The following is a 239,068-nucleotide window of genomic DNA, read 5'->3' as shown; positions in this document are numbered from 1 at the left end:
GACAATGTCCCTTTCAAGGGCTTTGGGTTGAACGTCACAACTTCAACTGCCTGCGCTCTACGTTCCGTCACGGCTATTGACGTCATGGTGGAGCAAAGACAAGCCGTGATTTACGGCGGAAGTGCACAGGGTTGCCCAGAAAAGAATTTCCCTGTGAAGCATAAAACAAGAACCTTACATAACAACACGCAGATGAACTGAAATAAACCATAAGACAGGCATTCAGGCTGGGGTTTCACATCCCAAAACCACGATATGATTATGAGAGACGTAGTGGAGCAGGGCTCCGGGAGTTTTGACCTTATGACGTTCTTTAACGTGCACCGACATTGCACAGTACACGGGCCTCTACCATTTCGCCTCCATCGGAATGCCACGGCCGGAATCGAACCCACTACCTTCGGTTCAGCAGCCGACCACCCCCGCCGCTGTTTCACCGAGGCGGACCACTAAGGCTAGCCAAAAACCAGTACTGTGAAACTCGTCACCTGCCTGTTCAGAAGAGGCGTAAACAAAATAGTGACAATTCACCAAAATTATCGGAAGAGATAGCCCAACGTACCGACCTCTTACTCACGCTGGTATAATCATCACCGATGATTAAGGAAAAAAAAAGAAAGCAAACCCTTTCAATTCTTACTTGATTTCATTGCTTTCTGATCCCGAAGGTCATAAACAACTTAACACTGATCAAGTTACTCAGGTCAATGATCACATGTGTCCTTGTTAATCGATGAGCAAGGTATACAAACCCTCCTAGAACGGCTGGGTTCCTCTAACGGCACCGGTGACTTGTCATGCGCGCTACTTTCCAGGTAGCGCACATGATCAAAATGTTTTTTTATTTCAGAATTCAGAATTCAGAAATGGTTTTATATTGTCATCGAATCAACTACAAAAATTTGTGTATACAGAAGGAAGTCCCATAGTCAGAGACTGAATCGGGAGCTCCTACAGTAGTGAATATAGAAAAAAATAATTGATGCAGCAAACAGAGGTACAGAAAACAGGAAATGAAATACATCGCAGGTGAAAACGAAACAGGAGTTCTACTTAAGAAAAACATTAGCAGAAAGCAGCAACAAAAACTGAAACGAGACAATATAAAAAATAGGGGTAATTCAACTCTCTTATGTAGTTTTCAGATAACTGCCATGGTGAAAGATAGTAAAAATAAAGTACGAGAAAAGAAAACTAAACAGTGACATCTGAAATCAGCAATGTAGGATGATGATGTGATGCTTTGTCCATGAAACCATTCAGTCCCATGAAATAAGTACTAATTAGATTTTCTCTAGATTTTGCAATTTATTGAATTAGACAACACATGCAAATTTTCACAGAGCTTAATGATTAATAACAGAAGATATGATACTGAACTTCATGAAGTACGCCGGGCTCACGACAAATAAATAAGAAAGCTGGTGTGATGCCAGAATGGAGAGTACGCTATGCCCTTGTCAAGCGAATACTAAAATTATCTTCACCCACGCAACTTGAAGCACCAGTGGTTCATGAAAAGCGTTACGTTGCGCTTCTTGCAACACCACTTCAATGTATTGTGGCATACCTGACTTGCTTTCCAAGTTTCTTGTGAAAATGTACGTATGAACATAGTGTAGTAGCAAGCACAGTGGATGAAAGGGATCTTTTGATACTTCTGTTTGGTACAACTAGGCCTAGTGAGCGTCTTGCTAATATTCTACTGAAGGACAATATACAACGCGTACAGAGTATGCTGAAACCTCGATTGTAATTGCAGACTCTGTATGCGTCGTCGGTGGCCGTTTTTCTAATCAGAATAAATAGGGTCAGGTACCACATTTTGTCAAGGACGAAATATTGCCAGTATCTCTTGTTATACGCAGCCTTATCGTAGAGCACAGCCTCTGACATGCCATAGTTAAAGCCGGTGGACAGGGTCGGCAATGTAACTACGTTTTGTTGTTGTTGTTGTTGTTGTTGTTGTTGTTGTTGTTGTTGTTGTTGTTGTTGTTGTTGTTGTTGTTGTTGTTGTTGTTGTTGTTGTTGTTGTTGTTGTTGTTGTTGTTCAGTGGGTGGCCACTTTACAGAGCATAGAAACTGCTGTGTGGCCGTTCGTCAGCCTACCAACTCTGCTTTTGCCTTTACGAAGCAATATTGTTTCCTGGATTGAAGCAGGAACTATATTCGCCATGTTCCTTTCTTTTTGATGTTTTCAGCTGTTGGCAGAAAGCATCCATTCGTACCATCGTCATTCTCCTCCTCCTAAGCTTCTATGTCAAGGTTAGAAGTGAGGATGAAAAATATACGGCCTCCCGTATATTCACAGTGGGATCTTCCGCAGCCTCGTGAGTCACAGAAAGCAGAAAAAGAACGGCCTTCTTTTAGAGGAAATAGCTGGTCCAATCTCTTAGGCAACGCACGACAATAGTCTCATATGTGCTCCCACGAAGTACCATTCAACTATGCAAAGAACACCCACAATCAAATAAACCTCAGCCCCATTTGTGACGATAGTTTCTTTTGGTAGGCCACACTGGACCATACCCGTACGATCATAATAGTGTTTTGGTAGTTCGCACTGCCACATACCTATATGATAGTTTTCTGGCAGGGCACACTGACACATACCCATATGATTGTTTCCTGGCAGGCCACACCTGCATATACCCGTAAAGTGATGATAATTTTTGGTAGGACACACATAACCATGAGATGATAGTTTTCCGGCAGGCCACGCAGGCACACAGCCGTTAGATGATAGTTTATGGCAGGCCACGCCGGCACATACCCATAAGATGATGGTAATTTTCTTGTAGCCTTTCTGGCGCACACCAGTATGATAGTCTGCTGGCAGGCCGCGCTGGTACGTACCCGTTCTCTGATAGGCCGCACAAATTACGGCTAGCCCAAACAGCTTCGCTGTTGAAAGATATTGCCACGTTTTATTGCGGCTGCTTGCCTTTACAATACGGTTTAGCCGGTGAGAAATGATCATAGGAAGAAAAAAATGTATGCTCGCTTTTAGATGAGGTAATTCTTGGGCCAGTTGAAAGAGTTAAATACACGACATATGTGGGCGGAAAACGTGGATGCAAGATGCTTTGAAATTGTATCATGACACGATACAAGATGCTCACGCAAAAATTATTCGAGATGGAGGTACAAGATACTACAATTCTGACTGTATTCGATACGATCGAATACGATGTATCGCAAACGTATCTTGAAATACGTTCGGAAATTTGACATCATATACATTTATATCGTAGCACTAAATACCCATGTCCAAAATGCACGCTAGAAAATGTGTTAACTGCGACCAATTTTGTTTTACTTGAACGAAATGTCTGTTGGTATCTCAGAAGTTTTTTTTTTTACCTCTTTCTTGAGATATTTAGTTTCATCCTGGAATAAATTATTTGCGTTGCTTTAGCTGCTAAATATGCCACTACGCCACTCTAAGGAGATTTTGCTTGCTGGTTTTGCAATTGACGGGAGACTCTGCTTGCCCATCAGCTAGTAGGTTGACATGTATGTATAAGAACTTGAATAATAAGCACCCGCACAATGGTGCAAGTACTACTGAAAAATCCTTCCTTGTCAGTAAACGTATCATGTTTTTTATTGCAATAACGGATTACCCGACAGGTGTATGTCAACAAGAACATGTACAGCCCAGAGTTGTTTCAAACGTGTGGGACTGGTAGACATTGCGATGCTGTACACCACGTGTATTCACACTGTTGGCACTATGATATTTTCTGTTTCTGTCCTAGCATTTGTTTCACGACTAATGTTGAAATAAAAGAATTTGAATCTTAAAGCTTCGATTTCCATTTGATTAGTAACAGCAAACCAGTGTACAGTTGTCCAAACAAGGAACAAAAATATGCCAACATAGCAAATCTAATGTCATCTACTAATTCATGTCATTTACTCATGACATATATAGAGTGGAACTAATGTCATATTGCCTGCATGCTCTCACAAGATTAAAAAAATGTCATTTTAAAATAATGAACATGACCTTAGCTCTCCTGAGTCGTGGATTCGGGATAAAAAAAAGTATTAAAACCTCCGTATATGATGCGCGTATCCTAAAAAAAATATTTATCAATAAAAAGGTGCATGCTCCAAGATCGTGAACGCAGCCGTTTAACACATGTTACAGCTGCACCACACAAACGAAATCAAGCCAAGAGCAACTAAAAAACCAACATGGTGAACGACATTACCGTGAGTATATTGAAGCATAAGCGTGCGAATTACTCCCTGGCCGCACAATTGATACGGCAGCTTCAATTTCGTGTAGCAACAACTTTAATCCCTTCAACACGTGCACTCGAACGATCAACACCTGCGTTACATGCAGACAACAGAGCACGAATGAAACATAGCCCACGTCAAGCCGCTTTAGTTGAGGATAGCGTTCTTTTTAAAAATTTGCGCCCTTACGTGTGTGCTATTACGTCATCAGACTAGTAAAACGGTCATCTAGTATGGAATCAGATATTTACGAATTACAAAAGCTACTTAAACATAAGCTAAGGAAAGTCTAAAATTAAGGGCTCGTTTTCTTTGTTAGAGACAGTAATAATGCGAACAGACTATCAGGTAAAGTATAAGGGATGCTGTTAAAAGTAATTCCAATGTAAATGTCAAGATGAGAAAAGTGCATAAAAACATAACTTGCCACTCGTAGAATTTAAACCTGCCACCTTCGAATAACGTAGCGCTACCACTTATCTACGGAGGTGGTCATCTCACCGTACACTTCACAGAATATATATGTGCATTTAAACGTGGAAGCTTCAGGCTTCACCTAACAGCCATGTCCGTAAAAGTCCCTGGCGTTGAGACTACGCATTCGGCCCGAAATCGAATGCGAATGGGTTTTGCCAACACTTTCCACAGGAAATGTCGTTTTCATCAAATGACATTAGTTTCCTCGCGTGATAGCAAATAAATGTCATTACAAATGAAGGATATTCGTTGTAAAACACATTAGATTTGCCGTGTGACATAAGTATAATACCCACGTCAGGCGGCAAACCTATCTCTGGCAGGCTATACTGCCGTGGGACAGGGGTAAAACGGTTCCGTGTCAAACATACGGAAGCACAGTACAGGCAGCACCCCCAAGAGCTAATAAATCATTGTTGCGTTTTACGTCCCAAGGAAGGAAGGGAGAAGGAAAGGAGGGAAGGTCAACCAGACGCGCGTCTGGTTCGCTGTTCTATACGCTGGGGGAAGAGGATTAAGGCATGAAAATAGAGATAGAAAGAAGGGAAAAAATTACACTTTAGTTTAAAGCACACTGCTGTGTTCGACAGTCGTGAACGCATGGTTTCTGGCGTGTTATTTCACTGACTTGTCTTCTTTTAGGGGGGGGGGGGGAGAGAATAAACTTTATTGAAGAATTAAAATTACGTGACTAATCCCGGGTGGAGCCCTCTTGTAGAGCCCCACTGGCCACAGCGGCTCGCCGGGCCTGGTCTAGGGTCACCAGTTGGCTCCCCAGTGCCAGCTCGGAAAGCCGTGCCTCCCAAGACCACGTTGTGAGTGTTTGTAGTGAGCGCACCAACCTAGATACTGCATTGGCTGGCCGCTCGGTACGTTGGTAGGTTATGTGTGTAAGTGTGGCTGTGTGGTTACTACACCATGGGCATACCCCTGTTGTGTATATCTGTGGAAAAATTGCGTGTAGTTTTGATATGTGGGGGTATGTGTTCGTTTGGAGGCGGCGCCAATGCCGGGCTTGTTGGCTGCTTAAGTTCGGATGTGGAGGGGCGTACGTGCGTCTTGTAAGGCGTTGGTTTTCCAATATCTGCCTGTTTGTTACACTTTGCTCTTCATGATGCCCTGTGAGGTGTCCTGAGGAGAGTCCTGCGTCTCGGCCAGTAAGTCCGCGAGCTACGCAGTTTGCCTCCTCGTTCCCCCCCAGGCCGTCATTCCCTGGGCACCAAGTGACGCCATGTGCCTCCATCAACATGGACCCCAAAATATCAGTGGCGCACCTTGGAAGTGTGCCTCTAAGGTATAAGCGACATGCAGCTTGTGAGTCTGTCAAAATATACGCTGAGCACCCCCTTCTTTCGGCTTCACTGATTGCCAAGGCTATGGCTGCTGCCTCTGCAGTGGCACTTGATCTGGTGCGTAGGGACGCGCAGGCCACGACTTTGCTTTGGTTAGTCACTGCCAATGCATATGCTTGTTTTCTGGAGCCTTGTGGTGGCGCGGGATAAAGACTGACGTCGGTAAAGTAAGCGTCTGGATTGCTACTTCTCTGCAGGAGTTTTCGTGCTCGCGCTTGACGGCGCTTTTTGTTGTAGAGCGGGTGCATGTTTTTTGGAACTGGTTCCACGATTATTTGATCACGTATTTGCTTGGGTACAATGACTGTCTCATCACCACAATATTGAGGGGTGAGAGGGTATCCCAGCCTCTGTAGCAGTGTTCTTCCCTGGAGCGTAGTGGTGAGTCGTTCTCGCTGTGCGATTAGCGTGGCGGCGGCCAATTATTCATACGTATTATGCATGCCGAGTCCCATGAGTTTTTCTGTGCTTGTGCTGTTCGGAAGTCGCAATGCTGCTTTGTACGCAATTCTGATGAGTCTGTCAATCTGCTCTATTTCGGGCTTGCGTGTTGATTGAAAGGGAAGAGCGAATGTGACTCGGCTGAGAACGAAGGCATGTACAAGGCGTACCGTGTCGGCCTCTGTCATCCCATCATTACTTCGCGCAATTCTAGCTATAAGGGATGCAATACTCTTTACGGTGTGTTTGAGTTTGCCTATTGCAGTCTTTACGCTGTTGTTTTCTTGCACGTGCATGCCTAATATTCGAACTACTGGGGTCCTGTTGATGATCTGTCCGGCAATTTCTAGCTGCAGCGCGGGTGCATGGTTGGACCGAGTGCGTGGGGGTCTTATTTGCAAATATTCCGATTTGCTAGGTGCGCACGACATGCCTGCAGCAGTGAGGTAGCCTTGAATAATGTCTATAGTGGTTTGCAGTACATCTTGTCGTTCTCCATAGGAGCCCTTTGTTGCCCATAGCGTAATATCGTTCGCGTAAAAGGCACAGCCCAGGTTTGGTACAGTCTCCAGCTGGAGGACTAGTTTCCGGAGGCCGATATTGAATAAAAATGGAGACAAGATGGAGCCCTGAGGTGTGCCTTTCAGTGGGAGGTCGTATGGTGATGATTTGGTACCAGCTATGCCAATCTGCGCCTTGCGATTTCCAAGAAAATCAGAGGCATAGTTGAATATGCGTTGTCCGCATCCTATGGCTGCAAGACCGTCTAGTATGGTAGAGTGCGCAATATTATCAAATGCTTTTTCGATGTCGAGTGCAACGAGTAGATTGTTGAGACTACCTGGCGCTGGGTTAAGCACTTCCTCTTTGAGCAGTAAGAAGATATCCTGGGTAGACACTCCTCGCCTAAATCCGTACATAGATGTTGGTAGAAGCCCCCGTTCTTCTGTGTATTGGTCAAGGCGAATGAGTATAACTTTTTCGAAGAGCTTGCCGATGCATGACGTTAAAGAAATTGGTCGTAGCTGATCAAGGCTTCGCCGTTTGCCTGGTTTAGGTATGAGTACAACCTGTGCCAGTGTCCATTCTGCAGGTATCTTTCCACTCGGTGTCCAGACTTCCTGATTAAAGTGGTCTGTGATGGCTTGTAATGCTTCATCGCTGAGGTTCCGTACCATGGCATTTGTAATGCCATCCAATCCGGGCGCTGTATTTCTTTTGAAGCTTTGAGCCGCTGCATAAACCTCAGCAAAGGTTATGGGGGCGTCGAGCTCAGTGTTGGGTTCTCCATTGTATTCTTGACTGGGTGTTGGGCTAACGTTTCGCTTGCGTTCTCCTGTGTAGCGTTGTTTCAGCTCTTCTATTAACTGATCCGGATCACCTTGAAATTCCCCAGCTAGCCGTTGAAGGGTAGCGTTTGTTTCGGTTCTTGTTGCAGAGGGATTCAAAAGACTCCGTAGGATGTTCCACGTCTTTTTCGTGCTTAATGTGCCTTTTAAGGAATCGCAGAAGGTGCGCCAGTTGTTGTTGTAAAGTTCCTTTGAGTATGCGTTTACTCCCTCCGTGATTTTCGCTATACGGAGTCTGAGTTTCTTATTTAGCTTTTGTCGGCGCCACCGTTTCGTGAGGCCTCGACGAGCTTCCCAAAGATGTGTCAAGTGGGTGTCAATGGCAGGTGCGTCGGTAGTTGTTTGATATATCTTGGTGTTCTTGTCATAGAGACCCTTAATGTACGGTGTCCATTGGGCTATAGTTGTTGGCTTGGGCCCGTCTACTTCCTGTTGCTCTCTATATTTAGTCCAGTTAGTCGGTCTGGCTTTTCCGAGCGGGCGTCGCAGTCGAGCTGTTTCATATGTTATTTGCACAATATTGTGATCGCTGGCCAGATTGTCGTCCAGCACACTCCAGCGCATGGTCGCGGCATTGTTGCATTGTTGGTTACGGTAAGGTTGGGAGTGGTGTCCCTGTTGACACTGTTTCCTATACGAGTCAGTATGCCCGGTGTCGTGAGGAGTGTGTAGTCGTAGCGCTGTATCGCTTCTAAAAGTCGCGTACCTTTGGGTCTGTCTGCGCTATAACCCCATGCGGTGTGCCAAGCGTTGAAGTCCCCAGTGATGATCAAGTGGTCGCGTGGTTTAAGCTTGTTGTTCAAATAGTGGAAGATATTGCTGAATTCTGCTTTTCTGTCTTGTGGGGGACTGTATATGTTACATATAACCTGCCTCGGGCGTCCTTTCTTTGCTGGCCAGAGCGTTACGATAAGGTGTTGCGTCTCTTCGTTCGGTGCCGTTATGCATGTAGCTGCCAATTCTTTCCGGGCGAGTGTCGCAATCTTAGGTGTATTTGGATCCATGTACAGTTCGTAGCCAGAAACTGTTTTAGGCCTGCTCCCACTTCTTGCAAGCAGATTACGTCAGGAGGAACCAGCGCCGCCTTTATGTATAGAGTGAGTGTAGCGTGCTTGTTGTGCAGGGAACGACAGTTCCAGGACCATATAGTGAGATTCTAGTTTGCTATGCGTCGGTTAATTGCCATGATGCGAGGAGGTGGGTGTGCTTTCAGCGTCCGAGGTAAGCATGCTTTTGGCGTCGGACTCCTGGGACCGCGGTTGGCTCTGCTTACGTCGACGCTTCGTTTCTTTGTCGAGGCTTTCATGAACGTATCGCTTCAGGTCATGAAATTCGACAAAGAACTGTTTCATTTGGGCTTCTGTTTGCTGCAGTATGTGCTGTTGCATTAGCTGCAGTTGTTGTTGTAAAGCGAGGTTTGTCGCTGTTTGTTCTGTTCCTATTTTGGCTACAGGATTTCGTGGTGGTGTCGATTGCGGTTGGATGTGCCCATTGTCCCGTAGCTTTTCGCTTGGGTGGCTAGTTAGATTTTGAGAGGCCTGGACTGTAGTTTTCGGGGTGGCTCCCATTAATTGGGCCAGCTGTTTTTGAGCCACATTATTTTGTTCTCGTATTTGTCAAGGCGTTGCTTAAGCTGTTTATTTTCAGCGATTACTGCTTGATAGTGTACGTTTTGTGTGATGGGGGGAGTACATGCAGACTTGGGAGCCACGGCTTCCGCCCAGCTTACCGGAAGTGATGATGCCTGTTGGGTGCATCCTTGATCCCCGCCGTTGCCTTTGGCTCCCCCTCCTGGAGGACTGCGGTGGAGGTTCTGCTGAGTCGGTGCTGGCGCGCTCTTCTTGGATGGCGAGTGCGGCTTTCTGCCCGGGGACCGTGAATGCGACCGGGAACTGTGCTTGTCATCGGCTGACTTGTAGGCGTTTTCTTCCTCTTCGGAGGAGAACCAGCGGAGATTCTTGGTCCTCGGTGGGTCGTTGCTAGTGTCCTGTTGAAGCTTATCACTGTGGCCTGCTTGTACTTGCGGCTGTTTAGGCTTCGGCGGCTTAAGTCTTTTTTTGCAAGTTGGATCTCCTGTGGGGTGAGCCTCCCCGCACGAGGCGCAACTAATAGAACACGGATGTCCATCCGTTGGATTAGTCAGTCCGCACAGCCGGCAAATGGGGCGATCCGGATGCGGGCAAACGTCCGCGCGGTGTCCTTTTTCTCGGCAAACCTTGCAGACTTGAATCGTAGGTCGGAAGGGGTAGCAGCGGAGTTCACCCCCGTAATAGTAGACGGTACGAGGTAGCGTTGGACCGAAAAAAGTAATGGCTGCGCTTTTCGTTGTGCCTATCATTCTGGCAGTGATGATCTCCACACCGTGCGTTCTGACACGTAGGTGCGCCATGAGAGTTTCGGTTGAGGTGTTCATCGGTACGCCGTGAATCACCCCTCTCAGAGTATCGTCTCCATTTGCGGCGTAGGCACGGACAGCGTGAGCCCTGCCGTTAAGCACAAGGGCACGTACCAGACGCACTTTGCCCGCAACTTCCTCATATTTGGTCGACAGAATCGCTATGTTTGACCCTGGGTTGATTCTAAGGATGAAATGGTCATCTCTGATGCCCGCTTGGCATGCCTCGATGATTGCTTGCGCAAGCGTAGGAGTCAGAATGTTTCTCAGCGGGAGGCCCTGGTTTGGACGAATGACGATTTTGTAATCGTCCTTCGGCAACGGCGGTAGCTTTGGCAATTTCTTGAATGTTGGCGTGCCTGTCTTAACGTGGTCCTGGAGCCCTGCGCTGCCGCGCCTCCGCTCCAGTGCCTCTTGCTTGCGTTTTTTGGTGGATTTCGCTGCCTGCCAGCTAGCGTCCTCTTCTGCATGCGATTGAGCGCCGATAGCGTCTCGGCTCACCGTATCGTGGTCGCCCTGGAGTTGATCCATTTGGTCGTCTGCTGTACCATCCTGGTCTAGGAGGTGGTATTGTTGGTCGGTCGCCGCGTTAAGAGCCATAGCTGGATGAAGCTCCGACGCGGGCGTCCCCAGCGTCGGTGCAGCTGCCGGCGGCTCCCCAGGTCAGCGTTTGGTGAGCGTCCTAGGGGTGACGAGCTTTCTGAAGTCCTTTGGCACCTCCAAGTGGCAAGAAATCCTCTTGAGTGGTGCCCAGGCGTTCCTTGGAACTTCTTGAAGCTGATAGTAACGTTTCGAATGGTTGCAGACGGAAAACACCACTAAAATCATGAGAATCCAGAGCGCGAAGCGAGCGCGTCTGCACTACTTGAAGCCCCCTCGTAAAAGCCTCTTTTAGGGGCGAAGCTCTTTAAAGCAGCACCCGTTCGTCCCTCGTCGCAGGGTGTAACCAGTCTTACGTTTTGACCTGCAAGGTGGTGCTGGTGGGAGATTTCTCCTGTGCTTTGTTGAAGAATAAAACATTCGCAGCGTGCGCGTTAGCTAAAAGCCGAAATCTCCGGTCTCTCATTCCCCATTAGCAGCCATTGGTATGTACATTGAGCACTATCTGACAAGAAAGGGTTGCTACGTTATACTCGCTGGGCGTAACCTTCTTGTTTTTAGAAAGGTGTAACGAGCGTTGGGCTGCAGTGACGTGAATACAGTGAACTAGCATATGCCATGAACTCGAGGTGGTTAAAGGTGGGAAGTAGACACGAAGCGCAAGCCGTAAGAAAGTGTGCGTGTGCCACCTCTCGTTTAGTTCTTGGAATGTCCGCTGGATGGCTGGCGGTGCTTCTATATGCGGAATATATGATGAAAAGACGTGAGATGGTGGTACTCGGAGTGTTGACTAGATGGACGAATGGACTGGACACATAGACAGATGCATGGACGGACGCACGGACGGTCACACAGACGGATGGAATATATATATATATATATATATATATATATATGTGTGTGTGTGTGTGTGTGTGCGTGTGTGTGTGTGTGTGTGTGTGTGTGTGTGTGTGTGTGTGTGTGTGTGTGTGTGTGTGTGTGTGTGTGTGTAAAAGAAGTGCATACATAAGGGCTCGTTTTTTCGTGTTTTGACACAATATTAATGAGATCTAACAAACAATAACGCCAAGGAATGTATAGGGGAAGTTATTAGACCAATTTTAATGTAAATGTGAAGAAAGAAAAGTGGGTGAAGAGATAACTTGCCGTGAGCTGGAACCGAACCTACGACCTTCGAATAACGCATTCAATGCTCTATTACTGAGCTACCACAGCAGCTACTCTTGCAGCCACTTTATTGGCTATATATGTGAATTTAAACGGGGCAATGTCAGTCGGCGCCGTCTGTAGCCATGGAGGCGACTGTGGCATCACGTAGCACGTGAACTTATTACGAGCTGGCAGCGGACCAATAGTCCCTCGTATACTACTTAAGGCACCAAGTCTGCCAGTACGAGACCCTCGTTAATGAATAAGGGAAAGACGCGTACTTAAGGGCTCGTTTTTCCGTGCTTTGACAAAATATTTATGATGTTTCACAGACAAAAATGAGAAAGGATGTATAGGGGAAGTTACTAGACCAATTGTAATGTAAATGTGAAGAAAGAAAAGTTGGTGAAAAAATAACTAGCCGTGAGCAGGAGCCGAACCAGCGACCTTCGGATAACGCTTCGAATAGCTGTTAGTGCAGCACTTGTCTTGTCTGGTTTCATCGCTGTATTCTTGCCTTTCGTTGTCTTTTTTATAAAAAAAATCTCGTTTACTGTCAGGCCAGTGACGTAAGAACCATGCTCACACCCTTCCTCCTCTCCCGATAATTTCTCAAACGCATGACGTGACTTATTGCTCCATTCATCCACAAACTATACAGACCTATCAACCTCCTCTCAGCATGATGTGTGCGAGATATTCAGACATATAATCAGAATTGTACATTGTGTTTCACGATAGATATTTTTTGTCATGCGAGTAATTGAATATTTGATAAAACTGTCAAATAAAAAAAGAATCCTCTATATGACAGAGGGGGCCACGGAGTGCAGCCGTGCATCGCGTCGGCGGCTCCGTAACTTTCCTATGTTTTGGTGGTTTGTAGAACTCATCCTGGAAAGTTTCTCTCCATCGATCAGCGGAAGTTCCAAGAATTAATTTGTCACCATGCTCTACCAGGTGGACCCACTTTCTGGCCGCTTATCGGAGCCTTTTCTTCCGCCACGCAGGCATGAACGCCAAGTCCAGCGTCTCTATAACGGTGCCATAGCCCGGCCATTGTGGCGGTCGGGTCCACCAGCCTTACGTGTCACTGGACCTCCTCAGAGCTCCCAATCTCCAACGAAAACGCACCAGGCCTTTCCCAGAGCTGAATGGAAGTCGTAGAGGTAGATAGAAAAGAAATTCGGCCGGAATATTTCGGCGAGGAAGCAGGCTGGTGCAGCGTCCGGAGAACAGAACAGGCCGATGGCGCGTCCAAGTCGGCGCAAAAGCAGCAGGAGAAGACGCAGCAAGAGACGGCTGCCGCGTCTACTACGGAGTAGTCCAGCCGTGGCCACGGCCGCATATTACAAAACGAAGTGGGCACGTAACTTGCAGCACCTTGCTAAGGCGAGTTTAATGCCAGAACTACCACCCGATGATTTCGTAAGCCCCAGAGGCGGCTGCAATGGGGCTGAATATAGAATGGGTCGCCTTTCTTGCTGCCTACGTAACGTGGCGGGTATTGGCTGAGAAGCAGCTAGAGAAGATAGCATCTGCCTCAATGTGAAGCAAAACGTCGTGATACTCAGCACGCCATCAGCAGACAGAGCCAAACGCTACAGTGCCATCAGCAAGCTTTGCATCAGTGACAAAAAGTCCGCGGCTAATGCTTTCGAAGCCGCCCCGGAAAACACTTCAAAAGGCCTAATTAGGAACATTTTCAAGGATGAGAGCCCAGCGGACATTATTAATAACTTAATGACGCAGCGCAACCCCGGATTGCTGCACGCTAAGCGCATGGGCACCACGGACAGCATAATCATATATTGTTTGACGGCTTCCACGTACCCATACACGAGTACTACGGACCTATGCTTGTTAGATACTCCTTGTACAGGAAGCATATCGACGTCTGCTATGAGTGTGGCAGGCTGGGACATCGCTATGACGTGTGCCCCAACCCTGCGGACAAGATATGCCGGGGCTGTGGAGGCAACAACCCGCCACCTGACCATCGATGTGAGCCGTGGTGTAAACTGTGTCGTAAATGTCACCTCACAAGAGACCAAAGCTGCAAACTGAGATACAAGACTCCGTACGTAGTCAAGCGTCGCCAACTAGAGGGAAGACGACGAGAAGAGGAAGCCACCGATGTATACGGCAGCAGATACAACAGCATGCATCGGCACAGGAGGCAACGCTGGTCACTATGATCATTATCCATTATTGGACAATAATTCGTGCAACGTCCGCCCAACAAGACGCTCGACTAGCTGAGACGCGAAAGGCGGCAGGGGAAAACACTGATCTCGCTCACGCAGCCACACAGCGACGTTGAGAAGCTCGTCGAAGACGCGTGGTGGTGCCGATCCAGGCACCGCAGCCTTCAACCAAGGCATTCAACTAAGTCAGCAGCACCAGACGCGGCGGCAGCCAAAACTATATTCTAGTACACTATACCACAACAAGGGCACATCATCACATGGACAATGGGCAACAGGTGAGATGGATGGATGTAACCGCTTTTCCCGCCGGCGGCGTCACTTCCGCGGATCATTCTCCTGGTCCCGCCGTCAGTGGCAATGGTGGGAGCGAGCTCGAGCAAGCAATAGAGCGAGCACTAGAACAACGCCTATAGGACCGTTACAATCAATAATTTCTGAGCTGAAACGCGCGAACGGTGTCCTCAAAGCGGAAAATTCCAAATTGAAAGGCGATGCTCCATGATCGCAACGTTCGCAGTAACAGGTGACGCCACTGCCACCATCGTCGCCTCGGTCCTCGACTTCTACGCAACCCGAGGTGGCGGAGATGGACACGGGCGACCACCCGTGTACCGCGAAAATAATTGCACTAGACCATTCGATAACCGAACCCCACCCATCCCCCGGCAATATGGCCGTTATGAACAACTACAGAAACACATCGATATTATCGAAAACAGCCTCGATGAGCGTTTTGCAAACCATGTGGCGCATATGAATGACATGTTGAACAGTGCGATACAACTAAGCTTTCTGAGCAAACTGCTCAAATGCTCACCGCGCACGTGGCGCGCATATAAGACATGGAAGCCCGAGTGCTGCTAGCTGGGGACAGACCGATTACAACGATAAACAAGCCGTATGCTAGACAGCAACCGAGTCAACAACAAAACACGCTGACAGACGCAGAGACGCAAATTCAGTCGAAACCAAGTCACCTCGACGGTGATGGGTTAAATTAAATGTGACTATCACAATGGCTAGACAAGCACATAATCACACTAACACTAGCAAACAGCAGCATAAGATTTAACATTGGAACTGCCGGGGTTATAGGAGGAAGCGTGGCAATCTCGAGCAATATGCATTCGTGGCCGTGAAAAGAAACCAGATGTTATCATTTTACTGGATACAAACTCTCCGGTAGAACTAGCTGGTTACAAAGCCATAAATGCGGCAGCGACTTACAGCAGACAGAGAAAACAACGGGTGACATCCTGCTCGGCACATGGCGGGTCGTCGAAGGTGGCCGCGGGGCGCCGGCGGCGGGGCCTTCCGCTCATGCCGTCGGTGCGCCCGCGATTGCTGCCGTCGCCCTCGCCGCCTCCGGCGTCGGTCGTCGCCGTAACAACGTCACAGTGGTGCAGCGTGAACTTGAGTGCGCAAAAATACCCCACGTTTTCATAGAATTAATTTCTAAACGTGAGCTAGGAGTGTTTGTCCTTAACGCATACAATAAACCCACGTTGCAGCACTGATTTGGGGAGCTGCTCCAGAGGGCTAGCTCGGCCGCCAACGGGGAACCTCCGCTAGTCGCAGGTTATTTTAATGCGCTGCATGGGGCCTGGGTATACGTGCGAGAAACGCCTAAAGGCAAACACCTTTGGGAAGACTCGCAAGACCTACGGCTTAAAATCGTCGCAAACCCCACCGATCCAACGCGCAGGGGCAATAGCGTGAGAGCAGACAGGCTGCCAGACCTTGCGTTCGTATCGAATGTAACCGCGGCGTCTTGGCAAAACATGCAAGAGGACTTGGGGAGTGACCCCTCGCTGATAGAGATTATAATTGACATGGGCCCGAGTGGCCATGATCAAAAGGCAACGACCTTAAACTAAAACTAGTAAAGGGGGACGCGTTCCGGAAGAAACGAGAAGAATGAGGGCGCGGTGACGAGCCGATTACGAATATAAACGAATGGACTGCGACACTCAATAACGACGTAGATGCTGCAACGTGTGACATTCCGCCCGAGGTGAAGCTTGAAGTAATCGACAGCCGGCTGCTACATATGTGGGAAGCAAAGCAGGCCCTACCTAAAAGGTGGAAACGCCAAAGACACAACCAGGCATTGCGAAAACGCATGGCACAGTCGTTCGTCCGCTTTCTCTAGACCGCGTGCCGGGTCCGGGTAGAGGCGGCGCGAAGCCCTGTAATAAGCCAAAATTTCGCGAAAGCGCGTGAGGTTGGTGTTGCCAGATTCCGTCTCGGGACATGGAGGGGCAACGGCTTGGATAGGAGAAGCGCGGGCAGCGGCATTTGCCGCCTCGTTGCCGGGCAGGCCCGAGTGGCCTGGGGTCCAGGCTATACGAATGAGATGAGGGCTAAAGCGCCAAGAGGCTACCTGAAGTAGGTGAGTTGCCAGCGGGGCAATGGAACCCTGAAGGTACTGAGAACAGGCCGAGTGCGAGTCCGTCAGGATGTTGCGTGAGGCAGGGTCATGTCCTCGCCGAGACGTATCACGTCGTAGCACCGTGCCCAGTTAATCCCGTCCCTTTCTCATCCACTTTCCCTATCCCAACTAGAGAGGCTTGGGAGGAGCATTTGCTCGGCTGCTATACCTTGGCTGTGCAACGCTTTTTGGTGGAGCGCGCACGGGCAGCTTCCAGCTCCACTGGCGTCCCTGAATAGGGTCTGGCCACTCTAGCACGCCGATGCGCCACGTCGTCACTCTCTAGTAAACTTTTTCTGAAATAAATGTTTTTACCACCACCACCACCATGGCACAGTTAGACAGACAGATCGAGGAATACGCGTTCAAAGTATGTATGACACAGTGGGAAGACATTTGTAATGGCTTGGAGAAGCAGATGCGTGGGGCGGGTGCTTGGTGTCTCTTTCGGCATCTGTTAGATCCAAAGGAGACTTGGACTGCCCAAGGCCCACGTCGCAGGAGACTTGTGGAAGATTACGAAGGTGTGAATATCCTTGCCGCAATACGAGACCGTTACTCTAAAACGGGAGACAGTGTCCAACACCTAGGTTACGATGGAGTCACTAATGATAAATTAGGCGCAGACTTTTGCGAGACAGGAGGAATTCGGGCAGTCCTTTTCAAACTTAACTCCTGGTCGGCGTCAGTACCAGAAAGGGTTACCAACAAGGCTCTCCGACACTTAGACGATGAGTCAATCTCCCGACTTACGTCAACGAGTGCTGGCGAGATGGCTCCCTTTTCGAAGCGGGGAAAAGAGCTCGAAATATCATGATACCTAAACCATGCAGTCAGATTGTGCTTGATAATCTAAGGCCAATTTCGCTTACGTCTTGTGTAGGAAAAGTCATGGAGCACGCAGTTTTCATTGGAGTGACCGACTATCTCGAAGACCGTGACGCATTCCCGCTCACCATACTGGGATTCCACCGAAATCTCTCCGCACAGGATGCATTACTTCAGCTAAAGCACCCCATTGTTGACGACACTACTAGCTATATACAACAAGGCGATTCTCGGCCCGGATATTAAAAAAGGCCTTTGATGCCGTGAAACACCAATCGATATTAAAACAAGTTGAGGCATTCGGTCTGGGTCGAAAAATGTACAATTACGTGATTTTTTTGCAAGCAGGCGCGCAAGTGTCGTCATCGCCGACCAAAAATCACAACATTTTGATATGGGCTCGACGGGCATGGTGCAAGGCTCCGTATTTCACCAATACTTTTTAAATGCGAAGCATTTATTAGCGAACTTCGGCGACTTTGAGCGTATCTATCTAACCGCCTACGACTCTTAGCTTTCGTGGCCGTTTTGATGCTGGTATTGAACCAAACTTGCTATGGCATAACATGACTGTATGAAGAACATATTTGACTAGTCATGACATAAAAATCACGACATCTATGTCATGAATGTCATGATTCGATTTTCATGGTCCTGTAGCTCTTGCGGTGGTTTCGTTCACATGGCATGTTGCAAAAGTGGTATGGTATGACATGATTGCATGAAGAACACAAGCTACAGGCCCTAACATAAAAATCATGACATGCGTGTCATGTAACAACATGACTACATGCCACGCTCATGATGTGCTCGTGGCCGTTTCGCTAGCGTCACTTATACCAAATTTGGTATTGCGAGACGTGAATGGAGTACGAAGGTATGATGCTGGTGCAAACATGATAAACATGAGATGCGTGTCATGTAACAACATGACTACATGCTACACTCATGATGTGCTCGCGGCCGTTTCGCTAGCTTAACATGTACCAAACTCGGTAGTACGTGACGCGAACGGACGACATAGGTAAATGGCACATACAAACATGATAATCACGACATTCTTATCATGTAACAACATGACTACATGCCACACTCATGATGTTCCTGCGGCCGTTTCACTAGCTTAAAACATGCCAAATTTTGTATTACGTGACGTCATTGGATGAGGAAGGTATGTGACTGCTGCAAACATGATACTAATGAGAAGTGTGTGATGTGAGAACATGACTACATGCCACATTCAAGGCGCCAATGCATTTGGGTGTGACGCGGTGTGCGTACTCAACGGCGTTCATTTCAACGCGTCGCGCCGGCGTTGCGACGCCAAGCGCCGGTCGTGCCATATGCTGGCAGCTGCGCGCCGCGCTGCGTTGCTTTGACGCATGCGCGTTTCAGCGCGTCCGGCGTCCCTCCATAATGAAAAGAGGGAGACGCAGTGTTGTCTGCGTAACGCATCGACGCGAAACGGATGGATGGACGGAAAAACTTTATTTAAAAAAATGAAACCCTGCAGGGTTACCGGCCCGGGCTCAGGCCACCCCGACGTTTTCTGCGGTGAGGCGTAGCCTTTCCACCGCTGTCCGGGCCCGCTGGATTGCCCACAGTTGGTTGTGCAGATCTGAGCTAGTCAGCGCACTTAGCCAACGCTGCTCGAGAATGTCCGGTTTTATATTGTCCTCTCGGTATATTACTGTGACCTGTGTGCATATCCATAGAATATGTGTCACATCTGCGTGTTCGTGCTTACAGAGGGTACAGCTTGTTTGCGGGTATTGTCTAGAATTTACTCTGTTCAGGTGTACTGGATTTGAAAAGGTTCTGGTTTGCAATCTTCGCCAATCTGTTTCTTGAGATTTGTCTAGCTGTTTGTGTGGTGGCGGATATTCTTCTCGTTGTCGCTTATAATGTGCCAATATTTCATGATACGTGACCAGTCAGTCTCTGTCGTCTTGTATTGCATATTCATTATTGTCATCACCTCCATCGTCCCCATCGCCTGCACCGGAGTCGTCCCCCCTTCTGTGGTGGGTGGGGGGGGGGGGGGGGCTGGGCCGTCGCTATCCGAGTCGTGGTAGGTTACTTCGTGCACGGTTCGGTGGGCCTTCTCGTTGAGGTTTTGGGGGATGGTTGTGTCTTCGTTGTTGAATTCCCCCATGTGCGCCGGGACCCACTTGAGGTATTTGGGTACAACTTTGCCGTTCCGGAAGTCTTCTGCTCTGCGGTTCAGAATTTTGGCTGCTTCGGTGGAGACCCATTCCTTTGTGAAATTCCTAATGGCCATCTTGAAGTCACTGATTGTTAATCTGTCGTGTTTTCAACCATTGACTACAGCCAGTGCAATGGCCAATTTTTTCCGCTGCCTCCGACGATCTGGTCCTTACGGAGCCCGTGGTCAAGGTCTTCCCTTTTGTGTCTATGACCGCCATTGCGAAGAAGGAGCCATGCACAACCCTATTACTGATATCTTTATTTCGGGAATACTGGGCGGCGTCTACAAAAAGCACACCCTCCCGCATGCCGTGGTTTTTAAGGATCATTTTCGTGCGGCTTTTTTGTCTCTCAACGTTGTGTGCAGGGTGCATATTTTTTGGATGTTTTCCGTAATTATCGCGGACCGGACGTCCGGGTGAATCTGCGTCTTGGGACCTTTCACTCCGTGGTAATTGATGGAGATCTTTTCCATGATTTCTCTACCCGCCACGGTTCCAGACAATCATTCGGGTTGCGCTATCCTTTGTGCTTCAGCGATCTCGTCCAGCGTGTTATGTACTCTATAGTAGTAGCAGCTTTTCGTTCTATGTGTATTGCAGTAGACCTAGAGCATCTCTGTACGCTTTTTTAATCAGCGCGTCGACTTTGTCTTTCTCGGCCTTGTTCCAGTGGACGAACGCCGCTACGTACGCGACATGGCTCATCGCGAAGGCCTGGATGAGTCGTACAACGTTTCTTTCTTTAATGCCCCTTCGTTTATTGGATACTCTTTGTATTAGCCTAGCGGCCGCCATGCTTTTCTTTTCCAGGCGCGTTATAGTTTCCCCATTGGTTCCCCTGGCTTCGATCCAGAGACCCAGGACTCTGATCTTCTGAACCAAAGGTATCGCCGTATCATTTCTAGTGGTTATCCTAATTCTTTTGTGTAATTCTGCTACGTTTCTGCAATGTATGTCTAGTCTTTTGGGGTGGTATAGTAGCAGTTCTGATTTGGCCGGTGAGCATTGCAATCCGGTGCCATCCAGATGACTCTCGACTACATCCACTGCCTCTTGAAGTCTATTCTCCATCTCGCCTTCACTGGTGTCTTGCGTAGTCCAAATCGTAATGTCGTCTGCATAAATTGTGTGATTGATGCCTTCGATTCGCTGTAATTTTTCTGATAATCCCATCATGACGAGATTAAACAGCATCGGTGACCCGATGGACCCTTGCGGTGTGCCAGCGCTGCTCATGTCCATTGGATACTCTCCTCCTCGTCCAGTCTAACCGTGGCAGTTCTTCCCGTAAGAAAATTTCTGATGTACTTGTACGTGCGCTCGCCTAGGCCGAGTTGCGCAATTCGTTTTAGAATGGCTACGTGCTCGACCATGTCGAAGGCCTTCCTTAGATCTAGCCCGATTATTGTCCTCATGCCTCGTCCAATGGGGTCTATGACTTGCTCCTTTAGTTGTATCATGGCATCTTGTGTGGAGAGCCCTCTTCTGAAGCCAATCATGTTGCTGCGGTATACGTTGTTAGACTCAAGGTAGCCGTTAACCCTGTTCAGGTAAGCATGCTCCATTACTTTACCGACGCAAGAAGTCAGGGATATGGGCCGCATGTTCTGGATTTCTAGGGGTTTATCTGGCTTAGGAATGAGGATCACGTCAGATTTATTCCATTCGTCGGGTATCTTCCCGTTTCTCCAGCACTAGTTGATGAAGTCTGTCAAACGGCTCGTTCCCTGGTCGTCCAGGTTCCGGGGCATCTTGTTGGACACTTTGTCGCGACCAGGAGCTGACTTTGTCTGGATAGTCTGCAGGACTGTCCTGATTTCTTGCTCTTAAAACTCTCTGTCAAGATGCTCTTAAAACTCTCTGTTCGTTGGGAGAACCTGAGTAGTCCTGGTGTTCGACTGCCGGGGGTCTGCCGAGGTAGAGCTTGACGATTTCATCACCCATCTGGTGGATGTTCTCTTTATACCTGTGCCTTAACTTGGTCATTTCCGCTTTCGCCGCCGTTTTGGTGGCCGGCGGGTCTAGCAGGTGCTTGAGGATTTTCCATGTCTTGCCTGTGTTTATGTTGCCGTCCATGGCATCGCACACTTCGTCCCATTCCTGATGGTATAGCTGGGTACAGTGTGTTTCTATGAGCTTTTTTAGCTCGGCGAGTTTTCTCCTTAAATTTAGATTGTGTTTTTGCCTATGCAGCCGTTTCTGAATAGATTTTTTGGCTTCGACAAGGTGTGCAAGCCTGCTGTTTATCCGCATTGAGAGGGTTCCGCCACACTCATCTTTCTTTTCTCGTCGAGCCAACCAGTCATCCCACTCCATTTCGGTTGTGACTTTTTCTACGTCTCGTAGAAGTTCCCTGCTCCATTCTTCTATGTTTTCGATGGGTCCCTGCTCTTTCTCGTTTTTTCTTTTGCGGAATTTGTCCCAATCTACGCGCCTGATTGTCCGTTTGCAATTTCTAGTGGGAGGATTGCCTAGGGCGACGCTGAGGATCCTGTGATCACTTCCCAGGTCTTCAAAGATGTTTTCCCGCGTGATTCGCCCGGTGTTCTTGCAGAGGATTAGGTCCGGCGTGGTGTCCCTGTGCGGACCTACACCAATTCTGGTGTGCGAGGCTGGCTCATTCAGAATGGTTAGTTCAGCCTTTTCGATGAGATCGGCAAGGTTTTTTTTTCTTTCTTCGAGGAGCGCCCATATCCCCACTGCGTGTGTGGAGCGTTAAAATCTCCTCCAATAACAAGTCGGTTCTCGCCTGCGATGTTCATCGTTTCGTTAATTAGTTCTTCGAAATTATGCTTTAGGCCCTTTTTAGGCGGGCTGTATACGTTTAAGACAAAATTGCTGCTCTCCTTTTTGCTGCGTGGCACGACTTCCATAAGAATGTAGTTGATATCCGTGACTTGCTTCGTAATGTGTGGGATAGCAACTAGCCCCTTCTTCACTAACGTGGTCACGACTATGTCTCTCCCTTTTGCTTCTGTGCGTTGTTTGTGGGTGGCATACCCGGCAATTTTGGCGTGGTCGAATGTCTCTTGCAAAATGATCACGTCAGTTTTTTTTTATTTTTATGGTGATTTTGATTAGTTGCGCCCTCGATGCTTTTTTATTAGAAAAGCCACGGCAGTTCCACTGCCAGATGACGAGTTTTCTCATTTTGGTGCCCGCCATGTCTAAGAAATTTTCTTCTCTAGCTCTTCGAGCCGCTTGTCGTATTTTAGTGCCAGCGCCTTACTCTCCACCTCACTGTCGCTAAGTCGCACGACCAGCATCTCGAACATTTTCTCCATTTTGTCCGACAGTTTGTTTATCATGTCCTCGGGGACGTCTATTTTTTGTGCTAGAACGGGGCCTTTTGACCTCTTTTTCTGAGTCATTTTGCTCTTTGGTCTTCGTCAGCGGGATTTTTCGCTTGGTGCCTGGTTGCTGTGTTTCCACTGCTACTATTTCTACCTTCTAATTCTCTCTCTCCCCTGTGGTTCTGGTCGCTGGCTTGGAGAAGGCCGCGATGGCGGTCGACGGAGGCGACGTCTGTATCTAAATTTTCATGAATATTTCATTAGGTGTTTGCTGTAGTTCATGAATTTCTTAGCTGATTCACTGTTTTGCTTTTTTGCTTTTTCTCGCTCCTGTCTGAGTAGCTTGTTTTCCGTTCTGTATTCCTCTACGCGTTTCTCTATGTCTCTGTAATTGTCCTTAGCGTTACAATTATTGCCGGACCTTGCCGAATCGCGATTGGCCACTACGTCTGACCAGCCCATGTTGTCTGGCGCCTTCTGTTCTCCTTGCTGCTTCGTTGTCGCTTCGGGCGTCCTTCCACTCGAGGTGGATCTCCACCCACTCCTGGTCCTGGGTCTGTTTCTGGACCCTGATCCTAAGCGACGTAGTCCCCAGGCTCCCAGCCTAGACTTAGATCTGGATCTGGACCTTGATGTGGGTTGACGGGCTGGTTGTGTGTTGCTGCTTCCCCAGGTGTCCTGGTCTGGTGAGTCGTCTTCCCGCTGGAGTTCTTCCTCGTTTCTCCTCGCAGCCCACCTTCGTTGCTTTACGAAGTATGGCGTCTTAAATTTAGCCCTGCAAGTCCGGTCTGCCGTGGGGTGTGCGTCTCCGCAGAGCTTGCACTTGGGAGTGCATTCATGGTCTCTGGTAGGATTTTTGGCACCACACGCCGGGCACAACTTGTCTGTCGGTCTTGGACACACATTGGGCCTGTGCCTGAGCCTCCCGCACTCTTTACAAAAGTCTATTTGCTTCCGGTAGAAGGAAACTTTCATCATGATGCTGTTGATGATGTTGTTGATGCTGTTTCATCATGATCGTTAAAGTAAGCCCATATGGGGACCCGGACCCTGTTGCCTTCGTACAGCAGTATCACGGTGGTCGTGCTCCCCAGTCTCTTGGCGTACGCCAATGAAGGGTTCCTTGCGTTCACCAGGGCATGCATGAGCTGATCATGTGTGTACTTCAGGGGAATGTTGCGGACTATCCCCTTGGCTATGTGTTCCGGTGCCGAGACGTGCACGTTGGTCTCGTACTTCCTCCCGTTGATTTTTAAATCCTTGATTTTGACGAATTTCGTCGACGTCTTCTCATCCGGTGTGCTGATCACCAGGATATTATGTGTAAGGTTGGGGCAGATCGTGAAGATTTCGTCGTTGCTCACCCCTGCTTCTTGCCGTATCGCTTCGTCAAGGCTAGCTCTGCACGTGTGTCTAATGTTCAGCCCATCTCAATTGGTCTGACGATTATCTTGATGTCATCTGCAGCTAGCCTTGGCATCTTGCTTGCTTGTAAAATCTTGCTCACGATGCCCTTCCCACCTCTGCGCGTCAGACTTCTCGAGCGGGTGCCTATCTGTGCTGTCTCTTCGCCAGAGCTCACACGGCCCTTCCTTTTATACGTGACTTCGATCCAGCCCTCCACGTCGCCGTCAGCGTCTCGTCTCGTTGGATCGCTATCGTCCTCTCTGGTATCATTACTAGGAGTTTCCCCCACTTCTGCATCATCCACGTCCATTTCGGAGGTGCGTCCGATCCCTTGGCTTACAACTCGGAACCGTTGATCACTCTTCCCGAGGCCGACGTCGGCCTTGTCGGTGTAGGCTTAGCTGGGCACACTTCTAACTCGGGCGGTTTTTCACATCAAAAAAGCTTCAAAAAGAGTCTCTCACCTAGGTTTTTGATGTCAAAGCGTTCGGATGAACCCGCTCTATCCGGTGGTGGTCGATTGCCAGGTATTTGACTTGATAAAACTGCTGAACACATTCATAAAAAAACAGAGCCGACGTGAAGCACGTCCGCAGCGTTGCGTTGCCCGGCAGTGTCTCGACGCGAAACGTGGCATATCGTATTTCACACCGGTTGCCGTCGGGCCGCGCCGCTCGCGCCTTGAGTGCGCGCGTTTTGCTAAGGTAGTGTCGCTGTGCCCAGCGTGCGCGCGCCTCAACAATATGTTGGACTGTAATGGGTCCTTCATAATTCGGTCGCGGCCGTTCTGCTAGCTCCACATATACCAAAGTTGGTGTTAAGTGACGTCAATGAATAACGAAAGTATATGACTGGTACAAACATGATAATCCTAACTCGCGTGTCAAATAAGAACGGAACATGCCACGTTCATAGCGTGCTCGTGGTCGTTTCGCTAGCTCCACATATACTAAATTTGGTATGACGTGACGTGAATAGATGACGAAAGTAAACGACACATCCAAACATGACATTCGTGACACGGAAGTCATGTACGCCATCATTTACCTCCACCTCGTAACGTTGTGCTGATTTTAAAATGACATATTAACCTTTCTCATTCTTGCTTCGCATATCATCGATTCCCACTGTACGTGGAATCTGCCTTTTTTTTTTTCACTAGCACCACCGGCGTAACGAGCATGTTAGACAGCGTCAAAAGAAGCTGTCTAGCACGTCTGTATACCTCGTCCGTAACAGTACGGGCGTAGTATAGGTAGGCGCCGCGAGATAAGAAGAGAGAAGAGCCCTTGCAACTGTGGTCGTTCACCATAAGGGAAAATGCCTTCAGAGCGCCATGGTTACGACGGGACGTACGAAGGCGGCCAAAGAATCCGCGATAGCCTTAGCACTCTCCGAAGCGCCACATGTAGATGTGATAAGCGACTCCCAGGCTGCAGTCCGCCGTTTCGCGCGCAGCCATAAGCGCGCGCATTGTTCAAATGTGTGGAAATGGCGACAAGGCGTCGCGATCACAACCCCAAATTCCAACTGTGCTGTCGACCATACTTTTTTGTGTTTTTGATGATCCTTCTCGTACGATTCTCTGCTCATCTCTTTCCTTCCCGATCTCGTGGTGGTGCGCGTGCCGCCGCAGATCGGCAGACGGATAATAAACAACCATACCACACGGAGTCTTGTCTCGCTACAGTGGCTGTATTCTCGCGCTCAGTTCATCCGCCGCGTGTCATCTACACGTTCATTGATGGTGCAGTGGCGCCCTTTACCCTCCTCATTTCCCTTCTTCTGGATCTTCTCACTCTAAATCCAACTCGGAGGAAGGAAAGGTAGGAGAGGGCATGCCCAGCCGGCGCGGGGCGTGAAAAGTGTGGTGGAAATGACATTATGGCGGCCATATTTACTAGGCACAATGGCGGCGTTATTATGGTTACGTGTTGCGCAGCGGGGCTGGTCTAGCAGTGAGCGGCTGCGGCTGGCGGCGGAATGTGTACCTCCCCAGGTCTCGTGCTGAGCCATGGCGGACAATATATGTGCTCTGCGCCGCGTTATTGGTTACACAGTGTTCTCCTGGCAGTTACATTACTCTTAGCAACGTTTACAAATCCCTTTGTCCACCACGGGGTTTCAACAGTGCGTAGACCAAGTGCATATTCATGTGTCATGCGGCGGATGACCTGGATGAAGCAGTTAGTGTTCAGCGAAATTGTGTTGGGCACCATGACGAAGCTGAATGACGACGAACGCCTTGCAGGTCAGTGACGGTTGAGCAGTGCTCCTGCTTGTGACAACGAACGACGCTGTTGAGCCCAGCAAGACGCCATGAGGACCATGTGCACATACGTAGTTTAGTGTTGTGTGTGTACAGTAACAACTTGCATGTGCGTATTAAAACACCTTTTATGTTCCGCTTGGTACACTCTCCACCAGCATTGCATGTAATCTCAACGTAACAGCAACCGCGTTCAACTGTCACTAGCACCGTGCTCAAAGTCACCATGGCCGCAGAATGCTGACGCCGGTCAGTTTCACGCGGAACACGGACACAATGACAGGACGCTGCGTCGTCCGCGTGGCGGAGTGCAACCATAGAAGGCGCACGACCGATCGTGTTGTCTGTACAGTTGCTGAATTATTGACGTGAAAGCACTCGCCCTTGTCAGTGCATCTAGCGCGCGTTCTCTCGTAGTGGCTTCGTTGTCGGCGAGCTGTTACTCCCTGTTATTACTCGGACGAAGCGATTTCGCTGAAGGAGTCCCGCAAGCTCAGAGTGATAAGCCCAGTTCCATTAGTTTCGGATCGTCACGACACACGTGCTGCGCAGCCCACGTGCTTTCCGAGCCGGAGAGAGTCGTGCCTTCTGCTTTACATTCGGATGTAAACAAGAGAGGAGAATTCGTCTAGTCAATATGGCCGACTTCCGGCTTCATCCCGGCTTCATTAACGTTTCTAGACTAGGTAAGTTGCAAAACTCCCCGCGTCAGACTACTCGTCACATGGTGCCGGGACAGCTTCCGGTTTGGTGGCGCTGGCGGCGCAACAAGCTTCCGCTAGCAGACGAAAACGCGTAGTCGTCATGGCAAGACGCCGTGGCGGCCGTTCTGCAAGAGCTTTGCCAACAGTATATTATCGATATTTGTTGTGCTGCCGCAGAAACTTAATACTGCGTAATATTAAGCGGTGTAAGGAAAATACAGTATAATTATGGTTTTCTGAACTGCCCACAATGAACTGAACTGCCTGAACTGCCCACGATGAACTGCCCACGATGCTTGATATATATAGGCATACGAGTTGTCGGTTAGTTGCTAGTTAGTGTACGTTCGCAATGGATTTTTAGACGCGAAAAACCCAATTACAATGTCTGGCATCCTTTTTTGTGACTGGGTTTTTCGGGATTGAAAATAAATCACAACTATGTTGCGCAATCTCGTGGCTTTTGTCTGGTTATGTAGTCAGCTTTTTTTTTTTTCATGTCAGTCACATTCTTTAGCAACTTAGACCGTCGAAAAGCTACGCGTGCAGTCATTTTCTTGAGTGTGTCTTCCGTCTGCTTCTTATGGAGTTCCTCTAATGAAACCTTTTAACACAGCTGCAGCCAAAGCTTCGAGCAGAGACCACATTTTGGGGTATCGGTGAGCACTTCGTAGTTATTACTCACGAGTCTACCTGTTGTCGCATTAGGACAACATGAACGCACTTGCAGCTTTTCTATGTGTTCCAGAAGTTCGGCCCATAGGGTGATGGTATCTGCATTGTCAGGCGACTTGGCTAAGCGATTGTGGCGGCTGCTAATGGTGACTGTCATGTCTTCTGCGACGAAAACGCATTTCTCCACAAATAGCGCTTTTTTTTCTTTGAGCCCTAGAAACACCACAAGACATCTTGTCTCGCCATCCTCAACAACTTTCCGCCAGCACGCAAACAAACGTTTTCTATGTCTTTAAGCTAAATGACGCCACTAGTTGACGGCATGTCGGGACTTATTTCACTATCTTCGAGCTCAGTGCTCAGAGATAGTCTATTCTTTTTAGCCGATGATATTCTGGAAAAGACCCCACTCCTATCGGGCAGCCTTCGCTTCTTCGTCACGGGCCCCGCAACAAAAGTAAGCGGGCAAGGTAAGCGGGCAAATTCGGGAATATTCTGGAACGCATCCTTCGACGAGGTCCCACTTTCCTCTTGCGATTTGTACCTTCTTACCATATGACGTGAGCGAAAGTCTTTGGGATGTCCTTCTCATGAAAGTGCATATCACACACACGTGAGGTGCTGGGCAGTTTCTTATCCGCACGAGGAATAGCGTGGTTCCATACCTCTCGCTGCTCAGGTACACGTGGGTACAAAAAAAATGTGGTGTCTCTCATTTCCTGTAGCTACTCTACAGCCGAGAACGCAACATCTGGGCATGATGAAAACACGCAACACATACAAAGCAGAACAGGGCGTGCTGAAGCATAAAACTGTTCACGCAGAAAGAAGCCTCCACGGATAAAGACGCACTGCAACATGCAGAGCCAACGGAGGTTACGGGATGTGACGTGAGTGAGCATGCAGTGAGTGAATCTGGATGCGACAGCACGCCACATTTGTCGCTGACAGCGGCGGCGCCGCGCAACATCGCTCAGTTTTGCAACTTACCTAGTTCTAGAAACGTTGGGCTTCACAACGAGTGACGTCAGGGCCTCTCCTACCTTTCCTTCCTCCATGAAATCCAATGAGGTTCTATACTATGTCTTCTGGAGTGGAGGGGCGCCCGTATAAGTGACGCCGGTCGCCGCCATATTGGAAAAGGAAAGACTTGGAAGCAGACGACTAAGTGAGCTTCGTAGCTCCGCCTTTTCAGTGGCCTTTGGAGACTGTGACATGCTTTTGTAAAGCAGTTAAAAATTTTACAAGGCCATGGTGACTTCGTGCGTTGCTAATGGCTGCACAAATCGCATCAAGAACGCGCCTCGTATCACTTTTCACGTGTAAGTATTCTCGCTTCGTTCGCTGACGATCACCTGTTTTTTCGCGTATTTTGTGAAATTAGAAACATTATCAAAGGTGCGAATGCGTGTAATGCCCACGTATAGCTGTATGGAAGGTAACTTGAAGCTTTAAATGGTTGCTGACACGACGTTGTTCCTGAGTTTTGAGTTTATGGACGGCCGCACGTATCAAACATTGGAACGAGTAGGACGTCTCTGTGCGCTTTGAATTGCATGTTTTCTGGTGTTTTATTACAAGGCAAGACTGACGGCGTGCATGCATAATTTTTTGGCGAGTGAATATCGAATTTGGTGCATGTTTATGAAGGCATTCGCAAACGTAGAGAACAATTCCATGCCGTGATTAGTGTTACAGGTTTCTGAAAGACAGTGCGCTGCGTTCTGCCTAGGAACGTGCTGTTTGAAGAAATAGTGGGAGGGCTACGGATGATGACCACCTCTGTTCTATTCACTTCGAAGAATGCTGCTTCAACAGAATGGGGCAGACAACCAGACTGCAGCCTGGCAGTGCACCTTCGATTTTTCCTGCTTTCCGAGCGCATCTGCAAAAACCTGTTAGTTTCTACCTCCTTGATGCAGCTTCAGTAGAATGTAGTCACAAAAATAAGCATTTGCGTCTAAAACAAGATGAGACAACTTTGAAATCCGTTCCAGATTGCCGAATAAACCGAAACCGAAACACCGATAGACAAACCTGCCAAAATGAGTTAGTGGCGTTATATATAACATCGAGCTACCTCGTTTTTAGGCTCTCAAGGCTGCGCTTGCCATCACAGCACACGTCGCCAACGGAATCAGATCAATATTATGCAAAACAAACGCCACTGCAATCATTCTTATAAACTGTTTATTTGGGGTACGTCTCCTTGAGTTTGTTTGTTGCACGTGACATCGGTGCTTCGGTTTTTGTTCCACCTGTAAACTGGTTAGAATTCGATAAATCTAGAAAAAATTATTGTTGACTTCCAGTTTACTTATTTAACTCTCTCTTCTAACTTTAGCTCTAAATATTTCAACTTCCTTATATATGTTCTCTGGTAATGTGCCGACACACACACAAGCACATATGTGAAAGAGGCGAGCAAATGTCGCGTTCCCCTTGATCTTGAGTATCTGCAAGCACATTTATTAAAACACCCAATATATACTAAAACCATTTTGTACCGCAGTAGTGCGTCAGCAAGCCCGATATGCGAAGCATTTCTCGACAACAGATTGATCTGAAAGCGTGCAGCTGACAATACGTGCATGAAATAATTTGTTTCATAAACAAGAAGAGGCATTTATTCGTTGCTCTAATCTAAAAGTGGTTTTATTCTAATTTTTGTAATCGTAGAACTGCAAATCGACGCGCGCAGCGCGCGTATTCCATTGCGGTCTATGGCTGTTCCGCCCTGTTTTTCCTCTAGCAATATGGCCGCCGGTGGCTTCACTTGCTCCCGTTGGCGTCGGCCGGGACTGCCACTCCAGAGGTTCTATAGAACCTCCTTGTCTAAATCCCACCTCTTCATCTCGTTTCACTTTTACGCCTAATTGCTATACTACACAACTCACAACGACAATGCTGCGTCTTCTGCTTCTCCTCACTCTGACGTCCCTTTCGCACACCTTTGCTAGAATTGCTTGTTTGATATATATATATATATATATATATATATATATATATATATATATATATATATATATATATATATATATATATATATATATATATGTGTGTGTGTGTGTATATATATATGTATGTATATATATATATATATATATATATATATATATATATATATATATACACACATATATATATATATATATATATATATATATATATTGCCGCGCCCGAAACAAAGAACGAATACGATGTGCGCGCCAACAGCCTCGTGAAAAGGGGGACTGAAGAAGACGACGTGCTTTTGTTTTTGCTCGCCTGCTCTTGGCTACTGCATAAAAACACACGCCGTCGGTTCTCGGACTCAACGTCTCGGTGCACTGCTTACGTTGAACCGTGACACTGGTGGAGGTGCTGGGTTGCAAGGCTGCCGATGCTCAACACCCCATCTGGGAGCCGTTCATCAAGTCCCGACACGCAGCCATCTGTTACGACACCAGTGCACCGCTTCAGTCGGCGGTTGCTAGGCCTATCTCCTGAGCTGACCTCCTTCGACGAACATTCTACCAGGCATTACGTACCTCTACCAATGGCCTCTGCTAGCCAGCCACAGTTGGTCCAAGGGATACAAGGCAGCCCCGTTTCCAATCCAACCCAGGTAACACTTCTTCAGCCACTTGTGCCTGATCGCTTCAGTGGTGCCCCACACGAAGATGTTGAAGATTGGCTTGAGCATTACGAACGCGTTGCCGACATCAACCAGTGGAATGCTCAACAGAAGCTCACCCGCACGTACTTCACTCTCGATGACGGCGCTCACACGTGGCTTGAGAATCGAGAAGGCCGTATATCCACATGGGATGACTTTCGTCAGCAGCTGATTGACACCTTTGCTAGCGTCGACCGTCGAGAGTGGGCTCAGCAGTTGCTCGAGTTAAGACTTCAAAAACCTAACGAAACTGTGGCAATGTTTGCTGAAGACGTGACGCGCCTCTGTCGTCGGGCTGATCCCAACATGTCCGAGGAGAAGAAGTTGCGCTACCTTATGCGTGGCGTGAAAGAACAACTGTTCGCTGGACTTGCGCGCAATGCCCCAACTACCGTGGCCGATTTTATAAGAGAAGCCACTGCCATTGAGCGTGCTCTGCACCAAAGATCGAGGCAATATTGTCACAATGCAGAAACAGCAGCAGTCGAATCCAGGAAACTCACTTTAATTGTACCAGAACACTGGCAAACTGATCGTAAGAGAACCTCGTCTTCTTCTCTCGCTGCGCGTGTTCTTCGTTGTTCTCTTGGCGCTGCTTATTCAATGTGGCATTTTCCCCCCTCCAGAGAGCAGCGTCCCGATGCTCTTCTACAAAAGACGGTGGAGTAGATGCATGGTGTAAATCAGTCCGAAAAGTAGGGCTTCATTCGCCCAACGTGCACGATTTCTGGTTTTTGCTGGCGAGTTGTCGAGGGGCTGTCAGGAACGACCACGTAATTAACGTCGCTCAGGCGTTGTAAAACTGTGTAGGGGCCAAAATACTTCTTCAGCAATTTTTCAGACAGTCCCCGGCGGCGGATAGGACTCCATACCCAGACTTTGTCGCCGGCCCGATAGACGACATGTCGGTGTCGCAGATTATAACGTTGGGCGTCATAATTTTGCTGCTGGGTGATTTGGACGCGCGCAAGCTCCTCGCTCCTTCTGCTCGTTGGGTAAAAGATGCAGCGTCCAATGACAATCGATGTCATTGCAGTCGTGCAGTAACATGGCGTCAAGCATCGTCGTCACTTCACGGCCATGAAGGAGACTGAACGGCGTTCTTCGTGTAGTCTCTTGCCGCGCTGTATTATAGGCGAACGTGGTGTACGGTAGAATGTCGTCCCAGTTCTTGTGATCCACGTCAACGTACATACTCAACATGTCGACAAGAGTCTTGTTGAGGCGTTCTGTTAAGCCGTTGGTTTGTGGATGATAGGAAGTGGTTTTCCGATGGGCTGTTCCACTGAGCTCAAGCACTGTCTTCAGGAGCGTGGCCGTGAAAGCGGCACCTCGATCCGTTATTATGATTGTTGGAGCACCGTGCCTCAGGACGATATTTTCTACGAAGAATCGTGCGGTTTCAACGGCGGTGCCACTTGACAAAGCCTTTGTTTCCGCATAGCGCGTAAGATAATCAGTGGCGACTATTACCCACTTGTTGCCAGCATGGGAAGTCGGATATGGTCCAAGGAGATCCATTCCAATTTGGGCAAAAGGTACCGTGGGCACTTGAATTGGTTGTAATAGTCCAGCTGGTTTTAACGGTGGCGATTTTCGTCGTTGGCAATCGAGGCACGTGCGCACGTAATGCTTCACGATAGCTGGAAGTCTTGGCCAGTAGTATTTTTGTTGGATTCTGGCCAATGTGCTTGTGTATCCGAGATGACCAGACGTTGGCTCATCGTGGCAAGCACAAAGTATCTCCTCACGAAGTGACGTCGGAATGACAAGTAGGTGGGTGCTTCCTCTGGGGGAAAAGTTCTTCTTACAGAGAACACCACCACGTAAGCAGAATGATGGCAGGCTCCTTGCAAATCTTCTAGGGACCGTTGTTGTCCGGCCATTCAAAAATTCAATAAGAGGAAGCAACTCACTGTCTTCTTTCTGCTTGCACGAAATCCTAGTGGTGTCAACGACTCCTACAAACGCCATGCTCTCATCGTCTGTGTCATCGTCGCGCTTTATCGGTGACCTTGATAAGCAATCGGCGTCGGCGTGCTGCCGTCCGGACTTATACACGACCGTCATATCAAACTCTTGAAGGCGTAAGCTCCACCGTGCGAGCTGACCAGACGGGTCTTTCAAGTTGGTCAGCCAGCAGAGGGAATGATGGTCGCTGACTACGTGGAAGGAACGACCATAGAGGTACGGACGAAACTTCATAACCGCCCACTCTTTTTCCGTTGTGGAGTAGTTGGACTCGGCGCGGGAAAGCGTCCTACTAGCATATGCGATCACACGCTCGGCTGAGTCTTGCCACTGGACGAGTACAGCACCTAAACCCACGTGGCTGGCATCTGTATGGACCATGGTAGGAGCATCTTCATCAAAGTGAGCAAGCACAGGCGGAGTCTGCAGGCGTTGTCGGAGATCGTCAAATGCCACCTGTTGATCGTCGCCCCATGTGAACGAAACGTCTTCTCTTGTGAGTCGTGTTAACGGCGAGGCTATGTGGGAGAAATTGGCAATAAACCTTCGGTAGTATGCGCATGGGCCAAGGAAACGCCTGACTGCTTTCTTGTCTTTTGGTACCGGAAATTTTCTGACGGCCGCAATCTTATCGGGATCAGGTCGAACACCTTCATGGCTCACCACATGGCCTAAAAATTGAAGCTCCTTTAACTGAAGTGACACTTCTCGGGTTTCAGTGTCAGGCCGGCAGATCTTATTGCTCTGAATACCGATAGCAGCCTGCTCAGGTGTTCCTCAAATGTTTTTGAAAAAACAATGACGTCGTCCAGATAGACCAGACATGTCTGCCACTTAAGGCCTGACAGAACGGTATCCATCAGTCTCTGAAATGTTGCGGGGGCTGAGCACAATCCAAATGGCAAGACTTTAAATTCATAAAGCCGGTCAGGCGTTACAAAAGCTGTTTTTTCTCTATCTCGCTCGTCGACCTCAATTTGCCAATACCCACTTTTGAGGTCCATTGACGAAAAGTAGCGTGCATACCTCAGCCTGTCGAGTGAATCATCGATGCGCGGTAATGGGTATACGTCTTTCTTTGTCACGCGGTTCAGCTTGCGGTAGTCGACACAAAATCGCAAGCTTCCGTCTTTCTTTTTAACCAGCACTACCGGCGATGCCCAAGGACTTCTTGACGGCTGGATGACGTCATCATCGAGCATTTTCTTCACTTGTTCTTGGATTGTTTCACGCTCTTTTGGTGCTACGCGGTATGGGTTCTGTCGTATTGGCCTTGCCGTCTCCTCCGTTATTATCCGATGCTTCGTCAGTGGCGTTTGACTGACCCTCGAGGTCGATGAAAAACAGTCTTTGAACTGCTGCAGAAGATCTACTAGACGCTGTCCCTGCGCTGGTGACAAATCCGAGCTTACGTTAATAGGTGGTAGGGCTGACGTGGCTTGCGGCTCGTCCTGTTGTACTACACAGCACTCGCGGATTTCGGTGATCTCGTCGAAGTAGGCAACTGTAGTGCCTTGTGTAGTGTGTCGTCGCTCGTTGGTAAAATTCGTCAACAGAACCTCTTCTTCACCGCACACAACATTGACGATACTTCTGGCAATTGCAACACCGCGAGAGAGTAGGAGCGTCAATACTTGTTCAGCGATTCCTTCTTCAATATTCTGCTCGCTGCACGTGACTGAAACAAGGCGGCACGAGAACGGAGGTACGGTCACATCGTCAATGACTCGTAGGGATTTTCGGTGTAGCGCTGCGCTTTGATCCGCTGAAAAGGTCAGTGCACCGTCCGGAATATGGATGATGGCACCATATTCATGCAAGAAATCCATCCCCAAGATTGCCTGTTTGCAACACTCAGAAAGGATAACAAAAGTTGCGACGAAGGATCCATCCCCTATCTTCATTCTTGCGGTGCACTTTCCGGTAGGTGTGAGTAGCTGCCCTCCAGCTCCTCTAATCTGCGGTCCTGTCCATTCCATTCTAACCTTCCTGAGCGTGTCTGCCAGACTCTCACTCATTATTGAGAAGTCCGCGCCAGTGTCGACCAATGCCATGACGTCATGTCCGTCAATCGTAATTGCAACTTCGGCAGTAACAACCCCATATTTCGTCGATTCATTGAAAATGTGTCTCTCTTCACTCGGCAGTAATGGGGGATTTTCAGCACTTCGACGATTCGCAACCTTCCCCCCTGAGGTCGCTGCTTTTAGTTTCCCCGGCGTGGAATAGGAGATCTCCCTCTTGGCATGTCAGTGGTGCTCCGTCTAGAAGATGGAGAATAACGTCCAGGAGAGGGTGAGCATGACCGAAACCCACGAGGAACATCCCGCGGGGTCATAACATTCGTGTGGACGTCAGGTGTTCCGTTGAAATGGCGGCGAGTAACCGTAGAAGGAAACCCTTGGTACCCTGCGGCAAGATACGGGCAATACCGAACGATGTGGCCTGCTTCCCCACAGTGAAAGTACAGGGGCCTATGATCAGGGGTACGCCAGATGTCAGTATTGCGAAGTGGTGGCCGCCTCGGCATCGAAGTTTCTCTGTAGTACCAAGGCGCTGTCGGCGGATGTTGCTGGTGGTACTGATGTGGTGTCGGCACGTTCGCTGGCTGTCGGCGGACTACGTCTGCATAGCTTGCCCTGGAAGTGCTCGTGTTCGGCTCAGGAAGCGAGAGCGCTTGCCTGATCTCCTGGCGTACAACTTCCGTTACTGAGGCGATCGCGCAGTCGTTCGGTTTGGCGACGAGTTTCTTGACCTCTTCTTGTACGATTTCTCGTATTAGTTGGCGCAAAAAACCTTCGTCGGGTGTTGTTGCTGTGGTAGTGGCTGCCACGCTGATCGGTGCACTGTGGGTTGGGCGGTCATACTGGCGATAACGTAGATGCAGTGCGCGTTCGATAGATGTCGCCTCCTTAGAGAATTCATCCACACTTGTAGGCGGGTTTCGTACGAGACCAGTGAACAGCTGCTCCTTAATGCCCCGCATGAGGTGGCTAACCTTTTTGGCTTCGGGCATATTAGGATATGCTCGACGAAATAGCCGCGCCATGTCCTCAACAAACATCGTAACGAATTCATTTGGTTTCTGAATCCGTGACTCGAGAAGACGCTGTTCGATTTCTCGTCTTTCAGTGCTCGCGAACGTGTCGAGGAACTTCTGCCGGAACTCGTCCCAAGACGACCACACGCGATTCGTGAACCATGTTCGGGCTCCGTCTTGAAGCTGAAAATAAACGTAGCCCAATTTCTGTGTGGTGTTCCAACCGTTAACATTCGCTGTGTGCTCGAATTCCTCGAGCCAGTCATGTGCATCCTCATATGCGTTTCCGTGGAAGTCAACCGGAAGTCGAGGGTTCAAAACAGTCACCTGCGTCGTGCTTGGGCTTGACATGTTGGGGCCAGTGCTTCCAGGCGCCGTCATGCTTTCTGGCACAGTCACGCTTTCCGGCAATGGACCAAACTCCGGGCTGAGGCCTAACAGGCGCCGGCTGCTGCGGTGAACGGGGGTGTCGATGCGCGGAAGTCTTTCTTGACCAGATGCGGGGCTGTTGTCAGGCGTCCCGAACATGTACCCAGCACCTCCACCAGTGTCACAATGCAGAAACTGCAGCAGTCGAATCCAGGAAACTCACTTTAATTGTACCAGAACACTGGCAAACTGATCGGAAGAGAACCTCGTCTTCTTCTCTCGCTGCGCGTGTTCTTCGTTGTTCTCTTGGCGCTGCTTATTCAATGTGGCAATATGATCGCTCGTCCACTACCACCCCCATCAACGCCGCTTCAGTGACTCTGGACAATCAGGGCTCCCTACGTGACCTTATCAGAGATATTGTCCGCGAAGAAATGCAGAAGCTTTGGACTCCTCCAGTGGATACACCAGTCACCGCCGTTCGTGATGTCGTTCGTGATGAACTTAGGCACGCTTTTTCAGCAGCTGATCTCGATCGCGATCAGCGTCAACTGAGTTACGCCGACGCTGTCCGCCGACCACCACCCGTCCCGCCCATTACATCATACTACCAGCCACCTACAGCCGCACCTTCGTCGCAACCATTGCAGGAGGCTTTCAGACGTTAGCCCATGTCTCCGATGTCTCCATGCCACCAGCCACCACTTGCCGCGCCTTACTCACCACCACGAGAGGACATAAGACGCCCACAATTTCGCAGAACGGACGCTTGGCGCACCGTCGATCGGCGCCCTCTCTGCTTCAACTGTGGTGGCGCCGGCCATATAGCTCGCTATTGTTGGTACCGTGACACATCGCTTCGCCCGTCTCGGCCAGGGTACGACGGTCGCCGTGCCAATGACGACTACATTGTTCGCCATGACGACCCTGGTTTTCGAGGACCTTCAACAACGTGGTCTCCCTATCACGAGTCGCCTCCTCATCGCCAGCCCAATTCCGCCCACAGGTCACGCTCTCCATCCCCTGCTCAGACATGATCACCGAATCGACGTACTTTTGCTGACCTTCGGGGAACAAGGTCGCCCAGCCCTTACCGGGGAAACTAAAGGCGGCGACCTCTCGGGGTAAGGTCGCAGCCCGACCACAAGACGATAAAAAGTCCCCAGTACTGCCGCGACAGAACGACTTGACGCCGACGAATATTAACAACGACGAAATGGTGAGCGCCGACCTCAATGTAATTATTGACGGAGAGCAAGTGACGGCCTTAGTCGATACGGGTGCAGATTTTTCCATAATAAGTCGCAAGCTGGCTGATCATCTTAGAAAAGTAAGAACGCCATGGACAGGACCACATATAAGAACAGCGGGTGGTCAATTGCTGCTCCCTACTGAAAGATGCACAGCAAGAATCAGCATAGGGGACTCTTCTTTCGTCGCGACTTTCATTGTTCTCACAGAGTGCTGCAAAAATTTAATTATAGGAATGGACTTTCTCAGGGAGCATGGCGCAATAATCAACATCCCGGACCGCGTGGTTTCATTTTACGAGAGTGCTCGTCTAACTGACCCTACATCACCAGAGCACAAATCATTTCGTCTCAAGACCACAATATAGTCGTGCCGCCTCGATCATGTATCCTCGTTTCAGTAGCATGTGACGTACCGTTCGACGGTGAAGGAGTCGCCGACCAACTAACCTCGCTGCTTTTCACTCACGGGATTTCCGTAGCACGAGGAATAGTCAATGTCACCGACGGCCGAACGAACTTGCTGTTGACCAATTTCACCTCCGAGCGACGGCACCTTCCAAAAGGCACAACGTTGGCACATTTCGACGAGATCACAGATGTTCATGACTGCTTTTCAGCACTCGAAGCAACACCTGCACAAGACCCACGTGACCTAGCACCTAACCTTGACGTCAGCCCTACTTTAACTCAGCAACAGCGGGAACGCCTGCTTGTGCTGCTAGACGAGTTCCACGACTGTTTTGCGTCGACCTCGAAAGTTGGCCGGACGTCCTTGACCAAGCACCGAATCATCACAGAGGACATGGCTAGACCAATCCATCAAAATCCGTACCGTGTGGCTTCAAAAGAGCGAGAAGCGATAGAACAGCAGGTAACAAAATTGCTTGAAGACGACGTCATTCAACCGTCGAAAAGCCCCTGGGCATCACCTGTTGTTCTAGTGAAAAAGAAGGACGGCAGCCTGCGTTTCTGTGTGGACTATCGAAAGCTAAATCAGGTTACAAAAAAGGACGTGTACCCGCTTCCCCGCATAGATGATTCGATTGACAGGCTTCGAAACGCACGTTACTTCTCTTCCATGGACTTAAAGAGTGGATATTGGCAAATTGAAGTAGGCCCCAGGGATCGTGAAAAAACTGCTTTCGTGACGCCAGACGGACTCTACGAATTTAAGGTTTTACCATTTGGCTTGTGCTCCGCTCCTGCTACTTTCCAGCGTCTCATGGATACCGTTCTCTCTGGCCTTAAATGGAGAACCTGCCTAGTATACCTTGACGACGTCATTGTGTTTCCTACAACGTTTGACGAACACCTTGAACGATTGCAAATGGTCTTACAGGCCATACGGGCCGCAGGCCTGACGCTCAAGCCGGAAAAATGTCACTTCTGTTTTGAGGAACTGCAGTTTCTCGGCCATGTCATCAGTTACGCAGGAGTTCGTCCAGACCCCGAAAAAGTTGCCGCCGTCGCACAGTTTCCAACACCATCAGATAAAAAGGCAGTGAGGCGTTTTCTGGGTCTCTGTGCATATTATCGGCGATTTATTCCAGATTTTGCACGCATTGCGTCACCTTTAACTCGTCTCACGAGGGATGACGTTGCATTTGTTTGGGGCGACGAACAGGAAGATGCTTTCAATGACTTGCGGCAACGTCTACAGACGACCCCCGTGCTTGCCCATTTTGATGACACAGCTTCTACAGTGCTCCATACTGACGCCAGCAATGTTGGCCTCGGAGCTGTGCTTGTACAGCGCCAGGATGACCAGGAAATAGTGATCGCTTACGCAAGCAGAACTATGTCACGCACAGAAGCGAATTACTCGACCACTGAAAAGGAATGCCTCGCCGTGGTGTGGGCAGTTATGAAATTTCGCCCATACCTGTACGGCTGCCCATTCAAGGTTATCAGTGACCACCATTCGTTGTGTTGGTTAACAAGTCTGAAAGATCCTTCCGGGCGATTGGCACGCTGGAGCCTTAGACTACAGGAGTTTGATATAACGATGGTGTATAAGTCAGGAAAACGACACACGGATGCCGACTGCCTATCTCGATCACCAATAGAGTCGGCTGCTGCTTTTAATGAAGAGACAGCGTTCCTCGGAATCCTCGACACGTCAACCATCGCAGATCACCAGCATGACAATCCTGAGCTACTTGGCTTGATTATTTATTTAGAAGGACGAAGCCAGAATGCACCCAGAGCTTTTACAAGAGGACTATCGTCGTTCTGTCTGCGAAACAATGTCCTTTACAAAATGAACTTCTCGTCAGACGGGTCCACCTACCTGCTTGTCGTCCCTACCACTCTTCGATCTGAGGTGTTGCAAGCGTGCTACAACGAGGTAACATCTGGACATTTAGGCTACACGCGCACACTGAGCAGAGTTCGAGGGAGATATTACTGGCCTAGACTCACCGCTACCGTGAAGCATCATGTTCGGACCTGCCTCGATTGCCAGCGGCGCAAGTCACCTCCAACGAAACGAGTCGGTTTGCTACACCCTGTCCAGATCCCGACAACGCCGTTTGACCAGATCGGAATGGACCTTTTGGGCCCACTTCCCACCTCTAGTGTTGGTAACCGTTGGGTTATAGTGGCGACCGACTACCTTACTCGCTACGCCGAGACAAAAGCCATCCAGAGAGGCACAGCAGAGGAGGTAGCCTGGTTCTTCATAGAGAACATTGTGCTGAGACACGGTGCGCCATCGATCGTTATAACAGATCGCGGAACCGCATTCACGGCCGCGCTTTTAGATCATGTGTTGGTGCTCAGCGGTACTATTCATCGCAAGTCACCAGCTTGCCATCCACAAACCAACGGGTTGACCGAGCGACTTAACAAAACTCTGGAAGACATGCTTTCAATGTATGTGGACTTCGAACACAAAAACTGGGACGAGATTCTCCCTTACATAACGTTCGCATACAATACTGCGAAACAAGAAACCACACGGATGACCCCATTCAGCCTTGTTTACGGACGAGAAGTAAGAACGATGTTAGACGCGATGCTGCCACACGAATGCGATGACAACGAAACGAGTGCTGACGCGTTTACTCAACGCGCAGAGGAAGCCAGGCAGCTGGCACGTCTGCGAATATACAAACAGCAAGAGTACGATGCAGGCCGCTATAACCAACGTCATACACCTGTAACGTACGAAACCGGGGACAGGGTATGGTTGTGGACGCCTGTACGAAGACGGGGACTATCCGAAAAATTGCTCAGAAGGTACTTCGGACCTTACCGAGTGCTGCGACGACTAAGTGACGTTACCTATGAAGTCGTCCCGGATAGCCCAATCTGTTCAAGGCGTCGCCAGCACCGACCTGAGCTTGTGCACGTAGTGCGCATTAAGCCATACGTCAGCGAGTGACTCTGCGAGGCACCGTCGCTTCTACAAAGTGACTTCTTGCGCAAATTACTGTCTCAGCTATAGCATCGGGGCGATGCTCTTTTAAGGGGAAGCAAATGCCGCGCCCGAAACAAAGAACGAATACGATGTGCGCGCCAACAGCCTCGTGAAAAGGGGGACTGAAGAAGACGACGTGCTTTTGTTTTTGCTCGCCTGCTCTTGGCTCCTGCATAAAAACACACGCCGTTGGTTCTCGGACTCAACGTCTTGGTGCACTGCTTACGTTGAACCGCGACAATATATATATATATATATATATATATATATATATATATATATATATATATATATATATATATATATATATATATATATATATATATATATATATATTGTGATGTAACGGTGAAGGCAACCTTTATTAGCCCCAGAAGGCACGCTGAAGCGACCACACCCAAGGCAAAGAACTCAGGCAAGCCAAGTCCCCACAGCAGATAAAGATGACGACCATTCATGATGATGAACTTGTGCAGAGATAGTAGATGTTCTTAATGAATGCCTACACTAACTTTCCCCCCTCGTGAAAGCGGTCATCCTGACCGCAGTTCTTGGCTGCAGTTTAAAGGGAAGAGGAACGCCGTATGAAAGGCTTCATGCGGGATACATGGACTATTTCTGCTGCCCTGTAGCGGTGGTCCGTCGGAAGAAGAACGGGTACCACGCGATAATTCACAGGAGACGTTTGCTCCAAGACAGTGTAGGGGCCAATAAAACTTAGTTGAAACTTCTCGCACAGGCCGGGTGTGCGAATGGGTGTAAGAAGGAGGACTTCGTCACCAGGGCTGAAGGACACGGCACGATGAGAGGCATCATATTCAAGCTTGCGATCCTGTTGCTTGGCTTCACTGTTGACACGAGCCAGCTGGCGGCAATGAAGTAGACGAGACACGTATTTTTCACTTGAAGATGAACATGGTTTGACAGACGCAGAGAAGAACGAAACATCGAGGAAAGAAAAGGGGAAGCGACCGTGGACGAGGTAGAATGGCGAGTAATTGTTTGTGTGCTGTACAGAGGTATTATACGCAAAAGTGACAAATGGCAAAATGGTGTCCCAGTTTCTGCGGTCGGGTTCAATATACATCGCTATCATATCTGACAGTACGATGAAAGCGCTCGGTCAGGCCGTTTTGTCTGAGGATGGTAACTGGAGCTTGTTTTGTGTGTAGTGCCGGATGCCTTGAGCACTTCTTCGACGAGTTCTGAAAGAAATACTCTTCCACGGTCGCTCAGGATTACACGAGGAGCTCCGTGTCGAAGGATTATTGCTCGAAGGATGAAGTCAGCCACTTCCGAAGCTGATGCGGAAGGCACGGGAGCTGTTTCGGCGTAGCGGGTCAGGTGGTCGACAGCTGTCACTATCCATCGATTGCCCGTGACAGTCATAGGAAGCGGACCATACAGGTCAACGCCAACTACCTCGAATGGTTGCAGGGGACACGGGAGCGGTTGTAATTGTCCACTTCGAGTTGATGTAGGCAGCTTGCGACGCTGACAAAGGGCGCATGAGGCAACGTACTTCGCGACACAGGTGGACAAGCCCGGCCAGTAGTAGTGACATCTTATGCGGTCATACGTTTTCTGGAAGCCCATGTGTCCAGCAGACATGTCGTCGTGATATGTCGTGAGGACTTGAGCCCGAAGAGAGCGAGGTAGAATGGGCACCCAGCGTTGACCATCAGGGTGGTAGATATGACGGTACAGGACGTGGTTGTTGAGCTTGAATTGCGTCAGCTGTCGACGAAGGCGGGCGTTAGGGGGCCGGCAAGTCCCGTCAAGACGGTCCATGATGCGGCGACAGTAAGGGTCAGCACGTTGGTGAGATAAGAACAAACCACACTCGCTTGGAGAAGTTGGGTCCACAGTAGCTAATGACGAAACATGTAGGGAAGAGATGGCCGAAAGCTTCTCGAGTGCGGCAGTGGTGGGTTTGTTAAGTGGCTCCGAAGAGAGCGGGCAACGCGAAAGTGCGTCGGCGTCTTGATGTTTGTTTCCCGACTTGTATGTAATTGTGAAGTCGTATTCTTGTAAGCGAAAAATCCAGCGACCAAGGCGGCCGGACAAGTTCTTGATTGTCGAGAGCCAGCACAAGGCGTGATGGTCCGTAACCACAGTAAAGTGGCGGCCGTGGAGATAAGGTCGAAACTTTTGTATTGACCATACGACCGCTAGGCACTCCTGTTCGGTGATGGTATAATTCTTTTCGGCAGGGGTCAGTGCACGGCTCGCGTATGTGACGACTTTCTCACGTGAAGATTTGTCTCGCTGTAGGAGAATTCCACCAGTGCCTCGACCACTAGCGTCTGTATGCAGGAGCGTAGGCGCGGTTTCGTCGAAATGGCAGAGGACTAGGTCGGATGTTAGTGCACACTTCAGTTGGGCAAACACCGCTTCACATTCAGGAGACCATAGAAAGGCGACGCCTGATCCGAGCAACTTGTGCAATGGTGAAGCTATTGAGGCGAAGTCTCGAATGAATCGGCGAAAATAAGAAGCGAGGCCGAGGAAGCTGCGCAAATCTCTGGCTTTTTCAGGACGCGGGAAGTGTTCGACAGCGGAAATCTTGTCTCGATCGGGACGAATACCATCCTTGCTTACGATGTGGCCTAACACTTTAATCGTCTTGCTCGCAAAACGGCACTTCTTGGTGTTCAGCTAAAGGCCTGCGTTTGCAAGGCACGTAAGAACTTCGTCCAGTCGTTGCAAGTGCTGAGGGAAAGTTGACGAGAAAATAACGATATCGTCTAAATAGCATAAGCAAGTCTTCCATTTCAAGCCTCGTAAAACTGTGTCAATCATCCGCTCGAATGTTGCTGGAGCATTGCAAAGGCCGAATGGCATGACGTTGAATTCGTACAGCCCATCTGGTGTTGAAAACGCTGTCTTTTCCTTGTCATTCTCGTGCATGGGTATTTGCCAGTAACCTGAACGGAGGTCTAGGCTTGAGAAGTACTCGGCACATTGCAGTGAATCCAAAGTATCGTCTATGCGCGGCATGGGGTAAACATCCTTGTGGGTAATCTTATTAAGTGCTCTGTAGTTCACGCAAAATCGCACAGAGCCATCTTTTTTTCTTACTAAAACAACAGGGGATGACCAAGGACTCGCGGAGGGACGTATAATGTTCCGTTGCAGCATATCGGCTACATTTTGTTCAATGACCTCACGCTCGGACGAAGAGAAACGATATGGTCGACGGCGTACGATGGAAGTGCCATCGGTCTGGATACGATGCCTAATAATGGACGTCTGTCCCAGAGAAGAGGAATGGGCATCAAACAATCTCCTGTGCTTTTGTAGCCAGCAAGCAACTCATCTGTTTGTGAAGAGGTCAGTTCTGGACTAATAGTCGCAACAGGAAAAGAAACGCTTGATGAACGTTCAATAGAAGGGAGGTCAGAACCCGCTAGCATAAACGGGACAACAGAGACAGGTTGGGATTCAGTAACACAAGCCATTGTGGTGCCTTTAGGAATGAGAATTTTCTCAGACGTCTGGTTTGTAGCGTAAAGAAGTCCGGAGCCATTGTGGAACCGCGCTATACCTGAAGCAAGGGCTATACCTCTTGCGAGACAGCGTGCAGATGGTTGGACAAACACGTCACCAGAGTCGATCACATTAGAAGTGATGGTAACTATTCGCTGATGAGCAGGTGGTAGCTCGGTATCTTCAGCAGCGAGCAAGCGAACGGGCTTGTCATCCGCATACAGGGCATAGTCAGTTTCCATCATGTGAACAACATTTTCTCGACAGCAGATGGAAGCGTTCGCCGTAGACAGAAAATCCCAGCCTAATATAAGCTGGTGGGCACACGAACTCAGCACAGCAAATTGCACAAAATGAAGAATACCAGCTATGAAAACGCGAGTGGTGCACATAGCGGCAGGTCTAATGGCGTCCCCTTGAGCAGCGAGCAGTGGAGGTCCTCCATAAGGGGTGGTGACTTTTCGCAGACGTGAGCACAAGGAACGATCAATCACAGACAAACAAGCACCAGTGTCTATTAAAGCGTCCACGTACACACCTTTTATTAAAACAGATATCGTATTGTATGGACGCACTGGAGGAATTTCTGTCTTTTCGTTCGATGCAGCTTTTCCTCCAAAAGCTGCAGAGGTTAGTTTTCCGGGCGTTGGTTGGTGAATTGCGAGACAGGTCGCAATGGAGACGTGGAGCGGCGGAGGGGTGAGGGTGAGCGGCGTCTAGTAGAGCGGTATGAAGTGGTTGGCTCAGATGTCGCAGTTGGGGATGGTGAGCAACGTAGCGGCGGATCATGAGGACGACGTCGGAAAGCGTACCAGCTTGTCCCATCATCCCGTCCGTAGGTGTCGAATCCACGACGCTCGCCCTGTTGACGCTTCCGACAGACACGTGCAATGTGGCCCCGATAGCCGCAGTAATAACAGATCGGACGAAGCGGCCGCCATGGTGGGTGAAAAGGCTGGCTAGGCGCACTCGGAGTTAACGAAGCCAGTGGGACAGGCGTCGAGTGTGCGGGAATCGGTTGTACGACGGGTGGTGAGCCAGCGAGGAGTTGTGCGTACGTCGGCTGGAGTCGAGGTACTGGAGAGTCTACATACGCTGGCCCGGTCATGGACGCCAACTCCTCTTTGATAACGTCGCGCAAAACAGTTTTGGACGGGGGAGGTGGACTCGGTGTCATTGAGAGGCCGAAAGATTGTAGCTCTTCCCGTATAATCGCCCGGATCATGGCACGCAATGAGGCATCAGTCGGGGTGGTGTTTTCAGCGCTGTCCGGCGGTAACCATTGGGACTCAAGTTCCTCTAGGCGTTGGCACGTGGCAACAACGTCAGCGACTGTGGTCGGGTTTTGTATGACCAAGGCATTGAACGTGACCATATGCCGATCCCTTTCAATAGATGACGAACTCTCTCTGATTCAGACATGGACTTGCTGAAACGGTGACAGAGAGCAAGGACATCCTCTGTGTATGATGTGTAAGACTCACCGCATTGTTGCTTGCGAGCATGCAGTGTCTTCTTCGCGAGAGCTGAACGAACCACCGGGGTGCCGAAAATTTGGCGAAGCTGCTGCTTGAAACGTGTCCAGTCCGTAATGTCCGTTTCATGATTAAAAAACCATGTTTTCGCTACGCTTGTCAGATAGAAAGAAACACGGCGAAGCTTGGTAGGATCATCCTAGTTGTTAGTGGAACTCGCTCGATTGAACTGGTCCAACCAATCCTCCACATCTTCACCTCGAAGTCCGGCGAACGTGGGCGGCTCACGCTGGTGCGCGGTGATAATCCACGATGGTTAGGACACGGTAGCCGGGGCCGTGGAGGTAGACGCAGAAGCGCCGGTTGGCTCGTCCTGAGGCATGTTACCGGACACCTGGCACAAACGATGACCTGAGCGGAGCTCCAGGAGGTAGAACGGGCTGGGAGAGGACGGAAGATCGTAGAGCACACTCCACCACTTGTGATGTAACGGTGAAGGCAACCTTTATTAGGCCCAGAAGGCACGATGAAGCGACCATACCCAAGGCACAGAACTCAGGCAAGCCAAGTCCCCACAGCAGATGAATATGACGACCACTCATGATGATGAACATGTGTAGAGATAGTAGATGAGCTTAATGAATGCCTACATATATATATATATATATATATATATATATATATATATATATATATATATATATATATATATATCCACAGTCACATTACCGTGTATTAGAGTACCTGTATAGGGAAGACCCACGCCGAGGGAGGCACTGCAGAGCCTGGCGCTGTCAGTCAATGCGGGGTGAAAACTGGTTACTCCAGTGTTGACCCTTCCGCTGTCCCCTTCAACTTGCCTTCTAAACGAGTTGCTTTGCTCGCACGCTGCACGCGTTCTGCACGTGTTTTTGAGAGTTTTGCGTCGCTCGTGGTTATGATGTGTACGCTTCTGTCCGCATTTATTAGGATCGCCGCAATTGAGGATTTTTTTCATGGCAGAAATTTGGTAAAAGGGCAGCGACTGCTCAGCCATGTAGCCGATGCGAAGCAAGTTGTAGCAGACGACGCCTTCCTCGTCAGAGCGAAGTGCGTTTCGCAAGTGAAAGGCGACGCTGCTTACGACGTGGAGTTAGTGGTGAATACATCTTTCAGTACGTTCATAAATATACCTGTTATATTTACCCCAAGTTATCCACCCAAGTTATCGTGGGGTATAATCACAGCACCTAAAAATAAATCGTCTATTTGGAGCTTCTTTCTGACACACAACGAAAATTTACATCTATCTCATGTTTCCTTTCTTGCATTATCACCGTTCTCATCGCGGGTACTTCGAGTTCACGAACAGCGTGCGTACCATCATGATGAGCGCCCAGCTTTCAGAGAAACTTTTTTTGTGTGTCTGAAAATGAGTTTACGTTTGAGGGTTTCCCGTGATGCTGTTAGTAACGCCTTACATTCGCAAAATAAAACAAATACTGCATATGAAATCAAACTCTATGAAAACATGTACGATGGCAAAATGCCCCGTGAAAAAAACTAGCAATTGTGTCCATCTGTGTGCACAGAAACATTTTATACGAGAACTTCACAAAGATAGCTACGTATGAAAACTTATGGATTAAGCATTTTGCGTTGTATGACAACAGACAACGCATTTTGCGTTGTCTGTTGCGTTGGCAACATACAACATAAATTGGCAACATAAATAGCAACATAAATGCGTTGGCAACAGACAACGCATTTTGCGTTGTCTGTTGCTTGAACCATTTTACTTTGTATGAAAAGTATCAGAAAAGCAATGTGCTTCTTACTAATCACGTTCCAATCTTATCCCTAAAATGAGGTGGTGTGAAAGTGTCATGTTTGATCAAAACCCTTCTATTTTAGCTTTACTTGATAATTGCGCATACGCGGAACGAATTCTCGCTGAGCTTGAAATCAAAAATCAAGAATCCTCAGAAATTGCTTTAAAATGCACAGATAGTTATGCGGTTCACTGCCTATCATACCTCTGCGCCGTTTCTGCGTGAGGTGCCCGATTATTGTAAGCCACTGGAAACACTGTCGGCACAAAAGACGGGTGCCGGCTTGAGTCATTTTTGCAGTTTCCCGCAAAATGTCTGCTACAAATCATTGTTCAAGCTTTTGGCAACCACACACTTCCGTCGGCGCTGCGTAGATATAAAAAATATATAACCACACATCACCAATACCGCATGTGTACACAGCTTTAACTACTACGTCCCCTGCAATATCCAATAATAGTAGCAGCATAAATATATTTTTCGCAATTTTTTAACATTGTACGGAAGACGGAAGTTGAAAGTATTTCGGTAATTTATACTTTTGAGATGGGGACGCGCATCTCCCAGTAACTCGATAGATAAGAGGAACGGTGACGCAGGAATTAACACCCGTTATAATGAATGCATTGTGCGCGTGCTAATTTTAATTAAAAAATGTTTTCTTACTTTTTTCGGCGCACTGCTTTGATCCATTCCTGTCGTCTGCCTGTTTCGTACCGTCGGTTTGGGAATCGGTAGAATTTCACTGGTGGAGTCGACCCCTTCATGTTTGCATAATTATTGTGACAGTTGACGACGCAGCAATAGTTCCCCCCTATCTGTTGGGGTGACATCGCGTTACGAGGGACGTTTCACATGCAGCGCGAGCTTCGCAAATGCGTGGAAGCCAAAGGGAGGGGAAGGGTCACGACTATTGTGCGCTTTTTCTGGCAGGGAAAGGCAAGCGCTGGCGTCGGCGAGCAAACTTGAGTGGGTTTTCCCTATATGGTCCCTACGGTCCTGTAGGGACCATATGCAGTTCCTCTACCGTGTATCATCGTGCAGCATCCGGAGCATCCGGGTGGGCAGCTGATCTTTTCAAGCGTCTAGGATTCGCGCAACCGAGGACGAGCGCTTCGCTCGTTTTTCTTGCTTTCGCTCATGCGTAGACGGCGAGGCGGCATTTTCCGTTGCGCTCCGTATACGCTCGTTGCGGCATAGCCTCCGAGATAGTGGGACACTCCGCGCGCTCGCTAACTCGGAGGCCATGGTTGCGAAAATTCGATTTGACTGCGGCCACCACTGAAATCACTGGCGCTCCCGTCAGCGTGTCGTACCTAAGGGAACACGAAAAATACGTAACGACTAAAGGTAACAGGAATGCAGCAGTGGTCAAAAATAGGTTATTGTGAAATTACAATAGGTTGATTTCCATAATGGCTTCTTTGTCATCGTCAAACAATTTCTCAAAGGCATTGCCATCCAGAATGTCTAATTCCTTACGAAACGGCACGTACAGCATGACATCTTCCCTCTTATAGTTTACCACGTCGTCAATGCTGTAGTATCGGCACCTAAGCACGGCTGGCTTCTGACGCTTCCTCAAGCTACTGCGATTGTACTCGACCATAAATTCGGCGAACGCCAACCCCTCCATTTCAGCGGGACGGTGTTCATACCACTCAAGCGGTGTTTTGTGCCAAATGTCACAACTCGTAGGCAGCACTCCCTGTTCCTCCAACTCGGCCTTCGTCTTGCGGCTCCGATGGCGCTCCTCTGGCCAATGGGTGTTAACGTAAATTACATCTCGGCTAGTGGTACACATGACAAATCGCAGGAGAAACCAGGCAGCCTCTTGGGCTTACATCTCAATTGCATTCAGCATATTCACCCCTAGCTGTCGCATAGCGCTTTCAACGACTGCTGGGCCGATGGGTCCTGTTCGATTAAAGCTTTAATGGTTCTGCCCAAGTGGGAGACGCCACGGTTAGCCTTGTTCACGTACTCCACGACGTAAGATGCACAGGCATAAACGTCAAGAATTACTTGGAGGTCCACGTTAGACTTCATCACTGAGGCTATCCAAGAGTTTAGGGGGTTGACATTCGTCTGATCCATATCCCTTTTAAGCAGCAACGTAGGCCTGGCCAGTCCACAGCGAATCACCTCCTCATACTTGTCAAAGTTACGTATGCCATGATGTTGAAGCATTTCATCGAATTACTGATAGGCAGTGGTGTCGAGAGCACTATGCAACGCATCATGAGTGTTCTTCAGGAAGCAATACTGTTTCAAACAGGCTTCGTCGTCGTCGGCAGGGGCCTGTAGCGGAGTTAGCACTTTAGTGCTCGGCATGGGCCAGAACGGCGCTTAGAACCTGCACTTCTTACGACCACCTTTATAGCACGTGTGTGTGTGCTGGTGTTCCTGGCACCTCAGCCGCTCCAGAGCATCGTAATCCAGGGACAGGAGGTGCTATGCCATCCTCACGATGTTTGGCATGAAGTTGTTTTGCACCTCTTCATTCGGAGCTTGATTAAGCCACAAGAGCAGATGAGCATGGGGGCTACCCCTATGCTGAAACTCTATTCGCTTGAAACTTTCCCCCACCTGGTGCGGCTTAAATGGGCTTGTCCGGGAGTTCCGCAGCACTTTCATAATCACCCTAACCATGTGTTCAAAGTAAATTGCACACGCAGTTGGATCGTTATTCACCAACGTCACCGCGTACCTCTGGTTCATCTCGTCTTCGTCAAAGCCCAACTCATGGGGCCTAACCTGAAGTTTCGCAAGCAGTTCGAGCAATTTCGGCCAGTGCACCTCAAATGCAGAAAGCGTCAGAAACACCGTCGGCTTCCCAAGCTGCCTAATCATGGTGAACAGCTTGCTCTTCCTTTTGTGCCAGTACTGCACAGTGTTTGGGACACCTTCCATGAATACCAAATCCTGCTCAATGAACTGTTGAACCTTGTCAGGATCTTCGATATCCTGTTTGGTCAGACCACGAGTTGTCGCGCTGCTCCGATACATCATAGTCATTTGCGACGAAACACGGTGACGCAACACCTTCATAGCCATGTACAGTACGTGCATCGGCAAAGCCCCCCGTCTATCTTTCCACCGAATCTCACTCGAGGCAATGGAAAACAAAGTACGCTTAGCTTCTGGGGTTATACAACGAGCCTCGCCCATGCATAATTGAGGGAAAGACAGCTCCTCAGCATGGGTATCATAAAAGATGCTCACTGGTCTCTTGCCATCTCCCGGTGCCATGTTTAAGACCGCGTTTTCATCGTACACCAAAGTATGCTGGTCCAATGTCAAAACTGTGGCCACATTCATCGGATCATCTGAATCGGCGAGATCGGGACAAACCTCCACGTTAAAGTCTTCGTCTGGAGCGACGGTTTCCCGATACAGCCTCTCCAAACGGCCATCGTCAATGTTTATGCCGTAGTGCTCATACAGCGGCGAGACTCTCAGTACCTCAACCCATGGTCCCAGCACAATGCGAGAAACCATGTGCGACAGATAGGTAGTCTTGGCAAACATTCTCCTCTTTATGTTCACTACTATGCACTCATCGTCTGCCAAGCCACGAGGCAACTGCTTTAGCATCTCGTCCGTGTCTACCGGCACGTTCACCACGGGTCCCTTTAATGCCAAACTGACCGTTTCTCCAGTTCATCAGACGACGGATCTGAAAGAAGGGAATGGGTGGCGAAAGTGAACGCTCGGCCACATCGTTCAGAACTGGTAGACCTGGCGGCATGGCCGGGTAACGATACCCATTGGTAACGCTAAAGAGTGGAATCTTCTGCTTAACGAGAAAGTTCTTGCACGTTGTACAAACCCACGCAACGGTTTCACCCCACTCAGGCGCCGCCACTAAACTCAACGTTTCACGCATGGCACTACTTAGCGGCGTCAAGTTTTTCATGTGCCATAGTCTTTCACACACGTCACACACATATTCAAACGGATTGTTTACGAAGCCGTCTGGAAGGTCCGAGTCGCACTGGCGCTTTCGCTGTTTCACAGTATAGTCAGTCGATCAGCGAGCCTTCACGTCATCGACGGCGTCTTGTTGTTGCTGCTGCAGAGATGGTTTGGCACGTCGCTCAGCCTTCTGGCGACGCCGCTTTGCTAGACGCTCCTCCCTTTGCTCCAGTGTCTCCGCAGCACGTTTAGCCTTCTTCTGTTCATTCCTCCTACGCTCAACCGCTAACGGCCAGGGGTTAAGCTTCTTCGCTCTTGTGCGCCGTTGAGCAACATCTGCGCTCTCCTCCATCGCTATACCACACTGGCAAACGCCACTCAGAGGATAGCGCGGCTCCAGCGCAGAGTCAGACAACGAGTGTCAGATAGCTGCGCGCGCGGCGGCGGCGAGTCGCGGGAGTTGCCGGCTTTGGTTCGTGACACCACAGATCGTCTGCACATCGCATAGCAGCGCCCGTGCTGGCGCCAATATGTCTGTCAAGGCCATGACGTCACTCCTCTGGAAAGCTTTCCTGATTGTCTAGAATTAGCTTGATTATCATGCTTACAGCTGTTCCAATGACACACACGCGGTATACGTATTATGTGGCACATGTATATTTATTTTGCCTGGCAACTACTTCGGGATCCGATGAGTTAAGCTTCTCCGCTCTACTGCACCGTTGAGCAGCATTTGCACTCTCCTTCTTCATGGCTATACCAGTGACAAACGCCAGTCAGAGGCGCTATCAAGTGGCTCCAGCGCAGTGTCACAGATGGCGACTGCACAGGGAAGGCGCGCGCGTCGGCGTCCATATGTCCACCAAGGCTATGACAGCACTCCTCTGGAAAGCACACACCGGCGGCGGCGAGTCGCGCGCGGCCGCGGCCGAGTGCGAGGGAGGTGCCGGCTCCGGTGCGTGACACCACAGAACACCTACCAGTCCACTGATCGTCTGCGCAGCGTATCGAATTGCGCGCACACCAGTGGCGAGCCGCGCGCGGCGGAGTATCATTGCGCATGAGCAGACAAGTGCCACGCGAAATTGGCTCAACGAGGCTAGTGTAGCTAACGCTACAAAAAAAAAATGCGCGGCGACTCATGTTTTGGCCGCCAGCAACCGGTGCGGATGGGATAAGTTGCAGCGCCACAGGGCGCATAGCGGCAGGCGCCAATACCAGAAAGGGCTTGCTGGCGCTTAGCTCGCTGGGCAGGTCAGTAAAATACAGTAGGTCGTGCCCGAGATCTACAGATCGAATACCGCGCCAAAGTACAGTGGCTAGAATACTATAGGGAGCCTACATGAACGGCCGTTTTTAGGGTGATGTCAGCCTTTGACCCACTACATGCCGCCAACGCACCGCCGCCCACCAAAACACAATGTTGCCAGACAGAATGCCTGGATGCTGCGTACCGCTCTGCACTAACCACAACAGAAAGGGGGTGCGAATGTTCCGCTTCCCAGCGAGCCCTGGCCGACGACAACTATGGCTGGCTCAAGTGAAGCGAGACGGCTGGGAGCCCACCAGTGCATCTCGTATTTGCTCTGTGAGTACTGCGTATTTCGTGCACTGTTTTTTCCTGCGGCACACGTACATGTGTTTCGCGGTGTTCGCGAATGAGTAGATAACCGAAGTTGTCGTTGCTGCGTCCACGCATTGCGAGTAGGAAGCCCACAAACGGGACGTGTCCACGCGTTCGTACGGAGACGCGCTCGCTAGTCTGAGCTGTTGCCACGCTTGCGTTCGTGTCAGCGTAACCTCAGTATTATGTCGCAAGTGTTTGTGTGTGGGCTGCGAATTTCTTCGTGCGCTCACTTTGAGAACTGGGTCGCTTACACGACCCTGAGAACCGCCGCTGTCACTCGGTCGGCTCCTTTTTGTTGCGCCGTACTTCGCGTAGCTGGAGGGAGCGGTGGCTGGCTCCAAAATGGCGGCGCACAGAAAACTATGCTGAATTTGGTGGAAGCTGGCAACAGCGTGCCCCGTTGCCCGCTGGTTTTGGCTGAGTTTCTTGAAGGCACTTATTAAGATGTCTCCACCCTAAAAACGGCCGTTCATGTATAGGCTCCCTGTTCATGTTATAGGCTCCCTAGAATACTAGAAGTGTGATCACCGCCAAGCGGCTGCAAGGGGAGGTAGTGACGTCGCTTTGCGACGTTTCCGCTAGGTAGCGCGCGCTGTCGTATACACGTATACACGTCAGGCTCTCAGGCTACGCACGTTGTTCAACGCTGCAACACGCCGGTCAAACGTGATTTTTTTGCCTGTTTAAGCTGTTCTTTCGTGCTGCATTTGCTGTTCAGACAGCCTTTTCGTGTCTACGTTATGTCTTTTGCGGAGTGTGTGCCATGAGCAGACGTCAGAGCCACTGTTTTGTGTCCAGATGCTCAACTGGGTACGAATCGTGCAAGCAGAAGCTTTCATTGTTTGGAGTCCCAAAAGACGACCATTTGTTCCAACAGTGGCTGCGCGATATACCAAGAGCAGACAAGCCTTTGGAAAAGAACGCTGCCATTTGCGAGCTCCACTTCGATCAGCAGTTCATCTCGCGCCACTTCGAGCACGTTATTAATGGTGAGGTAGTTGAGGTAGTGCGTTTGGACAGAGCTAGGCCTGTACTATTGCCGCATGCCGTCCCAACGATCTTTCCAAATGCTTCTTTCTACCTCTCGAAACGTATGGCGCAAAAAAGAAACCCCAAGGAGAGATGACACCCACCGCTTGTGATTCCTCAGAAAAGACGTCGAAAGGACGACGACCGGGAGCCGCAGGATGAACCGGAGCCACCCGACCTTCCAGCTGCGCCCGTTTACGACTACAAGCACGTTCCACTTCCTTCAAATCGGTGGCGAAGGCATGTATTCAGTGAGGAACCGCTAAATGTCACCTACAGCTGGTGCACGCCTAGCTCGGACATGAGTCTTCTACACGCAGAGAAATTGTTAAATTTTGTGCTAGTGGAAGTGCCATAACACATGAAGTATTTGTGCGTGGTGTGAAGATTTCGATGAATGGGCCATATGAGCCAGCTTCTCTTCTGGAGACTGTTGATGCCATGCCAGTGTGTTCAAGGGCAAGCTTGTTGTGCGAGTTTCTTTTGCATCATCTGGTAAGAACTTGAAGGTCTGGAATGGGAAGCTCTACCATCGCAAGTGTAAAGGTACCTAAAGTCAAGATGAAAGACGCTGCATGAGTTCCGAGTACTTGAGAAAGCTCCTTGTCAATCAGAGATACCGTAAAAAGAAAACAGCAGGCAAACTGACGCATGCAACAAAGCTTAAAGCTAAAGCTCAAACAGTACGCCACCTTAGAAACGAGGTGGAGACTCTCGACCAAACCATTGCACAGCTAAAACTAGAGAATGAAGAAATTGAAGAAAGCGCACTCTTGAGCAAAATAGACAAGCTCCCATCCAAACAGAAAAATGCTATAATGCAGTGTTTTGAAGCTGCAAGGCGCAAGTCCTGAAATGGCATGCGCTACAACCCAGAGTGGATGTTGGAGTGTGTCATCATGCACATGAAGAGCTTACGACTTTATGAGCATGTGCGTAGGGAGAAAATTCTTCTGTTACCCAGTCGTACATGCCTCAGAGCATTCATGAAGAAGTACGACACGTGCTTTGGTTTTAATAAATGTGTCCTCTCGGGCATTTCTAAGAAGACTGCTAATATGGGAGACTTTGAACGTCATGGTGGACTGATCGTTGACGAAATGAAACTTGCCGAAAACTTTGGTGTTCAGCGGGAAAGTGGAAAAGTTGATGGATTTGTAGACCTTGGTTCTCTCACTTCCGAGGCTGACAAAAGTGTTCCATGTGATCATGGTCTTGTGATAATGATTCAGGTTCATGGCACCAAATCTTGGGTGTATTTGCATCTAGAGCTAATGTGAAAGCCCCGCTGCTTTCCAAAATCATTTTAGAAGCAGTTATCCTGGCAGAGAATGCTGGCCTCAGGGTAGACTTTGTGACATCGGATGGAGCATCTTGGAACCGTGCAATGTAGCATCGATTTGGCATATCATGTTCGGCATCAGCTATCAAGCCTTCAGCACCTCATCCAACTGATGTCAAGAGGCGGCTTTTCTTTCTGTCTGACTTTCCGCATTTAGTAAAGTGCATCAGGAACGGCTTCATCAGAAATGGCTATAAAACACCAGATGGGCGCGTTGATGTTAGGCCAATCAGGATAGCTGACTGGACAAGTGTGCTACAACGTTGAAAGCGATGCTGAAGATTACAGAAGTGCACTTGGACCCCAACAACTTCGGAAAAATGAAAATTAATTATGCATTTCATCTCTTTAGCATTGAGGTTACACGCGGGCTTTTCTTATACAAAGAAGCAATCTCAAAGTCATGTTAATATAGAGAAGTGACAGAACAATTTGTTCGCTTCATGGAAAAGCTAATTGTTGTGATGACATCCGGAGTGCCTTAAACGGCACTGAGAAAAAATTCTGAACAGGAAAGAGTACTGCAGGGTGTTCTAGCATACTTAGACCGTTGGGAAGCCCGCACCGGACCTACGAAGGCAGGCTTTTTGTCTGCTAGCACTGCAGAAAGTCTAAGAGTAACTCTGCAAGGCACTTTGGAACTTTTAACATACCTGTCAGAGGAATTGCAGTACAAATATTTGTTGACTTCATGCCTCAGCCAAGATCCAATCGAAAAGCTATTTGGGATAATTCGTCAGTTATCCGCATGCAACGATCATCCCACATCGACCCAGTTTCTTACTGCCGTGAATTCCCTTAGCTTTTACAATTTGGTAAAAGCACCAAACACGGGCAAATGTGCAGGTGGCACACTTACGTCATTAGTTGAAACTGATTAAGTGGACAACCATGTCGACAATTTACTGGACACTGGAAACCTGGACGAAGCTTCAAGTGTACTACAGGCATCGACTGTCCTTTCTGACCATGTGTATCCTGTGCAAGTCAGTGACGCAAGACTGGTGTACTATTTGGCTGGCTATGTGGCGCGGAAGAAAGTTATGGCAACGAAATGCCGGGACTGTTTTGAGCAGCTGCTCACAAACCTCGAGAACGCAGATAAGAACCTTGTGTCATTCACAGCGTTCTGTGATGTTGGAGGGCTCTTGTACCCGTCACCTGAGCTATTTTCATTTGTGGAGGCACTGGAGGACACATTTACATTGTGGTTCAGTTATAATAAGCTCCAAAGGGACACTATAGTTGAACTTCTTAATTCAATGCAGACCGTACCATCCGAAGGGTGTGACTCACACAAGCAAGAGCTGACGAGCAACATAATCAAGTTTTATGTTCTCACACGGCTTCACTTCTTCACGAAATCTCTAAACAAACAGAGAAGTTCTGCAAGAAAAAGATCAAAGCACCTCAAGCTTCGAAGAACGATGTGATGTGCATCACACTGTAGTGTGCTAGCTTTGTTCTCTACTATGATATCCCCAACTTCAAATAATATTTGTAAGAAAAGTAAAACGCTGTCCGATTTTCTGTGCAGTTGTTAATCGAAAAATATTCCACTGTTAATACGCAAGAATAATTAAGTCCTTAAAAACTATCTCATGCAAAATGTCAAGTATAATAACATTAAAGAAATTGATATCAATGTCTGTCACAGAACGAGCGCTAAACAAGAGCGCGCCGCCAAATCCTTGCGACAACGGGCGGCAGAAACGCCGCGAGGTAAAAAGAAAAAAAAAAGAAAGCCAACATCCAGGGCTCCCGGGCGCGCGCTCTCCCCGCAGAAGCACGGCTTCGCAGACGATCCTCCTCACCCCACATCGGCGGCCCAGCAAGACCGCGATTTTTCTCGAACGAAGGAGGCGGGGTCAGACCGAGTGAATCATCCTCGGGAGAGGGCAGTCGAACCGTCTCGTGCCTCTCCCCAGCCTTCGCTGCGTATCGCGCCGACGAAATGACGAGAAACATCTGGAAAGTCGCGCGCAAGGTATTTAACCGAGCAGCCGAGACGAGAAATCAGGAGGTGACGGAAGTTAACGCCAGAGCGCGTAGGGATTCCGCCGTGGAGTCGGCGAAGGTTCTGCCCGTAGTGACAGAACAGGAGGTGACGGAAGTTAACGCCAGAGCGCGTAGGAATTCCGCCGTGTAGTCGGCGAAGGTTCTGCCCGTAGTGACAGAACAGGAGGTGACGGAAGTTAACGCCAGAGCGCGTAGGGATTCCGCCGTGGAGTCGGCGAAGGTTCTGCCCGTAGTGACAGAACAGGAGGAGACGGAAGTGAGCGCCAGAGTGCGTAGAGAGTCCGCCGTGTAGTCGGCGAAGTTTTTGGTCCGTAGGGACGGCTCGAGCTACAGGCAAGAGCGTGGGTTTACCGCTATCGAGCGAAGACGCGGGCAACAGCTGCGTGTGTGAAGCCGACGGATTTCCGGCGAAGAAGACGTTGAAGTTTGAAGAGTGGCCAATTGAAGACGGGAGGTTTCCTGGAAGAGAAACTCCGAGGGCGCGGAACGACAACAACGCGGGACTTTGAGTGAGTGATTCTCGGAAGAGTATCATTCAGGCTTTTGTTCCAAGGACTTTGGACTGAATAGCTTTTATATCTCCTTAGTCCTTAAGTGTCTTGGTTGTTCAATGCATGCGACTGCAATGTAGCTCGTATTGTTGTCCGTGTCCGTTGTTTCAAGTGTGGCTGATTGTATTGTGTAGTACGTTGATCGATTGGTTTGATTGGTGACATATTGTATGCGACTATTGTAGAGTGTGCAATTTTGTGCTTTGTTTTCGATCTGCCATATAATTTTGTTTGTTTATCAACTCTCGGCTCTGTCTTGTTCTTTGGACCACAGCCGGCGTCCGCTGGCGCACCAATAAGGACCACTTCCAAATTGTCCACGCTTTCGTGGTGCGGTTCGGGGGGCCGATACTTCGGCTCTTGGAATTAGCCCGGCGATCGCCTCCCTAATAAACGGGACAGGTGTGACAATGTCACAGTAGCATTTTGTGCTTCTTGAGCTTGCTTATAACCTTGCGAAATGGCAATCCCCCCAAAATGTTAATCGGTTACATTTCTTAGCACCAAGGAACGATCGCTAGCAGTGGCAAGCTTAGCTGGCCGCGATGTTTGCGATTGATGTAAAGCTTGACTTATGATGCTATCTGTATGGTCACACCATACGGTGATAATGTTTGATAATATCTGCCGCGAAGTTCATTTATATATTATGCACTTACGCCCTGCAATATATTAGAGGCACATAAAATTTACGGTACAAACAAAACCATATCAGCCACAAATCAGCCTTGACATGGCAGCTTCGCTGCAGCGAGCCGCCGAGCGAGCGATGTTGGATGGATGGATGGATATGTCTGTACCCTTTAGATTGGGCGGTGGCTAGCGCCACTAAGCCGTAATACTTAATGAACCAAAAACTAGATTTATTTTTTTTTTCTTTAAAAAGTGAGTTTGAGGAGTGAAGGGTTTAATTTTCACTCGTGCCTTGACTTTAGCCACCAATCAGATAACCTCCTTCTAGTTTGCCCTCCCGGTCCCTAAACCCCAGTGCTTTGAAAAACTCTGCGCCATCATCCAGAACTATAGGGTGAAGCCCTTTACAGAACATTATCAAGTGTTCGGCAGTTTCTTCTTCCTCTCCACACGCACTGCATACTGTGTCTACCCCTTCGTTTTTGGCCCGATATGTCTTGGTTCGCAGTACTCCCATCCTGGCCTCAAACAGTAGAGAACTACCCCGAGTATTATCATAGATCCTTTCCTTGGCAACTTCCTGCTTAAAAGTTCGATAGATCTCTAGTGCGGACTTCTTAATCATGCCCATTCTCCACATGTCAGTCTCCGTTTCCTTCACTTTCTTTTTAACCGATAGTTCTTTTTGGTTTGGCCACCTGCTGTTTTCTAAGTATTTACCAGTCAACTTCCTGGTTCGCTTCCTCCATTTTGTATCGACATTCTTCATGTACAAGTAGCTGAAAACCTTCCTAGCCCAACGCTCCTCCTTCATTTCTCTCAATCGCTTCTCAAATTTTATCTTGCTGCTAGCTTCCCTGCCCTCAAATGATGTCCATCCCATATCACCTTGTACTCCCTGATTTGGTGTATTCCCGTGAGCTCCTAAAGCAAGCCTACCTATTCCACGTTGCTTAATTTCTAATCTTGCTTGAACTTCTGATCTCATGCAGAAGACCGCATTGCCGAACGTCAGCCCAGGAATCATGACCCCTTTCCATATTCCTCTCACAACATCATAGCTATCGTAATTCCACAGTGCCCTATTTTTCATCACTGCTGCATTCCTGTTACCTTTAGTCGTCACGTATATTTCGTGTTCCCTCAGGTACTCGGTCCCATTGCTTATCCATACGCCCAGATATTTGTATTTATCTGTTATCTCTAGCGTGATCTCGTGTATCCTAAGCTCACTACCTTCGTTGTCATTGAAAATCATGACTGCTGATTTTTCCTTACTGAATCTCAAATCTAACCTATCTCCCTCATTACCGCAGATGTCCATCAATCTCTGCAAATCTTCCTTGTTCTCAGCCATTAGCACTATATCATCTGCGTACATTAATGCTGGTAGTGCCTGATCAATGAGTTTTTCTTGTTTGACTGAAGAGAGGTTGAAGCCAAGTCCATTCCCTCTAATTTGGACTCTAATTCTTGTAGGTACATCATGAATAACAAGGGTGACAGTGGACACCCCTGCCTAAGTCCCCGTTTCACCTCGGGGGGCTTGGATACCTGTTTTTCCCACTTTATAACTACCTTGTTACTCTTATACATTTTCTTTAAAATATTAGTGACTACATGTTCCACGCCTAGTGTGTCCAGTATTTCCCACAATTCCTCTTGAACCACGCTATCGTACGCTCCCTTGATATCCAAAAATGCTAGCCACAGGGGCCTGTGTTCCTTTTCTGCTATTTCGATGCACTGCGTCTGTGAGAACAGATTGTCTTCCAACCTCCTGTGTTTCCGAAACAAATTCTGCAGTACCCCCAGCACCCCTTCATCCTCTATCCATGCCTGCAGTCTTTCCTTTATAATCTGCATCGCCAGCCTGTAGACCACTGATGTCACTGTTATAGGACGGTAGTTGTTTATGTCAGCTTTGTCCCCCTTTCCTTTATAGATCATGCTCATCCTGCTAAGTTTCCATTCATCGGGAACTTCACCATCGATTATTATTTTGCTCACTGCCTCTCTCAAAGCCTGCTTAGACTTCGGACCTAATGTCTTTATTAGCATAATTGGAATGCCATCTGGGCCTGTTGATGTACTACTAGGAACCCTTTTCTCAGCCCTTTCCCACTCTCGTTGTGAAAATGAAGCCATTGCACCACTTGATTCGTCCTTGTCTATTGTGGTGCATAAAGTACTTCTTTGTTGAAATTTTTGTGTCACCATTGTTCTTATATATTCTATAGCTTCGTCCCCATCTAGCCTAGCACCTTGGGCTGTAGTTATAAAACTCTGCTCTAGGCTAATCTCATTTCTTAGGGAGTTTAGATGGTTCCAAAATTTCGCAGCTGCCCGTTCTATCTTTTTTATGTACTTCTGCCAGCCATTGAGCTCCCTTTCTTTAATCTTTTCATTGATCAGAAGGGATGCATCCCTTCTACAGCTTAGAAAGGTTTCCCATTTTCTTTCAACATCATCTGTCGGTTCACCCCGCTGCTTAGCATGTCGGTGTTCCCTAGAGGCTTCCTGACGTTTTGCTATGGCTCTCTTAACTTCCTCATCCCACTAACTATTGGGTTTGTGTCTTCTTTTCCGGGGTGACTTGCCGTGCGTCTTAGCAAGCTCTAGCTCAAAGAGTCTAATTAGATTCGTGTATGTCCACACTGTCTTATTATCCTCCGTGATTACTTTCTCAATTTGTTTAGTGGCTATTTCAATTTGCTTTTCTGGATAAAAATTTTTCTGTAGTTGCTCATCTTGTCTCCTTCCCACTTTCACTGCTCTTCCAAAACTTAGCTTGATACGTTTGTGATCACTACCCAGACTTCTGGAGCCACCTTCATTTATGTGCATTCCCCTGAGCTTATCATACATCCTATGTGACATCAGTGCGTAATCTATCGTCGACTGCAGCCTTCCTACCTCCCATGTTATTTGCCCTTCACACTTCTCGGTACTGTTGCAAATGATCAAATCAAGCCTTTCACACATATCCATGATCATTTTGCCTGTCGGGTCGGTATACCCACCTATATCTTCTAAGTGCGCATTCATGTCTCCTAGTATAATATGACGTATGGATGGATGGCTGGATGGATGTGGCCGTACCCTTTAGATCGGGCGGCGGCTAACGCCACCTAGCCGTGATACTTAGTGAACTAACCATTACATCTATCTTTTTTTTTTTCCTTTAAATAATGAAGTTGAGGATTCGTACTTCGCAGTGAAGGGTTTAATTTTCACTCGTGCCTTGACTTTAGCCACCAATCAGATAACCTCCTTCTAGTTAAGTCTACCCGCTTAAAGTCTATTTTGCCCTCGCTGTCCCTAAATCCCAGTGCTTTGAAAAACTCTGCGCCATCATCCTGAACTATAGGGTGAAGCCCTTTACAGAACATTATCAAGTGTTCGGCAGTTTCTTCTTCCTCTCCACACGCACTGCATACTGTGTCGACCCCTTCGTATTTGGCCCGATATGTCTTGGTTCGCAGTACTCCCGTCCTGGCCTCAAACAGTAGAGAACTACCCCGAGTATTATCATAGATCCTTTCCTTGGCAATTTCCTGCTTAAAAGTTCGATAGATCTCTAGTGCGGACTTCTTAATCATGCCCATTCTCCACATGTCAGTCTCCGTTTCCTTCACTTTCTTCTTGACCGATAGTTCTTTTTGGTTTGGCCACCTGTTGTTTTCTAAGTATTTACCAGTCAACTTCCTGGTTCGCTTCCTCCATTTTGTATCGACATTTTTCATGTACAAGTAGCTGAAAACCTTCCTAGCCCAACGCTCTTCCCCCATTTCTCTCAATCGCTTCTCAAATTTTATCTTGCTGCTAGCTTCCCTGCCCTCAAATGATGTCCATCCCATATCACCTTGTACTCCCTGATTTGGTGTATTCCCGTGAGCTCCTAAAGCAAGCCTACCTATTCCACGTTGCTTAATTTCTAATCTTGTTTGAACTTCTGATCTCATGCACAAGACCGCATTGCTGAACGTCAGCCCAGGAACCATGACCATTTTCCATATTCCTCTCACAACATCATACCTATTGTAATTCCACAGTGCCCTATTTTTCATGACTGCTGCATTCCGGTTACCTTCAGTCGTCAGGTATATTTCGTGCTCCCTCAGATACTCGGTCCCATTGCTTATCCATACGCCCAAATATTTGTATTTATCTGTTATCTCTAGCGTGACCTCCTGTATTCTAAGCTCACTACCTTCGTTGTCATTGAAAATCATGACTGCTGATTTTTCCCTACTGAATCTAAAATCTAACCTATCTCCCTCATTACCGCAGATGTCCATCAATCTCTGCAAATCTTCCTTGTTGTTGGCCATTAGCACTATATCATCTGCGTACATTAATGCTGGTAGTGCCTGATCAATAAGTTTTCCTTGTTTGACTAAAGAGAGGTTGAAGCCCAGTCCACTTCCCTCTAATTTTGCCTCTAATCCTTGTAGGTACATCATGAATAATAAAGGTGACAGGGGGCACCCCTGCCTAAGCCCCCGTTTTACCTCTGCAGGCTTGGATACCTGTTTTTCCCACTTTATAACTACCTTGTTACCTTTATAGACACCCTTTAAAAGATTAGTGACTACATGTTCCACGCCTAGTGTGTCCAGTATTCCCCACAATTCCTCTTGAACCACGCTATCGTACGCTCCCTTGATATCCAAAAATGCTAGCCACAGGGGCCTGTGTTCTTTTTCTGCTATTTCGATGCACTGCGTCAGTGAGAACAGATTGTCTTCCAACCTCCTGTGTTTCCGAAACCCATTCTGCAGTACCCCCAGCACCCCCTCATCCTCTATCCACGCCTGCAGTCTTTCCTTTATAATCTGCATCGCCAGCCTGTAGACCACTGATGTCACTGTTATAGGACGGTAGTTGTTTATGTCAGCTTTGTCCCCCTTTCCTTTATAGATCATGCTCATCCTGCTAAGTTTCCATCCATCGGGAACTTCACCATCGATTATTATTGTACCCACTGCCTCTCTCAGAGCCTGCTTAGACTTCGGACCTAATGTTTTTATCAGCCTAATTGGAATGCCATCTGGGCCTGTTGATGTACTACTAGGAACCCTTTTCTCAGCCCTTTCCCACTCTTGTTGTGAAACTGGAGCCATTGCACCACTTGATTCGTCTTTGTCTATTGTGGTGCATAAAGTACTTCTTTGTTGAAATTTTTGTGTCACCATTGTTCTTATATATTCTATAGCTTCGTCCCCATCTAGCCTAGCACCTTGGGCTGTAGTTATAAAACTCTGCTCTAGGCTAATCTCATTTCTTAGGGAGTTTAGATGGTTCCAAAATTTCGCAGCTGCCCGTTCTATCTTTTTTATGTACTTCTGCCAGCCATTGAGCTCCCTTTCTTTAATCTTTTCATTGATCAGAAGGGATGCATCCCTTCTACAGCTTAGAAAGGTTTCCCATTTTCTTTCAACATCATCTGTCGGTTCACCCCGCTGCTTGGCATGTCGGTGTTCCCTAGAGGCTTCTTGACGTTTTGCTATGGCTCTCTTAACTTCCTCATCCCACCAACTTTTGGGTTTGTGTCTTCTTTTCCGGGGTGACTTGTCACGCGTCTTAGCAAGCTCTATCTCAAAGAGTCTAATTAGATTCGTGTATGTCCACACTGTCTTATTATCCTCCGTGATTACTTTCTCAATTTGTTTAGTGGCTATTTCAATTTGCCTTTCTGGATAAAAATTTTCCTGTAGTTTCTCATCTTGTCTCCTTCCCACTTTCACTGCTCTTCCAAAACTTAGCTTGATACGTTTGTGATCGCTACCCAGACTTCTGGAGCCACCTTCATCTATGTGCATTTCCCTGAGCTTATCATACATCCTATGTGACATCAGTGCATAATCTATCGTCGACTGAAGCCTTCCTACCTCCCATGTTATTTGCCCTTCACACTTCTCGGTACTGTTGCAAATGATCAAATCAAGCCTTTCACACATATCCATGATCATTTTGCCTGTCGGGTCTGTATACCCATCTATATCTTCTATGTGCACATTCATGTCTCCTAGTATAATTATCTCGCACTCTCTTCCTAACTCCTGAATGTCCTTTGATATACACTCTACCATTGCCTGGTTTTCCTCTCTGGCCTTTGCTCCCGTCCACAAGTACACGAAACCAAGGAGTGTCATTTGACCTGCCACTTTCCCTTTTAGCCATAAATGTTCCTTGCACTCCTGCTTGACCCTTTGCCAGTCTGTACTTTTATGAATGAATGCCCCAATACCACCCCCCTTTCTGCTGCCTTCTGTTCTATTACAATACTCCCACGCGTAGTCCGGATTGTTCAGAGGTTGTTCCATGTCCCTGAGATGTGTTTCTACAAAACCGTATACCATCGGCCTCTCTTCCCTTAGCTGTTCCTCTATCTCTTCCCACTTCAGCCTGTTCCTACCACCCTGCATGTTAATATACCCTATGTCTGAATTGGCTCGGCGCTCGTGGCTACGTCTATTTATGCCCCGGACTCTACGTATCTTGGATATTGGTGCCACTTTGGAATCGTATCTGTCCATACCACCTGTCGAAGAGTCTCCCTGGTTGTTTTCTTCGTTACTAGCTATCCTGCACCCCGAAGGGCTCGCTTGCCCCCCAAAAAAGCTACTGCGCGTCCTGCAAGTCGCCAACCCACCTCATGACCTAGCCGCCCATCGAAGTGAATTCTGTCTCGTTGAACCCCCCCCCCCCCCACCTATGCACCTCTCTGTTTATTTCCACCACCTCAAAGCCTTTCTCTCGACTCATCCGCCATATCTCTTGGTTTGCGTTGACCACTGCTCTTTGCAGGTTGCTATCACGCACCGGTACCTCCGGTATCGTGCATATCACTACCTGCACCTTAGGAGAAGTGGCGCGCATGTCATCGACGCCTTTCGCCAGTGTGGCTGCTAGTCCTGCTGCATCTTCATTTAGGACATCGTTTAAACCGCCTGAAATTATCACGAGGTTGCGTCTATCAGCTGTCGTTTTGAGCTTTGCGCTCGCTTGCTTCATGACTGCTTCCAGCTTGCGTCCTGGGAACGCCCCTACTGCAACCCTCTTGTCACCTCTTACCCTCTCTTTGATGGCTTCTGTGCATCGATTTAAATTTGAGTCCCCGGCGATTATCACATGCTGTGACTTTTCCGCTGGAGCGTTCTGCACCTGGGGGCTACTTGCACCTGTGACGCCGGCTCTTTTGTTCCCTTCCTGCCCCACCACTACCTCGCTGAAGCTGGGCCTTGCGACAGTTGAACCGGCTAAACCTGTTTTTTCCAAGCTTGCTTGCTTTTCCTTCTCCACCGTTCTGGTTGCCGGTTCCCTACTGTTCTCTCGGTAGGTCGCTGCTTTGTTCAGCTTCGCTAGCACTTCCTCGGCGGACTTCAGTCTTTCTCCCATTGCCCTCGTTTTTTCTTGCTCTGTCGCCAACGCAGTCTCGAGTTTGGCGATTCTCATCAGCAGTTCACTCTGGGCAACCATCATTTTCTCCATTTTTTCCTCGACCTCACATTGCCTACACTTCGCGTCAGCCTCTTCTCCATCCGCTTCTACGCTTGGGTTCACTTTCAAACCCACTCCACATCCTGAACACTTTACAGTCTTTTTAACCATGCCTTTCTGACACTAATTGTCCCTATACTCGATAATTACTAAACTCGAGCCCTGCACTACGAAAAAAAAAGTCCAAGTTCTACTACAAAAATTTGCGTGTTCAATGTACGCGCACCTCCCCAACGGGGTGGCAAAAGAAAAAAAAACAACAACAAAAAAATTCAAACACACACACACCCGCACTAACTAATAAATACCTGGTGACTGGCCCCCGAAAAAGCCGTACCATAAAATAAGTGCTACGAAGATTTCAACCGCTGCCTTATAATTATAGAGACAAGCTCAAAACATGCAAAAACACTTATCTGCGCAGTCGATCCGGAGCGCTCAAAAAACACGTCCATCCACCTTGACAGCCTGAACGTGTAAGCTACAACCAGCGCCACCTAGAAAGCGCCGGTCAAGGCATCGGTGGAGAGCGTCAGCGCGGTCTTCACACTTTCCCTATTCTATTTTCTAGCCACTGTAGCGCAGGCGGCGCGGGTAAAGTGAGCTAGAATAGGGTAGTGGGCTTGCTGGGGTCCCCTGCTTGACGCCGGGTATGTCACACGTGTGGTGGCGCCACCAGCGACTTCAATGTAGGGCACTGCCTAACGGAGGCGTTGGTGCGCAACTGAAATCATTCTTTTCGTGCGCTGTTATCCCATGTACTGGACGGAAATGCGCGCGAATTTCGGCAGTGTAAACGGTGATGCTGATGTCGCTAAGACAATAAAAATAAAGAAAGAAAACTAGCGTGGAGCTTGGTGCGTAGGCCGTTGGCGTACATGTGCGCGTAGGTAACCATCTAGAACACTGTAGCATGGTGTATGCAGCTATACTGTTAGCTCGTTATTTGATGTTAAATGAAACACACCGAATACCGTCAGTACTCGTGCGAATAAAGCTGTAGAAAACATTCTTTTCATAAACTCTGTCGGCGTAACTCGCACGATTAAACTGCATGCAGAACTCGATGCATGCAAGAGATGCTGTGCAAACATGAGATGCATTTAAATTCTCTTACAAGTGATAAGCAGCGATGGCGAACTTTTCAGAGCTTACGTTGCGTGGTTATCGATTGTAAACTGGATTCTTTGCATTTCTCGGGCCCTATACTTTCGTCACGCACGCCTTTTACGAGCGTGTGAAATTATTAGCGATGCTGACCTTGGCACACACTCGGGAGTTTACCACGACCTCTTAATGTTATACATTTCACAGCATTTACAAAAATTTCAGCTGCTCATTCTTTCTGCATATCTCTATTATCTTGGCTCTGTAATTTGGCTATTTATGCACTGAATATTGCTGTGCAAAGACTGTAAAAATCCACAGATAAGAAAAACAGGAAGCCAAGTACTGGGCACAAGTACATGAAAATTTATTCATCAGATATATATTGGGCACAGTTGCTTACTGGATATTTCTTCTTCAGGAGCAGCGGCTCAACTTTACATGCTTTGCCTTTTCCCGCTTCTCGGTTCTATCAGAATTAATGCCTTTCACAAAACCGCGCAACAATACAAAAGCTGATTACGTCTTTTGAGAGGCCAGGAGCATGTTGTGTGCGCCCAACTTCTTGGGAAAACTTTTCTTTCACGATTGTCAATACATCCAAAATGCTGTCAGAATGCAACTTGTAGCAAGAAAAGCACTCTGTAAACATGTTTTCTAGCTTGCTCTCAAAACTGTTTAAGGTAGCTAGACGGATACAACAGTCCACCTTTGTCACGAAAGGTGGTTAGACGAGTGAGCTGAAAATCTTTTCCTTGAGCTGGCATCGTGAGTAGTGTTATGCAAACTTCGCAGTTTGTTTTAATCACACACTTTCGCGCAATATAGCCAGCAACATAAAAGATCAGCCTGGAATAACTTCTAGGAATATGCTGGTTGTGGTCAATAGGTGCTGGCACTATAGGCTCATTCACACTGCTTGCACTGCCAACTGAATCGTCTTGTGGCAGTGTGTCAGTAGCAGCATTGATCTCCAGCAATGAAGCTAGCTCGCCTTGGTCACGATTCCCCTGGCTAACTGTTTTCACGAGACCATAGAATGACAGACAAGTAATAGTTAGCAAAAACTGAGTTGGCGTGGGGTGGTCGTTGCTGCCGGATGACTGACGTATAATACCAAATAAATTTTCTAATGGGTCTTGGCTGGTCTTTGATGTCCTTATGTATTTAAATGCTACTTTCCCTGTCAAATAAGAAAGCATTTCTAGCACACTGGTTATAGTCACACGCAGTCCAGTCACGTAGATTGTATGCACGTAGTCCCGTAGCACATACTTCGGCTGAAAATGAAGGTCACACACGGCAGATGTGTCGTCCAGGCCTTTGTCCGCTCGATGCAAATTTCTTTCCCATTGCTTCTTCGGGGCTGCATCCTTCGGAACGCCGAACAAAGACGGCTTCTTGCTGCCCTTCACGTGGACGTAACCTGTACGACAGCTTGGCGCAAAACAGTGGTTTTGCCGCCGCGGAAGCATTTTAACCTCGTTTGAGGGTCACTGCTTGTCAGGCCACATCACTGTTCGCCGAAGAACCTAAGGGGTTGAGGATGCAAAGCGCGACGAGTTCTCAAAGTAACAAAACTCGCACACACCAGCCGCCACTCCAAACAGGCAGCAACTGCCCCAGCGCCAACGCTCGCTACATTTAATGCGGCGGTGGCGCCACACCACGGAGTCGCGCCGAAGCACTTTTGTGTGACATTGGCGGCGTGACGGCGTCACCGCAATGCATGGCGCCGGCCGGTGAGTGAGCCCACTACCCTATTCTAGCTCACTTTAGCGCGGTCTTCACACTTCCCCTAGGGTGCCTTGATGCACACGCCCCTCGCATCGAGGCACCCTAACTTCCCCTATTCTAGCCACTGTAGCCAAAGTGTCGAATGGCTTCTCTCGTCTCGCGTTAACTTGTGCAGGTGCTGAATTTCTGAACTGTAAAGTTCTACGTCACTGCAGTAAACTATTCATAATTTTTGAAAACTCTACAATAATTTGAAAAGCATATTTTTAGCATTTACTTTGTTTATTTTTCAGTTTTATTAGCATTAGTAAGTTTTTGTTTTGCTAGAGTGAGCAGTATTTTAGTTTTGCTTGCAGCAACCCTGGTCCACACTTGGCGCGTTTTGCGACGTGCGTGAGTCGTTGTGGTCACGTTGACAGACGTAAGATGATGATGGGTTGATGAGTTAAGTGTGACTCTGGGACAAAGCGCTTCGGCGCCGCGTCTCCTTCCTATCTGACAACAGCACGTTAATTTAGAATGACAAAGGACTGTAATGAACTCGACAACCTGCTAAAGCGTTAATTTCTGATTGCCCTTCGTGAAATGTGTGGTTGCCAGTTGTTCCGTGCATAGAGGCTGCCTTTCCGGGAGGGAACGCTTGCGTGAACAATGGAGTGCACACGGAACAGCTGCCAGCATTCGAGAATTTTCTCATTGTCGAGTAGCCGAGGGGTAGCGCAGCAACTTCAGAAGAAACGATAAGCAAGGGCAGCTCGTCTCGTCTTCTCATTGTCGCCATCCGGTAAGTGTGGGTCCGAAGAAACGTGCCCCAAAGCATGCTTTTTGTCCGACAATTTTTAGGTCTCCCCAATGCGTGCTCTGGTGGAACACATCACACTTCAGCTCCGAGATGTGTAACAGACTGCGCAGTCGCCGAAGAAGCCAACTTATTGCGGCGACTAGTTATTTTTCCAGCGAACGACAAAACTTGCTTTCTTTCTACGGGTGCGGACAAAATAAGTCCTCACCGTAACGTCTCGTGTGCGGGGCACACGTGATGCGAGATTATATAATGACGTGGTGCTTAATAATATGCTAGATAATATAGAATTGCGAAGACCACTTTTATAAGTTCGCCTGTCATATGCAGGTGTAGATGTTAACAGTACATAAACTTTGTGTCTGGGTACTGATGCAGCATAAGTAAGGCATGCGTACAATTCTAGACGCGCGCAGAGATAAGTTGGATCGTATCCCTGACCGGTTCAAAAGGTGCGGCCCATTTCGAATCTACGCGACATTTATGCCGCCCTAAAATCTCGCCCTCAGCATGTTTCGCGGCAACACTTACGTACTGTATATTTAGTCTACCTTTTGGTGCATTTGTTTACTATTCTTGATTTTCAGAATTGTCTATGGTTCCGGCCATTGGCGCATAGGGGGGGGGGGGGAGGTATAGAAGGTTGTTATCGCCCTCCTAGAGGCACACTTAATCCCTCTTTTAAATGCCCCGATGTCCTTGTCGCCGAGTCGTCAGTGGCGCACCGACGGGGAGGGAGGAGAATCAGGAGTTGTACCCCCACCCCCCCCTCCGTATTTGCAGCCTTGTTTTCAAGTTGTCGTTTCCAATCCAAGGAGTGGCTTGAGGGGAAAATTCTTTCATTTATTCTATTATGTTGCATTCACGTGTCTACTTCTAAACTGAAAGAGCAGAAACCGCATGCTCTGTGACTCTGCATTCACTTCCAGTGAAGCAGATTTGTATGAAAAAAACAAAAAGATGCTTTCATGAGACGTCAATCTGACCGTTCATATTTCATTCTTGGTGGGAGATATAGAGGGGCTGTGTACGATGACAATACCCTCTGTGACTTGGCCATAGGCTTCGGTGCACACTGCATGTGACCTAAAAGTGTATTACGTCTAGAAGCTCAACTAGCTGTGTATGCAATGCTACATACATTTATGTTCAGAACAAGAGTTTGCAGTGTTTACCGTTTATAACATTATCTGGTCCACACGGGCAAATCTACTGCATTGACTTGCATGCTGCAAATACTTGGTTTACCTGGACGCTCCTCATGCAATTAGAGATTAAGATCTGAAGTGCCGAGATAGCACTAAATTATTCGAATTACACGGCTTCATTTATTGATCCTAAGGGCATGATGTAACGAAGTTGCGAAGTGAACACATTACGCTCATGTTGCTTTAAATGCGCAACTTTCTTCAAATCAAAAGTCATAAAGTTAATTTTTTGTAAAAATAAGTGTTTTCAAATTCATTCAATGACCTCCTTGCTTCCTACGAAAGTGAAACACTGTTAAATGTGTCGCCCATTTCTAGTTTCAATGCCAATGGCAGTCGCTTTACTTTTTCCCTGATCTTTTACATATAGTGAACACGAAGTGTGTCTGTCATGTAGCTTATATTTCTTTAGGTAGTCAACAATAAGCACAATACTCGCCGAAAAACATTCTTTTTGCATCATGAATCAAAATGAGCTCCTCAAAATGCGGAGTAAGAACAAAGGTGCCTATTCGACGGCAAACGCATGTCGCTGCTACAATGCTGTTTAGATTTAAAATCTTTCCAATTAGCACCACTGTTGATGTGCGAACAGTGTATAATCCAAATTGGCAAGATGAAGGTAACTATTGATCCTCTGGAATGAAAAAAAGGAAAAAACGAGTATTTCAGGCACTTGTGCCTTTCCAGATACATGTGCTACTCTTCTTTTTCTTGCCTGATTACAATGCAGTAAGTTTGTTAGATATAGAAACTCTCATAAATATTTCACTATCTCGAACTTTGAGCCCGTGTCTGCATGTCGCCACGACAAATATACCAATGAAACACCCCGAAAGACATGCTTTTAATTCATTCCAACGGTTGCCGTATCTGCCCAAGGCCCAGATTCATCTCAAGGACTGTCATTTCAAGAGATTCAAGTCACATTTGTTTTCTCATCTAAATTTATTGAACAAATATTCAGTTCCCCTTTGAAACTGAGGCTTATTGTCACTTTTGGATGTTTTCGCAACCTGAAAATAACATCAGTAGTAAACACAGTAATGCCATGAGCGGCAATTCACTGCAGCACACAACTAAAAAAAATAAGAACACAATATATTGAGCAAACTCGCCAAAAACGGTTACCCAAGATTCTTTATTCAAAATCCATTCCCTTCCAAAAACATAACGATGCAATCTTAGAAATGCAGCAACAGTATTCCCTCCATCAACACCACGACAGAAATACATCACTCTCCGTTGTCCGAGGCGCTAGCGAAATCATCGCCTGTTCGAAGTGAACTCAGGCGACATGCCATTCGCGGAAGGCTGAGTCCGGCAACAGTAAGAACGTGAGTGGCCCGTCCACTCTCGCCACACACTCGGAACTCCGAAACAGGAGGGATAAAGGCCAGTTCTGAACCGGATACGGTGCAGCGCTCATGTCTTCAATGTGAAACCACATGTTCGAAGAACTGCTTACGTACTCAGCTACTGCAAAAAAAACAAAAAAAAAACACAGAAGTCCTGCTGCTTCGCCACACTCCGAATGTGTTGCCTGCAGCCAAGGATGGGGACGGGTGATTCGTGTCTTTCCTCTTTCAACTCTGTAGAGGAGCTGTATGTATTCAGAAACGTGGGGACAATGCCCACTCAAAGTTCTAAAGATAAGCAGGTGCTTCTAAACATGTGTTTTCTGTTTTCCTTGGGGCTTGTGTTTTCTGCTGGCAAATGGTGTCTCCAGAAGGGTGGTCATGCATTTTCTCGTAAACAGAGGACATACGCTTGCCATTGGTTGTGATGCTGCTGAATTGATCTACAAACAATATGGAAGACAAAGGAAGATGCACAGCGATTTTTGTGAATCCTTCTTGACCACATTTTTACATTGTTTTACAAACACAGTAGCCTGATACGATGAACACTGAAGCGGCGAGAAGAAAGGTGACCTCGCATGCGGCTCGTTCGACAGAACAACCACAAATGTTGGAGGCTCTCCAGCAGAAGAACGCATGAATATATTACTTTAGACACATACAAACACTGTGGTTCCTGCATTTCTGAGCGAGCCTTGGAGAAATAGAGTGTGCTTTGCCACCATGGTCCTCAGCCACCTTGCAGTACCGCCCGCATGCAGGGACCCCAAGCAAGTACGACTGCCATGTGAAACCTGTAGTTGCGAAGAAGGGAGCAGTAAGATGCTGTCGTATAATGGGGGAACATGGCTTTGGGAACTTGAAAAAATATATTGTGGGAGTTCACCTTTTCAGAAGCCATCTCTCACACTCTCTTCTTTTATCCCTTCTTTCTTGTACATTCTACAAGGGATGAAAGCCACCCATGCGTGCATACGTTCAGTTCACTCGCTACAACTTGCGCTTTGCATCTGCTGCGCGAAAGTGTGTCGGCAGTGTGCTTCCAGACAGACCACAGGCATCCCTGAAGCGCCAGTTGAACTCGATCCTCCCTGACTTACCAAAAAATATTCTGCATTAAGATTCAAGACACACAGCAACAGCACCGGAATGCTCGATTATGGCTACAAAGGTAGCGATTACTCGGCACATTGCCGTCAAATGCATACGTCATCACCGAGGATGCTTCAGTCACCGAACTTGAGCACGTGAAGCTGGTTGCAATGCAGTTTATATGTAAGCTGAAAATTTTGCTGCACGTGTGCTGCATTCTGCCGTACATACTGTTTATAATCAATACCGCAAAGCTTATAATCATTATTTACGGTGCATTTTCATACTTGTAGTCTGACGAGGGTCAGAGCAAGTTTAATATGTAGGGCATTCTGTTTGCATTTTCCAGAAAATCCTCAGTTGCAGTTTTTTAACTGCTAAAGTGGCGAATAGCGCTTTTTTGTATGGCACTTACGAATTACTCAGGTAAAAATACAAAACACAAAAATGGGACACAAGAAAGGCACACTGTGACAGGTGTCCTCGTGTGCCTTTCTTGTGTTCCATCTGTTTGCTCTGTCGTAGAAATCATACCCTTTCTAAACAGCATTGTTTGACTGCCAGCCGGCCGACACGTCTGCACCATGGTCATTAAACGGAGCTGGAAAGCTAGAAAAATAAGTATAGAAAAATAAGTATTTTCCAGACAGTTTTGTTATGTTACACCTTGTTACACTATGTTACACCTTGTTTTATTCGATTTGCCATTTATTTTCCACGTGCACTGCTTCATTGAATGGTCTCTTGGCCCTCTAAAGGTTTTTCAAGGTCTCTTTGTAAAAGGGCTAGACGAAGCTAGTGTGTGAAGAAGCTAGTGTGAATGCTGCTGCACCACATAAAGTGCCCACGTTTGATGCTAAACTGTTTCCAGTGGGAGCAATTCCATAAAGCACCTTCACTGGTCCAAAAGTCGATGAAGAGCCCAGCCTTCTCAGCTAGTAGCGTGACCTCCAACAGAATTTCGGACAGTACAGGAGCTTTAACATTTCCACGGGCAGCAAATACACGAAGTATTTATGTCCATTTTCTTGCGAAAATGAGGGGCAGTACCAAAAAAAGTGAGTTGAGAGCAAAGTGCTGCCTTTAAGGCAAAACAGTAGCATGGCTTATTGCTCTTCTGTAAATGAAGTGACATAATAAACATGACTATTATCTTGGTACTACGTGAAAATGTATGCAATGTTGGAGTGCTGAAACCTTGTAGAGTAGGTGTACCCACCTTGAAATGGCTGGAACATGTCAAGTCTATGGTCACTTGTAGTCTTCGTAGAATATTTTGTAAATGGACCAAGTTCCACGAAACCAGTGAGCTCAAAAGATGGTTTTGCAGCGATGCTTTGAAAAAGTTTCACTTCATCAAGCACAAGTGCACCATGGCAACAAAGCTTCTCCATGCCCTGGGTCTTCAGCTTCAGAGCAGAAAGAATCTTGGTATTGAAGCCAAATGCACTTTCGAAACTCTGCATATGCTTATCTAAGCAGGATTTACTAGGCAGTGCCATTATCTCCTGCCGCCTGACACGCTCGTATGATTTGGGACTTCACATACGCTTAAGTATGCATTCCAAAATCCACAACTTGTAATACTGCATGCCACACCTTGATTTTCTGCGGGCCCCTTCAAAGCAGGTTTTCACAGCAAGACACTGTTTTGGTGAAAGCCCACTAATCTTTCTCCTTAGGACAGAGTATGCAATTGAGTCATTCAACACACTAAGTTCTGCAACACCAAGCTTTATTCTAGTCCGCAGCATTTGGAGAGACTTCTTGGCACTGCATTGTCTGTAGAAAATTAGAGGTTTTTTCTTAAGCTGGGATGACTTGTTCTGAGCCAGCTTCTTGGTGTGTTTACACTGTAAATAGAGCCTTCTGTCTGCTGAGACCCCCATGCAGTTTTTTGCGAAGTTTCCACCTCCATTGCGAACACACTGCTCTGCGCAGGTGGGCTCAATTGCGAATTCTGGGCATGGTATAATGCTGGTATAATGCATGCAAATAAGCATGGTAGAATGCCCTTGTCAACACAGCCACAGCGGGATCAGCTGTTCCAACACAAGCTTTCTCGACCTTCACGCTGCGACAGAACACACACAACAATGGTACACAGCTGTATCGGTATGCGCCTTATCTGTGCAGGGCGTGAAGAGTACATGCTTTCTGACACTTGCCAACCAGTGCTGTGGTGCCACCCAAAGCGTACCGCAGCACGGTCGTTTTCAAGCACAATTCTGTTGCAGTGCGCTAAAGGGAGTAGAATGTCGCTGAACAGGTGCCATGTTACCCCTGAGCGGCGGTCCTTCTGAGGTTCCTGATCAGCGTCATCTTCCATGTGTTTGTTTCCAGCTCTTGCTGTTTCTTGCTGTTTCAGCAGTTCTTGCTGTTTCAATGCTGGAGTGAAACTTTCTGCTAGAGTCCGGTCTTTCCTTTTTTTTTTTTCCGGCGTACTTTTAAACATGTAAGAGGGTGCGTCGGGAAAGATAGTCGGGACGGTGTCCTCATCAAGAGTTGGTCGCCCACGGTCTATCTCTACAAGCTCTCCATTAATGATGTGCTTAAGGCCCTCACAATTAAGCAGTCGTCAAAATGACGAGAACACACAACGCATGTCTTGTCGAGCACTCTGTCTTCTCGGTTTATGTTTCTTGCCCACTCTCGTCGATGAAGAGCATCCGTTGGGGCACGGAACAGGGAAACTTTTTCGGCAAACGTTTTGTACCCGTCTTTGCATGGCGGCACAAAGCATGTCCTGCCTTTCTTAGCAGGCATACTCAAAAATATGAAGAAATCACGATAATGCCACAGTTGATGCTCGGCGGAAGCATATCAGGTAAGCCGCAATAAAGCAGAAGAGAGGCATACGTTGACTCACCACGTGCAGAGACGAACAACACTTGCGCTTCAACACAACCAAGCACCAACACAAGGAAACAAACAATGGTCAGCAGTGGCAGTAGGGCCAGCTCCTCAGCTCGCCTCTAACTTGTCTCCGGAACACAGCGCACCTAGCGGCGTTATAAAAACACGTTTCAGTGCGACGGTTGAGAGAGGCGTCTGCTCACGACACTAGCCAAACTCTTCTAGCCTCGTCTACTCATGTCTTCTGCTGAACAAATACATCACATACTGGCCTGCTATGGCTGCTTTTATTTTCACAGACATAACATACAGGACTGCCATGGCTGCTTCTATATTCACACAATGCCAAAAGGAAGATATGCCCTCCTTCATTAACATTATACATACCATTAAAGAACAATAGTTCAAGGTATTTTCTTGGTAATTGGGGCATATGGTATGTTGGAAGCAATACAAACAAGGACTATTTCCTGCATTTTTTTTCAATATGGACCTCGTGCGAAAAGTTTTCAAAAAAGGAATAATTTTCTTTTTGAGCAGAAGGAAGGCTTTACCATGTGCTCTGTCATGACATTTTTTTAACAGTTCTATTCTTGAAGTTCATGATAAACCTTTGGCTCGCAGACGAGCGTGTTTTCCAAGTACAAGTTTCCTCTTTGCGTACATTTCGTTGGTTGGTGTGGTTGTGGTGCCTAGAGTTTTAGTGGAGGCAGGGATGGTGGAGGGCTTTCTGAGATTTTTTATTATGCAAGTGGCATTTCCTTTTTATCAAGTGTTGAATGCACTGAGCTACTACTACTCCTGGGTGGTTTAAGTGGAGTCTGTCCCAGGCCAATTGTTGCTGCGGTAACTGTTGTATTTCAGCTTTGTAGACGGCGTCTACATTCTTGTGAAAATGTGGCAAGTTAAGAATAAGTGTATTCAGCTTGTTCCTTTCCTCATGTTGCCTCATCAGTGGGGTTGTTCTATAGATGACTGGGCAGTATTTGTTTTACAGTCGAGGGACCACAGTTGTGATGGTTATACGGGTGTTTGGGTGAGGTGGTTGAATTCAAAGTATAATTTCGTTTAGTGGTTCAGTTGTTTCTCTGGCGCTGTGATTTTGCAGGTTGTTGGTTCTTACATTGGTGATAAGGTGCGTGATGTTTGTTGGTGCGTCACATACTAGTGTCAGAGTGTTGATTGTCTGTGCCCTCCTCAAGTATCTAATGTTCAGAGCTTGTGGGCCTGATGGAGATATTTCCTGGAAATATTTGTATAGGCACTCACGTAGAACAGCTACATGTGCCAAGGTGAACAAGGGGCACCTACCCTGTTTCGTCATTGTTGGCTGGCATGGAGCTCCAGAATTGGGATAATAGTGAACAGGTGGAAGCATGTAGTGGGGTAAGGAGAACGAATAGAATAAGTGCATCAGACAGGCCTGCCGAGATAGTTCCTTCTGTCGAAATGTCAGCCAGCCTGTCTGAAGCAGTTCTGGTTCTTCTGCTTATCCCACATGTTTCGACCTGTCAGCTCCCATCATGTTCTTTGATATCCTGTGATTGTTCTCCTATTTTTTACAAAAGGGCATCTTTTTTGTAATTTAGGTTTTATGTTTTAGGAAATGAAGTCCTTAGTGCTCTTTTGCAGAAGCAATTAGTCCAATAATACACTACATTTATAGCTTCATAGTATGGCGGTGCAATAGACCACAGCGCTCAATGTTGCATCCCGTACCATTGATGTGCTGATTGGGTTAAATATTCGGTCTTCTTGTATTTGCATGCCCTGCTTGGTGACAAGTTTAACTCAAAGTATCAGGAAAGTCAGCTTCGTTTGCTACTTTCTCAAAACAAAAGGGGTTTTATCTGATGTGGCACTACATGTCCGACTGCATTCTTCATTTTTTCATTCTTCATAGCTACTCTTGAGCTTCCTATACGTACAGAACCGGCTACCTCCAGGAAGAGCTCCCCCAGCTGTAAATATTAGGCTGTGTGGCAGTATTGCTGATGATGCTTCTGGCTCCTCTACGTGGCCTTTACCATGAAATGAGGCAGCACCTGTGTGGGCTGTTTACTGCCCTTTCGCAGCACCTCATTTTCCGACACAGGGCTCACCTTGGGCGGTTGGTTCTAGTCAAAAGCTTGGCTCTGGTAAACACAGGGCAGTGGCATGGCATCACATGCAGTCTTTGTCACCTTGTGGTGCACTCGCACACCGCCAACAAGTGCAGAGAATGCACAGTGTGCATTTCTTCCTCCGCTTTACCAGTCTCAGTCGAAGCCCGTGACTTTAACAGATATTTTTTTGAAGACCAATTAAGATTCCATTGGTCAGTTCACGTATGCACTCTCATCTCTCCGCTTTTATTTCGAGAGATCGCCCGGCGCTGTAGATAATGTTAGGCCTGGTGTTGTGCTCTTTGCCTAGCGCTTCATCGAGCTCCCTGGTCATGAAACAGTAGCAATAACTACAGCAAATATTGTGGCACTTTCAATAAATTGCATCTTACGAGCAGCAGTTGAACAGTGCATGCATTCACATAATTTTCAAATTAAATAGTCCAAAATTTATACATTTATTTACTATAGTCCATCACGTTCGTAGCAATAAATTAAGGAAAAAACGCAGTAATTAAGTATTATAGTAATTTCACGTAAACTTTCATTTGGCTGTCGCGGTCTCTCTGGCCGATTGGCACCTGCTTTCTCATGGGAAAAACGGTGTGGTTGGGGAACTTGTGCAATGTTCTGTGAACGGCATTTCAATAAATACGGCTCTGCTCCTTTGCTCCGGACGGTGCCGCTAACAAGAACGAGGCTGGGCCCCGCTGTTTGAACTCTGGGGCCGAGTGCAAGTGTTGAAATAAGGAAGGACAAAGAGCTCCTATTTTAACGTAATAAACGATTTTTAAAAATACATGTTGCTACCCAAGAAACTTCCGGTCACTTCATTTATCACTCTCTTACACTGGAGCAGAAATCTTGTGTTTTAAGTTGTGCTAGAGTAAGGAAAGACTCTTTTTCCGCTTTCAGCTAAAAAGGAGGTGCTCAAAGTTAAGGATCTACTATTTTAATGTTGTATCTAGCTTAAAAGAAATTCTATTTGAAATATTCGACCAGACACAAGGAGAAAACTCTTGAAAATGAACTGGCTACTCGATAAGGGTTCTGTTTCTCATCAATACTGCTAGGCTATGCTGGAACACGCAACCGTTAGCCATTCAGCACCTGTGTTAGTCAACAGCGATAGGGATGTAGAGGCTAGCCTTGGCGATGTTTAGTTATTGACATCAAGCACCCTTTCTTTAAAACAGAACACAAATTCTAAATTACTTTAGTGCATTGCCATAACCTGAATGAGCAAAGCAGACAGCATATAGATATACACATGCATTCGTGACTTGGTGTTTTTTTTTTTTGTTCGTCTCTCAAGAGGACAGTCTAAACTATTTTTTTGTGCAGTTAAGGTCGCCCAACCAACGAACACCCGTCCAAATGTCCAAATGCCTATTTTTGTTTTAGGCATGCACCTGTGTGAATTTGAACTTACTGTGATTAGTTTTAGGCAATAAAAAGTTATGCTATGCACCTTTCGAAATCGCAATGAGTGGCAGCTTTTCTCGACTGTTTATTTTTCAAGAGTGCTCTCTTGTACGTGTGCTCCAGAAATTTCCACTTGTTTTGAACTTGCAACAGCGTCAATAACTCGGAATACTACTTATTCAGCTCGTCAGTGAGAGGTTTCCTTATGGCCTTCTTGTTCTTGCAGTTGCTCAGAATACATAAAATATGCCACAGTAGTAAATAATTGTTATTTACCTTATTCTGCCTTTTGTCCAAGTTGAGTCATTTCTTTATACATCGAAATGAGAGATCTTCTCTCTCGCACTCCACAGTGCTTCTTGCACGTCATCAAGTGCAGATGGTGCCGTCGTTGAGGACAGCGATGGCTGATGTTTGCATTGAGACGACAGCACTGCTGCTAGTTGAGTGAGCCTCAGTTCCGGTTCTGAAGCTGATTTACGCTGTTGAGGACCTTTGACGCTCTCGACAGCTGCCGGCAAGCCTCTCGTGAAAGACGCGATAGCAATCACTCTCTGAAAAACATGCAGAGCACCACGAGCTTAGCACCAGTTTGTCTCTTTTTCTGGCTGAGATAAATTAGCTCAAAGAAAACAGTGCACTGTAACAGTGGAAAGGAGGTGAAAACAAACGCCACCTTCATCTATGCCGTGTTTCTTTTTTAATATATAAATTTAATAGTTTCTTAATTTGATAAAACTAATAATTTGAAATAGATAATTTTAATAGATAAATTCACTCACCATTGTGCATTGTGTGCATCGCTGCGCTGCCGTCTACCACTATAACACCGTTATCATCGACCACTGGAAATAATTGATGTTGAACACCGTTTAAATCCACAAACAATGCCATGCACAACGAAGTGCAGTCAAAACACGTCGCCTGCTTGTGTTGCTTGCTTCTCAACTGCACTACGACGGCACCACCTAGCGAGTAGTAAACCTACTCTGCACCCGGCGGCACCAATCCTGTACCGCACAGCAATCGAGCACCACGGTGCAGCGCACCAGAGAATCGAGGACTGCGGTGTTGTGCACCATGAAGAACCCATGCAGGTGAATTGAACACACCTAATATTACTGATGATTCTTCCTGCTCCTCTACATGGCTTTTACCATGAAGTGAGACAGCATTGGTGTGGGCTGCACTGCTGCCCTTTTGCAGCATTTCACCTTTCGACTTAGGGCTCACCTTGGACGGTCGGTCTCAGTCAAAAGCTTGGCTCTGGTGAACACAGGGCAGTGGCATGGCATCACATGCAGTCTTTGTCACCTTGTTGTGCACTCACACACTACCAACTGTTGCAGAGAATGCGCAGTGGGCAGTTCTTCTCCCGTATCACCAGTCTCAAAGCCATGGTGCTTGCCCCCGCATTGTTTGACTACAGAGGATATCCACGAGCGGTGTCTGTTAGTGACCCCTGGTGTCACTGCACTCATACTGTCATGTTGCACGGTGGCTGATAAAGATCTGCATACTACTTCTGCCCAAAACTTCTTGCCACTGCATGCAGAAGCCTGGTCCACACAAAGAAAAGGGACATTTGTTACATTGCTTCAGTGCTATGCAAGCACATTGGACTGGTCATTATACTGGAATCTAAACTCTTCAGGCTCCTTTTACACGTGGTGCCGTTATAATAAATCATTCTGGCTTGCGCCTAGCCCGTCTGATGGCCTCACGCAGCAGGCACCCCAGCAGCTGAAGCACAGAGGAGCAGATTTACTGTGGCTTTTCGTTTTAAGTTTAGACCGATATGAAAACTTATAGACAATAGCATAAATTCTTGAAAGGTTGCCCTGTGCAAGGACTCTGAAATAACAGTGACTTTACTGACTGATAAAAAATAACTGTTTTATGGTGCACTCAAACAGCAATAGTACCCACATTTCTTGACCACAGTAGTCTTCCAGTGACAGTGTAGTTTGCAACTTCGCTTGCTTCAAATAGCTTATTCTCGAGCATTTAATTTATCGGAAGCAGTACACCTGCAATGCCCTTCCACATCCCAGGACAACACTTTTTTCGTGACAGATCAACAATAACCAAGAGTTGGCATCCATACAAAGGTGCAAAATTAATGGTGCTACGATGGTGTGGCTTTACTTCAGTTAGGCTTATTTTTCAAGGGTGTAAATACTGTAACCTGGACATCATTTTTACACAAGGGAGCAACTTCATTTTGGCTTACTTTTGGGCACAGCTAAAGTTGTAAGAGAGAAATGTATAATTTTATAACCCAACAAGACCATAAATAAATGACTATGTATTGTAATGTTCTTGTCAAAAGCAACGTTACTTGGGCTGATGGCAGATGCAAAAGTAAATGTTTAAAAAATGGCGAAAATGCTGCCGCTGTAGCTGCTCTCTTGGTTAGTTTTTCAAGGCAGATGCGCTATCTTGACTACTCGAGTTGCTACAGTCGGCATTATGTCCTGGTTAAGGAATCAACGAGGAAACACTGTCGTTGGGGCTGTACTGCGGGTCACCGTGAGACAATGCCCGAGAATTTCCAAAACTTGAATAAACTGCCCTTTTTGAATTTCAAGCTCTCTCCAAGAGCAACCTGAAAATTGTACATACCACGAATATCAGGAGAATTAAGATGGAATACTGCATTTATAATTTCATCGAACAGTCATTTTGTGCTTTGCAATGGTCATAATTTGGAGGAAGTTAATCGGTGTGTATTGCAGTCAGCAATGGAGTCCCTTACTACGTGCGCATCTTTGCCAATACGAACTCATCAAGACGCATGTTGTTTATCTTTAGAGTTTATACGAATATTCACACATCTTCTTTTCTGCCTGTTAAGTATGATGTTTGCCTCTTTTGTGTGTTATGCTGCGAGTGGATCCGACCAGAGGTGCACTGACCATTGTGAGCTGCTGCACAATACTCCTAGGAGTGGAGCTTGTCGAATATTCCGCGTTCAGCCTGCAAGAAGAAAACAACGAGCTTTACTCCAGCATCCCCAGCGAGCGCATGAGCCCATTCGACCAAGAGGACGCCATGTTCACGTTCTGGGCTAACGAATGTCTCTCGAGTTCTTAAGTTTGGGTCGGCTGCTCAATTGGCCACATATCTTAGAGTTTGAGTCTGTTGTCTTTGCATTTTTTATTTATCTTCAGCAGAGCCATTTCTTGTGCAATTATCATTTGCAAGCTCAGAGAGTGTGTAGTCATTCGGGTCTACATTTTGTGAATTGCTTAGGTTCTTGTAACTCCCTGCATCTTCCTGTGCCTCACTTGCTTGTTATTCTTCCGTGCTATTCCAGTAAGTGGTGAGTTATATTTAGTATTTCTAGGATAAGTAGGGAGATTTCTGAAGAAATCCTCATATTTGCTCAGTTTTTTACAAGTTAATGTTTGGTAGTGTATCGTACACGTGGCGCAAGATATGCGCATGGACTGTGTAGAGATGTACCTGATACGCACGCATTCAGCGCATATAACCAGCTGACGTTCAATAAACCGGGTTCGTTTCCCCACCGGCTACCAGGCGTATCATGTCATCGATACATGGTGTCAGAAGCGCCGCGCACCCATCGCCGCACACGTAGGTGCCCACGGCGCGCTGAGCAGTCGGGATGGAATTTGTTCGACCGCCGGATGCAGTACGCTTCACAGGAGACATAGGCAAGAGCTGGCCACTGTTCAAGCAGAAATTTGAGCTCTTCTTGACGGCTACAGAACCTTCCGGACAACCACAACCAGAGCAAACGAAGACTGCGTTGCTGCTGACAACTGCAGGCAAAGAAGCCATAGAGGTATTTATTACCTTCGTTTTTTCGGAAGGCGAAAGCAACACCGATTACACTACGATAGTCAAAAAGTTTGACGAGTACTGTGAGAGCCAGAGCAATGAGACATATGAACGCTACTTGTTCAGAAAACGAATGCAAGAGCCAGGTGAAGCTTTTGAGCACTTCATGCGAGACTTGAAGACACAAGCTCGTCTGTGTAACTTTGAAAACTTGCGTGACTCCATGATCCGCGATCAGATTGTTTTTGGAATACAAAACAAGAAACTACGAGAGAAGCTGCTAAGGAGCACAAATCTCACACTACAGAAAGCGGAACAGACTTGCAAGGCAGCAGAAGCAACAGCAGCCCAGCAAGAAACATGGCTACGGGACCATCAAGTGGATCCAGTTCGGAAATTCCTAGTGCCAGGAAGGCAGCACCAAGAAGCGAGACAAGGAAATAGCAACGCCAGGAAGCCAACAGACTACATATGTCCCAGATGCGCACAAACACACGCGCCAAGAAAGTGTCCTGCATTTGGGCGTGCTTGTTACAACTGCCAGCGGAGGAACCACTTCGCGATTTGTTGCAAAGTTGGGAGTCAAGTCAACGAGCTCACTGGCGATGAAGAATGCTTTGATGTGCTGAATGTATCCTTGAGAAGCAAGGTCAGCGGCAGTGACTGGCTTGTTCGCGCGAACGTTGCTCACGTATCAGTGAGCTTTACAGTCGATACTGGCTCGCAAGCAAACATCATTCCCTTGATTTTCGTCACCAAGATGCAGCTAAAACCACTGTTAAAGTCCAACTGCTCAGTTCGAGTTTCGTCACCACCAACCAGCACGGCGGATTCCACTAGCCTTGCGAGAACCACTGCGTGAAGAACTGGAGCGTATGGAACGAGGCGGCATCATTGCATGGGTGACACAGCCTACGGATTGGGTGAGTCCTCTCGTGATAGTACGCACAAAGCTCAAATGCCAAAACCAAAGGACAAGCATGCGGTTCAAAGGATGCTGGGGGTCGCAAACTACTTGTTCTTGCTGTCCTTGGCTCAGAAAACGGTACTGCTCCGGAGCTTATTAAAGCACGACACACATTTTGAATGGACTAATGACCACGCTAAAGAATGGCAGATTCTATGTGATAGCATGTGTCGCCAGCCCTTGCTATCACTTTTCAATCCAAAAAAGGAAAGCAAAGGTTCATGTGATGCGTTGCAAAACGGAGTAGGTGCTGCCTTGTTACAGTGTGAAAATGGCACGTGAAAGCCTGTGGCATACGCGTCTAAATTGCTCACCGAATCTCCACAAAGGTATTCGCAAATCGAAAAGGAAGCCATGGCAATAGTGTATGGGTGTGAAAGATTCAACCATTTCACATATGGTCGTATGATCATCGTGGAAACAGACCACCGCCCACTGATAGCGATTTGTCAGAAAGGAATCGGAGACATGCCACCAAGGCTGCAACGCTTTTTTTTGTGCCTGCTTCGATACGACTTGGAAATTACGTTTATTCCAGGGAAACACCTCCTGCTGGCCGATATGCTGTCCCGGGCGACTGTCAACTGCAACAACGATTTCACCGACGACGATGCGGAGGTACACGCCGTGAGTGTGCTTTCATCCCGTGTCAGCAACAGGACCCAGAAACGACTGGCCAATGAGACAAGTAAGGACAAATACCTGGCAAACGTTCTAGAAAGCCTGAGCAAAAACACACCTATTGATGGCCAGCCGAAAGTGTTTAACGGAGAGCTCTCACACGTGCAAGGTGTGTTGTTGAAAGGGTGCAAGATTGTGATTCCTGCTAGCATGAAGCATGAAATACTAGAAAAAATCCACCAAGGGCATTTAGGCATCACGAAGTGCAAGTCCAGGGCGCGTGATAGCGTTTTCTGGCCTGGAATGAGTCGAGACATTGAAGTCTTTGTACAAAAGTGTTCAGTTTGCAGGAAATTTGCCTACAGCCAGCCCCTTGAACCACTGCAGATGCGCCCAATACCTGAGCAAGCATGGAGCCGAGTAGGTATAGACCTTTTCCACTACGGTGGCAAAATGTACCTATGCGTCTACGATGCATTTTCTAACTTTCCCGAAGTAGAAATGGTCAAAGATGCATCGGCTGTCACGGTTATCCAAGCGACAAGTGCCATTTTTGCCAGATATGGTATACCAATGGAAGTGTGTTTTGACAATGGGCCACCTTTTTCGAGCAAGTCTTTTGCCGCGTTCGCGCGAAAGTATGATTTTCAGCATGTCACTTCTAGCCCTGGCTACCCAAAATCGAACGGTCTAGCAGAAAAGGGGGTACATGTAGTGAAACGGATTTTAAAGAAAACTGAGGAAGCAAAACACGACTTTTGACTTGGCTTGCTTGCCTACAGGACACCACCCCTGGAAGGCAGCGCGGCACCGGCGGAGCTCCTCCAGGGCAGGAAACTGAGAACAAGCATACCGGACTTCGGAGGTGATCCATGTCTCCGCATCATCAAGCATCGTCAGACAGACAGCCAGAGGCGTCCCCTGCCAGCTCTGAAGCGCAGTGATGTGCATCTAAAGAAGCAATCGTGGGACACAAAAGCGCGGGGGGTGGAGCACTGCACACAACGCATCATCAAGCATTGTCAGACAGACAGCCAGAGGCGTCCCCTGCCAGCTCTGAAGCGCAGTGATGTGGTGCGTCTAAAGAAGCAATCGTGGGACACAAAAGCGCGGGGGGTGGAGCACTGCACACAACCTAGATGTCACAGAAGAGGGGAGGATCCTACGACGTAACAGGAGAGATTTGTTGCGAACCAGAGAACATTTTGTGCGTGATTTTTCAGATGACAGCGAGGAGGACAATGAGGACGAGCCACTCGACAACAGTGGAGGTGCATTAGCACAAGAACAGTTGCTATCAACTGGGGCATCTGTGACAAATGCTTCAACACTCCGAAGATCACAGAGGCAACGTAGACCACCAAATCGTTTAAGATATGACGGAAACTTTGAACAAGTTCCAGAAACGTGTTTTTTGGTGCATGCCACTAGCAGTATACTAACACTTCACTAACAATGTACTAACCTTGCGGAGGCGGTGCAATGTTTTTTTTGTTCTGTTTTTGTTTTCTAAAAGAAGAAAGATGTATCGTACACGTGGCGCAAGATATGCGCATGAACTGTGTAGAGATGTACCTGATACGCACGCATTCAGCGCATATAACCAGCTGACGTTCAATAAACCGGGTTCTTTTCCTTACCGGCTACCAGGCGTATCATGTCATCGATTCAGGTAGTATATTAGCAGCTTCGTTTCGAAGTTTCAACAGATGCGCTTATGCACATTTATATTTAGCCTCTGTGGCATCAAGGTCTTGCTGAGCCTTCTTTTGGCATGCTTGTTAAAATATTTTGTTTGTCTGGTGCCACTTTTTGATCTGTCTGCACAAAATCAGATCTAAGCCAGCATGTATACACTCAACTTTCCTCAAGAAGTTTCATAACCTCCTCTGAACTGGCTGCTAGATTATGTCTGCAAAGCAGCTTGTGCTCAATGTTAAATGTGCATATGCATGTCCTCCTATCATTGCCAAGTTCATATAGCTTACTGCGTGTCGAAAGGCTGGATCTCCCGTAAGAGGCTAAGCATTTCCTGGAGTTCTTCAGATGCATAACCCATATTCCCTACATGCCATACTCGCCAGTCTCGCGGCATTTCTAAGGTATTTTGCTGACACTTTCAGGGAAAACTTATCAACCTTAGTGGTCTCAAGGCAAATTTTTGTTTTGTCGAAGTGTTCATGATTAAATCATCATGGCTCCCCTGTTTCAAAGCTTTCGCTGTTTCCACTAGAAGCGTGTCACATGTTACAAAATTATTTCATTCTGGCTTTCTATCTGATTGTCAGCATCATTTCCTGGTCTGCGTGCATTGGCATGATAAGCATGAACTGCGTTTCTCAAGAACTTTTTTCAAGAAGTTTCATAACCTTCTCTGATCTGGCTGCTAGATTATGTCTGCAAAGCAGCTTGTACTTAATGTTAAATGTGCAGCCCCACCGCGGTGGTCTAGTGGCTAAGGTACTCGGCTGCTGACCCGCAGGTCGCGGGTTCGATTCCCGGCTGCGGCGGCTGCATTTCCGATGGAGGCGGAAATGTTGGAGGCCCGTGTACTCAGATTTGGGTGCTTGTTAAAGAACCCCAGGTGGTCAAAATTTCTGGAGCCCTCCATTACGGCGTCTCTCATAACCAAATGGTGGTTTTGGGACGTTAAACACCACAAATCAATCAATGTTAAATGTGCATATGCATGTCCTCCAATCATTGCCAAGTTCATATAGCTCACTGCGAGTGGAAAGGCTGGATCTTGCAGAGCTTTGCCATGCTTTGACATGTAGTACATATTAGTATTTTCAGCAGAATTAAAAAAAATGGTCGCTAAGGTTCTCTGAAAAGTATGTCAATGGACTTTTCACATCTGAGTGCTACAATCGACGTTTTGAATTGCGGCCACATTCGGACGTTTCTCTCGTGGTTTCTAAGCCAAAGGCTGGCTACACCCGCGAGGTAGAATGACACGCGTGTCAACTTGTCCGCGTCCATTCATCTGTTCAAAGCGCTCACCCGTTAGAAAGTCGAGAGCCAATCTTCAACATCGTTATCATCTGTTCAACTGAATATTGGAGGCTCCTGCTGAGGAACACTGCCTGGGCGGGTGGCCAAAGGGGATGGGAGCGTCTGCTGATTGGCGTCCGGCATAGCAGAAGGTAGCCACCGAGAACGGAGTTCCAGGATGGTAGCGGGAAGGTATAGGGAACGATACTCAGCACCTCCACCAAATATAAAGAAGATTTATTAGAGAGATATAGTATACCGGGCTTACTTGGATACCGGGTGTACCATGATAGCGGAATCGAAGTACGCATGTGCAGATACGTATGTCACCCGTACTGCTTCCTGTATGCGTGGTATTTTTCAGATTTCACGTTACCGTGGTAGTTTAGGTGTACGTAGTGTACGTAAACATGGCGGCGCTCTCGGACGCCCGCTTCAAAGTGATTTTGGCATAGCTGTTGAAAGATTTACCTTGTTCGCAGCAAACGACTGTTTAAAGTGGCTTCACTTGCCTTCAGTTAGCTTCGATGACCGAGTATTATGGATAACTTGGCGCAGTTTTTGAGATAGCTTCCCATTTCGAACGCGTCTAGGCCTAACTAGAAGATCGATGTAAACAACTCGGCAACATAAATGTTTTCACGTTTGGTGCATGGTTCATATTTATTTACTTTTATTATTACTAAAATAAACTTGTAACAATGCTTCGCACAGTGGCATAGGCAAGCATTCTCGTTTTATTTACCTTTTCAATGTTTTACTTATGAACCATCTGATAGGTGGCGCCACCGTCTCAGTTGGGGCACGCAAACGTTGTCCCGCTAAACTATAAGATGCTGTCCACAACGAACATTTGCTGCATGGTAACGCCATTCCCTTAACCTCCGCTATCACGCTAACGGTAAACTATAATTGTCTTTTGAGCGAGCGGAAAGCTTGTTGCTAGTAAGGCGATGCACCAGCCACAGTTCACGAGCTCGAGCCTCTGCTGCACGCTTGATGCTGCTGCCTCTGCGCTGGAGTAGTTCCTTTTCTTTACAATATTAACCCTTTGTAGGGCAGGATATGTTTTTTTTAAAAAACCAGAAAAAGGTTGTCTTATTTTACTAACCAAGCCAACAGAAGTAGTTTGAAAGAAATTTCAAGGATGTACAACGAGTACTTTATTAAAAAAAACTGGGACACATTTGTCCCACTGGCGCTAAATTAAAATTCAAAAAATGGGACGCATTTGTCCCAATGCTCTTTGAGGGCTCCGGGGTTACATTCGGGCGGCGTGAAAAAGTCCAAAACACGTTGAACCAATGCTCCTTGAGGGCTCCTTGGTTACATTCGGCCGGCATGAAAAGGTCCAAAACACGTTGAACAAAGGGGCACATTGCACACAGAACACAGAAGGTTGGTGCGCGCTTTTTTCTTGGCAGTCGAGCACCAACGACACCGCCTCCTTTTTGCAATCTTCTGAGGGTGATGTCCAGCTCCCAGAAATCGGACTTCATCAGCAACGCCTACCATTTTCTGGCCATGTTTGGCACCTTTTTTGTTGACTCGATACGGGCGATTGCTGGACCCTTTGAATGTTTGCCCGTTTATCAGCTGGCGACCAAGGACGAGCCGGAACCAAAGGTAGCTCATTTCACTGACTGCTTTCATTTGAAGAAAAGCATTTACTATTGCTGCGTCCAGCAGAAAGTAAAAAATTCGGTACCACGACTTCTTCGATCGTCGATCCACCGGGTATGCGTTCCTTCTTTGGTCAAACTTGTCGACTCCGCCCATCCAGGTATTGTAGTTGGAGACTGCTTTTGGGCACTGGACGGATATAGATGAGCCATTAGAAAGCTTTCGAACAACGTCCTCAGTGTCGCTGGGGTGATGAAAGTTGGACAGCACGTGTACGTTTTTCGTGTCCCGCCACTGATAAGCTGTGATGCTCCCTTTCGCACGCCAGATATACTGTCCCTTCTGTAGCTTGTTATCCCGTTTGATTTCGTCAGGTAAGTCCTTGCGGTTTGGGCGAACCGTTCCTGCGGCCAAAATGTTCTTTTCTTTCAAGGCCTCCATTAGGCGTGTGGACGTGAAAAAGTTATCGAAATATAGCTGCGTGCCAGCCTCTACTCCGTGAATGAGGGAGAGCACAACATGCTCACCGAGACCTACGTTCGCAGGTCAGTCTGCACCTTTACCTTCGTAGACCTGAAATTCAATCAGGTAACCTGTCTGAGAGTCGGCTCTGCACCACACCTTGTATCCCCGCTTGATAGGTATCATTGGAAGGTACTGCTTCAGTGAGGACCGGCCTTTGAATCGTATCATACTCTCATCAATGGCTTGGTGCGCTGATGGAGTGTATTGTCTCTTGAAACTTTCATTCAGTGCAAGAATGAGAGGACGCACTCTTGCCAATCTGTCGTACCCTTCTTCACCTTTCTTTTCTTCCTTGGTTAGGTCGGTGAGGTGCAAACAGTTCATAATGGCTTGAAAACGACGGAACGACATAACCTTTGATATTTCAGGACAATTGAAAAAACTGTCACTGCTCCAGTACAGGTACATTTGATGTCTGGGGTTTGTGCTCATCAGCAGAAGTATGCCAAAGTATGCACGGAGTTCATCAATTGTAAGCTCTTTCCAAAGCTGTCGGCCTTTCTGTTTGGCGAAGCGGTTTGTCTCAGTCACCAGTGTGTTCATGATACCTTCGTCAAAATAAAGAGCAAAAGCTTCACAAGGTGTCGTCGGGAGATTTGCACTGTATTGTGGGTCCCAAATTTTTGGAACACGAATGACGGCATCCGGTTCGCTGCTATTCCATGCCCCAACCTCCTCCTCTTCGACTTCTGCTTCGTCGCAAATTCTAGGCACTTTCTTGTGCCTCCTTTTCTTTCTTGAATAGGTAGCCTTTCGCTTTTGTGGTTTCCTTGTTGATTCCGCCACTTCGGCTTAACTGCTTTGCTCATCTGAATCGGGCTGAGCGAGCTCGGGTGCAAAGTCTTCATCTGTATCTCTGTCGGAATCACTCGACGTAGGGTCGTCAGGAAGGCTAAAATATAATTCCAGCGCTTCCTCTCGTGTCAGCAATCGTTTACCTGCATTTTTACAAGCAAACAGAAAACAAAAGAGTTGGTGAAATGTTTCACTACACATCGAATGCAGGCAGCGGTGGCAGTAGGCTTATCCCATCGTCATGCAGTTTTTGCCCTGGCACCATTCGAAAAAGCTTTTAGGAGTAAGTATTGCTTCTATTGTTGAAAACACCCGATTATTACATGCTGGAACTATTTCTTTCGAAGCACAGAAAAGGGTACACTCACTTGTCATCGTGAATTATTCTTTTCCGGAGACTCACAATGCGGAAATTTGTGCCGCCGGTGAAACGGGAAACACAATTTTGAAAATAATGTACACCTAATGCCACCTATTGTACAGCTTCCAAACGAGATTCAACAGAAGTGTAAAAACCTCAATGTAGATGGCAGCACAGAAAAAATGGGCTTGATGCGTCCCATTGCCTCTCACGAGCAATTCTGTGGGGAACAAAAAATGGGACATATATTTCCCGTTGCCCTACAAGGGGTTAATGAGCTTTCACTGTAATGAGATTTGGATATGAGTGTTTGTGCGTTTGTACGCGCTTGCTGCTGTGAACTTTGTGCTGTAGCAAGCTTGTTGGTGCAATATCCTTCACTATCTTATGCCACTGCTTCTGTACATAATCCTATTTTGTTCATTTTGTTGGCTTGCTGCTTCCGTATGAATGATCATGTAAACTGGTGGAACAATAAACTAAATAAAGCTAAATTTTTTTTCTGTGTGTGTGTCATGGAAAGCTTGTGTGTGCTCCAAACACTGAGGTAGCTGCTCAAAAAACAGATTTTGCGTGCTCCAATAGCTGCTCCAAAATGCTGGAAGGCGTTCCCACCACTGGGTGTGCTTCCTTGTGTTAGCCTCAGTGCTCTGCTGTTGTCTGTGCTTGTTGATGTTGGAGAGTCCCCTGGCACTTTCATGTGGTTGTGCCGACTGTGGCTGTGCTTCCGCATGGTCACTTTCTGGCTCCTGCTCCGGCTGCCCGTGCTTCATTCTGTTTACGAGCTGAAAAAATGAAAGAATGCGCTCTAAGTGATGAACGTATTCATAAAAAATGGATGGCGAATGCGCCTACAATAACGGCATACTGTGTGCGCAACGCCACATTATAACGTGCACTTCATGACAATGAAACTAAAGTCTGTGCTCTAATGTGAGTGCAGACATTACGTGAGACCATTAGCTACTCTTTAAGTGCCAGTGCATTCGGTGCGCCTCGTAAGCACTCGATACGTGCAACCCTACCTAATTTACGGGTAACCACCTCTTACGCTTGGCTCCAAGTGAAAAATCCTCCATAGTAGCATACTGGCCGACTGGACTACATGTAATTGATTCCCTCAACATTCAGAATATGATATATTTTTAGAAGTTTCACACTGACAACCCCGTTTTTCTGGTAGCGACAGGAAAGGTGTGAGATACAAAACTTTATAATGATATTTGTACATGAAGTTAGCATTCACATACACCCTAATGAGCCATAATAACGTGTGTGTGCATTTGTTTAGCGTGTATGAAATGTACTTGGATCTTTCTATGTTCATGTTTGGAACTTTCTGAAGAGGCAGCCACATGACATGCGCATGCTTTCAGACTGGTCGTACTAGAAGTAATGTTTTGTAGGCTGTTAACGTTGCAATGCCATGTAGTTGTTTGTGGACTTTGCAGCAAGTTCTTGTACTGGCAATATGTAAAGCATAAGCCCTTGTTTATACTTTTTGACATGCATACAAGGAGCTGTTCAATGAGCCAATAAAAAATTAGATTTTCATAATGCGATGCCACCAGAGGGATATACTTAATTATGTATTTCCTGGTACCTCACACGGAACAAACAAAAAAAAACTTTTGCAAGCTAGCTTCGCAGGAACTCTGCACGCTCCAGTTTTTTGAGCGCATCTCTTGTTTCACGCTGTCACCACCAAAATACCAGTGAGGGTACTTCAAGCGCAGATGCTTTTTCTAGCGAGACCCAACACTTGCGTTGGAACATTTTCATGTTTGAGTTTATCTGCAAATATAGACAGATGTTTTGAAACTGAGTTACAGTGTCGAAGATTTCCTCTGTTAGAGCTGTGTTATCAGGAGCATAAATGTGCCTTCATGGGTACTTATTTGTCACAGTGCTAAAAGAGCCTTTCTTCACCAAATGTGGTCACGTTTACTCGCGTTTGAAGCTTATTGCCGCCTTTCCGTTCCGATTTCTAGATTTCTCAACTTATCAGCACATTCTCGAAAAGCTCTGATTTATACCACGAATATTGCCGCTAAAAACAAAATAATGCAACATGTTTTTCTATATTACTGTATGATGGCTTTTGGTTGTCTATTTACGAGATTTTAAAAAAAATCGAAGATGTTTTTTTTTATTATTCAAATGTCAGTGGAGTACACTTTTGCCAATATGAGAACTTTGAGGCAATATATAAAAATTTACATTTGCCCTACGGCAGCAATAATTTATGTACCTAATGAACACACTATATCCTTAAAACGTGTCAAGTTTGAAAACGCTGCTTGCATTACATTTGGAGAAAAAAATGGGGAATACGTAACTTATTCTAAACTGTTGCGAAATTAGACATATTTAAAAGCCATTTTATTAAGGTCTGCAAACTTTAAACCGTATAATTTCATTCTTCATTAGACATACATTTGAGGTAAAAAATATCTTCCTTGGAACAAAAATATTTGTCTTTTTATAGCATCTGCAATTTTCGAAAGTGACAGGTGACGAAATCGGTGCCTCCGTGTTGGTGAAGTTTGATATTTTTTTTCTCGTAAGTTATGCCGTTAATCATAAAACGAAGTTGACTTTCGGGCTACCCTGTGAAAGGTACACGAAATATAAAGTACTCAATGAAATCTAAAATATCAACTTTTAGACCCGTGTCGATCTCTCGTGGAATCACCCAGCAGCAATCGAAAGGTTTCTCTGAGCCTTCGTCAAAACTCCCAATCCTGATTCGAGGATAATCTTCCCATTAAATGCTGTCAAACAAACTAACTGTCAAGGGATGTGCTCGCCGTGGCATACCTGTGTGCTAGCGTGAGCAATCCGCTGTAAACTACCAGTTTTCATACTCATAAAATAAAGTCTTTTGCTTCACGCTATCTTTTAGTTCCCAAAATTTTGTGCCGCCAAAGCTAATCATCAGTTTCATCAGAGCCGACGAAGAGACAACTGTCTTGCTGCACCTGCATCAGGAACATCCACATCCGTAAATGCACGTCACAGTGCTCCTGCCTGGATGTACTACTTGACTTTCCCTTGCAGTTATTACTATTACAAAGCATACACCTAAACTCAAGAACTAGCTTTTTTTCCACACCGGACACATGCGAACAAAACATTAAATTAACAAAAGAAGCTTTTGAAAAAACTCGCTATTAATATCATTGCGTCTCTGCGCTTTGTCGTGCTTTACTTATTTCATAACGTCGCCTCTGCTCATTTGCTCGTATCTATCATGACGCAGGCTCTATGCGTGTCGTTTATGCAATCGCACAACGCTTACCTTAGAGTAACGTAAAACGCTCATGAAATGGATAAAACCAAGAACGGATGAAATGGATAAAACCAAGAACGAGTTACCTAAACACTATCTAGTAACCGACATAACTAAAGGGCACATTCTAAAACCCAAAACAAACTTAAACTGTGAAAAGCAAACTTCAAAACGAAACAAATCCACTAGTGACCATCGTCAAAAGCCTACGGCTGTCTACTCCCTTTTCAGACGAATGCGCGGTGTCGCGTCCTGTGGATTTTTTTTGGCGAACAGGGAAATGGAACAATAGCAAAACCCATTCGCTTTGCCTCCAACCCCCTCAAAGCTCCTCGCGGGCAACCAGAGTTCTTACTCTCGCTCAATTACTATTAGCGAGCCACGGACCTCGCACTCCCGCGGCCCATTAAACATGCTGCCGATAGAGCGACGAAAGGCTGACCGTCCTCTTCCTTCCGTTAGATATATATATGCAATGCATATTGGCTACAAAAACAATAGAGCGCAAACAAAACAGTTCAAACTAGTTATTTACAAAATCACTGAAGTTAATAAACAAAAAATTTCTTTCAACAGTCCTGAGCCAACATTTCTCAACACTTTAAGTCGTACTCGTGGTGGTCGTGCCCAGAACGATTTTCTTAACAAGCGGGGTGTACAACACACGTAAAAGCCAATCGCCTTGCTACCAAACCCCGCGATGTGCCTCGAAGCAGATTTGCCGTCGTCCCTTGTTAGTTCGCGAAAGCCACACACCTCTGTGTTTCGTACCCCGTCCAATGCGCCGTGCGAACAACGGAAGGGTCCCTTCCCCTCTGACTGCTTACACGCACAATGCCTTTCTCTTTTCCTTGCTCCTCGGCCGCTCAGACGCTTGCAATACGGTACCTTTCTCGCAATTTCGCTCCGCCATTTGAACACATTCCTTAAACTCGTCGCGATTTTTGCCTGCTTGTCTTTAGGATGCTTTATCCATTTTGCACGCTTCTTGGTGCCGTCTACGGAGCCTTTGGCCCACCTCTGATGCTCATCAGCACCCACGTGCTTGTTGGCTCTTTCACGTGCACTGTCCTGATGATTGCCTAGCAGTTTATCTTTCGAACATTGCCGCGTACGATATGGTTTTCTTTTCCGGCGGCTCAAACGCATAGGATACAGACCCGTCAGAAATGACAACGGCACTTTTCTCGCGATTTCACTTCGTCGTTTGAAGCTCTTACTCAAACGCGTTGTGCTGATTGCGAGCTTTGCCTTATTGTTGCCCTTCGAGCGCTTTGAACCCTTTGCACGCTTCTTTGCGCGGACTTGGGAGCCTTTTGTCCCACTCTGACGTTCTTCATCATCGATATGCTCCTCCGCTGTCTCGCGCGCACAGTCCTGATGATTGCCCATCAGTTCATCGTAAGACCGCAGCCGCGTGGTTTGCGCGTTTCTTTTCTTTACTCTTCGGCGGCTCAGACGCATGCGATTCAAGCCAGTCAGAGAAGACAAGGGGCCTTTTCCCGTGAATCCGCCACGCCGATTGAAGGTCCTCGTCAAACGCACCGCGCTGACCCGAGCTTTGCCGCGCTTCGGTTTTTCCGATGCTTTCTCCGTTTGGCACACTCGTTGGTGCCAACTTTCAAGCCTTTCATCCGCCTCTGACGCTGATCAACATCGTCTATAGGGCCGCAAGGTTCAATTCTCGTGGAACACTCTGCTAATCCTAACTTCGTTTCCACTACCACGGAACCCTCACATCCTGCTTTGACCGCGAGATCTTTTTCCTCGGAACGGGCTAGAATATCAACCATGCCCTTACAAGTACCACCCTTCTCTTCGGCCTCAAGTGGCATCGCCGCTACATCGCACCGTTCGTGTGCTACATCTGCAAATGGCCGGCCTGTAGCCTTCTCTTCGGCCTTAAACGGCAACGCCGCTACATCGCAGCATTCGTGTGCTACATCTACAGATGTCTGGCCTTTTTCCTGCAATGCCACCACTTTACGATGCATTCTTTTTATCTCCTCATCTGATTGCAGCATCTTATTTCCATGTTCTTCATTCCTGCGCTCACTTTCAACTTTGTCCCGCTTGCGCTTTTCTTCCTCTTCCTGATCCAATAAATACATATTCCCAAAATGCTCGATATCTGCCTTTTCACTTTTGCTTTCAAGAATTACTTTACGGAGTTGAGATGTAAGCATATCGTCATTCAAATTTAGGTCAATATCTCAACAAAAGTTCAGCAGGTTCCCTCTCGTCAATCTCCTAAGGTCTATGACTACTGCTTTGCTTTGGCTCAGCTGTGACAAAACACAAACCCACCAGTGTTTCAATTCTGGGTCTGGATAAATTGAAGCCTGGCAAATCCCACAGCGTGGACCACAAGCTCAAGCACACAAGTAGCACTACGTGGCCAACCTCTCTTTCTAACCTGTTTCCTGTTTCTTTCTCACCCTACAGACTTTTAAATTCCAAATTTTTCCTCAACGTACCCTTACGAATTCCACAAAACTCGCACGTTCCTAGTGAATTACGTAAGCCTTCCTGCTTAGCTTGCTCAGATGATTATCCAGTGCTGCTCTGTGCCGAGATAACAACAACAGTGGCCAGGCAGTTGTTGGTTATATCTATGTTTTAACGGGTCTAGGCTCACAGACTCAATATATCTCAAGCACAAAGCCAGGCACTCACTCCATTACGTGCGGTCGCGGTACGCTGCTTCGATCCCGCCGACTTCCAGGCTTTTCGGCTGACCTCCAGTTCATGTCGTTCTCCATCGTGGAGTCGTCTCCCACTGCTGCCAACCAGTTGTTACGACCTGGGTTTGCAGGCACTGGAGGTCCGGGATGAAGTTGTCGAGGCAGGAGGAAAAGAGACTTGAAGAGGGTTTATTTACATTATATTAATGGTGAGCTTTCGTACATGACGAGCTCCTTTTTACATGCTCTCGAATCTGGTGTTCCTCTACATGGCACTCCTTCGAATGAGCCGGGTGGCTCATTATAAAGGGTATGTTCTCCTCAAAACCCTAGATCAGGGAACTGTCCAATCACAGGTACTGTCCAAACATGGTACTGTCCAATCACAGATCACACACAACAGGCGAGAAGGACGAGCCTGCACGGCCCACGTGAACGTTCAATATTGAGGCGTGATCACTGCAAAGTGGCGCCAGCGGGGCTCTTCCTCGTCGTGTGTGTGCCGCTGGTCTGACGGTCCCAAGCTCATGACAGCATACATCAAAGGGTCTGCCGATCTGTTCGCGGGGCGATTTGTGGCGGCCGCCACGGTCTCTTCCAAGGAAGATGCTGTATTTGTTGTCCTCTCTCAAACGGCGTCGTGGCGACACGACGTCTCACCCTCCGGCTAGAAGGAACAATACCTGGCGGGCATAGGCAGAGGGCTGGCCGGCTACTTGTTTGAGAATGAAAAGAGTGCCGTTACCCCGTCAGCTCTGGCGTCGGTCACAACAGCTTTCCCCTCGCCAGATGAGTCACAGAGGGCAGCAGTCACCGCTGCTGCTCCAAGGGACAACGAAAGGGTCTGTAGTTGAATGCCAGCAACTCATTTTCGCTTATCGCATTCTCTGAGTAATTGCCGAAAACTTCGACAGCGTCTCTGAAACTGTGCATCGGCCTCTGGCATTTTGCTTCTGTCGAATTGATGTGTAGCTTTGGCTGCTGATGTTGAGACGGTGAATGAAAACAAGCCGGAATGAGGAGCCTTTTTTACATGCTCACGCTATTGTACTTGTTAGGAACAGTAACTTTTACTGAGATGAAAAATGTTTTGACATGTCAATTAGGAAAGCCCCATTAATTATCTCAGATTCTGGTAGCTGTGGAAACTAAGCACAACATTTATATTGCTTCTAATGCAGTGATATACAAATATTGGCAAAGCTTGTACTAAGCCGCTCAAGGCTTGAAACAGCAAAACTGGACGATTGTGAAGACCTATTTGGTTGCTTCTAGACTTTAGCTAGGTGATGCTAGGTTGTTTTTACTTTGATTCTCAGGTCACAGGCACGACACATTTATTCAAATTCCAAACACAAAAACTCTCTCTGAAACTGAGCGTCCACACCTCTGATAGATTAACAGGCATGTCTTTAGCGCAGGCCATCCATTGCTTCGGGGTCTTCTCACAGCTGCCGTTGCCTTTCTCATTCCCTAGTGTTTTCCCACACGGGCTCGGGGGTCTTCGGCTCGCTGTTGCTTTGAAGCGATTTGTCAGGCTAACTGTTGCCTTCATCATTTTTAGTGAACCAGTGACGAGTGGTGAGATTTGTGCAGTTTCTGCCACACATAAGCAATTTTATGATGATGAGAGTTTTCTGGTATGCTGCACAGAGGCACGTACCTGTTACAATAATAGTTTTCTGTCACCAACTCGCGATTTACTAAACAGCTTCGCTGTTAGAAGTCTAAAGGATCGCAAAAGTCTGGTGAAGTCGTGCTGCGATGTAGTCTCTCAATTATGTTAAGTGTCTTGTCTTTAAGAATTCCCACAGTCTTCATTAGTCTTCTGAAGTAAGAAAGTTAATGATGCTTGCAAAGCTATTGGCTATTTTGATTATAAATTGCACTTTGCCCCCCCCAAGAGTGAAATTTTTGAGCTTAAAAAACACAAATTGGCCCAAAATTAAAGTAATCATCTGCCGTTTTTGAACGTAGCCCAAATGAAGTCTATGAAGCTTGACCTAGACAGTGAAGTTGTATTAAATTGTTCCATTTACTCGTACTGTATTAGCTAGTGTGTCTTAGATGAGAACTAACCCAGGCATACATAATGTAGACCTGCAGTGCACAATCACTAGAATTTGCTTGTAGCACTGAATGCATACATTTAGTTATAACTTCCAAACAGCTCATCACACTTCAGCCCATAGTCATTACCACAAAGCTGTCTATTCACCTCTTGTTTGCACCATGACCCACTCCTTCCCTAGACCACGCAGGAATTATAACATTTTTTTGATGTTTGAAATATAGCATTCAATGTTTTGTTTGAATGAATGCACTAATGTTTCACGTTCAACGTTATTGTGACAGTGTATTTCGAATATATATTTAACGTTTGACATACAACAAAGAACGTTGAATGTTTTATGTAAAATGTTCAGACAATGTTCTTTAAAAACATAAAACGTTTCAACATTTACAACAAAAATAGAAGGTTACTGTAATATTTTGTGCTACCAGGGATGGTGAACTGCAGCACCGAAAATGGGGTTCTTTTGCTTTCTATTGCAAAAGATTTTATATCTATTGAGCCTTCTGGATCGAACTTTGTTGCCAAATGTGACCCACGAGGGTAAATTTTTAATTGCTTATTTAAATTCTAGCGAATTTTTTTTCCAGAAATAAAATTAAATTTTTATAGGTTGATCATGAAGTGACGAAAAATTTGTGTTGATGCTTGACATAGTTTGTGAGTAACAGCAAATTGAATGAAAAAACTTACTACATTTAAAAAATAATGTGATATAGTGAATGTTTGTTAGTTAACCCACATATACAAAATAACTACACAAAGTGGGGTAAAGTGGAAACTTGATGAGAGAAACATCACTTTTGGTCTATGCAGCATCGTTGTCAGCAAACGGCATACCCTTTTTGAGTCTGTAGGATCACACATTTAATTTTTCTGGCAGTCTTTTATCCCAAGGTTAAATGGAATCGGCCGAACAGTCTCACTTATGCCCACAAGGGAATGGTCATGTACACAATGTCGTTACTTTCTTGGTATGTAAAATACTTAACACCTCTGTTTCTTTTTTTTTTACTATCAAACACTTCAGTGCAACCACCTTACTGCAAAAATGTTTGTTCGTATTTATGGTAATTTTAAATGTTGCTGGGGCTCTCGTCTCGAAGCAAATTATGACAGCATCGTCATAAAAGTTGCTAAATGGTTTTTATTGTAGGCTCAGTGTGTCATTCATTCTGACAAGTCTTCCTTTCACAGCAGTGATGCATACTGCAACTTGATATTTATGTTGCTTTTTGAACGCAGAGTTTACGAGCACACACAGGGCAAAGCCTATCAAACAAGCTTAAGGTGACCAACCACCTCCCGCTACATTTCATCAAAATAGCTCACCGTTTTGTTTCAGATTGCACATTAAATTAACGCAGGAAACTGTTCAAGCTGCCCCGAGAGTGAGAACTAATGATTGTTGTCAGCTGCACTTCGCTGGTAGAAACTCCAAATAACTTCGCCTTTTTATAGTTGCAGGCTTTCACATGAGCCGCTTAGGTTTTCTTCTGTGCATAGATATACTTGAACTGTTGCCTTTGATATTAAGCATTCAGTTGAGGCTGGGACTTGTATCATTGTCTGTTCCTCGTCCATGTCTGCTAGTGCCATTGACACTTTCCCACGCAATTATTGTGAGTTCCAAATGTGCTTACGTGGTGGAAGATGTGCTTGACGCTGTCTGCTAGGAAGCACTTGTCCGTTGGCTGGAGTGGCTTGCAGTCTCCCCTAAGGCGGGCCATATTCAAACATTTGTCGTGCCAAATGTAGGCCTTGAGGCAGACCTGGCACTGCTGACGACAGTGCTTGTAGCTGAGCTGTGTGTACTTCCGTAGGCGGAGCCGCAGAGGGCCACTCGGATGATGGGATTATCAGCAAAGCTTCCCAAATAGACAAACTGCTAACTATGTGGCAATAAGATTGTGCACTCTTTGTTTTGCTGTGTATAAACCTATTAGTAGTCTAGCACCATTATTATTGGGCACATTATGATATAGCGATAAAATCCACAAGGGTTGTGCCTTAGATACAGTGTCTAGAATGGGGAAAGTGTGCAGACTGCGCTGATGGCTCTGAGGCCGCTCTGCAATGGATCGAAAAGAGAACTATAGGAAGCGTTGACACCCGCTTACATGTCCGCACGCCGTGTACACCCGGCGACAACTTTCTGTGGCAGCACGGCCAAGGCTACGTGGGCGGAGCCTATGCACATGTGCTACTGCGCCAAGTAGTCCGACCGCTTCGACGGGTGTTTCGGTTTCGATTTCACCAGCGCAGTCCGCGCCAGCGCATTCCCACAACGGTGCCATGTAAAAATGCGGTGAATTGCGATCTGCGCGCAAGCACCATCGAGCTTAATCACGCGTGAATGGCGTTCATCGAAGGCATGTACACATGTATATCTATCTAATTTGCAAGAGTGATATAACTGTTCATAAAATTTATTTTATTTGCAGCAGTATTTGAAAAAAAATTTATGGATTCGGCAATAAGTACTCAATTTGATGTTCATCTCGTCCGCAAAAGACACAGGCTGTGTCTAAACGCAGCGCGACGACTTGTAATGCGATCTTTTACTGCGAAAGAATATAGCAAAGCGTAAAGCCCTCTACGAGGACAGACTCTATTTGTAACGAATGTCGGCGCACTTTTATTGTGGGAAAAACATTGAAGGGACCGATAAGCTCAGGATAGGGTGGATTGCAAATCGTTGGGAGAGGCCTTCGTCCTACAGTGGACTTAAACAGGCTGATGATGATGATGAAGCAATTTTTAAAGTGCCCGTTTTCTTTATTTCAACAGAAATATCTGTGACAGTGCCCAATCATGCAATGGAAATGGGGAAAACGCCGTGGAACATTTTTTATGACAATTTTTTATCAGGTTAAAAGCAGGTATTCGGTTGGTATTCGGTATATTCTGGCCAGTTGTCGGTCCCTTTAAAACGACATGTGCACAGGTACAGAACACAATATTATGGTTTACATTCACTGTGTTTACATTCACGACTGTGGTTGCATTCATGTGAGGTATTCCAGTTCGCTCATATTACTGTCACTACCGTCACTCTCGGTGCTGGACTCTGACCCGAGTGGAATTATAAGCTGGTCGAGCTTTGAGTCGATGAGGCCGTCACGTTGCCACAAGTCCTCTTCAATTTTTTTCACATGAGCACATGCCTGGAGCCAGTTGTCTGGCGTTACGCGATCGATGCTTTCACGCACCAGTTTTTCAACGCCGGCAAGGGTGAATGTTGTGTTGTTAGCAGCGACGTAACCTTTCACCTGGCTCCAGATCAGTTCGATCGGGTTAAATTCGCAATGATACGGAGGAAGCCTCACGACGTCGTGACCGGCAGCCTTCGCCAAAACATCCACGCGATAGGCGGAAAACATCTTCTTGTGGTCGTTCACCAAATCCAACAGCTCAGCTTTCAATTGGTCTTGTGAAAACGCGATGTTCTTTTCTGTCAGCCACGACTGAATGTCAGCCTTTCGAGATGACGATGTTGGAACTCTCTCGAGGCGGATGCTGTGGTACGGTGCGTTGTCCATTACAATGACACTGCACGGCTTGATATTGGGCAAAAGTTGTTCACCGAACCACTTCTCAAAGCGCGGCCCGTCCATTTCGGTGTGGTAGTCCCCAGATCGTTTTGCAGCTCGGAAGAGAAGGCATGCAGAATTCAGAAACCCGTCCTCACTGCCGGCGTGCAAAAGGATGAGCCTGCCACCTTTGCCGCTTGGTGCGCGAAGCCCTGTGGTCAGGCCTTGCCGAAAGGCCTCCTCCCATGTTGTGATGTTCGCGTCTTCCCATACTTTATCCTTTGTGTGTCCGGCGTTGACCCAGGTTTCGTCAAGGTAGTATATGGGTCTGGAAGAATAAACAAAAATGACGCATGTCATCTGCAGCGAAGCGCGGCGAATGCAGCGAAACTCGGCTCGTGTCACAATGACTAAAAATTGCTCGCGTTTCGGCTCGCGTTTGCTCGCGTTTCGCTGCAGGAAACGCGAGTCGCATCTTTGGGAACTCGATAGCAATTTTTAATAATATTGTGACGTGATTTACTGACGCGTGGACCCAGGTTGCTGGGTGAATGATACATTCAATTATTCATGTAATGGTTACACAACTCATCATGCACGTACCGTTTTTGAGCGCGAAGTTGTCGGATGGTACGCAGGTACCGCCGTCGCCACGTGATGATGTCGTCTCTTTCCAAAAGCTCACAGTTTCTCTTCCGTTTGCGAAAGGAAAAGCCGATATCGTTAGGCAGCCTTTGCATCGTTCGCACGCTCATTTTAGGCATGTTCATGTCACTGTCACTGGTTACATCTTGAGCCAGTTTTGCAGCTGTTGGGAGTTCATTCCTCAGAAAGTATTGATGCACTTTTCTTCGTAGAGCTGCGAGGGAGAAGCTGTCGTGAAGCTCCAGTCTTGTCTTCTTGGTTTTCGCACGGTCATCCATGGCGGGGAGGCGCAGGCGCTTGCGCTTCGGTGACTTCAGGGTTCCACGGTTAACGTCGAGCTTAATCCGGAAGACACTGCGCTCGGTAAGACCAGTGAGCTCGCTGACTTTCCGACATGCGGCTTTCACAGACAGCTGCGGTTCGCTTTTCCTTACTTGCGCGTAAACGTTGTACGCCACCTTCTTGGCCTGTGGACAGCTTTTGATTTGACAACGCCTGGTATGGCTGCGCAGCTGGTGGACTCGCGGCACGCGGCGGTGTTTCCTCCGTAAGCGACGTTGACGAGCTGTAACCGGCGGACGCCATCTTTGACAGTGAGGAATGCGGTGAGGTAAAAAGGCGACGGAAGCCAAAAAACCCCCAAAAAACCTGAGAGAGCGTGAAACGAAATTTTTTCTACTGCGCAACGTTTTTATTCACTAATTAAAAAATAAATCCGCGAAAAATGTAAGTGACGAATGGTAAAATCTTAGTTACCCAGAACAGTATACGAACGTTTTTGTTGAGGGACTACATGCTCTGGCGCAGTAAGACAAGCGTGCTTCGGCTCCGTAGCCTTGGCTGTGATACCACAGAAAGTTGTCGCGGGGTATAGTCTGCTGCTTGTCCCACAGCTAATCTGCCGTTATTTAGCAATGTGCGTTGACATTCCACTGTCTTCATTCTGCGACTTGCACATGTATATTATTATGTCTATTTTTCAGCCAGTGTGATTCAAGAATGTGGGGAAGCAATGTTTCTTTTTTTTTTTTTTGCCTTGACTTGCTGCAAGAAATTGCCTTTAAATCTTGGGCTTTTATTTTTTAATTGCGGTTTTTATAACTTGTGGACATGCCAAGAATTTCAGTCCAAATTTTAATCGCAGACGCTATCAAGCTACTGGTTCATCCAGAGTTGGGTTGAAGTGCCAAAATCGAAGGTGACAGTGCTTGCAGGGCACCCAGCACTCAAGAATGAATGATTAAAATGTGCTCTGGTGATAGCTGCACCTTCGTTTGCATGTTTTTTTCGCTTGAAGTATTTATTCAGTTGTTCTTCTTTTATGCTCTAAATGCAAGCCTCTTGCTACAAAAGTATTTTACTCCACAAATGAGAGACAACGAAACATCGAATGAATTGTGAATTTGCGGTCTGAACTGTTTTTTTAGGGGCAAAGCTCCTGAAGGCATGGGTCTGTCTATCTCTTGTATGTATGTACAGAACCACCTATTGTTCCGCCTTTGCAAACTGCCCACTACATTGTCCCTGTAAACATCTCGCTACACCCTATCTTCGAACCACCACTTCACCGATCATAAAGTAAGTACTGTTGAGAAGTAGCCAATATGAAAGACAAGATAGTCGTGTACTTGTTTCCAGGTGCGTGTTAAAGAACCATAGATTGTCCTACTGTGTCAATCCCTTCTTTGTACAGAATTGCCTATAGTTACACCTTTGCAAACTATCTACTACTTTGTCCTTGCATGTCCTTGCAAAACATCCCACTACGCCCTATCACCAATCCTCCACTTCACCAACCACAGAGCCATTATTATGAAGGGGGAACGGAAGCAACGTATAACTACCAATTATGAATAATAAAATTTCTTGTATAAATATATACAGTGTTTGTCACGTCTTTGATGATGTAGTGGGCGATATTCGCCGATGCTTCACGGTTTAGCGATGAAACCCCACAGCACTTCGCCAGACTCATCATCATTCACTCCGTGGATATGCTGTGATTTTTTTAGAACAAACAGGGGGCGTAGCCAGCGTGTGGCGCTCCGGGCCCGTGAACCCCCTCACCATCCGGAATTCTTTAGAGCCCGTTCCTGCGTTGAGCGACGTAGCCATCGGCAATGTAACTGATGGACGTGAAAAAAAATCAATAAAAGTAAATGACAAGGAGAAAATAATACTGAGGCTGGCATGAAATTTGAACTCAGGCCCTCTGCGTGGCAGTCCAGTATACTACCACAGAGCCATGCTGGATTTTGTTTTCTTTGTTGCCTGTTTTGACTTATAACAAACACAACAGAAAGATATATTTAAAATAAAACAATCGCATGGCAAAAAAAAAATATCAGCCACTCTCTTCGCGATATGTTAGGCAGGGACGAACTCAGAGGCCAATTGCTGCTGCCACCACCGCGTGAGGGCAGAGGCCGGCCTCCGCCGCGGCTGCGGTCACTGTTGCCGATTGGCGGCGTCTGCTATGCTACCGTTGGGAGGCGGCACTCACCAGCGACGAGCTGGCCGACCAGCTTTGGGCCGTCTGGCAAGCTGGAGATGCCACCCGAGTCCAGGGACTTCAAGTGGTCACCTGAGGCACCGCCATCATAATCGACGGAAAGTGGGAAGGGACAGGGGTTAATCCCCTTTTCCCCCACCTCGCCCGGTGAAAACTGCCGGACATTAATTAAAGTTTATTCATTCATTCATTCTTGAGAGCTAAACAGAGAAAAAGGAAAAGACCAAAGCCTGTAACGCATTCACGAAAATGACTATGCAGGCGTGGTGTAGAGCAAGGAGTCGTATTAACCTATGTAATATAGAGTGGCAGGGAATAAGCAGTAATCACTCAGTGCTAATTGTGCAATGAGTGGGTAGTATAATGCTTCCCACTCAACTCAATGTGCTCAGCCATAATTCTTCATCGTCCTCGGCCACATGCACCTTCAACAAAGGGTACGGAACACCTCACCGATGTGTAATGGATACCTCGCTTATCCACTGAAAGAAGAATAATGGCGCGGTGAGTGCCGTTTTTCTTCACAAAAATTTTGATTTATGGCTTAGTTGATGGCTTGCAGAAAGCTAAAACTTCAAACACAAGTGGCTTTTCAAAACATGAAGCTGCGCTCAAAATTCGCATTGGGCAGTATCATAATCGTCAGTGAATTTTTTGAAATAGCACACAGAACACAAAATGATACTCGAATACATTGTTGAGCCCGGCCCACACTTCAGATAAATAAGGTGACACCCTGATAAAATTTCTGGCTACACCCCTTAGAAAAAACATACTACACACTAAGGAAAAAGCACAAGAGAAATTGTACTAAATGTCCAATATGAGTCTCTGCCATTCAAGTTCTTTTATGTTTCAAGTGATTCCTTCTTTTGCTCGCTGAAGCTTTTTCTCTGTTTAGGGGCTTGGTAAAAAAATGAAGCCTGGTCAGTAGAAGAAACTTCATCACGTTGTTTATCAGCCCGTCTTGATGTGTGTGACACTCCCTTCATGATCTACAGAACTTCAGTCATGCTTTGTCGCTGAAGCTTGTTCTAGCTGAACCACATCGTAAAAACATCTTTCAAAGCTTCAATAAATGCAAATAACTCAACAGAAGGGTACAGAAAGCCTCCTTGGTTGCAGAAAGGGACCTTCCACTGCTTCTTTAGCGAATGCTAAGAGCAGGTCAAAACACTCCCGACACTTTATTGCCATCACCTTTTTCCGGGCCACATATACGGCCAGGTAATACGTTGACCTGGCATCACTTGTCTGCTGTGGGTTGACATGGTCTGAAAGTTCAGATTGCTCAAGGACACTCGAAGCCCCATAAAGTTTTCCTTGATCAAGTAGGGTGTCCACATGGTTGGCGGCTGTGTCCACTTCCCCAAGGGATGTGAGGGCACCTCCTGCCAAGTTTCCTGTCTTGAGCGCTTTGCATAGGTTATAAAAACTTCAGCGGCTAACTGATGTTAAGAACTGAGATGAGGAGGGATGGCCATTACAGACGGAAAACTGTCGAATAATGCCAAACAGCTTTTCGATGGGATCTTGGGTCAGACACGAGGTTAGCAAATACTTGTATTGTAAAAGGTGAAAAGCATAGTTGACCTTCATCCTTTCAAAATTGTTCGAATTTAGGTGCACATGTGTGATCTTGAGCATTGTCTTAAGTGTTGTTGCACACTTGTTCAATTGGTGGACAGCTCTGATTGGTTGCACATCAACATTGACCTGCTGGAGCTTTGTAGCCCCCTTTTATGAAGGGGGCTACAAAGCTCCCTACTCATTAAACAAAATGGGGAAAGTCTGAAAGGAAGAACAGAAGTCAACTATCATCAGTAGGGTGCTGTTCTGATGGCATAACAGCTGCAGCTGTACCAGATATGCCAAATTGATCCACATCGCATGGTTCCAGGATGCCCTGTCGCAAGTGACATAATCAACTAGAAGCCCTCCTTTTCTGCCAAAACAACCTCTTCCAAAATAATCTTGGAGAACAAATGGGCTTTTACATTTCCCCTTGATGCAAAAACATCTAAAATTTTATGCCAGAACCCGGACAAGGGTTGAAACATTACAATCACGCCATGGTCACAGGGCACACTCTTCTCATGTTCAGAAGTAAATGCACCGAGGTCCACAGTGGTACGTATCAGTTTTTCCAGTTCCTGGTGCAACTCCAAAGTTTTCGGCAAGTTTCATTTTGTCTGTTATCAGACCACCATGATGCTGAAACTCATCTATTTTTTCAGTGTTTTTTGCGATTCCAGAGAGAACAGAGGAGTTGAAACCGAAGCAGTTCTCATACTCCTTTAAAAAATTTTTGAGGCAAGTGCGGCTAGGAAGCATGAGAATCTTTTCTCGGCGTACGTGCTCGTACAGTCTTGGGCTCTTAATACGCATTATGACACATTCCAGAATCTACTCTGAACTGTAGCGTATGCCTTTAAATGATTTTCCGCTTGCAGTGGCAAAACATTGAAGAATGGCAGCTTCTGTTTAGGGGGAAGGCTGACAATCTTTTCGAACGCTACCTCGTCATCAATCTTCTCATTTCCTGCCATAATTTGCAAAATTATCTTGTCTAATGCTTTCACTTTATTCGAGCGCTGCACAGCTTGCATTTTCGTTTTCATCTTTCGAGAAACATTTGCTTTTGACTTGGTTTTTTTCTCCGACACCTCTGGTTGATCAGGAGTCTCCGAAGATACTTGCAGGCTATACACCGCACAAGTGAGGTACCTGTGCACTTTTTGTTGCACAGGCTCCCATTCTATACTGTCAAGTTGGAGTTAGAGCATGCGAACATAGAGAAAGAAAAAAAAATCAAGAGCGGACACTTCGTGAACTCTGGCCCCATGTAGTATGTCGTGACTACGTAACAAACTAGTGCTGTCACTATACGCCAGAGGATGCAAGTGTGAACAACAAAAAAGTTATGATCAATCCAATGTAATGTTTTTTACAAAATAATAATTATATGCCCATATTTGGCATGTTTTTTTACATAAGAACAATTTATTCAGCACATGTTATGCTGTTATTTTGTTATTTTTGTTAAACTGCACTGCCATAAACGGCAGCTACACGCTGACTAGTGCGGACATAGAAACATCGGCTCCCGCTTCTGTAAATGTTTTCTATCAGAAACGCATCTCTTCTTTGGCTAGTTTTTCCATCATAGAACGCATTTCTTCTAGAGTACCATGCCGATGCCAAGTTTGTGTCGGTAAGTGGTATTTTCGCCATTTTTCGCGACTTTTCACTTCGACGCTGAGGCATGGTTGTTTGGTGCGTCTAGGCCTTGCCTTTGAACAGCACTGTGCGCTCGCTACTCCAAGGTATGTCCATGCAAGTGACAGTCGAAGGGGAGTTCTGTGAGCGGTGGAGCCATTGATGCGAAGTTGGGAACAAACTTTTGCAAGTACGATGCGATTCAGAGAAACATCTGCAGCTGTGTAACAAAAGTTAGCGTAGGATAGTTAATCACAGCTTGAATTCTTTCAGGAAGAGGCTGCATGTCATCTTGAAATATGGTATACCTAAGATAGGATATTTTCGTCAAGCCAAATTGTTGTTTTTCTCGGTTAAGGTGGAATTCGGCATCACGCAACCTCTCCGGAAACTTTGTCAAGATTTCGCAGGTGTTCTTCTTTGGTTACCCCGATAACAAGGATGTCGTCGAGGTATACCACACAGGTATGGTCTCTCGGCGAACCCAGTACTGTATTCATGGCCCGCTGGAATATACTCGGGGCTGTTCGCAACCCGAAAGACATAGGATTAAACTCGTACAAGCCAGAAGGAGTACGAAAAACCGTTTTGCACTTATTTCCTTGGCGACATTGATTTGCCAATACCCCGCTTTCAAATCGAGGGATAAAAAGAACCTTGAATTTTTCATTTTATCAATAGGAAAGGGGGGGTGTCAATACGTGTAAGCGGGTATGAGTCCGGTATAATGGGTTTATTCAGCTTCCTGTATTCTATACAAAATCCTAGATTCCCGTTCTTCTTGGGGAATAAAAATATCGTCGTAATGACACCAACACCACCAGATGATTGTTAGTAGGTATATGATGTTGAGGTATCCTAGTGCCGGGAAGCTGCTCCAGGGAATTTCAGTAGAGTGACCTAGATAGGGGTAGTGGGACGAAGGCAGTCCGCCCGGCGAGGCCGTTTGCACGGAAACCGCCAGCCGGCGCTGCTGTGCCTTTGCCCTGCAGCTCACTGTAGTAGGCGCGCGCTGAACGTGCATTCAAATGATGAGTGCGATACGTTTAAAGTCGATGCTTGAGTCCTGAGTGCCTAGATTGTACACTGTGTCAACAAAGAACAAATAGCTTTTCTTAAAAGCTCCAACCTGAGGTATTTTAGGGACAAACCTGCCTGCAAAGTTTTCTGAAGAGTGAGTGGCTGCTCAGAAAGAACGAAGGCAGCATTACATTAGTGATGCCATGCATACAATAGAGAGCGAGACGTGAACAACTGAAATAATGAATCAAACAATTTTAATAAAAACAAAAGCACTGTTCAAAAACTATGTGCGAGGGTTTTTACGACGTTCGGCTGAGCTTAATATGTTTTGTTCTCTGTCGCTTTGCGCTTCTCGCACTGTTAATGCCTTTGACCAAGAAGTGCAGACGCGTGAGAACATAAAAAGAAACAATTTTCATTTCTTACGCTTTCTTTATGCGAGTCGCATCCAACACCATTCGAGCAGAGGAAGTTGTTCTTCACAAGAGCCAACACATCACAGATGCTATTCGTATGCAGCTCTGAGACACTGAAGCATTCAGTAAATATATTTTCAAGGGCTTCTATGGACATGTACAAATCTTGTGAGGGGTACAAAAGTCTGCCCCTGTCACACTGTTCGGTGTAGTCCGAGGGCAACAGATGCGCTTTTGTTTTGGTTTGCCTGACAAGCAAGATGTGCTCACATGAGCGACAGTCAAGTTTTAGGACGCACTTTCTGGCTACGTATCCCGCTACATAATGTATCAGTCGCGAGTCACTTCTCTCTGTTACTGATGATGAGTGGCTAGTACGGGGAGCTTCCAAACTGGCTAAAGACAGTTCGGCCTCTTCTAATCTCCCTTGTGACAGAAGCTCATCAATAATGTAAGGCGTAATGCTCGAAGTTTTTCCATGCTGAGAAGCGAATTTATGATATCTGGAGGGCCATTTGCACCATCTACACTCCTTGCCATGTTATAAAACAACAAGCAGTTTACTGTGATGATGAGGTGAGGGATGAGCATTACAGCCACTGGGCTGGCGGATAATGCCAAACATGCGCTCCATGGGGTCGGTGCTAAGGCGGGACGTCATCAAGTACTTAAAGCCTACACTCTCTGTTAGGTAGTTCAGAAGAGACAATGTACTGGCAATAGTTATTCTAAGCCCAGTCGCAGTGGAATCACTTAGAAATCCATCCTTGTTGACAGTGCCGTCTTCCCATTTGTTTAAATAAACAAGAAATTCCTCTAAAACTGCAAAAGTTGTCGAAGCAGGCCTGAGGGCTTCTGCAGGAAATCTTGATGTCATTGCTTTTATCAACTTGTTGATCTTCCTGCAAATAAAAAGAACTAATAATAGAAACAACCTTTCAAGTTGGACAAACTAGGTTCATTAGCGTACAATAGCTGCATAAATGCAACTTACTTGAAGAATTTTTCTGTGGCCGCTATTCTGCCAATTTTCCTTTTAACTTCTTTGTTGTAGAAAGACATGGCCTGCAGGACATTCATCTCAAAAAGTAGAAAGGCCAATGGTACCCTCATTTTTTCATATTAGTAGGGCTTGAGGTGCGCTTCATTAAACCCTCGCATAACCTTCAGTGTGCGGACTGGGGAGTCCAGAGGAAACGCCTCTTGACGGGTCGCACTGTCACCTAGAATCGAGTAATAGTCATGAATTTATTAATCACAAGATTCAACGATATACTGATTATTGCCCTAGGTTAACTAGTTGCTGATAGAGATAAATAAATGTAATTCAGACAAAATCACATGATGACAGCAACGTGCGAAGTGATCCTTCTATGTTGCTCATTCAGGCGTGTCATTTAGGGCAATTACGGGAGGTTTAAACTTTTTTTAAAACTCGCAGCGGCTCTTTTGCATTTTCCTAAAACGATTCACATAAGAAACAGTGCCAATAACGAGGGACAAGAAAAGGAGACATACAGCGACACTGACTTACAACAACATTATTTTTTGCTGGAACCGCGCAATATATACTTGAGTAGTATCTGACAAAAAAGAGAAAATACAAATCAAAGAAAACAGAATTCACCTAACAGCCGAGTAATCATCGTGATGACGCACCATAAGTAACACATGTGCCAACGTTCTTAAGGTATGTCACCACCCTTTTGTAAATTTTTTAAAATTTTGAGCTTTACGATATTATTTTAAAATGGGCTTATAAAGGATCTTTTTTTTTAAATGATGTTCATATGCAGAAAAGAGTGAAAAAAATCAGAATTGGATTTGTTATTGACAAAACATTGCCCAAACTTGGACTTTACGCGAACAGTCATAACTTGAGAACGGAGCGCCGGAATTATAAAGTTTTTGGCACAAAGGTAGCCAACTCATGGTACTGTGCAATGAACTAGGATCTTTGCCATTTGATTATTGGGAATCAAGTTACAGTAAAAATACGAAGGAAAAAAAAAATGGTGTTCTTTCCCTGCAATGCTTCAGCTAAAGCATTTTTACATAAAAACTTACCAATCGTTTTTATTGATCCTAGTTCGTTGCACAGTTCAGTAATAAAGGAACGAACATACAAAGTTTCATTGAAAAAGATTCATTGGTCATGAAGTTACAACTGCTGGCGTAACAAAAAATTGCAAAAAATCAAGTTTTGAGCAAAACGAGTTTAAAGTTTTTCAATGCTTGTACAACAGGATGATGGCGCCCTACACAGTTAAAATCCACCAGGCACATAGGTAGGGCCCTCCTTAGATGCCATGAGCTCTTTTTTAGCTTTTGTTGCTGCCCATCTTTTCTTCCGGTGTTGTTTTGCTTCGCCAGTCGACTGACGCTGGGCCTTCCTTACACGGTGCTGGTCCCTAGTGTAGCAAGCTACGATAGTGTAGTGGCCAGGTTCGATGCCTGCTTCTTTCAAAATAGCCAGTACACTTCTGTTGCCATCATTGAAATGGCACACAGCATCGTATAAACCAAAAATAAGGATGTTTAGGCTCACGTGAACGTCTTTGGGAACCCGTTGCCAAATCATACCGTTGAAGCACTCGTTGGCGTTTTGGGTTTTCCCGTGCAGGCACTTCTTCAAAAGCTCATCCGTGCAAAGGTCAGCATACACAGGCTTCACTTTGTTAAGTATCTCATTAGATAGGCCTCCCTTGTGCTTGTAGTATCCACTTCCCAGTGCGTTCCGTCGGTTAAAACCGCACCAACTCTCAGGGCCAAGAGGGCACAGACCATGCCTTGGAGTTTCATCTGTGGAACTGCAATGGAACAGGCTCGCTTATGTGGCTTGCTTCATTGCCTGCAAGTCTCCCACATTTGTTCTGATGGCAATACCATAATAGTTCTGCAGCCTGTCAATTAGAACATCTGTTAATTTTCCTTTCCCTCCAAGTCCGCAAACAGTCTTTTTGAGCTTTCGTAGGCGGCATCCTACATGCTTCTGCACGTGCCCGATACACTCAAGTTTGCGCACACTATTTGGTCCATATATTTCCTTTATGGCCGCATGGCTCTTGGAGTCGCCATCTCCATAGAAGTCTACGTATTTCAAACCACGACTTCTCTCTGCACGCTCAAACATACGGTAGAGCCCTACTGCCTCCATACCACCAGCGCTACCGGTATAGTTGGCTTGGCACTGAGTATGGTTTGCCTTCCACTCCAGAAATTCAGCACTTGTGGGGCTCAACTTGCTTTCCGAATAACATGCCCTGCATTTGCTTGACATGCCTTCTACATCAATAATTTTCCCAGTATCAATCGATATCAAAGACACGCAACCATTCAATGAGGAATGCGCTCGCCTTTGCCACGTACCGTCACCTGACACACCACATTCAGTACTTCGCACAACACAACGCACTTCAGTAGCGCCATTCATCATTGATTTAGATGCAACATTCTCCGAAGCTTTACAAAGCTTTGCAGATATCTTTTGGTAGGCAGAATGCCAAGGTGGCGGCGGCATGTTCATGACTTCCGCCAGTGTCACAGCTCCAGAATACCCCTTGCCTAGCTGACGCATTGCGTATACCAGACGCAGGTTGTTCTCAATAGAACTTCCTGTCTTCTTTGATGATTCAAATGAGTGTACATATGCGCATGCACCACACACAACAGCATATGAGAAGGATATTCCATGCTGGGAGCACTCCTCCAGGCTCAGCGAGGTGTTCTTGCATTCCGGGCAGGCGAGCATTGCAAAAACAGATGAAAGGATCTCCATGTCAATAATCCTATTACCCTGCAGTAAAGGGTCTGGCATCGGCACTTCACAGTTGTCGTCCAAGTTCGCAAGCTTCGCAGCACTCGCCGATACATCCCCGTCCACATGGCCGACGGTCGGAGCATTCACAGTGTGTCGATTGCCAATGAACTTTCGTTTCAGCCGTCTTTTTACCCTGAACTTCGCCATACCTGCTTACAAAAACATTCAGCCTATATTTGTACCGATGATGATGATGATGATGATGATGATGATGGACCTTCGGATTTGCTGGCACTCTTCCACAAAGGGGGATCGGCCAAGAACCGGACGTCAGGATCATCAAGTGTGTTCAGTCAGGCATGGAGGTAGTCTCGTAGCCGTAAATAATAACAATAGGCTAACAGGGTAATCTCATTGTTGCCCTTATGTACTCGCACACAGCAGAGAAAACCTCCCTGTGGCTATAACCTAATGTAATCCCTCCGAAGGATAAAATTAGTTCCACGTTTATTTTTAAACCTAGCTTCTCAATTGGTTCGAGCAGGTATCTTTTCCTTCGATAAGCATAACGTTTACAGGATAAAAAGAAATGATCTATTGATTCCGATTCCTTGCAAAAAAGACACAACGGAGATGCTGTTAGTCCAGCTTTATGTAGGTAGTAATTCAGATGCGGAATTCTGCATCGTAATCTGGTGATTGTAGTTTCTAACTGCCGAGATACACACCACTGTTTGTTCCAGCAATATCTTAGATGTATGAAGTCTCTGACTTTATCCAATGATAATTTTTCTATTTCTCTGTGCAAACAAGCCTTTCTATATCTGAGTGCTGTTACGTAGGCAAAATCAGGTAAAATAGGTAAGATTGGTCCGCTTAAAGATGCTTTGGCTTTCGAGTCTGCCATCTCATTTGGTTAAATCCCGTGGTGGCCGGGTATCCATAGCAAGTGAAATTTTTTCATGTTTTCTGGTAATAAACTGCTAATCATACTCAATAATGTCAAATTTTTTGCTGTAGATGGTGCAGTGCATACAGGGAGAGAATCGGTAAGTATGACCGCTTCTGATTCGCTTGCAGGAAGTTTACTAAGCGCTAGAATTATAGCAAATAATGCAGCGATAAATATAGGCGTGTAATCTGGTAATCGAATTGAGAAAGACCAGCTGAGAGAAGTACAGGAGATGCCTATTGCAGCCTTTTCGTTCAATACGGATGCATCCGTCGCAATAATGTTGTTTATGGACAGATGAGTCAAGTAATCTTTTAACCGAATATTTAAATAATGAAGGGGCAGTTGTTTTGCATTAGAAGGGAAAATATCATCAAATTTAATTTCAAGTTTCGAATTAGGTGTCTTCGTTATGCAAATCTGATAAATATTTACATTGAGAGTCCCTAGCAATGCTTGGACGAACCTAATCTGAGGGGAGTGTAGTCTAGATCATTGTGTTCCAAAGAATGCGGTTGGTTCTTGAATAAAAACGTATGAAGCTTGTCGCAGAGGCGAATTGTATATTTTTAAGAAAGTTTGAACTGTAAGTATTCTGAACCGAGTTAACAAAGGTGGAAGGCGCGCTTCCACATACAAAACATTATTTGCCACAAATTTTGGGAGTCCAAGACACAAGCGCAAAGCTTCTCTTTCTAATAATATTAATTGTCTCATCTTGTAAGCCGTGCTGCCTGAAAATAATACACACCCGAATTCCATAATAGGCCTTACATACATCTTGTAAATCATTATCAATGAACTCCTACGCAATCCTCTTTTTTCCCAATTTGCGTAACCACCCCAAGGCACGTGACGCTTTACAGCCAACCTCATCTATATGGCTTTTCCAATTCATCGTCCTATTATATAGGATGCCTAGGTATTTCAGGAAATCGACCTGGGGAATGAGCTTGGTACGATACATCAGGGAAATGTTGACACGATCCTTAAAAGAGAATGGCAGAAGTGCGGTTTTTCTGACGTTCAATGACATATGGATATTGTCAAGCCATTTTTCTAGCATGTTCATGTAATTCTGTAATGCCTGATACAATGAGTGCAGATCACTGTTTGTTGCGAAGAAAACAATATCATCTGCATCTACGTAAATTTGGATACCCTGATGAGTTGGAATGGAACTTAGTAATATGTTAAATAACACCGGTGATAATACTGAGCCCTGAGGTACACCTCGTGTCTGCTTATATTTTTTAGAAGAGCATCCATCCAAGAAGCAATAAAATTGTCTGTCTTTCACAAACTCTGTAATCCATGCTGTTATATATTTTAGAAAGCGATGGTCTTGCATCTGCTGGATTAGGATAGGATATTCCACTTTGTCGTACGCTTTAGCTAAGTCTAGACTGACTAGTGCACAGTATTCGCGACGATGCCGAGCCAGCTCTATGCGACTTTCCAAATTCACATGTGCACACCAAATGGAGTATCCCGATCTAAAGCCAATTTGTCTGGGGTTTAGTATTGTATGTTCATTGATGTAGTTTATTATACGGGTATTTAAGACTCTCTCTACAAGCTTGACCAGGTTAAATGTCAATGAAATAGGCCTTATGTTATCCAGAGTAAACTCCATTCCCTGTTTCTTAAGTATCGGAATTATTTTGGAAAGCTTCCAATCGGCCGGAATCCAAGAATTTTTCAGTGAATAATTAACTATATTACAGATTTCATGTGGCGATATTTCGTATAACACTTTAATCATTGTAGAGGTCACCCCATCAGGTCCAGGAGCAGCGGGCGGTAAGCTCTTCATCACATTCGCCAATTCAGCTAAAGATACCTCCTGGAAATCACAATCCACTCTTTATTTCACCATGGACTTTGGCACAATTGTCGTAAACCTGGTTTGCAAGCCTTTAGCAATATTTTCCAAGAATTTAGAGAGTTCGCGAGGAGACATAATGGTGGACTGCTTTCTGTCTTTGGAATCATTTTTCTCGCACGTAAAAACCTGAAAAGCATTTTCTTATTTTTAGACTTAGACAGATAATTAAATTTATTCATATCATAGTCTTCTTTTGCTTTGCGCACGAGACGCTTAAAATCGGCGGCCATGAATTTATAATCACTCCAATTTTTGGGGCATTGGTTAATTAACAGCTTTTTCCAAGCTGCTTTTCGCTTTCTATACCTCCTGACACATTCTTGATTCCACCACGGGCTAAAAGATCCCGCTGTGTTAGAGTTTACAGTAAACGTTGAATTTTTTAGTGATCGTTTCAACACCGCACATAGACTCATAGCCCTAAGGTCTTCCTGCATTTTCTCGCGAGAAGTTAACGTAGATTTTAAGTCTTTTTGTAATTTAGCATAATTTACGAAGGAGCCAACTTTCCCTGCCAAACTAAACCTCGGGAACTTAATTTCAAACGTAATGGGAAGGTGGTCGCTGTTTGTAGCCCAATCTAATATATTCCACGAGGATATGCTTAAAGTGGAGCTGGAAAATGTTAAATCAATAGTCGATTTAGAGTTACCTCTTACAAATGTAGCAACGTGTGAGTTCAAGCAGGAAAAGTTATTATCAAGCGTCCATTCCCACAAATGTCTTCTGCATACATCAGATTTGAAGCCCCAAGACACATGGTGTGAATTGAAATCACCACACAGTACTATTCCTTTTCTGCATGAAGCTACCATAATATCGAGGCATCTCGTGTCTTGGAACTCCTGCAGGAAAGTATACATTTGCAAAAGAAAAAGACGAGCAGTCTGGTAGTGTTATGTCTAACACCAGAATTTCGTAATTCGTATCCATACACTGATACGATATCTTGGCTCTGTGACTAAATTTAGTTGATATTAAGAAAGCCAGACCGCCACCTCTACTCGGCCGATCCAGCCGTATTAATCGATAGTTTTTGATGTAAAATTTTTTACCGTTACCAAGCCAGGTTTCCTGAATGGCAATTATGTCGGGAGAAATTTGCGAAGAAATATATTGTAAATCTGTAGTTGCCGACCAAATAGACCGGCAGTTCCACTGCAGAATTTTTAGGGAACCTATTTTGATGCTATACCGGCAGAAGAAACTGCCTGATCCAGAATATCTTTTTTCAAGAAATCATTTTTGAAAGGTTCTCAAAGAAGTCTTTCTTTGACAAATGTTTCTTGGATTTTGGGTTCTGAGAAGACTTTTTAGAAGGGGAAGATCTGTTACGTTTCAAAGTTCTTAGAGATTCTGTGTCCATATCTGTAAAGTCTCCTGAATCATCTGTCACAAGTTCTGACTCAGCCTGAACTCTATTTTTTGAAGGTCCTGCTTTCGGAGAGATAGATCTATGATTGACTGTCTGATTTTCCTCCTCTGCACCCCTTGAAATCAACAGAGCGTGCGAATCTCGATTTTGCACAGAAACTGTACCAATGATTTGTGTCAGCTGTTGAGTTAACATATCAGCCAAGGCTTCAAAAAGAGTAGCTGCCAGACGCTGCATTGCCTTTTCAGTGGACTTTTCAATAGCCTCAGTTATCGACTTTGCAAGCGATGCATCCATTGCCGCTGTGTGCCGGGATGTTATGCCTGCGTAACCTTTCGATCTTTCATGCATTTCTGCTACCGCCTCCCTCCTAGAGCAACGCCTGCGTTCTATGATTTCTAGAACACCCATTTCTCTTTCTTTTGCACCACATTCAGCAGAGTCTGCAGGGTGCGCTCCATTACACAAGCAGCACTTCTGGTCATCGGATTTGCAATCGCAGCTGTCATGACTCTCTCCGCACAGACGACATCTAGCCTGTGATCTGCATCCTTTCATGCTGTGGCCGAATCGCCAACATTTTGAGCACTGCAAAGGTTTCGGTGAAAGTGGTTCTACTTTGTAGATTAGTGGCCATGCCTCAATTTCTGTTGGCCTAACTCTTCCTGCAAAAGTAGGCGAACTGATTCAGTAGGCGATTTTGTTTTATCAGTCGTTCGGGTGCATCAATAGATTGAAACTGCCCCAGCTACAGCAAATAAGTCAAGAATTTCTTGAGGTGTCAGACTCGTATCGACCCCACGGACTACGCCCTTCGTACATGCAAGATGAGCTGGAATAAACGAGCTCACCGGCTGTGCAGCAAATTCAGAGCAATTCAGAAGCTCTCAGACGCAATCCTGGTCTGCAGAGCAGCACAGGATACTCTCTCGGCCGAACTGGCGGACCTCCGTAATCTTCTGGAAAAGCGACGAGGCTTTCTGAAGCTCCACTTGTATTACCTTCGGATTCTTCATTGGAATGAAACCCCCATTTGTAGGAACCAGAGCCACAGGGACGTAGCTATCTCCACTGCGTAGCAAGGTATCGAGCGGCCAATCCTTGACCGGTAGTGAGGCCAGCCAAGGGGAGTGCCCTTGGCCGGGTGATGAGAAAGACATCAGAATATTCTGACTCTCCTGACCTCCAAAGGGCTGCAACAACGTTTCAGTTGAGAGAAACTAACAAGAAATATGAGGAATGAAAAGCAAACCAAATCTTAGCTACAAGGATCCTGCCGCTCGACGTTGAGCTGATCTCCGATCCAGACGCGGACGTTCCAGACGCGAAACCAGCGTACTCAGGCTTCACTTTGTTAAGTATCTATCCACTTCCCAGTGCGTTCCGTCGGTTAAAACCGCACCAACTCTCAGGGCCAAGAGGGCACAGACCATGCCTTGGAGTTTCTTCTGTGGAACTGCAATGGAACAGGCTCGCTAATGTGGCTTTCTTCATTGCCTGCAAGTCTCCCACATTTGTTCTGATGGCAATACTATAATAGTTCTGCAGCCTGTCAATTAGAACTTCTGTTAATTTTCCTTTCCCTCCAAGTCCGCAAACAGTCTTTTTGAGCTTTCGTAGGCGGCATCCTACACGCTTCTGCACGTGCCCGATACACTCAAGTTTGCGCACACTATTTGGCCCATATATGTCCTTTATGGCCGCATGGCTCTTGGAGTCGCCATCTTTATAGAAGTCTACATATTTCAAACCACGACTTCTTTCTGCACGCTCAAACATACGGTAGAGCCCTACTGCCTCCATACCACCAGCACTGCCGGTATAGTTGGCTTGGCACTGAGTATGGTTTGCCTTCCACTCCAGAAATTCAGCACTTGTGGGGCTCAACTTGCTTTACGAATGACATGCCCTGCAATTGCTTGACATGCCTTCTACATCAATAATTTTCCCAGTATCAATCGATATCAAAGACACGCAGCCATTCAATGAGGAATGCCCTCGCCTTTGCCACGTACCGTCACCTGACACACCACATTCAGTACTTCGCACAACACAACGCACTTCAGTAGCGGCATTCATCATTGATTTAGATGCAACATTCTCCGAAGCTTTACAAAGCTTTGCAGATATCTTTTGGTAGGCAGAATGCCAAGGCGGGGGCGGCATGTTCATAACTTTCGCCAGTGTCACAGCTCTAGAATTCCCCTTGCCTAGCTGACGCATTGCGTATACCAGACGCAGGTTGTTCTCAATAGAACTTCCTGTCTTCTTTGATGATTCAAATGAGTGTACATATGCACATGCACCACACACAACAGCATATGAGAAGGATATTCCATGCTGGGAGCACTCCTCCAGGCTCAGCGAGGTGTTCTTGCATTCCGGGCAGGCGAGCATTGCAAAAACAGATGAAAGGATCTCCATGTCAATAATCCTATTACCCTGCAGTAAAGGGTCTGGCATCGGCACTTCACAGTTGTCGTCCAAGTTCGCAAGCTTCGCAGCACTCGCCGATACATCCCCGTCCACATGGCCGACGGTTGGAGCATTCACAGTGTGTCGATTGCCAATGAACTTTCGTTTCAGCCGTCTTTTTACCCTGACCTTCGCCATACCTGCTTACAAAAACGTTCAGCCTATATTTGTACTACTGCTACTAAAGATATCACGTGTAAAAAATACAAACTACGCAGAATTAACAGCAGCAGCATGAAGCGCGCGCAAAGTAAACAACAGAGACTCTCGTAGCTTCACGCGTCCCCAGTGTTGCCAAATGTCGGCCAGCAAAAATATCTAGATGGCAACGTGAAAGTAGCTAGAAGTAGCCAAAAAATCCAACAAGGCCTAAAGGTAGCTAAATATTTTTAAAGCGCTTCTTTAACACATTCTGAGTGTACAAAGCATTCATTGACAGCTGTTTGATCTGAAAAGATGAAACGCAGCTCTCAAGTTATGTTGTCTTGGAGGCAACTACGCAGAACATGTATGCACGAATAATAAATGTGCTTCTATAGTTAAACTGCAATAATTTATGGCTGGCGTAGTTTTCGCAATGCGTAAAGGCTTGCCCGCTCAGAAACGACGAGCTCCGAATGCATCAATGCTCTGTAAACCTGTTAAAAATGAAATTAATGGGCGTAACCAAAGGCCTAATCGAAACTGAAATTCTGTTCGATATACAACTGTAAAAAATAAAAGAAACAAAAATTGCTTCGTTACAAAGAACTTCTTTAATCAAGTATAGAATTTTCAGTGCCTGTTTTTTATAGCCTTACACGAAGCATTTCTATATTGTTTTTTTTTGTTGCCATATGCAGTAGCACGTGCACGGCCAGACAGATGAACACAAAATTATGAACGCAAATGAGCACAAAACGAACGAAACAATCCAAAATAGCATTTTATGCACATAATGTACAAAAGAGATTTCAGCGCACTTCTAAAAGAACAATCATCCACATTGGCGAATGAAAACAGAACCATCTTTTAGCAATTCCAGCAGAAGGCGTAGGGCAAAACGATTATAATCAATGATAGTACACACAATCAGTCCTGCTGTACACACAGTTCTTCGATAATGTCTGCAGCTTGCAGAGTATCGTCCTCTGCCGTTGAGTACGATGCCATCGTACGGATTTTAGCCACCACATCACTCGGCAAGCTATATTCATGGCATTTTTTTTTATGCCTCCGAAGCCCGTTCCTTACAGTTAGCAGCGCATTCAGTGTGTAAAGGTTCAACCTATTACGACGCTTGCTCTTCACGATGCTCATATCGCTGAAGCATCTTTCTACTCCAGCGTTTGAGAAAGGCAACGAAAGCACTGTCATGGCGAGTGTATCCAGCTCGGCAAAGGGGTTGTCACCATGCGCGTCCCTGTAGGAACCAACTTCGGCCCAGAAACCATTGGTTGTATCCGTACAGCACCATTTCACGTGCCGCAAATTCCTCCACTGCGTTTCGCAAGCGGACATGGCTTCCACGGAGAGAAACTGTGCCGCCAATTCCGTAATTGGCTCCTGTGTTGCTTTCAGTGCGTGCTCTACAGAGAGCAGAGAAGCTTTTTGCAAGCACTGAATGTTCTCTGGAAGCCGCTGACGCAGCTGGTTGAAAAGTTCCACAATGAAACGTCGGGCGCGAAGACGCAGCTCATTTTCATCATCACGTGGCAAGCATGCGTCTCGGAGTGCTGTTTCGAACCGGTGACCGAAGTACGGATTCGGGTCGAGATACTCGTTGATATTGACAGTTAACACATCGTATCGGGAAGTTGGCAGAGATACTTTTGCGGCGGTAGATTTGACAAGGAGCATGAGATCCTCGAACAATAGGCAATATGCAAAATTAACAGCGCCATCTAGTGAACGCAGCAGGTACCCTATCCGCCATTTTGATGCTGGCGAGGCTCGACCACTACGCACGGGCGACCCGCATGCGAGCGTACCACGGAACGTACGCGCTTCGACGCTTCGACTGTCGCAGTCAGATTTTTTTTTGCTGGCGAAATGCCAGTACACTGCTGTGTACCGCTGTGCAAGCAGCGCGGAGTCACAGACAGCGATGGGAGCAAGGTATGTGGCATGAATTACGTTTTTGCAGCGATCATTTAAACGCAAAACAGGGTATGGCGTGCAGAAGCTTTATGGGCACATTCTAGGTTGCATGAATCTCCGCGGTGCACGGGCTGCACGAGAGCAATGCAGGACTAACCATTTTTCTGTGTTACTCAGACAGGCCGTGTTTTTATAGGTTTGTCAGCTTTGCGGCTAGGTGTTTTCACTACGTCGGCCCTCTCCACGACAGTGGTGCTCTTCGATTTACCGTCTCGGACTCGCCGAGAAGCTGTCCGGCATTCGAATTTCCCTATGGCTTCGGGGAATCCTCGGACTACCCGCGGCGAGTCCGAGATGGTAAATCGAAGAGCCCCGGTGATTCTCTGCAGTCGAGTGGAGAGTGCGCCGCTGCTGTTGGGGTAACTAGTGTGATAGAACCGAATTGTTAGGACGGGCTGTTTTGTGATGAGATTACACCATGTAGGTAGACGACGTATAAATGTTATTTTTGAAGGTGATTGCGCACAGAGACGTGTAGAGCTTCCGCTACTTCGAGTAACATGCCGTACACGCATCCTAGAAAGGCAACTCGGTTGCTTGTCCGCGTTCAGGCTCCGTTGTGTCCCCAGGTACGGTCACCGCGCAGCAATAAAACTGTCATTCGGAAGATGAGGGCTATGCCCACTTTCGAACAGAAAAGTATCTGCTCAGGCGCTTAACTTCAGTTCCCCCAACGTGCGCGGACGCAACTTTTCCATTCGGTCCTCTCTCACCGATATTCCTTTACCAACGAAATAAAATCGAAAAGATAGCGGGGCGCGCTGCCGTAGGTTTGGAAAACTGGCACCATGAGTATCGCCAGGGCTTGACTGAATGACGTTCTGCATCAGTTCAGAGCGCGGCAGGTCCATTTATTCGTGAGACGGGATTCATTCTCTGCATTTTAGTCTCTTCGGCTCAGTTGTGTTGCAGCTGTTTGGTTGTGTTGCAACTCACCTCACCTGAAAAATGTTTCATGTTGCATTATCAAACATACAGCTGTGGAGGCAGCCATAACTTAGTTGTACGGGATTCTGCCTTTTGGCTGCCTTAGACTCGCAGATCATAGAAACCTTTGAAGCTACCTGGAGATAAAAAATAACTGATTTAAATTCCCCCCAGTGTCCACAAGTGACTAATGCCTCTTAAGGCTTGCTGTGAAGGGCCAAATCTAGGAAAGGCTGCTAGAAAAGGGGAGTGTGCGTAGAAAAAACTGAGGGGGGTGGGTCACATTACAAGTGCATCATTAGTCCTGCAATGCACGTATTAGTGTGACCTCTATTCTTTGTGAGATGAATTTGTGATAGTGCCTGTGTTTGTAAACAACAATCAAACAGCTAAAAGAAACCTAGCTCATGACGTCGCACTGAATGTTTGTTTGCTTATATCTTGTAGGTATCCTTCCACCGCTTTCCGAAAGATGCAATGATATACAAGAAGTGGATTGTTGCGATCAAGAGGGATGAAGGCCCGGAATTTCAAGTCGGCAAGTCAACGAAGGTCTGCTCGAAGCATTTTAGGTCATCGGACTTTATACCTAGCGTTGCGAGTGGCCGCAGCCTCCTTCGGGACTCGGCAGTTCCGTCAGTTCTTGCTTTTTCCAAGGAAAAGAAAGAACGGAAGTCCCCAAAGCCACGTGCTTCACCACAAGTAAGAAGCCAAAACCCGGTTCTAGGCCCAGGAGTGCTAGGCGATGAGCTTATGCATAGCCCAGATGAAGTGAAGGCAGCACCGGTAGGTCTAGAGGAACCCACTAGGCTCAACAGCTCACTTGAAGGTGAAAATGCACGTTTGGCCGAAACGATAAAACAGAAAAACAACGAAATCGCACGGCTCCGAGACGAGCTTTGCCAAATCAAGGAGCAGCTTGTTGCTGCAAAAGGAATCATCGGGCAATTGGGCTTCGAAAAGGCGTCCTTGAGTTGCCAACTTGCTGCTGAAAGAGAACGAACGGCTCCCTTCACAGTGGAACGGTTCAAGGACTGCGACGAAGACATGCTATTTTACACTGGGCTGCCAAGCTACAACCATTTCAAAAAACTTCTGGTCTACTTGAACCCCGGTGATGATGGGTGCAACGTTCTACGTTCAGAACGTACAGAAAGCAGTGAACCCAGATCATCGCGAGGGCGGAAGAGAAAACTAAGCACGGAAAATGAGCTGTTTTTGGTGCTAGTCCGACTGCGCCTCGGCCTGTTTGAAGATGATTTGGCTCACAGGTTCTGCATTGCCCAGTCAACTGTGTCCCGAATATGCACATCGTGGATTAACTTCCTGTATGCCAAACTAGGCCTGTTACCTCTGTGGGCTCCTAGAAGAATTGTAGATGCTACAATGCCACCCGAGTTTAAGGAAAAGTATTCATCGACTCGAGTAATCCTGGACGCCACGGAAATACAGTGCGAGGTGCCATCGTCCTTGTCCCTACAGTCTACAACGTACTCCCCATACAAGTCGAGCAACACATTCAAGGGACTCATCGGCGTCCTGCCTAATGGCCTTGTCGCCTTTGTGTCAGAGCTTTTCACAGGATCCAGCTCAGACAGAGAGTGTGTGATTAGGAGTGGTTTTTTAGACTTGAAGTTTGACGACGAAGATGCTGTAATGGCAGATAAGGGCTTTCGCATCGAAGATCTCTTGGAAAAGAAGGGAGTGAAATTGAACCTGCCGCCGTTCCTGAAGGGTGGCACATTCTCACCTGAGGAAGTGAAATCTACAAAGGAGATTGCTGCTTTGCGGATACACGTGGAGCGGTGGATACAGCGGATAAAGGCATTCCACATTTTTGATAGACCCATACCGTTAACCTTGGCTCCACTGATTAACCAAATTTGGACTGTGACGGCAATCCTGAGCAACTTCCAGTCTTCTCTCATACAACAGTCAAGTGGCAAACCGCAACAAGAGCCTTAGATGTGGCAAGCTAAAAAATTACCCCCTTTCCCACGAGGGGATTCCTGCGAAGGGTGCGGAGCGTAACGGGGCTCCATCTGAACAGCACTTTGCGACTTATCACAAAGTATATATTTTTGCAATGCACCAATGAAGTGCAAGAGTTTTTTTTTTCTTTTCTTTTCTTTTTTTTCAGCGCACGCACTTGCTTTCACGAGACGAGCCCGCTTCCACTTTAAAAGCTCTGAAGCGACAGTGTTGCTGGTGTCCTCCTGGGCCGGCACGAGCCCCGACCATTGAGATGGCTCCTGGAGCGACAGTGTTGCCGGCGTCTTCCTGGGCGCATGCGCAGGTGGCGTGCGGACGAAGGACTATGGAGGGACAGAGCCCAAGCCTAAGATGCATTCGCAGTTACGCTCCGCATCTAAAAGAACACACAGCACTTGGCACGTTTTAATGCACCGACGACTGATGATTGACTGGTTGTGAGGTGTAACGTGCCGACGCTACACATGGGATGAAGCGCGCCGTAGTGGAGGGCTCCGGAGTAATTCTGATCACCTGGGGGTCTTTAACGTGCACTGAAATCTCAAACACGCAGGCAATTTCACTTTCCGCCTCAGTCCGAAAAGCGGCTGCTCCGGCCAGGAAACGAGCCCACGAATGGAGGATGACTGCAGGATCAAAAGGGAGATGACAGCACGGACTGTGAAACTGGTAATCTGCAGCTGTGTGACTTGAGCACTCAGGGGCGCCACGTGCGCGAACAAAAAGCCTTGAGCAAGAAGGCAATGTTGTGCGCTGTTAAGTTGTTGCTCACTGTGTGATTCGTTCAAAGACGTAACCACCAAACTTGTACTCACCGTGTAAATACTTGTGCAATTTTTTTTCCTGGTCATCTCCGGACACCATTCACGCTACCAAAAGGCTCCCGAACCTGGATTCACAGCAGTACTTTGTCAAGCTCTATTATTATTTCTTCGCTCATTTGTAATCCTTCCTTATTGTTCATATACTGTGTTGTGTTTGTTAACCTACCTCAAGTTGACTCTCATTGTAACAAATCTTGCAAAGATTGACTATAAACTGGTTTTGTTTTGTCCATGTGCAGCTCAATGGCAGAAGATGTGGTTGTGTCCAGTCATGACGTGCTTTTGGTTACCACAGACTAAATTTTAAGTAATCTAGTCCAAAACAATGCTCACAAAGGGATTGAGTGGTGCTAGCATGTACATTATAACTTATTTGGATGAGATAAGAATTTAATTCGCGGCATTGCAATGTGGCCCACAATCATAGCTTTTCTCCCCCCCCCCCCCCCTTTAGGCATGTTTCGTTGCCTTTTTTGCTTTTTTTGAGGCCGTAGCACTTCTGTGTATCGCTGTGTATCACATGTTAAAACATGTGGAGCTGTCCACCTTGAATGGCTTGAAAGGCGCACTCGCTGCGTGCGGAGTATTTCTCTATTTCAAAAAAAAAAAAGTGCAGGAACACAAAAGTACATGTCCCTTGTGACTCTGTAGCATGTGGTTAAGAAAACTGCTACGTTGTGTTTGCGTCTCTTCCTGCAATATCACTCAAACTGATGCGTTACAAAGCATCACTATGCCTGAAAAATGGTGTTTTTCTGAACTTTCATCGGCGAGATTTTAAATTATTCAAGATTAAATCGAGCGAGTGTGAGCTCACGTACAATATCTATATTCTCTTAGACGTATCCAAAACTTTTAAGGGCTCACTAAGTTCTGTATGAATACAAGCAACTGGATGCTGCAAGTATGTGCTAAGATTCATTAAACACTGCTCAAAAAACCTTGGATGGGAGTCTAATAATAATAGGTATGGCATGCAATCTTTTATCTTTACCCAAAATATGATGCATGAGATTTTTCATTTCCTTATTGTGGTCTCCACAACTTGTGCTGTGGCAATGTGAAGTCTAGTGAAAAAAGTGAATCTGAAAAAATTCTTGCACAAAATCAGCCTGTGTATGTTTGGTTCACAATAAAGCAGCCAATGTTTTTATTTCCACATGTCCGCAAAAGGAAAATTTTTTGTCTCAAGGTATTATGTTGTGTTGCCTTCTCTGCGTTGAGATTTTGGTGCACGTTAAGATGCCCAGGCAGCCAAGACAATTTGCAACCATCCATTACAGGGCACAGTATTGCCCAGATGCCCAAATGGCAAGTAAAGCTCGGAGCGTTATTTTTTTAGTATTGAAAAATCCTCTGGCACGGAGGTAGCACCGAGTTACCTCTTGGCTAGGGTGTGCAGGTATTGTGCACGCCTCATAGGTTAGGTGTAGCTTTGGCGCACTAATCAGCCGAAATCTGGAAGCTTCACTGATTACCGCCTGGCAAGATGGGGCAGCATTTGCTCAAAGAAGAAGGCATCAAGCTTTTTGCGCATATCCTCCCACTCGTTCCTGTCGAACCAAATGCGCTCAATGCCAATCCACTTTTCCGAACACACGACAAAATCGCCCCACAAGCAGCCAGTGAGGGCCATCTGCCCAAGCACCTGAGCATAATACTCATGGTCTCTGTCCAGCTGCAGTTCACCATTTTCCCCGAACACCAAGGAAAACTTTCTTTTCTTCGCTTCCTCTGGCTCAGAGTCTTTCAGAGAATGGGGGCACTTGACCTCCAACACACCATATGAAAGTTCTTCCGGGTCGTACACGAGTCCGTCTGGTGTTGCACCCAACCAAGGGCACACAGGGTCTACCACAAGGCCGCAATGCTGCACTGACACATTGTGCCCGTAGCTGTTCATGACAGCTATATACCTATCTTTGGCCATGTTCTCATTCCTTATGCCATATTGCACCGGACGGACGTGCGTGAGGTCCTTCGGCTCAATGAGGTTACGGAGGCCCTTCTCCGTCCATGCCTGCCGCCTGACGACGTGGCCGGAAGTTGACGCTGTCAGTCGATTGGCCCGTGCCTGTCGCCAGCGTTCACTGAGCCGCTGCTGCCTTGAGTTCAGCTCGAGGTCCCGAGCTTCTTCTTGTGACAGCTGGATCTCCTGCACAATGTGGAAGTAAATATAGCATGAGAAAGCGCTAGAAACTTTTAACGGCTCAGAGCTTGCATACACTGTACTTTGACTACTAGCAAGACCCAATCAGCTTTCCTCCAGCCTAGCTGGTATGCCAATGTTTGTTTTCGGTACCGTGCTGCACTAAGATTAATAGCCAGTCATCAAAAGACAGATTTAGGAACCACTTTTAGGAGAGTCAATGGCATGAATGGCAGAACAGCAGCAGCAATGAAATTGTGCTTTTTAATAAGAACAGGCAAGAGAGGAGCACAGTTCCCGGTTTTTTAAGCAAAGCTTAGATAGCTAGGGTTCCATATATTTTTTGCATTTGGATATAGAAGCTCATGAGGCTGCAAATGTTTTCAAAGCTCAATACAATAAAAAGAAGTCCACACGTGTGTCCCCTCATGTTTAAAATGGCATATGCAGTGGATGGTGACCGCGCACATAAAAAAAAAAAAACGGGGTGTTTGTCGTCCTCGCAAAAGTAGCTAGAGATTTGGGCTTGAGAGTGGCACACACCCCAACCGAGGCATCGGTGTTTGCACCACAGAATGAATGCGCACCTGAGTCGGGCTCCACCACCTGCCGTCGCAGCGTTAGCGCCCGGTCATCCCTATTCTAAAACTCTATTGTTATAATGCAGGTTTGACAAAATCAGAGGACATGCAATCGACAGTGGCCCCAAGTTCGATTAAGTGTAAGTCTTGGTTTACATTACACTGATGCATTGAAATGAATCAAAATACGGATATTGGGTGGTAAAGCTAGCAAATAGCAAATGTTAGCCTGTAGAAGCACATATGAGTGAGACTGTTTAATAACCACACAGCTTAACATCCTTCAAAGCGTAGAACATAAAGCAATGATCTGCACTGATAAAATAAAGCACAGCATTAGTGCTGGGTTTGCCTGTAGTTTAAAATTGCTTAACCACTATCATCACTGGGGCCATTGTCTTGGCATTTGTAACATTTGGTGGAAGCAAATAGGGCATTCATAATTTTCTCGCTTTCTCTTTTTACAGAGGACTGCATAAGAATATTTCTAGGCTGCATGTGCCCTACATCTAGGTCCACCTAATCAGTTAAAAGCATGAATGGAACACACACCACCAGTGCAGAGAGAAGTATCTTTTCTATACTGCACTTACAGTCAACACCCTCCATTCTTCAGCCGTGAATCTGCCGGGCAAGGGTGGCTGTGAGGCTCCGTCACTAAACAGAGTCAAAGCTGGCACTGGTGTCACGGTGGCTGCCCCTTGCGAAATGCTGGGTGCATCCACGTAGTGAAGCCTGCAGGGAGTTTTGCCTGCTGGTACGACAGTGCAGACCCCGCAGGCGCAGGCCCAAGCTTTGTGTCCACTGACGGCCCCCCAGCAGCAAGGAGAATGGCAGCAAAGTCGAAGGTCCCGAGGCTCTGGAGGTCCTCTCCCAGGCTATGGATCGCTCCAAGGTGTTGCTGCTCCTTTTGCTCCTCAGCCCGCGCATCAAAAAGTCGCACGGGCATTGGCATGCCCATGCCACCCTCACGTGGACTCCGCCAGTCCACGTTCTGCACGGCCATAGGCCTGATGCCTTGTCGTCGGGGGCGCCTCCATTGCTGCGGCAACTCGGTGCATGAAAGCTCTGGTGGTGCCTCTTTGAAGCCCTTCTGCTTCAGCAGAACAAGGAGGCGCAGAGCCGCAAGAATGTGGCTGCAGGCACCACCAGCCCCAGCAGGGCACTCACAAGTAGAATCTGCCACTGCTCCACTGTCGCTTTTCAAAGCCAAGCTGACTTTGTACGGCCGCCCATTCTTCTTCTGGCTTCGGTAGCACGTGGCACGTGCATAGACAATCCCGAGACTGTAAGAGCAACAACAACAACAAAAAAAAAGAACTTTGTAAGCTGCACACAGTCAAGTTTGTCATTTTTTTACCGAGTGCCATATCACAAGTACGAATAAAGCTGTCGTGGCACTTGCCATGACAGCTTTATGCAAAGCAACAAGGTTATGCAACCTACTCTCCACAAAGTAATGACTATGTCATTCGGGAAAACCCCTGCGCAGCTGACGTTACAGTGCAATAATACAAAACCTGCATGAAGTGCTTCGATGTGAACAACCTCTAGTGGAACATAAAAAAACACTGCTTTTTATTGACGAGTTGGAAAACCACATGCCAATGCTGCTGAAAAATCTCCAAACCAACATGCACCGAATGAATCAGGTTTTTAAGGAGTCCCACTGTTAACTTACGTTGACACTTGCGGTGGATCAGTTCCGTTCTTTCTAGCTGTCCTTGTAGACCCGTTTAGTCTAAATGTTTAGTGAACAAACTAGCGTACGTCATGTTTTATACAAAGCAGCATGCGCACTCGTAAAGGCAGCTTATTAATATTAGACCAGTAATGCATACGTGCGGACGCGAAATTTGTTTGCGCAAAAAACTGTTTTCATAGTACGAGCGATGTCCTTCAAGGCATGCACACTGCACCACCGGAACAGCTGCGAAGTTCCTGCGCGACCACGCCTGCTGATCGGACCTGCTAAAAATAAACGCCAAACCATAGCCTCCTCTTGCCAAGCCATAATGACAAGTTATCCAAGCACGTGAGCACGCGTAGTGAAAGAAACACGCAGTGACATGACCGACCTCGCCGAGAACGCCCGCACGACGTTAACATCGGCGGCACTATTTGTACGTTGCTCCAAAAGGAAAAGCACTGCATGCTTTCAGAAGGTTACACAAAACGTCGCTTACGTACCTTGTGTCACAGGCGTTGGTCACAACCGACGACGGCAAGGTGTACGCTTCCACGGCGAAGGCATAAGATTTTGTTTGCTGCTTAGATGACGTCGGCGCCTGGTTTATTAGGTCCGCTACAGTGTCGTTCGATATATGCGGCAAGTTTTCTAAACAGTTTGTCCACATCACATGTTCGGGCACTGGGAAACGTCTTGCTGTGGCCATCGCAGTAGCTCAGCGCAGTGAAGCGGGTGTTCAGAAGTCGTACGGCCGTACTAGCGAACGCGTTTCCGTCGACCGCTCGCCCACATTAAAATGGCGGCGGGGTGTTGCCAGAGCAACACCCCGCCGCCAGACACTGTGCAACACTGTGCAGGGGTGTTGCCAGAGCAACACCCCTGCACAGTGTTGCCAGAGCACAAAGCAATTTCGCATATGGTCTATTTCATCGGATCTTGTTTTTCCGCTTGATAGCATTTGTTCACACGCTGAACTTTTGCTAAAACGCAGTCCAGCAACAGTAGGTAGCATTTGTTTTTGGGGTCACTGTACATTTCAAACAGCATCATGGCCGTTGGTTGCGAAACTTTATTGAGGTCCTGCAAGGCGCGCGTCAGCGCGCAGCGGGCGACTCCCACGTCGGGACCGTTAGGCCAAGCCTATCGGCCGCTCCGCGGGCCTGCTGGACGGCCCAAAGTTGGTCGGCCAGGAGGGAGCTGCGTAGGGCCGCCTCCCACCTGACCGATGTAGTGTTGGGGTTAGTGTACATTGCCTTGCACTCCCAGAGCATGTGCGCCAGCGTGGATACATCCCCACATGCGGGGCAAGCGTCATTTGGAAACACGTCAGGATATATAGCGTGAAGGGATTTCAGGTTAGGGTACGTGTCGGTTTGCAGTAGTCTGAGCGTAAGGGCCTGTGGCCTATTAAGATTTGGATGAGGGAGTGGATATAGTCTCCGCGCGAGGTAAAAATATTTTGTTACTTCGTTGTACGTGGCAGGCGCGTCCCTGTTTTCCGACACCCCGTTGGCCCCGAATCGTTGCCCGGAACCCGCGCGGTCGGTTAGTGCGCGCGCGGCCTCGTGGGCAGACTCGTTGAGGTTGGGGGGAGCGCCTTGGACCTGTCCAACATGTGCAGGAAACCAAATCAGTACGTGGTGCTTGATGCCGTCGCGGCCACCACTTTGGAGCACGCGCAGGGCTTTTTTGGAGATTACACCGCGCTCGAAAGCGCGAATAGCTGACCTAGAGTCACTATAGATGACCTCCCTTTCACCTTCCAGGATGGCCAGGGCGATGGCCACTTGCTCGGCAATCGTCGGATCGTCAGTGTGAACCGATGCGCAGTTGGTGATTTGTTATTTGGAGTCGACGACGACTGCGGAGAAGGCGCGGCTCCCACGGTACGCTGCCGCGTCGACAAAGCTGACGCCGTGCTCCTCACTGTGAATCTGCTTGAGAAGAGTGGCAGCTCTAGCCCGTCGCCTACCACGATTGTGCTCGGGATGGACATTCCTCGGTATCGGTGCCATGGTGATGAGGTCGCGAATCTCACGGGGCACCTGTCTCATCTTCTCGTCCACTTCAGCCGGAGAGTGACCGAGCTCTCGGAGTATATGTCTGCCGGTCTGGGAGCTCGAAAGGCGCGCGAGCTGGGCCCGCTCCTGCGCTTCGGCAATCTCCTCCAACGTATTGTGTACTCCGAGCTGGAGCAGGCGCTCGGTGCGCGTCCTGATCGGGATACCAAGGGCCCGCTTGGTAATCTTTCTGAGCAAGACGTTGATCTTGTCACGCTCGCTTGCCAATTGTGCATGGCTGCGACATATGAAAAGTGGCAGAGCACAAATGCATTGACCAGGCGGATTAGGTTGTCTTCCTTGAGGCCTTGGTAACGGTTGGCCACCCGCCGAACCAGCCGAACCGCATTATCCGTCTTGGCGGCGAGCTTGAGTATAGTCTTGCCGTTGGAACCATTGGACTCGATGGTCATGCCGAGGACCCGAATGGAGTCGACTCTGGGCATTACGCTGCCATCTCCGGTGTAGAGCTTGATATCACTCTTCGAGATCGGCTGCCAGTTTTTGGGCTTGGGCCCTCGCCTAGTGGGTTGGTAAAGGAGGAGCTCAGACTTGCTTGGGGAACACCTCAGGCCTGTGGGACGGAGGTAATCTTCCGTGGTGTCTATGGCCTCCTGCAGGGAGCGCTCAACTTGCCCATCGCTGCCACCTGTGCAACAAATGGTAATATCGTCCGCGTAAATTGTGTGGTTAACGCCTTCGATACATGAGAGCCTCTTGGACAACCCGATCATGACAAGATTGAACAGGGTGGGCGATATCACTGACCCTTGTGGCGTGCCGCGCGATCCCAGCTCTATCTCCTCGGAGACAAGGTCTCCCACACTGAGGGTGGCTCTCCTACGGGTCAAGAACGATTTGATATATTTGTAGAATCTGACTCCAAGGCCGAGCTCAGCAATCGACCGCAACACGAAAGAGTGAGTAACATTGTCGAAGGCTTTCTCTAAGTCGAGGCCGAGAATGGCCCGCATGTCTCGAGTGTTGCAGTCGATGACTTGGTGCTTGAGCAGCTTCATAGCGTCTTGCGTCGAAAGCTTGGCCCGAAAACCAATCATAGTGTACGGGTAGATCCCATTGTCTTCCAGGTACCGAGTCAACCTATTGAGGACCACATGCTCGGCTACCTTTCCCACGCAGGATGTGAGCGAAATGGGGCGCATGTTGTCCAAGTTGGGTGACCTCCCCGGCTTAGGAATGAGCACGGTGCGTGCGACCTTCCACGGGTCGGGGACCTCGCCGCTCTTCCATGCCTCGTTGATGACCTCGGTGAGGTAGTCGATTGACCGGTCGTCCAGGTTGCGCAAGGTCTTATTAGTTATGCCGTCGGGGCCCGCGGCAGACCTTCCATTGAGCCCATAAAGCGCCTGCCGAACCTCTTCGTGGCATATCTCGGCGTCCAGTTCAGTGTTGGCTGGTCCTGAGTACTCAGGGTACGTTGTTGTTGCGGGGTTCGAGTCGACAGGCAGGTACTTTTGCACCAGCTGCTTCAAAACCTCCTCTTCTGAAGAGGACTGCTTGGCTTCGTGCATGGCTCGCGCTAGTACGTTCCGCTGGTTAGTTTTGGTGTTAGTCTCGCTGAGCAGGTGCTTGAGCAGGTTCCATGTCTTGCCATTACGCATCTGGCCATCTACCGAGTTGCACACCTCGTCCCACTGCTGCTTGGAGAGGACGCGACAGTGCTCCTCGATGGTCTTGTTTAGGTCGGAGATTTTCTTGCGCAACCTGCGATTGAGGCGCTGGCCTTTCCAGCGGGCGAGAAGTGACTGCTTGGCCTCGAGCAGGTGGGCAAGGCGGCTATCCATTTTTTCAACCGGAAGGTCAGTACTAATATTCTTCGTGGTACTTATGACGTCCTTTCTGAGCTGGCTAATCCACTCCTGTAGGCTTGGCCTGGTTGCAGGTAGAGGTCGGTCGTTGCGGACTTTGCGAAACTGGTCCCAGTTTGTCCAAGAAAACTCTCGTGCCCTCTTTCGAACCACTAAGAACTGCGTCACCAGGACGTAATGGTCGCTACCTAAGTCAATGTTTGAGTTGGCCCACTGTACATCGGGGAGATTCTTGACGAAGGTCAAGTCGGGAGTGGAGTCTCTGCAGGATGAGGTGCCCAACCGAGTTGGAAAGGCCTTGTCGGTGATTAGAGTCAGGTCCATGTCCGTCGCGTTCTGCCACAGTTCCGCGCCCTTGCTGGTATTGTACGGGTAGCCCCAAGTGTGGTGCGGAGCATTAAAATCGCCCGCCACAACAAGGGGATTGGGACCTGCCAAGTTGACGGCCTTCTTTATGAGGGCCCTGAATCGCTGCCGTCGGTCCTTAGGGCTACTGTACACGTTGAGAAAAAAGATGCTGCTTCGGTCCGAGCTGCGCGGCAGAATCTCGGTCATGACATATTCGGCGCTGCTGGTGGCCATTTTGAGGTCGTGAGAGATGTGTGTGAGCTTGTTACTGACCAAGGTGCAGACGCCCCGGCCATCAGAATAACGCGAGACGGGCTTGTAACCAGTCAGTGTGACGTTTGGAGTTAATGTTTCCTGAAGCAGAATGACGAGGGGTTTTTCGCTAGAGCATCGAATGTACTGCTGCAAGGACGCCTTTTTATTAGGGAAGCCCCTGCAGTTCCATTGCCAAATGAGAAACGTCTCACTTGGCTTGGCCATCTTGGTGCTTTTGTGGGCTGGTGCTGCCCTCAGATTGGCTAAGAATAGCGTGGACGATGGGGCCCGTAGCGCCGGGCTGGGGTTGTACGACGGCGGTTGAGGTCAGAGTTGGTTTTACTACGCTTTCGAGAAACGACTCTACCCTGGATACTCGGTCGTTTTGCGCGGCCAGGGTGATCTGCAGTTGGGCGAAATTCTCCCCGAGCTTATTGATGCTTTCACTGAGCGCGGATAGCGTGTCTCGAAGCTCAGACCTGACTCGAATCGCTACACCTTCCTGTTCGTAGGCGACGGCCCTCTTCTTGGGAGCACTTTGACCCTCACTGCTGCTGTCGCCGGCTTTAGTGCTGTGCACCTCCATGGGTAGGGGCATTGTATCGGCGACGCATGCAGCGGCGGGTTGCGGTGGTGGGTTTCTCGCGTTCTTAATCTCAGCAATTTCGGACATAAGCCTGTTTATAGTTTCCTTCATCGCTGCGTTCTCGCGTTTCAGCTGGGAAATCTCGCGCGCGCTCTCCGCATGCTCTGGGAGTGACCCTGACGGTACCTCAGCTGGCCCTCCTCGGACCGTGTCGGCCCAGGTTATAGAGCCCGACTTCTTGCTTCTCGCTGACACCCCGCTAGGCTGCTGTTGACGCCCGGTAGACCTGGATCGAGACCTGGAGCGGCTCCCAGACTTGTAGCGCCGGGTTCCTCCTCGGGACCGGGAGCGGCTCCTGGACCGGGAACGGCCCCTGGAATGGGACCGAGAACGTCGCCTGGAACGGCCCCCGGAACCACGTGACTGCTGGAAGTCTTGCCCATCCGTGGGGGGTGATGGTGGTGCCGTGGCTTGGCCTTGATCGGTGGCGCGAGACTTCTCCCAGCGCCTTCGTCGCACGACATACGGGATCTGGAATCTTTGCCTACAGTCCTTGTCAGCCGTGAGGTGTTGCCCACCACACAGCCTGCACTTGGGGGTACACTTGTGTTGTGCGTCAGGATTTGAAGCCCCACAGCCCCGACATATGATGTCGCCTGGGCTGGGGCACACATCAGCCCGGTGACCGAGCCGACCACAAGCGTAGCAAATGTCTATTTTCTTGCGATAAAGCGAACATTGCACAAGGGTGGGGCCGTAGCGTACAAAGTTTGGGACTCTATGACCGTCGAAGGCGACGATTACCGTACCGGTGCTGCCTATGCGCTTGGCTGCCAGGGCGAGCGGATTTCTTTCGGGCCGTCTACGAGTGGAATACCTCGGATCACGCCCTTGCACGTGGAATGAGGGGCGGCCTCGTAAGCACTGACCTCGTATGTTCGGCCCATGACGACGATCTGCCGAACTTTGACGTAGTGGTTGGCATTTTCTCTTCTAGGTGTGCTGACAACCATAATATTCTGCTGCACGTTGGGGCATAGCGTGTCGCCCCGCAAATCTTCGGCGCAGATGCTTGTGGCTGCCAGGATTGCATCAGCCACCACGGTGCAGCCGGTCTTGACAATATTGAGGCCTCCGCGGGGCCGAATCACGATCTTCGTATCCTCTCTGGGGAGCTGGGGCATCCGGCCAGCGTGGATGATTCTAGCCTTGATGTTATTGCCACTGTTGCGGCCTCGTGGGGCCTCGGCCGTTGTCGACTTCGCCTCGTTGAGAGTAGCACCATTAAGATTAGCGCCTGCCGAGCGCGCGCCAGCTCTTCTGGCGCCTGCAGACTGCCAACCTCGGTCTTCTGTCACCTCTTCGGGGGTTATGTCCTCCCCCACCACCTGATATTCCATTCTTTTCTGAAAATAAGCCCTGCGAAGAGCGAAAAGAGCACCCGGGAACGGCGACGCGGCTGGCGTCGCGCCGGCGTGGGCTTACCTCGTTAGGCTTAGCCCAGGCGGTGGCCGGCTCCGGAGAAAAACGTTCCAAAACGTGAAAATAGTCCATTCACGCAGCAGGTTTTGGCATCAAAATAGTCCTGGCACTTTCACTGATGCGACACAAACAAAGCTGAAAGCTCACTTGAAAAATTCACTTGAAGATCATTGTAGGAAGCAGGAGCCACTCGAAGGTCGTATGAACAACACAGACGCCGCGCCGCGTCTCCCCATCATGGCCGTGTAGCAATTTTTTTCCCTCTGTGCTTTCTCAAAAACCTCCTTCAGATCAGCCCATTAGACAAGTATCCTCCGTGAACAAAAGTGTATACCCAGCATGCCCAGCGTGCACTGCTCAAGGTTGCCAGGCCACGGAGAAAAAAAGGCCAAACTTGTCAACCTTGGCACTACTGCCCCACTGGCTTGGATTGGATCTGTCCCCGTTGGCTGTTTGCGCCAATTACGGTGAGCCGAGTGCGTGCTCCGCGCCGGGGAACAAGTCGCGAGTCATTTTTTCTGACTGGGTTCTCTTTTTGGCTACATTCCCTGACGATTCCCTGATTTTCCTGGCGTGTATCATTTCCCTGACAATTCCCGGCTTTCCCGGTTTTCCCGGTTGCTAGACACCCTGACACATGACAAGAGGCTCTCAGTAGATTTAAATTGGGTGCAGTTTTGAGTGGGACGCTGTGGAAAATTTGCTAAGCGGTAGATGGAAAAATAAGCAGTCAAAAATAGCAATGGAGATTGTTGAAATGTGGTAGAAGGTCACTGTTATTTCTGAAAAAAAAAAAAAATATTGGTGACACAGAGCCGCCATTTGGACGGCTTCCTTGTCCCTGTGAAGCAGAGGGTCCGCCATGTTGACTGTTGAGTCGACGCGGCTGTACTGGATGCCGACGCAGAACAAAGGATCAGTGCCAGAGCACTGGCCGTAGAAGAAGAGAGAGCAGCAGCCGAGACTCGGACGGAAACTGTTTATTACCCATATGGTGTGTCATTTTATAGGGCAGTACAGCGCCCCCTAAAGAGCGGTGTTCCTACGTGAAAAATCAGAACTGAAACTGACCCAGACACCACATTGGCCACCATTAAAGGGCTGTGCAGGTGGACAGATATGTTGACTGCTATGTTAAAATGAGAAAGAAGAGCAGCCTCGTTTCCCACTCCACCGAAACGATGAAGACGAGCAGCCATCGTGGCGTGACCTGTGGAACAAAGAATGGTTGCCATGTAGGCCTGCGGCGGAAAAATAGAGAGACATGAAAACATTTATTGTTGAAAAAAAAAAAAGAAAAGTTTGGGGGCCAAACTATGACCCCCACTACATGGTCGGCGTCCCTAGTTCAGGACAATACATCACGAAGCCCAGACTCGCGCCCGTCTCACCAGAGTTTGTTGAGACTCCAGTGAAGAGCATTTAAGGAGGGCAGTCTCCCATGCCTCTCAGGAAGAGATAAAAGACGGGTGGGAATTTTTTGCACATGCCCACACCATGTACATGCACATTGCACATGCCCACAACTCCAATTGGAGTTGCCAATTGGAATAAAGTCGACCTACTTTTAGTTCCAATCGGTTTAGATTGAGTCAAAGTGAAACCAATTGAGTCCAACCGTACTTGTTAGCTTGAATCAACTGGGCCCTATTGGAAAATTAATAACTCCAGTTGGTTAAAATTGACTCCAATTGGGCTATAGCCAGTCTGAACCAACCAGGTCCATATTACATACAAAAGTCCAATTTAGACTACCGCCGGAAACAAACTACTGGAACACTTTATGTACCCGTTCGAAGAAAATGGAATGAATTTAGCTGTTCATGTACGCTGTACTAGGATGGTAGCCACCCTCTTTTTAAATCTTATTATGGTCTTCATTGTGCGATATATGCCCATGTCCTGAAATAAAACTTATGCTGTGATAGAAATCATGCATGCAATAAGCACCTAACATTAGGCAACATTCATTGACAGTGCTCCTGTTTATGAAGTAAATATAAAAAATGAAATTCAGATTTATTCAGCAAACACAAAATCCAATATAAGCACTAATTTCACAAAATGAACATGATGGCTAAATACAGTTTCATCAGTACTAAAAACAAAATGCATACTATGTGATACAGAATACTTTTACATAATCCTAACGTAGGAGAATATGAAGGCGATACAAGAAAGCTGCGAGTGTAATCACCTACAACTAATGCTCATGAACACATTCATATATTTACAATACCTAAGTGCTAGTGTGAGACATCAGTCTAGAAGCGATGCATTAAGCTTAAAATACTAATACATAATAAAGTGCAGAATAATGACACAACATTGGCATCTAGTGGTTAAAGCACCACTTGGGGTTCTTTATTGTGCACCCAAATCTGAGTACACGGGCCTACAGCATTTTGGCTTCCATCGAAAATGCAGCCGCGGCAGCCGGGATTCGATCCCGCGACCTGCAGGTCAGTAGCAAAGTACCTTAGCCACTAAACCACCCCGGACGGGCCTTACCAAAAAATAAGTGCCACATTTCGGCACAGTTTGTGCTGAGCAGCAGTTACATACATGTGTTGACTGATCAAATGAAAATAAAGCATGTGTGACAATGTATATACTACTCTTAATCACTTTAGCTACAATGTGAGTGAACTTGGTCAAGGCACTATGTAAGTATTTCCTTGAGTCCTTAATAGCACAAAGGCAGTGTTGATATTTGCAGTTCGGATGACTGTTTTGCATGAAGGTTCTTCAACAGCTTTAAACATGTGCTGCATTGTTACCAGGCTGTACTTCAAGAGCCTGCACTTCAAGGGCTTAACAACAAATATTTCCGACTGCTTTCTGCAGATTATATTTTTTATAATTGCACATGTGTTTTCCAGCAGTTGTACTGCAGAATTATTAGTTTTCTTTTCAGGCATAGTCCCTATCAATGAAAATAACACCTCCCTTAATCATTCGGGGATACTGCACACTTGTGTCTTCAGGCCACTTAGGTATAGAGAGGGGAACACCTCTTCCAAACAAATGAACATCTCCATTCACTTTCAGAGTTTTCTGCATTTCCTTGGGAGTTCAGCGAGTTGCAGTAATCAAGAACTGCTGGCTTAGCAGCTGTATCCTAGAAAACGTGAACTGTTTGTTCTATTTGCATCAGTAGTCAAGAACTGCTGGCTTAGCAGCTGTACCCTAGAAAACATCAACTGTTTGTTCTATTTGCGTCATACGGCACATTTGGTGCGGGATTCCTTTTGTTGCTTTTACTGCCTTTTGAGGCAACCATTACCTGCCTGCAGACGTGGGGGCGAAACCCAAACATGTTTGCAAAAAAGCGCTTAGGCTCCAGGTATGGAGACAGGCGATGCGGTATCACTGTCTTCATCAGCTTGACCGTGCATAAAGTCGGTGATATGGGCCTCAGATTTTCCGTAATCGCGACCTTGCCTGCTTTGGCGATAAAAGTCACAAGTGATGTTTTCTATTCAGGAGGAGGCGGACACCCGTCCCAGATCTTGTTAATGTATTCTGACAAATGGAGGTGGGATGTGTCAGAGAGGTTTGCCAACAGTTTGACTGTTATGTGGTCCCGTCCTGAAGCAGTAGCTTGGCACATTTTCGCTGAGGCAGCTTCAAAGTCATGCAACTGAAAATGGGCATTGCGGTGCTGATTAGATTTGCCGAGTATGTGTACGCTGTCCTAGTCGGGTCCTCCATACGACAGATATATCTATCGCACAGAGTATTCGCAAGCTGAGCCATCATCCCATGGTACCCATGCAGAGACCTCCGGAGCTGCTTTTGCGTCTACCCTCTCGTTTGAGGCGGGTCTATGAGGCTGCTAAAGAGACGCCATAACCTGTCAAGCTCATCTGATGAGCTGTGGCGTCACAGCAGGTTATCCAATTTGAATGTGAGAGCTGAGCAGCATACGTTGCAGCCTGCTCTGTGAGTTGGGCTATGCGAGTGCGTAGTTCCCGGTTAGTTTTCTGTTTTTTCCAATGTTTCATTAAACTTCGGTGCGCCTCCCACAAGTGCAGAAGATGCGTATCTACTGCAGGGATCTCTTCGGTGAGTTGTAGTGTAGTAACATGTTTTTTTTTAAATTTTGTGTATGTACTTAACCCACTCCGCAGAGCCGCCAGGAAAGAGTACAGGAAAAATCATCTTATCGCGGAATTTGTGCCAATTAGTGAGCTTGGCCTGGCCCCATTTTTTACATGTTGACTTTTCCAAGAGTGTAATCCGGACTAGGCAGTGATCGCTCCAGAGATAATTGCCCAACTTCTGCCAGGTATCATCCCTAGTACTTTTTACGATAGAGAGGTTCAGGCACATGCCATGTGTTACAGAGTTCCCCACTCGACTGGGGTATGCTGGGTCTGTGAGCAGCGTGAGGCCAAAGGTGGAGATTAGCCCTGCAAGTTTACGTTCTCTGGTCTTCTCGTAGTGATAGCATCAGTGAATCAGTGATGAATTTGCTGCTTCAATTGCTCCAAACTGCTCCGAGAGAATCGTTGCTCAATGCTGCTACAAACAGTACTTTTTGTTAGTAATTGCTCCAAAGCTGCTCTGAAATGACACTGAGAAAGTTAGAGTGATGAACTTTTACTTTTTGATCAACTCGTAAGACCTTGGGAAGAAGCTGTGTACTTTCATTTCAGTGTGCTACTAGTGTGGACCGTTATCTGCCATTTGGGTGACAGGACTGTCATATTATTGACCATATAGGCCATTTCGCTGTTTTTCTGTCTCAGCTAGACATGCAGTCTAGTGTGGTAAAATGTGAAAATGAGCCGGACTGCTTTTTATCTCATACCTAATATCTACTGCTCGTTTAGCAACACCTATATGGGACTGTTGTTACTTCTAAAATTTGGCACTTAGCTTTTCCGGTTTGTTTTCATTTCTGCCTCAAACACTAGTAATTCAAATTGTAGCTCATTTCACGGCACATTTTTAACAACCTATCATTGTTTGCATCATGAAAATACATTTCATAATGAAAAATATTTACGATATGCTTCAACAATGCTCTGAACTCCAATTAATGCATGGCAAATTTAATATCTGCTCCTAGTAGCTGCTGTAAACTAGCATTTATTTCTGCTCCGAAAACTCATATGGTTGCTCCAAAGTAGTACTTCTGCTCCAAGGTATGCTCCAAAAAGTAAAAATTTACTTTTATCACTGGTAAATGATGGGAGGATTGAAGTCTCCAACGATCACTAAAGGATCTTTGTCCGCTTATTTGATCACGCGAACAAAGATTTCACTGAAATTTACTCGTGGCTTTCGCAGGGGGACAGTATATGCTTAGAACATGTATTGACGGGCCACATCTGAGAGGCAGTACCCTGACCATTGTGTATTCTTGTTCGGTACTCAAATTTAAATGAACCTGAATGGTGCTATATGATTTATTCACCTGGGTGCTCGACATGGGTCCTCCTCGAAAGTACTGTAGCCAGAGAATTCATCGTCCATGCCGGGCTCCTGCAAAGCAAGTGGTGCTGGCATGTTTCCTAGGAACTGCAAGTAGGGCTTTAGCTGTTACCTTTTTTTGCCAAGCTTTAAAATGCCTGCAGTTCCACTGGATAACCACAAATTTTTGTAAGTTTTAGCTGTTTCTTGAGGTCGGCTGGCCATATTTAAGTATTTATTTTCAGTGTGGGTAATCGGCTCGGGCCTGGAGCTGGTGCGGCTCTGCCGGAGCCGCGCCGGCGCACCGCCGACTCGGAAAAGCCTTCTTCAATGGCCTGACAGGAGGCGTTCCTGCGTTCGAGCTGTAGAGGGTGGCACTCAGCAGTGGTTTTAATTTGGGCACTAATCCAGGGCTGCTCTACTTCAAAGGGTCCCTGAAACAATTTTTTCACTTTCTGTTTTCGATTAGGCCACTACTGGAGCAAATCATTGGCACCGTAATTCCATCGAAACACCTAATATTAACGGAGCTACAAACACTGAAAAAGTACCCTCCTCCTCCGCTCCGCCTTTCACCCTCAACTCTTCTTTCGAGTGCTCGGGGCTAAGTTCCGCCTTCACGGGGCCTGCATCACGATGTGACGTGGGAGAACGCGTGCGTGACGTGTTGTCTGCTTCCGGTAAGTCAAAGCTAGAGCAGAGCCACCTACAGTCAGGCGCTTGACCGCGGCTGGGTCAGCTGGGTGATCGTCTGTTTGTGCGCTCAGCGCGAGCAGCCTATGTTTTTTTGTTGTTTTTGTTTCACAGCGCTTTCAATCACTCCTCACCATGGACCCTGAGCTTGAAGAGTGGTTGCGCCGAAGGAGCAACAAAATGGGTCTTGAACCAACACCATCTAGAAAAGGTCAAGGCCCCTCCACTGCCGCCGTGACGTCACCGCACCTTGCCCGACTCCTTAGCGGGGCAGCGCGTGGTGCCGCCGCCACTGTCATGCATGCGGTCACCTTTCCAGTTTTTTTTGAAACTCTTGAATATATAACAGAGCGACAGGAGTGGGGCAAAGAACCAGCGTTCACTTTCTTGGTTTTACAGGACAATTACATATTTTTCAAGCACTCACAAGATCAACTGGAGACGAAAACATGATGTAAACACATTTATATCCAATGACAGCACGTGGAACATATATACGGAAACAAGAGCTGCGAATGTAGATATTAGGAATACATTATCATGAGTACATCAAAGAAAAGAAGAGCATAAGCACATGTAGCACTATTGCTGAGCATAAAGGCAAATTTATGAACTTAGATCAGGAGTCACCTATGTATGGAAGCGTTCACAGAGGTATACAATGGACAAAATAAAATGATGTAAGGTACTCATTTTGAACGAGCTAGTAAAATGGCAGGCATGCAACTTCAAGAGCACATTTCACTTAAGTGTAAGAACCTTCCTCTGCTGGACACTTAACTTTGCTTTTGTGAAGGCGTCGTTTCTAGTACTTGCATAATTTTTTAACAGTGTGTTCACAGCAGGCCGTAAAATATTTTTGAGGACAACATCAGGACAGTGACCGCTAGCGCACATTTCGAGGCCTTCACTATCAGACAACAAGAACATCATAATGCTCAGCAGTGACAACCTTTGGTTATTCTCTTTGTGGAAAACAAACAGGTACTCGTCATTTGTACAATGCTCCAACACAACTTTCGTGCACAGTAAAGCTTGTACCACAAAGGTTGCGAGAACTTTAGACCTCCCCGGTTCACTTTGTCTATGAGCACATGTTCGCTTTGGTCAAGTACTCTTTCTGCGACAGTCAGCTGCATGCAACAATCCTCGCATGGCTGACGCTTTGAGGCAGCATGGGCACAGTAGCCAGCTATATACACAACAGCCGGCATATCTGTGCGAGGCTTCTTTAGCTCGCTGTCTAGCACTGGTATGTTGTACTTGGCCAGAAGCACCTCAGGGTTGGGCTCTTTCTCACCTTCTTTTGAAGCCTCAGGAAAATCCTCTAAAATCAACGTATCCTGCAAGCGAAGTTTTGGCTCTGCTTCAAATAGTTGTGTGATTGAAATGTGGTACTGTGCACCACACAGCTGCCTGTATTTGCCGAATCTTGCTTCCAGGCCATCTGTCTGAAATTTACCAAGAAGAACATAACTGAAGCAAAGTTCTTCCAAGCAGTACCGGGAAACTTCAATGAGAGCATACGTTGTTTGGCGGAGGGCGGAGTGTGTTTCAGTTGTCAGCTTGCCTGTGTCTTGCTTTACTGCCTTCCAGCTATCGAGCCAGTCAACGAATTCATCCAGATACTTCAGTTGGTGGCAGTTTACTTCACTTACAGGCTCCTGCCAAACATTCAGCAATCGCTGACCCTTGTGAGGGCTTTTAACATTCACAATGTCCCACCACTTCACAATGACATCAATAAATTGTGCTGTGCCTTCTGCCACTTCGAGCCTTAGTTCTTCCCCTCGAATCCTCAAAGCTGCCGAGACAAAACCACTGAAAACCTTAAGGGCCAGTCGAACATTTTGTCGTTCGAGATTACTGGGGTGCAGAGCCTTGTGAGTGAGCCCGTACGCAACTTTTGCAATGCTGCTCTGTTCTGCCTCATGGAGTTCTCTTAGGGAACTGAATGAAGCACCCTCCATTTTTCGACTGTCCGGCAAGTCGCTGTGAAACGTGGGATAGTACAGACACTTGCCCGAATTTTTCTGGTTAAGCCAGTTGTTCCGAACACATTTTAATAAATGCACAGAATCAACAACATGAAACAACGGCTGCTGTGCATTCGCAGGATGTGGGTATACGATATCCAAGCTGGCACCTTTTTTTGCCAAACATTGCTATCATTTTTCGGTTAATTGAGTTGTTGTCAGTTATCACTGCGACTACATGAATGCCAGCATCTTCTAGGCCTATGATTATCTTATTCAGAACATCATGCAGCTCCTCCACTGTAATTCTAGACACCGGCAGGACATGTACTACATCTTTGTAGGATGACAGAAAAGACTGCACCATGAAGACATGCGCAGTTTTTGCTGGCTCAGCACTGTTGGAAGCAGAGCCTGTCTGTCACACAGCCACCTTTATACTCAAAGTACTGCTGCAAATGTATCTCGTCCACCATCAACGTAACATTTCGCTCCTGTGACTTCAGTGAACTCGCCCTTCTGATCACGTACCGCAAGAAACCGTCTTCGGACTGCTCCTGTAATGGGCTAACATCATGTCGGCCACACACTCTTTTAACAGTACTATAGGATGTGGCAAAATGACCACACCGCTGTTTCGTAGGAACCTGTACGCATGTGGTGAAATGGTAAATATGCTAGCCAGAACTAACAGTTCAGAGGAGTACCTCAAACCATTGATTTTCTTAGACAAAAGAAAACACTGCTCCTTAAGAAATTTCAGAACATCAGCCCTCTCATCGTCCACCAACCCTTCAGTTGTAACGTCTTGCAAAAGGGTGCACACAAGACGGAGCGTTGAATTCACTTCATCGTCCTCCTGGGGTGCTTTTGTCGTGCAGAAGTCCTCCACATTATGTAAAAGCTCCACTAACCTTCGAAAATCCTGGATTTTTTCCGGAATCTTCAGGTTGTCGTTCGATGTCAGTAGAGCACGCTTTCAGAACACGCGCACGCACAGGTCTGACGACACACACACTGACGACAGGAGATCCGGGGCGTGATCTGTAGGTCTGACGTGAGCGAAGATGACGCAACCTTCGCAGACTGTTTGTGACCAGAACTTCTTTGATGCAATCGAGTCAGCCTAGAAGTTATATCTTCGAAGTTTTCGACCTTGTTCTCGTCCTGCTCTGCAGCAAATGCCAGCGCTGATTCCTGGATAGCTTCGAGCAACTGTTCATTTTCCTTTCGCCTTCGCTTGACGTCGGGCTCTTCTCGTGACGTTTGAGAATCAGAGAGATAACTCGGGCATCCAGGAAAAATGGTAGGAACAGCATCAGGCATCAGCCGGGTCAGCTTCATCGGAACCTCAATAGTCCGCCCATCGCCGTCGGTGTACTTTGACGTCGTTCGAAGGTGCTCCGCTTTGAAATGAAGCTCGCAGACCTGCACATTGTTTATTTATTTATTTAATTAGTACCCACAGCGCCCATACAGGCATTATAGTGGGGGGGGGGGTACAGAAAAGAACATGAAAATTGCAGGTTCACATAAGTTCACATAATTGCATTCACATAAGTAAAAAAGAGAAAAGAAGTAGATTTCCAAAACACAAAAACATACACAGTTGCACCGAGCACAGATGCGTCAGAAAAGTCATATGTATTAGAGAAAAAACCACAAAAAAAATTGATGAAAATCTCATGATAATTAAAACAAAGTGCAGCATTCGTCTAGCACAAGGGCAAATTAACACCAAAACAAAACAACATAGCTTACAACCAAGATACCGTACAGATCATGGCGACTGCCAGGCGCACACACGTAGTCTACAGGGCTTAGCGGTCCAAAGATTCAATCATTTTTATTGCAGAAAAGAACGCATCCGTTGAAGAAATTTCTACAATTGTGGGAGGAAGTCGATTCCACTGACTGATAGTTCTCGGAAAAAAAGAGTTGCTGAAGGACGATGTATTACATTTATATTCTCTTATCTTGTGTTCATGATCTTTGCGGGCTGAAATGTAGTGAGGCCGGCTTATGTATACGTCACAGGGAATTCGAGTATGAGAATAAAATATGCTGTGCAATAGCTTCAGTCGAAACGATGCCCTTCGGTGCTGCAGAGACTTCCATTTTAACTTCAGCTTAGCTTCCGTCGCACTGAATTGTCTGTCGTACATAGGTGCATTAAACACATATCTCGCCGCCATAGACTGAACTTTTTCTAATCTTTCTTTATTTGATGATGTTGCAGGGTCCCACACACAACATGCGTACTCCAGTACTGATCTCACGTATGTTTTGTATAGTACCTCTCGGGTTTGCTGTGGAAAAGCACGTGTGTTTCTTTTTAAGAATCCTAAGCTCCGACAAGCTTTATTTACAGTGTAATCCACATGCCGATTCCATGATAGAGAGGGGCAAAAGAAAACACCTAGGTATTTGTATTCGCGCACCATTTTTACCGGAGAGCTGTTTATTGTGTGTTCAAATTCACCTGGGTTTCTTTTTCTGGAAAACCTCATGCATACAGTTTTCTTAAGGTTCAGTTTCATTTCCCATCGCTGGCACCACGCGTATATTGCACATAGGTCGTTTTGGATTACGGAACAGTCAGTTTCAGAGGTAATCTGACGATATAAAATGCAGTCGTCTGCAAATAGCCTAATATGGGATTGTACGTTTTCGTTAATGTCATTTATATATAATAAGAAAAGTAATGGTCCCAGAACTGATCCCTGAGGTACCCCTGACGTAACACTAGTTATTTCAGACTGTTCGCCGTTTACAACTACATATTGTCGCCTCTCATGTAGATATTCAGCAATCCATGCAATAACTTGGTGATTAATATTAAAGCTGGTTAGTTTTTTCAGCAATAAGAAGTGTGATACAGTGTCGAACGCTTTTTGAAAGTCGAGGAAAATACAGTCGACCGAAAATTTGTCGTCCAGTGCTGCTGCTAAAACATGGGTGAACTCTACCAGTTGTGTGACGCATGATAGCCCCTGCCTAAATCCATGCTGGTTAGAGTTGAATAGGGAATTACTATCTATGTGCTTTACAATCGCAGTATATAAAATATGTTCAAGAATTTTACTGCACACAGAAGTGAGTGAGATAGGGCGGTAATTATTCACAGCATTGCGCGGGCCAGATTTATGTATAGGAGCAACAGACGCCATTTTCCAATCAGTTGGGAGAGAACTCTGTTTTAACGATTTTTCAAAAATAACTTTCAAGTACATAGACACTGCATGGGAAGAAGACTTCAACATAAAATTAGGCAAGCAATCAGGACCCACTGCTTTCGCACAATCTAGATCTCTAAGTAGTAATTCAATGCCACGAGCGTCAAGTACTACATCAGGCATGGATGTGGATTCGTGTACCAACAATTTCAAGTCTTTTTGGGGGTCAGTAGCGGCTGAGAACACTGACGTAAAATATAAATTGAACAACTTAGCCTTTTCTGTCGTATCGCTCACGGTAATATCACCGCTGGTCAAAGCGGGAATTGAAATGTTGTCTTTCTTGTTTCGTTTGATATACCTCCAAAGTTCTTTCGGGTTTTGCGTTATTTTACGTTCAATTGATTTAAAGTAGGCTACTTTCATTTCGACTGTAGCATTATTTACTTCACGCGTTCCCAGCTTCAGTTTGCAAGAGTTCACAGAGAAGGGGCAAAGCAATGCACCGTGAAGCTTGACACCGTTCACCTCATAAAGCAAAGGTGATACAGCATTCTTCTTATAAACAATAACGAAGCCGCAATGGGCGATTGCACAGCTTGGTTAGGAAACAGCACCCCGACGACCAACGCGTAAAGCACGTGCAAAATGCGTGAGCAGCTATAACAATCACAGCGCGTTAAATACGAATGTTACGCATTCAAGAAAAGGGTGTATTCGAACGCTTACCTGAGGGTTCTTGAGTTGACACACGTCAATGTCGTCGCGCCGGACGGCACGCTGCCATTTCGCTTTCCGCACAGGATCGCTCAGGAATGAAAACAAATGCACCTTAGGCCCGTTGTCGTAATTTCCCTTGCAGTTGGGCATGCAACAGCGTCCCATCGTGATGCGCTGTGCATGTAGTAGGTCACAATAAATCGTGAAAGCAAATTGCAACCGCACAACCACAAAACCCCACTAGCAGGCTGACGCAACACGCCGAAAAAAACGTGGCTTCGCCGGCGCGTCCGTACGGTTTGTCTCCCTCGCCTCGTCGCGCCATCTGTTGCAGAAAAAGGGAAACAGAACGCCGTACTGGCTGGGGCATGGTGGGGTGACGTCACACCGCCGGCGAAGGGAAGTGGAGAGGCCTTGACCTTTTCTAGATGGTGTTGCTTGAACCATACAGCGACATACCAGGTCTATTCGATTCAGCCTAGGTTCTCTGCACCTTCTGCACTTTTTCACGCGCTGCACCTAGGTCCTCGATTCCCGAAGGTGCAGCGGCGCCCCCTGCACCAACATCCTCGATTGTGGCGGGTGCAGGTAAGGTGCTGCCGCGGTGCCGCGAACCCTTGAACCTCCCATCGCGAGGGTGCAGCATTTTGGGTGCAGCCACACGACCTGCTCCCCGCGCATGCTTGGCAGACAGCAGACGACAACGCGACCAGCAGACGACAAATATGCCGGTGGTCGCGGACATCGACGGTGTCTAGACCGAAATTTTTCCCATCGTGGACAAGTTTGGAGTTATCGTCTTTGACGGCGACGCCGAACTCTACACTACCACAGGTAATTTTGGAAAAGCATGCTGGACCATTTGTCCGCTCACTGGCCGTCTTCCCTCGGTAAATCCTCGAAGTTGCTCATACGGTCGGAGGAGCAAAGTGTGTGAAACACACGATTTCAAGTCTTGACGGCAATGTTCTTGCGTAGCAGTTCACATCATCATCATCATCAGCATCAGCCTGACTACGTCCACTGCAGGACAAAAGCCTCTCCCATGTTCCGCCAGTTAACCCGGTCCTGTGCTTGCTGCTGCCAATTTATACCCGCAAACTTCTTAATCTCATCTGCCCACCTAACCTTCTGTCTCCCCCTAACCCGCTTCCCTTCTCTGGGAATCCAGTTAGTTACCCTTAATGACCAGCGGTTATCCTGTCTACGCGCTACATGCCCGGCCCATGTCCATTTCCTCTTCTTTATTTCAACTATGATATCCTTAACCCCCGTTTGTCCCCCAATCCACTCTGCTCTCTTCTTGTCTCTTAGCGTGTATCCACACGACGGACATATCCGCGCAAATCCCTCCCGCGGACGTTCGTTCCGCCGCCCGTCCGGCTGCGAAGCACATTCAGACGACGGACGAAGCGAGCAGACGGACGCGCTGGAGAAAAAAAACATGGCGGCACTGTCTGAAGCGAGAGCTGCCCGCTTCAAATCTTTAAGCTCTTCGTAGCGCATCGCGTGGGCTGTTATTCCCAAACTGATGGTTGTGTAGGCTTTAGGTCTGTGTCCTCGAGCTTCGACGGCAACGTATACATGACTATTTGGTACTGTTTCCGAGCGCCGTACTCGTTTTCTGAAAAGTGTAGGCTTAGCGACCACCGCTATTGCCAATACATGAGCTCGGTGATCTGCGGTAGCGCTGGGGCTACCATATCTCGGAGCTCATGATAATGTGCGAATGTTTGCTTATTCTTCTTTTCTATAGATGGCGCGACCAGTCTGAAAGTAGAAAACCCATTCATCGCTAGCCATTCGAGGTTTAGGTTTCCGTCTATGACGCTGAGTTTGAAGTTGAAGTGAATATGGAGGTCGAAAGAAAGCAACGAATAGCTGCAATGGCTGTTGTATTAGCAGAATTAGACGATGAAGCGCTGTTCTTCCCTGTAAAACGATCTTGTTGGCAAAAGGACTACATCGCTAACAAGCATCTGGGTATGCAATATCAACTCTATCGTGAACTTTTGCTTAGCGACAGCCAAGAATACAGGAGGCTTCTGCGAGTGTCGAGAGAGCAGTTTGTCCAGTTGCTGTCGCTCGTAGGACCTCGCATACAACGACAGGACACCGTAATGCGGCGAGCCATATCAGCTGAAACAAGGCTGCAGGTCACGCTACGATACCTTGCTTCAGGCAAGTGTTGCACGTCTGTGCATTTCTACTCGAAACATTGCTCCTATTGTTGCATCCGAGACTGTTCAGACTTGGAGAGCCTCGCTTTTAGAGGTGGCATTACGTTGTGTGTTGTAAAACGCCAGCAAGGTCTTGAATAGGCACATATGTGACACTAATAAAACAAATCTTGCGAAGGCTACGAAAGCCCTCTTACACAGCCTCGCTGTCGTTGATGTACAGTTTGGCACTCTTGGCATACATCTGCGAATTAGTGACGGTATTTTTTTCCCTTTGTGCAGGAGAGAGCCACCACTCCTTGAGTCGCCAATTTCGTCTGGGCCACTCGACTGTAAATGATATCATCCATGAAACATGTAATGTAATTTATGAAGAGCTGAAGAATGAATTTCTCAAAACTCCAAGCACCGAGGATGAGTGGAGAGACGTCGTTGCTGGTTTCAGTAGAAACTGGAACTTTCCAAACTGCGTTGGAGCGATGGATGGAAAGCATGTGATAATTACTAAGCCAGCAAACACGGGAACAGTTTACAGAAACTACAAGAAGAGCTTTAGCATTATACTGTTTGCCGTGGTCGATGCGAACTACAAATTTTTGTACACGGATGTTGGTGCGCCAGGGTCACAGGGAGATGCGGGCGTCTGGCAAACTACGCCTCTGCAAGCACACTTGTCAAACATGTCGGCTGGTCTTCCGGAACTGGTCAAGGTGGGAAGCTTGCCTGATCTGTACTTGCCACCAGTTTTCGTCGGTGATGACGCGTTTCCTCTTGGAAGAAACTTGATGAAACCGTTTGGGGAACGTTCGTTATCAGAAGAGAAGAGAATATTTAATTACAGGTAATTTATGTCACTACTGAAACAGCACTATGTGATATTTAACCGTTTAATCGAAGGTGCGCTAACCCAGATTTGCAGCACACATTAGCATGCTACTATCTTCTCAGTGGTGTAAAGTGTATAAAATTATATCTTACTTTTTTTAATGCTTTACAGGTTATCCAGGGCTCGGCGTGTAGTTGAGAGCACCTTTGGAATACTTGCGAATAGGTTTAGATTTCTGCACACCGTGATTGACGCTGAGCCAAAACGGGTGACATCAATGGTGAATGCAGCATGCGTATTGCACAACTTCCTCGCCAATGAATTGAACGCAGCTGACTCGTGTGCCGACACAACGCCTACTGCAACTCTGTTCTCTACACAGCCTTATTCTCGCGGACGAGTAAGTGCTGTTGGCTCCGCCGTACGTGACAGCCTATGCGAATTTTTGAATGGCAGGGGTGCTGTGTCATGGCAGCGTACGTCAGCCCACTTGGAGGCCGATGTATACAGAAGGCCATAAGATTACGCAAAGATAGTGCAAGATGCACATGCGTTGTCATAAAATAAAGTTGTTGAAAAATAAAATGCGGTTTGTTTAGTTGAAGGGCGAGATCTTGTATACGCTGTCATATGAATGGCATTTCAAATTACGGATATTTACTTAAAACTGAGTTTCATTCACACTGACAACAATGCTGGAGGTAAGCAACGATTTATTAACTGGCAATATTAAATGAGATCTGTTGAGCTTTCTTACTCGCTTTTGTTGATGTAGATTTCAAGTGCGCTTAAGATAGCCTTCTGGCATGGGATCAGCTTATCCTTCGGAACCTCGCGCATGTGTGCAGCAACAACTTTACCAAAATAGTCGATATCATCTTCCTGCTGTGTGGTACTCGCTGGTTGGCCTACGCTTGCAGCTATTTTTTCCAACACAGTTTGCCGTTGGGCCAATATTTCATCTAAACGATGGGGAGATCGGCGCCTTTTCTTCTGTGTTCCTTGGCGGGACATTGCAGAGAGTGCCTTGCCCGCAATTGGGTCGTCCACGGTAATGTTTTGGTCGTCAGTCGCTGCAGCTGCATCGTCTGAGGTTTGTGAAGGATCATCAATGTCTGGTCGTACCTGCAAGACACAAAATGGCGCACAAAGTCTCTCGCAATTCCAAAATGTAATGCTTTGCAGACACACATCTGCGTATCTATTCCGATTACAATCTGTATTACAACCACGTAAAAGCAATGGTACATTATTCGTGATTTGGCGTAATTAGAGCGCAAGATTCAAACTTCAGTGTCAACAATTTTTGGTCATATCTAATTTAAATATAGAAACGACGTTTGAATAATTCAGCACACCAAGCAACTAATCTTAATGTAGAATTATTTTGGTGTGTGTTCAAGCATTGAAAAGGTTGTAAGGCTGTATAAGAAAGTGCTAAGTAATAAAAAATACATATTGTAAAAATTTACGCGGCACAAGAAGGCTTCATCACAAATACGAAAAACAAGGGCAGTTTACCTTCATGGTCTCCGCCGCAGCTTGGCATGCATCAGTGCTCACAGAACGCCAACAGGTCACTTTTGAAGCATCCAAAAACCTGAGTGAATTATAAAAGCGCCAGCGACCTTTATAAACGTCCGAGCTTGGCATTCCACTCTTTGTGGATTCTACTTTCTTCTTCTCCAACCGGTATGTGCGTCTCTTATTGTCAAAGAAGCGCCGAAGGGCTTCTGTAAAAAAAAAAGAACAAAACAGAGGGGGGGGGGGGGGTGATTATAAGTACGATTTACACCATGCAGTTTCGGTCAATCACCATCACAACACATTATGCTGAAAAAACGTGGCTGGTGCTCTAACGAATACTGCAGTGAATGTTTTCAGTTTTACCGCAAGCTTACGCATCACAAGCAACGTTTGGCGGACTCGTCGCCATTAACACTGTTCTTGAATTTCGCGCCGATTCCTTGATTAAAATGCATTTTTATTGAGCAGCCCTGCCTCCGGCACGGTAGCATGCTTGGGAATGCGCTGACCACGGCCGTCACTTGTAGACACCAATGTGCCCCACGTCATGCATAACAGGTACATTCCAGAAGGTTATTATCACGAAACCCACCCATATAATAACGCAAAACATAGAGAGTAAATATAAATGGTACTTACTGGCATCGTACGGCCCGTACGCAGGCCACTCCTCGTTCATTTCCTTCGCTATGCGTTCCCATATACTCTCCTTCACTGTTGTGTCCGCGTACTCGGCGAGTGTCATATCCCACAATGCGGGGAACTGCTCAACAAGGCGCAGCAGAAAAAAAGTTGCGTCGTCGCTCAAGTTCATAGTTGGAGTTGTTTGCGGTAGTGTGCGTCGAACGTACTTCCCACGCAAAAACCCAAACAAGACGAGCAGAAAAAAAAAAACGTGCCTGTTGCCAGACCCTTATAACTTCGTCGGCTAAATTTACGAAACCACACGAGAAACAGAAAAATAAGCGCTTGTTGCCACACTAGTATTGGCGTCCTCCGCTAAATTTGTCGTGTTTTTCCGCGGGAATCCGTTTGCGAAAAAGAGCGTGGCATTTTCCGTCCGCGACGTCCGCGGACGCGGCACGGATGGCGGAAATCCGTGACGTGGGGTCACGTGACGCGCCGTCCGCCGCGGAAAAGACGGATTTGGTCCGTCGTGTGGATACACGCTTAAGGTTACACCTACCATTTTTCTTTCCATTGCTCGCTGTGTCGTCCTCAATTTAAGCTGAACCCTCTTTGTAAGTCTCCAGGTTTCTGCTCCGTAGCTAACTACCGGCAAGATACAGCTGTTATATACCTTCCTCTTGAGGGACAGTGGCAATCTACCTGTCATAATTTGAGAGTGCTTGCCGAATGTGCTCCACCCCATTCTTATTCTTTTAGTTACTTCAATCTCGTGGTTAGGCTCAGCGGTTATTACCTGCCCTAAGTAGACATAGTCTTTTACAACTTCAAGTGCACTATTACCTATCTCGAAGAGCTGCTCCTTTCCGAGGTTGTTGTACATTACTTTCGTTTTCTGCAGATTAATTTTAAGACCCACCTTTCTGCTCTCCTTGTCTAACTCCGTAATCATGAGTTGCAATTCGTCCCCTGAGTTACTCAGCAATGCAATGTCATCGGCGAAGCGCAGGTTACTAAGGTATTCTCCATTAACTCTTATCCCTAACTGTTCCCATTCTAGGCTTCTGAAAACCTCCTGTAAGCATGCGGTAAATAGCATTGGGGAGATTGTGTCCCCCTGCCTTACACCCTTCTTGATTGGTATTCTGTTGCTTTCTTTATGAAGCACTATGGTAGCAGTTGATCCCCTGTAGATTTCTTCCAGAATGTTTATATATACTTCATCTACGCCCTGATTCCGCAGTGTCTGCATGACGGCTGATATTTCTACTGAATCAAACGCCTTCTCGTAATCTATGAAGGCTATGTATAGTGGTTGGTTATACTCTGAGCATTTCTCTATTACCTGATTGATAGTATGAATGTGGTCAATTGTTGAGTAGCCTGTTCGAAATCCTGCTTGTTCCTTTGGTTGATTGAATTCTAATGTTTTCTTTACTCTGTTAGCAATTACCTTTGTAAATAGCTTGTATACTACAGAGAGCAAGCTGATCGGCCTGTAATTCTTCAAGTCCTTGTCATCTCCTTTCTTATGTATTAAGATGATGTTAGCGTTCTTCCAAGACTCTGGTACCCTTCCCGTCAGGAGACACCTCGTAAACAGGGTGGCTAGTTTTTCTAACACAATCTGTCCTCCATCTTTCAGCAGATCTGATGTTACCTGATCCTCACCAGCAGCTTTGCCTCTTTGCATGCTCTCCAAAGCTTTTCTGACTTCTTCTATCATTACTGGTGGGGTGTCATCTGGGTTACTGCTAGTTCTTATAGTATTAAGGTCGTGGTTGTCTCGGCTACTGTACAGATTTCTGTAAAACTCCTCCGCTATTTTAACTATCCTATCCATATTGGTAGTTATTTTGCCTTCTTTGTCCCTTAGTGCATACATCGGACTTTTGCCTATCCCAAGTTTCCTCTTCACTGCTTTGACGCTTCTTCCGTTTTTCAGAGCGTGTTCAATTCTCTCCATGTTATACCTTCTTACATCGCATACTTTACGTCTATTAATCAACTTCGAAAGCTCTGCCAGTTCTATTTTGTCTGTTGTACTTGACACTTTCATGATTTGACGCTTTTTAATTAGGTTCTTCGTTTCCTGGGAAAGCTTGCCAGTGTCCTGTCTAACTACCCTGCCTCCAACTTCCACTGCACACTCCGTAATGATACTCGTCAGATTATCATTCATTGTATCTACGCTAAGGTTGGTTTCCTCACTAAGAGCCGATCCTCACTAAGAGCCGAGTACCGGTTCTGCAGCGACACTCTGAATTCCTGTACTTTCCCTCTCAGTGCTAGCTCATTGATTGGCTTCTTGCGTATCAGTTTCTGTCGTTCCTTCTTCAAGTCTAGGCGAATTCGAGACCGTACCATTCTATGGTCACTGCATCGTACCTTGCCAACCACTTCCACATCCTGCACGATTCCTGGGTGTGCAGTCATTATAAAGTCTATTTCGTTCTTATTTTCGCCATTAGGGCTCCTCCATGTCCACTTGCGGTTTTCTCGTTTTCGGTAGAAGGTATTCAAAATCCGCAAATTATTGCGTTCTGCGAATTCGACTAGTAGCTCTCGTCTGGCGTTTCTAGTGCCGATGCCATAATCTCCTACTGCCTGGTCTCCAGCCTGCTTCTTCCCTACCTTTGCATTAAAGTCGCCCATCACTATAGTATACTGTGTTTTTACCTTACTCATTGCCAATTCCACGTCTTCATAGAAGCTTTCAACTGAAGCGTCATCATGGCTGGATGTAGGCGCGTAAGCCTGTACTACCTTCATCTTGTATCTTTTATTCAGTTTAATTACAATACCTACCACCCTTTCATTAATGCTATAGTATTCCTCTATGTTACCAGCTATGTTTCTGTGAATTAGGAGCCCCACTCCCAGTTCCCTTCTGTCTGCCAAGCCCCGATAGCAAAGGACGTGCCCATTCTGTAGCACAGTATAGGCCTCATCTGTCCTTCTGACCTCACTGAGCCCTATTATATCCCATTTAACACCCTCTAGCTCCTCGAATAGTACAGCTAGACTTCCCTCACTAGATAAGGTTCTAGCGTTAAACGTTGCCAAGTTCAGGTTCCAATGGCGGCCTGTCCGGATCCAGAGATTCTTAGCACCCTCTGCTGCGTTGCAGATCTGACCGCCGCCGTGGTCAGTTGCTTCGCAGCTGCTGGGGACTGAGGGCCATGAGTTATTTGACGTATGCATGTGGGATGTAGTGGCCAGATACTGCACCAGGGTGGCCAATCCTTCTCTGGTGAGGGAGTGCGTTCCCGGCGGTGGTTACCGGTGAGGCCGCACCCCAGGCCTCTTAATGCAGTTCCATCAACACGCGGATTTTTTTTTTTAAATCCAGTTGGGAACTGCGCGGCACCGGGATTTGAACCACGGACCTCTTGCATGCGAGGCGGATGCTCTAACCACTACGCCATCGCCGCATTCTGATGTCAGTGCTCCTTTAACAGCCCTGAATGGAGGCACTGAAACCCCTCTGTGAAATTGTCTATACAAAATCACAATTTTCAGCGTTCATAGGTTGCTGCCATGTTTAACCGACTGAGGCACTATGGTACAAGCGTTTACTTGGGGGCTGCTGAAACGCGATGGTGCACAGCACAGGACACCATATTTGTGGCTGTCAGCAGCAGGCGATTGCAGATTCCCAAGCACTGCCGCCATTCTGTCTTCTCTGAATGTCGCGATGTGTATCTTTCATGTGACTTTACTTTCGGATGGCAAAACTATGTCAAGGAGCTTTTCAGATTAATCACTGATATGCATACAAGAATTTTGCAAGTGTTTAGTATACAAGAGGGGGTACCAAAGTCAAAGACTGTATCGGGACCTCCTATTAAGGGCAATTTGTAGTAAAACAGCATTAGAGGCAACATAAGCAATAATCAAAAGTATAAACTAAACCCGTTTGTAGCAGAACAACAAAAAAATAAGTTTAGCTAACTAAACTATGTGAAAAGGCTCACCAACATTGTCGCAAAGGTCTGAGTAGTATTGACAACACACAGTTGACCAGTTTTTGTTTTCTTTTGAAACTGTATCATGAACACAAACACTTTGAAGTTACGCATTTCTGCACTAAAAATCGAGATGAAAACTACTAAACTGCACTTTTTCTTTCCATGACAGGCAGTACCAACTAATATTTTCATGGTGCTCAATGACTGCTTTGCACTGTTCAATAGCCGCTTTGTGTTCTGTCGTAACATGCAACGGGATTATATTGATTAGGCAATGGATGAATGGATGAAGGAACTTTATTTGTAGTGCTGAGAAATGCGACTGACATCAGTTCCTAAAGTAGAATGCTGCAGCTGAGAATACAGGAGGTTTCTAAACGAGATCATTCGTGGTGTAAAGCGTATGAAGCATCTTCATTGTAGCAGCGCTAGATCCAGTGTGCATGCTGACCCCGATAGTTTTGTTAAAAATCAGTCTGAAGATAAAGAAAAGTTGAAAAAATTGAAACCAACGAGGATTATATTCAATTTCGATATTGATTACGTGCGATCCTCATTGAGCAGTACACACGTATGCACTTTCTATCGTGACATGCCTATGCCTGCATCTACATCACTACGATTGCAGGCTTTCACACACCAGTAAGACTTATTCTTATTAAACCACGGGCAGACACGTCTCGAGGCTGTGATGTTCAAAGTACATTTTCTGTTGACATGAATGTGAAAAATAAAATAGCGGGTTATATCCAGATTCACTAGTGCTTTTAAGCAAATTCATGGCGAAGGTGGTTGTATCTTGAATACTCTTGTGTTGAAATTTCCGTACATGTATTTACGTGTGTATATATATATATATATATATATATATATATATATATATATATATATATATATATATATATATATATATATATATATATATATATGGCCTCTTGCCTGCTGCGGTAGCGCTCGTAAGTTTTCTGGCAAAATTGAGGAATACGCGTAAGTTGACTTCCCAGTCTGAGAAAATAGGTAGTAAAGTTAGGGAGACGGTCTTGCTCATATCAAAATCGCCTTGTACATCTTTACTACTCAAATAAATCAGTTCATTTTTTTTTCCAGCAGGCATTTTACCCTATACACTTGCATTGCAGCCATTTGAATTGGTAGAAAATATTAGGCTTGTGCAAATATTCGAAAGCTTTGAATATTCAAATGAATAGGTAGATATTAGTCTGCATGTGACATCCTGTAAAGGTCGTTGTATTGCAGTGGAGCAGTGCTAGGCCGTGAAAGCACCTGTTTTATTAAAAACTATTATGCATCTAATTCTCCTGTAAAGAAGGTTCACTGCAGTAAAATGGAGCTAAACCGTGAAAACACATACTCAGGGGAAACTTGCAATGCCACGAAGCTCCCCTTCAAAATTAGATGAGAATATTACCTTCGCATCAATATGAATTTGGGACCGTCTGATGCTCCCAAATTCATCTTTGACGCTGTTTGGCACAATTTCCGTTGATATTAACAAGATGGGGCAGTAAATCTAATTTGGCGCATTTCTTCACAGTTAGCACAGAAGTGGGATCACTAACTGCAGTGCACACAAATTTTGAGAAATCCACTGTTACTGGACTGATTCCAAAAATTTTGCGGCGGTGAGTTTGTGAGGCAACAGGCTTCTTTAGTGGCTCTATCGCTACTATCACTACGGACACCTGAATTTAATCACACCTGCACAAGTGAAAATTCTGCGAAGGTAGCCTCCCGGGTCCGAGTGATACAAGCCAGGCAGCCCGACTTACTCCTGTGTCATACAGGCCCTTTTGAAAGGCCATGGAGTGGACGGCCGTCGAAATGCTGCCGCCCCATAGACTTGATAGAGTTGTCATGCTGCTATATGGCAGTTCTGTTGAGCTCCTGAATTGTTTGCTTTAAAGATCTTGTGGTGCTACAAAATTTTATTTTCCTTTCCATTTCATCATATATAAAGTAATTTATTATAGACTGAGGAGTGCAAAAATACGGCACACAACGAAAAGAAGGACTCGGACGATGTGCTACTAGCAACTGAACTATTTCCATTCAGGAAAGACATATGTAAAGCACCATGCAATCTGTGTTCATTTTCTTATGTGTCGTATTTTAGCGCCCCTCAGTTTACAATTAGCCAAAACCAGCACGTCCAACTTTTTACTTCAGTGAAATAATATACACTTAAAAGCACACACAGATTTGTTATTTTTGTTTCAACTTTTTATTAAATTGTTTATATGTAATTATAAATGCATGTTCGGTTTTTGAATAATTGCACAGCAAAACTGTGGCCACGTGACCACTGCTTTCTAACACTGACATGTTTGCGCTGCTTCCACTTCTATCACTCATAAGCCAAAAAAGTTACAATCGAGGTATGGGGTGCTACGTTGGCTGGATAGACTGATCGACTCAAGGGCCTTGGTAATCGCCCGTGTGGCAACTTGTGCTGGACAATTGAGTCGATAGACTGTTCAACCGCCTTACAAATGCCCATGTGACACTTCTATTGAAGCTATGACTTAAGTGTTCAGTCTTCCAGATACACGCAGGACTTGTCCCGACTTTGCGACTGGGTTCCCACTGTCCTGCTATTTGCTTGCAACCTGCTTGCAGGACGCCGCATTGTCTAACTTTTGGCTGCAAGTTGGCTGGCAGTCGTGATCATTCAGCCTGGCCACCAGACCCCTTAACCAGGGTCTGCATTCCCTTTAACTATACTCCCTTCTCTGGCTGTCTTTCTCCCTCTTTTGTTCTATCCCTCCAATTCTTTCTGTCATTCATTTGCTCGCCCGTGGCACAACGATAGTACGATTCACATAAATGCTTCTGCTACCGTGCCCGGATAGCCAAGTGGCTAGGATGCCTACCTTGGCACATGGGTACCCGAGTTAAAATTCCAGCTGAAAACTTTCTTGCGTTTAGTTTAATTCTTCTCTTTTCCCTTTCTCCGAGAAGAGCTTTCACTTAACGCCTGCTTCCCTGTTTCTTCTCCAGTTGATGCCTTATCCGGCCAGGCTCCACCCTCCTTCTCCACTGCTCTCCACCACTCTTCTTTGCTCCGCTCTCTCCCTCTGATCCTTTTGCTTTCCATTGCCACTGCTGTACTCGGTAATGGGGCTTGCCCAATTTCTGTGAAGCACACAGCAGAGTTTATGCGTACACTACATGGACTTACCCCAAGCCTAAAACAGGTATTCTTTTAAAAGTGAACTTATCTGTTTGTGCTATATGAAAGGTTTTGGCTCCCCGTCATTTGACAAACTCCCGAGTAAAAAATGAGGTGTTGAATAACGTTGGAGGGCCCCTTTAAGAGGACAACAAGCATTCAAACTCTACCCTAATATCTCGACTTTGGCGAGTTGGTACTACTTTAAAGAAAGCAACGCAACTTAGCCGAAAACAGGAGAGACATAAAACAGCGCTCCTCGGTGCATTACATGTCCCTCGTCTTCGTCTAAGTCTCACTGCAATCCTTCCAATATTCGCAATGACCACGAACTATAGGTGGCGTGCTGTACGATTTAAGATGGCGGCCAAAGGAGGCTCAACCTGTCTGCTTGCATGGCAACAGATAGGGCTTGCCGAGAAACAGCCCATGCCGCTTTCTCCAGACAGTAAAATAACGTGCACTAAAATGTATACAACACCAAAACAGTGCTCTAATTGCCCATGTTTTCCCAAAAACTTTACATATAACTAGAAGGAACCAGACTTATTGTGTCACAAGGGGCCTATGTTGATGACTGCTTCAGCAAATATTCAAAGTCATGTTGGTTCCTTGCTAATGCTTTAACACAGAAGCTAGCACAGCTGAACACAGAGGCAACTGCGTAGTGCTCATATTGTGTCTACTGACAATCCTCAATTCTGCATGGCTGTGCATCAGTCTATAAACATAGCGAATCTCCCTCTGCACCACTTTGGTAAAGCCGCACACAACTGAAACAACTTTTCAGGCTATTGGTTGAGGGCCGCCACACTCTAATTCAGTTTTACACATGTAGAAAATGCATTTTGTTTTAGTTCCATTAACTTGCCCATTAACTATTAACTCCATTAACTAGCGTTTCATTAACTTGCCTACAATACATGTCAGGAAAACAGCCCTATAATTCTGGACATATTTTCTTGAACTGCCCTTATAAATTGGTCCAACATGTGCGTTATTCCAATTTTGTGGCAGCTAGGTCACTTGCACAGAGTGAATGTGTAAACGTTAACAAAAGAATAAAGGCAGACTGGTGCAGCACAGCGCTTAGCATGCAAAGCAAGATGCAGTCAAGACCGAATGCTTTAGTTTTATCTAATTGCTCCAAGCAATTTTTGATAATAGGCACCATGACGACTTGGTTATTGCCCAAGATTTCTAGAATACCCATATCACTCGATCCACACCCATTTAAATGCTTCCGAAAAAGCTTAGCATTTCTTTTAAGCATTTCGTGCAGTCAATTGAAACAGATTTCTTTAGCGACTTTACTACTGTTCTCGCCCCACTTTCCGTTCGGAGCCCTCCCCATTTTAGTTCACGAACACGGCCCTCTAGCACTTCACCTCCATTGAAATGCGGCCGTGATTCGACACCGCGAAAATTTCTGAACGCGCACCTGCACATAAGCTTAATGTATAACTGTACACGCCTCGACTGCTGTTCCTTTCGTCTGTATTGCATGGCAGCAATATTTCCAACAGCGCAGACAAAGAGGAGGAACAAAAGGCCAGTACCTGCCCACCGTCGTTCGTTCTGCCACCTCGTATTAGTAATGGCTGGCGTTCGACATATCAAAACCACGATGATTATGGGAAAAGCCTTAGTGAAGGGCTAGCGAAATACTGACCGTCTAGTGGGGTGTCGGGTTTCAGCGCAGGCGTTCCGTCAGTTAAATAAGCGCGTCTCGGGACGCATCGAAGTGCTCCGCCGTTCGACCAGGCGACGCCGCGTTCGACGACGGCTGCGGCGTCGAGCTCTCATTCGACTGCTCTTCCCACTAAGGATATTAAATATGGACCGACAATATAAGAAGAGGCTTTTTGGTTTAAAGAGTGAACACTGGCATGATGTATTTTTTTCTTCTACATTACCTTTCCGTACCATCGTCTTCACGCTGTAGAATGCAACCTTACAATGCAATACCAACTAGTGTACAAGCCAACCTTGTGTCAGGTATTCTGACCTCCAAATAGCTTGTATGAATATTGCCCTGCACTCCTACACTGCAAGCGACGCTCGTGGGTTCGTAAAAACAAAGACAGACGCGCAACTTTCCGAGCTATAGTACGCAAGGTGCAGACGAATTGGGGAAACCTCACAAATGTAGTGCGTGAATGGCAGGTGCAATACTCACACAGGAAAGCGTCGATATCTTTCCTCGTCCAATGCCGAAGGCTGACTTTATCAGTGAGCCCGGACTGGAGCATTTTCTCTTCGTACTGTTTCTTCAGGCACTTGAACAGAAGTAGTTCGGCGGAAGACCACGACCATAGCACGGTTGTAGTATGCGATCAGGTTTTTTAACCAGTGTATACAGATCCACCGCTCACGAAACTACACAGGCAACGCGCGTTCGAAAGCGTGGTGCGATCATGGAGGAGAAAAGATATATCGTAGCAGTTCACACAAGTATGCAAAACATTTAAAAGTCTCCTCAGCATTGTGTGTCAGCAATGTTCTTGCAAAGTAATTCCAAGCATGTAAAACACTTAATCTGGTCTCAGCACTGTGTGTCGGCAAAAGCAGTTCACACAAGTATGCAAAACATTTAAAAGTCTCCTCAGCACTTCGTGTCGGCAATGTTCTTGCAAAGTAGTTCACAAAAGCATGTAAAACACTTAATCTGGTCTCAGCACTGCGTGTCGGCAAAAGCAGTTCACACAAGTATGCAAAACATTTAAAAGTCTCAGCACTGTGTGTCGGCAATGTTCTTGCAAAGTAGTTCACACAAGCATGTAGAACACTGAACTTGAAGTCTCAGCACTGCGTTTCGGCAATGTTCTTGGGTCGGCGTTTACACATCTCTCTAACAGCTGCAGTGCTTGTGATGGCTCCATCGTTGTCATTTTCAATGTCGTCTTCCCTCGGTAAATCCTCGAAGTTGCTCAATGTGTCGCAACTTCTGCTACATAGGTTGTGTAGCAGACATGCTGCTGTGACAATGAGGCAACACTGATCAATGGTGTCTGCATCCACAAGATATAACCGCCTGAAGCGCTGCTTCAAAATGCCAAAGACATGTTCTATAGCTACGCGTTGTTGGCTGAGCCTCTTATTAAACTTTCGCTTGTAGCGCTCAAACGTGGCCCTGTTGTTCTTGTATGGAGGCATTAGACATGGAAGGAGCGGGTACGCTGCGTCCCCTAGTAAATAATCGCCGGCGCACTTAGATTCTGCAGTGCCGTAGAAGGGGCTCTCTCTCAGCACATGTGCGTCGTGTACGCTGCCAGGGTAACCAACAAAAATGTCAGTGAAACGGCTGTTTGCATCGCAGATTCCTTGAAGAATGATTGAAGGAAATTTTTTTCTATTGCAGTAGGATGCCGGTGATTCATTCTGGTGCGGAATCTCTATGTGGCAACCATCAATACACCCAATAGTGTTCCTCGGACCTTTACCGCCGCTCCTAGCAGCAAAGCCTGCTTTGATATTCGCCCGCTCTTGATCGCTGGGCCAAGCAATCACTTCATCACTGATGCTAAAGAGAAAGTCAAGAACCCGTTTCAAGCACAAAGACACGGATGACTCGGAGACATCAAAGGTATCGGCGATTCTATACATACTATTCTGCGTGCCCAAGTAGCTGAGAGAAATCAGGCAAGTTTTCTCCGCTGGGATTTGGGGGCGTCCTCCCCGCGGCCTAGGAAAAAAGGGCGACGACTTGAAGCGCCCCACGAGTGTTTCGAACGTCTCTCTTGACAGCCGAAACAGGCGCTTGAATTCGTAGTCAAAATAACGGGCCACAACTTCCTCGTAGTATCTAGGTGTGCGGTTACGATCGCTGCGGACCAATTGGGCACCAATTTGACACAACACTGCCTCGAGTTCCTCATCTTCACTGTCAGATTCAACCAATTCCATGGCGATGTGGAGTTCCTTCATGTTAACAAATCACGTGCAAATCCTCGGACGCACAACTGACACAACTGACAACCGCTTGCCGGTGCGTGCTAAGCCTCACTAGCCCCGTACTGCCCGTACCATAGCAGACGAAAGGCTTGCACGGCACCTCAATATTCGATTGACATTTTAGCGGTGGCGCTGCTGATGCATTGCATTTGCACCCCGAAACGGCTGCCGAGAAACCTGCGACACTGCTGCACCAGGTGTCGGCACCGGTTGCACCTTTTTGTATACGGTTCCGTGCACTTTTCCTGAATCAAATAGACATTTCGCGATCCTGCGTTTCTTGCCAAGGATGGCAGCAGTGATCCGCCACCACCTGATTCGCCGGACTTCCATGACGATGGCAACGATCACGGGTAAGTGTAAATGATTCAAGTAGCCCTTTTTGTTCGATACTTGTTCACCTTTGCGAAGCTCTCGCGCTTGCTGTTTCGCACGTGTAACTTGTACGTTGTGCTGCATAACCACTAGCGTACAAACGATTTCGTCATGGCATTGTCTTTCTTTTCGCGGTGTTTGTACGGTGTCCATGATAACGATAGCGGAGGCCGATTTTTGTGAATTCAGGTGCGACCAACGTTACTAGATTACCTCAGTTAGGGTGCCTCGATGCGCGCGCGCCCGTCTCCCGTTTCAGGGTGGAGACAACCGCGTCGTCTGCTACGGCGGCCGCCATGCACATGCCCACTCCGTGCGGCGCGCGTGTATACTGAAGCGACGTGCCTTTTTGCGGACAATAACACTGCAAAAAGGGCACTAAGGTGGCGTTACAGTGAAGTAGGTAAAATTTTTGGTGGCATACAATTTAACAATACTGCAAGGTTAGCTGTCCCATGCTAATATAGAACGCTGTCACCTGAAATTATCCTTTTAAAACGTGTTACAATCGCTGGTGCGCGTGGCATGTTTTCTTTTTTTTTTACATATTTAACTACAGAAATTCATTTGTACGGCGCTCGGTGATTTTCTTTCACAGCCCGAAATAACACGTTTACCGCAAGCGTTAGTACAGATGAGTGAGAAAATTTCTACGGTACTAGCATTGCTGTTCTTCGGCCAGAGTTGCTAGGTGAACCTGTGTTGCTTGTAAAAAGGTTAGTATGCAGCCCTCGAAATTCATGTTGCATAAGAAGTTAAGAACATGCTGACGGCAAAAAGAGGTCAGTGAGTGACGAGGGGATACGTTACACAACGTTTGGATCGTAGTGTATGTTTTTATTATCAGCAAGTGTCCACTGCCACATACCTTTCGCAGATCTCAAACGAACGACCAGAAACTAGAGAATGAAGCGATGAAATAACTTTAACAAATGAAATCAAAGTATTACTTTGTACTTCACCTAGACAAGTATATGAACAAAAGCGAAAAGTTTGTACAGAGTAGGCAAAAATGCGGCAAGCACGGCAAAGTAACAATAAACACACAAATGAAAGTAACATTAAAAGAGTGACACAAATAACACGAAAGTGCGTAAATTTTGGCGATATGTCTTAAAATGGAAGTTCAAAGTTCACTGTAGATTCACTCCAGCACACGTTTTGCTTGCATGACCGTCGAGTCCCTTTGCCGCGACCTGATGCAGGTGCACACGCAGCCTCAGTCTCGCGTAGTTAGACACGAGGAGCTTCACCGCAGTTTCTTTGTGTTCCTGGCAGCATCCTGCTACGTCCGACTGGAGCATCTTGGTCAGGTATGCAGTCACAGCCTTCAAGGGCGATTTCATGGTAAAAACGCTTTGCCTCCAGGTGGTGATACCATTAAAATGCTCATCGCATGCTTTGAGCACGACCATAACTGCATCGCTTGGGTAGTGAAGGTTGCTCCCGTCACTGACGTATTCCTTAAGGGTCGTCAAGTACGCATGCTCGCTGCTGCTTGAGCCCAACAATTCAGACTTGCACTTCTCGCAGTTGCCGATAGATTTGAGTATCCCTTTAATGAGGTACCCCCCGATGTGGAACAAAATCTCACACTCAGCAGAAGTTAGCCCTTCAATTAACGGGATCTCCGAATCTTCGATGGCTTCAGTTTCGGCTGCCGCTTGTTCTTGCATACCTGTCGACAACATGTCGATCGGGTACTGTGCGTCATCAACGTCGTAGCTAGTCGATGGTGTAAACAAAAACTGACTGACAGACACAAGCTTCAACGCACACTTCATGTCATAGGCGCTTGGAACGGGCTTCCTAAGACGTATAACCGAACAGAGATTTTCCAGACAGTCCTGGAGCAGTCTGCTTGTCAGGAAGAACTTGTAACCTTCACTTCTTAGAAGGCAATCCTGCAGACGAATGATGACTTCTGTGGCTATTAAGAAACCCGCCTGTGAGGGCTTCCACTGGGACGTGCTCCCCATGTTCGTTCCTCGAATGGTCTCAGACGCCAAGCACAGAGTTTCTATGGTGGTGTTACTCTTGTCCATGTGTTCAAGACTTAAAGCAACTGACGGATGTCGCGATGAGATTAACGTATACCACTTAAAGACAAGCTCCAGAAACCACGCTGTTGGAGGAACCCATATCTGAAATGACAACGCGTATCCTCAGGGATATATCTGCACAAAGTTGCACGATATTCATTACGTAGTCCTTCAGGATGCGGCCGTCTACGCTGCTTCCAGTAAAGTGATAAGCTATTACTTGCTTCCACCGCTGGTTAAGGCCACCTACCATGAACACAAGGGCATGGCGAGCCGGGTTTTCAGGATTTTCAGGCAATGTTGTTCCGCCAAGGACCACATCTTTAGCTCGATCGAGCTCATAGCCCTGGGAGATCTCCATCTCGTCTAGTAAAAGAACACAGTTTTTTTCAATGTCTTGCATGCCTTCTGCTTTCCTTTTCAGCAGGTCTACCACGTCTGTGAGTATCCCAGGCAGAAACTTGAGTCCCTGTAGTCGACGCGCAAGAGTTCTGTTAGTCGGCAGCGGGTACCCCAGTTTCCTTAAGGTTTCGTAGCCGGACGTCCCGCATGAAAATTTAGTTTGAAGTGCTTGCTTCACAGTTTGCGGAGACCAAGTACTCCCTTTGTTGCTGTCGCGCGACAATGCCTGTATTTGGTCCTCGTTCAGAAATTTCATGTTCTTTCCAAAGGTTTCTATGGTACCTTCGATCTTCTTAACTTTTTTTCGGAGGCCTTGGATCGTTGAGTTTGCCTGGGTGTGCAATTCTTGAAGTTCGCTGTATTTACGTGTCAGGTCTGCCAGCTGCTTATTTAATTCTGCGCGAGAGTTATTAGCAGACTCCAGGTCAGACACTCCAGCCTGCACTCCACTGGATGAGCCTTGCAGACCTGCTTCGTCCGCTACCGGTGCTATTGAGCTTGTTTCATGTGAGCTGCGATTCTGTCCTTCAGGCGGCTCAAGGCTGCCCGGCGACGGCACTGCGCCGATCGCAGCTGCTTGGCCATCAATGGTTACGTCGCCTCCATCTAGGGCTGATACGAGAGCGGTCCCACTCCTTTCTTTTGGTGCCTTCCTGTGACGAGGCAAAGCTGCAAAACCAAAGGAGAGCATCAAACTGCATCCCACAAACATCATGAGGCATGCCACGACTGGCTTTCTTATGCCTTTACACTTTCATGTCTGAAGAACAGAATGCTACCTTTGTTGCACATTTAAAATGCCTGTAGTCTCCCGCAGAGAGCCGAAACATCATTTTCGGGCAGAGTCGCGAACCTCTTTGTGCCCGGCGCCCTTTTTCCTAGTTTACCGACGCAAAAACGGCGTAAGAACGCCCCCCCCCCCCCCCCATAGAGCTGTGATCCAATGTCACATCCGCCCCTGTGCAAAAAAAAAAAAAAAAAATCAACTCCCATGCGCTTACGTTCATTATATTTAAACGCAAAAACAAATGGCAAAGTTCCGCCAACACAACTCTAACATCTAGAAACAAAACAAAGTTCGACCCTGCTTTTTTTAGTGCACACTTAAATTACAGTTAAACTCTATTGTAATTATAAGCGCCGCTATCAACACGGCGTAAGAACGGTGTAAGAACGCCGCCTCCTCCTCCCCCCCCCCCCCTATAGAGCTGTGATCCAATGTCACATCCGCCCCTGTGCAAAAAAAAAAAAACAACTCCCATACGCTTCCGTTCGTTATATTTAAACGCAAAAACAAATGGCAAAGTTCCGCCAACACAACTCTAACATCTAGAAACAAAACAAAGTTCGACCCTGCTTTTTTTAGTGCACACTTAAATTACAGTTAAACTCTATTGTAATTATAAGCGCCGCTATCAACACGGCGTAAGAACGGTGTAAGAACGCCGCCTCCTCCTCCCCCCCCCCCCCTATAGAGCTGTGATCCAATGTCACATCCGCCCCTGTGCAAAAAAAAAAAAACAACTCCCATACGCTTCCGTTCGTTATATTTAAACGCAAAAACAAATGGCAAAGTTCCGCCAACACAACTCTAACATCTAGAAACAAAACAAAGTTCGACCCTGCTTTTTTTAGTGCACACTTGAATTACAGCTAAACTCTATTGTAATTATAAGCGCCGCTATCAACACAATAAAAGCACTACATGCGTGCACGGTCACACAATGAACTCATAAGATACAGGGGCGAATAATGCTGAATTCTGTGTACAAGCACGCGGAAAGAAGGAAGTAACAACTTACGTCTGAAGGAAAACACTGTAGGCACGGCATTCGGCTTTAGCTTTTTCCACCCATCCGCTCTGTTTTGATCGGAGCTGTTCTCTTCAAAATGAGCCTGCAGGGTCGTGGAAGGTCGTAAATTTATTTCCTTCGCGATCAAGATATCACCAGTGTTCGCACGCCGACGTTGCTGTGCTTCATACGTTCCTAAATATTTTCCGAATGTGTTGTTACGAACTTTACTGCAACTGTGACATTTAAAACCGTCCTTATATTATTTGCAAGCTATTGCGCAGGTGCGAGTAACCTCCAATAAACGTGAATAACGCTGGTTATTCCATGGGGGGCCAGAACATTATCTGGTAAACTGTGCACGCTACTCTCTTCAGCACAGCTTTCTCCCAGTTGAGCTGCCACGTCCGGAAGCTCGAAATAAACGGTTCGTATTGACTTTCTCGAAGCTCCGAAAAGCTTAAAAACACTTACAAACGCACAAAACACCGTACCACAAATAACACAGACGCGCACATAGCTTTTGATAGCGTGACGGAGATGGCAGAGACCTTTTTCTTTAACAGCTTGACGTAAATACTGCTACTAATTTGCGTAATTTGTAATCTATCTGCCGGCCCAATCACTACTATTGGAAAATATTATCCGCTATATACTTCGATCATCACTCCGGCCTAATAAAATTCACCCGGAAAAAAATTATTCTCGGGAAGCCCCGCCGTACTCACACTGCAGACGCACGAGGTGTTCGTTGGCTGCCACTTGTCCCGCTTGATTCTTGCAGTCCATAGAATTCTTCTTTTCGGATTCCTTGGGAACTGAAACATTCGCCAGCCATTCCTGGAGTGGTTACTGCACTGCGGCACGCATCAGCAGGGCATTTTGTGCCGACGACAACCGGCAAACTACGCTCGCACGCAGCAACTTCCCACTACCAGCACCGGCCGGCGTGCTAGCTGGGCATGAACATGGCGGCGGCGGCTAGAGAAAACCAGTTTTGTCGGCATCGGCTCCGTCACAGAATGGCACCACCCTGAAACGGGAGGCGGGCGCGCGCGCCCGACGCGCGCGCATTGAGGCATCCTAATTTCAGTTTGCAAACTCCGCCAGGATGTGGCGGCGAAACGCGGTCCCCTTTGTTTCCTGCTCTCTAGGTGGCACTTCCGACACCATTTGAATGGTCGCCGCATCGTAACGGAGCCTTCGCGCAATGTTAAACGGAATTTACGCAGTTTTGTGTAATGGGAGTTATTTCCCGAGAGAGTGAGCGAAGGTTAATACAAGTGTGCAAGTAAATCACCAGTTGAGCCGCTAAGGCAATGCCACACGGCAGAGACGTGAGCGCGATGCCCGAATTTTGCGGGACTTCTGTTCATACACCTCCTTTGCATTCTTGTTCTTTAAAATTCGATTGCCTATTTAAAAAAAAAACCATTCACAGTGGGCCACAGCATTAAGTCTAAATGCTACAGGGCTATGCACTTCGATTCAGGTGCACGTTAGAGAAAACCCAGGTGGTTAAAATTTTCAAAGCCCTTCACTACGACATGCCTCATAATCATATCGTGGTTTTGGCCTGTAGAACCTTAGGTATTATTGTATGATAAGCCACGCACTACTGCCATCTAATGACGTCAGATATGTTTAGATATGTTTAAGTGTAAAGCCCACAAAAACTTGTTTGTTCCAGATAACTGAATCGTACGATTCGCATTATTTTAGAAGAAAGATACCGAACTACTTCAATAAAAGTTTGCCCTTTTTAAGGCCATAAAATGTGAGAGATGACGAGAACACAAAGTCAAATTAAACACAATTTATTGAACACTGAACACAAAGTCAAATTAAACACAATTTACTGAATACTGAAACAAACAAACTAAAAGCCACTTTTTTTCAAAGGCAAGAGCCAGAGTTACGGGAGACGTGCTTTTTTGTTTGCTACAACCACGTTTTCCTTGCTTTCTAATTTATGGTTAAAATCTCTGGAAAAGAAATGCATTCTTGTCTCAATGACGAAGTTCAATATTTGGCAAGTGAATGCTGATTCATGGTCTGAACAGCCCAAGCAAGCAATGCTGCACTTTTCAAGCTCTTCTAGCACCTTCCAGGAAATATTTTCGCAAGCACCAGCCTCATCTAATGTTGTAGAAACTACATCATTAACAACTCTCATCACACGCAACATTTTAGCTGTTGGATGCTTCATGCAGCCTTCCTCGGAACTTCTATAGGTTGTCAGATAGGCATCAGAGCCAACGACGGGCGCTGCACTGCTTATATCTTCTAAGCATAGAAGGCATGCTGTGTGCTTTTCAAACTTGTACACTACATATCCACTAATGTAGCACACAATGGCATCGTCCACTTCTCCTTTGAAGTAAGAGTGGTCGTCGTCCTGCTCTTCAGGTTCTCTGGGCGTTTCACAAGTGATCTTTAGCAGCTTTTCCTCTATGAATTCACGCAAACAAGCATGTTTGGTGCGCTGAACTTCTCTTCTCGTCTGCAGTGTTTCCTGTACGCTGGGAAGCACATTTCCTGGTACTCCTTGCACACTACCACGAAGTGCGGTCTTTATCGGTGTGTACAGACTGAGAAGCCGAAAGATCTGAGTAAAGTTGACCACCGTAGGGTGAGATTCATCTCCACCGAATGACCGAACAAGCCCGAAGTGCCGCTGGAAAAGAGGAAGTTTGTTAAGCTACAACCAACTTCATTACTCGTAACTCAACACTTATAGTCGCAGTAGTAACGCGCTCACCTCCTAGGGGTCCTGGTTCAACTTTGCTGTCAAAACGTAATGTGCGTCCTGATCCAGTAAGAACTCGATGATCGTTGACATCAAGGTAACCCGCAGAGATTGAGTGGTTTGCTGCGATGCAAAGAGCTTGAGACCTTGCTCTACGGAGTTCTTTTCTGTAGAATTCAGCATTTCCAAGAAGTCCTCGATGACCTGAATGAATGAGGTAAAAGTAAGCGCACTATAAGCACCAAGTTCAACACGTATGCAAAGGAACTAGGGCTTGCCTGTATTTCCTTTGAGTGGCGCTTGATGCCTCTTTCGGGTAGCTTTATGTTGAAAGCATTGAACAGGTCATTCAGGAGTATGGTGAATGCTTCGGTTCCCTCAGAGTCCCTCAGGCCTTCAATACCGGCTTCTCTGTATGTTCAGATGCCAATAGTCGTTCCTCGGCTGAATAGCTGTAAAAAAGTGCATTGATAAGTTAGTTGAAAGATAGCCCAAACTAGCCTGCACTGTCTTTAATGTTGTCACCTGTGTAGCAAGTCGGACGCTCATCTTTTGAAGGTTGTCTGGGGCAACATGTGCTTTCGTCAGTTTTGGTGCGACTCTTGTATGTTTGCTCTTCTCGGATTCGTACAGGGCAACATAATGTGCGAAATTTATCTGATGATCCCCAGCCTGAAAGAAACAGAACGGTTTTTAGTATTTGGTTGCAACTAAATGCACATATTTACTTTTACCATTCTGTAGGTGTGCTTTTTCAGATTATTCTTGATGCACTTGACTACGTGCAGGACGTCACAGATAAAGAGCATCTTCTGTGAAGATTCCCAGGGATACTCGATGCTGTTGCACGGTGACATCATGTCTCCTGATATACCCAGAGTTGTCCACATTGAGCGGTTATTATCAGCTCCATCGCTTACAACAGCGAGCACTGAAGCATTATGCTTGCGAAGCTGCAACACAGCACTCAAAATGAGCCGTGAAAGGATCCGTCCAGGTGCATCACCTATTGTGGCAAAAGACGCTATGGGTTGAACCCAGCCCTCAAACAATGGGACAAACATTAACGCCAGTGTGTAGTCAGCGTGCTGCTCAGTAGTGGCGTTCGTGTCATCACCATAGTCAACAAAGCCATCCATCTTATACAATGTTTTGTTGAAAGCAACAGATTGCTTGAGCTTTACCTCATCAAGCAACAGAACACCGTACCTTTGAAGGTGGATCTTCTCCTGAAAATGCTCTTGGATGCTCTTCAGTGATACCTCACTAAAGCCATATCTGCAGGGAATTCCACTAATAAACTGACGAAGGCGTGCTCTTGTAGAAAGAGGCAAAAGCTGCATATCAGATAACAGCTTGTAAGCTTTAGAGCTTGCAATCTGCAGGAGAAGGCATGTCATCAGCCAGTCTTCTGTGTATTGCCTCCCGTTTTTTGCTTTTGCTTTTGTTACCTGAAAAGCATTCTTGAAAGCCAGCTGCTGTTTGGCTGGAAGAATGTCAAGTGCACGTTCCATTCCTTCTTCTGTAACATTCCCAAGTTGTTTTTTTACGGTGGCTATCTATTTTTTCAACTTTTCTCTCTGCATGGCTGCTCGTATTGCCCTTCGGTGCAGAGACTTGACTTTGGGGCTCTTAGATTGCAAGCTGTTGCATGTCTTGCGCCGCCGTGAAAACAGCTTGTGCAGAGGGATGCATTCCTGACATGTTGCAGTCATACACAGAATTGTGCACGATTTGCGATGCCATGATTCCCTATTTTTAACGGCCACAGATGATAATACGGGGTAATTATTGGCGGGGCAACCTTCACATACGTTCAGCCTTTCAATGCGTGAAAGTAGGCACTTTAAATCATCACACGATTTCAATTCAATATCCGCACCAGTGCTATACGCGGCTGATGTAACATGTTGCCCCTTGGCACTGACAGACAAGGCCAGGCGGTTGGAAACTACCACAGCCCTGTTGATCTCTGGAATGTCTTCTCTCATTGCCAGCCTATATAATTTGATTGTAGTGCCAACAGCTTCGAGTGACCAATCCTGGATCCGTTGGCCTGCTGCTGTTATGTCAGACAACTCGCTGAAGAGCTGTGTGTTGTTCTCAAACGTAAGACTGTTTTCACTGCCACCACTGCTTTCGTTAGAGACGCCGAAGTCAGGTGTCGCAGCTTCTTGGTCATTGTCCTTTTGATCTTTTTTACGCTTAGGCTGAGGCTGTGCTTGCACGGTTGGGGCCTTGCGTTTTCGCGCTGGCTTGGACAAGTACTTCGGGCAACCACGTGGAATGAGAACTATGTCCCCATGAACTTGGTGCACGTAGTCCTTCGCAATATCTTCCTCTCAGAAGTGAAGGTCACAAACAGCGCAAGAGCTTGTCAGTTCCTTATCCAATCTCGGTACAGCCCGTCGCCACAGTTGAAGGCGCACCTCGTTAGCGGGAGGCTTGAAAAAAGGTCTCTTTTCGGCCACGGATTTTGTCGAATCGTACCCACTTCGGCAACCAGTCACAAAGCAGCGAGGCATGTTTTCTCACATTCAAGAACAGTCACATGACGCATGTGAGCTGTGTAGCTCACAGGGAAAGCGATGACTGAGTTGAAGACATTAAAAAACGCCCGGCACCATGCAGATCACGCCAACGCTGACAGCTTCGGTGTCACGCCGGGCACTACGTTGATCGCTACCGTAGTAAGTTGCAGCCAGAGCACGCACTACGCGAGTTACGTCGAAATAAATCTCGCTGGGACTTAGTCACAGTGATGACTACGAAGCACACTTGAAAGCAACGAAGCAGCACCCGGCATAAGAACACACCTGCAGTAACTCCGCCGGCGTGGGTTCGGGCACCTCCGTGCTCCGCACTCCGCACGATCTCAGACTGGTCAAAAAGCCGCAAGAGCGCGCCCCCTCTTGGCGGAACAGGGAAGGGTGACACTCGCGGCGCCGCAGTTTGCAAACTGAAAAAAGTATCTAGTAACGTTGGGTGCGAATCCGGGCTTTGTGGAGCAATGCCAACGGCCCTTGAGCAAGCCTGCTGTCGTGACAAAGCGCAAGTTGTTCTCGAAAGTCCAGACTGCTGCATAACTTGGCACGAAGAATTCCGAAGCGTGTGTCTGAGCTCCGCAGTGCTGCGCGCTCTCTATTGTGAGCTGCAGGAGATTGGCGTCGCGCTTGAAGGAGAAGTACACAGGTAATGCCGAATTGAACAAAAAAAAAAAAAACGTTTCGAATTTGCAGTTCCAGCAACGTCATCCTATGCCTTCTTCCAGGAAATATCGGTTTCTAGCGTACCGCTCCTTCACGCGATGGATTTGGAAGAGGCTTGGGCGACCCAACAGAGTTGTATTACCTGTGTATGTAGTCACCACCATCCGGAAGCAGTTCCCATCAGCCGACTACGTAGGCTTCCGATATCCACCTCTTTAGGCACGTGAAAGTTTTTTGAAATTGAGCTGCAAACATCCCATGCTTTCAACTAAGCGTCTATGATTTCCGCATTCATTTCCTTTTCGGTAGACTTGTCTTGCACAGGTTTGTTTTTTCCAGTGGATTTATCATGCAATCTATCGCTCCAAACTAGTTTTGCTTCGTGCTTCATAATTTTAAGAGAACATTAATTAGGTCTTGCTCATCGCATCTACCACTTATGATGATAATTGCAGACTATTTAATTAGTGAACAGGTTTAAAATAGATGCACAATTACCATACAGAAGCATTATACAAACGAATTAATTAAATATCATGAACATTTCTTTTCAAGACTCACCCAAACAAGAAACAAGGAACATTCTCTAATACTCCCATCTAGTCATTATGTCAAACTTGTGATGCCATCTCAAGTAGATGTAGCTCTTTCTGGACGGCCTCCCGTAGCACATAGATGGGAAAATAATATTTCACGGCACTTCACAAAAAGCAATCATGGCCGCATTGTTTGCCCGACTATCAGAAAAGCAGTTACTTCAGTCAAATGTGGCTCCCTCGCTCAATTCACCCAGTGGCTGTGGGCAGCCCCTCTCAGTTCCCCTGAAGGGTGCGAGGAAACTGGAGTGTCACTTGAACACAGTTTAATGGCTCCTGTAGTATACCCGCCACCGTGGCAGTGGCAGATTATAGACTTCGATGTGTCTTTCCTAGAAGTTACAAAACATGCGCCTATTGCCCATATCCGAAACCACTTCCTGGAACTTCAACACAAATACACACGTCCTGATTTCTTTACAGATGCCTCCAACTCTAACTCCTGTGTGTCCTATGCTGCTGTCGGCCCATCCTGTTCGCATGCTGGCCCTCTACATCCAGGCACAAGTATCTTCACAGCGGAAGCTTACGCGATACTTGTGGCAGCTAAACACACCAAACAATCACAAACACAAAAAGCAGTAATTTATACGGACTCCCTCAATGTGGTAACGACTCTGCACAATCTTAAAAAACAAAAAAAAAACCTGTCCTCGTCTCACTTTACTCTATTTTATGCACACTCTACACACTTAAACAACATGTTGTAGTGTGCTGGGTGCCAGGGCACCGTGAGATCCAAGGCAACGTGATGGTGGATCAGCTTGCTGCATCCGTCCACGAAAGCGCTGCCACTACACCCATATTAATCCCGGTCCTTGATCTGAAGCAGTCTCTCAAACGAATGCTCAGGGACTACTGGCAGAGCAAGTGGGATAGACACACACAAAACAAATTACACATTATTAAGCCACACCTTAGCCATTGGCCGCCAGTATCAAAATCGCGTCATACAGAGGTAATACTAACGAGACTCAGGATAGGACACACATACACGACACACACATATCTTTTGTCCGGTGTTGATCCACCATTCTGTGACAGATGTGGTGAAGCGTTAACAGTCCTTCACATGTTAATCCAGTGCAAACAGCTAGAAACTCTAAAAAAACAACGTTTTCCATTACCCTACCGACAACATATACCTTTACACCCTGCAATGTTCGTCGGTGGAAAACCGCTTTTTAGTCATAAATTATTGTTAGCGTTTTAAAAGAAATTCATAGTTTTCATATCATATACCCGGACATTCCATAGCATGACCTATCTAGAGAGGTTTTTGCTGCGGTGGCTACACAACAAAGTACTTGCCTCACGGCCCTTGGACGCAAGGGTATGAACGAGTGAGCCACTTGTGCTAATGCCATACATGTCCACCATCGTTTTTATTATCACCCACTTTTGTCATCTATTCGCACCGCACACACCTTTCACGGCATGGTCATGATTTTATTACTTGTATGTTTTTACCCGCCTTACCGCGAGGAATTTTATGGCCCTTATACAGCCGCTTATCACAATCATTGTTCATGTTTTTAGTAAGATGAACTGGCGCTTTTTGGCCATGAAATGGCCCTTGCGCCACGAAACATCAAACATCATCGTCAGTTGTTAATGCAGTCAGTATCGTACTTTGCTAGGGGCAAGGCGTACGCGATGAGTGAGTATGCTACCGCGAGAAAAAAAAAAAAAAAAGCCAGACCAGTGTCGTTGTTGCTGCAGTGGTGATATGGGCTCTGAACTGCGTTGAAAACCGTGCAAGAAACGTTTGGCTCATATATTGCAATGTTTATGTAATACCGTCACTTTTTCCGAATTCTGGCCCTGCCGCAGTGGTCTAGTGGCTAAGGTACTCGGTGGCTGCTGACCCGCAGGTCACAGGATCGAATCCCGACTGCGGCGGCTCCATTTCTGTTGGAATCGGAAATGTTGTAGGCCTTTGTGCTCAGATTTGGGTGCACGGTAAAGAACCCCAGGTGGTCAAAATTTCCGGAGCCCTCCACTCCACTACGGCGTCTCATCATATGGTGGTTTTGAGACGTTGAACCCCGCAACTCAATCAAATTTCTGAATTCTGCCGAGTACTACATTGATGATGTGTTAAAATTCAAACGGTGTATTAGCTACGCTAGAAGCATGCGGCTGTGGTGTAGAATAGCTGATTTCGAATATGCGTACTGATATCTTTGTACACGTGTTTTCGCTATAGGTGCTAATGCACGCACTGCATGCAAATTGGAAAAAAGGAGTGCTGCTGTTGTCTCGAAATTTGGCAGATTCGCGACCGCCACAGCCCGCCTCATCTCATAGGTTTGAAGTATTCTTTTAACTGCAGCGGCCCATTTTGCAGCCATCTTCTGATCACGAAGAAACTTGTGAAAAGCGACCTCATTGCGACCATTAGTGCTGCGACAGCGATATGCCGTACAGTAACTTGACATCGCGAGTCCCCTCAACCTTGCAAGAACACAACTAGTGAATATCGGATGGCGAAAATTTCTGATCAGAAGAAAACAGCGCAGTGGCAAGAAATCCGTACGAACTGGCAAAACTTATGCTTTGCCAGGCAGGAAATCGCAGCAGAAACAAGGCACAACGGCAAAGTAAACAAGCTAAGCCGACTGAGCGACGCAGGTGGCCCGGCACATAGCTGCCCGCCGAGCGGCGGCTCGACCCTGAAGGTGTTGTCATCTCCCCACGTGTCTACCTCTCTCTTGCTTCGCCCCTGCGTGCGTGCTGGGGGGGGGGTTCTTTTGATCAAAGTTTGCTCGCTCATTGGGCCATTGTTTAATCGAACGTCGCAAAGAAAACCTCCGTAGACATGTTGTAAGAGGTCGCAAATACCGAATTCGCTATAAATTTGCGAATTCAAAACCTCTTCAGTGTCTTTTTAAAGCTGTTATGAACATGTCCTGAAAGGACTCGCGGACTGCCGACATAATTTGATTGGGGAGGGCTGCTATTCACTTCTCCAACTGTTTTACGCCCCAGAAACTCTAGGCGACTGCTGTGTTTGGCAGTGGAAACTTATTCAACTACCATGTCCGCGTCCTGCCGCGAGACACTAGTAAAGGAAGATATAATGAATGATCTGTTATCCCCGTCTCCGACATCGGATCTATGCGCTGGCTCAGGTTACGCAGCCTGCTTGGATTCTAATCCTGTATTTGCGTGCTAGAATTTTATTCTGGCACCTGAGCTTCTCTACTTTCTGCTGTAGGGTGGTCTTGATGGGGGACGAAAAGGGGCAGGGTCCGGAGACTGCCACCACCCAAACTGTTCACCTGTGGTTGGATGGGTGTCAAGTGTGGGAAGTCCTCAACCTTTAGTACAAGGGTCCCCAGACTGTACATTGGTTGAGGGCCCAGCTTGGGGTTTCTTCGGTTCCAGCTTAGCAGCTTTCTTTGGGCCGGTCTTGGGTGCAGGAACCTGTTTCTACCCTTCTGCTGTCTTGGGCTGAGAGCCGCGAGGGTACCCCAATTTGATCGACTTCCGAAAGTGCCCAGCACAACCGGGAGCTCCAGTCTGGTGGCCGCCGCAGCAAAGGAGGCAGCTAAGCATGCATTGGTGTTCTGGTAAGCAACCAGGAGTAGCAGCAAGCACCTGGACCTTGCAGCTTGTGCAGCACCCAGGCTGTGTTCGTGGGCAAGCATCTGCTTGGTGGCCCACTGTTCCACAGAGAGGGCATGCAGGCACTGCCTTCTTATACTGGCAAACAGGGAGTCGCTCTCAGCTGTATCACGCCGTCTATGGCACCTTGGTTCCCGCGAAGGTGATCATCGCAACGGGAGTGGCCTCCAGCTTGTGCACATACACTACATTTAGTTCAGCACACAGTTTTGAACATTCCGTCTACGCCCCGACAAAACTCACAGGAGAGTTTGGGATGTCCCCAAAAGGGTAGCCAGCAGCCTCTAACTGGCAGCGTAATATCCCGGAGTAGTTTCTCAGCGGCGTCTACTAATTTGAGCATGCACACCAGTACGTTTTGATCCCAGATGGCCCATACTGCGAGTCCCACACTTGCGTCGGCCTGGATGGTGCTGTGCACTGCCCCACCGGCCTGTTTGGGACCGAAAGTTGCCGAAGGTGCCGTCTCTCGCGGTTTCAGCACCCCTATGATGCCCTCTTTTTCAATACATGGTGTGTTCCGCGGCCGTCACTGGAATTGTTGACGCGCTTAGAGGCAGCGCTCGGCGCATTCTTTTCCTGTGCAGACTCGGAGCAAGATGCTGCGTGTTGTTTGGCTACAGTAGCACCGGCGTCTCTTGACGCCACCGCTGACTTTTTCTTTCCACGCCGGACGTGGATCGTATCCTGGAGGTATTCTTTATTGATGGGCAGAGGTGCCTCGTTTTGAGCATCGTCCATGCTTACGATTAGTTGGGACTCCGGGTCGCAACCGGTGGCTTGATTTGGAGCCGCCATAGCCAGCAAAGCCCCAGCAGGGCCGGCGCGTCCCTTACAGCTGCTAGGCTTGGCTCTACGGCGGCGCACCTAAAGCTTCAAGTGACCGAAAAGAGGTCAGAAAGTGGCCCACCTTCACAGATGTGGTGTTTCTTGTCACCGCTGACGTGTCTGGAGACGATGATGGAAGGCTTGCAAGGGGACGCGTTGAAGAAACACAGACAATAGCGATTTTTCTCGGAGCCGACGTGATAAGCGAATGCTCCCGTCACTCGATGCCAGCGCCCCCTGCAACGGAAAGCTGCTGCACAAAATGCGGAGCAATGGCGAGAGAGTCTGTCAAAGAAATGGACGAGCCCTTTTATAGGAGACTGCAGTGGAGGTTTTTTTGTATACTGATTTCAGTGAAAAGTTCATGTTAAACCATATTGCTCCAGTGTCTGTGTGGCGAACCTGCGTGACGCGGCGAAACGGGAGACTTCGATAAAATTGGCAACGGTAGCTATTGTTGTTTTCGAAGGTTCAACCGTGGGATGCAATTGGAAATGATGTCCTTGAAGTGAGCACCGATCACTGTGACAGCTTCCTTGAAAACATTAGCCCATGCTATCATTTCCAACCCTTAGGCGGCAGACAATATGTAGTAGAGCTCCGGCCCGGTGAGGCCCAATGCGTTGAACAATAGAGCTTTGTGTTGCTGGGGCTTGCTGGCCTCCTTGCTGACAGTATACCCATACGCCTGGAAAATGAACTTGCAGTCAGCCCATGAGATTGAAGGCTCACTGGGCAGAGAAAGAAATTATGAGGAAGAAAAAGCAAACGCCATCTCAGCAAAAGCTGTGAAGAGAAAAATCAAGGAAAAGGAGCAGAAACGACGCCAACGAGTGAAGAAAGTCAATTCAAGGGGTTAAGAATAAAAAGAACTGCCAGCTCTGCGTAGACAAAAAACAAGAGAGGAGTGACGCTGCAATTGATGTGCTGAACAAGGGCAGACACCGGTGCAGAGGTGAAATGAAGAGAAAAATGCCAAAAGAAGACACAGAATGCAGTGTAAAAAAATTCTAACATTTTTCTCATCATCATTGAAGTGTTTTGGCTAGCGGCACGTTTGTAAAAATTTGGCCACAATGTGGTAACTTACAGATAACGTGCAATAAACGTCACGCTACTTTTGTTTTTTGCACCATTTCATGGGAAGTAGACCAAGAGGAGCTGGGCCTATTCTTTTGTGCTTTGAAAATTCCGTACTTGCCGCATAATTTCTGAGACCCTACCCACGATTTTATGCCACTTTGCAGTGTTGAGCAAAAGTTTCACCACAATAGGCCCTTTTCATAAACCACAAGTGTGCTTCTCTGCACTACATATTTGCCCTACTAATTAATGGCGGCACCTGTTCTGTTTCAAATGGAGACAAGGTCCTAGTTAAACATCCTTGAGCTTGTCTATTATGCGCATTTTTGTCAAAGGAGCTGATCCTACATTTTTCATATCGCAGTGCAAAACTGCTCTTGAACACTCTGTTTGCAGAAAGTGACTAACCCGCATTAGTCGGACAAACAGCATAGCAGGAAAGCTAGCCTTACAATTATGAAAAGGGTTTATTACGTGCTCAAAATAAGTGTTCATTGGAAGCAATTTCATTGAAATTGGCGGTATTGCCTATTTTGTGTTCACTCATGGCATGAAGCCAGCACTTCTATTTTTGTAATAAAAATACCACATCCAAATTTTCTAGGTGTGGTACTTCCAGAATTTGGAATGGTCTTCAGTCACATTTGTATATCGATGCTGCTGTACAAATTCATTGCTTCTTAGGTAACTGTCTCGCCTGTCTTTTGTCGTTGGCAATATTGTGTGTGGATGGAATGTACTTTTTGTGAATGTCTGCCAGAACTACGTGAAGGGCATGGAAGCTCTCTGCCAAGTGCCTCAGCATGATCAATGGAAGACTGCCATTTCGGCACAGACACTTGGTCAGGAGCTCCAGGAAATGTAAATAGCAAGTGCTTCTGCTTAGAAATCGAATGCAGTCTTCAAGATAATTCACAGTAAAAGCTTTTATCATTGTGGCTGTTGAAAAATTTTGTTAAAGCAGCTTTAGCACCTAATTTGATTTGAAAAACTAGTCGCGTTGCGGAACAGCATTTTTTGCACCCAACGGAACACAAATGATTGTTCTTATTTTATACACTAAGACTATAAAAAGGAGCGGTAGAAAATTCTCAGCACAACTTTTTTTATGCGTACACATCTTGTTTCTGTCTGCCCGTGTTTGTGCACAATGTTTCCTCTCACTTCATGTAAGGCTGCTTTCAAGGTTCGACACTTCATATATTTACACAACTTTGAATGGCCAGTAAGCCACCATGAGGTCCAAGAATCGTTGTGAAGAAAAATAGGCGCGCTTTTGCAATGTGAACATGTTGCCGCAGGAATTTTGTGAATACGTGCCGTAATAAAGAAGTTGCAGGGATTAGAACGTCCGTTTCAACTGGTTTCGAATTTTCACGTGGCCTTGCCACCCTTCTTTGCCATAGCGAGGGGGAAGGCGTAGCCCGTCGTCATGACTCCGCCCTCTTTGGCAACATGACACAACATCAGTGGTACGTCATGGACGTGCAACCAACGACCTAGAAGGGCTTCCTCCACATGAGCACGTGTCATAGAGACACGAGGAGGAGGCCTGATGCAAGGAGCACCCTTCCCATAGTGAAAAGTAGCGAGATGCCTCTTTATCTTGGAGGGTTTCGTTCTGGCAGTCTCGGGCTCTACAAAACGGCAGAGGGTAGCAGAGGAAAGTGAAAAGGCGGACTGCATGCCTGAAATTGCATCACTGCTGAGCCAGTATTCGGTTCTGTAGGGCAAATGACCAATTGACGCACTCAGTGGCACCTCAAGTTTCTTATGGTCAAGCTTGCCTCACTGCAAGCTTGACCATAAGAACAAAGGGATCGGTCAAAAGGAAAGAGGCACGGGAATTATTTTTGAAAATGGAGGGTCTGCATTTATATTCGCATTGTATGCACTTTTGCGCAATGCACAGTTTTTAAGAAAAGCAAGGAAGTTTGAAGGAGCGCTGCAGTCGTGAAATTTTTTTTCAAGCAAAATTGTTTTGCCAGAATACTCAATGTAGTATGGGCAAGCGGTATAAATTTCATCAGGAAAAAATGGGATTTGCAAGCACCATAGCTGGGACACTTGGCATGGAATGACTTGACTGTTCTGTTAGTCTCAATTAAAGTGAAGGGCTTACCTCTGTTGCTGTCACACCACGGTGCTGATCACAGTCCTTCCTAGCCACCGGCTCTATACATATTCATAACACAGAGCACAAACAACTCAATCATATTGCTTAGATTCAAGAATCTTAAAACATGCCTTAAATCGTCCCTGACAGAAAAAAAAACAGCAGTGTTTAAGGATGCTGTGCATTACTTCTTTCCGGACTCTGCGGGTCCGCAAGATGGTATGCACTTCAGTGTTGCTGATTCGCACCTTGCATTCCTTGTACCACCTGCATAGATAACATAAATGTAATGAAACGAACACTGTTAGCAGTATACTTACCAAGTGCTTTCTGAATTGTTACTTTGGACAACTTGAATGGTAAGTAGTCTGAATGCAAAGCTCATTAAATGACTCACATGCCATCAAGGTTTTGTAGGAGGCCATTTCCTCTGAAGTCAGGTCATTTAGGAGGTCCTCTCAGGAGGTGATGGTCAGATTGTGTAAGGTAACCGACACTTCCAGCACTGGAGGGATTCGTGTGGCAGTGCAAGCATGGTGAGACGTCCCCGCTATGCCACCAACCACCAAAGAGAGGGAAGACCACTCAGCCCCTTTTCTCGGTTGCCTATTGTCTATGCGTCTGAACTACTTTCTACACATAGGGATTTGTGCTGGGGCCGGGAAGTAAGAGACACCACAACGTTTTCTTAATTACGGATGAATTTCATTTTAGCAAGTGCAAATGGTGTACACACACGCTGTCTGCAATCAACAATTCTGCTGCACAAAATTATAATTAAAACACTCGTGGGATGCGACACAGGATACATTCGCAAAATAAGTGTGACAATACAATGGTGCATCAATACAAAGGGGGCCCATGAGGACACAAATGATAAAGTTATTAGTTAATAAAACACCACAATGTCTCAACGCGTTGCATCTCTTCCCACAAAGCTCATCTAAGTAACGGAGATAGATGAAGTTTGTCTCACGAAAGGTCCATGTTGTCGGGGCCTTGGAGTTGGCTGCTTGTGTTGGGGTTCAAGGTTGGTTCTTGGCGTCAATGTCCAATTCGTCTCTTGGGTCGTTCCCACGGTCTTCTTTGTGACCTGGAAACCTAAAAATTTATTTTTCGGTGCATCGAGCGACGAAACTTCCCTAGGGGATCCCTCTCAAGCCGCCTGTAACAATGTCCAGCTATTCGCGACTCTCTTGACCTCTCTTCTTTTCTCCTCTCTTTGTCCCGCAGCCACTTTTCTAGGGTTCTGACTGCGCCCTTCCGTGGCACCAAACCTATTGCCACTATCGATGCGACATATTTTCTTGTGGGTAGGAGTGCATTAGCTTCGACAGCACCCCTCCCCCCCCCCCCCTCCGCGGCGCGCACCAGTGGAAAGCTTTTTCCTAAGCAAAGTAGAGCAAATAAGAATGTAAAAGCTCCAAATTTAGAGAGAGAAACGGGCGAGCTGACTGATGAGAAGTGAAATATGGGCGACCAGGATCCCCAACGCCCAGACAAAGCACACCGTCTAATGGCTGACGCACAAAGTTTAGAGTGCCGCGCTGAAAAGCCCCTAGCCGCCCCAATTGCTTCAGTTTCCGATGCCCGACCACCCGATGTCCAGATTGAGTTTCGATGCATCCAACCCGGCGGCTCCCGCACAGTTCTCTGCAGTCGCCGCCTCTTTGTCCTTGAACGCCACGGATGGTCACCCGGGGAGACTGCAGTAATGACCCCAAGAGCCACAGAGGCTGGCGAAATGTCGGGCTTGGCCCGGCACAGGCGCTACAGCAGGGTGGCAAGAACAGAACCAACGAAAGGCGCTTCGCCACCCCCATGCCATAAAACTGAAGGCCGTGCACGGCGCATCACCACCGTAGTGTCCGTAGACAAATACAAGGAGCCGCCACCCGGTCCTGGTGTTTGCGCAGTGGGCCTGTGAAAACCCTCGATGGAAATCTTCCAGGAACACCACCCGAAAATGCGCATTCGTTACCCCAGAAGTTTTATTTTTTTCTTTCGATGTGTGGGTTGAAGAAATGGACGTAAACACGTAGAAAGGCCCGAGGTCTACTCCCCGCTTTCGGAGATGTCACATGGTGTCAAACTTTTAAAACGGCAGTCATCTCCTAGCCTCATCGAAAATGGCATGAGTAATTTTGAATCATTCTCCTATCGATCTGCTTAAGAAGTGTACTCATAGAGGATTCAGTGCCCTCAAAGTGTTCGATGGCATGAGATGGTGGCAAGCTGCTTATTTCTTACAAAGGGAATGTTGTCTACAAACAAGGGAACAGGAGACAGCACAGGGCAATAAAACGATTCACAAGAAAACTAATCTTGACCCAGTGCAGTAGTAGATTTTGAAAGAAGCAGAAGGGAAAAGGCTACTTTTCGATCATCTTCATTACACAGTAAAAATGCTTTTATGATTTCAATTGTTATTTTAGGCATGCTTCTGCTGGTGCACGTTGCATCCTGAGCAAGCTGCACGAAGTGAAGTTCACTTCCTTAAGTAAAACAAACTTACTTGTAGCTTGACGTGGTCAGCATGCATGATTTGTTAAGACAAGCACTTCACTGCCATATTAGTGTTGTTGACTTCTTTAACACCACGCAAATAGTCGCTTGTCTTTCTGAACCCCGTAAAACCTCTACAACTGCGATGTGCAGTGCACACTTCAAGTAATGAAACTACAAATGACATCCCAGAAATATATATAGTGGTATTTGTAAGAAATCGGTGAATCGGTTACTGGAATGCCTGGAAAAAAACTTTAACGCTAGTAGTTGGCAAGGCATCCCTGATAATGTGTTCTTGCAGATTTTCTCTTGTGAAACAAAAGCTTAAAATACTCTGGACCTATATACTGGGTTGGCCGTTTACAGATGACATATGGAGTTGGGCGGTGCATTCTGCAAGTTAGTAGTTTTGTGAAGATCTCATAACTTAATGGCTTTCTGTATGGTTAATAGCTCTGCTTCACAAATTGTCACACTTGCACTCGCTGTAAGACACGTGTCGCACATTGTCTGGATGTTTCTTGCATGGAGTTATAAATTAAGATCTCACTCTTAAGTGCTGAAAGCTCACTGGTATGTTGACATAGCTGTCCAAGACGTCAACGTGGGGACGAAGGAACGGCGCTCTGGAGTGCTTGGCCCCATAAGAGCCAGCAGCCCAAAACCGAGCAGCAACTGATTTATTTATAACATGGCGTCATTTTTATATATAGTAAACTGATCGACTAAACAGCCTCACTGGCCAAAAAAAGTCATTCTGAGAAAGCGATCTTCGAAAGTTTTGAACTTATATTTTGGTCTAAAGTGACCCTGCACAGTAATTAGATGTGTCTTCTGGGACTCTCTTCCATTGCCACGTTTTCTGCTTGTCTTGCATCCGTTTCTAAGCTTTTTTTGAAATGGGTAGAGTCTTTCTCCGCAGCCCGTTAGTTAGGTGGCCAGGTGTGAGCCCTACCGGCGTCATCTCTGGTGGCCCTGTAGCAGTCGGCGTTGTATCTCAGAACTGCCTTACGCAGTGCTGTCTCCACAGCTATCAAAGATGCATGCCGTTCCTTGGGCATGAAGGACCATAAGATAGAGTGGAATCATTTTGACGCATTTTGTGTCTTTGTTCCTAACCAGCATTGCAGAAGGGAAACCTGCAAAAGGTGTTGATATACAGGCAGCAATGCTTTTGCAATGTATCCTGGAAGATTGTACTTATGCTTTGGAGGTGGCACACCGTTCTCCTTGCTCGCATTACGACAGCACCACAAGTCCGCACCTTCCACGTAAAAGTCATGGTGAGGCTCCACGTCAGTGGAAGCGACGCGATAAAATGATGCCATCATTACATGCTGTATTGTGGCCGCATCACTAGAAGTGTTCCACAGGGCCGAAACATAATAATTTATCTGTTTATCAATAAGGGCTTTTGTCAACTTGCCCTTCCCTCCTAGAGGCTGTTCACTTTTCTGTACAAAATCATGCAGGGCTGTGCCCATCCTTTTCAGCACATGGTTGAGGCATTCTTCTTTGATGATAGGGACTAGCCCTAAACGTTCTTTTGTTCAAGGGCATGAAATGTAGCACTATCTCCATCAGATATAATGGTCTTGTAACGGAGGTTCTGTTTCAACAGAATTTGAGAATAGAGTTATCCGTGCATCATCCTCCATCGTCCCAGACTTTGGTTTGGTGTTCTTTTGGCACACGCGCTGCTCCAACTAGCTTGCGTAGCCATTGTCCTTGGGTTTTAGTCCTAAGCGATAGCCGAGGCATTGATTAGACAACCCTATGGCTTCCAAGATGAGGCCTGTGTGGCACTCGATGACTGCATCAACTCCACAATGTGGGTTGTGTGTCCATGTTTGTGCCAGGTCCCATCATAGTTCACTGTGATATCCCTGCAGAAATATGGGTCCATCTCTTTGCACGCTTTTTCACGGCAGAAGCCGATTCTGCGTTCCATTTTTCCAGAGTCTGTTCCTGTGGTTTCCTCAATTCCTTCACGTGCCTCTGGAAAGTTGTATGGTGCAGGCCACGATGGGAAACATTCATAGTTGCCCAAAAGTCGTTAAGCTCTGTCTGTCCTTTCCTTATTTGCTTCATGGCTATAAAGGCTTTTATATTCACGTCGAAGACCGTCAACTTGTCCTGGCAAGCAGAACTCCTTGAGCTCGAAACTGTTTCACAATGTTCGTATACTAGCTTAGCTTCATGACACGTCCAAGCTGAGTGCCTTCTTGGAACTTCACGCCAGTCACGAGGCAGCATTGGCAAACTGTTAAGCATCAAATAATACAAAAAGAGCAATCATTTTACATCTTGGTGTGCTTATGTGCATAGCTGAAATAAGCTAAAACATTTCTTGCTATGTAACATTGTCTGGAGTGCTTTGTAAGAATGTATGAAAAGCTGCTGCATGTAATTATAATAATTAAGTCATATAGACCTGATTGGAAATGTTGAGCATCTCACAGTGAGCAATAGAATATGTCAACGTACCCTTTGTGGCAACCTTTTCCTCTGCTTACATTTCTTTCCATTTTGCACCCTGAAGTCACTCGAGCCCTTCTTCTCTGGTCACCGTTATTGATAAATTATTCTATAAGAAAGGAATCTGTCAATAACATTGAGGGTAATGTTATGGTTTGAAGTCAAAATATACTAACTGTTTTGGGCAGCATAGTAGCTTAGTTGTGAGGGCAGGTCTATATTTTTGCACTTTTGAGATGTGCTGGAAGGAAAGGTAGGTAGGAAAGCAGATTTATTGATCCATGAAAGAATCATTTGAAGGGGGTGTGAGGAGGTGGGGCAGGGAAAGTAGTAGCAAGATGACGATGGGCCCTCGGGCCACTCTAGGTCGCCAGGCACATCTGTGCTTCGGCGACCCTTCTGGCCCAGCTCACTGTCTGAAGCTGTAACCTGGTTGCAAGCTGCGTAGAGCAGCCTCCCATTGCTCCTGGTGTTCTGGCCCTTGCCACGGCGGCTTGGATTTGTTCGGACAATTCAGAAATACGTGATGAAAGTTGGCTCTGGTGCTAGTACACATGTTGCATTGAGGAGAGGTTCCGCCATGCGTAAAAAAGGGAGAGAAGGAAAGGAGTTGTCACTGTGGCCATTTGAAGTCTGCGCCACAATACCTGGTTGCTTCTGGAGAGAGATTTATGTGGTGGGGTATATGTTAGGCGGGAATTCGGGTAAAAGAGTGTGACACTGTGATAGCTGCAGAGTCGATACTGGCACCTTGAACCGAAGGCGGGTCACTGTGAGCCCGGTTGGCGAGTGTTCGGCTGTGGTGTGAGCACCCGTGTTGCTTGCGTGACTACAGTGCACAGGGACCCAGAGGAGGGTGATGAGGAGATCATGCATAGGAGATAATTCGAGAATTCTGGCAGCCGGAGAATGAGTTTCGAGAGTAGAGAAATTACGAATTTCAGTTTTAGAATCGGAGGAAGTATACTCAACGGCTAATGCGGAAGCTGAATAGTCTGCATATTCGGCATCGTGTACATAGACTGCAGGAGAATTAGGAGGGAAGCGCTTGTGAATGGCTTTGGCTCTAGCTTCTCGTTGTGCTCGATTATGTTCTGAGTTGCTTGGGGAGTGGCGGAAATAATAGGTTGCAGCTAACAGTGACGGGAACAGCGTGCGTGGCCGTGGTGTGACCAGGAACGTTGATTTTAAGTCGGCGCAGGAGTACTTGTTCTGTTTCTCTAAACGATAGTCTTTAATACTAAATGTAAATATGTGCCTCTATAAGCTCTTCTAGAGTGTTGTGGAGGCACATATTTGTTATACTCCTCTCCTTTAATTTGGCCTTACCCCATTTTTCACATAGTCTATTGCCTGCCCTAAGAATGACTCGCAATGCTTGCAGCCTCATCTGTTGTGCTCGTATGTATGAAATTCTAATTTATCATGTTTTTGGCGTTGTCTTCGATCCTTGGCACAAGTCGCATTGTTCAGAGCCCCACTACTCGTACTCTCAAGCCACAGTGTACGCAGCAGCTGCATCCTCTCTAGAATGGCAGGCAGCGCCATCTGAGCAGTGTTTGGCGGAAATTTTGCGTATACCCCGCTATTTGTAATTGTACTCCTTTGCTGAGTTCAGGAGTTCTTGAAGCAGCTGGTTTTGCTCTTCGTATTCATCCTCAGTGCCTGTAACAGTGCGTGTTGGAAATTTTGCATATACGCCGGTATATGTAATTGTACTCTCAAGTGATGCACCGTAATAGCCACACGAACTGAACTGTTTGTTGCTTGGCACTTATCCTTTTTTATAGACTTTAAAACCACGCGAGTCCGGACAGGAGTTCTGACCGAGTACATCAGAGATTTCTAACAAGATATAAGAAAAACATGCGGGTGATAGCAGTTTATCAACCACGTTACATCTGGTATCCCTTGAAAAGCCCAGTCGATCCGGAGGGTGTCTTGTTCGCGTTGAATGGCGGGGTAGAGTTGTGACAGCTTCCGGCGCCCAGATGTCTTGCATCGAGATGGGCGACTGAGGGGTCGCTAGACTGGAGTTCAACGTTGCTCTAGCTTTTCAAGCAGCTGGGTTTCTGCTAAACTGGCGCTGGTCCTTGATGTGCCTTTTCCCGACGTATACGGGCACTTTAGTTGCGATCAGGGCCGCTACGAATACGATTTCTCAATATGTATCAACACTGGTCTCTGCTGCACAGTCCAAACTTATCCAGATCGAGTTTGGCACAGGCCTCAGATCGACCGTTATGAGTGGATTCTGATTGGGGCTGAACACTGTTGAAAGAGACTGTGTTGTAGAACCTGATCCGCGTTGGCCCTAAGCGCGATGAAAAGTAGCCGTGAGACACTGGTACTACATACCATGCAGGGCATGTGCAGTTCAGTTCTGCTATGTTCGCATTGCTGGCCAACTTTAGGTCAACTCGATCAGTATCCTTTGCAAGCCCGGACAATTCCAGCACGAATGCGATTATATACAGTGGACCGTCAGAGGAGCACGTGGACACAACGCTACATTGAACAATATCGCCTGCTGCAATGACCCCGTCGCGTTCAACGAGACATCTGACAACTTCTGCAACATGATTAAGAATGGTGCTCAAAGACAAGGGCACTGTTTAGCTTTACAACGCTTTAAACAGTGACAAGCGCTTTTTGCGTGGTCGTGTCGAGCCAATGGGCTTCAGATCGATGCACTTGCGAACTATGATGATCCATGTTACAAATTTCCATTGCCAAAAACAAAGAATAAGATGCTGACAGGTTACTCGCCGTCTACCAAACCGTCATCGACTTTCATGGTGACTTCGGTAAGAAGAAACACTGGATACAACGCTGCCAAAACGGCCACAGCTGACCCGCATCCACACTTCGCCGTTTCATGCGTTCATCGCCAGGCGCTGACTGCATTTGATCTCTTGACCAGTAGCACTAAAGATATTCTAGGCATTCTGAGAGAAACGTCTTAACAGCGGGCACTTTTAGGCCTTTACACCTCACATGCAACTGGTGAAGATTTAATCCTATGACCATGCCAGTCTTCACAGGTTCCCAGGATTCATTAGGCCTGCTTTGGTCAGAATTCTCAAGAAATATTCTTTCTCCTTGGCCTTTTGTAAACACAAATCACTTAAACCACGTTTGGTTCCCTCGATGTCATTGGAGAAAATCATCCGAACACTTAATCTAAAAACCAAGCAGTATAAAAGCTTTCTTGTCTTCATTATTTTGCCTAATCAAAAGCCTATGTGCAGCTGGACACTTGTTGAATATCGCACAACTTTTGCCAACATTCATTTTGTCAAAGGGGCTGGGGTTTACGTGCTTCGTGGCTAGACAAGGGAGAAGATTGCTTTTTTTAAACTATCTTCTGCTCAACCAGAAACCTCAGAGCAGCCAAGGCAAAAGCTGTGGCAATGTTAGTTTTCTCTTAGAGGCTGGGTTTTAAGTGCTTCGACTTGAAGATGCGCGACAGGATTTTCTTTTCAACTTTCTTCTGCTCAACCAAAAGTCTTGGAGCAGCTGAGGCACTTCAGTTGAATAAGGCACAAGGCATGGCAAGATTCACTTTTTAGGGTGGCTGGAGATCATGAATTCAGCTTTGGATGAGAGGCTAGATGAGGCTTTGCTTTTTGTTTCGCAGAGCTGTTCCACATGCTTGAAGATGATCTGAAAGGAAAACGTGTGCTAAATTCGCCTGGTGTATTTTATGTGTATTGTATTTTATGTGCATGTGTATTTTATGTGCAACGTGTATTTTATGCACTTAATCCGACTGCAATTCTCATTCACATTTCAATCACCTTAATTCATTCTACTTAATGAAAGATGTGATAGCTCATCTAATTTTCAGAAAGCTTTTGTACGTTTGGTTCGAAGTACATGACCTTCCTGTTCCTGTTGCGTTGCATCCATAATTCCTTGAAAGACGTCGTCATGACCCATCACGTTTGTGTGCCAGAGAAAGAAGCAGATTGATTCCGAGCTTGATTTTTTCTTTTGCATCGATTCCAGTCATCCTTTTAAAGTCTGAAACGAACTGTAAAAAATTAGTAAAATAGTACATGAGCAGTTTTTCAGCAAGCACATAAATTGAACTGCACTTTCACTCCATGTCATAATGCACCACAGTTGTGCTCACATTTCCATTTTTTTGCCTTCACCTTTTTGATAATACAAGCAACAGCACTAACAATGATCAGACAGAAAAGTGTCGACGAAATGTAACAACGGAAGACTTGAACAAATGATATTTTTGGAACAGGCACCCTAAGGAAAATCGTTGAACTGACAACGGCGCTGAAAGAAACATTTACGAAGGGCACTTTGTTGATGTAACCAGTCGCTTGCTTGACGATTGCAAGGGAACCAGTAAATTTGTTTCGGATTGAGGAATACATATGATTTGCAGTTTAGGCACGACATGGTGCTGTTGCGGCTCTCCGCGCTGTTCACCTCAGTTGTCGCTTCGGATCCCAGCGCTGATCACCAGTTGTTGCAGACCGGGGTCTGCCCGGTCTCTTGTGGTAGCGGTGTAGCTTCGGGTGGAGGTAACGAAGGCTGACAAGATGGGGATACGAAAAACAAACAGGTTTATGGCACTATTTACACTTATTTACAGCATAAGGTTAGGAGTTCACAAACCGCGAGCGTAGTGGTTGAACCGTTACATGGTTCAGAGCGATGTCCTGGACTCTGCAGCGTCGTTTTAAACCCTTTCGAGCTCCTCCTCCTTCATTGGGACGTCAATCACACACACACACAATACACCGCCCACAGAGCATAATTCAGTAGCACATGGTCCGCCGAATAGTTATTGCCCCTCTTGACGCAATGCTCTGAGGATAGGGGAAATGGGGCTCCTTCCCGGAACAATTTGACGGTTCAGTTGCTTCTTCTGCCTTTCATAGGAAGCGCAGCCAAGGAGTAAACACTTGAATCGTGGAGACACGACCTGTGCGGTTGGTCGGCTTCGCCGTCTCGCTAATTAAGGCGGCCCGGAGGAATTGCTTGTAGGGACTAAGGCTCACGTACCGTCTTCTAATCCCTTTGTCGCTCCCTGCCGCTGGACGCTGGTTCCGAGAGAGCTGGGGTTCCAGGCTTGGGAGCGCTGCCCGGCTACGTTTTTCAGTGACAGCATGGCGCCTACTGTTGAAGGTCATAACAGCTTCCCCCTCGCCAAATGAGTCACGGAGGGCAGCAGTCACCGCTGCTGCTCGCAAGGACGACGAAAGGGTCCGTTGTTGAATGCCAGGAACTCGCCTTCGCTTGTCGCATTGTCGGAGTAATTGCCGAAAACTTCGACAGCGTCTCTGAAACTAGACCACATGCACAAGCAAGCACTTAGCCCCCTTCGAACAAACCAAGCCAAAAGAGAAAAATGACGGTGACCAATTTTCTTCACTAGCTTTTAACAAAAGCTCACACTCTACCTCTCAGGACTCACTTGAGCTGAGAAACCAGACGTGCTGCCTTACAAACTTCACATAATAAGTTGCACGAAAAAAACTAAAATATCAGTTTTGATACATCAAGAGCACCCCAGAATGGCTTAGAAAGAGCAGCTGAGCACGTCAGCGTTTCCCTTTAATTTGCTCTTATACCTAATGTTAAAATGATATTTTTGAAGAATCAAGCTCTAGCTCACAAGGCGACTGTTCTTCGATGTCACGGTTCGCAGCCACGTAAGGGGAAAATGGTATGTCCCTACTTTAAATTTAGCACCTCTGAGATAACACTGCAACTGATGAATGGCCTACACAATGCAAGCGCACTCCTTTTCTGAAGCGCAGCAAGTTATCTCTCGAGAACCCAAATTCTTGCTCGAGTAGAGCGCATCATACTCGTTGCCACTGTCGTCCCAACATAGAACGGCTGCCTCCTTCTTTTCATCGCTGGCCACTTTAATCGGTTCTGTCCCGCTGAGAGCATTGGTCAAGCACGCGGATGCTGAACAAACTCGTATCAAGCGAGCGCTACAATTGTTCTAACATCCGTCTTTGTTCACGGGCGCCAATAATCGCCTACTATGGAGACATTAAGCTCACATTTGCATCTCCAATGCAACCCTGAGTAACAATTTTTAACACACCTGTGCAAGAGTTACTCAAACTGGCCGTAGAGCCTCTTCTCATGGTGCTTTTAATCGCACGCAATGGGGTCGCGGTCCCGGCGGTTTTCGAGCACTCCAGAGGCTGCACAACGCACAAACACTACGTAGTCATACCTCATTCGGCCCTTCAGCCGGCTCTCCGCAGGGATGTGACAGGTGCTCCAGAAACAGAAGGAAAACTGGGGCCATTGTCCCTTTGTGTTCGGCCTGACGAGGTTTTTAGCTTTTGTGATCTTTCGACGTTGGCCCTTCGAACAAGGTCGCCTTCCTGAAGTTGTCGAACTGAATCGCGCCTTTCCTTGGGGTGACGCGCCTCCTTTTCCCCCTCTTGACCTGGCTCGCCGCTTGTACCTCTCTGAACGCCACCATCGACATTTCTTGAAATAGATTACCGGCCTACCTACTCGTATTTCTCGAGGCGGAGTGCGACCTGCCCTAGGCTTCATGACACTGCCCTTGAGCCCGGCAGGGCGATGGTTGGCCAGCGTCTGCAGGGCTGCCTTGCTGTCACACAGGACTGCGACCGATTCAGCCGGAACGTCCTCGGCCAGCAGGTCCGCCACCAAATGTAGCCCTGCCAGCTCCGCGGCCGCCGAGCTCGCCGGGAAGGGTAAACACTGTCTGCTGATGGTCCGGCATGGGATAACTTGGGCAGCCGCCGCTGAGCCGTCTGGCATGACGGATCCGTCAGTGAAGACCTGGAGCCGCCCTGCCAGTTGCTGCTGGAGCTTGGAGACGGCGGCCTGTTGCAGTGCTGCAGCAGGCGTTCGGCGCTTGGTTACACCGTCCAGGTACAGGTGGACCTCAGGCGGCTGGTGGTGGAGGGGCCACCGGGTCTCGCGGGTCCGGGACCATCTGGTGATAGAGTGCACAGAGACCACCCATCCGTGACCTCGGGTGGCCGGGAAATCGCTCCAGGAGGGTTCTGCCGTCGGCAGCACGGTGTAGGCGGTCTACGTGCCCCAGAGCACGCTGGAGCATGCGCAGGGACAGGGGCCACTCTCCAGTCTAGGCCAGGGTCGCTGCCATGGGGGAGTACCTGGGGAGCCCCAGGATGGCCCTCACTGCTCTCCTGTGATGTCCCCCCAGGTCCAGTCTCCTGGCAGGCGTCAGGGCCACCAGTGAAAAGGCGTACAGCAGGACTGAGCACGCTGAAGCCTGGTTGAGTCGAAGCGCCAGCTTGGTTAAGCAGCCGCGTGCACGCTGCTGCAGCTTGCTGATGGCTCCCTGGACACATCTTACCTGTGTGCAGGCGACCTTGGCAGCTGAGACACAGGTGAGACGGTGGTCGATGGTGAGTCCCAGGTACTTCACTGCCAGCTTCCAAGGCAGGTTGCGGTTGCCGACCCTCAGCTGCTTCACGTAGCGTCGTGCTGCGGCCAGCGGGTGGATCAGCAGGGCCTCGGTCTTGGTTGCGGAGACCTTGAGTCCGATGCGACTCAGGTAGGCGAACACTGCATCCAGGGCCACCTACAGTGATGTCCTGATGGCTGGAATGGACCGCCTCGGTCCCCGGGCCCAGAGTGCCACGTTGTCGGTGTAGACGGAGCAGCGGGCCAGGAACCTGGTGCCTGTCGGAAGAGAAGCGGGGAGCCCTGCCATTGCCAGGTTGAACAGGAAGGGGCTCAGCACAGAGCCCTGTGGTACACCTGCGGTGATGTCCCTGGGTTTGCTGGTCTCCTTTCCGACTCTAACCCGGAAGGTCCTACCGGTCAGGAAGGCAGTCACGAAGCTACGGAGGCACCCGTCAACGCCAAGTCAGTCCAGGGACGTCTCGACGACCTCGTGTGGGAGACTGTCAAAGGCACTCTCCACGTCCAGCAGGAGCAGCATGGCCACGTCACCACAGCTCTTGGCATCCTCAAGGGTGGCGACGACGTCAGAGATGGAGTCGGCTGTGCACCGGTGGCGTCGGAAGCCAGTCAATTGTTCCGGGAAGAACTCGAGTTGGCCAGCAATCCACTCGAGTCGCTCCAAGGCCACCTTCTCCAGTACCTTGCAGGGTGCCGAGGTGAGAGAGACTGGCCTGTACGAGGGGAGGGCCATGGCTTTCTTCCGGGGCTTCAGGATCGGGCGACAACCGCAGTGCGCCATGACTCCGGTAGGATCCCACTGCTCCAGACTCGAGCAGGTGCTGGCGGCCAGCTCCGTCCAGGTTACGGAGCATCTGGAAGGTGACACCATCATCTCCCGGGGCACTTCGTCTTTTCGATCCTGCAAGGGCAGCCTCCAACTCGTACTTCCTGGTGGGTGCGCAGCACAGCTCTTGTACTTGTGCGGCTGTCCACCCAGGATGGTGGCAAGTGGCAGAATACTGCAGGGAAGCAAGGGCTGGTGCAGCAGACAGCTAGGCAATGTCCCTTGGAGAAAATTCGTCAGCCAGGTGTTCTGCCAGGACCGCTGCCTGGATGGAAAGGTGGACGGCCAGAGACATCACTTGGTTGAACGGCCGTGGCATCATCAGCAGGCGCCAGGCCTTGGTGCCGTCCCGTGATCGGTCGATGGAGATGCAGGCGGCGCCGACCTTCCGGAACACTGTCCAGAGCTCTGGCTGTCCCTTCATTAGAGCCTGGCGTTCTGCCCGCCTCCGTGCTGCTCTCAAGGCTCGGTGCCGGATGTCTGGAACAGGTTGCCCTTGCTGCGCCTTGAAAGCGACGGTTGCAGCCCGGGCACTGTCAGCCACCAGCTCCATGAGGTCCTTGTTACCCGTGTCCTGCCTGAACAGCTGCCGGTATACCCGCCAGTCTACCACACGGTACTCTCGATTCCTGGGGGCCTTGCCTCGGAAAAGGGTGAGTAGGATGGGCAGGTGGTCCGAACCCCAGGTGTCCGGAAATGGCGACCTTTTCCAGGCCATTTCCGGACCAGACCGGCAACCCTCCGTGGCCACGCTGAGGTCGTCTATCTATGGCTGTGGTGGTGGTGTTGGCTTCGCGACGCAGGTATGTGACGTCCCCTGTGTTCAGGATCACCAGGCCCAGCTGCAGCAAGATGTCTCGCATCTCGCGCCCTCGTACGTCGGTCCTGCGGCCGCCCCAACCTGGATGGTGGGCGTTGACGTTTCCGCACAGCAGGAAGTCCTTCCCCAGTTGGTGCCCAAGCTGCCGAAGACACCCGAGGTCCCAGGGTTCCTTGGGTCTGATGTAGACGCTGGCCACTGTGGTGTCAACCCCGTCGAGGCGGACACGGACGGCGCAGCACTCGAAGGGCCCTCCGACCAGGTCGGCCACGAATACCTCCGCCTGCAGCAGGTCCCGCTTCATGTAGATGGCACAGCGGGAAAGTCCTTGTGGGTGGTTGTCGTCCAGACAAGTGGCAGCACTGGAGTCGGTCAGGGTGCAGCTGGTCCGGCTGCTGTAGCGACGTAGCCTGGAAGTCGGAGCTGCTTTGCCTTCTGGAGTGCGAGGACGTCGTAGTCGTTGTGGAACAGGTGTTGTGCGAGGTCGTCTCTCCATGGTCCCAGCCAGTGGACGTTCCACTGGAGGACGCTCGGGCGTCGGGACTGACGTCGTTTGGTGGGAGGACTAGCCATGAAAGTTGTTCTGTTGCCAAGCCCCTGCCTGCAGGCAGATGGCACGAAGCGGGTGCTCTGGTGGAAGCAAGGCAGTGACTGCCTGCAAAGAGAGCAGAAGGGGGCCCAGAAGTTGTTCCACTAGAAGTGTCGGGGCAGAGGTCTCGGCTGGCTGGGCCCTGGGGGTGGCGGCTGCAGGCGTGGAGACACGAGCTGGAGGTCGGACAACAGGAGCAGCCGGGGCTGCAGGCTCAGCTGGAGTGTTGGTTGCGGCAGCAGGGATTGGCCGGCGGAGGTTGCGTGGTGCTGGGGTTGGTCTGGCTGATGCCGCGTGGCCCTTCACTGCACCGGCATAGGACCGGACCTCCCTCGTCTCTTCCCTTGAAACTGCCGCGACTGCTCGTCTGGAGAGGGCTGTTGTCGAAGAGGCCATGATGGTAGCCACTCGTCTCTGCTCCTGCCAGCGAGGACAGTCTGGTGTGTCAGCACGATGAGGGCCCCCGCAGTTCCCACAACGGAGATGCTGGCAGTCCGACTCTCCTGGGTGAGACCGGCCGCAACGGATGCAGCTGTCTGGCCAGTTGCAGGTCTCCCTCACGTGGCCTTTCCGGCCGCACTGCCTACACTGGAGTGGCCATGGTCTGGCTGGTCGGACTGGGAATCGTACTCGGAACAGTGTCACGTGGTCTGGGGGAACTGGGCCTTCAAAGCGCAGCGTGACGGTACGGCCTTCTCTGGAAGCCGAAAGGACCCGTACAGCCTACTGGAGTCCACACAGCAGGTTCTCGTCAGCAGAGTCGCTGTCCACACCGTGGAGGAATCCCATACTGGTTCGGTGGTCTGCAGGCTGCCTGGCGGTCACTGGAATTGCCTTGAGCTCTGTGAGGGCCAAGAGCTGATCAAGGCAATCCTGGGAAGTCACGTCCACTGCTACCACGTTGCAATGTTTGTTTACCCGGATCGCAGCAACTCCCGAGCGCAGCGAGAGTGCCTGGGCTATGGTCAGTCTGGGGCAGTTCCGGAACGAGCCTCCAGCGGAAGCAGGCCGGTAGAGCACCGTCCCCACCAACGCAGGGTCTATGGGAAGAGCTGCTTAAGTCAGCTTTCTGGTACGACGAAGGGCACCCTTGGAGCGGCCTGTCTGAAAGCCCTTATCGTCAACTGTCTCACTGGTAGGGTGAGCTACGTGTCTGAGGGCAGTGCGGCGCTGGGGGTGGAGCCGTGTTTGTGGTCTGCATGTACTGGCTCCCAGAAGAGGGTGGGGAAACCGCTGCACTCTGCAAAACAGGTACAGTTTCCCTCCTGCGCCGATTCCTGTTCCTCTTCCTCCGAGGTTTTCCTGTGGTATGGGCACCTGTGGCATCCGTCAGTAAAGCCGCGGCAGGGTGAGGGACATGGTCTCGTGGTGAAGCGCTTCGTCCATTCATTCTGCATTTCTTTCAGGAAAATCAACGGCAGGTACGCCTGGAGGGCCTGTGGTCACAGCAGGGGGGTCTACTTGGATCACCGAGGCCACCCCGATGGTAGTGCTGCTTGTAGAACTGTCGGTAGAGTCCTCGGTGTATTGGGAATCAAAGGACAGCCGGGAATCCGAGCTGTCGGCACTGGTGTCACTCTCTCCTTGAGGGTTGGCTGGGACCAGCTTGCGCCTTGTGTCTGCTTCATCATCGCTGCTGTCTTGAGTGCGGGGACGCTTCCGTGACGTGGACATGTCCATCTCCTCTTCCGCAGCAACAGGGGCACTGGTAGACATGGGGACTCCGCGCGGGGCCTTCGACAAGTGTCGTACAGCATCTGCAGCAGCAGTCTTCCATGCCATGACCACGTTCTCTCTGGACTCTTGTAGAGTCCAAGATGGCAGGCTTTCCAGCTGGGCGAAAGGAATGCCACCAAAACTTGCGCCACGTTTGTGCTTGGGGTTTCGCACAGGTCGGGCCGGCAGTGCTCCAGGTGGCGGCATCATAGCTTGCGCGAGTGCCTTCGCGTCCTCGGAAGGTCTGTACCTGTCCTGGTCGTCCATGGTTGTGCAGGGGAGCTGACTGAGGTCTGTGGGTCGTGCACACACACACACCCACACACACACCCACTCGCACACACACACTTTCGCGTAAAGCACTAGTTGGCTGAGTTCTGGAAAAAAAAACACTTTTCGGCAGAGCCGGTGGTTATCGTGGGGGGAAAAGGCACTGGTTATTCACTGTACTCGCTACTCGTGGTGTAGTGTGATACAGGGAAAAAGCACTCAAAAACAATGTTGAAGAAAAAAAAAGTGCTCAAACACGCTATTACGCATGCTCCGCAGAGGCAGAAGACACCCACTTCAGCTGAGAGCAAGAACACAAACAAGCACACACACAATGGCTAAGAACTAGTCACAAGTAATCACTGGCAAAAGGCACAATTGCTAGAAGTAGTCTAACACCGACAGTACTCGCACTAAATGTAGCGGAGATTCACAAGAACACATTTGCTAAAAGTAAATAGCTCCCTGTAGTGAGCACTCTACACTACAGGTAAGCGCGGAAACAAAGCTTGCGGGTTTTATTAACAAGCTAGCAGCTACCAAGCATCAAAACCACACCATAAAAAAGAAACGGAGGCGGGTAGGCTGAAATGAAAGATCGCACGGGTTCTCGAAAAGGAAGCTCACATGCAAACCTGAAGAAAAATATAACGCTAGGCGCAAAGCACACTCACGATACGTAAACACCGGCGGTACTTGTGCTATCAGTAGCGCGAGAGTACGCACTGAAAGTAAGCAAACCTTAGCAGTGCGCACGCTACATCACTATAAACACAAGAAAAGGACACACAGGGTATAAGTAGCATAGCGGCTGGCTAATGTCAAGAAGCCTGAAAAGTCAAGCTGGTTCCCTAAAGAACGCTCACGTTCCTGGGGGAAAAAAAACACTCGCGTTTCTGCAATAAAAACGAAGACTGAAAGGAAGTAGGTCCGCTTGTGTTCGAGATCGCTGTCGTCACACACGGTGCGACTGAGCTGCGCAAGTCGCTACACTCACTAGTCGAGCACAAGAAAGCGCAACAGTAATAGAGAATCACTCACCAACCAGTCAATACAGGGTAGAAGGCAGTGCCCGAAGTTCCATGTTGGTAATCCAGGGAACAGGCACAGGGCACATGCGTTGAACCACGGGCACGGCGGTGCTTGCGGCGCGCGCGAGTACGGGCAGCATATTTGCGTGAGCCACCGGTGAAGCGACCGCACTCCTCCGTGGTCTATGCACGTCCAGCGCAGAGTGCGAGTCACGAAACAACAGCTGAGGAGTGCGCGAAAACACGACCTTCCCCTTCGGCTGCTGAAACGGCTCTCCGGAATAGAGTACACGATGCACGCTCTGTTTACGGCCTGTGCACGGGAGGCTATTGCTGCCTGCCGCCGCAACTCTCTGGGGGCGCTGCGACCCTGGCCTTCGCCTTTCGGCTTGCGGGGAGCTGCTGAGCCATTCGCTCGAGACAGCCTTCGCGCGCTCTTTGGTATGCGCATTTTGTTTTTTGCGAATTTTCCATTTTGCAAGACGACCGTCCTGCCACCTGAATTAACGAGCTCACTCCAACACAGGATACTCTTTGTACACACAGCAGTATCTCTCTTGTTTAAATATGCAGACAGAAATATTACAATGGAACACCCGAGGCCTTCTTCCAAACCTCGATGACTTACAAGAACTCCTCTATGAATACAATCCAAGAGTGCTGTGCGTACAAGAGACACACTTAAAACGAACAAACACAAACTTTTTACGTAACTATGTAATCTTCCGAAAGGATAGAGATGATGCCATGCCACCATCCGGTGGTGTAGCGGTTATAGTTAGTCAAGGTATAGCATGCACACAATTACCCCTTCAAACTTCCCTCGAGGCGGTGGCTGTCCGAGCAGTTACTCTAAACAAACTTGTCACTGTCTGCTCTTTGTACATACCTCTGCACCACCGTCTTGAAAAACTTCAATTCCAGTCTTTAATAGACGAACTCCCTGAACCTTATCTGGTCCTTGGGGACCTGAATGCACATAATAGTCTGTGGGGTGACTCTCGCTGTGATGCACGAGGTCATCTCATTGAACAATTCCTCATTTCATCAGGTGCATGCCTGTTGAATAGGAAAGAGGCAACATACTATAACCTTGCCAACAAAACCTACCCTTCCATAGACCTCAGTATCGCATCTCCTTTACTTGTACCATTACTTCAGTGGAAAGTCATAAATAATCCATATGGAAGTGACCATTTTCTTTTAGTTTTGAGAACACCAACATTATATAGAATGTCCTCCACATGTTCCCAAATGGCTAGTAAACAAAGCCGACTGGGAACAATTTCAAAAGATTACTCACTTAAGTTGGACTGACATATGCGGATTAGGCATAGATGAAGCTGTGCAGTACTTCACGGCTTTTCTTACTGACGCAGCAGCCAAGTGCATTCCACAAACATCTGGACTGCCCGGCATACGACACGTCTTGTGGTGGAACACTGAGTGTCAGAATGCGCGAAAGGAACAGAACAGGGCATGGAGGCTGCTGCGGAACTTGCCGACAGCGGAAAACCTTGAGAGCTTTAAAAAAATAAAATCTCGAGGCAGGAGAACGCGTCGGCAGGCTAGAAGAGAAAGTTGGCAAAAGTTTTGAAATTCATATATGTAGTGTTCCTACTTAAAATAACGGAACAGCATTAAAGCTTCAGTATGGAACTGGCGTCCATCTTAATCTGCTTTATTTTTCACTTCATCCCCCTCTTCTTTCCTGCCCCGGCCCTCGCGCTTCTTCATCTTCTGTCCAAAGGCTCATACCGCTTCACCCTTCCCGCTTTCTTTTAATTACCCCTCCTGGGGTAATACTTGAAGACATTCCCAATTGAAGCACATTCAACAGATCCACGTTCACCAGTGTACCAGACAGTCTTCAAAATTCCGTTCTGGGTGGCTGTCTTGGTCACAGAGTAAGGCCCATAAAATTTGGCACTGGAATCTCTTATTCCTTTTCTCACTAGTACGAGGTCGGTGACTTGAATGTCTGGCATGTCTGCTCGATGCCTCTTGTCGAAATTCTTTTTCATTCGTTTTCGGTACCTCTCCTCCTGTGATTTTTGTTGCCTCTCCTCGACAATCTTGAGGTTTTCCAAGAGTCCCAACTCACGGTCTGCCTGCAGAATAGGGGTCTCTCCTGTAGAAGCGTACTGTGGACTGCACCCCAAGCCACTTGTGTAGGATCGGTTATGATGTTTTACGGCTGCTTCTAAAGAACATTTCCATCCCCCAGGAAAACTATCGTACATCTTGATGTATTGTTTCACGTCCCGTATGGCACGTTCTGCAAGCCCATTCGCCGCAGGATGGTATGGCGCACAGAACTTGATCGATACATTGTGATCTCGAGCCCATCTTACTAGCTTTTCACTCTTGAACGCGGGGCCGTTATCGCATACGATTGTCCGCGTAGTTCTAAACATGTCCCTTTCGAGAAGGGTTATGACGCTATTTGCATCTTCTTTTCCTGCTCGTGCCGCGACCATCCTGGTGCATTCATCTATGGCCAGCAGAAAAGCTTGCGTTTTTCTGACTCCTTCCCGTTTCTTGTTAAGTTCGGCGAAATCCAGGTGAACTACTTCAAAAGGCACGTTCGAGTGGCAAGGTAGTATCATGGTGTCCGTAGGCTGTTTATACTTGACTTTGTGTACTTGACACACATGGCATGAACGAACGTACTGACTAACGTCTTTCTTCATGTGAGGCCACGTAAACCTCTTGACCAACTTGTTGTAGGTACGCCAAAAGCCGTCGTGTCCTCCAGATTCTGGGCTATCGTGGTACAAGTAAAGCACTTTGGAAACAAGAGTTGATGGGACTTGATACCGACCTTCCGTAAAAACCAGTTGTTCTGAGCCTTCCCACAGCTTCACTTCATTGATTTCTTCAGATTTTTCTGTGTTGTTTTGTACCATCAATCTTGATAGAGCATCTGCATCAGTTAAAAGCGGTCCTGGTCGGTGCGAGATGGTAAAGTCAAATTGCTGCAAGTAATTCACCCATCTGGCGATACGCCCTTTAGTTTGGGTCATATTCAAGAGATGAGTGAGTGCCTGGTGATCGGTGAACAAAGTGAACTTCGTACCTTCCAGGTACGTGCGGAAGTAGTCAACGGCCTTCAGAACCGCCAGTGCTTCTTTTTCCGTAGTAGTGTAGTTTGTTTCAGACGGCTTGAAAGTGTAACTGTAGTAACCGACTACGTGTCGCTTTTCTCGGCCAGATGCTTCAATACATTTTTGATACAACACTGCACCAGTCCCATAATGTGAGGCGTCAGTGTTCAATTCAAAGGGTAAAGTGAAATCTGGTATACGCAGAACGGGGTCAGAAGAAATTCTGTGCACCAAGTCACGGTAGACTCTCTCACATTCGTCACTCCATTCAAAGGGAACTTGAATGGAGTGACGAATTTGAAGGCGAAAATTTGAAGTGGGATTTCAAGTGGTTCCACTTGCTGCCAAGTGGTCTTTAAAGTGGTTCCACTTGCTGTCAAGTGGTCTCTCAAGTGGTCCCACTTGCTGTCAAGTGGTCTCTCAAGTGGTCCCACTTGCTGTCAAGTGGTCTCTCAAGTGGTCCCACTTGCTGCCAAGTGGTCCTTTAAGTGGCCCCACTTGCTGCCAAGTGGTCTCTCAAGTGGTCCCACTTGCTGTCAAGTGGTCTCTCAAGTGGTACCACTTGCTGCCAAGTGGTCCCTTAAATGGCCCCACTTGCTGTCAAGTGGTCTCTCAAGAGGTCCCACTTGCTGCCAAGTGGTGCCACTTCAGAGCAAGTGGATTCCATTGACAGACCACAAGAGAGACCACTTGCTGTCAAATGGTCCCTCTTGCTTTGAGCGGAGACACAACAGGTTCCATTGCCATAAAGTTCCCTAAAGCCTTGAAACAATATTTTCTTTCTTTGTTACAGACACAGTAAATTATGGAAATGTTGTTAGTATGGTTCAAGGTAGTGAATTTTATACTTATTTGGTTACTGCTCTTTCTATGCAATTACTGACACGCGATAGTGTGTATTATTAGGTAACATATGGCCATATCTCTATGTTCTCATAGGGTACGTATTTTACAGGTCACCTATAGTCATCTTATTGCTTACTGATTCAAATGTATAGATTTTTGTACGACATAGTTTCTTGATCAATGGCACTGTATCTTCTCATTGCATCTGTATGTAGCCCGTATACTTTGTTCTTTGGTACTGTAATGTATATTCCTTGTTGGTTGAATTGATTTACTATGGATTTTCAAATAATCTTGAATATTTTGTATACTGGAAAATTACCACAGTTTTTTCTTTTCTCTTCTCGCTGCTTTGCTAGGAAATCTTTATATGTATTCTTTATTTGGACCTTCCACTAGCCTTTGGCTATAGGTCCAACAAGTGTTTGTTATCTGTACATAGAATATGTACATAGAATATGAAAATAAACATTCAAACATTCAAAGTTGTCTCACAAGTAGTCCTGCTTCCTTGCTACTTATAGTGTAATGTGCTGAATTGATTCTTCATGCATTCAAGTTTCACTTGCTATGAAACAGCTTCTAATAAGTGATATGTCTCACAAGTTTTCAAGTGAATATTAAGACAGTACTACTAGTTTGTACCATAACAGGTTCCACTTTGTGCCAAGCAGTTTAATATTTGGTTCAGTTATGCTTCAATAATTAAGGAAAAGGAACAAACGTAAAAAGGGACAGACGTAAATAAATACATACACAATTTACCCAAGTAATAGCATAAATATATGTGAAATTGGTACTTATGAGGCTTTAAGCCTAGTACTCCATTAAGCAAAATAATAAACAGTTGAACTTATGTCTACACATAAGTGACAACCTTCATAGGGACCAACAACTGCCCAGAACATGAAATGAGGTTACTGCACGAATGGAAAGAATGATCCTCATAGTGACTCAAACCAACCCTGTTTTTCTCATGAGAAGTGAATTTATGCCTTTATTTCGTTAATAAAGATTGCAAAAAATGACCTGTAGCACATCCGGTAGCAAAAACTTAAAATTATTCGATGTGCCCTGTCACATGAAAGTTGATTAGTGTATGCGGTCAGAAATTTTTCTTGTTAGTATTGAAATATTGTTGGCTTCTTTATAGTAAAATATATTAATCCATAAAAATATCCATACCGGCCTGCATTAGTAGTACGCATTAAAGTGGTGCTGCTTTCGCGTGACGTAATGATCCCATGCTCGTTAGCACGTCTTGAGCAACTTCTATGCATGCTCATGAAACCGTGTACTCAGCTTACAGGTCGCCAAGATTTTGGAGCAGCGTGGTTTTTCTACCTACATTTTGTCTTGGAAATAACGTGTACTGCTACTCGGCACGGCTGCACATATGCGCAATGACATTTTCAGTGACTAGGCTTGGCTTGTGTGTCGAGAGAGTAACGACAAAGGACAAGTTCTCCACGGCACAGGTTCAAAAACCTTGGGTGCAGGCGTGCATGCAATGTGGCACAACACAGCGAAGCTGTATAAAGCCACATCGTGTCAATGTAATGACTTGTTATTTTTAAAAATAGTTGTAAAGCTCAGAATAAATGTGGTTAAATATAGTTGCAGAAACTCCCGCGAAAGCACAAGGACAGCATGCACAAATAGCTAGAAGGGCTACTGGAATCGCTATCAATTTTCAGTGTTACTGGACGAAAAGGCACATTTGTGTTCGGAGCCTTTCAGATTGAAAAATACCTCTGATAAAATACGTGCTTTTGGGGTTAATTACTGCAGCTACGAACACTATGAAAGATAAGCTTTCTGTTGAGCCAGAAGAAACTCGGTTGAAAAAGTCTGTTGTCGGTCCCTCTAAAAGAGCAAATAACTTTACATGTAAGGGTTTGTTTTCTTTTTATGTACATGTAAGGATTTGATTATCTAACAGACAATCATGCCAAGGAAAGTTAGGGGATGTTATTAAAAGTAGCTGTAGTGTAAATGTGAAGAAAGAAAAGTGGATTTAACAGAGCATTGTGCTACACATTCTGAAAAAATTGCCAAAATGAGGTTTCTCAGAAATTCAGACTGTCACTTTAAGCAAATGTACCACTTTCAGCTAAGCAAGTTGCCAGAACGGCCAACCCTAATAAAGTCAGAGTAAAAATAGAGATTAGGTAAAATACAATGCTTCGATAGAAATACAGTGCTTTAAGACAAGAAAATATCAACATTGAGGGAATGAATAAAATTGTAACAATAATGGTTTCTGAAGCAGCACTTGAAGTTGGAGGTAAAGCACTAAGGCAAGAACTGAAAGCTCAAAAACCACAAATGATTGAAAAAGCAAAGAGAAGCACGTGACATGACCAACTCAAGATCTGAAAAAAAAAAAAAAACACTGGTTGAGCTGACGAGGTTGATCGATAAAAAGGAAGTCAGACAGATGTGTGAGGAACTACAACTTGAATGTCGTAGAGACAGCTGTAAAAGAAGTTCACAGCATCGAAACAGCTAAAAAAAGAGGTTTAGGAAAGACTAACAGTGAGCTAACAGTGAACAGTGAGAAAATGTGGACTCTACAGAATAAGCAGCAAAAGTAACATGGATAAAATTTAGATGATTGGGAGTGAACATAAGATAGAATGAGAATCATCACTGTTTCACTAAAATGATCCATAGCGATTGCACAACTCCGCAAAAAACATTGTCCCATTCAAATTAAGGTATATGCATGGACGAAGAGACCTTGAAATTGAATGAATAGCTTTTGAAGCACATTTGCGTGCTACTTTTAGGTGGCTTACTCCTTCAAAACTCTTCACTTGGTAATTGTGAGAGACAATGAAAATCTCAGAGCTTCCATCGACTTTACAGACATTGAATATATTCTCTATTTTCACATAGTCATCTCCTAATTTCCCTGCAGTTGAGTCTCTTTTTCTTGACCCTGGATTGTAATTATCAGTATGCATGATGCATCCATTCACACAGATGCGACTATGCTCTTCAATCCTTTGCACACCAGTGATTTTGCCATTTACGAATTCCATTAGGTCATGTGAAGGCACCTGTGGTTTTCCAAGCAGTTTTACTCCCATGCACTTTTTTTTTGTGTGCAAACAAAGTTCCTTAACTTCTTCTGATGCCATAGATAGAAGCTGATTAAAATTGCTCATTAGAAGAATTCGTGACAAGATTTGAAAAGGGATACCGTTTGATGAAGACACAAGTCTTACTAGGTTACCCATGTTGCTTTCGAATTCGAAGCATGAGATAGCCCAAAGTGGTCCATGCAGTAGCACACTCTTTGGCAAATGCAGCAGTGTGTGCATATTAGAAGTCATCTGTGCTTTCTCATAATTACATTCGGTCATGACAACAAACTTTGTTATTTCTAATGTACAGTCGTCAATTTCTTGTGATGTCACATGACTCTTTAACAGGGTATACACTGAAGACACCAGGAGAGCAAAGTGCTCCAGAAACTGAGCTGGCAGGATGCCTTTCAGACATGGAAGGCTGTAGAAGAGGAGCCAAGACTCCCACTCAGATGCCTTCCAATACTTTCGAAGCTTAAGAGATCTCGGTGTTCTATTAAAGCACACTGGAGGTCTCTGGCTTAGGAGACGCTCATCTGCTTCCCTTAATGTCCGAGGAGACCCAATATAACATGCCCTTCCTGTGTCTGAAAACCACAGTTCTGTGACTTGGCGTACAACTCCAAGCAACACAGCATGCATGTAATCAGGGCGAAAGCTCCAGACAATGTCAAATCCAGGAACGTTGAGGAGAGGTGATGGCCCCTTCACCCCTTTGATAGAGCGCTTCATTTTCGCTGCCATTTGCATGTCAGTCAACATGCTAGCTGCAGTCCTGTCTTCAAAAGTTGAACCAACAGGGTACTTCACACATCCTGCAGAAGTTAAGACGAGACTTATGTAGCTTTGGCAGAACACAAATAACAGGTGACACTCATAAACACATATAACCAGCAAAAAGGTAGATATTATTATACCTTCAATGAATTCTCCAGGATGTAGGCACCAGGAACAGCCATAATAGCCATTGAACTGTAGGACGTTCTGCATGGAAGCCCGGGCTGGTGCATCAGCAACAGCAGTTATGCAGTACACCTAGAAAGTTCGAGAAGGCTGTCATTTGCATTCCTAGCACTACATCTATGTAACTGCGTGAGTAAAACAAAACTGAATAGGTGCAATATTTTAAGGAGACACAGGATACCTTTGAATGCACTTGTCGACCATTCACATTCCAGCAGATTCCTTCAGTAGAGAGTTCGTTCATTTGTTCGGCGAATGCCTCGAGAACTAATGTCATGTCTGGATGTTTGGTACCATACCACAAGAGCGCACAAATGATGTTGCTCCACCGTCTGTGTGGTGGAAGCTCATTCACAGTCAGATGTACAGGCCAAATGGAGTAGTTAGTTGATTTAAATACAGGGCTTCCATCTGCACTGACAGTTAATGTGATGTCATCTTTCTGGCAACCAAGCTTTTTTCGCTGGGTCAGATAGAAGGCACCATCAGTCACATCTGACACACTAGCATTTTCTGTGTCTTTTTTTTCATTTAATGATTTGTAAAGGTCTTCTCTCAAACCATCATCAGCGAGCACGGATGAAATTTGCTTTTTTAATGGCAAGCCAACAAAAAAGGAGCCATCTGCTGTCAACTTCCGGCCGGTGTAGCCCTTTCCACAGCACATACCAGTCAGACTATTGCGTTCACTTAAGCTACCACCTGTCTTGGCCAGCAGCCGATTGCAAAACGGGCAGTAAAAGTAGAACTTCATATCTTGTGGTGAAGTTGCAGTGAACTTTCTGAACAGGTACTTGCTGTTTGGAAGCAGATTCGTTCCTAAAATATTATTACATAATTTTAACAGGTCTTCAATGGCAGTCCACGACAAACCATGCTTAATTGCGAAGTCCATTACAAGCACGAGGGCATCCCCTACAGACAAGGTGTTTGCGTTGCCAAGCGGGCGCGCAAACTCCAACCGAAAGAAGTTGGAGCTTGGCAGAGCATCAGACGGCTCCGTCGCATTTGAGAGTTGATCTGACAATTCATCGTCGGTGTCGCAGTCGCCAGCCGACTCTTCTCCTACGATGTTGTTTTCTCGTCCAATGTCCTCGACTGACACGGATGCTTCATCATCGTCCGAGGATTCAGACGCACTTGTGACCACATGTTCTGAACCGACGTCCATAGCAGGCGGTGTTGAACGCGCGGTAGCATTCTTTCTTACTTCATAATGCGTAGATTTCGGCAAACGATCATTCCACGCATCGGGTTCTAGATATCGCTTGCGGTTATTTTTACTCGTGCTCATCACGCCTGTCACAGCTTGCTTCTGATGGGCACGCTAAAGTGGTCCAAAGAGGTTCAAATGAAGAACGAATAATAAGACAGTTAATAGGCAATCAAACGTTGTTTACGACGTCGACGCACATGTGACAAAAGACGTCTGACATTCACATGCTTCATGGCATGGCTTGGCGCGGCTTGACTGTACAAACAGTTGAGACTGGCTTACCATCAGAGTTATTCAATCCTGGCTTACTGACTTCTTCAAATATCAAAGTAGTTATTATAAATGCTTACAAGATACTGTTTTATGTGTTTTGTTTATTTGAGTAAAATAATGGCAATTGATATTTTGACCAACGCCTGTTGTTTTGACGTACAAAACGTTTATTCAGCGGCCGAGTTATTGGCTTCGTTTTTAGCCAAGCCATGGCCGAAGCATAGAACCACTGTACACCTGCCTATAGTGTACTAATCTAGTACACTATACACCTGCCCGTGCCCTGTGACCGTGCATGCCTTCGTCCGTTGTTACTGTCGTTGTGTGTAGTCAGTGTAGTGCTAACGACTCAGGCACGTTTTTCTCGTGGTGCACAGCCATAACACGGCGTACGTGTGAGCAATATGTACGCATTAGTGCGGTTTTTAAATAGCTTTGATCAGAAAGAGTACGTAGTACCCGTCCACAATATCAAGGGCTTCCACCCGGTAAACAAGGACGATTTTAACAAAACCAAAGTGTATACCACACTCTGGATCGACGAAGACCCGGATATTACAGGATCGTACACCTGTAGAATCCTGCTGCTGGCAGGTAAGTAAATGAAGCTAGCAATTTATTGCGGTTTGACACCATAAGTAGCGTCATGCCAAACGCATCGCACATATCACATTGTTTGATATATCACATGAGCAATCGAGGAGCATATGCTCCCACTTGCTTATAGTCGTGTGGTCTACAAATAATGCTATTCGTAATTGTTATGCTTCTCTGCTTGAGGGATTACTGTTGGGAGTCATCATATTTGCTAAACAGCTTTTGCCGGCCGCACGGTATTAACCAACACATATATACCATGCAGAAATTTCGATGCTCTAGCTTGTTGCCTTTGTGTTAAATGTAATACCTATGCTGAACAAATTTGCTTTTCTCAGTGGTGCAGAACTGTTAAGCACACACTAAAGAAGTAGAAATAATCTTCATCTGGCCTGCTTGCGCTGCCTTTCTTGAAAACGCGGCACTGCCCTCTTTCCTGCCAGTAACGATATACGTCACGCTGACAACGCGCGCCGTTCGTGACCGTAGAGTGCTGGGCGCGCGGCGATAATGCAACAAGAATGACGCAAGACGACAATTATTGTTGTGGGACAAAAAGGAGCCCACTTTACTCTTACCTTTCTTTGAGTGTATGTGTGTGTGCCCATGTTATCATCGCCTGCAGCTTTTCCAATCTAATATTGACGCATTTTGACTTTATATTTGTGCATAACAGACTCGGAAGAAGAGTTGCATAAGCAAAGAAGCAACAAGCGTCTTCCGCGGCCTGTAATAAATGCTTCAGACATTGAGCATGAAGAAGAGCTTATCGACCTCGACTTACAGCAGCCAGCAGCAAACAGCACACTGACTGCAAAAGAGGTACTACACTAAGTGCTCTAAACGTTTGCCATGTTTCAGTCGAACATTGCTTATTTGTTTTCATTTCTTTCTGCAGGCACACAAAAAACTCAAACAAAGTCAGGCAGCATCCAAAAGCGCTGCTTATGAGAGCATACTGAGTCAGCATGCCTCAAGTGCGCTAGAAAAAAATAAAGCTGCCCGAGAGTCTCAAGTAAGCATTAAAATGTACACTTCTCGAATTTATTCAATCTTTTTCAACTCCTTACTATTCGTTGTACTCAGTCATCTTCAAAAAGGCACGAGATCACCGGCCATAACCAGAAAAAATTGAAGAAATATACTTGGCAGGAGCCTTACGAAAAAGCGCTGAGGGAGCGGAATGAACTGAGACAGACAGTTGCTGCCATGAATGAAAGATTGGACAGTATGGATTGCAAGCTTTCAATGAGTAAGTGTACCGCAGTTTGTTAGATTGCTATATCTTTGTCAAATGTGGCTTTGGTAGAATCTAAAAGGTTTCAGTGGTGTGTGTTACCTGAATTTCCACAGAGTATCGTGAAATGTGACGTCAAAAAGGTCATTACCGGACAGGTTTAGCTGATGTCAAAGTGCAAGATAATGTATGTTGCTGTATAAATATATGTCAGGAGCAGATAATTAACGCAATATTAACTGAATAATTTGTCAAACAAATCAGTGTCTTCCTAGCTTTTGTTTACTTTGATTTATATAACTTTTTTTTTGACACCGCACACCCATAAACATGAACGGTTTGTAATTAAATCTACACAGTGATACAACTCGCCTTGAGTATAGCCATTTAAATTCAGTTATGACAAACTGCATTGTCATGGTTTTGTTCAGTGTAGAATGCAACCTGTCACAGTGGTCTAGTGGATAAGGCACTCTGCCGCTCACCCGCAGGTCACGGGATTGAATCTCAGCCTTGGGGGCCGCATTTTTCATGGAGGCGAAAATGATTGAAGCATGTTTGCTTAGATAGGTGCACATTAAAGAACCCCAGGTGGTCTAAATTACCTGAGCCCTCCACTACGGCGGTCCTCATAATCATATAGTGGTTTGGGGATGTTAGACCCCAACAACTAATTATTTCAGCGTAAAAATAAAGACAAGATAAGCTAAGACAACTGTTGAGGAGGAGGAGGATTGAAGGAGGAAGGACAGGGAGGTTAGCCAAAGACAACTGTTGGCTTTCTTCTAGCCCTGTACATCTGATGAAATGATTATGTCGAATGGGTCATTAACACTAATTTATCCAAATGCACACTTTTCTCAGATTGTTGTGGCATGTACTATCAGCATCGAATGAAATGCAAACTGTGCAAAGCATGAGCAGTGGCACAGTGCGTGCTGCCCTGTCATCACTATGGAAATGCACAGTGCTACCAAACTGGAGCATTGCGCATCTGTCAACGGTGCTGACTGGATGACTATCATTTCTAATGCTTTCCACTGTTCACTTTTAATTTGAAGCTGATAGTGCAACACCTTACTTTATAGGCTTTTATATTGATTCATAGTATTACTGGCAAATCTTTATAATTTTTTTTTATCTTTTCAGTTGTAGAAATGCTACAAGGGGGAAATGTCTGGCAGCCTCGAGAGACACTTACTAGCAAAAGTGCCTCGCAGCTTCGAGGAACACTGGCAAGCGAAAGTGCCCCGCCTCCTAAGAAAGCACAGCAGACACAGCAGTCCCCTGCAGGTGAAGTATGCTCACCTGCATGAATGTTAATGTTATGAAACTTTCTTGCTGGTCAAAAAGCTAAACCTTCAGCCTTTTCACTAGATAATAAAGAGTTGTATCTTGATAACAGCCTCAGTAAATTGTTTTGCTTCTACTTTTTCTCTACTGTGTACAGATTTTCCGGAGACTGAGCGCAGAGAAGTTCAAGCTGAGAAATCACACCCAGCTCCCACAGCAACGTCGCTGGCATCATGTGTCGACACATCTACAGGAAGCCTGCAGAGCCAATGCAAGCCTTCTGGAGAGCCACTGCCCACAGGTAGAAGCTCAAAAGCTTTGAATATCATTGTGTCAAGGCTATCATTTTGATGTAATTCTCAACTTCACTTATTATTTTTCATCGGCAGCTGACTCAAAGGCCACCGATGTTCCATTCACAGAAATTGGTGGTGGCAAGGTAAGTGGATCGCTGTGCTCTCTTCATTTCTTTTCTAATCAGCTTGCTTTGACTTGCAGTATCATGTGAAAAATGGTCTAGTCATCGGGAGCCAGCAAGCCGAGAAAATATTGGGCCACAAGAAACCTTCCCTTGTGGTAAAGGACATGGCCCAAGCCATATGGGGCCGTGAAGGATTGGCAGAACGCAGCTATGGGGGGAAGCTAGCCCCCAAGGATTACAAAAATCCTACTGCGGTAGTGCGGAAACAGCTGAGCCCAGACAAGGTTGCTTTGATTATTGGTAAGGGTGTGGTAGATTTGTGCTGTAAATAATTATGCGACTCCCATGCCTGTTTTAATTTCTGTCTTTTTTTTTTTTTGCAGACACTGTGACACATTGGGGCTCGTGCAAGGGTGTTCCTGTTAAAGAAACAGTGGATAACTTGTCGACAATTTTGTCGCAGAAAATACAGGACATCCGGTGCAACAAGAAGAAAGAAAACTAAATGCTTGAAGTATACCACTCATGTAAAGTAATAAATTATTAAAACTAATATCTGTTTACAGTTTTCACTGAAGTGCTCAAGCGGTTCCTGTGACCACTTGACAAGTAGATATAGACAGGTGGTCCCACTTGCCAAGTGGGACCGCTTGAAGTGGATTATTTAACCGGGATTTGAAGTGGAACCACTTGCCAAGTGGAACCACTTGAAGTGGAACCTGGATTTGAAGTGGAACCACTTGACAAGTGGAACCATTTGAAGTGGTTCCACTTGTCAAGTGGTTCCACTTCAAATCCAGGTTCAATAATCCACTTCAAGTGGTTCCACTTGGAAAAGATTTTTGCCTGGGTAGCCTTCCCACAGCTTCACTTCATTGATTTCTTCAGATTTTTCTGTGTTGTTTTGTACCATCAATCTTGATAGAGCATCTGCATCAGTTAAAAGCGGTCCTGGTCGGTGCGAGATGGTAAAGTCAAATTGCTGCAAGTAATTCACCCATCTGGCGATACGCCCTTTAGTTTGGGTCATATTCAAGAGATGAGTGAGTGCCTGGTGATCGGTGAACAAAGTGAACTTCGTACCTTCCAGGTACGTGCGGAAGTAGTCAACGGCCTTCAGAACCGCCAGTGCTTCTTTTTCCGTAGTAGTGTAGTTTGTTTCAGACGGCTTGAAAGTGTAACTGTAGTAACCGACTACGTGTCGCTTTTCTCGGCCAGATGCTTCAATACATTTTTGATACAACACTGCACCAGTCCCATAATGTGAGGCGTCAGTGTTCAATTCAAAGGGTAAAGTGAAATCTGGTATACGCAGAACGGGGTCAGAAGAAATTCTGTGCACCAAGTCACGGTAGACTCTCTCACATTCGTCACTCCATTCAAAGGGAACTTCTTTCTGCGTTAAGCGCGTGAGGCATCTAGTTTTGACAGCAAAGTCCTTTATGAAAGATCGGAAATGTCCTGCCAATCCCAAAAACACACGCAGTGAATGGACGTCATATGGTTTCTTCAACTGGGAGATCTTCTCGACGGACTCTTGTTTTGTGCTTTTGGTGTTCCCATCGAAGACTCTTCCAAGAAACACCACTTTTCGTTGAAAGAATACACTCTTCTTAAAATTAACCTTGAGATGTGCCAAGCTCAAGGCGTTTAACACCTGAGACAGATGGTCCTGATGCTCAGCCTCTGTTTTGGAGAAGACTATAATGTCGTCTATGTACACATTACAAAAAACACCAAGGAATGGCTTTAGGACGTCGTTCATGATCTTCTGGAACCACGCTGGCGAGTTTTTCCAACCGAAAGGGAGCCGGTTGTATTCGTAGAGATCGAATGGCGTGATAAAAGCGGTGTACATTTTTGTTTCTTCGGTTAGTGGGATCTGCCAGAAACCTTTGCATAAATCGATGCGGGAAAAATGTCGGCAACCCCCGGTCTCATCTATAATTGTGTCGATCTTCGGCATAGGAAATGGTATGAGTTCTGTCTGACGATTGAGAACCCTGTAGTCGGTGCATAATCTGAAGGTTCCGTCTTCTTTCGGTGCGATCGTTATGGGAGAAGCGAAGGGTGATACCGAAGGTCGTATGATATCAGCATCTAGCATCTCCTGCAACTCTTTCTTGAGCCACATCTTTCGCTCCCTTGACATATTGTAAGGTGCTTTCCGGATGACGGTCTTGTCAGCGAGTTCGAAAGGAACCTTGTGGGACTTCATCGCCTGAGGATAGCTTCCTATGCATACAAGTTCAGGGTAGGTCGTTGCGATATCCTCCGCGCACTTGACAACTCGTAGATTATCTTGTCTACCCTGATTTGTCTCGTTCCTTGCTACTCCTTCTACTAGAACCACATCGTCCCAGTACACGTTGATCTTTAGTTTCTTTATATCTGGTCTTGATAGCAAAAAGTCGTACGTTACCCCCTCTATCACCAACACTTCGCTCTCTATTTGCTGACCCTGGAACTCGATGTTTACCAAGGCCCACTGATCATGCAACGTTACTTTTCCATCATAGCCTTGTACTCGTAGAATTCTTCCACTATGCAAGCGATTTGCATCCACCAGCTTGGCATTTATAATGGACACAGAAGCACCGCTGTCTACCAGAGCCATCATATGTTTGTTTCCTACTTTGACGGGAATGTGAAGTAGGCTAGAGCAACTTAAATAAACAGTCTCATTTGGAGTCATCGGGTGGGACTGATCACCCTCGTTTATTAGTTTTTTTCTGTCGAATACTCCTGAGCTTCAGTGTCGATATTATTCACTCGACCTCTTGGAACACGCCAGGGCAAGTTATCTGTGCGAGTTGCGAGGTGGCTCGGTTCTCGCTGAGCGCGGCTTGACCAGTCCGATTTACTCCGACTGAAACAGCTGCTTGACTCGGCGGTTATGCTTGTTTCCGAAGCTGATGGTATGTTCTGAAGACACGCGAGGAGGTCATCTAGAGTCTTTGGTGACAGTATTTGCACTTGCTTCAACACGTTAGTGTGCAATCCATGCATTATTAAGGCAACTACGGCCGTAGATGGAAGCAAAGGCTCCGCCAGCTTTAAAAGACGGCGTTTCTCAAAGAAGTACTCGACAAGGCAGCTTTGCTCAGACTTGAAATTAAGCGCCGTGTTCCATCTTTCTACTGGATTGCTTCGGAATGCAGTCAAAAACTTTTTCCTCCACTGGCTCCAAGAGTCGTCACTGTCTTCCAGAATGCATGTTTCATACCACTTTCGCGCAACACCTCTCAAGTAAACGCGCATGTTGGTGATTTTAGCCTCATCAGAGAGCCACTTGTTTTTTCCAGCGGCATATTCGTAGAAATCAAGCCAACTTTCTGGATTTGAAGACACACCGTCGAAAGCATCAGGTTCTACGAAATTAGGTGTCGGTCTCTCAGCATTCAGAGAGCTTATAAGAGATGTCATTATTTGGTTTTGTTGAAGCATCTGTTCCTGTTGCAGCTGAAAAGCTTTCAAAACGAGGCTCACCTCTTCCGTCGGAGATCGTGATCCTGAGTGTTTTCGACGCGCTGGTTCAAGAACTAGGTCGTTGAAGGTCGCCACACGCAAGTTCACTTTCACAGCACCTTTCCGTCGTAGTTCAGTAGTGTCTACGGCTGCCTTTTCCACAACCAGGTTTACGAGTTCTTCCGAGCTGAGCTCACGAGGTAGGTCTACCGCTGCTTCGTCTTGAACTTGGTACTTCGAAAAGATGATCTCCTCGGAGGTCTCGTCTATGAAGAACGTCACCCACATGATGGCTTCGATGGCCGGCTGCGCCAAAATAATGTAGTGTTCCTACTTAAAATAACGGAACAGCATTAAAGCTTCAGTATGGAACTGGCGTCCATCTTAATCTGCTTTATTTTTCACTTCATCCCCCTCTTTTTTCCTGCCCCGGCCCTCGCGCTTCTTCATCTTCTGTCCAAAGGCTCATACCGCTTCAATATACACAAGAGGCTAAAGTCTGGAACATGGTTCGTAGGGTAGTAGAAAGACAAGTTCACTCACTCCCACTCGTAAACACACAGGGTGACAGCCTGGAAGATCAGGCGAACTTCCTCGGTGCACACTACGAGCAAGTGTCTAGCTCGTCACACTATACTGAAGCTTTCCAAAGATATAAAGCAAAGATAGAAAAGCAGAAACTACAATACAAATGTACAAATCACGAGGCATACAACCAACCTTTCAACTTAGCTGAGCTACAAACATCACTAAACTCTTGCAGTAATTCTGCCCCAGGCTATGACCGTGTCACGTATGAAATGTTGAAAAACCTGCCGCTCAAAACGCGAAAAACTTTACTCTCTTTATACAATGCTATCTGGCTTTCTGGCACCGTCCCTGCTTCCTGGAAAGAGGCTATTGTTATTCCTATTTTGAAACAGGGCAAGGACCCTTCCTCAGTTTCAAGTTATAGGCCCATTGCACTAACCAGCTGCCTTTGTAAACTTTTTGAAATAATGCTATACCGCCGACTTTTATATTTCCTTGAAACACACAATCTGCTTGACCAATACCAATGTGGGTTTCGAGAGGGTAGATCCACCACCGATCATCTGGTGGGTATCGAGGCACAGATCCGAGACGCTTTCGTCCACAAACAATACTTCCTCTCTGTGTTTCTCGAGATCGAGAAGGCTTACGACACAACATGGCGTTTCGGCATATTAAGAGACTTGTCTGACCTGGGTGTGCGCGGTAGAATGCTTTCCATAATCGAGAGTTACTTGTCCAATCGGAAATTCCGTGTCCGTGTGGGCAGTATTCTCTACCAAACATTTGTGCAAGAAACTGGAGTACCGCAAGGTGGTGTACTTAGTTGTACACTTTTTATTATCAAAATGAATCCCTTGCACCTGTACATCTCCCGCAACATGTTTTATTCCACATATGTCGATGACGTCCAGCTCGGCTTTAAGTCATGCAACCTAGCAATGTGTGACGGCAGGTTCAGTTAGGTTTAAACAAGGTCTCCAAATGGGAAGAGGAAAACGGATTCTGGCTGAATCCAGAAAAAAGCACGTGTGTCTTGTTCTCCCGAAAGAGAGGCGTGCACTCAGAACCTGACATTGAACTGAACGGTCAACGTCTGTCTGTCAATGCGGAGCATAAATTCTTAGGCTTAATCTTGGACAACAAGTTGACCTTCGTACCGCACATCAAGTATTTTAAAACAAAATGTTTAAAAGCCATGAATGTTATAAAAGTGTTGTCACGTACTACGTGGGGTAGTGACAGGCAATGTCTCATGAACCTGTATAGAAGCCTCATTCGCACCCGGTTAGATTATGGGGCCGTTGTTTATCACTCTGCGACTCAAAGTGCTTTGAAGATGCTGGACGCCGTGCACCATTTGGGCATCCGCCTTTCTACGGGTGCTTTTCGCACCAGCCCCATAGAAAGCCTTTACGTTGAGTCAAATGAGTGGTCGCTTCATCTGCAGAGAGCTTACATGTCCTTTGTTTATTTTCTTGAGGTGAAAGCAGACAAGAAGCACCCCTCATACTCTACTCTTATTGATTTCTCGAGCTCCATTCTGTTTCAAAACAGGCCTTCGATGAGGCAGCCCTTCTCAGTTCGCCTGAAGGGTCTAGCTGAGGACACTGGAGTGTCACTTGAACACAGTTTAATGGCTTCGTTAGCATACCCGCCCCCGTGGCAGTGGCAGACTATAGATTGCGATGTGTCTTTCCTAGAAGTTACTAAACATGCGCCCATTGCCCATATCCGAACATACTTCCTGGAACTTCGACACAAATACACACGTCCTGAGTTCTTTACAGATGCCTCTAAGTCCAATTCCTCTGTGTCCTATGCTGCTGTTGGCCCTTCCTTTTCGGATGCTGGCCCTCTACATCCAGGCACAAGTATCTTCACAGCGGAAGCTTACGCGATACTTGTGGCAGCTAAACACATCAAACAATTACAAATACAAAAAGCAGTAATTTATACAGACTCCCTCAGTGTGGTAACGGCTCTGCACAGTCCTAAAAAACAAATAAACCCTGTCCTCGTCTCACTTTACTCCATTTTTTGCACACTCTACACACTCAACCAACATGTTGTAGTGTGCTGGGTGCCAGGGCACCGAGAGATTCAAGGCAACGTGATGGCGGATCAGCTCTGCATCCATCCACGAAATCAGTGTCACTATACCCATGTCGATCCCGCCCCTTGATCTTAAGCTGTCTCTCAAACGAAAGCTCAGGGACTACTGGCAGAGCAAGTGGGATAGACACACACAAAACAAGCTACACGTTATCAAGCCACACCTTGGCCATTGGCCACCAGTATCAAAATCACGTCTAACAGAGGTAACACTAACAAGACTCAGGATAGGACACACATACACGACACACACACATCTTTTGTCCGGTGGCGATCCACCATTGTGCGATAAATGTGGTGAGTCATTAACAGTCCTTCGCATGTTAATTCAGTACAAACACTTAGAAACTCTAAGAAAACAGCATTTTCCATTACCGTACCGACAACATATACCTTTACACCCTGCTGCAATGTTAGTTGGTAGGGAACCGCTTTTAGTCATAAATCATTGTTAGCGTTTTTAAATGAAATTCATAATTTTCATATCATGTACCCAGGCATTCCATAGCATGACCTCTCCAGAGAGGTTTTTGCTACGGTGGCTACACAGGATAGCACTTGCCTCACGGCCCTTGGACGCAAGGGTATGAGCGAAACCATATCGCTTGTAATTTTGGTCTGTTAACTTCCTTGTATAGTTGAGCAGAATTCAGAGAAACTTTTCAGATATCACGCGTGCTGACGTCTTGGCGTGACTCTTGTCAACACTCTCTGGGCAGTCTAGGAGAGGCGAATCTTCAAGATGTGGCCCGACGATTTGCTACAAAGCTTCAAAGATTTTTGTTCGTGGGAGATGTTTGACTGCCTTTTCAAAAAACGTTACAATTGTTTCCAGCAGCGATAGAAACTCCAGCTTTGGATATTGAAGTTCACCTGTCTGTTGTGTATGCAGAAGCTTGTACAGACGACTGCTTGTATTGTTCGTCGTCACAAGCTTGACGCAAGCATCGCACCCCAGTTCACCGATGAGCTTCGCAATACAGTCACCTATGTACACCAAGCCCGAATAAGCCACAGAGGCTGGCGGGGTCGGTAAATGTTCTCGCAGAACTTCCAGTTCTTGAACTATATCTTGAGGAACAGATGCGACCACTTCTTCGACGTCTTCGCCTTGCTTGTTAGTTTCTTTCGACGGCAGCGCCTTTTTCTTTACGATGTGATCCAAAGCCGCTATCACGGCTCTTGCGTCCAGCGCGTCGTTCCCTCCACACATAAACCTTAGTTTTCCGAACAGTGCCTCGACGGGATCGCTGTTGAATTTCCTGGTCAGAACGTAGTTGACGCCACTCCTCAGCAGAAATTGGGCTGTCTCCTCTCTGGACCTTTTGCTGAAAAGCAGGGCATTGTATGTTTCATCTGTGAAGCTTCCAACACGAGCGGCGATTGAACAGTCTTGGATGTTCTTGATGTAGCTGCAAAACTCATTTTGGAGCCACAGTAGTTGGCCGTCGTCCTCCTTGGAGATGGGCATTTTGCAGTCACTTCCTTTGAGTGTAGTGTCTTGGATGTCGAACCATTTTTTCATAACTTTCATGAAGTTGATTGTAGATGTTGCATCCTTGAAAGCAAGAGAGCTGAGTTGCCTTGCTGGTTCTTTTGCAGATCTTCCAGCGCTGCAATGACTTCAGTCGAAAACACCTGCACAGCTCACAGCACGTTCATCTTTTCAAGGTTGGACGGGTATACATGTTTTCTTGTTAGGTTTCTGGCCAATTTTAGTGTCATTTCTTTCTGGTGCTCGTGCAGTTTCTGCACTAGTGGGCCACTGATCACACCTGTGCTGTCTGTGAATTCACGCTCGAGAAATTGACTGCGGGCATTTTTGAGGATGTGGCAGGGATCAAAGCTGAGAAAAATGACCCATTGTCGTCCAGAGGTTGCTTTACTGCTGTTGACAAGGAGCCATTCCCCATGAGCTTGAACATGGTAGTGTTTGCGGTGGTAGTGTTTGCTGTAGTTATCAGTGACAATGTGAATGACTACAATGTCGCATTCCTCAACGGCAGAAATGACGTCCTTCGTCCACGCAAACATATCTGTTTGGCTGAGCTGTTTGGTGAAATAGTACGAACATGGTATCTTTTACGAGCTGGTCACCCCATGGAGCACGAAACACAGGACTCGGTTAGCAAGTGTTTCATTTGTGTTGCGTGGCGCACCATTTTATGGCTTGTCTTTGATGCCAAAAACTACATCAAACTTCCTATTGTAGACGCACTTCGGTTTTATTGCAGCTTCGTCGATTATTAATGAAGCCATGTGTTGCTTGTGGCTGAGAAGAGACGCCTCGTGGATCAGCCTTTTTTTCATTGCACTACTCATTCCTGAAGATGTTGTGCTGGGAGCGACGTACCGCTGCAGTGTGCACTTATGTGGCAGTGTCGACAGCTCAGCTCGTGCATGATCATAGCCTTTCCGTGAAAGGAACCGCCATATCACGCATTCCCCGATAACTTCTTCGGGGTAAGATTTGAATTCCTTCTCGTAGCCCTCTATTTGGTGGAGCAGGAAAACAGCCTTTTTTTCCTCTTTTTCAGCATCTGCAGCAATCTTTTTCCCATATGCATAGTGTTTTTCGTCACGATGGGAGCTGATCACCTTCATCTCTGCGTCTAGCTGCTGCTGGGCTTTCGAAAACTTGGAACGATGGTGCGCCACTTGTGATCGAAGCCTTGCTACCAGTGAAAGGTATCGACTTGCCCGCTGCGCATGGTTTTGTGTCGTTTGCGTGCATGTACTTGATTTCTGCTTGGCTTCACCTTCCGGCGTCTCCAAAACAGCATACTCTTCTGGCTTGGCCTTCCGTTTTTCTGGCTTCCTAGGAGGAATAGGGTCTCAAGCCTTTGGATCCCTACATGGTTTCTTCGCATTAGGCGCATTAGGTGCAAAGTAAGATGGATATCCCTCAAATACAGTCGGCACAGCACCGGGAACAAGCCTTTTCATTTCGCACTCGCTGACATAGTCGCTCAGTAAGAAATGCTTGCTGCATACTACTGTCGAGGCCGACTTTTCATTAATAAGAATATTTTCCCGGGAAATGTGTTTTGGCCATTTCGCGCACAGTTCCTCGACAACTGAAAACTGGTGGGATGACACACCTGGAGTCTTTCCAGGCCGCGACTTACAAAACGGCACTCAGCAGTACACCACAGCCTCGTTAGCAAAATCCTGACATGTGAAGCACGGGATCCCAAAGCAGTCCCTTCAGAAGTTCGCGAACATACATATAAGGTCCGGTGCAGAAACTCACGGCGAAATGTCGCTTGATGCAAGGCGCGCGAAGTGTATGGCAGGTGTGCAGGCCAGTTCACGTGACGAAGCTTTCATTCACACGTTTAAACACCGTGATTAAGCCAGCACGTGTAAACATGGGCCCGCGCGCTCTCTTACCAGCCCGTACCAAGCCGCAGCAAAATGTGCGCATAGAGAGCGGCGGCACGCGTTTTCCAGTACAACCGGTGTAGGGTGGCTAGAATGGGGAGGCGTGAAAAGTGGCCGCCGAAACCGGCCCCTGCACCGGTGCGGCTAACCTTGCGGAGGAGACAAACGAGACAGCATGCGCCGCTCTCCTCAAAAATTGCTCCCACGCTGTGAGATGGTGACCTGTTTTCGGTAAAATCATTTTGATCAAGCAAGTGTAGGGCAGTACATGGCACCTAAGCCCTGTATAGTGTCATCTCTGAAAACCATTGTTGAAAAAGCCTTGATATGTTTAGTTTAACGTCCCAAAACAACTGTATGATTATGGGAGACGCCGTAGTGGAAGGCTCCGGAAATTTCGACCACCTCGGGTTCTTTATCGATTATACTCCAAGTTCAGAAGTTTGAATCAATGTGCCCACACTGTGGGAGCCTGTATATCATTTTAATAAACCTCATATTTTTAATTGACATGTCATAAAGCATTGGTTAAACATGGTTGTTGTACCATAATCTATCTTGCTAAGATAAACTTAAACCCAAGTGTTTGTCTCACTAGGCACGGAAAATAAATGCGAATTTTACCTATTCCTAGAAGCGTTTAGGATGAACATTGTCCTACAGACTACCTTACCTATTAACCACTTTAAACCACGAAGACATTGACGATTTGTCCTTTACCTTACCTCTTAACCACCTTAAACCACGAAGACATTGACACTTTGTTCTTTCTTGTGCCATTGAGAACTTCCTATGAATCTGTTTAAATATTGCAAGAAACGTCGCTACGATTCGCTGTCTTGCGCATTTTTAAAATAATTCTTATTACTGTATTGTATCTTTTACTGTGATGTTTCTGTGTATCAGTGTATAGTTTTGATTCTGATGATTTCTGACATTTCATTGTAATAATATGTGTAATTAATTTCTTATGAATATTACCTAACTATAGCACTGTATACATATGTAAATTTAAATAATCAAAATCGTCACATTAGATGCTTTGCCCAGCTAGTTCTATTTCCCGAATACTAGATGTCCCGAAATTTTGGTCACTCATTGATTTTTGCTTTTCATCTTCATGCCAAGTCATGATACATATGTATTCCTTCGCTCTCTATTTCTGGGGATTTGCTTCATAATTTTTGTATTCGTACTTGGTATCATTTTATACTTGTAAAGTTTATTTTTTATTCTACATATATGAATGTCTGTCGTGTATTGCTGCTTTGCCAACTTGTGACTGCATCTTAGGCCGTCTCTCAAACGAAACCTCAGGGACTACTGGCAGAGCAAGTGGGATACACACACAAAACAAACTACACGTTATCAAGCCACACCTTGGCCATTGGCCACCAGTATCAAAATCACGTCTAACAGAGGTAACACTAACAAGACTCAGGATAGGACACACACACAACTTTTGTCCGGTGGTGATCCACCATTGTGTGATAAATGTGGTGAGGCATTAACAGTTCTTCACATTTTAATTCAATGTAAACAGTTAGACACTCTAAGAAGACAACACTTTCCATTATCCTACCGACAACATATACCTCTACACCCTGCAATGTTCGTTGGCAGGGAACCGCTTTTTAGTAACAAATCATTGTTACGTTTTTAAAAGAAATTCATAATTTTTATATCATATACCCGGGCATTCCATAGCACAACCTCTCCAGAGAGGTTTTCGCTGCGGTGGCTACACAGCAAAGCACTTGCCTCACGGCCCTTGGACGCAAGGGTACTAACGTGTGAGGTACTTGTGCTAATGCCATACATGTCCACCATCGTTTTTCATTATCACCAACTTTTGTCACCTATTCACACCACACACACCTTTCACGGCATGGTCATGATTTTATTACTTGTATGTTTTTACCCGCCTTACTGCGAGGAATTTTATGGCCCTTATACAGCCGCTAATCACAATCATTGTCCACATTCCTTGTCCCATGAACTGGCGCTCTTTGGCCATCAAATGGCCCTTGCGCAAAAAAAAAACATATATTATTATCATCAACTTGTGACTGGGTCGGTACTTTGTCGATCCCTCGAGCTTTTAGTCCCGTTCTCCTCGACCTATTGAAAGAAAAGAACGGAAGTCTCTGACCAAAACGGCTATAGCTAATTTAGGTGAATTGAACTAGCAAATTTTGCACAAGATGCCGGACTTGGAACACAGTGGCCTAATGTGCACCGGAGAGTTGCATGTGATGGCTTATAACACCGTGGCGCATGTTAAATTCATTTCTCATTGTCACAGAAACCCGAAATATTATTTCGTCATCAACTCTCTCCGCAAAGATATGATCACTGACTTAAAAAATACAGTAATTCTGGCAGCTTGCATCTGCTAGCGGACCATATTCGCAGGTATTTGCAGTGTATAATAATTGCAGTGTAAATAATTTTTGCCCCTTTAACCTACACAAGGCCTGCTAGAATTGCAATTGTTTATGGAAACGTGAGCCTTGCTTTTCCAGGTACTGCAAACTTAATGCTCCACGATCTGTACTAGCCCCGCCGCGGTGGTCTAGTGGCTAAGGTACTCAGCTGCTGACCCGCATGTCGCGGGTTCGAATCCCGGCTGCGGCGGCTGCATTTCCCATGGAGGCGGATATGTTGTAGGCCCGTGTGCTCAGATTTGGGTGCACGTTAAAGAACCCCAGGTGGTCGAAATTTCCGGAGCCCTCCACTACGGCGTCTCTCATAATCATATGGTGGTTTTGGGACGCTAAACCTCACATATCAATCAATCAATCAATTCAAAATGATCCGTAGTATCCGCAGAAGCAAATTTTATTTTGGAAACATATCTGATAAATAGCGCTACCGTGTTGCAGGAACGACTTGCTGAGAACTACAACTCGCAGAATTTAAGCAGCAGCTCCATTTTTACATGTATAACAAGTGCGTCAAATACTAATTGCCGAAGTAACGTGCTATACCAGCAACAATGTTACATATAATGCGTAACCACCTACACTACGAAACAAGGCGGGCATTCTTGCACTCATCACGATTATTACGAAGTACCAGATTTCTCACAGTGTAGCTTGCCACATAATATACAGGGTGACCATTTGCTTAGCGATGTACGATTCATGGGCGACACACACTGCTAGTGCATCAGATGGAAGTCTTTCGTAGTCTTCCTCATTTTATTCCATCTCATGCAGCATTTTTCGACAGACAGAGCGACTCCTCCCCTAAGTGATCCACGTTGCCACCCTTGGGACTCTTCCAGAGGCTGAAATGAAGCATTAAGTTTGGCAGACAAGCATAATGCAGCGACGCTGGAGCTACTTTTTTTGTTGTTGACACCTTCAGGCATTTCACGGTAACCCAGCGCGATCACCGATTGACAAAGTACTTGCCAAGCAGCCACCGCTTCTGAAAGAAAACAAAAAAGCAATGCAACCGAGGAAGTGCCCCAAGCGGCATCGGCGCGCCTTCTCCGTTAAGCAATAAGCGCCGCGCTCATCACGTCTCCCTATAGTAGCCACCCTAGCCGGAGCAAAGGTATGCTCATGGCGCCATCTCTCGGAGATTGGCGTCCCAGCAGCTCAGAAAAAAATATATATATATCCATATATACCTATATGTATATATAGGTATATAGGGTTATATATACATATATTCATATATACCTATATATATAAGTGATTATAACAGAAGAAAAGAAGAGAAAAGTGCCGACCCGTAACTGTCTCTCCTTGCAAGGACACCTCAACAGGTCAGCACAGGAAGGAGGTATGGGGAATAAAAGATATAGAAAGGGTAAGATTGGAGAAGAGAAAAAAGAGAGAGGTGAGGGTCATTCGATCTGCTTCCCGGAATGGACTCACAAGCCCCCACGCGCCACGCGCAGCTGACTAGGAAAGCTCTCAAGGGCCGGAGAGGTATCGTCACTGAGAGGAGGCCAACGGGTTGGATTGACGCGTCGTAGAAAGCGCGTTAAGCACTCGCTTAAGCGCGTAATTTCTGTACGGAAAAAATTGTGGTCTGTAGCACTCGCTTATAGGAGTACAGTAGACCTTGATGGGGAGGCACTAATGTTCTTTCAGGTCACAAGCGCTCAAATAGCACAGAAGTCTTGAGGAAGGTGATGAGGGCAGCTTGCGCGCATCACCAGGCATGCATGTGAACGGGGAAAGAGAATCACATGAACAGTGGTGGTGGAGAGTCCCAGTTTGCTGTAAGCATCGAAGAGTGATCTGCTCATGTCCGAATACTCCTCATACTCGAAGATAATGTGATGGACTGTTTCGGGCTGCGGGCAACGACGGCAGTTTGGGTCTCCCCGTTCCGTCTGTGAACCGTATGTAAACCCGTTCCGCCGCACGGTAGCAGCCGATGCGCAGGCGGAGAAGGAGGGCACGCTCCTCTCTCAAAAATCTAGTTTTCGGGAGTAGGCGTGGTGGCTGCCCTGCCGTAGCTCGTGGGTTCGGGTGGCGAGCGGTGACGGAGCATCGTGTGCGAAGCCGCGCTACGTCGAATGTGTTCATTGCTGTAGTCACAGGGGTTCCCCGAGAGTGCGCATCCTTAGCGAGCTGGTCGGCCGCTTCGTTGTTGGATATTCTAATGTGCGCTGGTATCCATTGCAGCACAAGATCACACCCGAGGTCCTGCACTGCTTCGAGCTTTCACGCGATGCGCGGGGCAACCGGAGGTCTGCTGGACAGCAGCACGTGGAGAACAGCACGTTGGAGAGCAGCACTTGAGTTCAAGAGAACGGCAGCCGACGTACAGTGTACTAGAAGGGCAGTGAAGCGGGCGGCAGCTTCCGAGTGACTCCGGCGCATCGCCAGCAGCGGCGGCGCTGCGATCGACCAATCTTGAAGAGGAGCACGCGAAATGTAGCATCCACTGCGACGCTCGCGCGTGCTTGACGCACGCTGTAGCTGTGCTTCAGATGTTTGCGCGTAAGCACTTCGCTTATTTAGTCTGTATTATCTGCTAAGGACCAGAAACTACAAGACAGATTGGTTTTCCCACAGATGTAAACGCATTTTGGGAAAGTACTGGCAGCTTGAATAGAGCCACGCTCTCGAAAACACGGACACTTTCCATCGCAGTTGAGCCCCATTAGAACATTTTTGAACCGTTTTAACAATCAGGATCGAGTTTGTTTAGCCCACAGAATTTGAAAGCGCAGGCGGATCTCTGATAGAGAGCGAGTGGATTCGGATCTTGGGTAATCGTAATAGGGATGCCGTGTGAGAGGAGCATAAACGTAGCTAGTCGCCACAACTATGAAACGCGCTCATTCTCTTGCAACCCCTGTCAACAGCATAGTATGCAAGGCCTGAAAAAATTTTTTTCTAAATGATCGCCAAAATGAACGTCACGCAGAATCAGCTGTACTCGTTGCTGAAACAGCTATAATAAAACATTCGTGCACGAATTTGAACAGCCATATACGCCCACAGCAACAATTTATTTTGAAAAGGACACTGAAATTTACCAATAGAAATCGTGCCCCAAACGCAAGTCAAGCAAGCTGAAAAAGAGGACTAGCACACCACTGATGCAGAAAGCCTAGTGGGAACTTGCTTAAACTGGCGGAGCAGCCGATTGTATTTATAGTGACCGTGCACGCTGCGGCGAGCAGTTAAACGAGCTACAGCATTTCACAATATGGACATAAGGTCTTGGTCTCTGTAATCTGTGATTTAATAGTGACAATACATCACAGAATTCGAGAACACACACATGAGGCAGTAGGGCGCAGGGCATTGATATATGAAATTGTTTTTCACACTAATGTAATGAGAACATTACCCTGTAATGGGTAGAAAAACAACTGAACTACTATACAAAAGGGAAGCCGCTTGCTTTGATCAGCAAATCCTCACAGCTGGCAAGGTAAATCTCAGAAAATAAATAACGGCAGGCGAGGCAGGCAAAAGCATAATGCATGTTAAGAGAGTTGCCATGCACCTAGTTTAGCCTGCTTAGTTTGAGGTGCTTGGCTGAATTACGTTTCCTTAGCAGATTTGACTTATTCTCGCCTTTCACAAAAAAAGTGCAGTCGCGTAGTAACGTAAAACCCAACAATGCGTGCTGTTAGGCTCTTGGCGTGAATTTCGCAGCCAACCTGCAATGGGGAAGCATGATGAATCATGTGCAACACATCCATAACACAGTCGCTATGAAGTTTGCGTCCACTGAAGCAGTTTGTAAACACATCTTCAAGACGTGAGATAAACTTCAGCAGTTCAAGTGAGGGGTAATGCAGGCCACCCAGGTCGATGTGCTTGATGAATTCTGCTGCAGGCATGCGACGCCCATCTTGTGCTGAAAGCAGAAGGCAGTCAGTACAAGCAGGGCAACTGCTTGGTAAGACGCACCTCTTGGCAACGTAGCCGGCAATGTGACATATCAGCCTCGAGTTGCTTCTTCTGACATTGTATGAATGTTCTGGCGCTTGCTTGTTCAAGTACAAATTCACTGTGTCCATCAGTTTCTTCTTGCCTGTCAATTCATTGTCTTCAATGCTGAGCAGGGAGCTGATTGTATCTGCAGTTGAATTTCCACCTGTTACGCTACGGGCAAGGTTATAAAACGACAGGCAGTTCACTGTGAGGAGAAACTGCTGCGGGGTCGGGTGTGTATTGCAGTCTGAAGATATCCTTACAATTCCAAAAAAGTTCTCAACTTTGTCTTGGCTGAGTCGAGATGTCATCAGGTACGTGTATCCCACTTTCTTGTGTAGGTAGTCGAGGAGCTCAAGAGTGCTGGTAAGGGTTACTCTTAGCCCTTCTGCTGTGGATTGGCTGAGGAACTGCTTTTTGTCTGTGTGGTCCTCCCACTTGTTTTGGAACTCAAGCATTTCCTTTATCACTCCTACACTAGGAGAGTTTGTCTGGACGGCTTCTGCAGTATATCTGCTAGTCATAACAGCGATCAGAGCTTTCAACCTTTTAAAAAAACTATCCGTGGCATCGATGTTCCCAAAGCGTCTCTGCATCTGTGTACGATAAATGAAAAAGGTCCGAAGTGGACCGTCTCCAAATATCTGAAAAGCATAACTTGCCCTCATTTGGCATCGCTTTCAGGGTGACAGAAGCACTGTCAAGTTTGAACGCTCCTTTAACAAACTGCAATGAAACTTGTCCCTCAGGTGTGTTAAATGTGGTGTTCAAAAGTCGGTTGCGCACATTCATTACAAGGTGCGGGAAATCATAGAAAAAGTGAATAAAGCAGTTGCTGTCAACAGGATGCACTGCCTTGCAGACAACTTTCTTTGAAGAAGCACGTATATTGAATTTTCTCCAGATCGCTCTGTTCCATGATGCCGCATCACAGGTCAGGAAGTCTACAAACAAACCTGCTTTCTTCGCCAGCACTGTTGCCTCGAGCACAATCTTAGCTAAAAGGTTGCCTTTGACATTTTTCTGACTTGCAAATGTTCCAAGCACCTGTGTCCAGCTACCCACAAGTGGCACGAACATTACGACGAGCCCTGTTCTTTAGGAGTGTACTGCGCCAAATCCACAAAGCCTTCAACTTTGCCATCTGCACTTATTGAAAGGTTTTCTGACAACTTCATCTCATCTACGACAATACCTCTATGTCGATGGAAGCTGTCAAATTCAGCCACTTTTTTTTTCGGCGCGCTCAACATCTTTTCATTAAAAGCATAGCCAGTTCTGTATTGAGCCGTGTATTTTCGGATGGTTGTCTCACTTGGCAGAGCAAGAATGTTTTGCTTTCTCATATATTGGTACAACTTCGGGCTTCTTATCTTGAGCAGAATACACTCCAGCGTTCATTCTTTATCATACTGCATCCCGCAAGGGCTCTTCCTTTTTGCTGATTCGAAGCACTGTCTGACGGCAAGTTGTTTTGGTGACAGCAAGCTTATCTTTGCTGCTAATACTTCAGCAGTCGCAGCAGATTCATCCTTCAACCTACGAACACCTTTTGCTAGGTTCCCCAGCCTCACATGAGCCTCTTGTTCCTGCGGGCGCACACCTTCAGCTTTTTCACAGTACTACTGCAGGCCCTTGATGTCGTGTTTTCCTGATCCGCGACTGCCTTGTGATGAGGGCCTTTCTCAAGTACTTACAGCTGAAGCAGGGCGTTCCGTCTTTCTTGGTGCTTCCAAGGCACTTGACACTAAAAACTGCTCCCGACTTCAACTCAAGCTGGCGTTGCAAATTCAGAGTAATGTTGGCTGTCAAAGAATCACCTTGTGTTTCCGCACCCTTGCACAAATGCAGTAGAGATGCTTGGTCCGATACCGCTTCCGCGTCCAGCATCGTAAAAACAGCAGCCTCTGCTACGGATTTCCCTTGAACAAAAGTTCTCGAGTGGATACCACCGTCGGCGTTCACAGTAAAAAACACGGCCTTTTCTACTTTCACTTCACCCGTGGAAGCATTCAGTGAACAAGACGTAAAGCACGCACCGTCAATTTCCCGAAGTTCATGAAATGTCCAGTACCTGTTGGGGAGTTTCACATCCCTCAAAGCTGCAATCGTTGCAAGGGTGTCGTCGTTCGCCGTGGGCTTGTTGAGGACATCAGATACGCTTGAAGGAGACCTGTTCCGCACAGCTGGCTCGTCCGTAGTTGACAGCCGTCGCCTTTTTCGTGGCACAGCATCCTCTTCGGATCTCTTCCTTACGTTTCTCTCTGGAGGCAAGCGCTTGCTCAAGTGCGGGGCAACGTTAGGGAGGATGGTAGGAACAGCGTTGGGTGTTAGCGTTGGCGTCCCGCGAGGAATCCGTACCTCCGTGCCGTTGATGATGTGCACATAGTCCCTAACGATGAAACGCTGCTCAAAATGTAGCTCACACACTGCAGAGTCCGGTGTTAGTCTCTTGTCGCTTCTGTGGAAATAACGTTCCCAAACGCTTCTTCGCTCTGGGTCTGCGGGCGCTTTAAACAACGAAAGCTTTGTCGTTTGTTTCATTCGAGAGTACCCTGTGCTGCATCCAGGAGCGAAGCAATGGTTTAAGCATTGTTGTTTAGAAGCCATTCCAACGTTATAGCATGAGAGAAAAGCGGGAGAATCACTTACAAACAAGCGTGTTCCAGCCAAGGAACCGGCAACGCCGGCAACAGGAAGCAGCAGCCTTCAAGATTGGACGACTAAAGCGCCGCCGCTTCGTTCGCCAGCGGCGGCGTCAACCGGTCCTATGGGTCGCTCTCTCCGCCCGCTTCACTGCCCTTTCTAGTACACTGTAGCCAACGCAACTCTCAGTTGAAGGAAGGCATCGGCGGCGAGGTCAAGCGCGGCGAGTTTGGCTATCGTCGACGATGCCTCGCAGGAGAGGCGGCACTGATTGTGAAGCTCCAGCGAAGGCACCACACACGCAGTCGCGACACAACCGTCGCTCAACACTGAACCTTCAGTAAAGACGAGGAGTCGCCCCGCGAGAGGTTTGTCGGATGTGGCGGCAGTTTCGGGCCAAAGCGCACACTCTGGCGTCGTCCGCTTGCTTGCCACTCCCGTTAACCGTGTCCGAATCTTCACAGGGCGATGCTGGCAGGGCGGGGCACTATAGTCATTCACATTCAATGAGCTCGGGACGAGAACGTAGAATACCGCAAGGCATTGCCCCATCCGTAAGTGCGGAAGTGAGGAGAGCCAGAATACCAGCTGCTGTCCGTGGCGCGAGCGTTTCATACGCTCTGTGATTTAGCGCTCGAAGATCGGCCCGGAGTGACAGTGGCATGTCTCCCGCCTCAGCGAGTGTTGGGCCGATTTGAGATGATCTGGGCAAGCTGAAAAACTGGCGAATCCCAATACGATGCGCTGCGTCCAGTGTCTCCCAATTGGAAAGCGTAAGCGCTGCGAGAGGAAGGCCATACCAAATGCGCGCCGCAGCCATTCCGTTGTAGATGCGGAGGGCTAGGGACGGTGTGCATCCATTGCCGCGAGCAAGGAGCGCTCGAGCGGCAGAGGTGACCCTTCGCGCGTTTCGGAGCTGGTTGCTGGTGATCAGATGAGGCGTTGGTCCAGCTGCACTCCGAGGTAGGTTACTTGCCTCTTCCAAGGGATGGAGATTGTTTGGAGATTGAACTTCGGTGTGTAACGCTGGGTGCCATAGCTGGGGTGCAGCAGCATCGCTTCAGTCTTCGCCGGTGAAAGCCTCATCCCCCTGCCCGGATCAACGCGTCAATAGAATCCAGGACGGTTTGGACACTGGTGCGAATACACCGGCCGCTGGGTACAGGTCCCGTCGTGAACACCGCTATGTCGTCCGCGTAGACCGCCACGCACACATCACAGGGAAGAGCATGGGGAATGTTATCGTCGATGTCAGCCAGGGCAAAATTGAACAAGAAGGAGCGGAGTACACTGCCCTGCGAAACACCGACACTCACGGGACGCGGCGCACTAAGGACTCCACCGACGCGCACATGTATGGTTCTGCCGCCGATGAAGGCAGCGATGTACGTGAAGAGGAGACCGGTCATTCCGAGATCGCGCACCGTGTTCAGGATGGTGGGGTGTGGCAGGGAGTCGAATGCCGCCTTGATGTCTAGCAGCATGAGGTCGCCGGCCTCTCATTTGTGCTGTGCCTCCTCTAGCGTTGCGATGACGGCAAGGGCGTCGGCAGTGGCACGCGAACGACGGAAGGCGAGAAAACATCCAGTGCCTCGGCAATCCATTCAAGTCTCCTCAGTGCCATGGCCTCAAAGAGCTTGTCCGCTGCGGGGTAAGGGAAACGGCGATAGGTCGCTGGCTCCGAGGCGGGTTTCCCCTTCTTGAGCACGGGGACGACGATGGCTTTGCGCCACTCTTGCGGCACTATCCCCGTGCGCTGCACGTCGTCGTAGGTGGCCAAGAGCACTGGGAGCTGGAACTGATCGATATTGCGAAGCATCTGGTATGTCACGCGGTCTGCGCCGGGCGCCGAGTGCCGTTCGCGTGACGCCAAAGCCAGGCGCAACTTCCCGAGAGTGAAATCTTCAGTGCACAAAGCACGTATACTTGATTGTGCATGCCCGTGGTGAGGATAAAGCGTCGAGGTTTGTACCCCTCTAGGCGATGGTGCAGCGGGAGTTGGAAAAAGCTCGGGAAAGCTTTCGGGAGCACTGAGGCGGAGGGTGTTGGCCAGTAGCTCGGCCAATGGCTGGTGAGACAATGGGCAACAGCAATTGCGAGGGCTGGGAAACGTAACTCAACGGGGTGGAGGGCAACAATGAATATCCTCCACGCGCGCGCGAAGCGTCGCGGGTCGTCAAGCGCGACGCACAGACTGCCCTAGGAGCGGTCGCGTCTTTGCCGTGCGTGTCGGCGACACGCGGCTTCAAGGCGATTATAAAGTGTCCACAGCTCCTTGAGGTCGCTTTTAGTCGCACTGCGCTTGAGCCTCCGGCGAGCCACGCGTAGATTGAGAAGTTTTATGTCCGGAACTGGTGTTCCCACTGGCACTCTGCATTTGTGTGAGGACGCTTCGACGCAGCGGGCGACGGGCAAGAAGTAGGCGACACCACTGGAAGGTGGGGAGGCAGCCGAGAGTTGCCGAAAGCGTGGCCAGTCAGTAACAGTATACGTGCGCGTGCCCGCTTGGTGCCGATCAAGTGGCTCTAGGTGGAGGAGGTAATGATCTGAGCCCCACATGTCTGCCCCCTCTTACATTTGTACCGGCAATGGTCACTCACAAGTGAGAGGTCTATGGCACTGCTCTTTACGCCGCGACGGACGAAAGTCGGACAGCCCGTATTTATAATAAGTAAGCCTGTCCCAGCAAAGGTATCCCACAGGTCTCTGCCTCTGCAGTCTGTGTGGTCACTCCCACAAACCGTATGGAGTGAGTTGAAGTCTCCACAAATTACACACTCACCTTGTAGGTGTCACACCAAACGGGTCACGAATGCTGTGTCCCACCTGTGGACAGGATGGACATAAACACACGCCACTGCTGTGTCGCACTTCTGGAGACCCACTTTAACCGCCGCCCATTCAACCTCACTGCACAAAGTGTCAGAAACATCAACAGTGCAATGTGTGATTTCATTGCGCACGTAGATGGAGGCGTAATAGCGCGCAGGAGGATGTTTGGGGTCGCAGCACACGTCTAAGTCGCAATCGCGCACTTGACACCTCGCTCTACAATGGTAGCTGGTGTAACCAGTAAGTCTACATTCGCTTCCGCGTACACCAGCCTCCTGTAGTGCGACGGTGTCGTACTCGTTGAGCCGCAAGTACTCAGCGAACTCACTGTGACGGCGGTGCAAAGAACGACAGTTTCACTGAAGGATGTGCGGCCGCCGTGCACAGTTTTTACTCGCCATGCTGTGTCAAAGCTTGTTGCGTAGCCAGCGCTGCTATGCAGAGAGGGCGAACCGGACAGTCGCGAGGGAGGAATGCCAACGCAGCACGAACTGCGACAGCGAGCACCGAGATCGTCGAGGCGTTCTGTGGAGCGGTGATGGTGTTCGTTGATGTATGAGCAGTAGAGTCACCAGCGGCCGCCGCATACGAAAACCCCTCTTGAGTGGCAGAATTCTGTGCTGTGGGGTTGT

At 47.0% G+C, this 239,068-nt stretch overlaps 5 protein-coding genes, 1 long non-coding RNA gene and 2 pseudogenes across 8 annotated transcripts; 4 read left to right on the top strand and 4 right to left on the bottom strand.

The window, feature by feature from the left end:
* Positions 1 to 70,397: 70,397 nt before the first annotated feature.
* Positions 70,398 to 232,000, top strand: LOC142796311 (uncharacterized). Of its 2 annotated transcripts, none has more exons than XR_012893735.1 (3): positions 70,398 to 70,781; positions 224,758 to 224,835; positions 225,390 to 226,084. It is a non-coding gene; the product is annotated as an uncharacterized LOC142796311 (long non-coding RNA). The 2 variants fall into 2 exon arrangements; XR_012893736.1 differs by lacking the exon at positions 70,398 to 70,781 and adding an exon at positions 231,189 to 232,000 and having other exon boundaries at positions 222,779 to 224,835; positions 225,390 to 225,843.
* LOC142785207 (uncharacterized) lies at positions 126,409 to 127,561 on the top strand. The gene has a single exon (XM_075883657.1). The coding sequence runs from the start codon at positions 126,501 to 126,503 to the stop codon at positions 127,416 to 127,418; it is 918 nt and encodes a 305-aa protein (XP_075739772.1). The 5' UTR covers positions 126,409 to 126,500; the 3' UTR covers positions 127,419 to 127,561.
* On the bottom strand, positions 129,391 to 133,487 carry LOC142796310 (uncharacterized; annotated as a pseudogene).
* Positions 152,540 to 154,826, top strand: LOC119159675 (uncharacterized). The gene is made up of 3 exons (XM_075886622.1): positions 152,540 to 153,416; positions 153,698 to 154,256; positions 154,413 to 154,826. The coding sequence occupies exons 1-3, from the start codon at positions 153,089 to 153,091 to the stop codon at positions 154,759 to 154,761; spliced, it is 1,236 nt and encodes a 411-aa protein (XP_075742737.1). The 5' UTR covers positions 152,540 to 153,088; the 3' UTR covers positions 154,762 to 154,826.
* Positions 154,938 to 156,939, bottom strand: LOC119159674 (uncharacterized). The gene is made up of 3 exons (XM_037412499.2): positions 156,408 to 156,939; positions 155,763 to 155,974; positions 154,938 to 155,366 (listed from the first exon to the last, which is right to left on the bottom strand). Exons 1-3 carry the CDS (start codon positions 156,580 to 156,582, stop codon positions 154,995 to 154,997), a joined length of 759 nt encoding a protein of 252 aa, XP_037268396.1. The 5' UTR covers positions 156,583 to 156,939; the 3' UTR covers positions 154,938 to 154,994.
* Positions 172,917 to 177,787, bottom strand: LOC142796309 (uncharacterized; annotated as a pseudogene).
* LOC142796307 (uncharacterized) lies at positions 208,585 to 213,666 on the bottom strand. 2 transcript variants are annotated; one of them, XM_075886619.1, is made up of 3 exons: positions 212,186 to 213,657; positions 211,959 to 212,076; positions 208,585 to 211,856 (listed from the first exon to the last, which is right to left on the bottom strand). In XM_075886619.1, exons 1-3 carry the CDS (start codon positions 213,296 to 213,298, stop codon positions 210,607 to 210,609), a joined length of 2,481 nt encoding a protein of 826 aa, XP_075742734.1. In that variant the 5' UTR covers positions 213,299 to 213,657; the 3' UTR covers positions 208,585 to 210,606. The 2 variants fall into 2 exon arrangements, with proteins under 2 accessions (XP_075742734.1, XP_075742735.1); XM_075886620.1 differs by having other exon boundaries at positions 211,517 to 211,856; positions 211,959 to 213,666.
* Positions 213,723 to 217,594, top strand: LOC142796308 (uncharacterized). Its single transcript, XM_075886621.1, has 9 exons — positions 213,723 to 214,087; positions 214,767 to 214,912; positions 214,989 to 215,105; positions 215,177 to 215,342; positions 216,477 to 216,620; positions 216,778 to 216,921; positions 217,010 to 217,059; positions 217,119 to 217,341; positions 217,425 to 217,594. The coding sequence occupies exons 1-9, from the start codon at positions 213,898 to 213,900 to the stop codon at positions 217,544 to 217,546; spliced, it is 1,302 nt and encodes a 433-aa protein (XP_075742736.1). The 5' UTR covers positions 213,723 to 213,897; the 3' UTR covers positions 217,547 to 217,594.
* Positions 232,001 to 239,068: the final 7,068 nt, after the last annotated feature.

Source organism: Rhipicephalus microplus, chromosome 2 (assembly GCF_043290135.1).
Source record: "Rhipicephalus microplus isolate Deutch F79 chromosome 2, USDA_Rmic, whole genome shotgun sequence".
Lineage (NCBI taxonomy): Eukaryota > Metazoa > Arthropoda > Arachnida > Ixodida > Ixodidae > Rhipicephalus > Rhipicephalus microplus.
Note: the sequence above shows the minus strand (reverse complement) of the source record. Positions and strands in the feature narration are given on the sequence as shown.

Coding starts and splice junctions, on each gene's coding strand:
- LOC119159675 (XM_075886622.1), top strand. CDS start 153,089: ATGGAGGTCGAAAGAAAGCAACGAATAGCTGCAATGGCTGTTGTATTA. Junction 153,417..153,697: donor GCTACGATACCTTGCTTCAG/GCAAGTGTTGCA, acceptor CCCTTTGTGCAG/GAGAGAGCCACCACTCCTTG. Junction 154,257..154,412: donor AAGAGAATATTTAATTACAG/GTAATTTATGTC, acceptor AATGCTTTACAG/GTTATCCAGGGCTCGGCGTG.
- LOC142785207 (XM_075883657.1), top strand. CDS start 126,501: ATGCTATTTTACACTGGGCTGCCAAGCTACAACCATTTCAAAAAACTT.
- LOC142796307 (XM_075886619.1), bottom strand. CDS start 213,298: ATGAGCACGAGTAAAAATAACCGCAAGCGATATCTAGAACCCGATGCG. Junction 212,077..212,185: donor GTCGACAAGTGCATTCAAAG/GTATCCTGTGTC, acceptor CGAACTTTCTAG/GTGTACTGCATAACTGCTGT. Junction 211,857..211,958: donor TCCTGGAGAATTCATTGAAG/GTATAATAATAT, acceptor TAACTTCTGCAG/GATGTGTGAAGTACCCTGTT.
- LOC142796308 (XM_075886621.1), top strand. CDS start 213,898: ATGTACGCATTAGTGCGGTTTTTAAATAGCTTTGATCAGAAAGAGTAC. Junction 215,106..215,176: donor AAGCTGCCCGAGAGTCTCAA/GTAAGCATTAAA, acceptor CGTTGTACTCAG/TCATCTTCAAAAAGGCACGA. Junction 216,922..217,009: donor TGGAGAGCCACTGCCCACAG/GTAGAAGCTCAA, acceptor TTTCATCGGCAG/CTGACTCAAAGGCCACCGAT.
- LOC119159674 (XM_037412499.2), bottom strand. CDS start 156,582: ATGAACTTGAGCGACGACGCAACTTTTTTTCTGCTGCGCCTTGTTGAG. Junction 155,975..156,407: donor GTACGGGCCGTACGATGCCA/GTAAGTACCATT, acceptor TTTTTTTTACAG/AAGCCCTTCGGCGCTTCTTT. Junction 155,367..155,762: donor CTGCGGCGGAGACCATGAAG/GTAAACTGCCCT, acceptor TGTGTCTTGCAG/GTACGACCAGACATTGATGA.